The 288358-nt window shown below is 38.7% G+C and overlaps 2 long non-coding RNA genes across 10 annotated transcripts; one reads left to right on the forward strand and one right to left on the reverse strand.

Annotated features, from left to right (window-relative positions):
• Positions 4895-142246, forward strand: LOC110261419. 9 transcript variants are annotated; one of them, XR_002345475.1, is made up of 9 exons: positions 4895-5221; positions 18684-18774; positions 101978-102044; positions 107921-107985; positions 114452-114553; positions 132254-132411; positions 134037-134164; positions 138256-138368; positions 141636-142246. It is a non-coding gene; the product is annotated as an uncharacterized LOC110261419 (long non-coding RNA). The 9 variants fall into 9 exon arrangements; XR_002345471.1 differs by lacking the exon at positions 114452-114553; XR_002345472.1 differs by lacking the exon at positions 101978-102044.
• On the reverse strand, positions 66973-93566 carry LOC110261420. The gene is made up of 3 exons (XR_002345478.1): positions 92952-93566; positions 83198-83417; positions 66973-67310 (listed from the first exon to the last, which is right to left on the reverse strand). It is a non-coding gene; the product is annotated as an uncharacterized LOC110261420 (long non-coding RNA).

The raw sequence follows: 288358 nt of genomic DNA on the forward strand, positions 1-288358 counted from the left end.
TACACCTGGGAGAGGGTACATGTAGTGAGGTACCTACTGAGAGAGGTGAGATGGATCAGCTACATCCATTGAATGTCTGATTCAGCTCACAAGTGCCCACGCCCCCCCATGACCCTCTCTGCACTGCGACTTTGTGGAGGGCTGATCTGCTCAGGATTATGCCTCCCCACCTCTGACCTGGTCATTATTCCCAATTATCATCAATTTCAAACAGTCAGCAGAGCAATAGCATGCGCACATCAAGGATCACAAAAGAAACTGGGATTATGAGGAATAGAAAAATCTGTCCAACATGTGGCATCATTAAAGAGCTCTGGCTGAGACATATTGTTTATAGTCAGCAGTTGTCTGGGAAATAGATGTTTACTTATAGGGAGTATATTAAGATCTTTGCCATTAGGTATCCTTCATTGTATCTTCTCTTACAGAAAACTATGGTGGAATAAACTTTTAATTAGTGATTCTTGTGGCATAAAAAATATTACGTAGCAATAGTGTTCTATGTTGGTGTTTCTGCTTATTAAAGACAAACAGAGAAGAGAGGGAGGAGAGGAGGCAGGGTGGGGGAGAGGGAGGAGGGGGGAGAGAGAGAGAGGGCGCACTGGGAAACTTTTTTTTTTGGAAGGATGGCCTTTTAAAAATGGTATGATCCATTTAAAACTGCAAGTGAGATATTTGCTAAATATAGATTACATTACTTAGGGGAAACAAATTCATAATATTCAGCAAGAACTTAAACACACTAGGTTTCCTTGAGCCATCCATCTTCTGATGAAAGATGTATTTTATTTAATTTATTAATTTTTGTATGCCCTCACCCATGGTATATGGAAGTCCCCCAGCCAGGGACTGAATCCGAGCTGCAGCTGTGGCCTATACCGTGAGATCCTTTAACTCACTGCATTGGTCAAGGGTCAAACCTGCTCCTTGGCAAGCAAGCCGAGCCGAGCCGAGCCGAGCCGCTAGAGTCTTAACCCACTGCACCACAGCAGGAACTCTTTAAATGTATATTTTAATAAGATGAGGTGTGCTCTTTGAATCAGACTCTCTCATGAGTTTCTTTAGTCCATGGTGATACAAAATATTTCTCTTGAAAAGTAGGAATTTTTCTTTGCACAGCTCTTTCAGAACAGGGAGTGGGCATCACAAGACCCATGTCCTATCTTGCTTTTAATACAGTGTAATTTCTCTGCCTCTGATTTCTTAGCAAACAGATTTGTGCACCCACAATACCATCATACAAATGGATGGATGATCCTGATTCCATAAAGTTCTGAATTCCCTTACATTTTAGTGCAAAAGGAATCAATTTGTTTATGACAAGTTTGGTCCCAGATGAAGCCAGTGGGCAGGCAGCGCAAGAGCAGCTCATTCTACATGTGTGCCTATCCTTGGGCAGTGTGCCGCCTTTCCTAAGTCCTGTGTATAGAAAGTTGGGCAGTGACACTTACGTCATAGTTTATGGTGAGGATGAAATGAAAAAAATTATGTAAAGCACCTAGGACAGATTTCTAAGCGACAGTTGGTGGTCAACCAATAGTAGCTGTCAGGATGAACTTTTCAGTTAGCTACAGAGGGGTTGGCTTCCCAGGGCCTTTAAAGCTTGAATGATGGCAGCTGGCAGAAGCAGCATTTGATTCTCACCCCTCTCCATCCCAGGGCCTTAGTTGGGGCTTGGTGCATATGTGGAGAACGAAAGATGCACCTCTAGAACAAGCTCCTAAAATTTAATTCCCAGATCTACCCTGCTAACTGACCAATTCATTTTGCCAGATCATATATTCCACATTTGTTTCATCCGTTTTCCTCAGTAGACAACCGACCCACCCCCCCGTCCCATTTCAATCAGAAGCAAGAAAAACTGTTAGATACTATCCTGGAGCCCTCTTAAGCCAAATTAATGAATGTGAATTGAGGGCAAGACAGGTGAACAGAGTGGAGTCAGGAAAAAGAATTCTCAGCATGATTTCTAGAACACAGCTCTGTGAATATGTATGACATGGTAAAAATCTAGGTCAGTGGTTTGTTTTTATTATTTATTTTAAAATTTAAATGATCTAATGGCATGAGACGACTCCTAACCTTCTTGTCCTGATTTGCTATTTCATTCCCTGCCAGACACTCATTTCACAATATAAGATCACCTGGAATATTCAGACCTGCTGTCCCAGTAAGAGAGATTACTTTCTCAACTGGTGCCAAGGGGATCTCGAAATGGTTCTGGGTCTCTTAGGTTAACCCTCTCACTCACCTTCCCTACCCGTTCAGTCACATGGGTATTGGGAATTTGGAGCAGAACCCAGGGGAGATGAACTGCAAAAGGGACCACCATCTAGTTTCCATTTCCAAAACAGGGCATCTTGCTTCTTCCCTTATAGCATTTCCTTATTTGCTTAGTTCCTCATAGCTGTTTTAATAAGAAAGTTTGGAGAATATCCTGGGATTACAGACTTTGAATGAACTTTCATGCCCATAGTATAAGCCCCTTTGGTTTAAAACTATCCCACTTAAAAGCATTTACTTATAACTAACAGCTGCTGGTTCTTCTCTTTTCATACTTGCGATGCACACACAAACACATCTAGCATGAACATGTACACACACACACTGTATATATGTAAACATCCAGAAGGAACAATGCATTGTAAAAATTGTCCTATTGAGTTTGTAATCCAGTGTGAGTTACTGAGTGCTGATAAGTAAAGGAAGTTCAACCAGACAGTTTAATCCTCCAATTTCCTGTCTTCTAATCAGCCCCTGATTCTTTTGGTTTTAAATTAGAAACATTCCTGACAATATTCAGGACAGGTGAAGGAAAATCAACTAGAAAATAAGTAAGGACAAAGCACTTATTTTACTGTTTAAAGTTCACGGGAGAAATATGAGTGTAATAACAGGAAATCAAGATTTTAAAAAAGATAGGAGAAGTACATAGGCTGGCTTAAGTAACCAATCACATTTCTGGATGGAGTACATTTGGATCATAATTTGATTTAAAGAAAAAAGATAGGAACATAGTTTAATGTATCTGTTTCTCCCTAAGTATAGTAAATGGTACTTTGAAAAATGTTACATAAGGCTAACCAAAAAGAAAGTGATAAGGATATTTTCTTAATGTATATGGGAGAAAAATTCTACTTCATTCAGTCAATCATTGCTAATACTGTGAGAAAATAATGTTTGGAGCATACAGAAACTTTGAAGTTAATACATGTTCTTAGACATTAATAGAGTCACACGTTTATAATGCTGGATAAAAATAAGACAACTGTGTGTTTAAAAATAAGCTCAAGTAGACTGTATATGCTTGAAATAGAACATGTGTAAGTCTGTTTATCATGGACACTCTTTTAAAAAATACTGAATTCTGAGAATACAATAAGATTTATTATTTACTGAATTTCCTCTTTTAATTCTTTTTATTTATAGCCATTGTAGCAGATTCCAAGTTATTTTAATCATCATGAAAGAGCTAGTGCAAATGAATAGAAAAATCTTCATTAGGCAATGTTTTCAAAGGAATTCAGAGAATAATCACTACCAAAATTTGTTCAATTGAGAATTGACATTTAAAAAATTGAAATGATAAACACAACTTAAGACGTGAATCCAAGCAAATAACAACAAAAGGTTTGCATGAAATATGAGTTCTTAGGTTTGAAGCCGTTAGAGCTGCCAATCATTTGGAAAGTAGGCTGGAGTTGAGAGTTTTTTTGAATTGTTGAACACAGTAAGACAGCAATTCATACAAGTACCTTGCTAATTTATATCTATATCCCTCTATCTGCATATAGATATATGTTTAAAGGCATTTACATCATAAGGCATAGCGTATCCTTCTTGCCCAAGTCTTTTCCTGGCATACAAAGTCTGAGTTGTAAAAATTTGGATTAAGTGATGGATAGTTCTTGATTGAAAAATTGTATAGTAATTTCTAAAGAGAATACTTCCAAACTAAGTACTTGGGAAACTAGCATGGGGTGAGGGAGTTGCAAGATGATTTAATAGCTTTCATTTCATAGTTGCTATGAGTTTTTGAATTTGATCGCAGAAGACAAACGTATTTTATAATTTACATAAAAATAGTCCCATAATATCTTGTTATCAGTAAATCATTAGGAAGAGGAGAATGTTTATTCTGCCTTTATTTTAATGCCATGTGGGTAGAATGAAAATAATTCCACTGGATAGAATTATATTTTGAAGCATAGACAGATATTCAAGGTGCTTCCATTTCATCTGGAGTGAAGAAAAATTTCACAAGGCTTTCCCTTGGTTTTATGCCGGAAGGTTTCAAATAGAGATGTCACAACATAGCTAGATTAAGTTGATATGTAATATCTATTTCTTGATTTGCATGATTAAAGCATTAGAAAAGTGGCTCAGATATCAAAAGATTTCTCATAAGTGGCAGCGCCAAATCTAATTACTGTTAAAATGTACATGCTCGAACCCTGGTCTCTTGTTAACTTCTAAGCTGTTTACAACTTCTTGAGATGGAGTCAAAGTTTTCATTTGACTTTTGGATATCAAGATCCCTTTCTCACTCCATTTTGATATCAAAAATGTATTTATCAATTCTTATATCCTATGTCCCTCAAGGCAACATTAGCTTCAACCAAAAAAAGAAAAGTGATAGAAGATAGAAAAAGGACCTTTTCAGTATTTATCATTTTAAAACCCGTTTCTTAAACAAAAGTAGCCTTTAAAAGACAAAGCTAAAATGTATACTAAAAAAAAAAAGAGCCCATTGATGTAGTCAACTGAGCTCCAATTAGTTATCCGAAAGTGCAGTTCAAACCCTACTGTAAGCCAGGGTGCATTATGAGAGGGGGTGGGGATAGAGAGGGCGAGAGGAGAGAGGTTGTTATTCTCAGTCTTTTATTAATCGGGTTCTTTCATTCTAGTGGGGTCTTTATTATTTGGAAAAATAAAAATGATCTGGGGCTCTCTCCATTCTCACCCCAAATTTTGGAGTAGGTAATGGCTGTCTACCACCTGGTCCAACATATGCCCCCAAACTAAAACAAACACACTCATTTGCCATACAAATTGTTTACGATTCATTAAAAAGCAAAATTGCATATCCCTGTGCTGGCCGCTGAGGCCGAGCCTCCACGGCGGAGGGGGCATTCACTGAGTTGCCTTTGTATGCTGGGAGGACCAAGCCGCTTCCCACTCTGCAGCCCGGAGGAGCCTGTGTAGCCAGATGACGCATGAGGTAATTTTAAAGCTTTATTTGCCTTTAGTGTGAAACTCGGATCTTGTACTGTTCTTTGGTGAAAGAAGCATATCAGCCAGGGGCAAGTCTAAATTTTTTTTTGAGTTGGGGGGAATCGTTTGGGATAGTGGGGGGGGGGTGTGGAGCCAGAGGAAGTGAATGCTATTCAAGGAAAGACCAGAGCTAAGAGAAAATGCAAAATTTATCTTAATTTTAATGACTCCTTTCCCCCTTCACCAGAGTTCTCAATTTCCCATCAATAATGGGAGGTTTACATTAGAATTATTTGTAACTGGCAGATCTAAAACGCTGTGGTCTGTGGTCACCTTTGAGGGAAATAAAAAATCGATTTATTCTCTATGGTACTTCCACAACTTCTTTAAAGAGCATTCTGATCTCTTTCCCCCTTTCAAAGCAAAGATCTAGAAGTACTGAAGTTGAGAACCTTCCTGTAGTATGCAGTCTAAACAGCAGCATGTGAGCTTACGGCATTGTTTATTTTTAGTCAACTGCATTGCTAAGTGTTTCCACCACTTTTATATTTTATATTCCCGGCGGTAAAACATCTGTAAAATAATTTTAAATGAAAAGCAACTTCCAAGTAAACTTTACATAAAAGAAATGACAGTTTTCCAAGTTAAAAAAAGAAGAGCATTTGGTGATCTTTGCAAGAAAGTAAAAAAAAAAGATGACACAATTTGCCATAAAAAGTAACAGTCTATAAAATCTATGAACTCTTGCAATACAAGGAAGGAGAATGTCACGCAGAATATGACATCAGCGCGCAGTTTTTTTTTTTTAACTTACAACTTAGAAAATAATAGCTAAACCAATCAGTATATTCATTTCTGGTGTTTAACAAGCTGTATAAGGCAAAGCAATAGGCAACATCACAGCATACAAGCAAACCTTGTTCTTGCTGGCAGAAACTCTAATGGGAAAATAAGTGCCCTGAATAAAACTTCAGGAGCGAAGTGCATAGTCTCCTGCTAGTCTAATTAACCATAAGCTGAATCACCATTGTCCTGAGATCACTGGTAAGGTTTCTAAAGTCTAGTTAAGAAATTACAAGTTAAAACACACATGTGCACACATACCCACAACCACATTAAACTCAACTGTCCTTAGAATGGACCCCAAGAAGCACCCCAAGAAGCAGCCAGATAGAATCCTGCGGAAGCTCACTTTTAATAGTCTCCCAGTCCTCAGAATTCCTAAAAACTTGCCAAAATGATACCACCACTGGTCCAGGAAGGGGAAAGGAGAACTCTTCCCCGCAGATGATACAATGAAACCGACATGTCCCGTCTTGTAATTCCATTTGCCAGCCTCCCCTTCAACGCCACTCTCTCTCTCTCCCTTTCTCTCTCCCTCTTTTTTTTTTTTTTTTTTTTTTTTCTTCTTCTTAAACTGATATCTATGTGAAATGAGCTGAAGTTCACGGTCCAGTTAGGAACGGATAATACATTCATTGTCCTGGCAGCAAACTTTTTTTCACTCCCTGGAAGAATTCACGCTTGCCGCAAGAATAATAATTACGGAAAACTAAAAATGCACTGCTAACGAATTAATCCTTAACGGACACCATCCTAACGAGGGCGGTAATGATTTGAGGACACTCTTCCTCACAGGACTTGCATCTCCCGTGACAATAAGCTTTTGTGCATCCTCCCAACTCGCCCTACCTCTTATAGATCCAAGATGTCAAAGGTTGTCTGGCCTGGTTGACCGTGACATGTGAGTTAACTCGTTCTGTGGCCGCATGGCGGAACTTTTACTAAAACTTTATCTGTGCCCAGAATATCGAAAAGATGGGCTGCGTGGGTCTTTTCCAACCCAGCGCTACTGTTCCTAAGAGACTTAAGAGACCTGCTCTGACAAACAAATGGGGAAAGTTAGATGAGAGATGTGGGTCCCCTGATGGAACACAGGGAGTGGGAACCCAGAGCTCTCGCACAGGTGACTTCAGGCAACCCAGTTAACGGGGCAGGACCAGAGCGCGCCCAGGGTTTGGTTCTCCCCAGCGTCCTCAGAAAATACCACAGTCAAGGAAAAACCGTGCACCTCCTAGTCCTTGAAAACAAAAGTAAAGGAGACATAAAGCTAGAGAGAGGGAGGAAAACCTGAGGGAATAGCTCATCTTTTACCCCAAGACCTGCTTGATTAAAACACCTACCTCTACCTTAAAACTTCTGACACTCTTAAAAAAATTTTTTTTTTTTTAAAAAAAGCAATTCCTATACACTGTCCCATGGAAAACCAGGACAAGCCTTCCTGGGAACTCAAGTCGCAGAGTGGCAGAGAGAGGATGGTAAGAGGAAGCAGTGTGAGGCTGCCTCACTGAAGAGTGTGAAAAAAATCAAATGTGAATTTGATGAATGTGAGGTCTGGGACATTTTGTCAAAGAGGGAGGGAAAATAGAAAAGGGAAAAAAAAAAAAAAAAAAAAAAAAAGCAGCCCCGGCTGCCAACTCACCATCCACCAAGTTCTGGCCGAGATGTCGTAGCAGAGCTGCCATTTGATGGAGCCGTCGGAAGCTTTCCCTGCCATTACGCTGTCAGCAAGCTTCATCTGATGCTAACTCACGGGAGATAAGACACCTAATTGAGAAAACATTTGCAGTGGCATGTGGGGCAACATGTAGTCCGGTCCATACCATATGGAATCATGGGTAAAAAAAAAATCTCCTTGACAATGAACCAATCTCTCACAGACCCAGTGGCAAGGTGAAGTGGAGATGAAAAGTCTGCTCTTAGCACTGTCTTCTCTCTCCTTTTTAAAAAACAAGAACCCACTGCTACACATCAAAGAGAGGCGGTTAAAATTAGGGCTTCATCACTCAGATGATTTTGGTCTGCAAGGTTTTTCCTTTCCTTCCAACAACCAATCCCCCCTCTTTTTTTTTTTTTTTTTTTTTTTTTTTAAGGAGAATAAAGAGATTTAATAGGACAAAGGCAGGTAGTGGACTGCGGAGGGAGATCGCCACAGGCTATTAGCCTAAAATTTCTGCTTGACAGATGGAACTGCTTAGAGACTATCATGCAATGTTTTGGGCTTTTTTTTTTTTTTTTTTTTTCTTTCTCCCCACTCCCCCCCGCCCCCTTCGACTTTAAGTCTGATTCAGTATCTGTTTTTCACAGCCACTTTTCTCAAGAACGTGAGCTGTGCCTTTTCAAAAGTGTTTAGTTCAGTTTTCTTGTCTTACACATCTCATTGGAAGCAAAGCGGAAAAGTCTAAAACTAAATCTGGAAACAGCTGAACAGGTTTTCCAAGGATTTAAAAAAACAATTCTTAGGGAAAAGATTTCTCCTTCCTTACCTTAAAAAAAATTCGTTAGTTGATTTGGTTGTGTAATATGGAACGTAAACACGAAAGGACAGTGTTCAAGTCCCTTGATTTTTGGTTTGGCTGATGTTGTTTTTACATGTGTGTTTTTCTGTGAGGAAATACATTACTGATATTTCACAAGTTCTAATCTAGGCTAGGTGCCATCTCTCTATTGTTTGGTATACCTTTAAAAAATAATTCTGGGGCTTTTCTGTTCTTTGTAAGTAGAAAGATCAGTTGTTTTCAATCCAGTTTAACAGAGTTCAGGCTAAACTTGACATGAGCACTTCCTTATTCAGGGAGAATCACATCTGATTTCCTTACTGTAACCAAGCCATCTTCTTCACAGGGGTTTTTAACCACACATCCTCTCTTTAGTAGGAAAAATAAACCACAACATGGACCCACCAATAAGAATGGCTGTAAAAATGATTTTTTTCAAAAAAAATTTAACTGAGAAGAAGTACAAGCAACTGCTGAATTTCAAGTCATCTGACTTCAGAACTAAGAGGGGCGAGAGAAACAGGGAGAATGCCTTGTATTTGTTATATTTTATTCTTGCTAATGGTGTGAAATTAGGAACTGCAGAAATACCTTTATAAGAGCAGGGCACCAAACCCATCCTCGTTTTTTTTTTCTTTCCTGAATATAAGCGATTACTTCATCTCCAAGAACCTAGCAGTAATATTATAATTCTTTACACGGCAGGTCTCCTATATAGGCACCCGGGAGCATGTGAGAATTTATCTGCGGTATTTTTCAGGGCAACTGAACTGTGATTATTTAAAAAGTTGTGCATTTACAGCCCAGTTATCCAGCGGATTTTCTTCTAGTCACGTTTTCGATGGAATAATGTTTAGATGAACTTATACAGGACACGTTATAAGTTCCAAAGAGGTTAAATTTGATAGCTTTTGCTTTTCAATTTCTGACCTCTTCCTTAGTTGGTTTTATTTTAACCATTTAGCATCAGGAAAATAGCTGTTTTGACAAAAATATCATTTTAGCAAAGCGGATTTTATTCAGTTGCACCTGAAACGTTTCATAATTTAAAGCATGATCCACAGATGGCGTCTATGGGATGAACCACCAATACAATAAATAAGGCATTTTTTTTCCTTCTCATCTCTCATTTAATGAATGAGAATTTAATTCTGATAATATGGGGTAGGAGGCGGTATCAGGAATGATCATCAAATATGGATATTGCCATTACTCTTAGAAGCATCTTTGTAGCCTTTATAATTCTGGTGTCACCTCTCTATTCAGAAAAGGAGTGGGTAGCAAGGAAGTGCTAAGTTATCCAGTGTCCATGAGCAAACAGACCTTCTGCCAGGACCTTGCTCTGAGCTTGCCGGTCAAAAGTGTGGTTGCCTTGTGTAACTGCTGCGTGAAATGACCTAGCCTTCAGCTTACCGTTTAGCGGAAGAAAGAGAAGAAAGTTGAAAATGCTACATAAATGTAAAATAGGCTACACCGGGGTAAAAAAAAGGGAAAAGGGAAAAAGAAAGGAAATGGAGTAGTATTGTCTTTGCATCAACCTCTTGTTCCATTTTATTCTTCCCAACTTGTCTCTGACAAGCAGACAAAGCCAAAGTCTCCCCAGCCTTCTCCTATGGCATGAATGCACATGGCTATTTTCGACATGTGGGTCCAAAATTGTGGGTCCAATTTCTAAGTTTGTCCTGCTGCAGCCTCCGAAGTTGGAGGCATCTCTTATCTGAGCCGCTGCATTTCTGCAACTCAGCTTACCCTATGCGTGCCCATTATTTATGAATGAATGGGACATAAGCTAAACTGGAGTCCAGATTTCACTCTGTGAATGATGGAATACTTGGGAGCATTTTACAGGAGATGGCACAGTAGTTTTGAAAAAAGAAATGAGAAATATTATTGGATAATAGTGTTTTAAATCCAGAACAATTAGTTGCATTTAACTTTATCATTGTTCTCTAAGAGGCTGGTGGAAACTGTCCTTTCCCATATAGCAATCAATCTTTTCACAGTGTGGCCCATTGTTAATAGCCTTAAAACAAGATTAAATAAAACATGTTAAATATTGCAATTATTGTGGGAAATAAAATTATTTGGTGAGCATAATGGGGAGCAATTCAAGCATTTAACATGATCCAGGAAATGCTACTCCAAACAATTGCATTTGCTTTATGCATTTTTTTCCCCTTTGATTGCTGACAGATGCCTTTTTGGAAACAAACATCTAAATGGTTTGCTTTCAGTCAGAAAAAAAAAAAATAACAGAAAGCGGCTACATGTTTTGAATTTAACTCGTCATTTGAATACTTCTTCCCACTGCACGTGAATGAATCTGAGGCAAAAACAGCCCTCTCATCAAGAAATAAGTCCATCAGGGTTTGGACTTGCTTACATTCTTTGGATATGTTTTCTAGGAAGTAGGAATCCCCTAGCTATGAAGTCAAGTGATGGGCTAAACTGCTGGGCATGTATGAGGAATATGGTCCGGGTGGCTATGGGGGAACGTTAGACAGGGAACTGTTTTGTCATAACATGAGGCCCCCTGGGATAAAGACAAGTCATGTTCCAGCCTTTTTCCGGCTGTCGTGGCCAATGCTACCGAAATCAACTCCTACCTCCCTTGGGTGAATGGGAAGAACCCAGGAGAGCTGAGGGGATGGGGGATTCCCATCTGGGTCTTTGCTGCAGTGCGTTTGGATAAAGGCCTCAAAGACTCTGCTGCCAACAGGTGTATGATACCAAGGACAGGCTTTGGTTTTTGTCTTATGTTGTTAAAAACCAACATGAAATAGAATATTAAATGATTTTTCAGAGGCTGGATAGTAAAGTCATTGAAAAGACAGTTTCTGAAGTCCAATTGCACAAATCCTGGCTTGTTTGGTTACTGTGTGACCCCTCCTAGGTCACTTAACCTCTCTAATTCTCTGAATCCTAATCAGAAAGATAACTTGTTATCATATATAACTATATATATATATGACTAGCATTTACATATACTAGTTAGTAGCAAAAGTATGCATAAAGTCAATAGTTCTGATATGCAGTGAGTTTTCAAGCAAAGTCATTATTTTGTTATTGATGTTTTGTTATTATTAATCCTCCTCCATTGAGAGGAACCCCCTTTCTCTCACCTCTGGTCCTGCCCTGTGAGGCTGGGTTAGGTCCCTTCACTCTGCTCTTTGATAATAATTGGTGCCTCACTCCATTTCACCTCTTAGCCCCCTTTCCTAGAAGCAATCTGCCTCCCAGTTGGCCTTCCAAGAAGAACCATGAGATGCTTGAGGTCGGGGACCATGCCTTGTCTTAGTAGCTACAAGTTCAGGCTCAGTGCTGGGCAGACAGTAGGGGCTCCCTAAATTGTGAGAGAAAGCTAGTATAAAGGCACAGAACCTTAGGTGATTTGAAATTTGATTGCATTCTTCTCACATTTACACCACCTGTTCATTTACCTTGGCTTGAACTATTGTCCCTCCTAGTACAACATCTGCCTTTTACAAGTTAACACCCTTTTCCAAAATCCTAGTCGGCAGGGATCTCTAGCCCCTTTGAATTTCCATTGACTTCCTTATCTCTGTCATCCACTGGTACTTCACATAGATCAAATATATTTTGCCTTTAGCGAACATATGTCATTCATTCATTCATTCATTCACTCATTTAACAGAAACTTCTGCGATGTAGGCAACTACATTTTTTTTTCTCCTTTTCAAGATTTGTTTCGAGGGCCATTGGAAATTTGAAACTCTAGGAGAAGAGCAACTTGATTTTGAATGCAACATGTAATAACAGCTAACATGTATTGAGTGCCACCCATTAGCCAGGTACTGTTCTAAGATTTTTTTTTTTAAGATAGGTCCTTATATGGTAGGGTTTATTATTGACCCATTTTGTAAGCAAGAAAACAGGCTCTGAGAGTTTAAGCAACTTGTTTAGGGTCCTGGAGTAGAGACGGAAGAAGGATTCAAGCCTAGGAATTATGACTCCAGAGCTTCACCAGCTGGTGTTGCCTCCAGGCTTTTGTGCCTGCTATGTGCCAGACCTTTATCAAGGTGCTTCCAGGTATGGTGTATCATTTAACCTCTGCAGCAACCCTAAGAAGTTGGTATTATTCTTTTCAATTTGCAGGTCAGAGTCAAAGGTCAGAGTCTTGCATAAGGACACATATTAAAAGCAGTCAACCCAGTATCTGTTTGAAAAACAAGTTCATGCTTTTCCTGTTCCAGTTAGTTAGTACTCAGAAGACTTTTTAAAAAATTCTTTTGTATCATTGGGTGTTGGGCTTAATAAATATGTGTGGCTTTGAATCACCAGGCTCTTGAAAATAATGAAATTAGAATTGTACCCTGTTGCAGAAAATGCAGAGAAGTTCCGTTTAGGGCAATGGGGCATCTAAGACTTTTAAAAACCCTGTATTGAAGAGGGATTGTTGACTATTAAAAGACCTAGGTCTTTTTCTAACCTTGATCAGGTGGAAAATCCTAAAATGATGTTCAGGACATCACTGTCTAACATGGAAAATAAGTGTGTACTCAAACATAAGCTTGGGAATTGGAAGAAGAATCTACACAAAAGTTTGGATAACCTAGTTCTCCCAAAGCCCAGAAAAATGCCAAGGTCTCTGGTGGGAGCTTTAGCCCTTTTGATGAAATCAGCAAAGTCTTCTGCACAGGTACTCATTACTGGGCATGAGTGTGGTGACTGAAAAAAAATCAGTGTCCCAAGTCACCTGGCATGGTTTTCTCACCGTATGGCAGAAGCAAATGCTGCAAAGCTGCAAAGGGCAGAACTGAAGAAAATGCCAGGGGGTCCAGACAGCCCCATCAATTTTAATGATCTGCCCAGATTTTTGATCTAGGATATATATATTTTTTTCCTGAGAAAAAATATTGATAATTTTTTTCAGCAGAAACTCACCCGCCATGCCCTGCAAAGAATTGGTTTTCTCCCTAGTGGCAGCTCTTGTGCCTTGTTGCCATTTAGAAATTCTCTGACTTTTACTTTCTCTGCATTTTCTGTTAACCAGCTGCCACCCAAGATTGGACTAAACCCTCTGCCCCCTGTTAAAAAAGAGAAAAAGAAAAGATGCATACAACATAACCCTCTAATAAGTTTATTCACAACTTCTATGCAAGGCGCTTAAGAAAACTAAAAGGTTAATATATTCTAACTAGATGTTGGGTATAGAATGTCAGATCTGTCAAATTTCATTATAACTTGCTGCTCATTGGAAAAGATTTGATTTCTTTTGCCACTGTCCTACTATGTTCAAGTCACAGACTGCCAGCAGCAGCTCACTGAAGACCACAGGCTGGCAGTGAGCGGGCTCGAGTGGGAAACCAGCCGCAAGGACCATCTGTTTCCGATTTCTAGCTGAGCCAAGATGTGCAGTGAAGTGCATTCCATTCACCAGGCCAGCTTCTCCCCTGCTCAAGTTATTAGTGTTACAAGTGAAATTATCTTTTCCAAACAGCAGGGGAGCTATAATCCTTATGGAACAGGACTTTAAAACATACACACACACACTCACAAAACACACACCCACATATACACACACAACATTCAGACATCCTTTGTTCAAGTTGTGAGGAGAGCGCCTTGTAAATTTAATTACAGCCTTCACAGGATTTATAAAGTATGTTTTATTAAGCATGATAACCTCTGAGGCAGCCGTGTATACATTGGCCTCATTTAGTCTAATTGAATGATCAAATATCTTTAAGATGCTTTTTGTGGGCATGGTTAAAAATGACAAGATGGATAGATTTAAACCATCTTAAAATGTAACGGCTTTCAGAAGCGTTAATGGCTTTATAGGAATGATCAGTGAAACTCTTGCTCAGCTGGCCCAAGTGAGCCAATCGCGTGCAAATAGACCCAGCTGAGGCTAGGTAGCCAGCTACCAAATCTCAAAGGGGCCAAACAACAGGTGTCCCCTTATAAGTGGGGAGACTGTAATAAACTACCTCTTTGTGATTTGGGCTTGATCTTCTGTCTCAAGATGGATCATTTTTAGAAATATGTGCAGGTGAGGAAGCAAAGTTGATTGTGTGATGGTGTGGTAGAAATAGCAAGAGAAGTCAGGAGGTCTTAATTAATGTTATAAACATGAGTTTAGTAACTACAGATGCTTGCCACTGTGCTAAGTAGTCAGGGTACAAACGAAACATGGGACCTGCCATCAAGGAGCCTTCACCTCTAGTTGAGGAGACAAAGGAGCAGTACTGCTATTACAGTGTGATGGAACCACGGTGGGTCCTAGCTTTCATTCTTCCACATTCCCCGTGCATGAGTCTGGTTTGTCACGTGTTATCTGTAAAACGGAGAGGGCAATAGCCTACTTTCAGGGGGTGTTGTTGGAATTAAATAAACTATGTAAAGGTATGAGTCAGTGATAGGATCTTAGCAGGTACTCAACATATATTATGATTTTTCAGTCCCCTCTAATGATCTCCTGAATACATAAGAATCTTATCATTGAGGAGTGGCTTCTCCATCGTGGATGAGTAGCACGTTGAATCCAAGGAAGCTGCCTCTTCTGTGGCTCCCTGTGCATCTCAGTCAGCCTCAGACCACAGGTTTCTGAGGACCATGCCTGCAGAGGGCGCCATAAAGAGCCATGAGTAGTTGGGCATCTAACATGAGCTTTTGGTTCATATTGAATGAGACCACTTTCTCCAAAAATAATCTTTTGTTTTCCAAGCAGAGATAACATGAATTTATTTAAAATAAGGAGAGGAAAGGAACATGACAAAGCCTTTTATTTTGTAGATTAAGAAAATGATGGAGTTCCCTGGTGGCTCAGTGAGTTAAGGATCACAGTGTGGTCACTGCTGTGGCTCAGGTCGCTGCTGAGGCACAGGCTTGATCCCTGGCCCCAAAACTGCCACATGCCACAGGTGCATTCAAAAAAATAAAGAAGAAAGAAAGAAAGAAAAAGAAAATGAGGGCCAGCAAGTTAGCGGCAGAGACAGGACTCCAACCTAGAAACCCTAATATTCAGTGTCTCTGTTCACAACTCTACCAGTTGTTTCATAGCATTTGAAGAGCTGTATCCTGGACTACGTAATTCAGTTGTGTTCAGACGCACATGAACCCAGGCGCTGTCTCTCCTGATTATATTATACAGCTGGCACTTGGGCCATTGTACTTTATTCGTGTTTACAGATAGAAATGGAGGCATCTAGCACAGTCCACTTATTGGATGGATGGAAAAGCTAAGGACTAGTGTCCCAGGTGGGTGGTAAACTTTGAGTCTTTGGTAAGCTTGTGGAAATTTGCATGTAAGGATTTTATTGAGGTGGCTGTCAGGGTCAACACCTGCAGGGAAGTAAAAGAAGGAGAATTGGGCAGAGGGAGGAGTTAAAAATCCATGCAGTCCCAACGAAGGCATAGCTAGTCTTACAGAGAACCCAGAAGCTGGGATGGCCCTACAGAACTTTTCCAAATTGGTCAAGGGGGCCAGATCTTTGTACTCTTGCAGTGATCATCCAGTCATTAAATGTAGCTTTGAGCTACATGCATATTTCAGCCAAGACAAAATCCAGTGGGGTTTTCAGCTGAGAACTGTCAACTTCCAATGTTCCCAGTAGCTGCATGGCATCTGGATGGTGTGCCACAGGATCCATCTGAACTCAGAAGTCAAATGGCTTACTCAAGGACACCTGCCAAGTTAGTGGCAGACTTGTTAGTGGGCCTGGGCTTCATGAATCTCAGTCCATAGCCTTATTCATTTCCCAGATGGAAGGGGGAAGGCATCATGCCTTCTTTAGGCAGACTCTACCCAGGACCTCTCTTGTTTTTAAGAGCAGTACACCTCTTTAAGAGAACTTTGTAAACTGCCATATTCATTGCCACAATGACTGCTTTGGGAATTATTAGTTGAAAAATCATTGTGTGGTAATATATAAATGTGGAAAGAGAAAGTCCTGTCTGTGAGTGAGAAAAGAAAGCTGTGAAGGAATAGAAACAAGCTGTTGCCAGTACACATCCAAGAGCACCTCTTCTCATGGAGATAATAAGCAGGGAAAGGAAGCCAAGACAGTGAGACCAATGTTGGGCAGTTCTTTTTTTTTTTTTTTTTTCTCTACCTCTCCAGCGACAGCCGTCTTTCTTGGCATTTGCAAAGGCTTCAAAGAATGAATGAAAGAGGGATTTGGACTGTGACTCTAAACACATGCAGTCAGATCTCTCTTTGCACTTCCCAAGAATCTCTTGGTAGAAGCACTTGTTGGCATCTCCCTGGAGGGCGGCACCAGCAGAGAAGAGAATCCGGGTTAGGGGAGGAGGAAGCAAAGTGTAGCAATGGAGTGAAAAATTGGTGTTTCCTTATCTCTATATTTTCATCTCAAGAAAGCTCTCCTACAGTGTACCTGGTCAAGAGATTAAAAACAAAGAAACAAAAAAACCCCCAAAACCAAAGCATCCAAACCTGAAGCATTGATGGTGTGGGATAAACTCTTAGCTTCAAAGGAGAGTTTTGGAGAACAAATCAAAGTTCCAACAATCTCTTGAAAAGAGCAAATTTGTCTAAAGCTAAAAGAAGACTTTTAGACATCCGCTTCCCCATCTCACCTTTGACTCTTTAATGTCTTTTTCTTTTATGACTTCAGTAGGATTCTTATACTTGCTATAATATTAAAAAATAAAATTATAACATTAACATTTTATTTAAATACATATAATATTTAATTAAATACAATCATAACATTTAAAAATTTAGTTTTTTAAATTTTATTGGAATATAGCTGACTTAACAGTGGTTGTATTATTTTCAGGTGTACAGCAAAGTGAACCAGATATACACATATATCTATTTTTCCCATATAGGTTATTACAAATTATTGAGTAGATTTTCCTGTGCGATACAGTAGATTCTATTTTCTATTTTATACAGTAGATTCTATTATCTATTTTATACAGTAGTTTGTATATGTTATTCCCACCCTCCCACTTCTTCCCTCCTCCCAACGGTTTCCCCAACCATAAGATCTGTTTTGAAACCTGTGAGTTTGTTTCTGTTTTCAAACCGTTGCCATTTCTACATTCCAGAAATACCAGAGAGCATGACATCTTCCATGGGACACCCAGAATGTCTAAGGTGGTACCTTTTCCTTAGGCCTTGATGGGACAATCTAAAAGATTTTTTTCTGCCTTTCTTTCCTGACCCGTATAATGCACAACCGCTTTTACACAGGATCGTGGACTACTCCTCATGAGAAGCAGAAATAGAGTTTCCACATCCATTTCAGGCATTTTTTCTTCCACTTCTCTCCTCATGGTTTGGTGTCAGCTTCTCCCCTCAACTCCTGCCTCTCCATATCCCACTCAGAGCCTGTATTTATAGTTAAGTACTTCTATCATTTATCTTTTTCCCTTTCCCTACTTTCTTTCCTTCCTCTTATCCCCTTTTTCAACATTTATTGGGCTCCTCTTTCAAACACTGTGTTAGTTTCTAAGGAGGTACAATTATAATCAATATAGGAACCTGCTTTCACGGCACTTGTCTTCGGAGCAGGGGAGCAAGCAATTCCAAGCCAGTGTGACAGATGCTATGATGGGAACACATAGGGTGCTAAGGGAGAACAGAAAAAGGCCACCAAACGTAGTATGGGGTTGGGAATAGGAGTGGGTGGGTTGCCTTTCCTGCAAGAAGTAATAGCAAATTTTGTCTTAAAGTATGACAAAGAGCATGACCGACAAAGGCAGATGTTGAGAAGGGGGATGGTGGCAGGACTTTGCAGTGCAAAAGAATAACATAGCAAAGACCCCAGGGAGAGACTGGGAACCTAAAAATAGCCCAATGTGCCTGGAGAGTCTCGTGTTACCTGATCATCACATTCTCTCTGTAGATGGAAATGCAGCCTACCATCTGTTTTTATATGATCCACAAACTAAGAATAGTTCTTACCTTTCAAATGTTTGGAAAAAAATGAAAAAAAGGAATCATATATTATGAACTACAAAAATGATATGAAATTCAAACTTCAGTGTCCATAATAAAGTTTTATTGAACATAGCCACACTCATTTGTTTCGGTGTTGTTTATGGCTGCTTTTATGCTGCAATGGCAGAGAAGAATAGTTATGTTGGAGACCATATGGTATGAAAAGGGTAAAATATTTATTATCTGGCTTTTTACAGAGAAAAGTTTGCTGACCCCTGGCCTAGTGAATGAAGCTTAGAGCTTGAAGTTTTACAGGCTTGGATTCAAATTCTGATCTTACATCTATGGGTACGACCTTCAACAAATTTCTTAAACTGTCTATATGTCAATTTGCTCACTTGAAAAATAGTCCTGATAATACTTCATGGGCTTGTGAAGATTGAAGGAGATACTGTCATATAGAGCTCCTGGGAATGATAAGTGCTGAAGTAAAATTATTTATTAAAAATAGGTAATGACAATTTCAACCCTTTTGAGCTCTTAATAACATTTGTGATAAGATAAATATGTTAACATTGTGAACTGCCATATTAATTCCAGGATGATTGCTTTGGGAAATAATCAGTTAAAAAAGCACTGTCTGTCAGTAGATAAATGGAGAAAGAGAAAGTCGTATTTGTGAGTGAGAAGAGAAAGCTGTGAGGGATCAGAGACAAGCTGTTGCCAGAACTCCTCAAACAATTTAATAATCATATCTCAAATTGATGGAGTGTGTACTATGTTACGTTTCTAAGTACTTACATGCTTTGGCTCATCTGATCGTCATTTCAACCTATGAAGTAGTAACTATTGTCACACAGTTTTGCATATGAGGAAGACTGAGATTTAGAGAAGTTATCTAAATTAATCCAAGCCCCACAGCCCATGGGGAGTAGCGTCAGGACTTGAACCTGGAATGTCCTGATGCTAAAATTTCTGCCTGAACCACTGTGATTTGGGAACATTATCTGATGAGAGCAAGGGTCCCAAGTCGCTGCAGTTCCTGGTGAGTGGCAGGTCCGAGCATCACTGTGAGCTGTGTTCTGCAGCAGGACCATTTTGGGAAAATGTTGAAACTGCCTGTATCCATTTGAGAGTCAGTTTCTCAGAGGCTTCCCATGAGAACTACAACCAGGGTTACATCTTGAGACTTGTCCTATAAGGGGTGGTCCTGCATGTACTCTGTTACTTGGATCTGGCGTTGTGGATATGGTGGAATTGGTAGTGGATGAATGCAAATGTTTGGCTGTGTGACTGGGATAAAATGCTGGGATTAATCAAATCTGGTCTTCAAGTATTATTTATTCACATGGAAATGTCCTCATAAACTATTCTACCAAAACCCAAACCTAAGCACAATGATCTTAATTTGGTTAATTGTGTTTGTATATGTATATGCTTTCAAAAAGATGAGGTAGGACTATGCCAGGATATTCAGCAGTTGTTTGTCTCTGGGTTCTTTCTATTTCCAAAATTCCGAAACCGTGTTTATATAATTGTGCATGAATATATAAGTGATGTGGAACTATGCACCACAAAACTTAAAAATCTTAAAATTTAATGCCATAATTTCACCTTGGTACACTATCAAGTGTGGATCAGTGGTTGATAAATGAGGATCAGCCATTTTATACACAGATATATATTCATTTTAACACAATTTGAAATAGTATAAAACTAGAAAAAATGTTTTGTATAGTACAACTATTTGCAAGCATATTATGTAGCTATGAAAGAAACTGTTTACAAATGGAGAATGCTTATGATATTGAAAATAAGCAGGATTCAAAATTGAACATGCAGAATGAGCGTGGTTCAGTGAAAATTTAGTATCATTTAAAAACAGAAACCCCACATTCAAATGTTAATGGTTGTATATATAACTGGTAGAATTATAATATTTTCTCTTTTTTTTCTGCATCTCTGCAGGTTCAAAAGTTCCTTTAATGAATGAGTATTATTTCTATAATGGAAAAAAAATAGGCATACAAAACTTGTTGACATTGGAAATCTATGTCTACTGCTGATTAATTTTAAAAATCCACCCCTCCCTCCATAGCGGACTGCTTCTCTGTTGCTTCTGGTTAGCTGGATATTTCCCAGGTTAGTCACAAGGAACTTAATGAGAACGCCAAGCTGGGAATGAGGAGATGTGGATTCTAGCCAGGGCCATGCCACTAACCCACCACATAATCCCGGATGAGTCCCTTTTTTCACAGGTTCTTTATCTGAGGTTCTATATCTTTATTATAAAATGAGGAGAGCTTACATGAAACTTGGGTACCTCGGGTTTGGGCTGAAAGGGAGAGAGAAATCAAGGATAGTGTGTGTGGTCCAAAATCTGGATCCCTTCCCTCCAACCCAACTCAACACAAACAGTTCTACTTTTATAATTTCCTCATTGAGTTTACGGGAAAAATTTTAAGTGAACAAGGATTCCAATGGTAGTAAAATTTTCGAAACTGCTGGACTAGACAATTTAGATTATCCATGTCTAGATCATTACCTGCTTACAGAGTGTAGCTGCTGTCCTAGCTCTCCTTTTTGTTTTTAATTTTCTATTGTGGTAAAAACATATAATATGAAATCAACATTCTTAAGTCTTCTAAGTACAGTATTGTTAACTATCTGCCCATTGTTGTAAAGCAGATTTCTAGAGCAGAGGAAGCTTTCATGACTGAACCTCTATACTCAGTGAACAACACCATTTCTCCCTCCCCCTAACTCCTGGCAACCACCATTCTTCTTTCCGCTTCTAAGGGTTTGACTGCTTTAGACATCTCACATAATTGGAATCATGCAGTATTTATCCTTTGGTGACTGGCGTAACTCACTTAGCATGATGTCCTTCCTCAAGGTTCATCCATGTTGTAGCATATGACAAGATTTCCTCCTTTTTTAAGGCTGAGTAATATTTCATTGAGTGTATATATTATATATTTTTATCCATTCATTTGTTGATAGACTTTTATTTAAAAATTTTTTTAAATAAATCAATTTTTGTTTTTTCCATCATATCTCGTTTATAGTGTTTTGTCAGTTTTGTACTGTATAGCAAGGTGACCCAGTCACACATACGTATATACATTCTTTATTATTTTTTTAAAAATGATTTTTATTTTTTCCATCATAGCTGGTTTATAGCATTTGTTGATAGACTTTTAGGTTGTTGCTACCTCTTGGCTGTTATAGAAATTGCTGTAATAAACATGGGAGTGTAAATATCTCTTCAAGATTCTGAGTTCAATTCTTTTGGATAAATATCCAGAAGTGGGGTTGTTGGATCATATAGTATTCTATTTTTAATTTTTTGAGGAAACTCCCTTCTGTTTTCCACAGCAGCTGTCACCTACCAACAGGTCACAAGTGTTCTACTTTCTTCACATCCTTAAAAGAACTTGTTATTTTCAGTTTTTGTTTTTGTTCTTTTATAATGGGCATCCTTACAACTATTAATTGATATCTCCCTGTAGTTTTGACTTGAATTTTCCCAGTGATTAGCAATGTTGAACATCTTTTCATACAGCTGCTGGCCACTTGTATGTCTTTGTCTAAGTTCTTTGACTGTTTTAAAATTGGGTTACTTTTTTTTTTTTTTTTTTTTTTACTATTTGAGTTGTAGGATATATTTGTGTATATTTAGGATAATATTAACCCATAGGATATATGGCTTCCATATATTTTATCTCATTCTGTAGATTGCTTTTTCACACGATTTTTTTCTTTAGATACACAAGAAGCTTTTTGGTTTTATGTAGTCCCACTTGTCTATTTTTGCTTTTGTTTTCTGTACTTTTAGTGTCATATCTAAGACTTGCCATCCAGTGTATAGAGGCTTCCTTCCCCTATGTTTTATTTTGGGAGTTTTATATTTTTTGGTCTTACATTTAATGTCTTTAATTCACTTTGAGTTGATTTTTGAATATGATATAAGGGTCCAATTTCATTTTTTTGCATGTAGATGTCCAGCTACCCTAGCACCATTTGTTGAGATCATCTAGTCCCTATTGTTTGTTTTTGATCCTTTGTCAAAAATCATGTCATCATAAATACATAGGTTTATTTCTGGGCTGTCTGTTCTTTTCTGTTCATCTACATGTCTGTCCTTCTGTTGAGGTGCCACACTGTTTTGATTACTTTGGCTTTGTAATATGTTTTTAATCCAGAAAGTGTGAAGCCTTCATCTTTGCTATACTTTCTCAAGATTATTTTGGTAATTTGGGCTCCTTTGTTGTTCCACATGAATTTTAGGATATTTTTTTCCTACTTCTGCAAAAAATTCCATTGAGATTTTGATAGGACTTTCATCGAATCTTAGATTGCTTTGGGTAGTATCAATATTTTAATAATATTAAGTTTCCAATCCATAAACTTGGGATCTCTTTACATTTATTAGTGTTTTTAATTTCTTTCAGTAGTGTTTTATAGTTTTCAGTGTTTAAGTTTTTTACTTCTTTAGTTAAGTTTACTACTAAGCATTTTATTCATATTGATGCTTTTGTAAATGGGATTGTTTTCTTAATTTTCCTTTAAGATTGTTTATTGCTACACAGTAAAAACACAACTGATTTTTGCATGTTGATTTTGTATCCTGCATTTTTGCTGAATTTATTTAACAGTTGTGTGTGTGTGTTTGAATTAAATTATTATGGTTTTCTACATTTCTGATCATGTCATCTGTAAACAGAGACAGTTTTACTTCTTTCTTCATGATTTGAATGCTTTTTACTTTTTCTTTTTCTTTTTGGCTGCCTTGCAGCATATGGAGTTCCTGGGCCAGAGATCAGATTTGAGTCACATTTGTGACCTACACCACAGCTGAGGCAATGCCAAATCCTTAACCCACTATGTTGGACTGGGGATCGATGCACTCCAGAGACACCACCAATTCCATTGTGCTACAGCAGGAACTCCTGCCTTTTACTTCTTTGTCTTACCTAATTGCTCTGGCTAATATTTTTAACACTGAGACCAATAAAGAGGTGAGATTGGATATCTTTGTCTAGTTCCTGTTCTTAGAGGAAAAGCTTTCAGTTTTTTGATGCTGAGAATACTAGCTGCAGTCTTTTCATATATGGCCTTTATTACAATGAAGTAATTTCCTTATAGTTTGTTGAGTACTTTTAATATGAAAGAATGTTGAATTTTGTCAAATGCTCTTTCTTCACTTATTGAGATGATCATGTGATATCTATTCTTGATTTGTTAATGTGTTGTGTCTAGTTAATTTTTGTATGTTGAGTCATTTTTGCATCCCAGGGATAAATTCCACTTGGTTGTGGTGAATGATCTTTTAATATACTGTTGAATTTGGTTTGGTAGTATTTTATTGAGGATTTTGGCATCTATATTCACCATGGATATTAGCCTGTAGTTTTCTTTCTTTTTTTTTTATATATATGTTTTTGTATGTTTTTGCTGTCAGGGTAATACTGGTGTCATACAATGAGTTTGGAAATATTTCCTCCTCTTCAATTTTTTGGAAGAGTTTGAGGACAATTGGTGCTAATTCTTCTTTGAATGCTTGGTAGAATTCTCCAGTGAAACCATTTGGTCCTGGGATTTTCTTTGTTGGAAGGTTTTGATTAGCGATTCAAAATTTGTACTGTTTTTAAGAGATTGACTACTTTAGATAGCTCACTTAAGTGGAATCATGAAGCATTTTTCCTTTTACAGTTATAGGTCTGTTCAGATTTTCTATTTCTTCATGATTTAGTCATTGTAAATTGCAGGTTACTAGAAATTTATCCATTTCTTTTAGGTTATCCAATTTGTTGGCATAATAATCTCTCATAAACCTTATTATTTCTGTAGCATCTGTTTTAATGTCTCCTCATTTATGGTTTTATTTTATTCTTTTTTTGTTAGTTTAGCTGAAACTTTTAAATTTTGTTGATTTTTTTAAAAGCCTACTTGGTGTTGCTGAATTTTTCTATTGTTTTTCTATTCTCTTCTGTTTATGATTTAATACACAATTTCCTTCTGTCTGTTAACTTTGGGTTTAGTTTGTTCTTTTCAAGTTTATTGAATTATAAATTTAGGTATTTGAGATTCTTTTCTTTTTTAATGTGTGTGTTTAGCACTGTTAACTTTCCTCTAAATACTGCTTTTATTGGGCCTCATAAGTTTTAGTACATTGTTTTTTCTTTGCCTCAAGTTAATTTATAACCTCCTTTTTGATTTTTCCTTTGACTCATTTGTTGTTCAAGAATGTATTGCTTAATTTTAACATATTTGTAAAATTTCCAATTTTCTTCTATTTATTTCTAGTTTCATTCCATTGTGGCTGGAAAAAAAATACTTGGCATGGTTTCCTTCTTAAATTTGTTAAGATTTGTCTTGTATGAGGAGGTATTAGCTCAAGGGTAGGGCATTTGACTGAAGATTTGTCTTGTGACCTAATATGTGATCTATCCCAGAAAATGTTCTTCAGTTTAGAAGAATGTGTATTTTTTTCTATTGTTGCTGTTGGTTGGAATGTTCTGTATATCTATTAAGTCCATCTGGTCTACAGAGTTGTTCCAGTCCTCTGTTTTTTTCAATTGATCATTGTCTGGATGTTCTTTCATTATTGAACAATGGTAATGTTGTCTGTTTATCCCTTCATTTCTGTCAATGTTTGTCTTGTATATTTGGGTACCCTGATATTGGGTGTAAATATATTTAATAGTTACACCTTCTTGGTGAATTGATCATTTTATCAATATACAATGTACTTCTTAGTCTCTTTGACAGTTTTTGACCTAAAGTCTATTTTCTGGTATAAATATGGCTACTCTTGATCTTTCTTGGTTACTATTAGCATAGAATAGCTTTTTTATGTTTACTTTCAGCCTATGTGTGTCTTTAAATCTAAATTTACACACACACACACACACACACACACACACATATATATTTTATTTTTTCTTATTCTTTTTAGGGCTGCACCTGTGGCATATGGAAGTTCCCAGGCTAGGGGTCGAATCAGAGCTGTAGCTGCAGGCCTACACCACAGCCACACCAATATGGGATCTGAGTTGCTTCTGCAACCTACACCATAGCTCATGGCAATGGTGGATCCTTTTTTCTTTTTTTTTTTTATTACTCAAATTAATTTATCACATCTGTAGTTGTATAATGATCATAACAATCTGATTTCACAGGATTTCCATCCCACAGCCCAAGCACATCCCCCCACCCCCAAACTTCTCCTTCAGAGACCATAAGTTTTTCAATGTCTGTGAGTCAGCATCTGTTCTGCAAAGAAGTTCCATCTGTCCTTTTTTCAGATTCCACATGTCAGTGAAAGCATTTGATGTTGGTGTCTCATTGTATGGCTGACTTCATTTAGCATGATAGTTTCTAGGTCCATCCATGTTGCTAAAAATGCCAATATTCCGTCCTTTTTGATAGCTGAGTAATATTCCATTGTGTATATGTACCACATCTTCTGGATCCACTCCTCTGTCGATGGACATTTAGGTTGTTTGCATGTCTTGGCTATTGTAAATAGTGCTGCAATGAACATTGGAGTACATGTGTCTTTGTGAGTCATGGTTTTCTCTGGATAGATGCCCAGGAGTGGGATTGAGCAATGGTGGATCCTAACGCACTGAGCAAAGCCAGGGATTGAACTTGCATCCTCATGGATGCTAGTCTGTGGTTCTTATCAATTGCACAGTTACCCTTTCTGCCTTCTTTCGGCAATTAAGCCATCTCAATTGCCGTTGACTTATTTTGTCTGCAGACCTTGCCTGTGTTGCCATAGCTTTCAGTGACTACTTCTTCTATAAATTTCTTCTAATTTTAACACCTATACCCATCAATGAGTACAGGAACAATGCTCTATCCATCTCAATGTCCCATCACAAGTGATGTCTACCCATGGCAGGTTTTTAGGAAATGCTGTTGCCAGTTGTGCTTTCCTTAAGGAAGGTGGGCAGATTTCACTTTCTGGAAGTAGTGAGGAATTGAAGGAACTCAAATTCTCATTTATCTTTATTTTTTTTTCTTTTAATTTGAGGCATCTTTAGAGTGAAGTTGAGAGCCCAAGCTATTGGGAAAGATTCTACCTGTGTGGATAAGGTTTTCCATTTTAATATCTCCTTCCCTTTTTGTGCCATGGTGAGGTATTATATCAGGCACAATGTTTAATATAATGACAAAGAGCTTAAAACAAAAATCACTGCCAGAGTGGGGGCCTGGACTAGAGCTTAACTTGGAAATATACATCTTGTTTCTGGATCTCCTTTGGTATTTTCTAAACATCTCTTTTTTTTTTTTGTTTTTTTTTTTCTTTTTAGGATCACACCTGTAGCATATAGAAGTTTCTGGGCAAGGGGTTGAATTGGAGCTGCATCTGCTAGCCTACACTACAGCCACAGCAACACCAGATACAAGTCACATCTGCAACCTATGCCACAGCTTGCAGCAACACATGATCCTTAACCCACTGAGTGAGGCTAGGGATTGAACCCCCATCCTCATGGATTCTAGCTGGGTTGTTAACCCAGTGAGTCACAATGGGAACTCCTTTCTAAACATCTCTCGATGTTCCCTTACTTGGAAAAGGAATCTTAACTTTATTCCAAAACTCATGTGAAACTTTTGATATTCATTCATTCATCTCTTCATAACTCATTTGTTGAGTACCTAGTGTGCCAAGCCCTGCTTCAGGCCTGTGTAGCCTCAGTAGGGCCAGTCTGCTAATTAAGTGCTTACAACTTTCCGAGCTGGGGTGTAGAGAGTAATAGTAATTCCTTAAAAGTTTGCCTCCTCCACTTTATTTAGTAAAATGGTGCAAATTAAGCACATCTAGAAAAATGAAACATACCTGAAATAGAAAAATATAATCATTGCAAATGTTTACAAATACAAGGTAAATAGATCCAGATTCATGCAAACACAGAACTATAAATATAAGGCACATGTGTGTACAATATGTGTTCCTAATGCCTATGCAGACCCTTGTAAGTTGTCCATTTCAACACCAAATATTAAAATCTCCTTAAAGATGTCAACAAGTTGCTAATTCATGGTAATATAATTCCACTCTAAAATCTACAGTTCCAAGTATAACTGGTACATAATTTTCATTGCTGATATTGAAGCCTCAAGTAATAAATTGGATAATTACTGTGAAATTACATGGCTTTTGGTTTCTATACACACTGATAGTGACTAAAGGAGGGATGGTTTCATTTTGTATATTTATAAATTATTCACCTGTTCTGCTGGAGTTCTTGATTTTGCATTCATATATTCAAGTAATATCTCATTTTTGTGAGCATTTGCCCATGGCTGAAAAATAATAGAGCCTAATGAAAACAAAACCAAGTTATTGGTGTTTGCTTTACAATGTTCTTGAGAAGTGAATCTCATTTAAAATTGTCATTTGTAATCTCTAGACCTAACCAATTCATTTGAATTTTGGAGGTTAAGCCTTTTCTTTTTAAGATTTCTGGGACTATGACTTAGGTACAACACGCATAATTCCGAGGTAACTTGAAAAGGAATTTACACAGAGCTATATTGGAAACATGAGCAAAGGAAAATTATACCCAGCTTCTGATGCTATTGCTGCTTGTATAAAGGATAGCAGAATTTTTTGCTTGTTCATTATCCCTTCTACCTTCTGAGGGTCATTCTCTGCTCACGATGTATTGTATCCTGGCGGCAATGTCAGCAAGGTACTCTGCCACTCCCAGCCAGAAGAAGAGAGCTCTCACTAATCTACTCCTGATGTTATTCTTGGAAATTTGAAAACTGACTGGAATGGAGGGATGAAAAATGGAGCTGACTCATTGTATAAGCAGTATCTAAAAGGACCACCCTAGTGCTTATATTCTCAAATAGTCGTATGTTTCTGATGTTTCCAAAGTTTTGTTATTAACGTTTTCCTTAGATTCTATACCTTTTCATATCATTTCAATACATTCCCTTTTTCTGGGAGGCAGAGTCTGATGTTATACTGAGCTTGTTTGTAATGTTTGCAGTCTAAGAACCCTAACAGAACTTGGGATTTCAGAGGTAATCATAGATTCATAGAGACTTTACATTTGTAATATACCCAAGAGATCATTTAGTCCAAACTTCGCATTTTACAGATAGAGATAGAAGCCTAGAGAAGAGCTGACTTGCCTAAGGTCATAGAAATATTTGTCAGTAAAGCAGGAAATAGAATTAAATTTGTTCAGTTCTACCAGTATGGACTAGAGTTAGATCCATAGATTTGAAAGATATAAAAAAACAAAGAACTTACCTAGAAAACAGTAGTAACACATTATCTTACTATTTACCCAATTTAGGTAATGTGTTATTACTGTTTTATAGGTGAGCTGAGATTCCAAACAATTGTGACTTACCTGGTTTTGTGGATATTAGATGGTTTTTCTTTAAGATCCATGCTCATTCATATTTTTCTTTGGGGAACTCTCTCTCAAACTCTTAGTCTATGTGTTCCAGTGGGACTGATCATACTCCTGGGGGTAGATTCATGAACCGGATGTACCCAATCAAAACATTGCATTTCCATGGCCACAATTATTGGCAATTGTACAACTAAAGCTGTATGACATGGAAGCCAATAAGCATCAGCCCTGAGACTGTTTGCTAAAACTATTGGGAAAGAGAAATTTCCTTCCGTTGGTCTATAAATCAGTGTCTCGACAGGAACTAAATGAGGCATTCTAATTTGAATGATTCAAGGGAGGTCTATTTACAAAGGGACTTTTAACAAGAGTGCTCCAGGAGACACTTCAATATCCTAAGGCTAGCAAGATTGGAAGAACTGTCTCCCTGAGGCAAAGAGATGAGAAGAGGAGCAGGTACAAGTAATCAGAGAGAATCATGTAGAAGAGATCACTTTGGTCATGGGACACAGACAACTCAAGGTGATCTTTTAGGAAGGGAGTCAGCCAAATGAATACCACGCCCACCTCTCTTTCCTCTCTCCTCCTTCCACGGCATGCTATTGCATGGGAGTAATTTGAGGTAGTCTATGCAAGACACTCTTTCAGGCAAAGACCAGGGTGAATAAGGGTGGAGAATGGGCATGAGGGGAAGTTGGAAGATATTTGTTGCAGCTGCAGATACTACACTGAAAAGATGATTTTTTTGATAGGAATCTCCTCAGTTTTTTCAACTTCTTTGAGGTATAGTTAATAAAATTGTAGGATATTTAAAGTGTAGTGTGTAATGATTTGATGTATGTACACATTATGAAAGGATTTCTTGCATTTTTCCATTTCCCCAATTTCTTGACAGGTTTTCTTTGTGTTTAGGTTTGGAAAAGCATACTTTTATCAAGAAAGTCCAGGAAAGAATTCTGACATGGAAACAGTAGTATCCATACTAACTGGCTCTCGATTTGCTCCTAAAGACTAGGTAAAACAAATCCAAGCCTCCTATATTAGCTAGCTCTTTGCATAATTAGAGTCAAATCTCTTGTTCTTGCCTGTGTATTCTTTCCTAGGCAAAGAAGTCCTATTTATAGCAATGTTCTGATGCTTTTTAATCCCTTCACCGTCCTTTTCCCTAAAACAATATATTAAGAAGGAGGTGTTGTTTTTACTGACAAGGGATGCTCAGAAGAATCAGAGCTCGTGGTCCTCAGTTTCACTGGAATCTGCTCATATGCATCATCCTCATTTTGAGGGGCTTACCCCTTTTCATTCAACATTTTAACCTTAATGCAAGACCCTATGAGCTCCTGATGCATTTTGCATTATAATTCAGCTACCTTTAATATTAGATTTTTTGCTTTGGTTTTCTGAAATCTCCACCTGTGCCTATAAGAGATAATGATTTCTTTAAGTGTAGTCATAGCCGCTTTCTCGTTCCTTAATCAAACTTTGAACTTGGAATTTAAAGCACTAAGTTCATCTTTTCTCCCCAGGTTCTCCTTCACTCTTAGGAACAACCTATCAATTCTTTATTTTTACTGAAATGTTCTATAGCAGCAGCTATTTGGTCACTCGAGGACTTCTCTTGTATAGGCACATGATTCTGAGTGCTACAGATAATTTATGTAAAAATTTTTCCACTTCAGCTGTGGATAATCAGTGTTCCTTCTATCACTGGCAACTGGGTCATTAATGCCTTTTGATCTAGTCAGATAGAAGAACCAGTTTCTAGAGGGGAGAGAGATGTATTCGGTGCAAAATTTAAAGGGAGTGCATAAACAACCCTGAGAGTGAATGCCTTTTTTAAAAATGATGGTTGATTTACAATGTTTCTTCAGTTCCTATTGTATAGCAAAGTGACTGAATCACACACAGTTCCCTGTGCTGTACAGTAGAGCCCCATTGCCCATCCATTCCAAATTTAACAGTTTGCCAATGTCTGAATATTTGCATTCTAGATACTTGCTTGCCTCATGCTAGTCTCTGTACTCCAAATAATCAATTCCAGGTTTTCACTTTTAAGGTTTTGTTTCCTTGAAACACCTTAGCTTTCCATTGCTGTACAACAAGACACCTACAAAATCAGCCGTATATTTATTTGTCATTCTGTGGGCTGGCAGTTTGGACCGGGCTCATCCATGTGATGGCTGGGCTCACTCATGCATTTAAAGATAAATGGTTGGTTTTCTAGGGAGTGGCTGGTCTATATGACCTCACTTACATATCTAGGACTCAATTGGGATTCAACTGGAATGGCTACAACAGTTGGGACGACTGATCTTGTCTACTTCTTCATGGTCTTGCTCACCATGTGGTGTTTCATTCGCATAGGGGCTAGCCTGGGGTTGTTGATAAAGTGGCAGTGTTCGGAGACAGTAAGAATGGAGGTAGTACATGCACAAAGGTGAGAGTAGAACTAAGAGGTCCTACAACATCACTTTTACTTTCTATTGTCAAAGCAAGTCACATGGCCATCCCAGATGAAAGAGCAGGGAAACTGATTCTCTGTCTTGATGGTTGGAACTTCAAAGAATTTATAGTGATTTTTACTCCCATCCCTCCCCACCCTGCAGTATATCCTCTGGTCATACTTACATTTTTCCCACATACAAAATACATTTATCCTCTCATAATGGGATAAGATCTCCCAAAGCTTCATTCCATTATTGCAAAGGCTTGAAGCCATTATCTCCCTATCTTTATCAGGGCTACATGGAGATTGAAGTTCCTCTAATGCAGCTGCTTGAGTAAAGAGAACTATTAATTAAAAAGAGAGTTATCTCTCTCTCATGCACATAGCATACAGTGGTGAGATAGAGAAAAGATAACTGCAAAAGACACATTCAAAAAGAGGAGGATTGGAGTTTCCTTGTGGGGCAGCGGGTTAAGGGCCTGGCATTGTCACTTCAGTGGCTTGGGTGACTTCTGTGGTGTGGGTTAGATCCCTGGCCCAGGAACTTTCACATGCTACAGACACACCTCCACCTGCATCACCCCCCCAAGAGAGGAATGTTGCGAGGTAAGGAGTAAAGAGTTTCCATAGAAATTCTGTAATCTAGCAGGGCACATGTCAGAGCTCCCTACTCCAGTGCTGGAACATGTTCATTGACATGGGTTTAGTTTTCAACCTGTGTGTGATTCTCTAACCCACTGTTCTCCTTTGTTCTCCATTCTCCTCTGTTTTGATAAACTCTCTGAGCTTTTTTTTTTTTTTTTTTTTTTAGTAAAAGCTGGCCTGTGTTTGTAGCTGAGTGCATTATCAGCCTACTTTCTGCCCAGAGAAAGTTCGGAGTCCAGAGGACTTTTTTCATTTTGAATAATTTCGACTCCTTTTCATCCAGTTTTGTAGTGTTAGTACAAGTTTCTTAAAAATTTTGTGGATTTCTATGTATCTCATTGAGTTTAGTTCAGATCCAAAATCCATATCATAAAATCTTTTTGGGAAATACATCTCCTTACCTTATGCTGCAAGTCAGAGACCCTTAAGATTTTAAACTTCTTTTTCCTTACTGAAAAGACTTAGTTATTAATTTAAAATTTCTGGAGGTCTTATAAAGCTTCTTACAGTCATAGTTTTAGCTTTACTCAGACACTGATTCTTAATTTAAGAAGTTTTTGCTGGCTGTAGAGACTAGAGAATGAGAAATTAACTTTATTTCCTAACTCAGCAAATCCTAAATTGCATATGTATCTCTCTCTCTCTCTCACACACACACACATACACAGGTGTTTACTTATAGCAGTCTTATTTGCATATGTAATTTAAATATTCTGCTGGAAAATTGGTCGTTTCTCTTTTTAGCTCATATTTCTCTTCCTAAAACTTGTATGTAGATCAAAGATGCCAATTGACACTTTCAGAATTCTGCTTGAAAATGTTTTGGGCAGATCCACCAGTTTATTTGGTAAATTCTCTATCTTCTGAATCACCACAAGTGACAGTTTTGCCAATTGTTTAATCACTGTATAATACTGATTGTCCTCTTTTCTGGCCTCCAGTTTACTCATTGCTCTTTTAGCCACTGCAAACTATGTCCTAGTTGCCTTTCCAATCTCTACTTGCTGCTGTCTAAAAGGCAATGGCACATATTGTCAAGTTTATGCTATGGCCGTTTCTGACTTCTATGCAGAATTTTCTGTATTTATCAAAGATCAGTCAGGGAAGCAGAGCTCCCTGGATAAGGGATTGATCAGAGGAATTATACCTGATACAATAATGGAGGAGCTGTTGATGTAAAGGTCCAAAAGAAAAGTTGAAGTAGCTGAGAAATATATTGCTAACCAATCTTTTTCGAAGTATTGATGCAAAAGGACAAGTTGGAGCTTCCAGGGGTACCTGGGAAGTCAAGTATGTCCAGCTGCTAATGTGGGACCTAGAGGGAGCAGCTCATGGTGAATGAAGTCAATGAGAAGTTGCTGTCTCTGAGGAGCTACTGCCTGTGTGGGTCTTCTGTTAAGTGTCTGGTGCTGAGCCTGGGACCTGCTGTTGTTCAGCAGAGCCAAGGTATGGAAGAGGTGTGAAGCATATAGAGAAGTAAAGACACGCTGGAAACCACTGGGACCTCTGTGTCTGCCACTGACCACAATAAGACCTTCAGAGAGTAATGGCCTCTGCTGTACTTCTGCTCCTCAGATTACACACAACTTATTCTTTTGGTGGATTTTCAATCAGAATCATATATGGAAGGGAATTTGGGGAAACCAACTTCCTGGTTTAATCAAGTTGAAAATTTAACAATCCAGCATAAACCCTTTCGTATCTTACTCCATCAATAGTTCCAAGATGCACATACAATTAGAAAATTTTGATACTCTTTTTATTCCAACTGCATTACCTTCTCCCTCCTTTTTGTTTATACATCAGTTTACTACGGCTCATGTTTCCTACCAGAGAAGAATTATTATCCCTTATAAGAGCACTGTTTAAATAGCCTATTAATTTTACAAACTCCAACAGTGGCTCTCTGTGTACCATGTACACTCTGTTGGTGTTCATTTAATTCTGGACCCATAATAGGAATGTCAGAAAGAGCTTCTTACTATAAATTAATTGAAAATGAAACCATCTTACGGGGAGAGTTTCCTTCTTTTTTCATTTCCTCTGGGGGGAAGCTACACGTATTTTGTTGTAACCAATTCCTCCTTTGACCCAAAATGTTCTAGGGGATTTGATGCTTTTCTTTGTTCTATAGATGAAGAAACTGAGATCAGAGTTGAAAATAACTGCTCAAAATCACAGAGCTATATTTTAACATAACTGAGAATAGAATTTACCTACGGCAACTGTGGTTTTCAAGCACTTTTTTTAGTTATGAAAGTCTTTGTTGAAATGAAATTGTATCTAGCCCACAACATCAAATTGTTAGAAGTAGAACTGCTGTGATTGTTATTGTTGGTGGTGTTGGCAGGGGGAGAAGGAGGCAGATATAAAGATCTGGAGCTGCGCCTGGTCCTCCCACCCACCCTGTCCTCTGTTTCCAGCTCTCAGGGTCTCCAACCCTTGGAAGAGTTCCATGGAATACAGTTTGCAAAACACTGTGCTACACTCTGCCCCTTGCTTTCTCCTTTTGCTCTATAAATGGCTAAACAAATTCACAAAGGAACAAAACAAAATCACACACACACACCCACTGCCCCCAGCCCCTCCCCTAAGCAGGAAGTTTTGTCCACTTGGGAACCCCAGTGGGGATCAGAGGAGTCAGTGTCATTTTCAGCCCAGCAGTACAAAGTGCCCATTCTTGCACTTTGAGTGATGGCAGCACAGCCTGGTGGGTCTCCTATGGCACATCTGAAGGGCTGTATCTCACAGGAAGTCGTGCAGCTCTTCAGAGATAAGTTTCACTGGGGGAACAAAGAGGGGTTTTGTTCACTGCCTCAAGAATGATGCATTGAACCTGGACTTGGCTTTTCAATTCATGTTGCTGGAAACAGGGCAAAAATGACCCAGTGTGCTCTTTTCTTCTTTCCAAGTCAGGCAGAGTGGCATCCTTCTCTTCTTGCATTCCAAAGGGATTGAGAAAGAACTCTCCCCTCTTCACCGTACCTATCATTTCTGCTACGCCCACCACATTCCCTGAAATCAAGTTTGAACATTTATAATTGTGCTTATCTTACACATTTCTCCTGTTTGGGGAATCTGGGCAGTTCAGATTGACAATAAGATGCTCCAAACCTTGGAAGCTATTGTTAAGGGTTTTTGACCCTAACAGTTCCAGCCAATTCCCATTGAGTTACTGTTAAAGCTTTTCCATTTATGGGCGAGCATGCTTGTGAGTTAGGACAAACAGACTTGTGTTTGATGTCTGGATTCCCTTTGACTAGATATTTGACTTTGACCTTGGGCAATTTTCTAATGTCTTTGTACCTGACTTTCCTCATTTGCAAAATGGGAATAATGACACCCCCCTAAAGATAAAACATCAATCCCAGAAGGATGGAGTATTTGGTTTAATGTCTCAGAGCAAGTTAGTGCCAAGAATACCTGGGTGAAGCTTCCAGTGTGAGTTCAGGAAGCTGGACTGCTGGTGTGGCAAGCACCAGCCTCTCACCTTTGGGTCTCCCTCCCAGCTTCGGAGGCTCAGGTCTGATCACATTTGACTTTCCAGAAGCTGTATATTTCCTGTGAGATAATGAGGTATGGTATGGAGGCAGGCAAGATTTATATGGCAGTTAAATGTAGTTTGGTATAAAAAATATGATTGCATTATTCACTGTGGCATAGCAAAGATCACCTCTGCCCCCTTGTTTTTGACTGGATCAGCAGATATAGACCACGATTAAGGAAACACTGTCAAATATTTCTTTATAGTTTTAATTTTCCTCTTACTCTCCACTGCCTGCAATGCCCTTGCCTTTGGGGAAAGTGGCAAAATAAACATGGTCTTTCTTGTTACTTTTGTCCTTTCTGCTTTTAGGGAGTGATTTAAGAATTCAGACTGGCTCTGGTGGTGGATTGCCATCTTTGGCATGTTGCATCTGGGAATGAGTTGGCTGAGAAAAGATTGAGAATCTCCACTCAAACGAAACCAAAGGCCTTTTGGCGGCTGAGAAAGTTCAGAGATCAGAAGATCCTTGGCCCCCTGAAGCAGCCCCCCATTTCATTTCTGGAATGCTTTCATTGTTAGAAGCAAATACTTTCTAACAATCAGAGATGTTCCATGATGGGTCGGGTCAAATGTGGCTTTTGAGCTCTCAGTCTTAGAAAGTGGTTGAACATAAATTAAATGTTCCCCTTTCAGGAGAGCTATCAAAGAGAGTGCTACATTAAGATTAGCCAGTCTTGGGCTTAAAGATTAACCTGCAGTTTCATGCTCTAAACTCTGAGTCTCAGTTTCTGCATATGTTAAATGGAGCTAATAATGCTTACCTCACTATGTTGTTCAGGGGTTAAAGTGAGATCGTCTTTATAAAATGCCTGGTGTATGATAGGTTCTCAACAAATATTCCAGGTCAGTTTGGAGTCCTGTGACGCTTAAGAGAGCATCAGTGGTCCAAAGAGTCTGAGTCTCTGTTAAGGGATGGGGTATTTATATCAGTGGCGATGTCGTGGACGTGGGTTAGATTGGATAGGAGAGTGGAGTGGTGAGAGGCAAGGGTTTTGTGAACTTATTAAACTTTCTACCTTCCCAGGAAGAACATCTATCTTTGGTGTTCCTGCATTACAAGACTCTTCTGAGGAGACTTGGTATTGACTGGTGTCTTCTCCGATAATTTATGAACTCCATGAAGGCAGGGGCAGAGGCCCATTTACCTTTGAACTTATAGCTCTCAACACAGGGCCTGACCCACAAGTACTCAAAGAACATTTACAACTACTCTTCAGGTTAAGAATGTGAGCTCAAATGTTGAACTGTCTGGGTTTGCATCCTGGATCTGCCACTTGGTATGTAATTATGAATGAGTTAGTCACTTAATCTCTCTATACCACAGTTTCCTCATCTATAAGCTGGGTATATTAATGGTACCTATAATGTTTGGGGACATAATGTGATAAACAATAGGTGTAAAACATCTAGAGTATACCTGGAAAATGATGAGAGCTTAACAAGGCTAGTGATCATGTAGTTATTGATAATATGAGACCCCAGAGAGCAGAAGTGAGGTCAGAGGTTCACAGTAACATGAGGTATTTTTCAACACAGAGTAAGGAAGAATTTTCTAACAGGTGAGGGGGGATATCGGAAGGCTAGCAAACTGCTTAAACACATTGAATTATAGTAATCAAAACAGAGTGGGAAAGGCATAAAGACAGAAACCAAATAAAATTGAGAAATAAATAAATAAAAATAAAACCATACACATACAGTCAATTGATTTTTGACATAGGTACCATGATCATTTAATGGAGGAAGAATAGCCTTTTCAACATTGGTGTGAACAGCTGGATATCCACATGCAAAAGAATGAATTTGGACCCTTCCCTCCATAATAGCATATACAAAAATTAACTAAAAGTGCACAAAGACCTCATTATAAGAGCTAAGACTATAAAACTCTTAGAAACTATAAAACTCATAGAAATAAACTTCATGATTTTGGCTTTGGCAATTTTTTTGTTAGACATGACACCAAAAGCACAAGCAACAAAAGAAAAATAGATAAATTGAACTTAATCAAAATTAAAAACTTTGTGACATCAAAGGACACTATCAAAAGAGTAAAAAAACAAAACTGGAAAAGTATTTAAAAATCACATATCCATTCATAATCTAGTTTCCATCATATAGATAAAGAATTCTTACAACTAAACAATGAAAACACAAACAGTCCAGTTAAAAAGTGGGCAAAAGGCTTGAATAGACGTTTATCCAAGAAAACATACAGATGACCAACAAACACATGAAAAGATAATCAGTGTCGTTAATTGTTAGGAAAATGCAAGTCAAAAGCGTAACCCATTATCTCTTCACACCCACTAGGATGGCAAAAATGAAAGACAATAGAAAATAACAAGCCTTGATAAGAATGTAGAGAAATTGGAAACTTCATACATTGCTAGTTCAAATGTAAAATGGTGCAGCCATTATGGAAAACAGTTTGATGGTTCCTCAACAAGTTAAACAGAATTACCATATGAACCATCAATTCTATCCCTGGGTATGTACCCCAAATAATTGAGAACAGAAGTTCAAAAATGTGTATAGAACTATTCATAGCAGCATTATTCACAGTAGCCAAAAATAAAAATAACACAAATGGCCGGCAACTGACCATTTGTGGATAAATAAGATATGGGTATATCCATTACATTGGAATATTATTTAGTCATGAAAAGGAATGAAGTGCTGATACCTGCTAATACATGGATGACCCTTGAAAATATCATACTAAGTGAAAGAAGCCAGACACAGAAGGCCCATTTTGTATGACTCCATTTAGATAAATTATCCCATTTCATATGGTTCTATTTAGATGAATTATCCAGAACAAACAGATAGTAGAGACAGAAAGTAATTAGTGGTATGGGAAAGGGGGGATGGGAATGATTGCTTAGTTGGTGAGTGGGTTTCCTTTCGAGGAGATGAAAATTTTCTGCAACTAGATTGTGGCCATGGTGGCACAATCTTGTGAATATAATAAATGCTACTGAATTGTATTTTTTGAAGTGGTTAAATTGGTAAATTTCTATGTTATGTGTATTCTGCAATGATAAACGAAAGAGTGAGATTTCTTGGTAGCAGATATTCAAACAGAGGCTGAAAAGCCACTGGCTGGGGATGCTGTCCAGGCAGCTTCATAGGGAATAAGGGTTGGACCAGGTGAATTGAAGGGAAGTCAGTGAACAGCAAGTGAACAGAGCTCTGCTTGTGGGTTGGGCAGGGTGGGGAGCCAGTGTGCCATGTCCTGGCTCTGTGACCCTGGTCTTTACTTAAACTTCTCTGAGTCTCAGGTGTAATGTGAGGACAATAATTACAGGGATTTAGGGTGAGAACACAATGCCTGACACATGGTAAGTGCTCCCAAAAGGCCAATCCCTTTTCCGGTTTTGGGATTCTATAATTCCTTAAAGGAACCTTCCTAGTAATAAAACATTTATTGTTGAGATAATCAAGAGGAATTTTGTGTGCTGTGGGAGGCTCACAGAAATTAAGATAATGTGAAGGCAAACTCTACCTTTCCGATCTTCTCCCAAAGGAAATCCCACTACCACTAGGTCTGTTTATCAGGCCTGGAAGATGTTTTGTTCCTCGTCTATCTCTGCTCCATTTTCTTCAGCATCCATCTCTGAATGAGAAGGGAAACTGGACGAAGTCAGTGTCTAGCCTACGAGGAGAACCCCCTCTTTAACAACTGATTTCTGGAAAATATCTCTAGGTCCAGCTTGCTTTGTGGGTCCCAGCCTTTCCTGGATTTTGGCTTCATAGTTTCTATAATACTTCAGTTTGTTACAATTCTGCCTGTATATGGTCAATCATCTTGACTTTCTCTAATTTCATCCACCAGGATTTCCAAGGCCAAGCACTTCCATAAGCCTGTGGCATTTTCAAAGAGCTCACACTCAGGGATTTTCCAGAAAGCTACAATGGATTAAAAATACAAGCATTCCCAAACTATTACATTTAGAATGTAAAAGAAATGAGGTCCTGCTGTATAGCACAGGGAACTATATCCAATCATTTGTGATAGAACATGATGGAAGACAATATGAAAAATATATATATATTTATACATATAGTTATATATATGTATAACTGGGTCACTTTGCTGTATACCAGAAAGTGACAGAACATTGTAAATCAACTATAATAAAGTTAAAAAAATTTTAAAAACAACAACATAAACATTCCTTGACCTCTGAATACCCCATTTACAGGGCAAATATCCACAGAGGCTTGGCCCTTGCTGGGTATGGAGCTGGGACAGACTGGAGAGGAGAAAGAGTTTCAGCTGTCATCCATCTTGTCTTCTTACTGTAGAGGCTCTAGTAGAGGAATTAGTGAAGGGGATTGGGAGTCAGGGGAAGAGAAATGTTCTCAAGAACCCTTCTTCTTCACAGGTGAGGCATCATGGTCATATATTCAGAGCCTGAATTTGAGAATCAGAACTGGCTCAGAAATCTGGCTCTAACTTTTAAAAAGTGCCTTTTATAAGGGTGTTTCCCACAGCGAATTGCCTAACCTTTGTAGGTTTCAGTTTCTTGATCTATAGAATGGAAGATAAATATATTTACCTTGAAGGGTCGTATCAAGGATTAAATGAGATAAGATATATAGCATGTTATCAAAAATTGTTGACAGTTATTGAATACATACTATGTGTGTGGGACCTGTCTCTTTTTGAAGTAGTAACTTATTCACAACATCAATAGGTTACTACTTAAATTCCCATTGTATAGATGTGGAAACTGAGGCACAGAAGAAAGGAAGAACCTTGTTCAATATTCAGAGCTAGCAAGTATTGGGAGATAGGAGTCAAACTAGGTAATCTGGTTCTAGTGCCCATTCTATTGAATATGAAGCTATACTGGCTTCTCAGATAGTCTCTTCATAAAGGCTGTATTCCTGCTATTCCATGGCTTTTGAAATAGTAATCAGGATTGCGAGGGAGAGGAAATGTATTTCTGGTGTTTCTGAGATTCATGGGATCTTGCCTTAGTGCTTAGCTGTAGCACTGTTCTACAGCAGCATCATGGCTTGGCTTGGCTTTTAAGGGTCCTACTGGGAATCCAACTTTTATTTACAATGTTGTTGCTATGGGACAACACATTTGACATACCAGGGGATAGATTCACACAAGGATATTTTTCACTATTACTTGCAGTAGTGACAACGGTATGGTAAATAATTTTCCTCACTCGTGGCAAAGGCTGAGATACTTAACATCTCTTTTTGTTGTTGTTCTTGAAATGTTTATCATGCGATGGAGAGGGGCATTGGAAATTTGGTTAGGGTTTTCTTTTCTGAAAGCAGAAAACAATATAATTAGGAGAACATTTACCCATAATCTTGATCTTCAAAATCTTCTGCCCTTTCATTCCATTAAGATTGCCTTTTTTTTTTTTTTTAAAGGAAGGAAGAAAATGCATAAATAGCCAGTCTACTAAGTTCTCTTTAATGACTGAAGCTAATAAGAAATGGCTCTGGTATTTCATCCAGCCTCTCAAATAATGGCTCTGTTGTTTTGATCTCAGAAGTGTAAGGGAATCTTTATATTCAGAGATGGGCGTCCCTGTCTCAAGCACCTGAGAGGCTGCATTATATATTTGAAAACCATTTTACAATGTCCCTTCCCAGAGTGTGAGGCCATTGATGCTTTGATGTGGTTAAGTAATTTAGTACAATCATGTGATAGATTAAATTAGATTTCAGCTTCCCTGAAATTTTTGAAGAATACACATGAAATGAGTGCACCCATAATCTTGTAGCACTGGAAGCATTTCTATTTTTCTATTTTGATTCTTCTGCAGCAAAGTGCAGGTAGAGATGGCAGCAGAATTTCTTCTCTTAATCTTGGGTAGAGGCAAAGGAGAAATTGCTGAATTTTGTTTTGAAGTACCTATTCCTGAGTGAGAGAAAAGAAGGGAGTGTGAGGGGAAGAAAAGAGGGAGGGTTTTTCTAAGATACAGAGGAAGAAGCTGCTTTATTGTCCATAAAATAAATGTTATGTGGGGTTGAGCGAGTGGGAGGTGGTGGGCAAAAACAAAGAATTTGCAAGGGATTTGAAAATAGGCAGATTTGGATTTTTAGTCTTTATTCTACAATTTCCTTGTTTTCTTACTTAAGCTTCCTGAGCTTGTCCCCTAATCTGAAAAACTGGAATCACAATATTAAAGCTGACCTGTTACCATGGGATTAAATGAGATGCTGTAGATAAAATGTCTGGCAGAGTCAATGCTTAATAAATGATTGTTTTCCCTTCTGATTCCAAGTCAGTCAGTTAACATATACATATTGAATTTTTACTTTGAAATGTGCACTGTACTGAGTACTGGATATCGCATTGAATAAAACATAAATTTCCCACTTGACATCTCCAATTGGATGATTTCTCTTCACTCACACTTAAAATATCCTCGGATGAACTCATGGTCTTCACTTTTGCCATAAGCCCCCAGCTTCAGCAAAGGGCACACGTGGCTCTCCACAAAAGAGAACTGGGAGTCATCTGTGAAATCTCCCTCTGCTTTACTCATGAACGATTCATCCCCGAGTCTTACCAATTTTTTTCTAAAATATTTTTAGATCCTTTAATTTCAGAGAAAGCACTCCAGTGGTAGTCTTGTTAGCCATTTCCAAGCAATCCTACCTCTCTCCTGAATTTCAGCAATAGTCCTGTCCTCTTCCTCTTGCATTCACCCCTGTCCTCCCTCCTCTGCTCTGTTCCTTACAGAGAGTTTTTACAAATGCAAATCTTATCATGTTACTTCCCCCACTGGAACACCTTTAATGATTTCCTACTGCTCTTCTAAAAAGGACAAAATCTTTTTGTTCATCACTGTATAGAAGCCACCTAATGTTAATGAGTTGCACATAGTATTAACTAAATATCTCTTTAATGACTGATTTTTTAAAAACACAATACTGGTCTAGCTGCTCTGCAGGAAACGAAATGGAGCAAATAGGGGGGCGATTGTAAGAATAAGAATATTAAGAAGAGAAGAGATAAGGATATTCCAGGCAGAGGGGGGAATACATGGGTGAAGGATGGAGTAAGTGAAATGGGAGAAAAAGTTGAAGAAATAGTGTACGACTCTGAAACTATACTGAAGCTGAGGTATAAAGATCTTTTGGGTATCTTTAGGGTAGTGGCTATCAATGTCTTAGCTGTGGACCATTCACCCTGCATGTTCTCACTTCTCAACTCTCCACGATTTTAATGCTAATAAATTATAAGAGGAATGTATAGAAATAAATTAATTTCCAGTGAAAAACTTTCATGCATGCTTTAATATTATAGGACAGGAGTTCCTGCTGCAGTGTGCCAGGTTAATGATCCAGTGTAGTCTCTGTGGTGGCTCGGATTTGATCCCTGGCCCAGGAATTTCCATATGTTGCAGGTGCAGTCAAAAATAAAATATGATAGTACAATGCCCAATGACCTCAAAATAACTGAATAATTTATTAAGCTTTGTTACTTGTTTTCTATTTGTTCTCTATGATGTTTTGTTCCTTTGTTCTTCTTTTGGATTCTTTGATGATTTTTTTTTAGAATTCAATTTCAATTTATTTCTTGTCTTTTTAGTTATAACTCTCTGCATTATCTTTTTAGTGGCTGCTCTAGGGATTAAAATTTACTCCTTAAGATTAGTAGATGCAAACTATTGCATTTGCAGTAGATAAGCAATGAGATCCTGCTGTATAGCACAGGGAACCATGTCTGTTCACTTGTGATGGAACAAGATGGAGGGTAGTGTGAGAAAAAGAATGTATATATATGTATAGCTGGGTTACTTTGCTGTACAGCAGAAATTGACAGAGCATTGAAATCAGCTATAATAGAATAGGTAAATTTTACTCCTTAATTGTAATATTAATATTTTACCACTTCATGCCAAATGTGAAAATATTGCAACTATGTTGGCCCATCCCACTCACAGCTACCTGATATGCTATTCAAGGTTAAACCTATAAAAAAGTGAATCTTACCCTTCTCTCCAGAATCTTTCTCTTTTTCACTCTCCTGTAACTTCAGATGGGTTTTTCTTTAATCCATATTTGTCTTGACTATGTAGTTATCTGATCAATAGCTGGTTCAGTTGGATTTATTTGCCAGGTGGGAAGCAGAACCCTATTATGTCAAACTTCGAATGGCTCGATTTCACAGGCAACACCAATCAAGTGTTACCACATATTAAAAAAAATTGTCATTATGTATACATATGCCTTACATATGAAGTATGGATGATTCATATTTGACCCATAATGTATGCACGTCAAAGCCTAGTATTAGACCAGTAGATAACAGAATATGCACATGTCCATAATTATATCCTGAAGGTTAACCAAACAACTTATAATAAATTAAACTGAGTGAGCTCCAGGCACTGAGGCATTTGTATTTGCTCCCTTTGGTGCATCTTCTTTGCTTTTGGCCAAGAAGGTGAGATAGGTCAAGGAGTTGCTCCTGCTGTCAGAAAATGTGATTTCCAGGGCAAAGAGATTTATAGAGAAATGAGAATTGCTTTAGTTTAATATCATATCTATTACAATCAGGCACACAGTAAATGTATAAGGACTACTTAAAAAAAAAAGAATTCCAGGAGTTCCCATCATGGCTCAGCAGTAATGAACCCGACTAATACCCATGAGGATGTGGGTTTGATTCCTGGCCTCGTTCAGTGGCTTAAGGATCTGGCATTGTGGTGAATTGTGGTGTAGGTCGCAGACGTGGCTCAGATGCCATGTTGTTGTGGCTGTGGGGTAGGCCAGCAGCTTAGTTCCCATTCGACCCCTAGCCTGGGAATTTCCATATGCCACATATGAGGCCCTAGAATGAATAAATAAATAAATAAAGGAATTCCAAGAAAAGTGATCTAATAAAGAACCTTTAGTCAATGCGATCATCTGTGCATCGTCTACTTATTTTTATTTATTTACTTTTTTTACGGCCACATCCACAGCATATGGACATTCCCAGGCCAGAGATTGGATCTGAGCCACAGCTGTGATAATGCTGGATCTCTGACAGATTGCACCAGGCTAGAGTTGAACCTGTACCTCCACAGTGACCAGAGCCATTGCAGTTGGGTTCTTAACCCACTGCCATCACAGCGGGAACTCCTGCATTTAAAAGCAAAGAAACCAAAGTGAAGACGGTCCTCAAATCCCAGCTCACTGTGGAAAACAATCATTCTGAATACCTGTGAATGATGCCTTCTGCATGAAAGCCTCTGACTGCAATGTTCCCTAGGAGCATCCTGTCACTCTCGTAGGAAAATAAGTCCAATGTGGAATGGCTTTGAATGATTTTATGCAAATTAACTGTCAGAATTGAAATCAGAGTGGATGGAACCACAACCCTGCAGCATAAATAAAATGGTGGTTTTAAACCTGGTGATTCATCAAAAATAATCTCACTTTTCTTTTCTGGATAACCATAGATCTTAGGATACTCATTAGGGCCTTATGTGAGGTCTGAGGGTTAGAAGAAGTAGAACCGAGATAGAAATCTGGGTCTAACTGACATCAAAGTCTCATACCTGACTATCCCATACCAAATTGCCAGGAAATCTGTACTGAACTATGTATAAGTCAAGCAGCTAAACTCTAATCCCCACTCTGATAGTATGTGTTTCTGTGGTATTAGCTATGTCTCTGGGCCTCAGTTTCCTCACTCTTTATAGCCTCAGTGTTATGTGAGGATATGGCTCTATTTTCTCCAGTGATCTTTCTTCTACTTCTTCTCCTCCTCCTCTCCCTCCTTTCCTCCTCCCCTGCCCCCCTCCTCCGCCTTCTCCTTCTTCTTTTTTATGGTCACACCTGTAGTACATGGAAGTTCCTGGCTAGGGTCAAATTGGAGCTGCAGCTGCTGGCCTACAACCACAGCAATGACAGATAGAAAGGTTGCATCCGTGACCTGTGCTGCAGCTCGCAGCAACACTGGACCCTAACCCACTGAGCAAGGCCAGGGATTGAACCTGCATCCTCATGGACCCTATGTCAGGTTCTTAACCCATAGAACCACACTGGGAACCTCTGTCCAGGGGTCTCCTTCTTAAATATCTAATGAAAAACATTGGACCACAGAAAGAATATCTGTGGGCAGTGAGTCTGGCATCTGAGGGTCACATGTTTTCTTCTCTTCTAAGTAACTGTCTGAAGTCAGTATTTAAATGTTTAAAAAGAATTCTGTTTTCCTCATCTGTGCAGGTAGCTTGAGACAGAAATCCAGTGTGAAGAAGACGGATTGGCATTATTTATTTACTTATGTAGTTTAGAACGTTCCTGGTCTCCTGCCCTTGAAGTAGGGCCATATATATTAATACCAACAGAATCTCAAGGGACTTATTCAGCGAAACTAGAAAAATAAAAAATGCTCTCACATTTGCTATGGCTATTTGCTTTCTGCATTCCCAGATAAATGATGTCTAACCTCAGGGACCCTCTATGTACCAGCAAAGGCTAAGGGCCTTTTTTCCTAGATGCTCATTCTATTTATAACACAGGCTGCCTCCTTCTAGAACTAAATGACTCTGGGAAACATTAGCAATGGCATCTGGGCAGCCAGGAGATTTCTGGCAGCCCTTTAAGCCACCCATACCTAGGCTCACACCATCCTCACGTGACTGAAGCCATGACCTAGGAGGCATACTTGCATGTCCTTCAATGTGACAAGGTTTTTCTGAATAATTTCCTCAGTTCTGTGGCCCTTCCAGACTTAGCATTAATACCCCGGGTTTTCTTGAGGTCCTGGCTTGACTTCCTCTTTTATTTCCTTGCATCCTGATTTCCTTAGCAAGATCCTCACAGGGTGCTATCCATGGCCAGCATTCAGCATGCAACACTTCAGTGGTGACTGGCCCTGTTTGTACCCCCTTAACCATTGCAGGATAAGATGGATGAGGGCTTTAAAAAAGATTGGGCTGACCACACGCTGGTTTTCCAGAAATGATCTTTGTTTACTTCTTTATACCAGTACAATTATTAGTAATGTTCCTTTTAGCTTACAAAATGGTCCTGATGTGAATGATCAAATTATATTGTCACTTCATAGGTAATGTTCTCTGTCCCAAGGAAGTAGTCCTGCAGTGTCACACCCAGTGTCCACAAGACACGGAATTATACACCAAATAAAAAGCTGCCAAGATCTATGCCAAAGGAATCCCCAGCACATGTTTCCCACTTGGAAATAAAGTCCTAAACTCCTCTGACTAACTTATGTCTTCCATTTCCTACTGCCCGATTGCCATACTTACTAGTTTTGTGACTCATTTTTAGGTAAAGAGAAGTGAGTGTTAAAATGACAGATGCTGCTGCTGCATAAAACAAAAAATCGAGAAGTCTGGATGTAATAAATGTAACAGAAGTCATCTAAAGTAAAGGAGAAGAGAATGCACATGAGAAGAATGTCTATTGGGATTTTATAAGTGATGATTATTCAAAAAGAAGGGGAATTCAGGGTGGAGAGGATGGGGAAGATTGAAAGGGCGCTAAAAGTTCTTTTCTATTGCTATCTGTTTTGAGACGTCTAGCTACAGGGAAGGTCTCTGTGTTTCAGATGATGTAGGAAAAAGAGCTCTCCCATCTTGGGCCCCAAGGAAGTGTGCACTCACTGCAGCAGCCAGATCCCAGGTCTTGGAATGAATGGTAAGCCTTGGAGCAATCACGTGTCCTCTGCTAGGAATGCATTCCTAGGGATCTGTGGTCTCTCCATCTGGGCTGCAGGTGGTGGAGTGGGATCAGACCAGGGAGGAGGGGAAGGCCCAAGAGGGGATCCGAGACCCTGGGCTCGACAGGAGCTTTAGCTGGATTAACACGAAGACTGCAGTCATAGCCAGGCAAGGGGCTTTTCAACTCCCCAAAGTAGTACTCTTGGGGACAGTGTGGGGTGGGGTGGGGACAGATCCTGGGGGTCTAAATGATACTGGAGGAACATCTGAGTTTGAAAGTAAAGGACAGCAGAAAACTTTTTAAGCAGCCCAGGTCAGAGGAGCCAGGTCACAATACATAGACAAGAGCAGAGATGGAGGACAAGGAGTTGGTCATAAAGAGACAGATTTTGGCATGACATTAGCTGCTAAGTACTTGAGTAAAGATCAGAGTCTTAAATATATGAGACGGCATGGAAATGAAGGTCAGAGTTTCTAAGTGGAAGTACTTTGTTCTATACTCTGACTCAGAAGGGTTGATTTAGAAAAGACAAGACTGTACTTGAAAAGACTGGGTTCAAATCCTAGGTCTACCCTTAACTTCTTATATATATTTGGACCTGTTCCATTTTGCCTCCTTTTCTTCATGTAAAAAAATGGACTCTAGACCTTTGCTATCTAACTTGGAAGCCACATATGATTACTTAACTTTAAATTTAAATGAAAAAATTCAGTTCTTCAGTCACCCTAGTCACATTTCAAGTGATTAAGAGCTACAAGTGGTTCATAGCTACCATATTGAAAAGGGCAGATAGAGAAGCTTTCCATCATTGCAGAAAATTCTTTGGAATGAGTTTGCCTAGATTATCTTTAGGCACCTTCCATCCTGGATTTTTTTCTGAGTCAATTTGGGAACTAGAAGGAAAGTTACTGTCTGTCAGTAACTTTCTGAGATTCTTCTAAGAGCAATCTTTGCAAGGAAGCTCCCCCTGGGCTTGTGAAGATTTTCTCAGAGTTGAACAATAATCCGAGGCTCTTTCTGCCTGATCTTACCATACCCTCCTCTCCTTTCGCAGATCTCAGATCTGCTTTGCAGCATTGCCTGCTGCTTCTCCTTCTCTCTTATCTTTTATAAGCAGCATCCTTGATAAATCCCTTGTACTTCTAATTCCATCTTGGCATTTGTTGTTTGGAGGACCTGAACTGACACGCGAGGACAGGTTCTTCATGATAGACAATCAGGATCTCCAAAGAACATGACTGCAGGTCATGGTCTGAATAGGCAGCCAGGCCTGTCTGATTTATCTCAGGGGTCTTCAGAGCTCTTTTCTCAGCCATAAGCTTCCTGGAAACATCTTATGAAAGATTTCTTGACCTTAACCTTTCTCATCTCTGCCTTCTGGGTCCTCTAACTCTGTCTTAATTCTTCCCTTGGAGCAGACTCCATCATTCAGAGCTCGTATCTGATCTCTGGCCACTGCCTGGAGCTTGATAATTTTGACTATACTTGGATTCAAGGCCCAACATTGCTCAGGATAGAGATCCTGGGGCTTCTTTCCTCTCTACTCCGTAATCTCTGCCACTTGGATCATTCCCAGCCTTGGGTTTTTTAAATCCTAGCTTGGGCAAATCAGTGGCCATGCTTTTTTTGCCTGAAAGGTAAACTGGACAAGACTGTATATGAAACTCAATGCTGGAAATTGGGATATTCCGTCAGGTGGAAGTCAGGCATGCAATGCCTGGGAAAGGTACAAATCAGTCAATAGGATTCCTTGACAGTCCTCCAGTCTTTGGAGAGAGGCTTGAAAAAATAGGAAAGGCTCTTAAGAGGGCAATAGTGGAATATAACATTTTTCATTCACTATTTTTTTTGTTTTAATATTTAATCAGTATTTGTGCTGTGCTTGGTCCAATGATAAATGAGAGTGGAAATATGAACTAATGGTGTCTTTGCTTTTGGATGTTCATTGTCCAGACTTTAGACTTGGAGTGGGAATTCAAGAACTTTATTTGAGGAAGAAAACCAGCAATGGAATGGGCAAAAAACATCCTAGACCAACTAGGATAAGCAAAAGAGAATTGAAGCCAAGATCTAGGAAGTGGCTCTGAGGCTTCTCACACTCTCCTATCTTAGAAGGCTTTGGGGTTTAGATTGAGACTAAAGCAGCTCCTGCCTGGAGGAGAAAAGTTCGGTAGAGGGCGGTATCCAGGAAAAGTCCAACACAGGCCTTCCTAGATAAAGACTACAGATTTCAGGCTGCTATGACCTTTGAGTGGCATGCAAACTATTAGATGGCTTGCAGAAGGCTCAGAGAGGCTACTGATTTGAGTGGCATCTTTTCATAATATCCTGTGTTTGTAGATCTCTTCTGTTTGGCATATTTGTCAATTGAAATATACAGAATTTATCTGGACAAGCAGCTGTCACTATAGGCATGTATAAAAGTATAAGATATGGCTGCATATAACAGAGATCCAAGATAGTACAGTCAATCAACTGTTGTATAAATGTCCTGATGCTAGGGTGGCTCTGCTTTATGAATTCATGCAAGAAGGACCCTTGCTTCTTTTCTAATGTTTCTCTGACATTCCTAGGTGATATTCTCAACCACGTGGTCCCAGTTGGCTCATTACCATGCCTTCAGAAGGAAGAGGGAGAGGGAAAAGGGTGGACATGACTTTCCCTTAAAGGTAGAGCCTGGAACATCACAAACATCACTTAAGCTCAGATCCCACTGGTCACAATTTATTCTCAGGGTCTCTGGAAGAGGCCATGTGCCAAGGCAAAGACGGACACTAGGGGATAATTTCCATCAATCCCGGGTGCATACTTAATTTACAGAATGTGGCTCATTTCCAACACTCTCCCTGGCGGTGGCAGAGGGGCGGGTTCTAAACCTTCTTTTTGCTGTCACTATCCATTGGACTTACCTCTATTAATACTTTTTTTCACCATAGATGGTAACCCTGTGTTTATTTGTATCTGTGAGCTTCCTGCCAAGCAGAAACTATTCATATTTATTTTGTGCCAAGCCTGGCACAAAGTAGATGCTCAAAACACAGGATATCTGGCTCAGTAAAGGCTTGAATGGGTGAAATCCTTTAGAGATGAAATGTTACAAAATTCCTGCATGAAAAGGGACATTCACTAAGGACATTCCTCCTGTAAGGACAGGCTGGGCTTGTACTTTTTTTTCCTGCCATTTTTTGAGATGACTTGAAAAAAAAATCTATTCACATTTCATACTATTTACTGGAGAAATGACTAAATAGGTGCAGAAGATACAGATTTGGCATTCCCAGAGGCAAAGTTCATTGTGAATTTCAACCTCAGGTCTCTCTAAGCCAGCAGATCACACCATTCCTCTGTGGCTAGGAACTGGCTCGGTGATACCAAGTGGAAGGAACGCCCTTTCCCACCCCCTGCCACATCAAAGGGGCCCTGGGAGTAGGAAGGAGTGTTATTGTGGCTTTTCACTTCAGGAAGCAAGCATAATGATGCTATTCACTGCATTAACTGCAAAAAACTATCATTAAGTCTTTGAATGTCTTATAATCATGGGGAAGGGAACAAATACTTTGGAGCTCCAAATATGCCAGATGCTGAGTAACCACCATCTCTTTTAATTTTCTCAATATTCTAGGAGAAAGTAAGTTTGAATCCCCATTTTACAGATGGGAATCATCTCAGATAAAAATAACATGCCCGATGTTATGCTGGGTTGAAACTAGGATCTGTCTCTACTAAAGCCTGCACTCTTGCCATGATATCAAGCAGCTGTCCTTATTTTCCTGGGTTACTTTTTAATGCATAAAGTACCTTTATAACATCAACTGTCTTGGCCCTGACCATCATCTTGTGGGGTGTGGGAGGTGGGAGGTGGGAGTTTTGGTTCCAATTTTGTAGATGATGGACAGAAGTTCATAGGTTATCTGACTTTCCCTGTGTCACTGCTCCTAAATGATGGCTAGATCCAGGTCTTCAGGTCTAGGGCTTTTTACCCTGTCCACACTCACCTTATGCAGAGGTTCTGAGTGATCAAGCATAAAGAAGTTGATTTCTTAAAGTCATCAAACACTGTCATAATGGAGTCCAGGAGAGGTGACCGACTTGTCTTGATTTTCCTAGGACATTCCTGGTGTGAGTACAGAAATCTTGTGTCCTGAGAATACCCTCAACCCTGGGAAAACTGGAGGGTTGGTCCCCCCGATCAGGTAGATTTTCTTGAATTTCACAGAAACCAATAATTTTCTTTGACAATGTTAAGGCAAGGAAATAGTATTGTAATAATATCAGATTTCTGAATAATGAAATTATTCATTTAAAAAAGTTAATCCCAGTGGGGAATTCCAATATCTTTAAGTTCAAGGACTTACCCCTGCTGAGATGTAACTTGTGATTGCACTTCTGCCCCATCAATCATCCTCTTAGAACCAAGACCACTTTGCCCTAATCTTGAGTATTTAGCTATCGGTGGTTCTCAAAATTTATTGTCCATAGAATCACATGGGGAGCTTGAAGAACTAGTTGTCCCAGCCCTAGAGATTCTGATTCCATAGGTTGTGGGGCTGTCAACTCGCACTTCTAACAGGATCCCAGGTAATGATGCTGCCACTTTGTAGAGCACACTTTGAATAGCACTTGGTGAATTCAGTGATCCCTAAAGTGGGGATGCCAAGCAATCCACTGGGGTGTGGGAAGAAAACTGAACATTTATATATATTTTTAGTAAATTTAAAAAATTTGTGCTTTTAAAATATTAAATGAGATAATGTATTAGTATAGCAGTATATGTAAATAATTTATATGTAATTTTTTTGTAAATAAATACACATAATTAGGGCTGCATGTCAAAAAGAGCTTGATAGAATTAACCACTTGGCTTTTCTCCAATAGGGCAGAGGGCACCTCCTCATCAGAGTCGCCTCTGAGGATCTGAACTGTGTCAAGGGAAGAAGTAGGGATTGTATGCTCAGTAGGCTACCCAGGTAATTCTTATGGCCACACCTGCACCAGATGGAAGTTTCCAGGTCAGGGATTGAATCCGAGCTTCAGCTACTAACTACACCACAGCTGTGGCAATGCTCCTGGCTGGGGATTGAACCCGAACCACTGCAGAGATAACCCTGGATCCTAAACTCGATGCATGACAGTGGGAACTCCACCCAGGTGACTTTTTTTCCCACCCCTGCACACTTACACTTGGGAATCTGGATCTACATTCTGAGGTCTGTGCTCTGGGCCAGTGTTTCTCCTGGTGTTGTTCCAAAGCATTGGATTTAGAATCATCTGGAAATTTGTTAGAAATGCAAATAATCAGGCCCCACCTCAGGGACAATGAATTGAATGCTTTGAGGTCCCTTCCAGCAATTAGTGATTTAACCAGCCCTCCAGGAGATTCTGATAAAGTTGAAGAAACACTGCTTTCCAGAGGAGAACTTTAAGGGAATTAGGCTGTCTGAAAACAAAACCTATATCCCCTAAATCATAGCACATTCAATACTCATTCCTCATTCTGGTCTCATCATTAGAGAGCTGACCTTTGCTTATCCCTTATGGGTCCCAAGGTCCCTTGGGGTAGCTTGTCTCCCCTGGCCGCAAGCTCTGGTTTGGACTCTGCCGTAAGGGACGAGCCATATTCTGCTGGAGTCAGCTGCTGCCAGAGGCACATGAGAGTCTGTAAATATCACTGCTTCACCCCAGAGCAATTGCGTTTCTGGTTCTGCCTCAAACCCCATCTGAAAGTCTAGCTTTTAAATACTGTGCTTTCTATTTTCAGCACATGCCCATGCAGGCTGCCTGTGGAGCCTGTCCTATCTGCTCCCTTAGTATTTCAGGCTTACTTCTCTTGAATTCCTTAAAGCAGTGAATTGTAGGCAGCAGGTGTTGTTGGATGCCCACCACCTCCTTCTCCTTGTTGTGAGATGCTGATTGTTTCATCTGCCCTCTTCTTTCCCATGAAATTTAGGAGAAGTGACCCATTCCAACTCTAGGAATAAGTCATAACTGTCTATTCATGGCAGCCGTGTTCTTCTTTCTAGTCATTGATGTAGGGAGAGGCATATCACACAGTGATGGCCAAAGCTGAGAAGAGAAGTCTTCTGAGGGCTTCTGGGAAAAGGCTTTTCACTGACAAAGAGATGGGCAAGAAGATATGTTCCTGTTTTCGTGCTGCATGGTGCTGCTCTACAAGTGTGTTCTTAGAACTATGGCAGCCACGTTGTGTCTGTGATAAGAGTTAGCCTGTGGCAATGCCAATGTGCTGGGAATGGAACGATCTTGAGTTTTTATAACAGTATTGAGCCATGCATGCACCATTCTTGAAGGAATTCCATCTTAGTCTGTCCAGGTTTCTGTAAAAAATACCATAGCCTGGGTAGCTTGTAGTTAACAGAAATTTATTGCTCACAGTTCTTACTTATGGCTGAGAAGTCCAAGATTAAGGCACTATCATGGTTGTGTTTGGTGAGGGCCCCTTTATAGCTGGTGCCTTCTTGCTATGTCCTCATATTGTCACGTTGTGGAATGAGCCAGTGTCTCTCTGGAGCCTTTTTTTTTTAAAATGGAACTAATTCACTCTATCCTCATGACTTAGGCACTTCTTGTTTTTTTAGGGCTGCACCTGCAGCATATAGGTTTTTGGGCTAGGGGTTGAATCAGAGCTACAGCTGCTAGCTTACATTGCAGCTTGCGGCAATGCTGGATCCTTAACCCACTAAGTGAGGCCAGGGACCGAACCCACATCCTATGTCAGGTTCTTAACTCACTGAGCCACAATGGGAACTCTGGCTCAAAGACCCCACTTACTAACATTATCACTTTTGGGGGTTAGGACTTTAACACATGAATTTTGGGGGGACACAAACATTCAGATCATAGCACCTACCTTGAAATTTTTGTTGAATGAAGTGATAAAATCTCCATTGATGTAAATTTGTGCTTCGAATTGGGGTTTGTATTCGCATTATCTGTAGCTGACAACATTGTAACTGACACCTTGAAACTCTGTGTTTCTACACTGGAATGTAGGGATTTGTATCTTGTTTAAAATTTTTCTTTAGCATCTAGTATTGTAATTTTGTACTGCACACATAGGAGGTGCTCATCAAATGCTTGCTAACTGGATAAATAATAGCTCTGTCAGAAACTGGAAATGCAACACTCTGCCTGGGAGGCAGTTTGAAATCAAAGCTTGAGGAGACACAGTGTGGACCAATAAAAATTTATGCTAGATAATCTCCACACAGAGTTTGAGTAGAAATCTTAAATATCAGATCAGGAAGCGGTCCTAAACCCAGCTATCCCAAACTGTATTTTTTTTTTTTAAGATGAAGAAAATAGGCCCAAAGAAGGCAAGTCGCTTGTCAGGGTACTTATTATGAACTCAAATGTTTGTGTCCCCACACCCACCAAAATCAGATGTTGCGGCTCTAGCAGCCACGGAGAGTATATTGGAGATAGGGTGAGGTTCAATGAGGTCAGACAGGTCGGGCCCTGATCCAGGAGAATTAGTGTCCTTAAAGAAGAGGACACATACTCTCTCTCTGCCATGTGAGGACACAGTGAGGAAGAGAGCCCTCCCTAGAAATAGAATCAGCTGGCACCCCGATGTCACAGAACTGTGAAAATTCCTGTGGCTGAAGCTACCCAGTCTGTAGTGTTTTGTTACAAAAGTCAGAACCAACTAAGTCAACATGTATATATTTCATGGTTCCGTTTCTTTAAGCCATCCCTATCCTTTCTTGCTCTGATACTTGCTGTGTGACTGCGGCCCATCACACCTGCCCTTGGAGCCTCTTTCTGACATAGGTAACAAAGGGCAATGATTCCTATTTGCTCACTCCTAGGTCCATGGTAAAGATAGAGGCTGTGACAGAACTGGACACATTTTGAGAATTGCACAATTCCAAGCCAGGTAATCTGGCTATTACACTAGATACCAAATATATGTGTATTGAGGTGAAATGAGAGGAAGAGCTAACCGGGGTGGTGGCTTTATAGCAAGCACAGAAAAAGGATTAAAGGGGGAGTAAAGAAAGACGTTGGATTGCCAAGTTGCCAGCCTTTGAAAGCTTGTGTTTGTGCCAGGAACAGTGCTAGACACAGCACATCTATTATCTTTGTATAATCCCCACACTAATCCTGAAAAACAAGTGGTCGGGTTTTTATGGACAAAGAAACGGAAGCTGTGAGAGGTTCAGGGGGTTGTTGAGGTGATGGGTAGTCAAGCAGGAGTCAGACCTTTATCACTTGGTTCAGCATCCTTGCTCTTTCTGTCACTCCACTGGCCTCTTCAGAAACTTGAAGGTGTCCATCTGGATGACCTAGTCTGAGGTCCTTCTGCCTCTATCACATCAAGGCTCTCATTTTGCTATAGGTCCTTCCTTGCCTGAGCAGGCAGATAGCACCAAAGTGGCTTGGATAGCGAAGGTTCAGAGGTCATAGTGCAAATGATCACCCTCTATTTTCCACAATGATATTTCCAATAGGTCTTTCTCAATATTTTTTTGCTTTTCCCCTCTCAGCTTTGTTTATCCCTCCAAATGGATTCTTTCGTTCTTAGCCTCTCTGTCTCTGTCCCTAGTCTCTCTCTATCCAGACTCCATCCCTGCCCTATCTACTGTACAAAAGGGCTCCTTTTCCCCCCAGACTTCTTAAATGTGGTTATATAGACAACTGTGTCTGCCCTGAGTTTGTTTCCAGTTCCATTCAGCGTCTATCCTACCCCAGGAATTTTTGAGGCCAAAACATTTGGCTGTGGAAGTGGCTCCCCATGGTATCCGTTGAGGTATGTCTGAATTCTGCAGCCAGTGGCCTTTGAAGCCCTACAGAGCCTCTGGTTGAAAATGTTTTTGGCCAAAAAGGAGCTCAATTATCTATGCACTTCCCCTCTGCCCCAATCTATCTTTCAATCTGTTAAAGACATCCAGATTTCTTGGGTTCCATTTAGAATGGCAAACTACAACTACTTAGGAACTTTGATAGAAAAACCCTTTGCTGGCTCCTCATTGCCTACATAATGAATGCTATAGCACTGCAAGAAATCCAGGCCTCTGAGTCCAGCCTCACATACAGCCTTAATCAGGGGTTCTTAACCTGGGGTTTGGGAATCCCTTGAAGTTCAAGCAAAATTGTTTATATGCATTTTTTTTTCTTTCTGGATACAGAGTCCAAAGCTTTCATCAGTTTTTCGAAGAGGTCCAAAACTCAAAGTAACTAAGTATCCATCAATCTTCTAGTCTTGCCCTTGAATCAGGCAACTGGTACATCAAACTCATTTTAATAGACTTTTGTTGAACCTCTTTTTCTGCTGTGCCCCTACCTACTGCTTTCTTAGCCTATATCTTGCACTTGCTCTTACTTTCCTACTTACTGTCTCATATCTCCTCTGTTTCCTTTTATAGCATTGTCCAATCATCAAAACTGATCACTGGGTTAATTTCTTGATCATGACTTAGTTTGTCATTAATGATAATTTGCTGATAGTACCTCAGTTTGACTTCCCCTCAGAAGCTGACCAGTGAGACTGTCAGGTGTAAATGGAAACCTAGGTAAGGAGTGGAGAAGTTAAGACATGGTAGAGAAGGAAGCTGATAGAGAATGATCAGACAAGCTAAAAATGTGGGCAGCTGGAGCCTAGTCCTGTTGGGCAGCACATGCCTCAGGATCTCTATAACTGAGGTAGCGAAAGGGGTATTTATTACCACTAATCATTGCTTTGGGATGGGGGAGAGAAGATATATACTTCTTACATGCTGCCCTGCCTAGCATGCAGGCACAGTAGGCTGTAGCAGCTAGAGTCACAAGTGACCGAAGTTGGGAGGTGGGTTGACATGGACAGAAGAGGTGCATGATGAAGGGATATAGCTGGGTCCCAATAGTGTCTGCTACATGACCTCAGCTCCACTTGATTTAGTTTTATCTTCTGACTGCTTGGTTTTTTTTTATAGCTGTGGGCAAACACCCCTCCCAGTAGATCTCAGCTATGGGCCACCTCTCCTTATAGGAGGCACTCCTCTTAGGTTTGCTGCACCAGACTCCTCACCAGCTCCAAAATATGGACAATCTGGTCTTGTTTTCTCAGTCTGTTCCGTCTAGGATGTCCCTGTCTCCTGCTGAAGACTTAGTCATAATTCAAGGTCAAGATTAAATATTCTCATTTCCACAAAGCCTTTCCAGATCTAACTAAGTTGGAATCAAACTGCCCCTCTCATCTGTCTCTTAACATTTCAAGTTTGCTCCTATGAAAGTGGCAAAACATCACAGGTGAATATACTCTTTCCTGTCCTGGAAAGTGGAGTCCTGAGGTCAGGGGTGGGTTTAGTAATCTTTGTGTTTCAGAGATGAATCAAATGCTTGGCACACAGTAGATATATGAAAAAGAATTGCTGAGGTGACATAAACAGCATCCAAGAATACAGTTCTTAACTGTCATGCTGTTGGATATGGACCGTTTCATTTGGCCTCTGAAATCTGACTCTAGATTCAATTCATTCAAGGGAAAAAGTTCTTTTTCTTTGCATCAGTTTCTTGTGTATCTTCATCTTAAGTTGCCTCTCTGGAAATCAGTGCTTTAGGATTGCCCTCAAATTGTCCTATGGAAGGGATGTTGATTAACACAATGAATATTTACCAAGAACTAACTAGATTCTAAGCACTGGAAGCACTTACCTAAAGGTGCTTTCAAGGAATTCTCAGTCTTGTCTATCACTTCCTGGTCACGTGAACTTGACTGCTGCCTAGGTTTTCTCAAAGAGGATTAGATTCACTAGCTTTAGGAGTCTAACTCCGTGATGCGCTGATGTTCTTGATGAAAATGATAAAGATAATTTTCTTTGACTCTTTCAGCTTCTGCCTCTTCTCTCTCATCACTCTAAACTAGGACTCATACAGTTGGAATCACAATGTCAAGCGATATCTACAGTCTTGGAGAGATGCCTGTAACTGTTATGTGTGTACAAAGAAGTTTTTCTTATGACCAGATAGTAAATTCCTTGTGGAAATGTCCCAGAACATGGGCACTGCATTAGGCTATTGTAAAATAATGAAGGACAAATGAAAATCTTTTGGGTAGCTTCAGGCCCATCTCAAAGATTCTTACTCAGCCTTCAAACTCAGCTCAGCTGTTTCCTCAGGAAGCCTTAGGGCATTCAAGTTGGGTGAGGTGCCCATGCAGTGGTCTTCTAGTATCTGGTGCTTGTCACATTACATTAAAATTGTTAACTCTCTTCACCTAATTGACTGTCAGTTCATCGAGGTGAGGAGCTGTACTTTGGCCTCTTGAATGGAATGCCTGAAAAAAAAAGAAGGTTCTCAGTTAGTGTTTGTGAGTGGAGTTGAACTCAGTGGTACATGTTTTCTTGTTTTGGATGGAGAATCTATGGTAATTCAGAGGGGGGTGATTTTTACCAGTAGGCCTTCCTCCAACATCCCCTTCTTCCTCAGATCTGTTCAGTTTTTCATTACCTTCTCTGACTGAGTTGTAAAACAGGTTACATAAAAAGTCTAAGGAAGCCACTTTTTTTTTTTTTTTTTTAGGGCCACACCCACAGCATATGGAAGTTCCTCAGGCTAGGGGTCAAATCGGAGCTGTAGCTGCCAGCCTATGCCACAGCCACAGCAATGCCAGATCTGATCCATGTCTGTGACCTACACCACAGCTCAAGGCAAGGTACATCCTTGAGGAGTGAGGCCAGGGATTGAACTGCATCCTCATGGATAATAGTCAGGTTTTAACTTGCTGAATAACAATGAGAACTCCTTAAGCCACTTTTTTTTTTTTTTTTAATGGTACTTCTGGAGATTGATCTACTTATTTAGCTTCTAGAGACAATTATTCACTCAGGCTCTCATTTCGCCTTTTGTTGCTTTATTCAGAGGTGGAAATGCTTTATGCCTCCTGTGGGGTGCGAGAAGTTCCAAGTTATTTAAGTTGGTCAACATAAAAATTTGGCCACAGTAATGGGCATGAATATCCCATGTCTGTTTTCTGGGAGGAGTTTGTAATTTTAGAAAACCATCAGATGGATTTTTAGTTCTTGATGTGTCCTTAATCATTTTTTATGGCCTTTTCTAGATGCTTTCTTTTATTTTAATTTACTCGCTATTGATTTTTCCTGCCCTCCAACATTTTGGTGCTGTATTGTTGGAAAGCAGCTTCAAGAGTTCAAGGATGTGTCAGGGCCTTGCCTCTTACCAAAGGATGAGATTGATAGGGGTCTTTTACACAGGGTAGCAAAGAGGTCCAGGGCTGGGGACAGGGATGGGTTACCCAGGGCAGCTAGAAACAAGGTATCTGGCTGAGAGAAATAAGCAATCCATCTCCCAAGTAGCCTGAGTTCTAGACTATAAAACCACAGGGTAAGTGGAAGAGCGGAGGGAGACAACATGCCAACACAGCAAGTTAAGCCATTTCTAAAGCACTCTCTGTTGAAACAGTGTGAGACGTGAACTACAGAAAACAGAAAGTGATTAAGGAAGTTGTGAGTGAAGACACCAAAACCACCCATTTCACTGATGCCTCTTATTAAAGTAGAGACAGGTGTGGCACGTTAAAGATTGCAGTAGTCTGGATGGAAGCTGTAGACAAAAGGTCCCTGTTAATTGGTTTGGCTTTACCTCATAACACTTTCAAGCCCCTGGAAACTTCCAGAGTGGGATTGTACTATATGTGGAGAGAAAAAATATCTCAGGCAATCATGCCTTTTATGATTTTTCACTAACATCTATTTCCCATTCATTTGGATTTTACTAAAAAAAAAAACCCAAAAAACAAAAAAAAACTCAACTCACAGACCTACCATGCCTGTACTTCTCCTGTGTGGTATGTGAGCCTGTGGGATATCTATGACAAGTCAAATAGGAAACAGGTGCCCAAGTCCTGGAAACAAGAGACAGTAAGAACAAATTGATTCCAGTACCATGCAAGAGACACCTCCATCCCAACTCAACACTAACAGCCACCCTGCCTCTTGTGGCTTTGACTCTCTTGTACAGATGCTGCATATTATGGTGTTGTACCACCGACAGGAACTGGTTTCTATGCAGTTCAGCCCACTGCTTTCCTCTTATACTCATGCTAGCATATCCACTCGAAGAATAAGTCCATTCTCTCAACCCAAATGGACCACGATGCCATATGACTCTTTTAAGATTTAAATTCTTACAAAATGGTTGCCAAAGAGCAAGCAAGCCTTACACTCATTCACTACAACCTTTGTGAACTATTTACCACAATCAATTCCAACTGTCTATTTCATAAAAGGTACAGATTGAAATCAAATGACTGAAAAGCATGAACTGAAACTCAAGACCCTCCATTCAATATGTGTCTTAATTTTATAAGGGAGGTGAAAGGAATGGAAAATGCATGGCTGGTCACAGGAAGTATAGTAGCTAAAGTGATTCAATGCACATATTCTAAGTGCTGACAGTGTTAGGCTCTGCTGACGGTATTAGGACAGCAGACATAGTTTAGATGTTGATCCTGGCCTTGAGAAGTTCACAGTCTAGTGAGACAGACATTAAAGGGCATTGTCAGCTGATATAACATGATTTATTCCATTCCTTTTTAAGGTACAAATTAAACATTTCTGAGTCCCAATTCCATTTATTGCAATGAGGCCTGTCTTCTCAACTCAGAGTCACTACTGTAATGAAGTCAAGGATTCCCAGGAACTTGAAATAAGTTCAAGAGGTCAGTCCTGATTACTATCATCTTGCAAAGAAAACAAGAAATTCAGAGCTGTGGCTTGCACTGGTCCTGTTATGCGCTGCACTTATTCTCACAGGGAGTTGCCCCTCAAGATCAGGCTCTCTCTTGTCATGTGGCCTGACAATTGCAGTAAATTTTCAGAGATTCAGACCCAGTCACAGAGACTAGGTGTGCCTGCCCACTGGGAGGTCATGTAGTCAGGTGCAAGGAGCACTAAAAATACAGATTTGTCCCCATGCTTCTGCCATTGGTGGCTAAAAGGACATAACCCTGTCTTTGGCTTGGAGTTTATAGAATGACTGAGAAAGTGTTTTGGTGTGTTTTCCGTGTTAATATTTAAGATGTTCTATTTGATGGAATTGTTAGGATGAAATTTCTGTGGATTTTTGCAAGATAGAGATATCAGAGAAGGTGCAGAACTGGGGAGAGATAGCCCTAAGTTGAGTTTTGGTCATGTTGATTCTCGGCCCTTCGTGAGACAAATTTTATGTGAGCATTTGGATATAAAGGCCTGGAGCTATAAGAGTGGCTGGAGATATAAATTTGTGTATCATCATCATATTATTATTATCCTACATTGAAGATGGGGTTAAATAACTTGGTGGAATCGCTCCTACATATTACATGATCTCTCTCTCTCTTCTAATTCTGTTTCTCTTTCTCTCAATCATTCCTGTAACCCTCTGTGCCTAGAGCTGAGTCTTGTTCCTAGAGATGCTCAGTAAAAATTTTCATCTATCCAAGGGCTCCCTAGGTAGGCATCTCAGACCCACTTAAAATCTGCTGGCGACTGGTCATTTGGAAGAGTTTTGAAAATGTGAGCTTTCTGATGGCTGTACTCTGGGAGACAACAGACGAGGAAACGCGCGGTGAGACTGCTAATTGCATTTACTGGATCACATGCCTTTTCTGCTCTCGGAGGAATACACACTTCCAAGAAATATGAGGTTTGTCTGAGGTTCAAGGGCACTTAGACAATGGAGAAAACATGTCCCCCAGGTTGTGGTAAATGTCTCTGCCTGTCTCAAGACCAAACCCACTATGGCCTTATTTACATTCCAAACCAGTGCTTCAGGATACTGGTGTTTAGATTTCATGTATACAAATGTAAGATTTTTCTTGGTTTGCTAAATATCTCCCTGTCCAGGGCTTTCATGCTGTTAATGTGAATTGGATGTGGGTGTCTGGATTTGGAGACTGAAGACCAGGCTGTGTATGGGGCTTCTGACCCCTATAAGCATGTGACTTGGGCCAGTAACTTTAATTGTCTGGGTTCTGTTTTCTTTACTCATAACAGGGATTAACATTACCTGCCTCCTTGGATAGTTGTGAAGGTTCAGTGAAATGACAAGTGTGAAAACATGTACCACGTTTATTTAAAAATATCTGGCAGGTGTTAGCAAAGCCCACTTCTCCTAGTCTTTCTTTCTTTCTTTTTTTTTTTTCTGTCTTTTTAGGGCTGCACATGTGGGTGGCATATGGATGTTCCCAGGCTAGGGGTCAAATCAGAGCTGCAGCTGCTGGCCTACGCCACAGTCACAGCAACGCCAGATCCCAGCCACGTCTGTGACCTACACCACAGCTCATGTCAAGGCTGGATCCTTTAACCCCCTGAGTGAGGCCAGGGATCGAACCTGCATCCTCATGGATACTAGTTGGGTTTGTTACTGCTGAGCCATGATGGGAACTCCCTCCTCCTCGTTTTTTGAAGACTTCAGATTTCTTTCCTGTCTTCAGTTGGAAAGAATCTTTTTATCCCACACTTCACCCTATCAGTGGATAAATAGAGCTATTCTACTTCAGAAAATACCCTGACATAATATTTTAAACCACTGTGGCTGATGCAAATTGCTTTTGAGCCACTTCTTTGGGGATAGATTTCTCTTGCCCTGATGAGGTGTTTGGAGGGAAGCTGCTTGTTCTCAGATCCTGTGCTTGACCAGAGGAATTCATCATTAGCTCAGGCCATTCACAGTTCTGGTCTTTTAACCACAGTTGTCAATCTAGGAATATGCACACTACCAACTGGACCAATCCCTTTCTCTGGAAGTTTAAAATTATTACTGACCCTGGGATGGACACATTTTCTTTCCTTCCAAAATAGAGCAGACAACATGGGAGAGAGAACTCTGTGAACCACATCAGTTCCTAGGCTATTATTTTTGAGGCCAACTCAGCCCTGCTCTTTCCAAATTCATGAGTCAATAGATTCTCCTTTTTGCTTATGCTAGTTTGATTGGAGTTTTGCACTTGCAGTCATCTTAATCGTTACTTACTATTCATGACAAACCACCTACAAATCTAGTGATATAAAACAAACTCTATGGATGGTATCATAGATCCTGTGAGTTCTGGAATTCAAACAGGATACCATGGAAATGATGCCTTTCTTCTCCACAATGTCTGAAGCCTCAGCTGATAAGGTTTGAATAGCTCGGATGCTGGCACTGGAGGAATGAGGCTAAAGGTGTTCTATTCAAATGACTCTTGCACACACACCTGTGCCACCTGGGCTGGGATGATGCCATGGCTGAGCTCACCTTAGACTGTTGTTTGGCATACCAGTGGGTGGTCTCTCTATGTAACTGGGGCTTCTCATAGCATAGTGGCAAAGTTTTAAGAGAGAGGGTTCCAAGGAGAAGCATTCCAAGACTACCAGGAAAAGCTGTATAACCATTTATGATCTAGACTCTGAGGTCACACAATGTCACTTCTGACATAGTCTACTGGTAGAAGAAATAAAGGAGAGGTGACGTGGACCCCACCACTTGATAGGAGGACTATCAAAAAATTTCAAGGTCATTAAAAATACAGTCATACTGATCTGAATACATAACCTATTCCCTTTCTTCTACCCAGGCTCATCACTCTAACCCCTCCTGTCAACTCCTACTCTGATATCTTCAAAACTTACCTCTTCCAGGAAGCTCCCCATGGCTTTCCATATTTTACTCAGAGCAACATTTTAATCCTTTGGTAAAAGAAAAAAAATGTTAGAACCAAAGAGAAATCAGAGTATCCTTATTAATCATTGTCTCCTTAGTGGTTGGCGATGGCCATTTCTAGTATAATCACAGGCACATCTAGGCATCACGGAGCTGTAGAGGTGGAAAGCTGAAAGAGATGTGAGAGATAATCTAGTTGATACTCTTAATTTCACAGATTTCACTTAAATGATCTTTATTAAGCTAACTCTGTGCCAGCCATTGTGCTAACAGAGAAGATAGAAAGTTTTTGCACAGGATAACTACATAAGCAATTTATAACCCAGGGAGCTATTTCCTAAAGCATCTTTTGAAAAGTTGGTTTCAATAGAATATTATTTCAGGAAGAAAAAAAACTATGTCATCAAATATTTTAGAAATGCAGAGTTCAATCAAATCAACCTGCTCTTTATTGTAAGGCTTTTGTGGGCCTTAAACGTGGATGTATTAATCCTGAACAAATGTTTGTCAAATGAAGGTTGGATGAACACACACCATACACCTCGGGTAGAAGCAGGATTCTCTGACTTCAGAGCGTCTTTCCTTAAAACTTACATCTGAACTACTGTACTGTGGAGAATATTTTAGGAATGAAAACAGAAGAGGATATCAAAGCATTCCTTTTCCAGCCATTTTCCCCCCACTTCAAGTTGGTCTTGTCTAAGACCTGGATTTCTGCCTCAGTTTCCCTGTGTGCATTCCTGTTTCCTGATGAAACTTCAGTCTGCTGGTCAAAAAACTGATAACCATTCTTATCTTGCTAGGATTGCCTTCTGGAAGCTGTTTCCTTTGACAGCACTTCATGGACAGACATTCTGCTTCAAATGGACTAAAGCCAGTATTCACTGGAATTTGAGAATATCCCATTCATTAGATTGGACCTTAAACACTGCCTGCTGGAAGCATGCCTGAATTAGTTGGTTTCTTCTTGGCAATGCATAATAAGACTAGTTACCATTTACCAAGGAATTTCGTTGGGCTAAGTCCTGGGTGAAAGTATTTGGAATACTTTATATCAGATTGAACCACACCAAATTACCATTTTTGTAGGTCAAAACAGTCAAATATAGGCAATTGCATGGTTCCATCTAACGTCACTTAATCCTCACAACATTTCTATTAGTTAAACATTAGCTGGTGCAGAGCAAGGCATGTGGGCATCATGGTAACTGAATAATTTGTGCCCTTTCAAATCAATCATCTTTAAAGTTCTAGTACTTATAAAAAGGCTAAAGAAAGAGGGTAAGTAGGCAAAGAGGATTCCCATTAACCATGCCAGCCATTCTTCTATTTTACAAAATAATTAATCTCTGACCCAAGATTTCATAAAGAACTCTGCTAAACAAAAGTCCTTCTGTTAAGCAGACACACCTGTCCTTAGAAGGTGGGTGAGCAACTATATTGTTATTTAATATTGCCTTCCCCACACTCAGCAATTGATTAAAATATTCCTTCCTGCCACATGTTTTACTCTATGTGAAGGAAGTTATGGTAAAATACCCCTTTTTCGCCTTCTTGCCCCATTTCATCTTCAATAATGTTTGAATGCATCATAGATATCTGCCTAAAAGTCTTGATAGACTTCATCTGGCTCTGGGTATATTCTCCCCATTTTTCACATGGGGAACCACAGCTCAGTGAATTAATGAATGTGTTAAAGTTCCTACTGCCAGTATGTGCCAGAGTTGGGATTCGAACTCAGATCTAGATGATTCCAAATTCAGTTTTCTTAACCACTACAGGGTCCAGCTCTGGCTGCCTTCAGACACAGTTTCCCTAGTTAAATTAGCTAAAAAACATTGTCTTAAGGGTGTGACTGGCCTGGGCTTGAATTCTGCTTTGCCACGTACTAGGTGTATAAGCAGGATAAATTACTTAATTTCTCTGTTTCAGTTTCCTCATCTGACCAATGGCATATGTATTCAAAACTGAGTCATATGTACTCAAAACTTCTTCATTCATATATGAACAGTTTCTGGCCATGTCTGGACTTAGGGAAATCCTCAATTCTGCTTGGATTCATGGTTTCAATTAAGATATTTCATCCTTTAAGATATTGTGATGATTCAATGACTTTAAAATACTAGCTCTTGCTATCATTTATTATCTCCTATCCCCATGACACCTGTTTCCATCTTCCTTGCATTTTCATTGGCTTGTGTTACTGAAGATCCAGTATGACTTGGTCTGGCTCTTATTTAACCTGGAGCTGGCTTATGTAAGAGCCCATAAAAGCTGCATTCTCATCCCCAACTGATGCTCAAGAATTCTAATTGACTAACATTAGGGGACTAGATGGTACAAATTAGACAGCCACCAATAATCCCCTAGTGATAGATATTTAGATTGTGCCAAACTTTTGCAATTATAAACACAAAGAACAGGGACAATTGGTGGGAAATGAACTAGCAAATTTGAAAGACTGAGAGACTATATAAAGAGTTGATAGCAAGACCATGTATGACAGGGGAACTCTAACATCCATCTTACCCATGAGATGGAGGTGCAGGCCACAGCAGAATTGAAACCATGACTCCAAGCTGAATTAAGGATTTCCCCAAGTCCAGACATGGCCAGAAACTATTCATATAAGAATGTAGAAGTTTTGAGTACATATGACCCAGGGTTACCTGACCTATAGTTAACTTTTACACATAATAATTGGAACTTAAATGCTTATCCTGGGTGACAAAAGAAACTGGAATGACCCAGAAAGGGACTGACCCAGAAATGGATCCCTCTTTCCAAAGAAAGGCCTTGAAAGTAAGCAAAGTCTCCTAAAAGCCAGAACTTAAATATATCCAATAAAGACTGATCGGATCATAATTTAGTCATGCAAACAGAAAAGCTAAAACTGTAGGAGATTTTGCGATAGACCAGAAAATAATTCCTGACATTGGGGAGTTAAAAAGGCACTGATATAACAGCAGCCCTTTCACTGGAGACCTAAAAAGGAAACAGAAATTAAAATGGGGGAATAACCCTTTTACCTGAACTACAACACCTGGTAGAACATTTTGAAAAGCTTCAAGAACATTGATTGAGTTCATACTAAAAACGAGGCATTGGAGTTCCCGTCGTGACTCAGTGGAAACAAATCTGACTAGCATCCGTGAGGATGCAGGTTTGATCCCTGGCCTTGCTCAGTGTGTTAAGGATTCAGCGTTGCTGTGGCTGTGGTGTAGCCCAGCAGCTACAGCTCTGATTCAGCTCCTAGCCTGCAAACCTTGATATAGGTGTGGTCCTAAATAAGACAAAAAAAAAAAAAAAAAAAGAGGCAGTGCACCCATGGCTTTTATATTCATCATATCATTTAATCCCCATAATATAGTCCCTGTGGTACAGGTCATATAATGGTGTTTTGGAAAGCTGAAATAGATGGTCTACAATCACATGGCTGGTGGGAAGCAGAATCTTCTTAATTCAATGTGCTCTTTCTTCTCCATCATCACATCTTCCCTGATTTCCCATGCACATGCCTCCTCAAAGTCTCTGGTCACACTTTCTTCTGACTCTGTAATAACAACCATGACAAAGAAATAACAATAGCAGGTAAATTTCTTTGAGGGAGATTTCCTCTCTCCTTCATATCTATTCTTCTTTTCTGCCTTTTTAGGGCCACACACGCAGCACATGGAGTTTCCAGGCTAGGGGTCAAATAGGAGCTGCAGCTGCCAGCCTACACCACAGCCACCGTCACGGCAATGTGGGATCTGAGCTGCGTCTGTGACCTACACCAAAGCTCATGGCAAGGCTGGATCCTTAACTCACTGAGTGAGGCCAGGGATAGGGAAAAATTCCATGAAATATATTTTCCTTGGTTCACAGATGGAGATCAGCAACTTCTCAAAACTGGAAATTGGCAAGTCCAGCATAAGAACTCTGTTTTCCTAACTTCTAATTCTCTAATGAGAAATTTATTTCCTGGTCAACATTTGTTTAATTAACACAGGAGAATATTTTCCTCTCTGAATCTATGTACAGCTGCCAAGTCAATTCTGACCAACAGAAGTAGCTGAGACTGGATTGATGGTTTTGGAGGGAATATCAAGTTCAATGCAATGAATCCTGTTAAAGCAATATGGATTGGTGTCCAGGAAATATCAGAAATGCTGGTGCTTTGTCAACAGCTTGGCTATCAGGCTGAAGGCCACCTGGATTCCTCTTTAAGGAGTTTCCCAAATGAAAAATGGCTTCCCAGAACATTTGACTCTTGCCTAAAGTTCTGGGCAGGACAAAGCCACTGTCTTTGGCTGACATGTCCCAAAATATAAATACTGAAGCTTAGGGGTAGGAAAATTTCTAGTTTTTTAAAGGCATGTATTGAAAGAGAGAATTCAAGACTATTCTCACATGATACCACTGGCAACTCTTTAGAATTTTTCCTTTTGCAGCCTCGTTTTAGGCGGTCTTTTGGTTTGACTTGAGGTGAGCTTATAAAGGAACAGGGCACTTGTCTCTCAGGCTCCCACTTGACCAACCTGTGCTGACAGAAGTGTTGGGGGCCACAGAGCAGGCTTGAGGGGAATCTTTCCTCTGGTTTGATGAGGAAAGTGCTGTGAGAGCCACAATACTGCTTGACTCTGTCAGGATGGAATTTTGCAAACCTAGATGCTGAAGTACAGCTAGGGAGAGGTGAGGAAAGGAGAGGAGGGAGAGTAGGGGAGTAGAGGAGAGGGAGGGAGAGGAGAGGAGGGGAGAAGGGAGGGGAGGAGAGGGAAGGAGGGAAAGGAAGAGAAGGGTAAAGAAGAGGACACACCTACTTACGTCCCTAGGTGCTGGTTCACTCCTGTGCCTTAGATGCACATGAGTCTGGGAAAGCAAGTATCTAGCATTTCTGCCTCCTACAAGACCCATGCTAGGTGGCCAACATAAATGGCTAATGTCCACGAGGGCCTCCTGCCGCAAACTCTTGACTTCTGAGGAACTCTAAAGCAGCATCCTCTGTGGAGAACACTCTGAGTTCAGAATCTTTTCCTCTTCATCTTCGACCCCTCAGATCCTTCTCTCTCATAACAAGCTTCATGTATAAACCACAGAACCCTAGCATCATTGTCACAGAAGCACCTGAATGGCTATCAGATTAGTGCTTTCAAACATGCTCTGAGGATCCACAGGGCTTCCTTAGACACTGCACTGAAGATCCCGTCCCCTATTCCCCACCATCCCCTCCACACACAACCTGTTTCAATTTGGAGCAGCTCAGCTCAGAATTGTGTTACATATTGGGCTTTTGTCTTTTTGAGGGAAGAGTCCAAGGCTCAAAAATGTCTGCTCATCACTGGTATAGCCCAAGCCCCTCTATATGTCTTGTTCATCTTTGTAGCCCTGGTGCCTAACACAGCCCTGGTGCAGTGGAGCTGCTTCATAAATATTTAGGAACAAACACCAACACATATTTCATTCATTCACCTAGTCACTGGAGAAACACTTGTCCATCTGCTGTGGGGTTGTGAGGAGCATTTGCCCAAAACTTCTGTGATCTTCCTGACTGCCAGTCTTTAGTTTACTAGTGCATGTGGCTAGAAAGCATCCTTTTCATCCCTCACCATCTCTGTGGTACCCATGCTTTATCCTAGGCCGAATCAGCCTGAGGGTTAAAAGTGAGGTCATAGTAACAGGAACAGACATTATTTTTTTGGCTTTACTCCCAATTCGTTATTGCACATTTTCTCTCCTTTGCTGGCCTCATTTCTCTTTGAGACATGTTCTGGCTGTAAGCTTTGTCTCCTTCCTAACACACAAGATAGAAGTGGTGGGAAGAGGCTTTTTCTTCAAAGATTATGGCGCTTTAATAGAATGTATATCTGAAAGTGCTTTGAGCAAAGGACTGCTCTTCAAGGGTCAGGGGTTGATATTAAATAAGGCTGCCTGCCAGCCAACTGGGTGCTTATGAGAAATTTAGGATGCCAGTGAGAAGATACTCACCCAGAATAATTGATGCCCTTGTTAAAAAAGCACTTTGTGGTCAAGTCTCAGCCAAATCTTTGTCTTCGCCACAGGGAAAAAAACACAGCTTGTTGATTGTGTCTCTATGTGGTACTGTTACTATTCTGCGAGTTATTTAAGGTAGATTGTGGCCCTTTGCTTCATTTGGCTAATATTTAATGAGTTTCTTTTAATGTTTTATTTATCTATGCATCCATCCATGCACCTGTGCTTGCATGCATCCATCCATTCATTCACTGGTTCATTCAGCAAATGCTTACTGAGTTCTCACTATGTGCTAAGGATAAATGAAAGAATCAAGGGTTTTTTGGAGTTTACATTCTAGTGGCGGTAACATTTAAGTGAAAAGAGAGAGATTGAATCATAGAAATATATGGAGCATCAGATGGTGAAAGAACTGAGGAGAAACATAAAAGCAGGGAAGAGAGAGGGAGGTAGTGTTTGGGGGATGAGATTACCATTTTACTCAACATGACCTAGGTAGGAAAGATCACAAAGACGATGGAAAATCTATGAACCAGGTGTTATTTCTATTTTATAGGTGGAGCACCTGGGCTCAGAACTGTGAAGTGACTTGGTTGACAAGGTCGCATAGGGACTTAATGGCTGAGTATGTATTTGGACCCAGATCTGGGTGACCTTAAATCCAGGCTATTTCTACAATGATGCACTGTCTGGTTTTTCATTTATAAACACAGCGGTGGGCTAAGTCAAGACATATAGAATCCTTTCTTTCTGACATGCTCTGTGCCAGTAGTCTTTTGTGAGGGCTATACAATATTCTTAACTGCTGTCAGTAACATCAGAAATAACCGACCTTATATTACCCACTTGCCTGCTCACTTTGGAGTAATTATTTCTAGTTAGAGATTTGGTCTAAAAGTTAGACAATCCTGAAAAGTGAAAATGAAAGGGACTTCCTGCTGCTGCATGATGCTGCTAAAATATAATCCATGTAGGAGGTATTGGTATTATTTATGATAAATATTAATTATTTGATTTTTAAGCAATGTTCGAGAAAGTTCTAGAAATATAAAGCTGAAGAAATCTAAACACATGGGATAGCAGAGAATTCTGGAGGGAGGTTGTGGTGGTGTGTGAATGTGTGGGGCTAGTAAATTCTATGGATTCTAAAGTAAGTATGTTGCTACTTAAAGTGCTCTGAGGACAGAGCCTCTAGGATCATAGGCTGGATCTTATAGCTAAGTTCCTACAACAAAGGCAGGGATTGCCTCCTCATTCTCCTGAGTGTGTAAGGCTGGACCCAGTACCTAACTGATGTTTCAATATATGTTTGCTGAATGAGTAAGTGTATGATGACAAGGAATTTGAAACCATATAGACGAAGAATAGGCGATAGAATTGAGAATATACATAGTCTTATCGACTTTCCCTCATCCACCCTTGAACTTCACTCTGTTCCCTCGGACTACCTCTGTATTTTCTAGAGTTGTGGTGAGAAATACAACAGATTGGGTGGTTTAACAGAAATTAATTTTCTTAGGGTTCTGGAGGGGAGAAGTCTAAGATCAAGGTGTTGGCAGGGTTGATTTCTTCTGGAGCCTTTCTCCTTGTCTCCTTGACTTGTAGATGGATGTCTTCTCTCTGTCTTTACATGGTCCTTCCTCTGTGGATGTCTGTGTCTTAATCTCCTTTTCTTATAAGAAGACCAAGAATAATGGATTAAGGCCCATTCATATGACTTCATTCCACCTTATCTTTTCTCAAAGGGCCCATCTCCAAATATAGTCACATTGTGAAATATTGGGGGTTAGGACTTCAACATGTGGATTTGAGGGAACATAATTCAGCCCACAAAAACCTCTTAAAGAGATTACGTGCACATAAGTCCTACTCTCAGTTCTGCTTTTGCAAGGAAACATAAGCTAAGCTATGGAACTCTTAAATCTCTCTTTCTGTTCCCTCTTATCTTAATGCATGCATCCATATATTATCTATCTACTTGTTTTATTTTTTTGTTGTTGGTGGTGGTGTGTGTGTGTGTGCGCATGTGTATATATTTATATGAAATTGCATCCAAATACATAATCTGCTCATCTCTTCATGACATTTTGTTAAGAAAATTGTAACAGTGTCTGAGAAGAAATAGACCTTTTTTTTTTTTTTTTTTTTTTTTTTTTTTATAAGCCTGATGTTTAAGCTGCCTTAATTGTCTAGTGCTTTCAACAATGCTCTGCTGATTCCTGGTTGTCATATGCTATGTAAGCCCCATTAAAGGCTATACAAACCCCTTTTGAGCTTTCTCATAGCTAAGTAATTATGCCTTGATTGATGGAAAAGTAAGCACACCTTGATTGCTTATGTAATTTTGAATTAATTACATTACTTTCAGATTTGTGTGCTATCGAGGAAGGTACTTATCGACTGATTCTAATTAATGTATAACAACTATATGATATACATGGAAGTTTTAAACACTTAAGATATTACAGCTCCCAAGATTCAATCCATTCATTCATTCATTTATTCATTCATTCATTCAACAAATACTTATGGAAGTTTTAATATGTAGACGGTACTTTGGGAGTTGGTGTGGTAAGAGAAAATGTATAACACTTGGTGCCTGTTTTGTAAGGTAGAAATGACAGGCACACAAATAATTGCAGAGTGAAATAGAAATATAGGGAATATGGAGTTCTCATTGTGGCTCAGCAGGTTAAGAACCTGCCATAGTCTCCATGAGGTTGCAGGTTCGATCCCTGGCCTTGCTCAGTGTGTTAAGGATCCTGTGTGGCTGCAAGCTGTGGTGTATGTTACAGATGTGGCTTGGGTCTGGTGTTGCTGCGGCTGTGGCATAGGCCTGAAGCTGCAGTTCCGATTCAACCCCTAGTCTGGCAACTTTCCTATACTGCAGGTGCAGTCATAAAAAGAAAAAAGAAGAAATATAGGGTATAGTTATCCTAGCTTTCTGTTGTCGTCTTCACTTATGTCAGTCTAATTGGAAAAATAAAAAAACACTTTAAGGGAACTGGCTACACAGGTACTAGAAAAGGTGGAGAGCCAACAAGGGATGGTAAGGCGGCAACACAAAGATCTATAGCAGCAAGAAGCCCCTACCCTCCCAGTTTAGAGGGGCCAAGGGTGGCAAGGGTTTCTGAGGCCCAAGGGCAGGTTTCACAGGGAGAATCCTGAGGATGGCAGGCCTATCAGATGGGATCTGTACTATGGAAGTGACGTGGCTCTAAGGCACAGAGAAGGGGTGGAGGATGCTCCAGTTTCCCTTTTCTTCTTGCTCCTTGATCTGCTCAGAACCTCTCCTGGGAGATGCAGGCTGTAGAGGTGAGTCCCTGCTGCGATACAGCATGGGGGAAGGGTGACGAATGGATCCAAATGCAAACTGGCCTCAGCCTTGAGAGAACTCTAGGATTTATTGCTACCTAAGGCACTCATATATAGAGAAATTATTTATATCACCCAGAAAATGCATAGAAAGTTTGCTATTGGCAGAGGGAACTCTCAGGATGTATGTAGCTGCATGTGTGTCTGGTGTGCACACCTTGGTGGGTGGGAGTGGGATGGGGTAGATGGCTTGCCTGGGAGGAAAGGGAAAGACAGATTCTTCCCAAGTAGTGGATCAGTGGGAGATGGTTAACTGTAGGCTAGCTTCCATCAAAAGGTAAGATATTTGGTAAGGGGGCCAAAAGATTGGGGCTTATTTCATGGTTGATCTAGGGTTAGCCTCCCTAGGAAGCATTTAGCAGAGGTTAATCCATTAACTAATTAATTCAGCCATCATCATTAAAAGCCAGTTATGGACCAGGTGCTAGTGGTAATATGGTGTACAAAAATAGATTTGTTTCTGGCCTTTGGGGTTTTATAGTCAGTGGGTGGGAAAGATATTTATTTTTCAATAAGTGATAATTGCAGTAAGGAAAGAGTACAAGGAGCTCTAACGGTATACTGTAGGGGATACTGGTCTAGCCTGGGTGGTTGAGGATGGCTTCCTAGAAGAGGCAAGCTATCCGAGATGTTTAAGTATCATAGAAGTAGAACTAAAACTAAAAAGAAAGAGAGGGTGTGGGGAGACATATTCTAGAGATATAGAAGAGCCTTACAAAGGCTCTAGGAGGGGAGGGAGCCTTCCAGTGAGATGGTTTATAATGGGAAGTAGAATCTTTTGGTGGAATTTTCAAACAAATCAATCAACTGTAGCCAAGAGGAGTCACACATCACACATTTCCATAACCTTCCTATCCTAAAATTACAAGATTTACAGCATTTAATTACTTGGGTTCAATCCAGGGAGAGCTGCTTCGAGAGATAAAACAGTAAGAGATAGAACAGTAAGAGACAAGGTGCTTTGGTGAGTAGAACCTAATGGGCCAACAATTGAGTGACCATATATGACAGCATATAATTAAGGACCACAATGATAGGTCTAAGTGTCCAGGAGGGTTGGAGGTAAGGGGAGAGAGCAAAGTGGGATGGGGCTTCCTGTTGTCATGTCTCCTGATCAGACAGCTGGAATTCTTCACTCTGCAGAGTGGAGTCTGAATGAGAAGGAGAATTCTTGGCAGCCAGTAGGTAATCCCTACACCAGCTGTCAGCAAGCAACTTCAGGAATGAAGAAAGGATGCTGGGAAACAATTGCTACTTTGTAACAGATGCTTAAAGGGTATTGTCTCAGTCTTCACACCAACTGTATGAAGTATTATTATTCCCATTTTACAGACAAGGGAGCTAAGATTTGGTGATTTAGAGAACATGCCCATGGTCACACCTTTAGGCAGTGACTGTGGTTAGGTCACTGGGGTTAGGTTTGCTTTATTCCTTATACTAGAGTATATGTTCTTAATAATGGAAGGAGAGGAAAGAGTAGGGAAAAGAAATAATTTATTTGAAAAATCTGCTCTTTACCAAGCAATATACTTGCTAATTCCATAGAATATTTCACTTACTGCTCACCGCAAACTGTATGCTACATGTTATTCTTCTCATTTCAAAAATGAGGAAAATGAGTTACGTGTTGTGTCGATGACCATTCATATACCAAGCAGCAGAGGTGGGGTTAGATTGCAGGTGTGCTTGCATGCTCTTTATAGCCCATCACATTAGCCTCTGGGGCCCTCTAAGTCGAGGTTATATTCTGCATGGTGTCATGTACCTTCTAATGTTCAATAAATATTTGCTCATTTATTTACTTTTAAAACAACATTGTGCACCATTTTGTGCTGGAAATGTAGTAAGCCCAGAGAGCGTTAAAATTCTTTTAATTCCTTTTTAGTCTTATGCTCAGTACCAAACTGTGTGATATTTAATTGTTCTCATACTCTTTCTTGGATTTTCCTCAATGGATATTAGAATTGAAAGGGAAATTAAAGAACGACCAGTCAATGCTTTTGTATTTTAAAAGATTCTTGTAATCAAGATGCGAAAGTTCCAAATAAAACATTAGCTGGCGGAACCCAGCAGTATATTAAAGAATACTGCACCATAAGGAAGAGGAGTTATTCTGGGAATATAATGATAAATCAAGATAAAATAATATATTAATAAAATTATTCATCATAATAGATCTAATGGCATAATTTCTATGATGATATTCCAGAGCTAGTGAAAGGCAACTGATTGATGCAACATCCCATATCTTTTATGTATTTACAAACTATATGCATCTGTAATATATTACATACACGTATAGAAGCAAGCACACACCTGTTACTTGTTTATATGTGTATAACACACATATAAGCACACACATACTTCTGAAATTTGACAAAAGAGCTGAAAAAATAGAAAGCATGTACTAAGTTCTTAGGTAAGAAGACTCAATGTAATAAAGCTGCAATTTTCCCCTGCCTTAATTTATAAATTGAATGTAAGTCTAATAAAAATACCAAAATAATTTTTGGAAGTTCTTGTGGAAAAAGAAGCAAATAAGAATAGTCAGAAAACACAGAAAAAGAGATGTAATAAAGGAGTACCTGTTCTAGAAGAGATTAAAAGATATCATACAGCTTTAACAAATCAGCGAGGTATTGGCTAATAAATAAGACCAATGGAAAAGAATAGAATATCCAAATATAGTTAGGATTCAAATATATATATAGAAATTAGGACCTCAGCAAATTTAAGAATATAGAAATTATTTCAAATATCTTCTCTAACCACAATGGCATTAAACTAGAAATCAACCACAGGAAAAGAAATGAGAAAAAACTAACTACAAGGAGACTAAACAACATGCTACTAAAAAACCGATGAGTTAATGAGGAAATTAAGGAAATTAAAAAATATCTCGAGACAAATGATAATGAAGACACAACTATTCAAAATCTATGGGAATTGCTGAGGGAAATTCATAGCAATACAGGTCTTCCTCAAAAAAGAAGAAAAGTCTCAAATTGACAACTTAACTCACCACCTAAATGAATTAGAAAAAGATAATAAACAAAGCCTAAAGTCAGCAGAAGGAAGGAAATCATAAAGATAAAGAGGAACTCAATAAAATAGAGATTAAAAAAAACAATAGAAAAACTCAATAAAACCAAGAGCTGGTTTTTTGAAAAGGTAAACAAAATTGACAAACCTCTGGCTAGATTCACCAAGAAGAGGAGAGAAAAAAAAGCAAATAAAATAAGAAATGAAAAAGAAGTCACAACATATACTACAGAAATACAAAAAACCATGGCAGAATACTATGAACAATTACATGCTAACAAATTTGATAACCTAAAAGAAATGGACAACTTTCTGGAGACTTACAGCCTGCGAAAACTGAATCAAGAAGAAATAGATCAATTAAACTGACATCACTAAAAATGAAATCGAATATGTCATAAAAACATTCCCTACAAATAAAAGTCCAGGACCAGATGGCTTCACAGGTGAATTCTACCAAACATATGAAGAGGAACTTATACCCATCCTCCTTAAACTTTTTCAAAAGGTTGAAGGAACACTCCCAAAGACATTCTATGTTGCCACCATCACCCTAATTCCAAAACCAGACAAAGATACCACCAAAAAAGAAAACTATAGGCCAATATCTTTGATGACCATAGACACAAAAATTGTCAAAAAAGAATTTTAGCCAACCAAACCCAACAACATATAAAAAAGATCATACACCACGACCAGGTAGGAATCATCCGAGGTGCACAAGAATGGTTCAACATATGCAAATCAATCAACATTATACACTGCATTAACAAAAGAAAAGTCAAAAACCACATGATCATCTCAACAGATGTGGAAAAACATTTCACCATGACTAACATCGATTCATGATAAAAACTCAGCAAAGTGGATATAGAGGGAACATAACAACAAAATCAAAGCCATTTATGACAAACACACAGCAAATATACTACTCAATGGAGAAAAGCTGAAAGCCTTCCCACTAAAAATCTGGAACAAGACAGGGATGCCCACTCTCACCACTCTTATTCAACATAGTACTGGAAATCTTAGCCACAGCAATCAGACAAACAAAAGAAATAAAAGGCATCCAAATAGGAAGAGAAGAGGTAAAACTGTCACTGTATGTAGATGACATGATACTGTATATAGAAAACCCTAAGGACTCAACCCCAAAACTCCTTGAACTTATCAACAAATTCATCAAAGTAGCAGAATATAAGATTAACATTCAGAAATCAGTGGCATTTCTGTATACTAACAATGAAATATTAGAAAAGGAATACAAAAATACAATACCCTTCAAAATTGCATCCCAAAAAATCAAATACTTGGGAATACACCTGACCAAGGTGATGAAAGACTTATATGCTGAGAACTATAAAACATTCATCAAGGAAATTAAAGAAGATGTAAAGAACTGGAAAGATATTCCATGCTCCTGGGTGGGAAAAATTAATGTTGCAAAAATGGCCATACTAGCCAAAGCAATCTACAGATTCAATGCAATCCCTATCAACTTACCCATAACATTTTTCACAGAACTAGAACAAACAATCGAAAAATTTATATGGAACCACAAAAGACCCAGAATTTCCCAAGCAATTCTGAGGAACAAAAACCAAGCAGGAGGCATAACTCTCCCAGATTTCAGGCATCATTACAAAGCCACAGTCGTCAAGACAGTGTGGTACTGGTACCAAAACAGACAGACCAATGGAACAGAATAGAGAACCCAGAAATAAACCCAGACACCTATGGTCAATTAATCTTTGACAAGGGAGGCAAGAACATAAAATGGGGAAAAGACAGCCTTTTCATCAAGTATTGCTGGGAAACCTGGACAGCTGCATGCAAATCAACGAAAGCAGAACACACCCTCACAGCATGAACCACAATAAACTCAAAATGGCTTAGAGACTTAAATGGAAGGCAAGACACCATCAAACTCCTGGAAGAGAACATAGGCAAAACATTCTCTGACATCAAGCTTATGAATGTTTTCTCAGGTCAGTCTCCCAAAGCAACAGAAATAAAAGCGAAAATAAACCAATGGGACCTCATCAAACTAACAAGCTTCTGCACAGCAAAGGAAACCAAAACGAAACCAAAAAGACAGCTTACAGGATAGGAGAAAATAGTTTCAAATGATGCAACTGACAAGGGCTTAATCTCTTATACAACTCAAAAGCAAAAAAACAAAAAACAAAAACAGAGAACAATAACCCCATTGAAAAATGGGCAAAAGACCTGAATAGACATTTTTCCAAAGAAGATATACAGATGGCCAACAAGCACATGAAACAATGCTCAACATCACTGATTATTAGAGAAATGCAATCAAAACTACCACAAGATACCACCTCACACCAGTCAGAATGGCCATCATTAATAAGTCCACAAACAACAGATGCTGGATGGGGTGTGGAGAAATGGGAACCCTCCTACGCTGTTGGAGGGAATGTAAGCTGGTACAATCACTATGGAAAACAGTATGGAGGTATCTTAGAAAAGTATACATAGAACTACCATATGACCCAGCAATCCCACTCCTGGGCATATATCTGGACAAAATATTCCTTGAAAAAGACACATGCACCTGCATGTTCATTGTGGCACTATTCACAATAGCCAAGACATGGAACAACCAAAGTGTCCATTGATAGATGATTGGATTAAGAAGATTTTTTTTTATATACACAATGGAATACTACTCAGCCATAAAAAGAAAAAATAATGCCATTTGCAGCAACATGGATGGAACTAGAGACTCTCATACTAAGTGAAGAGAAAAAGAAAGACAAATACCATATGATTTCACTTATATCTGGAATCTAATATATGGCCAAAGGAAGCTTTCCACAGAAAAGAAAATAATGGACTTGGAGAATAGACTTGTGGTTACCATGCTGTACGGTACAAAAAAAGTAATGTATTGGGGAATAAAAAACATATAAAAATATAAATAAATTTTTCATGTGATGAAATTAAAAAAAGAAATTAGGATATAATAAAGTTAACAAATCAAATCTGTTTGTGTGTGTTTGTGTGTTGTGTGTATGTGTGCGTGTGTGTGGAAAGGACAGGAAACAGACGAGTCCGTACAGTCTTAGTGGGAAAATAATTGAATTCGCATTTACACTGTAAACTAAAATTAATTCCAAATGGTTTAAACATTTAAAAGTAAAACATTAAATCATAAAAGTCATAGATGAAGACATATGAGAGTTATTTTATTAACTGGGAATGGGAAAAATCTTTTCAATTATTAAACAAAGTGCAAAAGACAGAAGAGAAAAAAATCACTTTATATATTTAAAAAAATATGTATGCAGAAATGTTCTAAGTAGAGCCAAATGAATGACCCTTGGCTGAATATCTGCAATTTATCACTGACAAAAGGCTAAAGTCCTTAATATACAAATAGTTCTTACAGAGAAATGTAGAAAAGATCAAGCCATAAGAAAAATGGGCAAAGGATATGCATAGACAGCTCAGAGAAAAGGAAAATCCAAAGCTAAAGATTCCATAAAAGGGACAATCGATTTTTTTGCATAACAAAAAAATGAAAATTTAAATTATTCTTATATACCATTTTCATCTATTAAATTGGCAAACATTCAAACATTTGATGACACCAAGTGGCAACATTTTTTTTTTTGCGTGCTTGCGGCATCCTGGCCAAGGATTGAACCCACACCACAGCAGTGACCAAAGCCACAGCAGTGATAACGCCAGATCCTTAACCCACTATGCCACAAGAGAACCCCCTTTGTGGAAACACTTTTATATGCTGTAGTAGGAAATAAATTGGTATAGTTTAAACAATATCAAACAAAATTACAAATACATCCATTTTTGACTCTATAAATCTACTTCCAGGAAATTATACTATGGATATATTTGTGCACATTAAAAATGACATTAGCAATATTATCCTTCACAGCAAAGAATTGGAAATAACTTAAATATTCATCAACAGAAGACTGGTTAAATGGAATTATGCAGTTGAAACTTCTTAGGAACTGATATTGAAAGATCTCAAAGTTTCATGTTTTAATGAAAAGTCAAGATGTGCGACAGTGTATATGGGATGGATGAAAAATGGAGAAAAAAGAATAAATATTCCTATTGGCTTCTATAGTCATTAAAATATTTCTGATAGGACACACAATGACTTTGACTTAATGACAATGATAACTTTGTTGTTGTTTTGTTTTTCTTTAGAACAGAGGTTACCAGGTAGCTGTGGGATTCGAATAGGAGAAAGGTTTTCATTTGATACATCTTTCTACTTTTTGCGTTTTTTTTTTTTTTGCTACACCTGCAGCATGCAGAAGTTCCTGGGGCAGGGAATGAACATGTGCCACAGTAGCTACCAAGCCACAGTAATGACAATGCCAGATCCTTAACCCATTGAGCCACCAGGGAACTCCTACTTTCTGAATTTTTTAATAATATATATAATGTCATTCCATACATATTATATATAATGTAGTATACAATATATTATGCAAAATTATATGTAATTTATTATACGTATAGGATATGCAGATATGATATAATTTTGAATCATGTATAATAAAATTATTTTCAGAAACACAATATCTATAAAACAGATTAATGAACAAACCCCAGTTTTTCAGGTTCTCTTTCTGGATGAAGTTGGGAGGGCACACCCAATGAACCTTTTCATTTCTCACTGACCTTTACAGCATCGTTTGGGAATGCTGTATCACGTGGACAGTTTGAAAACCAACTTTTAAAATCCAAGAGTTAGTGACACAGAGCATCTCTAAAAAGCCAGGCATATAGTAATTATCTTGGCACATGTTAAGCATTATTTTTATTTCTATGCTTTGTAGGTGAGCAAACCAAAGCACACAAATAGTCAGAAATAGTCAATGAGATTTTAAGATCCTTTTTTCCCCTTACTTTATATGGTGATTTTTGATGTATTGACATACAGTAGGTAGTCAACAAGCACGTGGTGATGGATTGACTTTATCTTGTGGCACCTTCAGTGATTAACAGAGGTCGTACAACTGGTGAGGGCCTGTGGGTGTGAGGGTAACAGGTATCAGAATATGGTAGCTTGTCCTGTTGCAGGACTGAGGACCTTCACCTCCTGAGAGAAGAGCATTCAGGAGGCACAGCCTATGAAGGCAACATGGCATGATGGAAAGCACATGGAATTTGGAGTCAAAAGTTCTAGTTTAAATTCATGATTCGTCCACAGGGTAGCTTAATAGACTGTAAATCAATTTTTGCAAGATCTGTCCTCCTATCTTCGTAAGGCTGTTCTAAAGCTTGAAGAAGCTAACTAAGTTTGAAAACGTTTCAACACTAAAAAAGTAGCACAGAAGTGTGCAGCATAATACACGACAATTTCATAATAATGTCAGGCCTGTTTTCTCTCTGCATAAGTGGTAGAGGATTTGTGGCTGGTAAGGACAGTGTTAAATTTACAGAGCAACCCAAGGAGAGACTCGCTTGCCATAAGGGGAGACCCAGGACTGATGGTAGGCACTTAACAGCATGTTCCAATTACAGCATTTAAATCTAATTGCATACTCTGTTAATCTCTGTCAGTGCGGCATCATTTAATATCATCTCGGCAGCCTCTAATATCGTAAGCAATGTGAGCTGAGCTGAGACTATTGAAAAAGTTCAGTCCCAGGTCTTCATATCCCCTTTAATTCTCTCTGTCAATTATGCCTCAGCCAAGAGTTCAAATAAAGGTCTTGGAATCCGGAGTTGGAGCTACCTTTTGAAGGAAAGCCTCTTATAAATATACAGATTATATCAGGAGCCTCTAATTCTTGTCCTGGTTACTTTTGATGGGTTAGTTGCAGTGACTAGTACCTAAGTATAACTTACTATGGTTTATTTCAAACAAATATTGTAAGTGCAATCTATTCTATGAATTACAGTTCTAGAAATAATGTGATACCACTTTCATATGTATTTTTTCTCCTGCCCAACCCCTGGCTCAAATAAGACTGATGGGGAAAAAACCCCAGACTCCTTACTTAGCTCAGTTTATTGCACATAGTAAGCTTTTTATTTTGTTTATTCTTATTATGAATGACATTGATAAAGATCCAGCCTAGTGGATAAAGATCCATTATTGTCACTGCTGTGGCTTGGATCACTACTGTGGCATAGGTTTGATCCCTGGCCCAGGAACTTCTGTATGCCATGGGCACAGCCAAAAAAAAAAAAAGATAGTTGATTAGCATGAAACCTCTGGTCACATACTTAGTTTAAAATGTAATCAGAAAACTAAAATTTAGGGATACTCCTGACTTTATTTAAATCATACTTTAGTTAAGAGTTGTTTATTCAGTCAACAAACACCAGATGAAATAGAGCCACTTGTGCCAGGATTGTGCTGGAACTCTGGCTGAGGAGTTGTGTTCTTTCTGAAAGAATTCTGGGCTCCAACTCCAGCTCCAAGTTTTACAAGACATATGGTTAGGTAATTTTCTAAACTTCTCTAAGTCTAAACTTACTTTTTTGTAATATTTTAATACTGTTGCATCCCCTGGAGCACCTTATGGGAGATTAAATGAGATAATGTATGTATAGTACCAGGTACAGTTTGGGGACTTTTTATGAATGTTTAGTTTTTGTTAATAGTTAACGAGTAGTTATCATCTGCAGTCAAAGGGCTAAGCCTCTTCATGAGTTATTCTTTTATTTAATGTTTTTAGCAGCCCTATAGTTAGATATCATTATTAATCCCATTTTACAGTTGAGGAGACTGAAACACGGGGAAATTAAGTATTTTGTTTGTGGTGCCACAGCTGCGATGTAGAGAGCAGGAATTTAAACCTAGGGAATGAGAATCCACAGATGTGTTTTCTAAGACTACAGTGGGTTTGATTCCATGCCTTAGAGGAGATTTTCTTTTCAAATCTCACCAGGGAGATGAGATGCACAAAATCTATAAACTAGTTAGCCAAACAGAGCCATGTGAGTCTGCCGCCTTATTGGAAAGACCTGAGACCAAGTGCAGGCTGAGCTGCTCAGAGACTCAAAATCACATAATGGAAATGACAGAAATACCTCTCCCTCAAGGAGTCATCCAAGGATGTGGTCCTGGGATGCCCAGTTTCATCTGCCATCTTCACATGATGGTTGGGTCGAGCCAGCTGCTCTGTTTGTTGCTGGTGTTGAGTCCCTCTTAGCTGGGTGGACACATGGGACAGTGTAGCGATTAAGATCTCTGTCTCTTTTTGTGGGAATTTGGGCAGGGCGTTTACTCCCTGTGCTGCAGTTTTCTCACCTGAAAAACAGGCATAATGATAGAGTTAATGATGTAATCGAAAAAGATTTAGAATATTGCTGGGCACATAGTGTTATATTGTGTGTGTGTGATTATTATATGCATATAGTGGGCTCTCAGTATTTGCCCATCAGTTTGTCCCATGAGATGGCTGTCCCCCTTTCTGGAGATGCCTAAAATGAGATTACTCACTGGAAATAAATGAGGTTTGTAATCTCCTTCACTTGTAATTCCTGCCATGGAAAGGGGGACCCAGACAGAGACTAGAAGAGACAGAGAAAGATCAACCCACAACGCAGAGTGCAGGGCAGGCTTCTGTGCCTGCAGAGAGAGGGGATGGGGAGCAGTCTGGGTGAGTGATGGGACAGCTGTACCCTCTGGTAGAGGCGAAGGATTGTTCCATTTTCCCCTTCTCTTCTTCACTCCTTGAGAGGACATAAACTTTGATTTTAGTCAAGGACCTACCATGGGCCACGGAATAGGCAGGGATACTCTAGGTATTTTTTTTTTTTTTGGCTGCATTTGCAGCATGTGAAAATTCTCAGGTCACGGATGGAACCTGGGCCACGGCTACAACAGAACCATGGCAGAAACAATGCCAGGTCCTTAACCAGCTGAGCCACAAGGAAACTCCATCTAGTGTTCTTGACAGTCCTTCTTTGGAAGGTCTTACCTAAAATTTCTGCAAACATATTAAATGCAGCCACATTCCTGTTTCCTGTAATTAAAAATAACCATATGAGTAGAGGTGTAGTCTAGTAGCTGACAAAATGTTACATATATGTACATACTTAATTCAAAATTCATTCATCTTGATTTGTAGATTTTGTTCTTCATTTTGGATCCCATACATATTTTAAAAATTTATTTTTATTGAAGTATAGTTGATTTGTAATACTGTGTTAATTTCTGCTGTCCAGCAAAATGATTCAGTGATTCATTCTTTTTCATATTATTTTCCATTATGGCCATCACAGGATGTTAAATAGAGTTCCCTGTGCTATATAGTAGGACCTTGTTGTTTATCCATTCTGTATTTAATAGTTTGCATCTGTTAATCCCAAACTCCCAGTCCATCTCTTCCTTACCCCCGCCCCCTTGGCAACCACAAGTCTGTCCTCTATATCCGTTGAGTCAGTTTCTGTTTCACAGAGAAGTTCATTTGTGACTCCTGTGTGTTTTTATGCATGCGGGTCTAAGGCCCTGAGCTCACTGTATTAAATAGATGAAGTAGCCTTGGCACCAGTGGTTAGGAGCAGATAATTTGGTCTAAACAAGGAATTAGTTGAAATGATGATTTTTGCTTTCCACTGATTTATTTTTGGAAATTTTACACAAAACTTTTGTGGTTGGAATTTCTTATTCATGGAATGGGAGAGAGAGGTCACAAGCTCCTTGGACTCTCCTCCTTTGGGGACTGTTCTTCACTCTGATGGTGAGATTAGGTAGTCTGTGGCTTCTTCTCACTGAGGAACTATCTCCAAAAGCATCTCAATATCAAATGAAGCTCAGCTAAAGGACCCAGAAATGAGTGCTTAGGTCTAATGCTTAAGTGGGGAAAATATTCTGAAAATCTCCAGGCCAGATCGTTAGGGTAGGGATAGGACTTTAGTAGTGGTGTGACCTTCAGCAGGGGCTGATGAAATCATGGATGGTGAATTCAGAAGATTTGGGACCAGGGGTGCCGGTTGAACATCTGGCTAATTCCAGTGCACCCCACTGATTATGACCAGCAAAAGGCTTTGCAAAGTTATCTTTATTTGTTCCGTGAGGGCCCAGAAACTTCTGGGCGGTCAGTGTGAGTCACTTAATTCCTAGCATCCTGGAAGCTGTGACCTTTCCTAGGGCCAGAGTTGGGAGAATCTCCATAAAACAGACACTATTCTTACCTTACTGGACCAGAGAAAGATTTGCAGGAGCTTGCTAAAATGCCTTAAAAGTTTAAACATCTCCAATTGGCTGTTTTTGTTTTATGGTTTCATTTTTAAAAGTTTTATTGATGTGTAGTTGACTTAGAATGTTGTGATAACGTTCTGCTGTATAACAAAGTGATTCAGTTATATACACACATCCTTTCTTTTTCAGATTCTTTTCCTGTTTAGATTATGACAGAATATTGGGTAACTTCCCTGTGCTATAGAGCATGTCACTGTGACCAATTATTCTACATAGCACAGTGTGCATCTGCCAATCCCAAATCCCCGGTCCCTCCCCGCTACCACCTGTAGCATTTGGTAACCATAAACTTGTTGTCAAAGTCTGTGAGTTTGTTTCTGTTCTGCAAATAAGTTCACTTGTATCCTTTTTTAAAGATTCCACATATAAATGATATCATATATTTATCTTTTAGTGTCTAAGTTCACTTTTTATTATCATCTCCAGGTCCATCCATGTTGCTGCAAATGGCATTATTTTATTCTTTTTATGGCTGAGTAATATCCCATTGTACATATGTACCACATTCTCTTTATCCATTCCTTTGTTGATAGACATTTATGTTACTTCCATGTTTTGGTTATTGTAAATAGTGCTGCGTTGAACATTGGGGCGCATGTATATTTTCAAATTATTGTTTTCTCGAGATAGATGAGCAGAAGTGGGATTGTATGGTATGGTAGTTCTACTTTTAGCTTTTTGAGGAACCTCCATACTGTTTTCCATAGTGGTTGCACCAGCTTACATTCCTGCCAACAACGCAGGAGGGTTTCCTTTTCTCTGTACCCTCTTTAACATTTACTGTTTGTAGACTTAAAATTTTTTTATTATAGGTGATTTACTATATTTTATTATAGTTATTAACTATAACTAAATCAATTTACTGTATTTATTTCTGTCAATTTTTGCTGTACAGCAAAGTGACACAGTTATACATTTATATACATTTTTTTCACATTATCCTCCATCATGTTCCATCACAAGTGATTAGATATACTTCCCTGTGCTATATAGCAGAATCTTGTTGCTTATCCATTCCAAATGCAATAGTTTGCATCTGCTAACCCCAAATTCCCAGTCCCTCCCACTCTCCACCTTCTTTTTGATGATGGCCATTCTGGCTGGTGTAAGTTTTGATTTGCATTTTTCTAATAATTAGGGATATTGAGCACCTTTTCATGTGTTTTTGGCCATCTGTATGTCTTCTTTGGAGAAATGTCTATTTAGATCCTCCCTTTTTTTTGTCTTTTTTTTTTTTCAGAGCTGCACCCACAGAGTATGGAGGTTCCCAGGCCAGGGGTCTAATCAAACTGTCGCTGCCTGCCTACGCCGGAGCCACAGCAATGCCACGTCCAAGCCGCATCTGTGACCTACACCACAGCTCATGGCAATGCTGGATTCTTAACCCACTGAGCAAGGCCAGGGATCGAACCCGCATCCTTGTGGTTCTTAGTCAGACTTGTTTCCACTGCGCCACAATGGGAACTCCAGATCTTCCCATTTTTTGATTGGGTTGATTTTTTCTTTTCATATTGAGCTGTTTGTATATTTTGGAGAACAATCCCTTGTCTGTCATTCATTTACAAATATTTTCTCCCATTCTGTAGGTTGTATTTTTGTTTTGTTTATGGTTTCCCTTACTAGGCATACGTTTTTAAGTTTAACTAGGCACCATTTGTTTATTTGTGCTTTTGTTTTTACTCTAGGAGGTGGATCTGAAAATATCTTGCTGCTGTTTATGTCAGAGAATGTTCAGCCTATGTTTTCCTCTAAGAATTTTATAATATCTGATCTATATTTAGGTCTTTAATCCACTTGAGTTTATTATTATGTATGGTATGAGGAAATGTTCTAATTAATTCTTTTAAGTGTAGCTATCCAATTTTCCCAGCACCACTTATTGAAGAGAATTTTTCTCCTTTGTGTATTCTGCCTCCTTTGTCACGAATTAGTTGGCCATAGGTGTGTGGCTTTATTTCTGGACTTTCCATCCTGTTCCATTGATCTATATTTCTGTTTTTGTGCCAGTACCACCCTATTTTGAAGATGTAGTTTTGTAGAGTACTCTGAAGTCAGAGGGTCTGATTCCTCCAGCTCCATTTTTCCCCCCCTCAGGATTGCTTAGGCTATTCAGGGCCTTTTGGGTTTACATACAGTTTTAATTTTTTTTTTCTAGTTCTGTGAAAAGTGCCATTGATAATCTGTTAGGGATTGTGTCGAATCTGTAGATTGCCTTGGGTATTATAGTCATTCTGATGATACGAATTCTTCAGTCCAAAAGCATGGTATAACTTTCCATCTGTTTGTGTCATCTTTGATTTCTTTCATCAGCATCTTGTAGTTTTCAGAGTACAGGTATTTTTGTCTCTTTAGGCAGGTTTATTCTTAGGTATTTTATTATTTTGTTGTTGGATTCGGTTTGCTAGTGTTTTGTTGAAGATTTTTGCATTTATGTTCATCAGTGATATTGGCCTGTAATTTTCTTTTTTTATGGCATCTTTTTTCTGGTTTTGTTATTTGGATGATGGTGGCCTCATAGAATGAGTTTGGGAGTGTTGTTTCCTCTGCAATTTTTTGGAAGAGCTTCAGAAGATTACGTGTTAACTCTTCTCTAAATATTTGACAGAATTTGTCTGTGAAGCCGTCTAGTCCCAGACTTGTTTTTTTGGAAGTTTTAAAATCACAGTTTCACTTTTAGTATTTGTGATGGGTCCATTCACCTTTTTGTATTTCTTCCCAGTTCAGTGTTGAAAGATTGTACCTTTGTAAGAATTTGTCCAGTTCCTCTAGGTTATCTATTTTATTGGCATATACAGTTGCTTATAGCAGTCTCTTATGATCCTTTGAATTTCTGCGATGTCCATTGTAACATGTCCTTTTTCTTTTCTCGTTTTATTGATTTGAGCTCTCTCCCTTTTTTTCCTTGATGAGTCTGACTAAGGGCTTATCAATTTTGCTGATCTTTTCAAAGAATCAGCTTTATGTTTCATTGATCTTTTCTATTGCTCATTTCTATTTCATTTCATTTTCTTTCTTTCTCTTTCTTTCCTTCCTTCCTCCTTCCTTCCTTCCTTCCTTCCTTCCTTCCTTCCTTCCTTCCTTCCTTCTTCCTTCTTTCTTTCTTTCTTTCTTTCTTTCTTTCTTTCTTTCTTTCTTTCTTTCTTTCTTTCTTTCTTTCTTTCTTTCTTTCTTTCTTTCTTTCTTTCTCTCTTTCTCTCTCTCTCTCTCTCTTTTCTTTCTTGCCACACCTGCAGCATATAGAAGTTCCCAGGCTAGGGACTGAACTGGAGCTGCAGCCACTGGCCTACACCACAGCCAAAGCAATGCCAGATTTGAACCACATCTGCAACATACACCCCGGCTCATGGCAGCACGAGATCCTCAACCCACTAGAGTGAGGCCAGGGATTTAACCTGCATCCTCATGGTTACTAGTTAGATTCGTTTCCACTGAGCCACAGTGGGAACTCCTATTTCATTTATTTCTGCTTTGATGTTTATAGTTTCTTTCCTTCTACTCACTTTGGGTTTTGTTTTTTCTTCCCTCTCTATTTGCTTTAGGTGTAAGGTTAGATTCTTTGAGATTTTTCTTGTTTCCTGAAGAAGGTTTATATTGCTATGAAGTTCCCTTTTAGAACCACTTTTACTGCATCCCTTAAGTTTTGGTTTGTTGTGTTTTCTTTTTCATTTGTTTCTAGATATTGTTCGGTTTCCTCCTATCCTTAAGTGACATTGTTTTGTCTCTACGTATTTGAGTTTTTTGCAGTTCTTATCTTGTAGTTGATTTCTAGTATCATTGCATTGAGATCAGAAAATGTGCTTCATATAATTTCAATTTTCTTAAATTTACCACAGCTTGATTTGTGGCCCAGAATGTGATCTTTCCTAGATAACGTTCCATGTGCACTTGAGAAGAATGTTTTCTGCTGCTGGAAGGCAGGCTCATTAACCTTTTTTTTTTTTTTTTTTTTTAAGGACTGCACCAGTGGCATATTGGAGATTCCCAGGCTAGGGGTCCAGTTGGAGCTACAGCTGCTGGCCTATACTACAGCTGCAGCAACATCAGATCTGAGCCACGTCTGTGACCTAAACCACAGCTCACGGCAATGCTAGATCCTTAACTTACTGAGTGAGGCCAGAGATCGAACCCACAACCTCATGGTTCCTATTTAGATTTGTTTCCACTGTGCCATGATGGGAACTCCTCATTAGCTCCTTTTGTTATGAAGGTTTTTATAATTGATAACTGCCAAGAAGCAGATAAAGGCTCATCAAAACAGCCAACAAGGAAAGGGATTCCAGACAAGATGGCAGAGTAGAAGGACTGGTCTGCACGTTTATCAGTGACTATTGCAGATATTGAAGATATGGGGCTGGAGTCAGACTGAAGAAGTCCTTGAATGTCTTAGAGTACTCGAATGCCATAGGACCATGTCCATGACTCAGTGCCCACCTATCTCAGGTGAATACAGAGACTATGAGTATATTGGTAACAGGAGAGATGGGGAAAGGTCACTGGAACTCCTAATTGTGTCCCTCACATTTTCCTGGGAAATAGACTGCTCCTCTACCTCCAGCACTGAAATGTTAGCCAGTCTATGAGGCAAGGAGGAGAAAGAAGAAGCACAAGAGCATGAGAATGAATGGTCAAGGGTGAGCAGACCATACTCCTCTCCTTTCCCAGTGGTCCCTGCAGCTGCTTCATGGGAAATGCAGGAATAGGGGATGGTAATTCCTTTGCAAGAGTGAATTTTTGCCTGGAATGAATCAGAGGATCAGTCCACAAATTGCTTGGTTGAATCATTGGAAGGACTAAGGTATTGTCAAATAGTTATTTCATAACTTTAAGGGATGATCAAATCCTTTCCCCACTGCCCTCTCCACTAATATGTGACAGTGGCGGTACTTGAAAAGCAATTGGAATATCAACAAAATGTTATAGAATCTCAAAAAGAATGGGTAGTCTTATGTATGGCTGATTCACTTTGCTGTACACCTGAAAATAACACAAGATTTTAAGTAACTGTACTTCAATAATATTTATTTAAAAAACAAAATATTATAAAAGAATGGGAGAATAGTGTGGTAGAGGTAATTAGGGAATACCAATGGATACATAATCCATTGGAGAAAGTAAGGACTAAGCCTATGGAGAATGTGTGTGTGTGTATGCAGTGGTGTAAATATTGAAGAATGACTCTCTTAAAGAAAAGACTATGATTTGTAGCATTTGCCAATATCTGTGTTGTAAATACACCTGCTATGGCAATCAACAGGATGTTACAAAGTAACAAGTTGAGAAAAAATGTGCACAGTCAGCTCTAGTGAGTATTCCCATCATCTCTAGCTCACTTGTGTGTGGCTGTGTGCATGTGTGTGCATCAGTGAAGGCTTTCTGGGAGAAGGGATCCCTGACCTAATTCTGAAAGGATGAGTAGGAAATAACCAAATGGGAGTTCCCTTTGTGCTCAGCAGTTAAGGAACCCAACTAAGATCTATGAGGATGTGAATCCGATCCCTGGCCTCACTCAGTGGGTTAAGGATCCAGTGTTGCAGTGAGCTGTGGTATAGGTCACAGACGTGGCTGAGATCCTGCGATGAGGTAGCTGTGGTGTAGGCTGAGAGCTGTAGCTCCGATTTGAGCCTCCTAGAGTGGGAATTTCCATATGCTGAGGGTGTGGCCCTAAAAAGCAAAAAAAAAAAAAAAAAAAAAAAAAAAACCAAAACAAAAAAACCCCAACAACAAACCCAAAAAACAAAAAAAAAGGGAAATAGCTGGACGAAAAAAGGCAGGAAGGATATCCCAGGCAGGGGAACAGAATGAGCAAAGGTAGGAGGCTCCATACGGTATGCCACTCAAGGACAGAGCATTCAGTTCACTTTATTGTGATTATCGAAAGTCAGCATGTGCTGGGTTCTGCTCTGCTTTTTTTTTTTTTATTGTTATTGTTATAAACAACATGTATGTTATGCAAATAAATGAACTTAAATTACTGTCACATTTAAGTCTATTCTTTGTATTTTTATCATTCATTTGTCAATCACAACAAACATTTATGAGAGCCTACTCAGTGTTTTATCCTAAAATGATTTAAAAATGAGTAGAACATGAGCCATGTCCTCAAAAAAAAAACCCTATAGTGTGGTTGGAAACAAAGTAAACAGATACATAAACACAGCATGGTTAAACTATGCATATGTTATTAGGCATTATGGGAGGCTGAGAAATGTGGATGCCTTAATTCCTAGAACCTGTGAGTACATTTCCTTACATTGCTAAAGTTAAGGACCTTGAAATGGGTAGGTTATCCTAGATTATTTGGGTGGGTCTTGAAATGTAATCACAGGGATTTTTATGAGAAGCAAGATGTAAGGATGGAAGCAGAGGGAGCAAGAAGATGCTGTGCTACTGGTTTTGAAGGTGGAGGAGGGGCTATGAGCCAAGGGATGTCAACAGGTTTTAGAATCTGGAAGAAGGCAAGAAACTGGATTCTCCCTTGGAGCCTCTAGAAGGAACCCAGGCCTGTCACAACTTGATTTTAATTTACCGAAACTTGACTTCAGACTTCTGACCTAAAGACTGTAATTCATACTGTTTTAAGCTACCAAATTTGTAGTAATTTCTTATTGCAGCCATGGGAATCTAACACAGAGGAATTAAAAGGAAAGATGTAACAAGGTGATTAAGAATCTTAATTTGAGAGTCAGAGTGCCTCTTTTACAAGCATGGCCTTAGCTGTTAATAATTCTATGATTTTGGGCAAGTTACTAACTGCTTCATGCCTCAGTTTCCTCCTCTGTACAGAGAGACAATTAGACCTAGTTCATAGATTTAGAGTGTAGATGTCATGAAATTATATACCTATTGTAGTAAGTCCATAGTGAGCAATCCGTGAATGTCAGCTACACTTTTCCTTGACATCATTAAGTTTCCTTTCTCTCTCTGCTCTCTGATTAGGTTTGTGAGTATAACTGAATATGCTGAAAATTAAATGGGATTTTGTGGTCTGGCCTGGACAAAAGACTGCTATTTACGATCTCATTTCTCTTGGAATAAATATTCACATTTGATCAGCCAATAAAAGGGTTAAGAGTTTGTATCTTTTCCATCTCCCTTCCACCCCCTCAACACTCGCCCCACCAATAAAAATCATGTTTTGTGCACCCTTTCTTTGGCCCGAGTATTATTCTCTGCTCTGTGATTCGGAGTCAGCCTGTCTGTCTCCTGACCGAGCAGGAGCAGCTGAACAGCTGTGAAAACAATGCAGAAGCCGAGAAGAGCTATGATTAGTGGGGGAAGCTGGGGAAATCTGGGACCCACCAGGCCCATTTCCCACGTCAGCACACAGCCTGCAGAATCTGGGTATCATGTGGGCTGGGCACAACCTTGGCAGGCTCTCCGCCAAGCTGGGGCTCCCCGTCACAGGCAGTGCCCTTGCTCTCTGGCACCCTCTTTCCAGAAATAAGATTTTTTTCTCTTATTCCCTCCACGTCCTTGGGACCATTGCATAAACATAGCGTTGCTAGGCAGCCCTCAAGCCTCTTTTCATTCTTGATCCCAGCAAATTCTGTCCAAGCAAATTCGGAGGAGTGTACTTACAGCTGGCGTTGTCCACCAAACCAGCTCTCCACTCTGGGCCTGGGTTTCCCTGTCAGCAATCCCTCAGCCTCTGCTTTGTGCATTTGATTTTCTAGATGCATATTTAGGCGAGTTTAGAGATGCTCCCCACCCCCCATGTCCTTTTCCTCCTGCTGTTAAGGGACCCTTACTCCCAGGCTGTGCATACAACAAGTCTAACTTAATCATAGCCCTTTTCAAGTCAGTCCAAGATTACTGGAGAACAAAGAACTTTGCTTACTTCCCAAATGAAACACCTGGTGACCTCCTGGCAGCGCTTGCCATTTTCACTCCACTTTTTCAAACTTCCTTCTACCAGCGGCTTCCAAGTGCCCACCCTCTTCTGGTTCCTTTCACCTAAGTGACAGTCTTTCTTTCTTTGGCCTTGTGTTTCTCTTCCTAGTGACAGCAGTGCTGCATTCATCTTTATAACCCCAGCAACAGCACAGAGCCTGGTACACATTGAGCTCAGGAAGCATTTGCAGGATGAAGAAATGATGAAATCATATAAATGGCCTCTCACTTTTTTCCCCCTTGAAAATTAACTTAAAAAATCTGTTACTATCTTTTTTTTTCACTTATAATGATTTTTATTTTTTCTGCTATAGATAGTTTACAGTGTTCTGTCAATTCTCTACTGTACAACATGGTGACCCAGTTACACATACATGTATACATTCCTTTTTCTCACATTATCATGCTCCATCATAAGTGATTAGACATAGTTCCCAGTGCTGCAGAGCAGGATCTCATTGCTTATCCATTCCAAAGGCAATACTTTGTATTTATTAACCCCAAATTCCCAATCCATCCCACTTCCTCCCCTCCCCCTTGGCAACCACAAGTCTGTTCTCCATGTCCATGATTTTCTTTTCTGTGGAAAGTTTCATTTGTGACTTATATTAGATTCCAGATATGAGTGATATCATATGGTATTTGTCTTTCTGACTTACTTCACTTAGTATGAGAGTCTCTAGTTCCATCCATGTTGCTGCAAATGGCATTATTTTGTTATTTTTATTGGCTGAGTAGTATTCCATCGTGTATATATACAACGTATTCCTAATCCAATCATCTGTCAATGGACATTTAGGTTGTTTCCATGTCTTGGCTATTGTGAATAGTGCTGCAATGAACATGTGGGTGCATGTGTCTTTTTAAAAGATATTTTATCTGGATATATGCCCAAGAGTGGATTGCTGGATCATATGGTAGGTAGTTCTATGTATAGTTTTCTAAGTTACCTCCATACTGTTTTCCATAGTGGTTGTACCAGCTTACATTCCCACCTACAGTGCAGGAGGGTTCCCTTCTCTCCACACCCCATCCAGCATTTGTTATTTATGGACTTATTAATGATGGCCATTCTGACTGGCGCTAGGTGGTACCTCATGGCAGTTTTGATTTGCATTTCTCTAATAATCAGTGATATTATCACTGAGCATTTTTTTCATGTGCTTGTTGGCCATCTGTATATCTTCTTTGGAGAAATGTCTATTCAGGTCTTTTGCCCATTTTTCAATTGGTTTTTTTGCTGTTGAATTGTATAAGTTGTTTATATATCTTGATCTAGGTTTAATATTTTCTCTTCTGGATTGAATCATCACTATAATTATTCTTAGTTCTCATTTGACCAAAATAATCTCCATACATTATAAATGCTGAAAGTTCATTATTAAACCTAAAATGAGAATTTCATTGAAGAAGCATCTCTCAACAATGGAATTTTTCCTGAAGTTTATGGATCTGTGGAGGACTAACAGTTATTCTTAGAATTACAATGGCTTCTATGTTAATTCTCTTCCAATTTTCTGTTTTTAAAATATTTTATGTTATTAGAGACTTCAAAAATATACTAAGTGGAAATATTAGTATAATACAGTTATCATTTGATTTTTCCATGGTTGTTGCCTGCAGACTGCACTTTGTAGCTGCATGTGAACTATTTAGCATGTGTCAGTCTTTGCTTAGTCAACATTTATTGAATGAATGGTGTGGGCATCTGTCCTTATTTGACTTCTGTACTTGTTATACACAAAATATTACTCTCATTTTTATTAGGCTTTTGGAATGTTGACTGTACAACTTGTGCAGCATCGCTGTTTCTTGAGAGCCATGGCAAACTGACTAATCAATCAAAGTATATTTTTCTGCTGAGCCTTGATGTAACTCAAAGTCCTTCTTAATATGGTACTTTAGGCAATTCTACTAACCAACCAGAATGGGCATGAAAACTGAAATCAATTTTATGTCCTTTGTATCTTTTTTAAAAAAGAATTATGTCTTTATTATATTTGTAAATCTGGTACCTAACACAAATAAATGTCAAGCAGTATTGAAAAGTTCATAGAAGAAAGTAAAATTTCACCACAAATTCCTCCATCCATATATTAGCGTTGGGAGCTTGAGAATGTATTATTTTACACACTTCTTTTACTACACGCAGACCTAGAGATAAAGCTCTGTGGAAATAATTACATAAAAGTATAGTCATTATATGCACCTCACTTTTAATACAAAGTATTTTTTTTTTCTTGAATCTAATAGAAGAAAAAACAAGGAATTGCTGAATCTCAGATTGTCTCTTTACAAGATGTTTATTCTTTTTTTTTAATATATATATATATATTTTATTTTCCCACTGTACAGCAAGGGGGTCAGGTTATCCTTACATGTATACATTACAATTACATTTTTTCCCCCACCCTTTGTTCTGTTGAATCATGAGTATCTAGACATAGTTCTCAATGCTATTCAGCAGGATCTCCTTGTAAATCTATTCTAAGTTGTGTCTGATAAGCCCAAGCTGCCGATCCCTCCCACTCCCTCCCCCTCCCATCAGGCAGCCACACAATGGAATACTACTCAGCCATAAAAAAGAATGACATAATGCCATTTGCAGCAACATGGATGGAACTAGAGAATCTCATACTGAGTGAAATGAGCCAGAAAGACAAAGACAAATACCATATGATATCACTTATAACTGGAATCTAATATCCAGCACAAATGAACATCTCCTCAGAAAAGAAAATCATGGACTTGAAGATGTTTATTTTTAAAAGATCATTCAAAAGTTAAGAAAAACTATGAAATACATTAAGGGGATGAGGAAAAATTGCTTTCAAATTACATGCTTCAAGATGGGCAGTATCCATTAGAGCCTTTTTGAAATATGAGAATAGTAGGTCATCTATGTCTTCACATCCTTTCCTCACATCTCTCATTTTTTTCCTTAGTGAAATTATTTTATATTGTTAGAATTCATAATATAAATATTCTAATTTATAACCATAATTTACAGTTGTTTAATCTTAATTAATATTCAAATCCATTTAGTGCTCACTACCAGCCTTTTTACCGTGACTTTGCCATTTCAGAATTCTTTTATTTTGAGGCATCATTGATTTGGTATATTTTGTTATCAGGCACCTTTTTCACCAAAGGCTCATAGGTGTTGTGTTTCTCAGTTTTTAATGTACTTGAGAATGCTCTCATCTTTATGCTTGAAAGGTAATAATTAAATTGTCTTTATGGTTCTGCTATCCAGACAACCAGATGATGCTACTATTTCTTTGCAGAGTGACTTAAAACCAGCCCACATCTCTAGCATTTAGGTGTCTTCTGGAAGCCCGCCCAAGGTCTGGGAGGATAAACTTTTTGCTCACTGCCATCATGGTGGTACCCAGGAGGCCCCTTTTGCCTTCTCTGTGTCACTTCATCTCTCTCCAATCCCTTCCTGCTCTTGGCCTAGCTGAGTACCTTTTCTTTGTTTACTGTGTGGATCATAACTCTGGCCTTGGTCCATCCTCTGTGAGATTTAATTTCTTTAACACCTGCTCTGGAAAGAAGCTGTTTCTCACAAAATTTCCTCTTTCTTACTCACAAGGAAAATGCCTTATATCCTTGGCACCTCCGAAAATTGAGGTAAATGACTTCCCTACATCTTCCTGCAGGTTTTGTTTCTTATTCCATTAAGGTTTTCTGTGTCATCTCTCTCTCTATTATTTTGTAGCCCAGTGTTTCTTCAGTTCAGGATATAGCTGCTTGCTTTGAGCAGTTCTTTATTGTATCTAAAAATGAGGTGTTTATTAGAGACTTATTACCCTACAGTGCTACGATACTGACTGGTTCGAAGCCTGATAACTGATTAGCAACATCTCACTTGGTTTCGGCCTTCATCTCTTGCCCACTAAACTAAACAGCAGAGACCACTGTAATAACGCTTTTTATTAGTGTAGTATAAACACAAAGTCTCACTAATTGTGGTTGATTCTAGTTTGTGGAGAGAATACACAAGGCAACAATTTCAACATAATGTGAGTTTTGGTTTTAATTGGGTGAGAGGACAAATGATAGGAGAAGATGGTCTAAATCGGAAGGGCTTCAGAGAAGACTTTTCAAAGGATTTGGCTTTTGAAGGAAGATTTGAAGATCAGTTTAGAGTTTGTCAGGAACTCAAGCCCTTGGAGAGAGTTCAGGAGAGAAATGGCAACACATTCAGGAGAGAAAAGCGTGGGTGGCCATGGGAACTGGAGGAAGGTTAGCACAGCCTGGAGGGTCCAGGATTGGAATCAGTGGCTGATAAGGTAGACAGATCTGTACTGGTCCATATAGATGAGTTTCCATTATAGTGTTTGTGATGGGAAGTCAGGGAATTCCAAGTTTGAAGGGCAGGGTTTTCTATAATCTAATCTGCATGTCGTGGGAGTAGCTCTGGCAGTTGTGGGGGCTGTTGTAAGAGGGTGAACCTAGAGGCAAGGAGAAAAAAGGCAACTATAAATGCACAGTTGAGACGGCAGTCATGACTTGAGCTTGACTGACTAGGAAGGTAGTGGATATGAGGTGGAGAGGGGGCTGCCGTGACAGAAGAGATGTCTTGGATGATCCCAAAGGCAGAGAGCGACTCCTTAGAGAAAAGATCAATAGCTCTGGATGCATCCGAACTGGTGGGACACTCCATCTGTCTCTTACTGGCTGTATGATCATGGGAGAGTCACTAAACAACCTTTTTTTTTTCCTTTGTATGGCCGCACCCACAGCATATGGAAAATACCAGGCTAGGGGGCAAATCAGAGCTGTAGCTACTGGCCTGTGCCACAGTCACAGCAATACCAGATCTGAGCTGCGTCTGTGACCTACACCACAGCTCATGGAAACGCTGGATCCTTAACCCACTGAGCAAGGCCAGAGATTGATCCTTCATCCTCATGGATATTAGTCAGGTTCGTTACCACTGAGCCACAGTGGGAACTCCAGTTGGGTATTTTTGATGATCTGGGTCAGGCTTGGCTGGTGTCACCTGGGCTTAAACGCTTGCGTCTGTGGTCAGATGGAGGCAAGGCTAGTCTTGAATGGCCTCTCTCCATGGTCTTCTCTGGCTGTTGGCTGGCTGTCAACTGGAGCAGTGAGAGTGACTGGGCCTCATTAACCAGCAGGCCAACCCAGTTCATACACATGGCACAAAGGGAATGTTCCAAGACCCAGAGTAGATACGAGCAGACACTTTTGATCCAGGTTCAGAGTGTTGTTTCTGCTATAGCCTTTTGTTCAAAGCAAGACAAAACCGATGCAGACAGAAAGGATGAAAAAGTAGGTTCTACTTCTTGGTGGAAGACGTGAAAAGAATTGCAGTCATTTGTGCTATGCACCACACAGGCCTATGTATGGCTTTGAACTCCAAAGCCTATGATCCTTCAGTGAAAGACATTATTTTTAATCCTTATTTATGGATGAACAAACTGAGACCCAAAGATATTAAGCAATTTGCTCAAAGTCCCTAGACTAGAGACTACCTGAACCTTGGTGTAGATCCTGGCGTGTCTGAATCCAAAGCCAGTGAATTTGTACTGGACCTGGATGATGACACTCAGGGTTCAGAGTCTGTGAGATATGAAGCCATTCACTCTTGGGGGTGGAGAAGTCATTAGAGGTTGTCTGGTCCATTAGCTGATAGGCTTTTAAATTTCCACGGGTCACTACAATTTCCAAAGATATTTTGGCAACCAACACAGATTTCTCAACCTGCTATTCTTTGCTGAGTCAGGGCACTATAAAAACCATCTCCTCTCATCCTCATGTCATTAAAAAATTAAATTTCAACACTGAAAACATAACTTTATAATTAAGAGCCATGGTTAAATTGAATGAATTCATGTTTGTGAAAACTTACTACTTTGTCTTTATTTTTGCTTATCTGTGGGCTGGGGATGTCTTTGCATTGGTCCAAGGACCAGCATTATAGAAACCACTCATCTAGCCTTTTCTCTTCATTTTTGGTACTTGAATCTCCTCTAATACATTCCTGACTTGTGGTCTTCAATTTTTGCCTCCCTTCTAGTGACAGAGAGCTCACAATTCATTCCATCTTTAGATAGCTGTACCAAAGAATAGTATTCTTTTGTTACGTTGAATACAAATCTTTCCCCCGGTGACATCTACCCATCAGCTGAAGTTCATCTTTTGGGGCTCACCTAGAAAAATTGAATGCACAAAGGCATTTGAATATAGCCATGGCACCCCTGGCTTTATTCCTAGTCCCTTTGGTCTCCATTGAGAAGTTGGCTTTGAGAGCCATCAGCTCTCAGACTCCATCCAGTTTGACTTCATCTGCTTTTGCGTAGATGTAGAAGTCCATTTTTATCTCTGGGCCTAGCCTGATCAGCTCCAGTAGATTAGGTCATCCATTTTCTCTTTCTACATATGATTCTTTTGTTAACGTGGTTTAAGATCACATTTGCCTGAGCAGGAAATCTTATTAAGCTGTTGACTCAAGGCTCAAGGTTAAGCCTCAATTTCTATAAGAATAAAATGAGAACATTATAGAGGTGTTTCAAAAGCTCAAGAGATATTTCTCAAAACCCAATACAACCTCAATAGCATTTAAAGAATATCTATCATGGACCAGGTGCTGTGACAGAGGCCGGGAACATAAAGAAGAAAGGACAGCTTCTGTTCTCAAGGAAGTCAGAGTCCAAAAAGTAAAACAGACATGCCAAACAATAATACAATAAGATCAGTTTTTTGGATGATGGGTATCAACTGAGATGGGAAAATGGGAAAAGCAGTATCAATGCCTCCCTGGGGTTCAAGGAAGCCTTTATAAAGGATGTAGCATCAGAATCAAGAGCTGACAGGTAGAACTGGTCTCTCGACCTTTGGGACAGTTTTTAAATCCTAGAGGTTAAGAAGCACAGGCTTTGGGACCAGACCATCTGAACCACAGTCATGACACTGCCCCTTCTCATAGGTTAAAGCCCCTATATCTCAGCATATTTCTCAAGGACATTATTGCTCCCTTCGCAGTGTTATGAGTATTGAATAAGATTACATGCATAAACTTCTTGGTATAGTCCTGGTACGTAATGTGGTAACTATTCTTATTCCAAATGACCCAAGATAACTCAGGGTCCAAGCCTGATCAAGTGTTCCCTTTAACTTCCTTCAATTGCTGTCTTCCTGATACAATGAGGAATAAACCCAGGATGCATCCTTGCTTATCAGAGTCTGCAGGAATGACTTTAAAAAGGGTACATGGGTGGGCCAAGAGGCTGCTGATACTCACTGGGGTAGCAGAACAATCTGAGAAATTCACATTTCTCTTATGAAATATAATCACTGAAAACCCAATCCAACATTAAATGATTTTTTAAATTGGAAATAATTTAAAACTTAAAGAAAAATCATAAAAATAAGAAAAGTACAAGGATAGCTATATGCCCTTTACTCAGATTTTCTATTGTTAACATTCTGCTCCATTTGTTTTATCATTTCCACACACACACACACACACACAAACACACACATATATATTCTGAATCATTTGAGGGTAAGTTGCATAAATTATGGACTTGATTCTAAATATTACAGTATCTATTTTCTAGGAACAATGATATTCCCTTCCAAAACCACAATGTGGTGATCAACTTGAGTAAACGCTGAAGAATACTTTGATGATAATCTATTGCCCTTATTCCAACTTTATCAACTGGCCCAATAAAATCCTTTACATCATTTTTAAAACCTCCATTATAGAATCCAAGAGTCAAAACTATATAAAAAGTTATGCTCAGAGGAGTGTGTCACTCCCTTACCTCCCTTCCTCCCTGTTTCCTTACTCCTATAATATCCAACTTAGTCGTTTTCTTGTTTTTATCCTTTTTTGCGGGGGGGGGGCAAAGATAAGAAAAGATTTGTGTTTTCTTACTTCCCCTTTTATTTTACATAAAAGCTAGCATACTATGTATGTAATTTTGGATTCTGATTTTGTCGGTTAACAGCATCTCCTGGAACTCACTCTGTGTCATTATATAGTGATCGCTATTCTTTTCTAAAACAGAATAGTACTCCATTGTGTAATACTATGGGTTATTGAACCAGTCTCCTATGTTTGGATATATAAGTAGTTTCTGGTGTTAGGAAATAAAAATGATACTGCACTGAATAGCCTTATGTATATGTAGTTTTTTTATTATTAGAGGTTGATGGTAATTTCATAAAAGTAATACTCTGGGTAGAAGAGTAAATACATACGCAGTTTTGTTATTTATTGACAAATTGTACTCCACAGGGTTGATGTTGTTTTGCATTTCCACTGGTAAAAGAGTGCCTGGGAAACCAACATTTCGACTTTTATTTTCACATGATGATAAAGTAGGGATTCAGGAGCCAGGACAGAATGAAGATCAAAGGCCAGGTGCTGCACAAAGTGAGAAAAAGATGCCCAGCACAAAATCGATACACCGAATGCTTTTCCCAACCCTTGGACATCATTTGCTTAAGGGGAGGGCAGTGTTATTTAATTTTTCTCTCTAGGGCAAGGCATCTCTCACAAGAGATCTTAGCAAGATGCCTAGCACATTGTAGATGATCTATAGATATTGACTGCTGAAATGAATGAAAGAATAAACTGGGAAAAACTTGGCATTGCCCCCTGGAATAAATAAACCTGGCTGGGACATTATTTTAAAAGAACAAATCTCACCTCTTCTTCTCCCCTTCCATTCTAGACAGACGCTTCCTTGTACAGCTGTTCCTGGGGACTGAGCAGTTTGAAGTTTCCAAAGATGAAAACATGTAAGCAGTCCTTGCATTAGGAGATGGGGCTGCACAGAGGCCTATTGTCTGCAGGGACACAGGGAGCTCTGTGGTGGAAGGGGAGTGTCCTTCACGGCAGCCTGGTCTTTTCAGCCTGAGCATTGCCTTTTCTCTCTGGAATGTAATATTCTACCCCTGCCCTCGGAGTGGCATTGTGCAGTCGCAGGGTCAGCAGTGGGGGGGCACAGGCAGGGAAATGATCTCTGTACGGGCAATCTAATAAGTCAGAGGCAGCATCAGAGGGCACGGCCAGGACGAGGCCTCTGAATGAGTGCTTTGTGCAGGTCCTGGTGGCAGTGGCTGGAGAGGCACCTTCCTCTTGCAGCTCACCTGGTAGCTGAACAAAGCTGCCTTTCAGGCCTAAGGCCCTGCAGCAAACATTGCGCAGGTGATAGACCTGCTTTCCTGCCCTGCAGTGGCCCAGGGATCACATTTCTGGCTGGCATTTCTTGCGGGTGGCCGCTAGGGCTCCTTCTCCCTCTAGGCTCTTGAAGCAGCAGAAATCACCCAAGAGAGGATGGGCCACCTGTTCTGAGGCCAGAAGGGTCACTGCCACTCTGAGGACTTTTTCTTCAGAGTCACAGGGGAGCAGACACGGCTAATCTAGGTTTCCGCTGAATTTTGGCTCAGTCCACACTAACAAGCACTCTTTGTCTAGCCCTCAGCATTTATAAAATTCCTTTTCTCATTTGATCCTCATGATGGTTTTGAGAGGTCAATGGAATAACTTTTACACTAGAGAAGATGGAGCCATGATGAACTGAAGTGGGTCGAGGTGGTAGAGTTTTCCAACTCCAGATTCAGAGTTCCTTCCAGGACTCTATTTCCACAGAACATGGGAGCTAGAGTGATGGTAGGGGCAAAATACTATGCTGCAACATGATTTTGAATTTCATTTCAGCTGCTAGCCATACTTGAAAGAGCAAGGTACTTTGATATAAAAGCGACACCTCTGTTCTGAGTTTGGGTTCCTTGTCTAAGGGATTGTTTATATATTTTTAAATTATTTAAAATTTTTATTTCTTTTCCTTTTTAGGGCCATGCATGTGGCATATGGAAGTTCCTGGGCTAGGGGTTGAATGCAGCTGCAGCTGCAGGTCTATGCCACAGCCACAGCAATGCCAGATTTGAGCTGTGTCTGCGACCTATAACCTGCAGCTCATGGCAAAGCCGGATTCTTAACCCACTGAGTGAGGCCAGGACTCAAACCCTCATCCTCATGGATACTAGTTAGGTTCTTAACCCGCTGAGTCATAGTGGGAACTCCTAAAGGATTGCTCATAGTTTTTATCTGTCAGAGCTGAAAACAGAAATTGTGAAGCACTCATGATTCTATTTGGGCTTATAAACTCACAGAGAGAGGCTGGTTCTATGGTTCAAGGAAACAAAAGGGGTTTATCTAGAAGTGGATGGATTTCCCTTTCTCTGACTCAGACAGGGTTAGTTAGGATTTAGGGTGTTTCTTTAAGTGGCAGAGATCCATGACCTATGTAAACAGAGCACCAAATAAGGGAAGATGTCTATGAGAGGACTGCTAACACTGAGGCTTTTAGAGCAGGTGTCATATCCGTGGCTAGGCCTATGTGGGGTGAGAGAGCACCACTGGGGAAATGGGTGCCACTCCTGGGGCAACCTCACCTGCTAGAAGGTGGAGGGCTGTTTGCCCAGTTGTATCACTTACAGGATGGATGCAACTATAAGGATGGAAAACACCATGGGGTGTTCCTTCATTCGGTGCATATTCTATAAACCTCCAACATCATTTTGAAAACCATAGGCAGGGAAGAAAATCACCCTCAAAAGTGACTGAAATTAAATCCTCCCTGCCCCTGGCCAAAAGGATCTCAGAGCTAAATTTAATTTGCGTAAAGAAAACGAAAAATTTATTCATTCATTCATTTATTCATTCAACAATTTTTATTGAGTTATTACCATGAGTCAGTAGGATCTCTAAGAACGTCAGTATGTCTTTCTCTGGACAGCTTAACAGAATTTGTTTAAAATGGATTATTTTGATATTTGGCCTCTATAATGATTCTGTTTTCTCTGTCATGCTTTCTCTTCATGAATCATTTGTTTTAGTGTTTGCATAAATCCTACTCTGCCTTCAAAATATGGTTCGAATGCCTCCTTTCCCACAGATACTTTTTGTCCCACCTAACCCATAAATTAAGGTGTAGCTGGGTCTCAGCTTGAGCACGGGCCATGTCTACTCATGGATCTAGGCATGTCTGAGGGTGTCTGGAAAACTGCAGCCTCAGGCCTGATGGAACTCTATTTTGGGGGATATGGAGAATCCTCCTCTGAAATAAATCATGTCTCTACTTATGGGATCCAAACAGATACATCTCAGCATGTCTGGAAAACCAATAGAGTGACCTCAGTTTTTAGGAAGTGGATAGCATCAGATTCCCAAGGGAAAAATATTATCCTTTAGTGAGAAGGCATCCCACTTAAAGCTCTTAATAGAGTGACAAACTTCACCTTCACAGGCCAGAGAGAGAGAGTGCTCTGAATACAGCACAGGGGTTGCCATTTGGGTTTGTCTCCTAGCTTGCAAAGCTGTGTCTTGGGAGCACAGAGTTGCCATATATGAAAACAGAACTAACTACTTTATTTGAATCTCTGCATTTAAACATTTTGGTAACACCCCCAACCCTTCATTCTGGGAAATTTACGCAAAAGGAATAGAAATACTCTCCTCCATTTGACCACAAACTTGTGTTGAAGCTTTGGCATGTTCAAGTCTCTGGGTCACTGAAGGTGAGCCTGGGCAGTAAAACAATCATGAGCCTGGGTCTAGAACTTGATTGGATATCATAGAGGAGCCATGAGCCCTGGACTGCCTCGTGCCCAGGTGTAGAACTATGCATGAGTGGATTTGTTCAGGAGTTAGACCTGCCTGTGGATTTACAGAACTTACATGAAGAAGTCTTAAAGGTAGCTGGTGTTAGTCCGACAGAGGCAAAATATCACACAATTTTTGGCTCGTCACGTAAGTGTGATCCAGAGGCAGACGGAGTGAGTGGAGAAATGATGGAGACAAGGCTGAGGAGGGTGATGGGGGAAGATCATGGGCAAACTTGTAGCCAGTCCAAGGGAGCTTGACTTGATTGTGAAGACAGGTCAGATTGTGTTTAGAAAAGGTCATTTTGGAGGCTGGTAGATAACCGATTGGAGATAGGTAAAACTGAAGGAGGGGAAACTAATTACATGTCACTATTCTCAATAGCTCTAGGACTGTTGCTGACTATGGAACATGCCTGGTCTTAGAAGTGGTAGAATTTTTTCCCCAGGTCCTCTATTTGGATGGGCTAACTGTCTGGGGAGTAAAGTGAAACTTAGTCTTTATCTTGAAGTATCTTTTGATGACTATTTTCCAGTCATCAAAGAGTCAGTTATTTATTTAATATTTATTTATTTATTTATTTTGCTTTGTAGGGGTGCACCTGTGGCATATGGAAGTTCCCCGGCTAGGGGTCAAATTAGAGGTGCAGCTGCCAGCCTACACCATTGCCACAGAAACACCGGATCTGAGCTTTGTCTGTGATCTACATCACAGCTCATGGCAATGCCAGATCCTTAATCCACTGAGCGAGGGCAAGGATTGAACTCGCATCCTCCTGCATTCTAGTCAGGTTTGTAACCCACTGAGCCACAACGGGAACTCTCCAAAGAGTCCTTTAAATTAGACACCTTTGTTGAAGAATCTTTCATTTTATGAGCCTGATAATCAAAGCTTATGTATCAAGAACTAATTTCTGCCTTTATTACAGGCTTCTAGAAGACCTGATTATTTGGGCACAGTAGTTAATAAAGAAACAGTGAATGAAATCTGATCCACTGATATTCTCACCCCTTCCATGTTTTCTTCATTTTGCGCTGAAGTAATAAGAATACTCTTTTGCTTTAAATTTGTTTGCTTTTTAGTGCACCTAGTAATGTTTAGTAACAACATTACACCTGGTAGTGTTACAACCATCAGCTCTCCTTTGATTGAAACACATACCCCCCCCCACATCACTTACATCCCATCCCATCAGAAACAGTAGTTCATTACGGCAGAAAATCAGGATCTTTAAAGAAGTAACAAGTTATGCAGTTTGAAAATTTTCACATAGAAATTTATTCTTTCTAGAAGGCTTACAGGATGGAGGCCCATTATCCCTTTGTGTCACCTTCAGTATCCACCTATGTTGGCCTTTAAAAAAGGAAAATATTTATTTGATCACTATCTCTGTACTACACATGGAAATTTTGCATGTGTGGCAACGAGAACACTAAATGGGAATCCAAACACAAAGAATTACTCTAAACAAATGTATAATTGATGTTATTATTGTCATCCATTCGAAATGCCACTGGGATCGTCAGAGGATGGGAGGGTGGTTGTCATGGCTGATTGTAGTGATATAATGAGGGAATTGCTGGTAACTGATGAATTTATTGTAGTTTTTAGCTACTTACATGTTTTTATGACTAATAGCTATTTTAAGAGATTGAATTGAAATTGGGCCATTATAATATTATCTTCGAAAAAGATAATTGAGCTCCTTAATGCTTTAGATATATCAACTTTAAGAATATCATCCAGCTGATTTGTGGTCATATAATTTTTCAGAAAGCTTTTCTCCAAACAAGATTATATATGTAAAGAAATGCTCAAACCTTCCATAGAGCTTCAAATTCTCTCCTACTCAAATGCCACATTTCCTCAGAAATAGCTTAACAATTTATGGTCAAGCCATAGGCAAAGACTATTCTTTTCATACTTCTAGGAAAGAAATCTCCTCTGTCTCATTTTTATTTGTACAAAAAATGGTTAAAATGGGACAATACGTTTTTTACCCTGAATGGTGACTGCCAGCTATTAAAATGCTAATTTCCCCCAAAATACAAAAAAAAAAAAAAACCCAAATAGGAGAGCCAAAGACAGCCAGGAAACAAGAGAAATGAAGTCTATGGAGTGATTAATCATTTGATTAACCAGGTAAGTCTCTGGCACATTACTAATTAGCTCACTTACAAAGCCCTGGACTGAGAATCCCTGGTTTGATTAAAGAGGTGCTGAGCCATTCAAACCCTGATGCTTGAGCTCCTTTCATAAAACAAAATATGACTTTCATGCTAAGCTCATTTCTTTAATCCAGCTGTGATTTCTCAGGCCTCTGACACTCAGGCCTAGGCACATAAATCAAAAATTAAATTCCACGCTGTCCTCGTGAATGTTCAGAGACTAGGATCTATATTTTAGGACACTTTTTTTTTTTCTAAATTGAAAAGGGGTGTTTACATTCAGAGGTTGCAGGAATTACCTGTTGGCTATCTCAAAGCTATTGTTTTCGATGACCTTTAGGTTATCTGGAGCATGGGTAGAAGAAGACTTGGCCTTGGGAGGACGTATAAATCTGCCCTCTCTCCACTCTATTCTTCTGGGAGGGTTTATGACCTGTGAGAAAGGATACTTGACATTAATAACAAAGATCTCAACTTTACTAGGGAGTCTGCCTTTAAAATATACTCAAAGATGATTGCTTCTTTTTGTTTGTTTGTTTTTCAGTGCTGCATCCATGGCATATGGAAGTTCCCAGGCTACGGGTTGAATTGGAGCTATAGCTGCCCGCCTAGCCACAGCCACAGCAACATGGGATCTGAGCCGCGTCTGCAACCTACACCACAGCTCAGGGCAACACTGGATTCTTAACCTGCTGAGTGAGGTCAGGGATCAAATGTGCATCCTCATGGATCCTGGTCGGGTTTGTTAACCGCTGAACCATGAGGGAACTCCAGATGATTGTTTCTTGATGAAATATTTCTGTTCTTAGTCACGTGAAAACTTTTGTTTTTCCCCCTAGATTGAAACATCCATCTTCTCTGTGGTATTCAGTGAAGGCCACCCTTACAACTTAAAGGACAAGAGGTATAGTGGATTCTTCCTGATTTTACTTTGAATTCTCATACAGGATATTTGCTACTTTACTCTTAAGTTTGCTTAAAACATCTGAAGATACTGTGTCAGGTACTCTCCCTGTACTAATGAATTCATCAGGTCTAAGGGAGTTTTCTTTGTGATTATTGCAAGAATAGAGAAACTAAAAGAAATGTATGGCTAGATTAGCTGAGGTATAGGGGTGAGACCAAATCCAAATTCTTACCCTATGATATTCCAGGTTGATCACATCATGTCTGGATAGTGTCTCCATTGTGGGTGATATGTGTGTATATATATATATATATATATATATAGAGAGAGAGAGAGAGAGAGAGAGAGACAGAGACAGAGAGACAGAGACAGAGAGACAGAGAGAGATACACACACACACACACACACACAAGCACACAAATACTCCTTCCCATATATATATATATATATATATATGCATACACACACACATATATATACATACACACATACCTCTTTTATTTTTTATTTTTATTTATTTTTTAGATTCTACATATAAGTGATACCATATGATATTTAGGTTTCTCTGGCTTACTTCACTTAGTATGATAATCTCTATGTCCACCCATATTGCTACGAGTGGCATCATTTCCTTCTTTATTATGGCTGAGTAATAGTCCATTATATATATGTACCACATTTTCCTTATCATTCATCTGTTGTTAGACATTTACTTTTCTTCCATGTCTTGGCTATTGTAAATAGTGCTGCAATGAACATTGTGGTCCATGTATCTTTTTGAATTGTGTTTTTCTCCAGATACATGCCCAGGACTGGAATTGAAAGATCATATGGTAGCTCCATTATTGGTTTTTAAAGGAATCTCATACTAGTTCTACATAGGTTCATTTACATTGTGGGTGACATATTTTGAAAGGGTATTGAAAAAAATAGCTCACCTAGTGAAGACCAGGAAAGAGAGGATTATTTGGGGGAAGTTTTGTCCTTGGGGGAATAGCTAAGAAACCAGAGGAGACTGGAGTGGAAGTGGAGGAACATGGCACTTACCTTTAAATGGCCGAAAGGTGTTGTGTTACATTGTATGAAGTATATTCTTATCCACATGAATCCCCAACAGGTAGCACAGTGCCTGGTAAGGAGCAATTATAAACAGTAATCACCATTTTTTGAGCACATACTATGCACCAGTCATTGCAACTGTGTTTTGCTTGCCTTGTCTAAGTCAGAAATGATTATTATCTTCAATTTATAGCTGAGGAAATCCAGGCTTGGAAAGATCAAGAAACGTATCCCAAGTCGCATAATAAATACCTAAGTTAGGATTTAAGCAAAATCTGTTTCCGGGCTCTGAGTCTTTGTCTTCATGGTGCTCTCCTTCTCAAGGACCTCTCCTGATGCATCAATGAGGATGATATCACTGGGATCTTGGATGGGTGGCCAGATTCTATCACTGCTATCTTTTCCCTTGTGGATGAGGAAATGAGGTTTGGGGAATGGAGTATCCACAGCTAGTATGTTCAGAGGTAGCATTAAAACCTAAACTTTTGTGTACAAAAATCCAGCCTCTTGATCATTATGTTCTACTATCCTTTTGGTACAAACTTACACATGCTTGTTTATAATTTTCCCTGAGTGAAATATTACTATTTCAAGTCTGAATCTCCACTAGATCTACCCTCTTTGGCTTAACTTCCAAAAACTAAGGATTCCCTTGGCTTCTGTACCAGAGTTTTTGGTTTGCTCAGTTCCTCCCTGGATCCTTCATGGACTCTTCTCCAGCTGACCTTCCTCCCTGATGGTGGTGAGGATAATATAACCTAAGTTTATGAAGTGATTTGTCACTGTCAAGATATCAGATACAATACTGAGGCTTATTTAAATGTGGAATTTAAATATTTAAATATTCTTTAGATTTAAATGTTCCTTATAATATTTAAACTTTCCTTGTAAAAATCCCATGAGTAGAATTATTATTGCCTACCTTTCACAGGTTAGCAACCATTGTCTCAGAGAGGATATATAAGTTTTGCCAGTTTTACAACTAGTTACTTGATAGCCAATTCAGACTTATAATATATATTCATTATATATACTCATTATATATATTCTTTTTTTTTGGGGTTGGGCTTTTCCTTTCTTGTACTATCAGGAATTTATGAGCATCATAAAATGAGTCAATATTCCTTTCTTTTCTTTCTCTTCTCTCCCTCCCTTCATTCCTTCCTTCCTTCTTTCCCTCCCTCCTTTCTCTCTTCCTTTTCTCTTTTCCTCCCTCCCTCCCTGCCTTCCTTTTCTCCCTTTCCTTCTTTTTTTTTATTTTCCCACTGTACAGCAAGGGGGTCAGGTTATCCTTACATGTATACATTATATATTCTTGATAGAACATGCATGTGAAGAATTTGCTTCACACTTCTCAACTTTGCTTGCTAACTTTTTCCTTCTTCCCCTGCCCCAAAGAGTATGAAAATCCCAGGGCATTACCAGATAACTATCATCCTTTTTATCATCATCAATTTAAGTTGAAAACTGTAGAAAAATATAAATAACACTCATTCTGTTCTTTAAAGATAGGAATTCATTATAAAGAAAAGAAACAGAGTCTTATAGAAATGAAGTGACTTTCTCTTGGTCTTCCAACTATATATAATGGGAAGGTATATGGTGAGAAGGCTGTGCCTTGATTTCAGGGCATTCAAGGTTGGATGGCATATATTTTGATACAAGAGCAGATAAATAATCCAGATGTTAGTGGAGAAGGAATAGACAAAGATGGAAAAATGTTTAAGAAATCTACAAAAGTAGTAAAAAGTCATAGAAGTGCCATGGAAGCCTTGGTAAGGCATCTGATATAAAATATAGATGAGTTGCAGATAAGTTGTATGTACACGTGGATAAAGAAGCCCTTTTTAGTTCAGAGAAGTTTAGTTAAGTGGCCCCTCGATTAAGGGAATGAATTTTTTTTTTTTTTTTTTTGCTTTTTAGGGTAACACCAGTGGCATACAGAATTTCCTGGGCTAGGGGGTCGAATTCGAGCTGCAGCTGCCGGTCTTTACCACAGTCATAGCAAGGCCAGATATGAGCCATGTCTGTGACCTGCACCGTAGTTCATGGCAATGCCGGATCCTTAACTCATGGAGCAAGGCCTGGGATTGAACCTGCCTCCTCATGGATCCTAGTTGGTTTCATTACCTCTGAGCTACAATGGGAACTCTAAAGAGTCTAAATCTTTATAGGGTCTCCAAGGCCCTCTGTGATCTGGGCTCTGTTGCCTCTCCTTCCTTATTTTCACTCTCCCTATTTGGTTCTTGATACTGCAGCACACTGGCCTTCTTGACATTTCTCAGCTATAGGAAACATGCTCTGATTTCAGGGATTTTGGATTTGCTGTGCTCTCTGCCTCAAACTTTCTAAATCCAGATGTCCACCATGCTTGTCTCCTTGTTTCATTCAAATCTCATCCACCTTAAAACTTTATGCCTTGTCTTGTTTCTCTGCCTTGCACACATCACCATCTGACATGTTTTCTCTCTTTTGTTCAGGTGCCTGTTATCTGTTTTCTTCAACTAGAAATATGAGCCACTGTGTCCCTTTTGCCTGGAACAGTTAGTGGACACCTAATGGGCACTTGTAAATTTTATTAAATGAATGAATAAAATGGAGTGTCTGAGCCTGTGAACTTGGTCAACCTATGGGTCTAAGCGATTGTGTCCCTGGAGGTGGTGAGGGGTGAGATGTTGGATAAACTGTCTGTCAGGTCTTACAGGCCCAGCTTTCAATAGTGACACCATGTGGCAGGAGAGACAATGCCAACCAAGGGCTGACTGCAGACCTTCCAGTTTTCAGTTGGTCTGGTATGTTTAAGTAGGACTGAGTAAACCCCAGGGATCTTGGACAATTTCAGGTGGTGTGTTCTTAAGACTTTAACTCAGTCTATGTTGCAGTAAGGTGAGATAATGACATGGTTTAATATGCAAAAATAGCATAAGGTAGGTAGTGAGGGGTCTTCCTCTCACCTCTGCCCTTGGTCACCCAGGAACTCTGCTCAGAGGTAACCGGTGTTATCAATTTCTTGTGAGGCCCTCTTGAACTATTTATGCAAGTTTAAACAATTCCATGTAGAGACCTGCATACTTTTTCTCTTTTGCTTATTTTGTACAAAATACAGAATGTTATGCACACTGTTTTGCATCTTGTTTGTATTTTTAAAATTAAGGTATAAGGTGTAAGGCACAGAAATCTTGTGTACAGTGTGGTGAATTTTTCTCCCAATATATGCCAAAGTAATAACCTGGATTGAGACATGTGTTACCGAGACCCCAACAACTGCCCTTGTGCCTTTCCCAGTCACCCTCTGAGATCATTGCCAGCCTTACTTTTATCATTATCTATTATTTTCTCCTGGTCAAAAAGGCCATATGGATGGAATCATGTAGTATGTGCTATTACATTTCTGACTGTTTCCCTCAAGATCGTGTGCTTCTTTAAATATAAAAACACATCTTGGGAGTTCCCGTCGTGGCGCAGTGGTTAACGAATCCGACTAGGAACCATGAGGTTGCGGGTTCGGTCCCTGCCCTTGCTCGGTGGGTTAACGATCCGGCGTTGCCATGAGCTGTGGTGTAGGTTGCAGACGCGGCTTGGATCCCGCGTTGCTGTGGCTCTGGCGTAGGCCGGTGGCTACAGCTCCGATGCGACCCCTAGCCTGGGAACCTCCATATGCCGCAGGAGTGGCCCAAGAAATAGCAACAGCAACAACAAAAAAAGACAAAAGACAAAAAAAAAAAAAAAAACAAAAAAAAACAAACAAACAAAAAACACATCTTGATTGTAGGACATAAAATGTTTTCTTGTCCTTTTTTATGATTACGTGGTATCCCATTGTAAGAATGCACCATGTTCTAGTTAACCACTCAGTCCTTATTTAGATGGGATTTGCATAAAAAGCACAAGCGTATGTGTAGGTATATCTGCTTGATGAATACAAGGAAGTGGAATTGCTAGGTCAAATGGTATGTACTGGTGTAATTTTGAAAGGTACTTCCCATTTGTCCTCCCGTGTGTTTATAATAATGTACAATTCCATCAGCAATATCCAAGAATGCTTCATTTCCTTACCATCCAAACATATTTTCAAAATATGGATCATTGCCAATTTGCAAGAGAAAAATGGTGTCCCAGTAATTTTCTCACATGAGTGACATTAGCATTATTTCTTATTTTAAAAACCCATTTGTATTCTTCTGTAAACTATGTACACTTGAGCATTTTCTGTGGGATTAGAGATATTTTCTACTATTTTTCTCTGAACACTCTTTATATGTTTGGAAAAACAGCTCTTTGATATGATATGAATTGCAAACATATTTTCCCAAAAATTTCATTTGTCTTCTGACTATTTTTAGCCATTCATAAATATTTTATTTTTATGTGGTCAAATTACTGACCTATTTAAAGTTTCAAGGTTTTGTGTTATTCTTCGTAAAGGCTTCCCTACTCCTAGATTGTTAAAATAAATCATAAATTTTCCTCTAGTCTATTTTAGTTTCCTTTTAAATTATTGAAAACTTTGATACTTCTGGAATTAATTTGTGTGTAAGGTATGAAGTAGGAACTAAAATTTTCTCCCATTATAACCTATCACACTAATTCTATTTATTCACTGATAGTTTTCCTAAAACTGAAATGCCACTTATTATATACTATCTGTGCATTTGGGTTTATTTCATAATTTCATATTGTTCTATTTGTGTTTGCCACTCTAAGTTATTGTAGGTTTACTATGCTTAATGTCTGGAAGGCTTATAAATAGAAGCATGTCAATACAGAGGTACTGTCTTATTCTTTAATAATGGCAACAGTCTCCATAGCAATCAAGTATGATGATAAAAGAGATATGATTATATTTCATCTCAAATTAAGGAGAAGAATATTGTAGCTTAGAGAAGAATAAAATGTAGTCATGATAAGGATCTTAGACTAAGATTCTAGAACATATTCCTATTACCCCTAACTCCAGTATACACATACACTTAGTGAGTAACCTGCCTGGAACAGATGGAACCATTTGGCTTGAAGATTGTGAGTGATAAACTCTAACCTAAGTGATAGGTTAGAGTTTGATTGTGGAAGCTTTGCTTTTATTCTCAGTCTTTTAAAAGTAATAATGTAAAGAATAGATTTTATAACTATTTTTTAGAATTTCATTTTGTCTTAATTTATGATTTAAAATTTGTTTACTGAAAAAATATTTGTGGAGTATGCATCCATTAGAATGGAGAAAATCCAAAACACTGACAGCACAAAATGCTGGTGGGGAAGTGGAACAATGGGAACTCTCATTCATTGCTGAGGAGAATGCAAAATGGCACAGCCACTTTGGAAGACAGTTTCGTAGTTTCTTAGAAAACTAAACATACTCTTACAATATGATTCATCAGTCACATTCTTTGATGTTTATCCAAAGGAACTGAAAACTTATGTCTACACAAAAACCTGAACACAGATGTGTATAGCAGCTTCATTCATATTGCTGAAACTTGGAAGCAACTAAGATGGTCTTCAGCAGGTAAATGGATAAGTAAACTGTGGTACCTCCAGACATTGGAATATTACTCAGCACTAAAAAAGAGCTATAAACCTATGAAAACAATGGAGAGACCTTAAATGTATGCTATCAAGTAAAAGAAGGCAATATGTGAAGGCTACATGCGGATGAGTCTAACTATATGGCATTCTAGAAAACGCAAAACTATGGAGACAGCAAGAAATCAATGGTTGCCAGGTGTTGTGGGCAAGGGAGGGATGAATAGGGTGAAAGATAAGAATTTTAGGACGGTGAAACTATTCTCTATGATGCTAAAATGGTGGATACATACATGTCATTACACATTTGCCAAAACCATTAGACTGTACGACACCAAGAGTGAACCTTAATGTAAACTGTGAACCTTGGGTCATGATGCTGTTTCAGTGCAGGTCCATTGATTGTAATAAGTATCCACTCTAGTGTGAGATGTTGATGGTGGGGGAGCCTTGCACTGGGGGGATAGGAGGTATATGTACCTTCCTTCAATTTTGCTGTGAACCTAAAATTATGCTAAAACATAAAATATATGAAAGAATTTTTAGAAAAAATCATTGAGTACCCACTGTATTTTAGATACTTTAAAAGTAGTAGTTGGAATTAAATAATAGTCCCTGCCCTCACAGATTTGGGAGTACCAGCCTAAATGTTATGTGATGCCTGACGAGAGTCCTAAACATTCTCAGAGGGGAAGCTGTAAGAGTTGAAAGGGCTTTGGTGCTAGTCATGGGTGGATTTGAATTCTGACCATGCATCTTATAAGCACAACTTTGGGCATATTTTCGAGACTAATTTGCTCAGTTGCAAGAAGAAGAGAAAATATTTCTCTTGTAATACTTTTTCTCAGGATTAGCTGATAATTGTAAGGGGGATGTAGCACCTGACACATAGTAGGAGCTTACTAGAAAGTGTGTCCTTTCTTTGCTTCTGTGTGCAATTCACACTTGGGCAGATCAAAGGGCAACTTAGCTCAGTGAGTGCCAGCTAATGCTTTCTAAATATATCAAGTGCATACCTCAGAGAGAGCTTGCTTGGCCTTGGCAGTTCCCTCCATAATCTTCCCAAATTGCATATGTTCTTTGCAGACTATTAGACACAGACTAAACATTCACCCTCTGCTTCCATCTACCTTTCCTTGGGCTTCTTGTGTTTACTCTCTCCTCTGGCTCTGGGCTGAAAAATCGACTTTGTAAGAAATTTCCACATAAAATGCTCTTCTTTTTAACTAAGAAAATAGATGCTTTTGACAACTGCACATCATTATGATAGTTATACTATGTATAATATTCCTAACATCTGCTTCTCTGTCAGCTTCCCAAGGCCTAACTGACTAATAACATGATGGGCTGATACAAAATCAGCTGTGTCGGTTTCATGCACAGCTCTGCTTCATGGGATGTGGGGGGAGGCACTGGAGGTCAGAGCTGAATATTCACTTTAGGATTAGTCTGAATGGAAACAAATTTTGTAAGCCAGACAGGAAAGCATGCTGTTCTCAGACAACCAGGCTGGACTATATGTCCTCCTTCCTTGCTCCCAAAGCACCTTGTGTGTTTTCCTCTGGACAGGGAGTGCTGGGCTGTGGAATCTGACTGCCAGGAGATCCTGCTGTGTGGCATTGGGAACTATGTCTAGATACTTACGTCACAACACAACAATGGGAGGAAAAATTATGTATACATGTATGTGTAACTTGGTCCCCATGCTGTACAGTGCAAAAAAAAATAAAAATTATAAAAATAAAATAAAAGATACTGCACAGTCAAAAAAAAAAAAAAAAAAAAAAAGAAAAACGAAAAAACAAAGCATTCCAGATCTGTGTTAAATTGCTCTGTGCCCTAGCTTTTTCATCTGTAAAATGGGCTTTAATAATAGCGCTTATGGGGTGTTCCCATGTGGCTCAGCAGATTAAGAACCTGACTAGTATCCATGAGGATGTGGGTTTGATCCCTGACCTCACTTAATGGGTTAAGGATCCGGCATTGCCACAGCTGTGGTGTAGTTTGCAGATGCCGTCTGGATCTGATGTTGCTGTGGCTGTAATGTAGGACAGCAGCAGCAGCTCCAATTTATCCCCTGGTCTGGGAACTTCCATATGCCGGGGGCGTGGCCCTAAAAAGAAAAAAGAAAAAAAAATGCTGAATTGTCTTTCTATTTCTAAACAGTTATCCCATTGAATTTGAGATGTATATTTACTTGTGTTTTTATCCCACTAACCCATGAGGTTTGGATGGCAGGAAATGTGTCTTTGTTGCTGTATCATCAGAACTTGGTGTTGGACTTTCATATAGTATGTGCTCAATATTTGTTTAAAAAATAGCAACATAGATGTCTCTATAGCAACATGTTTCTGTCTATTCACACTATACTGCCTCAGTCCCCACATGATTACTACATCAATGGACCAGAGTGATGTATTAACCATTTGTCCTTTTTAAAAGTCTTTTACTCGAGATATAATTAATACACAACAATCTGTACTTGTGAGGGCTTAACTCTGAAACCCAAGACTTTTCATTATGAAAAAAATATGTTCTTATTGTTTAACAAGATTTATTTAGTAGAATTACTTCTCGTGAAATAAGAAAGCACAGCTAGAAGTAAATGGTGAAAACTGCAGGGAAAAAGACAATGAATGGTCTTTCAATAATATGTGTTCCAAAACATTTAGTACAGTTCAAGATATCTGTTATGGACAAAATATGGACATTTTGACTTAGTCCAGTGGCAAAATACATGCATTTAGACAGGGACCCAATAGTAAATAGCCTGACGGACTTTCCTAAAATGAGAGACTGTTCTAGAACTCTTAGGAAAATAAGTTTATGTTGCTTGCCTCAGGTAAAAATCAGCTTTATATTTGTTTTATTAATAGCCCTCTTTGAAAATATGTCCTATTTAATTTCACACTGATTGACCTTCTACTATTTTGCGACCTTGAACAGGGTTCCTGAAGTTCCTTGTGGAATGACACAGTTTCTAAAATGGCCCTGTAACAGAAAAATGTGTCTAGAACTTAAATGGCTCGATATCAAGAACATGTTTCATTCGCTCAAATTTCATCTCTATTTGGGAGACAATTTTAGAGTCATAGCAGTGAACTTACAGGAGAATGGAATCAGACAGTGACTACTTTCTCCTGTGGAATCTTTTATTCAGAAATGCTAGGTACTGGATACAAAGGTTAAACAATATGAACAAAGATTAATGTAATCGGCGTCCATAGAATCAACACTTCAAAGTCATGGGGGCAAGCCTAAGAGCGTCAACTAAGTCAGAATTTCAGGAACAGGAAAGTTTACCAGAGAAAGTGGCATCCAAGATGAGATGCAAAGGTCAAGGCAGAGTTAGCCAAGTGCAACCTGGGCATGGAGGGTCCTGGCCAGCATGTATACCACCCAGAGGAGAGAGAAAGTTTGAGTGCTGGGGAATGTACAGGTCATTTCTTATGACCGAGTTTGAATGAGAGAAGAGTGTCTCTAGATGAGTATCCAGGGGTGAGGTCACGGAGGGTCTTGCTAGCAATTATGAGAGTGGGCTTTCTAATAAGGGCAGTGGAAAATCACTGAGGGGGTTTTAAAATGGATGGGGGCATGAGAAAGTGTTTTCTTTAGAGTGACCTTTCCGACTACAGTGTGAAGAATGAGTAGAGAAAGAAAGAGAAGAGGCAATGAGATCACTTAGGAAGTTATTGCAATAAAGTTGCCAGGAGTTGGTGATGACTCACATGAACACTATGCTCTTAGGGATGGAGAAGAGAAGATAGATTCTAGAGATATTTTAGAGGCTTAATGTATGGAGCTCAATGATTTATAGGGTATAAGGAGTGAGAAGGCAGTGAGACATCCAGATTTAAGCAATTGGGTGATGTGGGTGTCATTAATTAAGGAAGAGGAGAGGAGTGTGTTTTTTGGGAAGGAAAATAAATTCAGTTTAGGACATGGTCTAGCCAATCAAGAAGAAAGCCAAGAGATACTAACACCAAAGTCAAGGGGAGAAGGTTTTTCTAAGAGAAAGGAATGGTTAAAATATAAATGCTGGCAAGAAGTCAAATAAAAAAGAAATAAATTAGAAAAGTCTACCAGGGAGATCCAGGTTTCAGTTAGGAAAAACAAAACTGTAGAATTATTAAATAGGTTCTTAATGCAAAAGAGTGAGGTTTCCATGAAGAAGTGTTTCCAGTGCAGAGGTGTGGGAGAGAGGAGCACAGTGGAAAATGGGTTTATGGAAAGTAAAACAGCAACATCAATAATATTCATATTAGTGTGTAACTTGAAAAGTGCTTTACTAGCATTACTGAATTTTATACTCTAACTGTCCCCTGAAATTGGCACTCTCACAAGGTCCCTTTCATAGATGAGAAAACTGAGGTACTGAGAGGCTAAGCAAATTTCCCTAAAGTCACATATCTAGCAAATAACATATCCAAGATTTGAACACAGATCCTGGCTCAGACTCCTGTTCATAATTACAAGTTATGGTGTTGTCTAGGTGTCATGCACAAAACACTATAAAGAGCAGAATATAGGAAATAACAGACGACCACAAAGACTTGAGTCTTATGAGAGTTTGACCTTGTGAGTTGCATGATTTGGGATCCCTTGCTGGTTGCCTTCGGATTGGGCTCAACCAATGGGTTATTAGTGGGCAGAAGGGGAGGAGAAGTCACTCCTGTTTTGGCATCCCGTATCTGGCAAGAGCTGTATCCCTCTGGCAGGGCCCTCCTCCTTTAGGGCTCCCATCCACGCTGAGCTCTGATAGAAGCTTCTACTCCGTCCTTTCACTCTGTAGTGGGGAGTAACAGCTGTTGCCGGCCTCGTGGTACCTCACCATTCCTTGCTTATTCCCTGAACATTACCAACACTTTTCTAAGTAGGGGCTTCATTAGAGCCTCCTTATCTGAATCACCTGGAAGTGAATTATGTCTTCCTGAATTATGGAGACAGTAGCCAAGAGGTAATGGGGACATGAAGACTGAAAGATTTAACTGGCTGCAAAGCCTATTTGTTCCATCACCATAAATAACAATGATGAGGGTTGCAACACTCACTCACAATTGTTGGCATTTTACAATTTATAAAGTGCTTTCACATGTTCTATCATGTGAGTCAAGAAATAATCCCAAAGAGGAGGTGCTATTTTTACATTTTAGACACGCAAACGGAGGCTCGGAAAAGTTAATTTGTTCAGGGTCTCCCAGTTGACAGAGTGGAGCCTCCTGAACCGGGCCTCCTGAGACCAAGACCAGCATTCTTTCTACTACATCTCGTCTGCTTTCCATTAGTTAGTAAGATGACAGGATGCCTTCCCTGTATAAAGCCTCGTGCAGTGGGCAGGCAAAGAATGTCTAAATCATGTCAGGAATCCCCAAGGACTCAATGCATTTCACACATAGCTAGCTTCACCAGAAACAAAACTTCCCTCCACCTCCTGGGATCTGTCTCAGTGTGTGTAGGTTGATGAAGACTAGTAAAGCATGCCAACTTCACGAACAACATCAGCATAGAGTGGGAACGGATGAAAGGTCTCTGGGGGCGGAGAATACCTGGACAAGGTACTAAAAGTCCGCGCACAATGCCAAGAGATCATGCCGATGACTTCATTGGGCTTATGCCTTGGGTCTGCAGCCCTTTCCCAACATATCTGGCCTTTCCCATATGAATACTGCTTATTTCTCAAGTTCCATGCAACCTGATTGGAGATTCAGATTTGATAAGCATCTTCTGAGGGCCCACTCTGTGCCAGATGTTTTAAAATGAAGGATCTTATTTTAATTCACATAGCAGATCAGACTGGGACTGCCATCTTTGCTCAAGGCTATAGGGCTGATGGGAAGGTGAAGTAAAACCCAGGTCTCCCAGTTCGTTTCATGATTGAATTCTCTCAATTCTGCTACCATAGTTTAGGAAGCAGTTCCTGTAATTTCTTCCCCTTTCTTCACCTTTCCTTAGATATGCCCGGTGGAAAATTAAAGAGGAATCACCTATGATTGTATTCCCATCAATTTCTCCTTTTATGCCTGTTAGTATTTGTTGTAGGTATCTGGGTGCTCCTATATTGACGATTGTAATATCCTCTTCTTGAATGGATCCTTTAACCATGAAATAGTGTCTTTCTTTGTCTTTCTTTATGGCCTTCATTTCAATGTCTATTTTGTCTGATATGAGTATTGTGTAGCTGGGCCACCATGCTGTACAGTAGAAAATTTACAGAACACTGTAAACCAGCTATAATGGAAAAAAATTAAAATCATTATATATATAAAAAAAGAGGAATCAAGTCTATGGCACTGAATCTGTTAATTCAGCCTAAGGGTGTGTGAAGGGGCTCTGCTGAGTAAGTAGGGAACAGGGCTGGTGGCATGGAGAGTTATGGCATCCCCAAATCAAGTCGTCCCTTTATTTTCCCTAGATGCATACAGAGAAAAGAAGAGATCCGAAATTGTTTTTCTGGATTCTGAAGACGTTGGCCTGGAAAACCTCTCCAGTAAAATAGCCTTTGAGAGGTTGTATTCTGATCCAGTGCTCCAGCTAGGAGTGACTGTGACAGTGACAATCAGTATATACCAGCCATTGTTCTTTTTATTATCATTTGTTGCCTAAATTATCAGCATAGTGTATCAGCCTCAGAGGTTACATCCTTAATAACAAATGACTCATTTAGACTGCCATCCTTTCGTTTTTATTTTTTTTCATCTTTTGTCTTTTGTCCTTTCAGGGCCACACCGTGGTTCCTGGAGGTTCCCAGGCTAGGGGTCTAATCGGAGCTGTTGCCTCTGGCCTCTGCCAAAGCCCCAGCTACGCAAGGGCAGGGATCAAACCCGCAACCTCATGGTTCCTAGTCAGATTCATTAACCACTGAACCACGATGGGAACTCCAAGACAGTCATTCTTGATAGGAGTCTTCATTTCCAAGTGTGACAATAACAGCCTGAAGTAGGCAGTGGCAATGATATTATGCAGAGAAGGAGACATCGAGTAAATTCCTAGACATTTTGTATGGAGTTTGTCTTCTCAGTTTGACACAAACTTACTCTCTTGTCATGCAACTTGCTTATGATTCTCTTCCATGCACCCTAGGTTATGGTTGCACCAAATTGCTCAAGCTCTTTGAACACACCATACTTTCATGTCTCTGTGAAGTTTTCCTGCAATGAACTTCCATTGTTTTCCATTTGAGGAATGTCTGTGTTTATTTTAGGACTCATCTTCTTTCTGGAAACTTCTATGGTCTCCTCTTCTCATCCCCATTCTAGAAATGTTCATTTGTTTTCCTATGCCTCATAAGTAATGATGTCTTACCCTTAGTACAGGGCTTATCACTTTATGGAAACAAAGCTATTTGTATTCTCAACACTCTGATACACTCTTCTCAGGGGAGATGGCCATTCCAATGTGAGCACTCAGTGGAAGCTGATGCTCGGGTAAGGGATCTAATTCTCCTTCTATGTGTTGTGGATTCTGAGATTTGATCATTCTCTGATCCTCACAAAGCTTTCCAGATTGTGGTTACACAATGGCAATTTATATCTCTGCTTTCAGATGGGACCAAGCTTTGGCTGGATGCCTAACAATATAGTGGACATAAATTAACATTGAAGCAATTTACAGTCTGTCATGTCTTATTGCTTAATGAATTTGTCAAAAATCATATTACTCTGAAAATTATGGCAAGCAGGGTCCATGGGGCTTATGTCTTTAAGAGCAAGATTGTTCCAGCCTCACTCAAGCAAAACTGCCTCAGTAGGCTCCTCTTTGGAACATGGATACCAGAATCTCTGAGCACTTCTGTTTATTTATCAAATCTCCATTAACATTCATTTTGCATTAGGGCTACCAGGGATGACCTTGGCCAGTTTGCAAATCCCCAACCCCTGTCCACCTGCTGTCAGAGCCAAATAGGATTTAGGGGTCTCTCTAAATGGTTGATTCTGTGCTAATATGATGTCATCCATCCCCAGCTTATGCTCATCCTAGACTTTATTACTCATTTTTAAAACAAAGCTAAAGCCCTGTCCTTTATCATGAGGGCATCAAGCAGAACCCCTTTTTCTCTCTTCCCAACTTCCCCTCTCCCTTCTTTCTGTTTTCTTCTTCTTTCCCTATCCATTTGTTCCCTGAACCTCTCCAAAACTTTGTCCCTCTCTGCTTCTCAGGAGATATCCCTGAGAAACTCTTTGCTATTTCACAGTGTAAAAACTTAGATAGACTTGAGTTTCTCTGGGCATGGCTTTTCTGATCTATAAAATGAGATTAATAACAGCTAACTTATCAAGCCACGTGAGTATTAGAATGTCTGGTATCCATCCATCCAAAACATTTGTAAATATTATTTGAGTACCTAAAATGGATGAGGCCCAATGCTTGGCATTTAGCATACATAGTTGAATTCTATGCTCTACTGTCAAGGACCTAGGAGTCTACTGGAGGAACAAATTAAAAGATAACTAAAAGTAAGGTGAGGAGTTCAGTGATTGAGATGTGCTCAAACAAGATGACAATTTCACAGCGATCTTCACAGGGCTCCTGGGAGGTGTGTGGAGAGCTGCCAGGGCTCTGTTCTGGGGGGAGGGCTACCCTTAGGTTTGAGGCCATAGTTAATACTCAGAAATGATGATGGTGCCACTTGTGGGGATGGCAGCACTGGCAACAGTAGTTATTATAATCTTTCTCTTTTCTCTGCTTCTTTTTCAGTTTCTTTCTGTGTCTTTCTTTCTTTCTGTGTCTCTCTGTTTTCCTTCCTTCCTTCCTTCCTTCTTTTCTTCCTTTCTTTCTTTCTTTCTTTCTTTCTTTCTTCTTTCTTTCTTTCTTTCTTTCTTTCTTTCTTTCTTTCATTTTACATCTCTGCATTTCTTCTTTCACACCCTGCCTATCTTATAATTCTTTTGGGAGCATATAACTATGGATTAACTGATGGCTGGCTAGAACACAATTGGATCTTTTTAATACATGTTTTTCCTAAGGAAAAATTGCCCCAGTGGCACCTGAACATATGGAAGAGCTATGGCTGGGTTGCAAACCAGTGGGGGCTGCCCCACGGAGGTGACAGATGCCCCAGGCTCATCCCATGATCTGTCTAGTTGGCCAAATGGAAGCAGGCCAGCCACCGAACAGTTAACTGTGATTCTTTTTTCCCCATTTCATTTCAATCTCTTTGTTCCATGCAACCAAAGAGCTAATGGCTGGCGAATTTATTATGACCCATTGTTTGGCTCGTGGAATAAACTGATTCTTCCCCTTTCTGTGTTCTGACTCCCCCCTTTGTCTGCAATTTTATTTTACAGTTCTTTTTGCACACATCCAACACATGCTGAGGTTATTCAAAAGCACAAATTACAGAGAATTCAATTTGCATATCTATTGAGGGTCCAATCCCAGAGTCCTTAGTCAGGCAAAATGCCCAGTGACTCTTACCTCCTTTACTCTGCTCCTTCTTGGCACCAAAATCTGCAGGCTGCCCCTCTGCTGCCTCTAGCAGACCTGGCAAATGGCCTTTAAGAACGATGGAAGCCGAGTCACACTGTAGAGGAAATGAGTTGGGCTTTTGCAAAGTTCCAGCAAAGTTACATGGAGTGTCTTATAGAGCAAGGTGGAGAAGGGGCATTCTGACAAGAGCAAAGTGGGGCCAATTTAGTACTGGTATGACTGGGAAAGTACAGGTGCTGGAGTCACACAGGGTTATGGGTGAATGAATCCCTGCTCTGCCAATTACTTGCTTTAAAAAAAATTAAACTTTTTATTTTGAGATACTTGTAGATTCACATGTAAGAGATAACTCATGTACCCTATACCGTGTTTCTCCCATCAGTTGGTTTTGACCTCTTAGGTAGTTACTTAATGTAACTAAGCCTTCTCTTCCTCATCTGTAAAAGGAGCATAATAATAGTACACACCCACATGAGACTGTTTTGAAGAGCATCTGAAATAACATCTCTGGGACATCCCAGCACAGCACTGGTACCCAGCCTGTTCTCAATGAACAGATAGTCTCCTCAGAACTAATTGAGGGTAGCTAAATAATTCTGATTAATGGAGGAATCTTGACCTGAAAAGAATCTCTAGCAGTATATTTATTATTTTGATCTAAATTCTGTCATGAAATATAGCATATATTTTAAAGTTTAATATAGGAATGATGTTTTGTCAAAAAAAAATTTAAAAAATGGAGTAACATAAAATAACTTATCATCCTATAACACCAAGTTCAAATTATTGTTAACATTTTGTTGTATTTCCCTCATCGTTGTGTTCAAAGCAAGAAAAATGTGATCATGTGTGATCAGTGTGATCACCTCTCATAGGTACCACATTAGATGGTTGTGTCTAATGTAACCATTATAAAAAGGCAGCTGTCTTAGGGCTGCACAAAACTGTCCAGAAAAGGAGTACATTTTGTATTCACTTTTGGGGGTGCCCTGTGTCTTGCTGCTGGGCAACCAATTTCTTTCTTCTTCTCCTTCAATTATTCTGCCTTCTCTTCTTTCTGTTCCTCCTTCTTTTTCTACTTATAAAGAGATCTGTATTAAACATGCTTGTAATCTTTGCACTCAACTATGGTTATTTCCTCAGAGTCCATTTCTAGGAGTGAATTTTTATGGTTCAAAGGGGCAGCACATGTTATGGGTTTTGGTACGTAGTGAATCACATTATTACCAGTTATTTAAATCAGCGATTCTTTAATCAGGATGCATATCAGAAATCATCTGGGGAGATTTTTAAGCCTATACTTCACCAGGATCAACCTCTGGAGGTTTTTATTTTAGGGCTGTGGCACTTTTAAATGCTCCCAGAGGATTCCCATATGCACATCTGGTTGGGTACCACTGGCTGAGAGGAAGACAGGGGTAAAATGTCAACAAAATTTTCAGATTACAGGAGGCTGGAGAGAAGAATTAATTAATCAGGTGGTAATATCAGTTTTCCCCAAGATGTCCATATGCTAGAATAATGAGGGAATGTGCTGAGGGGACTTGCCCTACACTCTGTAGCTACAGCAGGTAGATTATTTGATGGTTGCAACAACCCAGTCAGGAATGCATTCTCTTATTTTACAGATGAGGGAATTGAAACTCAGGGAGTTATTTACTTGCCCAAGGCCAGCATTTGCAGAAGCAGGTTTTGAACACCAGTCTTCTTGTCTCCAAAGACTGTGATTTTTTTCCCCTTTGCTGCAATTTTGCATTGGTGAATTTAAGAGGAATTAATACAAAGTTATGAACTTTGATCCTAAAATCCAAATGCATGAGAACACCATTAGGAGCTAAGTTTTATCTAAAGCATCTGTGGGAAAGGCTTAAGAAAGCATTCTCAAAGTACAGGCTAAAAATCACCCAAACTAGAATTATTAATGAGGGGAATTGTTAAAAATGCAGATTTTTGAGTTCCACTGTAGATCTACTGTATTAGGTTCTCTTAGTTGGGACCCAGAAATCTGGATTTCTAACAAACACCCGGATGATTCACATGCACACCAAAGTCTGAGAACCAGGGGCTAAGAATTTTAATTAAATGTAGGTTTAACATAAATTGATGGCACAATATTTCTGAAAAGAAAGATAAATCTGAATGTGAGCCAAATTTACATTAAGGAGCAAACACACCCATACAGTGGAAATCACTTTTGAGCAACTTGTTTTAAGGACACTTAAAATTTGCAGTGTGCACAGAGAAAAGCAATCAGCGTGGTGATGGTTGGTGTTCTTGACATAGTTGAGGGCACTGTGACAGCTCAGTCTGGAGAAGAGAAAACTTGTGGACAAAATAGCATTGCTATTTTTCAGTTCTAGGTAGGTGATGCTATTTCAATTTAGTGTAAACCAGAACTCAGCTTCTAGGAATATCAAAATTAGACATTAAACTCACATAGCAAATCCTAGATTACTGCTTTCTCAAATAACTCATTATGTTAAACTATATGTAGACTGGATGAACTGGTCAGTCAAAGGGCTTACTTTTTCTTGAGTGAAGTTTTGCTTCCAGCATGCTCTCTTTTGCTCATAAGAATAAAGTTTATTGACAGTTTTTTTTTTTAAAGACTGGTATGGATGTTGAGTCTTTTTGGTAGAATCAAGTCTTTAAAACTTACATATAAGCTCTTAAAACTCAAAGGAAGGTTGACCAAATATTTCTTAAGATTAAAAAAGTACTTATAATAGAAAAGATTGATACATTGAAATTTACTAAAATTAAGAATTTCCATTCATTAGACTGTGGTTGCCAGGAGGGAGGGGGGTGGGAGTGGAATGGACTGAGTGTGGGTTTAGTAATGCAAACTATTACATTTATAATGGATAAACAATGTCCTATTGTATAGCACAGGGAACTATATCTAGTCTCCTGGGATAGACCATGATGAAAATAATATAAAAAGAATATATGTATAAATTATTGAGCCATTTTGCTGTACAGCAGAAATTGGCACATTATAAATCAACTATACTTAATAAAAAAGAATTTCTGTTCATTAAAAACCCATTAAGAGAGTGATTACACAAATCACACACTAGAGTAGAATGTGTACAATACATATCTATAGAAAGATCTTTTATCCAGAATATACCAGGAATTCCTACAGATCAACCAAAAATAAAAGACAAATACCACAGTTAAAAAAGGCCTTAAAACTTGAACAGATATTTCATAAAGACAGACAAATGATGAATACACATTTGAAAAGTTATTTAACATCATGACTTATCAGCCAAATGCAAGTGAAATCACAGTAATATTTCATTATACAACTCAAAAGCAAAAAAGGCAACAACTCAATTTAAAAATGGGCAAAAGACCTGAATAGACATTTCTCCAAAGAAGATATACAGATGGCCAACAAGCACATGAAAAAATTCTCAACATCACTGATTATTAGAGAAATGCAAATCAAAACTGCCATGAGGTACCACCTCACACCAGTTAGAATGGCCATCATTAATAAGTTTACAAATAATAAATGCTGGAGAGGGAGTGGAGAAAAGGGAACTCTCCTTCACTGTTGGTGGGAATGTAAATTTATACAACCACTATGGAAAACAGTATGGCGGTACCTCAGAAAACTAAATATAAAACTAGCATATGACTCTGCAGTCCCATTCTTGGGCATATATCTGGACAAAACTTTCATTGAAAATGATGCATGCACCCATGTGTTCATTGCAGCGCTATTCACAATAGCCAAGAGATGTAAACAACCTAAAGATCCATTGGCAGTTGAATGGATTAAGAAGATGTGGTATATATACACAATGGAATACTACTTAGCCATTAAAAATAACAAAATAATACCATTTGCAGCAACATAGATGGAACTGGGGACTCTCATACTGAGTGAATTAAGTCAGAAAGAGAAAAACAAATACCATATGATATCACTTGTATCTGGAATCTAATATATGGCACAAATGAACCTTTACACAGAAAAGAAAATCATGGACTTGGAGAACAGACTTATGATTGCCAAGGGGAAGGGGGAGGGAGTGGGTTGGATTGGGAATTTGGTGTTAAAAATGCAAACTATTGTCTTTGGAATGGATTAGCAATGAGATCCTGCTGTATAGTAGCATTGGGAACTATATCTAGTCACTTATGATGAGGATAATGTGGGAAAAAATGTATATATCTATGTGTGACTGGGCCACCTTGCTGTTCAGGAGAAAATTGACAGAATACTGTAAACCAGCTATAATGGAAAAAATAAAAATCATTTATTTAAAAAAGAGTATTTCAGTACCATCTAGTTGAGTAAACTGGCAATGAAAAATGTTGGTGAAAGTGTAGACCTCTTATCAGTTTCTGCTTGGAATATGTGTATACATAAGTAGGAAAACTGATTGGCCAGACATACTTAGGATAAAATATGTTTACCTTTAGACATTCCTAGATACATACCCCAGAGAAATGAATACATATGTGTACCAAGAGACATGTAAAAGAATGTTCATACAGCAGCTTTATTCCTTATAGCCAAATAAAACAACTCAAATGTCCAGTGACAGTGGAAAGGATTAATACAGTGTGGAAAATTCATACAGTGGAAAAGTATACAGCAAGTAAAAATGGGGAGTTTGGGCTGTAGGGCAGTGGAAACGAATCTGACTAATATCCATGAGGATGTGAGATCAATCCCTAGCCTCACTCAGTGGGTTAAGGATCCTGCATTGCTCTGAGCTCTGGTGTAGGTCACAGACGTGACTCAGATCCTGTGTTGCTGTGGTTGTGGTGCAGGCTGGCACCTGTAGCTCCGATTTGACCCTCTAGCCTGGGAGCTTCCATATGTCACACCTGTGGCTCTAAAAAGCAAATAAATAAGTAAGTAAATAAATAAATAAATAGATAGGAGTTCCTGTTGTGGCTCAGTAGAAACGAATCTTACTAGCCTCCATGGGGACTCCGTTTGATCCATGGCCTTGCTCAGTGGGTTAAGGATCTGGCATTGCAGTGAGCTTTGGTGTAGGTCACAGGTACGGCTCAGATCTGGCATTGCTGTAGCTGTGGCGTAGGCCAGGGTATACAGCTCCCATTTGACCCCTAGCCCGGGAACCTCCATATGCCATGGGTATGCCCCTAAAAAGACAAATAAATAAATAAATAAAATTGGAAACATAAATTAATACAAATTAAAAAATTAAAAATGATGTATTGCTGCACACGGAAATATGGACAAATCTTCCATATTTCTCTATCACGGAAATATAGAAGGATCTTGATTTAAGACTGCACACTTCAAGATTCCATTTGGTGAATGTCATGAATAAACAAAACTAACAAATAGTGATAGGAGTCAGAGAGTGATTATCCCTGGAGGGGGTGATGGATTGAGAGAAACTATCAGTATTAGGAAAGTTGTATGTATTGAGCTGTGTTGAGGTTATAAGGATGCACATATGCACTTCATATAGACATAATCTAAGATTTAGAGTTTACTGTAAAACTTCAATAGTAATAATAATAAGAAAATGTAAAGGAAGTACACTAGCATTTCTGAAATCCTAATACAAGCCAGACACTGTAAAGAGAGCTTTTAAGTGACATAGATAGGAACAAACAGAAAAACTACCACCATTTATTAAGTATCAGAGACTTTATTATCTTATTTAAAACCACAGTGATCCTATGAGACGGGCTTTATTATTTTAGAAATGAATAAACAAAAAGTGAGAGAACTTAGGTCACTGTCCTGTGATCTGTGAAGCTAGGGTTCAAAAGAAACTTTGTCATAATCTATTCACCTGTAGACTTTAAGTTTCATAGAGGAAGATGACGTTTCTGTTTTGCTCACTTGTGTATCTCTAGTACCTGGCATAAGGTACTCAATAAATAGAGTTGGGTAGGTTACTGTTAAATGAATGAATAAATGGTCATGTTCCTTCCCCTGTACCAGCCTAGGTCCCTCTCTGCTGGTGATAACAACATTAGTGAAGATCAAAACACATTTTTTCAGATTTGGCTGGTGTGATGACTGGAGTCTCAAAAGCAGTTCAGAACCAGGAACGCTTATGGAATTGGGATGTCATGGGGATCCCAGACAATCCTGAAGTGCCTTGAATTGGTGGCTGTCTCTTCCCTGCTCCACCTCCCTCCACTCCCGCACACCTTACTAAAAGGATTCCTGCAGATAAGCAATTACACCTGTTCTCTATGGCCTGGGGGCTTAACTTGGACCAGGACTGATGCGCAGATGGTATGCACTGTGAAGGCTCTGCAGGTTGTCGATACTTGGAATATCAGCCTAACTTGAGACCAAAGGACAATAAGCTTCCTAGAGGGACTGATCACTGCTTAATGCAATGAAGAAATTTCTAACACTTAAGGTGACACGAACTTTCTGCAGTAGCCATGGTCCCATCAATGGGGATGTCAAGCTCCTTGGACAAGTTCCTGCAGATGCTGTAAAGGAGATTTGAACGTCACCTGAAAGCATGGACAAGATTTGTGATTTTCAAACTATTTATTTATCATTAGTGGCAGAAATGTTTCTGAATGGAAATCTTAGGTGGAAACTGCATCGATGAAAGAGATAAAAAGATGATGAGTCAGGGCTTCCTTCTTACCCTGCCCGCCAGACACTGGCAGTGTAGCTGAAACCTTAGGATGGGGAATTCATGTTCTCTTCAGTAGAAACTTTCATCTCTGAGATGTTTGTAGCATTCCCTCCATAGCCTGCTTTGGTGCAGTGGATTAATGATCCAGCTTGTCTCTGTGGAGATGCCAGTGGGTTAAGGATCCGGTGTTGCTGCAGCTGTGGTATAGGTCGCAGCTGTGGCTTCCATTCAATCCCTGGCCCAGAAACGTCCATATGCCACAGGTGGGACCAGAAAAAAGTCTCTCCCTAGCAGGAAGAAGGCCTGTCACAATAACATGGGACTAATAGCAGCTCCTCTCCACTGTTGCAGGAAATTGAAGATTTCTTCTGTCAGGCTGTCCTCATTGTTTTTGTTAGTTTAGTAATTACACGGTAACAGAGAAGCACCCTCACTCCGGTCCCATTCTGGAGGTACTGCCATGTTCATCAGTCACCTCCTTCCCCAATAATGTCAGTTAGGACGAAATGACAGAATCTTGGCTTCAGCATCAGGGGAGATGGATTTGGCCCCAAGTGAGCAATTAAGCAGGTGGTTGAGGCAGAATGTGCAATCTCTCTGCAGTGTTTCTATGTCTGTAAAATACTGATCATTGGGGCTACTCTGCTTCATCATAGTATTGGCCAGGGCCAAATTAAAAAAAAAGGCAATGACAATGACATAACCATAAAACACTATACACAAGGACCTCTGTATAGCACAGGGAGCAATATTACATACCTTGTAATAACTTATAATGGAAAAGAATCTGAAAAAATATGTGTATGTAAAATAAATACATACATAAGATTGTTTTTAAAACTATACAGGAGTTCCCGTTGTGGTGCAGTGGTTAACGAATCCAACTAGGAAACATGGGGTTTCGGGTTCAATCCCTGGCCTTGCTCAGTGGGTTAAGGATCTGGCATTGCCGTGAGCTGTGGTGTGGGTCGCAGACACGGCTCGGATCCTGCGTTGCTGTGGCTCTGGCATAGGCCAATAGCTACAGCTCCGATTAGACCCCTAGCCTGGGAACCTCCATATGCTGCGAGAACGGCCCAAGAAATTGTAAAAAGACAAACAAAACAAAACAAAACCAAAAAAAAAAAAAACCCAAAACTATACAAAGTCAGATATTAATACAATTCCTATGACAGATTTTATTTAATTAAACAATTAATTAATTATTTTGCTTTTCAGGGCCACACTTGTGGCATATGGAAGTTCCCAGGCTAGGAGTTGAATCAGAGATGCAGCTGTTGGCCTATGCCACAGCCACAGCAACGCTAGATCCGAGGCGTGTCTCACAGCTCATGATAACGCTGGATCCTCAACCCACTGAGGCCACGGATCAAACCTGCATTCTTATAGTTCATAATCTGCTAAGCCACAATGGGAACTCCCAGTTCCTATAACAGATTTTAAATACACATGTTTAAACATCTATATTGTTTGCAAATAATAACATTTAACAAGAATAATAACAATAATTTTTTGAGAAAAAATATTGTGCATTAACCTTAGCGCAACTGTAGCAAAACAGATTATGCTAAAGTAAGAAGGATTGGAACAAATTAACTATAACAGTATTTGTCCCTTTGTACAAGCCCTGCTTTCTATCTTTACAGGTTATTGTGAAGACCATGTGAGTACATGCATAAGGAAGGACCATGAATATACAATATGGTTTAAGTGCCTCGGTTACTATGTTCCTACCACAATCCTTTAGGAGCAGCCATCGCAAGCCACCTGTTTTACAGGTTGAGGAAACTGAGGTCCAGAAATTGTAAGCATTCTGCTCATAGCAGTCATTGGCAGCTCTTCCTGGAGGCAATTGTTGGTATTAAGGCAGTTACGAGTTGGGGGGAGGTGATTGTATTTTTCTTCTCTGTTGTCATTGGTGAAAAAAGGTCTCATAATTTAGGTCCGATGGAGAGTTAAGGAAGTCTCAGGAGCGGAGAAATCCAATAAATAACACGGGTCTGGGATGGCCTTGAGGCAGGTTGATCTTGTCTCACATGCATTTATGGGGTTCCTGCCCTGAGTCACATACTCCACTAGTTGCTGGTGACACAGCCAATAACACACGGTTCCTGCAATTCCAAGGCCCTTAGTACTTGTGTAAACGGATTACATTTATGCTTTCTTGCCATAGCTTCTGCTTCCTGCCTCCTCCCTCCTTTTCTTTCCTCAGTTCCCAGCCTATAAACACACTGAAGAGACAGACTTTGGCTCTTCATCCTCCTCTCCCTCACTCTCACCCTGTGCCTTCCTCTTAGTAATAATTTCTTTTACCCTTACTATGTTCCAGACATCGTGCTGCACATTTCATACAAACTATCTATCTATTGTAGTCTGAATAATATTATGGCATGTTTAATGATCTTATTTTAAAAAATTAATCTGGGATGTTAAGTAATGTATTCAAAATAGCCGGTTGTAGCCAGTAAGTTTCTGAGCTGGCTGTTAAGGCTGGGTCTTTGGACTTCAAGTAAATCACACTTAAATGATGCAATAGCTGCCTCTCTTCGGCATGCATTTATGTTTTCTGTTGACATTGATAATCACTTCAGTAGATGTTAAAAATAAAATAATAACAGCTCTGGAAGCCATGTTTGAAGAGAGTTGATGTGCTATACGTATAGATAAGAAGTATAAGTAAAGATCATATGTCTTAGAATTATCCCTTTGTATGCAGAAGTAGAAGTGGCTACTGACAAGCTATTAAGAGACTACAGAGTCACAAAAGTTGGATTTCAGTCTTGATTCTAGCATTTTTTGACACGTGCCCTTAGAAATTTAATTTGGCTAATCTTCATCTATATAACGGGATTCAAACATCCAGCAATTATAGAGATTTGAAGCATGGCCTGATTCCTAGTTTACAGTAAGTGCTCCATATTGTTGTTTTATCATCATCATTATCATTATGACCATCATTGCATATTTCATGTTTTTCGGGTACTCTCAGAGGTCTTATAGAGGATATTGTTATTCTTCATTCTTTTATACTTAATAAATGTAGAATAGATGGAACGTTGGTGAGTTATTCAACACTGTTAGAAGGGAACATCTTTTCCCTACACCTTGCTCAATTCATACGCCCTATTCCTTTCTTATGGAAGTGCTCTGTCCTGGGAGAGGTGTCAAGAGATTATGAAAAAATTAGGTAAGAATAACTGGAGGTTCTCTGTTCTTCTTTTTCCTGTTAATTTCTCCCCTAACTACACCATGAGTGACACCTGAGCATGACTTTCCTGGCTAATGTGCTGTACACGAGCCTCCGTTTCCAGGCTTTTGTTTTCAGTGCTCCAAAAGCCATGTTGATTCTCCAATTTATCAGCCCAAGCACTAAAGTTGAACTTTTGAACATCATTTGCTATTCTTTTGCTTATTTCTCAATGTGTCCAGGACTCAGGAAGAGAAGAGGGGTGGAATATATTGCAGTCACCCTCAGAGAGCCCCCAACAACCACCTTTCACTTAATTTGGCAATATTCTATTGGACAAGTCAAGTGATACCCACAATGCAAGAAGCTGGTAAGTCATGGATGAAAAGGGATTATGGTGCAAAGGCAGAATTTAGCCTTGGGAATCCCACGGTCCCAAATAACAATGTGGATGGTGTGGGTGATGTAGTCAAACAAGGGGAGAGTAAAAAGAGAACTGATATGGGCCAGAATTGGTGGGTATGTGGGCCTTGAGATGATGTCTGGAAGGATAGAAAAGATTAGGAAGTTGGAGGATTCTTGGCAGCCCTTCCAGAGAGCAAGAGAAAATTAATATTAAGAAAATAGCTGGGCCCTGGAGTTTGAGAGACTGCCCAAATTGAATGTGGACTTGGTACAGGGATAGGGTGGGGGGAATCCTCAGTTTTTCCTTTTATTCACTGAATGAGCTTGGACAAGTGAATTCCCCTGTCTGAACTTTGATTTCATCATCCTGAAAATGAGGACAATAATTTTGTCTTTGCCTGGTAGTTGTGAGAACTTAATAAGACTGGATAGAAGGCATACAGCCTATTGCCTGACACATAGTAAATGAAAACTCGAAACATTTATTTGTGACGACTGAAGATAAACTGAGGTGTGTGTGAATGAAGTGACTTGCCTGCAGTCACCTAGTGTTGTCTTTGCTTTCCATAAAACCATGTCAGAATCCTTTGGACTCTGAAAGCAAAATACCCTAATTTTTAAATGGATATAGTCATTATTCAATAGACCTGAATTTCAACCTTTAGCTTGTCGTTGCAAAAGTCTTTAAGCTCTGGTCCTTCTTCAATTATTCATTTTCGCTAAATTTTTAATAAAAGAAATGTAAATATAGAACCAACCTGACCAAATTACAGTGCTGATGTTTTGTACCAATTATTGTATGTTTGCTTTAAATATTAAAGAACAGGATTATGATGGAAGACTTTATGAAGTCAAGTCTCACTAGAGTTTTCATCTGCCTCTATTTCTTATGATAGATTCTCCATCAAAGTCCTATTTCCTGTCGGCAACTCATATTATTTTTATAGGCTTTGGAATACTACAAACATGGCCTTTGGGTAAAAACTGCCATATCCTCAGATAGCAGTTAGTACACAGAATAACTAGCAGAGTAATAAATATTCTATAGGAAATGAGGAATAATTCTTGACATGCAACCAGAACCAGATGTGTAATTTGAAGAGCACCTCTGGCCATGTCACATGGCCCACATGAGTCACCTACTTGGCAACCACTGCCGTCTGTACACAGATTACTTCCAAGTCTAGATCTCTGGCATAGAACTCTCTTTTCTCCACATCCACCTGCCCATCTCCTTGCTGGGCATCTCCTCCATGACGTTACAGGTGCTTTGGTTAACATGCTCCCAATAAACTTGGTCTTTCTCCTATCAGGATGTAAATGACATGACTATCCATCCAGTAGCCATCTAAGCCAGGCGCTCTCGGCAGTCACTCTTAGCAGCATAGTGTTATCGGTTATAGTGTCTGTGGTTAAGAACATAGACTCAAGGGAAGACTATCCATTCATGAGCTGTGGGACCTTGGGTAAGTGACTTAACCTGTCTGTGTCATATTTATCACATCCTTAGCATAAAGATAATCATTCAAACATCATAGGTTTGGTGTGATAATTAAATGAGTTAATATTTTTGAGTGCTTAGAATAGGGCTTGGCACATAGTAAATGCCATGTAAATGTTTGTTAAATACATATATCACACATAGCACTCCCTGAAATGCTATTAACTTCACACATTCCTCTCCATCTCCATGGAGGCTGCCTTTGTTCGAGTCTAACTCCTCTGGCATCATATAGTGATCTTCATTTCTCAGTGAGATCCCACCCCCAGTTCTGGGCTCCTCCAAGCTGTGCTCCCTATGGTAGCCTGAGTGATGTTTACTGAAAGCAGAGCTGATTGTATTTATCCCCATCTATAACTTTGAGAGAATCTTTACCATCTCACCCAGGCTGACTTAGCTTTAATAGTCTGGCTCCTACCAGCATCTCCTGCAGCCATTGCTTTCCACATCTCCCTGTGTCCTATGCATTACCAACTAAGATGTTTCCTTAAGCCTGTCTTTATTTGCTCTGCTCCCCACTGGTGGGGAGCCCCTCTCAGCTTTATTCACCTTCAGATCCAACTTTAGCATCTCTTTCTCTCTGAAGGTTCTCTAATTCTTCAACCAGAAAGAATACCTTCCCTTGAGTTTCCCCTGTATAGGTGATTCTTATTGCACACTGCATTTATTTGTCTGCACATCTGTCTCTCCAACCATAATGTGAACTCCTGAGAGCATGGAGCTTTACTCTGTCTGTCTGTCTCCCATTTAATTTTAATGAACATTTAAAGATTTTTACGCCAGTGCCTTCCACAAGGTCTGGCACAGGGTATATACTCAATGTGCATTTAATGAAAAAAGAAATAAACTGAACGGCATCTTATTGACCATTTAACCGAACCCCTAATTTTATAAATGAGAGAACAGATCTTGGAGAAGTGAATTACTACCTCCATCTAGGTTACTCATCTGGGCAGTGTTAGAATCTAGACTAAAAGCGACTTTCCATCACTTCCCATTACTACATCGCCTCAATTATTAAGGTCCTTTCAGATCAATTACACCATTTGGAATTCTAGTCTGAGAAAGCAAAGTGCTCCCTGACCCTGTTCTTCTCACCTGTGCCCATTAGCAGTACCTCTCTTGATCCTCTGGATTCTGACTCTGTGGACAGGAATGGTAGCTGAGTCTCCAAATCATCAGGTTCTAGGGCAGGAGTAAGTCTTGCCTACTGCCCAGGTGCTGGAAGTGACCTGCACTCTTTACCATTTTACTTTGGGTTGGGGTTGGTAACTGGGACCACTTTTTGAAATTTAAATGTAGGAATTCTTTTTCAAACAAATTATTTTATCCTTGAGAAACTGTGTGTGTGTGTGGTGGTGAGCAAGGGGTGACTGGTTACTGGAGAGAGTGGTTCAGAGGGGAGAACTGGGGATACTTGGGGTTTGCGTTCCAGTTGAAATGTCATTAGAAAAGAGTAAGGTCAGCTCTGAGTTCTGCCAAGTTTTGCCTTCGGTGCTACAGAGCGAAATGAGGTAATGTAATTTATGAGCTGTGAAGAGCTACAGAAATATGAAGCATTTTTAGAATCGTTGATTTATGGAAAAGGAAGGTCTATAGAAATGATGTGGCCCTCTCAGTTCCTCACTTCACAGAGAAGGGAAGCTACTCTCCCAAGGTCATGGCTAGAAGGTCACAGAGTTGGGCCCTGCTTTCCTCTTTGGCCCGTGGCTCACCCTTCCCCCCAAGGGCTGTCCAATCTTCCCAATCACTCTGTCACGTGATACAGGCAGGACACTTCACTCCTCTGTGCTTTTGCAAATGCTGTTCCAAATTCTGGGATACTATTTCTTTCATGGCCACCTGGACTACCTCCTCTCCTTGTGAGATTCTGGATCTCTGTCATGTCCCAGCTCTGCTTCCCAGCTCTGTAATCCCAAAGCCTGGTGACAATATAAAAAAGTCATGAAGTTTAAAGGAAGTAGTTACCTTGGGGCCATATGAACTCCAAGCTTTCATCTGCCTCTAACATTCTTGAGTCAATGGCAGAGTAGCCATCCCATCTCCAATATCATAGTTTGGGGTCCTTATCCCACAAAGTGAAGAAGATGGTTTTTTCCTGTGGACCTCCAGAGATACGGTGTTTTAATCAAGATAAGAATGACCAAGTGAAGATTTTTCGAAATGAGAGAAAAAGCCATAGGTGTGGTGTGGGTATATATATGCATGTGAGTATAGAGAGAGCAGAAAATATAGAAATAATTTTTCTTATCTTCTTCATCTTTTCCATCTAATGATACTTCTGGGAACATCCATTTAGCACACGTATATTGAGCACATTCAGTATCTCAGTTTCCAAGCTAGATGCTGGGGGTTCACATTAAAAGATGAATAAAATTTGAACGTTGTTCTCAATTTTCTCAGCTGGAAGGGACAGATGAGAAGGACAAGACAGATAGCCTTCCCACTTCTCTCACTTAACCTGAGCTGGTTTGATGGCTCAGTATGTACCTAACAAAATATATTACTTTATTCTTCACCTAAAAATGGATTTTCATGTCCACATATTTATTTAGAGTCCCTTTGAAGACTTATAGAATATGAGTCTGCCAGAGTCCCAGAAAGAAACAGATGGCATACTCAACCTGGATGATTAGAGAAGAATTGAATAAAGGATTCATTTATAAAGGTAAGGACAGGTTGTATGGAAGCCACAAGGATAATCCAATGTCCAAGGGTTGATAGAAGCTGGCTCCTTTTACCCTTATGTGCAAGGGATAAAAGGAGGGGCAGTTACTAGAATCTTGAGATCTAGAAAATAGAGGGAGAGGACCACCTGGAAGGAATTGTGGACTTCTGCCAAGGGTTTAGCAACCTGAGATAACTCACTTCTCTCTGATCTCCTACAATGCTCTTCATTACTTACCCATCTGGAAGTCAACGGGGGAGCCCTCTGATAGAGTTTAAACAGGCCACCCTCCCAGGGTACAGAGCTGGTGACAAGGTTGTTGGGGGTGGATCTGGGGGAACAAACTAAAGGTAGTTCACTCTATCAGATACGGTGAGCCTTCAGCCCTGCAGAGACACACACTCAAGGGTTCCTCTCTGATCCACTCAATCACACACACACATGCATCCTTCCATCTCTCCAGGTTTATTTATTTGCTTTTTAGGGATGCAGGTGTGACATATGGAAGTTCCCAGGCCAGGGGTCAAATCAGAGCTGTAGCTGCCAGCCTATGCCACAGCCACAGCAACGCAGGATCAGAGCAATGTCTACGACCTATACCACAGTTCATAGCAACACCAGATCCTTAACCCACTGAGCAAGGTCAGGGATCGAACATGCATCCTCATGGATACTAGTCTGGTTCATAACCGCTGAGCCACAACAGGAACTCCATTTCTCCAAGTTTATGAAACTTGCTGGTGTCAGCTGCTGCATGAAACACATCATCTACTTCACTTTTATTTCAACCTCACAATTATGTTTCAAAGTAGGTGAAGAGAGGGTACAAAAATGAGAATAAAATCTCTCTGACTCCAATGCACATGCTCCATACCGAGTTCCTGAGTAGAATGAGCACACTGGCTTCAGGCAGCATCTTCAGGAGACCATCTCCCTTCTGCTTGGACACCCTTCCAACCTCATCTCCTTGTCCAGTCATGATTCTTTACCTCCTGGTCAGTTAGGTTTTCTCTTCTAGAAAGCTTTTCTAGAATCTCCAAGCTGTGGCGTGTCCCTCCCTTGTGCTCTGTGCCCACTGGCCTCACTTCCCATGTGGCACCGATCATATTGAATGTAATCATCCTGATTGTCTTTCCTGTGAGACTGTTAGGTCTTTGAGATCAAGGATCATTTCTCTTTCATTTAATGTCTGTACAAAGCACAGTGTCTGCCATGCACTAGGGATCAGTAAATGTTTTCTTTTTCCTTTCTTTTTTTTTTTTTTTTTTTTTTTTTTTTTTTTTTTTTTTTTCCTTTTTTTTTTTTTTTTTTTGCTTTTTAGGGCTGCACCCATGGCCTATGGAAGTTCCCAGGCCAGGGGTTGAAACGGAGCTGCAGCTGCCAGCCTACACCACAGCCACAGCAACATGGGATCAGAGCCGTGTCTGCGACCTACGCCACAGCTCATGGATCCCTGACCCACTGAGTGAGGCTAGGAATTGAACCCACATCCTCATGGGTACTAGTCGGATTTGTTTCTGCTGTGCCACACTGGAATTCCAGTAAACATTTCTTAACTGAGTGATCGAAAAATAAGATCTTTGTTCATACAGGTCAGAATGGCCATCATTAATAAGTCTACAAACAAATGATGGAGAGGGTGTGGAGAAAAGGGAACCCTCCTTCACTGTCGGTGGGAATGTAAATTGGTAAAACCACTATAGAAAACAGTATGGAGGTTCCTCAGAAAACTAAATATAGAACTACCATAGGATTCAGCAATTCTACTCCTGGACCTATATCCAGACAAAACTACAATTCAAAAAAAAAAAAAAATACACCCACTCTTTTGTTCATAGCAGCACTATTCACAATAGCCAAGACATGGAAACAACCTAAATGTCCATCGAAAGATGAATGGATTAGGAAGATGTGGTATATATACACAATGGAATACTGCTCAGTTATAAAAAGAACAAAATAATGCCATTTGCAGCAACATGGATGCAACTAGAGATTCTCATACTATGTGAAGTTAAGTCAGAAAGAAAAAGACAAATACCATACAATATCACTTATATACGGAATCTAAGATATGGCACAAATGAACCTATTTACAAAACAGAAACAGACTTACAGACATAGAGAACAGACTATGATTGCCAAGGGGGATGGGGGGAAAGAGTGGTGGGATGGACTGGGAGTTTGGGGTTAGTAGAGGAAAACTATTACATTTAGAAAGGATAAGCAATGAGGTATAGCACAGGGAGCTATACCAATATCTTGGGACAGAACACAATGGAAGATAACACTAAAAAAGGGAATATGTATATATATATACACACACACACGTATATATATATATATACATACACACACACATATACACACACACACACACACACATACATATATGATTGGGTCACTTTGCTGTACAGCAGAAAATGGTATGACATTGTAAATCAACAATACTTCAATAAAATTTTGAAAAATGAGAAAAAAGGAAAAATAAGGACTATGTCTATAACTAAAAAAGATCAGGTGGAAGGGAGCTAGGAAGATAAAATACAGAATATCTTTCATTCCTCAAGGTTTCAGGAACATTCAATATTCAGGTAGGTTCTGTAACCAGATAGACCAAAGTCAAGTCATGAAAATTCCACTGTTGTCACCCCAGAGAACTCTATTTCAGTTAATGGAAGCAAATGTACCATTTAGTACTTTAAATCACAAAGCAACATAACTGACTTCTATTTGTGGCGACCTTCTGGTGCCCTCATTATTTTCTCCCTGTGGATGTCGTGCCTGATCTTGTTGATTCAGCATAAGGAGATGCATCCACAAGCCATAGGTGAGGTGCTGAGAGTTTGGAAAGTGGAGGAAGGAGGGTCTGGACCACGTGAGGTGTGGCAAAGGACACCCTTGATTCCCCCATTCTCTTCCTCACAGCTCTTAGCACGTTCACTGTAGGGCTTTACATGTCTCCCCCAAGATCATGAGCATCTTGATGGCTGGTCTCACACTGACTTCATTTCTGCGTCCTCAGTGTCTGGTGTAGCATGTTGGGAAAGGAGAGTCTCGGTGTGTATGTTATATAATGACAAATGAGGGAGTGAATGATTCAAGGAAGGACTAGGTTCTTTCTAGCCTCTATTACTGATTCAGAAATATGGCTGAAAAGAGTGAGAGTGAGTTAAACCTGTGTGAAGATGATAATTGAATTTTTTTGGTGGGGGGTGCCTAGACAAAGAACCATTTGTTCTGATGCTCTTCCCTTTCTCTCTGCAGCCCCCTGACTCCTTGAGGTTGACATCCATCACTGTAAGATATGGCACCATATAGATATCCTTCATGCATTGTCTTCACCAAGATAAGTACCATATTTGCTTGATTCAATGTGATATTCTCACTGTTTTTCACAGTGCTTGGTACATAGTTATAGCTCAACAATTATTTTTCATAAAATTAAAATCTCCCTCTTGGAGATTTTACTCCTCTTCTCATAGTCAGCCCCTCTTACCTTCCCTGCCTCCACCTCCAATGCTGAGTACATACTCTGAGTGACGTTGCCTAGGGGACTTTTAAAAGTGAAATGGGAAGGGGACTAAGCTCTCATGTCATAAAACTTTCCATTTTACAGACAAGGAAACTGAGACCTAAAAGGGAAGAAGACTTATCTAAAGTCATAAGGAGTATTAGAGCATTAGAAAATGAAGCCCTTGTCTCCTTTGTTTGCCGTCATATTATAACCCCAACTTTAGATTTTGATTCAGTGTCTTTCAACCTTTTTTTTTTTTTAGGGCCCTATGTGCTACATATGGAAGTTCCAAGGCTAATGGTTGAATTGGAGCTGCAGCTGCTAGCCGACACCATGGCTACAGCAACATGGGATCCAAGCATCTGAGACCTACGCTGCAGCTCAAGGCAATGCCGGATCCTTAACCCACTGAACAAGGCCAGGGATCAAAACCCCATCCTTATATGGATAACAGTTGGGTTCATTACCGCTGAGTCACAAAGGGAAATCCTCAACCTTTTTTTTCTTTTAAACTAGGAAACTCTTTGTTCAAAGAAAGTCTTATCTAGAAGCTCAATATGGATGAGCAGATAAAGTCAGTGCTGTTTGAGTATCAGTGGAGGACCTTATTCCCCCAAACACACATACTAATATCTCCTAGGGTGCTTGGAGTAGCAACCTAATGTAACAGGGTGCATGAATCTTAATCAGAGCATTCTGGTGAGGGGAAGGGGTCAGCAGAGATTGGGCTCTTCTCCATAGCTTTGTGGGAGTCTACATTGTTCAGTGGCAGATACAAACCAGCTATGCCTCATAGAGGGGAATCAAAAAGGAGAAGCGGAGGAAGGACAATTTGGAACAGAGATTCCAGGAGCAAAGCCCAGAGCTGCCAATGACTAAAGACAAGGTTTTTTTCTTTTTCTTTAGCTCCAATTCATTTTTTTTGGTCTTTTTTGCCTTTTCTAAGGCCGCTCCCGCGGCATATGGAGGTTCCCAGGCTAGGGGTCGAATTGGAGCTGTAGCCACCAGCCTACGCAAGAGCCACAGCAACGCGGGATCTGAGCCATGTCTGCGACCTACATCACAGCTCACAGCAATGCTGGAACCTTAACCCACTGAGCAAGGCCAGGGATTGAACCTGCAATCTCATGGTTCCTAGTCAGATTCGTTAACCACTGCGTCACAATGGGAACTCCTCCAATTCACTTTTTTAAAAAAAGAAATTTTATTGGAATATAGTTGACTTAGAACATTGTGTTAGTTTCAGGTGTATAGCAAAGTAAATCATTTATACATATATCAGTTCTTTTTCAGATTCTTTTCCTACATGGGTTATTACACAGTATTGAGTAGATTACCCTATGCTATATAAGTAGGTCCTTGTGAATTATCTATTTTATAGATAGTAGTGTGTATATGTCAGTCCCAATCCCCTAATTTATCCCTCCCACCCCACATTTCCCCTTTGGTAAATGATGAATTTGGTTTCAAAATCTATGAGTCATTTTCTATCTTGCAAATTCTTTTGTATCATTTTTTGTTAGATTCCTTGTATCAGTGATCTCGTGTGACATTTGTCTTTCTCTGTCTGACTTTCTTCATTTAGTATTATAATTTCTAGGTCCATCCATGTTGCTACAAATGGTATTATTTCATTCTTCTTTTATGGCTGAGTAATATTCCATTATATATATGTTCCACATCTTCTTTAGCCAGTCTTCTCTTGATGGACATTTAGGTTGCTTCCATGTCTTGGCTATTTTAAATAGCATTGCAATGAACATTGGGGTGCATGTATATTTTCAAATTACAGTTTCCTCTGGGTATATGCCCAGGAGTGGGATTGCTAGATCATATGGTAGTTCTATGTTTAGTTTTTTAAGTCACCTCCATACTGTTCTCTACAGTGGTTGCACCAGCTTACATTCCCACCAATGGTACCGGAGGGTTCCCTTTTCTTCACACCCTCTCCAGCATTTATTGCTTGCAGATTTTTTGGAGATGGACATTCTGACTGGTGTGAGATGATACCTCATTGCAGTTTTGATTTACATTTCTCTAATAATTAGCAATGTTGAGCATCTTCTCATTTTTTTTTCTTGCTGTCTATATATCTTCTTTGGCGAAATGTCTAGCTGTTGTGCCCATTTTTGATTGGGTTGTTTGTCTTTTTGATATTGAGCTGCACTCTGATCCATTCTTGATTTCTTCAAGATATAAATGAAGCTTCATAATGTTCATGGTGAACAAGCTATTCCTTTTCTAATATGATTAATTCAGGAAATGAAAAATGTTTAAGTGCCACTTATTTTAAAAAATTCAATGTGAAAATAACTATTGAGTCCTATAGAAAAATTATATTCTTATAACCTATATTGCCTCCTTTATTAAATAGGAGACTTTCAATGACGAACTTGAAAGCTTTTGAAGGTACTAAAATTAAATCTTGGCATACTTGAGAAATGGCAATATAGAGACAATTTCATAATATTCCATCCTGATGCTGTAATTTAGCATTCACATTTGTTCACATGCATTATCTCTATTCATTAATGAAAAATCCTACAATATTAGCTATAATTGATGGGGAGACTCAGAGAGGTATAAAGTATTTTCTTTATCATCCAAGTTTACCGCAGAGCTGGGACTCAAAATAGTTAACCCCAGTTAATGCAATGTTTACTAACTTTATTAATAAAGGAAGATATAACATCTGCAATAAGTAAGACTCCAAAATATAATGCCTAATGCTAAATTTTTTTTTTCTATCTAAGACACCACCGTGTTTGCTTATGGTTAGTGGGTCTCTTCTAAGCCGAGATTCAGAGAGCCAAGCTCCTTTCATCTGTGGGTCTCGAGTTTTAAACACATGGCCTCCTGGTTACCTGTGGGGGGTGGTGGGCTCATCTCAATTCCATTCAAATGGCATGGGAGAATTGCATGAGAACATTTCTATGAAGCAGGTCTGGAAATGATACACTACTTTCCAGTAGTTACGTCCATCACGTGACTGTTGCTGACTGCAAGTAGTGTGGGAAATAAACTCTCACTGTGTGCTGGTGAGGAAAGGGGCCTGATGATCCAACACACTGGTATTGTGAGCACCTTGGGGACTAGTGACGGGTCTTATTCATCTCCCCAAATAGCACAGTATTTTTGCATGTGAATAATGTATTGAAAAATCTTCCCACTGTTGAAATCTCCCTCTGTTTTTGTTGAGAGGGCTTTCTATTGGCAAGACAGAGAATAAGATTCTAATTCCTGTCCCTTCCTCTGATAGTATCCCCCTCTTTTCAAAGGGATACAGTGGGTTTGGCATACTGTTGAACATAACCTCGCTCCTCCCGATATAGTTGATCGGTGAAGGGGTAGGTACCATCCCAGGCTCAACCAAAGAGAATCCTTTATATGGACCTTACTCTAGGACTTTTCCAAGCTATAAACTTACTTCTCTGAAGGCAGAATCTTTGTAACATGAGGCCCAGGGGCTGTTGGTGGCCATGTTTTTCACCTTGCAGCAGAAGGAAGTCTGTGGTGATAGACAAGGAAACCAGCAGTGCAAAACCAGGGGTGTCAAGAAAAGAGATGAGACACATCCTTCTGGTCCACACCCCCAATTTTAGTTGCTGCAAGGCCCAATTACAAGCCCACATTCTTGTAGTTTGATCCAACACTTCCACCCATGTGAGATAGTGCAGTATCCTTCTGGTAAAGTCTCCCTTTGCCTGTCCTAGTGTGAGTTGGGTGCATATCTAGGCAGTCACTAGAGACACGATTATGTGGTTTAATAGCACACAGTGAGCCTGAGCGGAGTTCTCTCTTTCAGAAGTGGAGTCTTTCTCACTCCAGTAGGCTGCAATGAGCTCATTTCCCACCATGCAGGCTTTTCCAGCCTCAGTAGGGAAAGCCACGGTCCCTCCCATGGGATTCCTTTAGGAGGGTATGTGCCTGAGGATTCTAAGAAAATGTTCTGTGAGGTTGTCTTTCCCTTTCTCTGTCATCTGCCTAGTGCCACCTGAATGGACAGGTTTTCAAGTAGATTGAAGTTCTCCTCTGGAAGCTAGGTGGTCTAGTGAGGCCCCTGGTTCTGGGCTCACTCAAATCCACACCAGATGATCTGGGAGCTCCTCTCTGTCTCTGAGCTTTGTGCCTGTGGCACACATGGGCTGAGGGTGGAAAAAGTACTTATTTTTGTAGTGCCTCTCTTTTTACAAAGTGATTCCCCGACCCATTTCTCTTTTAAGCCTCTAAGGAGATAAGTGACTTCATCACACATGAGTTTGGTAGCCTAGTAACCTTTAGGATTTCAGTTTTCTCATTTGTGAAATGAGTGATTAGTGAGGATTAAATTACGTGAATGGACACAAAACACCCAGCAAAGGAAAAGGAACCTACTAAGTGTTAGTTTCTCCCTCCCATTTCACATTACCTACCTCCCACACTCAGGGCTCTGAGCAGCAGAGGGAGCTTAAGACAAGAGGGATACAGTGGTTTTGTCCACATTCCTTCAGGAACCACCACTGAGCCCCCTAACTTGCTCCCCTTGGCCCTCTTCTCCTTCCTCCCTCCAGATGCCTCTATTTCTCCTCTCCTTTCCCTTGCAGTGTCTTTGTTTTCTCCTGAGATCCCTCCCCTCTCCCCCATGTTCTCCCCTCCTCCTGCCCTCCCGCCCCAGCTGCTGGTGTGGCTGGCTGTTCTGCAGCTATTGATTTTGTTCTATAAAAGATTGCTCAATTCATTTTCTCCACTGCGGCCCAGCGCCAGACCTCAGGGTAGGCCCCATGATGACCGAGTTGATTATGTGTACGGCTTCCCCTGAAGGGCTGCAACCACATTCCCTCTCGATGGCCAGGCAGGATAAGACAGTGAAGGTGAACATGATTCATAAACTCAAAGGAGCCAAGCAGAGAGCAGTGGACCCTGACTCAGTCATCTCCGTATTTACAAGGCCGAGCACGCAGCCTGGCATGGAGTCGGTGTTGATAATGTTGGTGGAAATGAAATGAATCTCTTTTCTTAGCTTCATAGCATTCTAGGCATGCAAGGAGAGTCTCCATTGACTTCTGATTGCCTGCAGCATTGATTCACAGCCTGTGGGTGCACATAAGAATCACCCGGGGAAATTTGAAAACTCTGATGGCCAAGTCCAATTAACTCGGAAATGCAGGCAGTGTGGCCTGAGAATTGGCACCTTCTGAGAGCTGGACAGGTGACTCTGATATGCACTTGTGGGCTTACAGGATAAGACTGGGTTCCTTAGCCTGGAACTCAGGGTCTCCATGTCTCTGCTCCTGCCCTGTTTCCAGCCTCACCTCCTTCCACTCTATTCTACACACTCAATGTCCTAGCTACTTGACACTCTAGCTCTTCCCCTTGGATGTCACTGTGCCTTTGCCCTGCTGTTTCCCCTGCCAGGACACCCCTCCCAGGACTTCCCTTCCCTATCATGTCTTCTTGGCAAGTTCCCATTCAGACTCATATCAAAACTACCTCCTCTGAGGAAAGGTTTCCAGCTGTTTCAAGACTCCTGGGGCTCCAGATTTTCATTGTGCATCATGTGTTCTTTTGTGATTGGGTTTTGCCTGATACCACCAATGTGTGTTCTGATGCCCTGGAGTTCCTTTCACACTAGACCATCCAGTCTGATAGTCCAGGCGGGTTTTTCACTTGGCCTTGTACTCTAGCTTTGTCCTTGGAAATGGCTCTTTGGGGTCTTACTTGGCTCTAAGCTTTGAGGTCCACTAGCTGGCCCTCCCCAGTATCCTTTCTCTCCTTCAGAACCCCTGCCTGGATGCAAAGCTGGGACCCATGTATGTCTCTGGGAGAGGCATTTTGGTACAAATTGTGCTGAGTAACAATGGCCTAAATTTATTGAGTGTTTACCACATTCTATGTTAAAGTCCTTCACTACATTATTTCGCATAACCTTTTATAGGTGAATCACTGGGACTCAAAGACCTTAAATAAATTGGTCCAAAGCAAATAGGCAGCAAGGGCAAAGCTGGATTTCCCTGGACTAAGTCTCCCAAGTCCACATCTTTTGTGCTTGTGTGATACTTTAATGCTTCTTCTCTGTGTGTTTGACTTTTAACTCTGCTGTTATGTTTCAGAGCAGAATTAAATTTATTGGTTGATGTGTCTTGCCTATCCCACTAAACTGTGACTATCTCAAGGTCAGGGATTGAGGTGTTCAAGAGTCTATATTCCTAGCACTTAGCAAATTGCCTGGCATGGAACAGAGGCCCAGAAAATGCTTGTGGCCTGAATAAATAAATGGCCACTATAGCCTGAAGGGAGACTGGTAGAAAAAAGGAAATAGAACAATCTACACTACAGTCGGACCAAAAAGCCCCTTCTCCTCTGGCCCTGCTTAGTGAGATCTCTGCTAGCAGGGAAGGCAGATGGGTGGAGGAGTGGGGGCAGCAGGCCCCAGGGCGCCTTTCCCTAGTTCCCTTGAAATCCGGCGTCTGTCCTGTCCTGTCACCCAGCAGCCAGAGAACATTTGTTCCCCAAAGGGCCGGCGCTGTGCCAGCAGCAGGTGGCGGCCCGTCCACTGGGAGGGAGGGAGGCAGCAGGCAGAAGCACTGATGTGTGCCGGAGACAAGATGCTGCAGATCTGCCGTGGCCCGCCAGTGACAGCAGCTGGGATGGGGGTACAAGTTACCACTCTGTAACCATTAAAAACCAGTGGCTGTCTCTTTCATAATAATAAATTAAAATATCACTCCATATCATGCTGGTTTCAGAGAGCAAAAAGAAAAATAAAACTCAAAAGACAAAAAAAAAAAAAAAAAAAAAAAAGAGAAAACAACAAAAAGAAAATACCAAGTAGTGCTGGACCATCTGTTATCAGTTGGGTTGTCTATAAAATGGATAGGTTTCTTGGTAATTACAGAAAAGCTTTATGGCCGCTTTTCAAGATGCAATTTTTCATTTCCTTACAGAAAAAAGAAATAACAACCTACCATCGACCAACATATACATTTGGAAATAAGATAAGGACAGTAGTGGCAAAGTATTCCTCTCTGTTTCTTTGGTTGCTGGAAAAGCTTAGGTGTCACTACTAAACCAAGTCATCAGTATCCTTCTTCAAAACCACCTGAAAACACACAGTTTTATGTACACAGGACCTGAGTGGAAGCCTGTGCCATTGACCCTCATGGACCCATGTGCTTTGGCCTTCTGCAGGCTACTTGTAATTTAATAACCTGGAAGTGAAGTAACCTGGGGCAGCCCTCACATCTGTAATGGGCAGCCCAGTGTCCACCTGAAGATTTAAAGAGATTCATGTCACAGTTCCTTATGATTCCTTTGCTGTGAATTTTGGTTTCACGATCAACCAGCTCACACTTTGCCTCTTGAGGCTGCCCTTCTGCCTCTACCGCTCTGTCTTATTTGTTGATGGGAGTTTTCTCCTTCATTTCTCCAAAGTATCACTGATGGGAGGGAAGGCAGTTATATGCAAAAGACTTTTGCTAAAAATGTAGGGATGACCACAGGGATTAGAGAACAGAGCAGGAGCTAAACTAAAATGCAAACTAGATTCCTAGATGTCCCTCAAACTGCCAGCCCTCCTACCTGCAGGGAAAGCCTCACTTGCTGTGTTTATGTTTACGGATCTATGCTTGTAGATGTGTCTCATTAGACCACAGCTACAAAATTCCTCTTACTCCATGTGCAGAGCAAGTCATCTCTCTCTTTTTTTTTTAAACAAATTCTTACCCAACCAGAACAGCATAGGAGAGACCTGTTGTGTACAGACCTATGTGTGTGTGGGTGTGTTTAAAAGGTAAACAGTCTCTGAATTTTATTCTCTATGAAATAGGAATCTAGCTTTTGTCATAGTAAGAGAGGGAATCTGACTGGATAATTTTGAAAGCAAATTCATCCTATAAAATATTGCTACTGGAGTTCCCGTCGTGGCACAGTGGTTAACGAATCCGACTAAGAACCATGCGGTTGCGGGTTTGATCCTTGCTCAGTGGGTTGGTGATCCGGCGTTGCTGTGGGCTGTGGTGTGGGTTGCAGACACGGCTCGGATCCTGCGTTGCTGTGGCTGTGGCGTAGACCCGCAGCTACAGCTCCGATTAGACCCCTAGCCTGGGAACCTCCATGTGCCGTGGGAGCGGCCCAAGAAATGGCAAAAAGACAAAAAGACCAAAAAAAAAAAAAAAGCTACTAATCTTACTATTAAAACTACCATGACTCTAAACAGAAAAAAGTTGGAAAGTTTTATGCCACTTTGTCTTAGTGGCCCTGAACTTATGTTCTGAGCTTTGATCCAAGCAGGCTAAGGAGAGTGGCAGGGTGACAGTGCAACTGTCAGCAGAAACATCACACACAATGTGCTTTGAGTGATTTCCTTAAGTGGAGGCTGTGAGGGTGGCAGATATTTAGATCATCAGGCCGTTTTCTGGTAGGGTAGAGCTGAGTCTTTGAGTTAAGGGGGTGGCACTGATATCCTGGCTGTGAACTCAATACTTTGCTTAGTAAAAGGAAGGAGGAATATTACTCGGTGTTAAAAATGGCCTCTTCCACTGTCGAAATCATAGCAACTATAGGAGAGTATTTGTGAGGTCTTGTTCCTGATGGATCAAAATTAGTTCTTCAAGGCAGTAGCAGTAGATGGCAAGATTTTACATTCTCCATTTTGGAAACTTCTATGGAAATGTACAGAATATTTGGAATATTCTGAGCACGGTATTTGCTAAATCAGTAAATGCAACAAATGGCATAGTCTGCCAACTAACAACCCTGACATGGGTTATTCTTGCACCTTGGAATGCTTCATACTTCCCGTGAACTTCTCTCTCTCTGTTAAACACACACACACACACACACACACACACACACACACACACACCCCACACCCCCATACCTTCCTCTCTTAACGTGGCTGATTCCTACTTATCTTAGTCCCTTGTTGTCTATGTAATATTACTTGTTAAATTTGCCCCTTTTACACTGTGTTCTCATCACATTTGCAATGGTATTGTTTAAATATGTGTATTCATATGTTGGGTGATTACTTGTTGAAGCTCTGGATTTTTCTCCATACATTCAGCTCCCTGAGGGGAAGCCATGTCTGGGTTGCAAATGCTGTCTTTTCAATGTATGGCCCAATGCCTGGACAGAGCAGGCACTTCTGGCAGAAACAGAGTAGCTTCCGCTGAGCTTGTTTCCTTTTGCTCATGGACATGAGCCGGCCTCCATTTCCTAGTCTCACTTTCAGATGAACATGGTCATTTGATGGAGTTCTGGCCAGTGGACTGCAAGTGGGAATGACATGTACCACTTCCCAGTCTTGCCTTTAAAAATCTCCCCTGTGAGAACTTCCATGCTCGTCCCTCATACCACTGGCATGTGGGAGTCAAGTACAGTGCTTTTGGAAGCTGTATATTGAAGACATTGAAGCCAAAAGGTGGAAGGAATCTGAGTTCCTGAGTCATCACTGAGAATAAAGCCATCACCAATCAGGGTTACCTGTATGGACAATACTTGAATGAAAAGCTTTTGTTCTATTTGAGCTTTTATATTTTTTATGTATTTGAGCTTATTTGTCACAATGGCTAGCATTACCTCAATTAATATAATACTCATTCTTTTTAATTTTATTTAAAAAATTATTGGGGTATAGTTGATTTACAATGTTGTATTAGCATTAGGTTTACAGCAAAGTGAATCAGTTAGACATCTACACATATCTATTCTTTTTTTCCATATAAGTTATTACAGAACATTGAGTAAACCTCCCTGTGCTGTACAGCCGGTCCTTAATACTCATTTTGTGTGTGTGTGTGTGTGTGTGTGTGTGTGTGTGTGTGTGTGTGCATGTGGAATTAATAGATGCACACAGAGAAACAGATATCTAGGTACAGATTGTATCATTAGATATGTGGAGGCCATATAATGCCAATCTTCAAGGTATGAAAAGATAAATGATTTCATGGGTAGGAGTGAGTTGGTATACCAGCAATCTAAAATTCCCTTGCAGCCATGAGACACATCCCTCAGACTGAAGTTAACAGAAGCTTGATCTCCCTTTGCAGCTATAAATCTATAAATACCCTCTCTTCTTTAAGACACCTATCGTTCCCAGCTGCTATAGACTGAATGTTTGTGTTCCTCCCAAATCCATTTGTTGGAATCCCCAATGTGTTGATATTGGGAGATGGGGCCTTTGGGTGGTGACAAGGTCACGAGGGCTTCACCCTTACTATAGTACTTTAACATGAGAACTTGATATCTGTGGGGTTAATGCCCCTACAAATCAGGCTGCAGAGAGTTCCTTCATGCTCTCTTCCACTTGAGGAGATGGCTGTCTATGAACTATGAAGTGAGACTTCATCAGACATGCTTAGCTGTTGGTGTCTGTATCTTGGACTTCACCGCCCCAAGAACTGTGAGAAATAAATTTCTGTTGTTTATAAGGCTCTCATTCTCTGGTATTTTGTTACAGCAGCCTAAACATACAAGAACGAGTGCTCTCTATTCAAACACCATCCTCCCTTCCTGTGCCATTTTACCAGGTATTAATCCAACATTTTACCAGGTATTAATGATCTTTTTTTTTTTTTTAATTTTCCCACTGTACAGCAAGGGGGTCAGGTTATCCTTACATGTATACATTGCAATTACAGTTTTTCCCCCACTCTTTCTTCTATTAATGATCTTTTGAAGCCAACTTGTATGGAGGAGTAAACCACTGCTTTCTGCTTCATTTTTCATAGGGAGGATATGCATTTTTAGGAAGAATGGCAATAATTGGTCTTTCATTGCTGAAATTTCAGGAGCAAATTAAAATGGAGCAAAGATTATTAAGCAGCAGAAGGCCACTTATACTCTCATCACCCCAAAGTATTTGCAATACTCTATCCAGAATGCAGAGCTGAATGATAGTGGAGGTCTCAGATCTTGATAAAAATATAAAACCTCCTTCTCGGCCCTAAACTTCAACCTCTGGGCTTCTGTTATTGAGGGGAAAATAATTCTTAACTGAAATAGGCACCAATGTCTTATGACCATGTACTGCCTTCCAGCATCATGGATGCTAAGTGACAGAGAGGAGAAGTAGATGTTATAGGGCCAGGAAAACTTTTTAGAAATGCTTTGTCACGGATTCAGTTTGACAAAGATGTAAGAGATGAGGCAACTGAAAAAAATTCTACTCCACCTGGGACCTTTCTTCTTAGAAGGGTAGGACCTGGTGATGAAGCCCAGACCTGATGGACCAGAAGAATCTGCAGTGACCTTGCCTACATCCCCCACTCCCAGGCCTAAGAACTAAAGACAGCCCATCTAGTATATCAGGACATTAAAGGACCAGTTCTTGCTGTGAATGAGATCTGGATAAAGTGTGTTATTCCCAAGCAAGGTTTAAAGTCCTGGATGAATATAGCATCACTGCTGCCTCCGTGAGTCCTGGGCTGTTGCCTTCTCTCCTCACCCTCACCATCTGTGGCCTGTCTGCTTGAATAACTGAGGAACTTCATTCTAAAGTACCCTTAGGATTAAAACCTAACTCTACATCTCAAGATGGTTAGTTGGGATTCAAGGCTATCTTATCCTGCTATGCCCCTTTCCCATAGAGCTAAATTCAGATAGACTTTCTTGACTCATAGCTGAGCCACCTACTCAGCAATGGCCAGTCCTTTCCTAAAAGCCCTTGAATCTTTTCTCCAGCATTTAATTTCATGTGCTTATGCTGCTCTTCACGGTAACCTGCCTTAAGGTCCTGGGCAATGTATTATTTACCACCATATCCCCAGGGCTCAGCATGGAGTTTGGTGCAGAGAAGGTCAATTTTAAGTATACACTGTCTATGTAAATGATTTGGTGGTTTGGAAAACTGATCCATAGTGGAGAAAAGACCAACTCATGCTGCTCTGATTCATTTTCTTTCTCCTGTTTGTTTCCACCTTAGGCCACATAACCAAAGCCATAACCCAGAGTTTGGCCAAGTGTCACCTATAGATTTTTCCCAACTGAGGATATGGGAAGTAGGAAGTGTCAAACATAGTGAAACATAGTGTAGTAACCTGCTACTACTGTTAGAGATAGAGTAGGCACAGGTGGTTGTAGAAGTCCCAGTAGGGGATCATAGATAAAGAGGGAAACCTGAGGGATGTTGGGAGACCACTGTAAGTTCAGGAAAGCCATCAGAACAAGGCAGGCTTGCTTAACTAGTGGAGGTGTGAGAATTGCTTCAGGTCATTGAGTGGGGGATGGGATGAGGCTGCCTCCAGATTCAGACCAAGGCCAGAGTTTGAAGACTGCTCTTCAGCTGATTTGAAGACACATCTTACCTGATACTAAGGAGGAGCTACTACTCCCAGAAAGGAAGAGGCAGGCCTTTCTCCTCTTGGAGGATAAAACTGTGGCCCACTGGCTCCTCAGGCAGAGCTTCCTTGCCTGCCCACTTGCATCTCTTATAAGCATCCTAGCCTAACAAATCTATTTCTTGCCTATCACTTTATCTCTTGCTGAATTCCTTCTGGGTGGAGGCATAAAGAACCTGAACCTTAGTGAGTCCAGACAGAGGGTGAGTAACTTGAATTTAAAACCATGGGTTTAAATGTCAATCGACAGATGATTGGTTTAGGAAGATGTGGTATATATGCAAAATGGAATACTACTCAGCCATAGAAAAGAACAAAATAATGCCATTTGCAGCAACATAGATGGAACCAGAGACTCTCATCCTGAGTGAAGTAAGTCAGAAAGAGAAAGACTAATACCATATGATATCACATATCTGAAATCTAATATTTGGCACAAAGGAAACTTTCCACAGAAAAGAAACTCATGGACTGGGAGAATAGACTTCTGGTTGCCGAGGGGGAAGGAGTGGGATGGATTGGGAGCTTGGGGATAATACATGCAGACCACTGCCTTTGGAATGGATTAGCAATGAGATGCTGCTGTGTAGCACTGGGACCTATGTCTAATCACTTATGATGGAGCATGATAATGTAAGAAAAAAATGTATACATGTATGTGTGACTGGGTCACCATGCTGTACAGTAGAAAATATAAAATAAAATAATTTCCTTTATAAGAAAAAAAATAATAAAGCCATGGGTTTAAGTCCAAATCTGGCTTTAGGTTGTGTTCAAGTCCCGGCATGTGGATTCAAGTTCCAGTCTGGGTTTTGGCTGGGTTTAAGTCCTGGCATGTTGGTTCAAGTCCTAATCTGTGTTCTGGCTGTCAGTTTCACTACTACTAAAAGTTTTGGGCAATAAGTTTTTTTTTTCCCCCCTAAGGGAATATAGAGCTGGCAGAAATTTGACCTCAGGGAGATGAGATAGTTGATCACACTGGAAAGGACTAAAGAATGAAAAGTAGATTGCTTTAAATCTAAGGTTCTGAAATACACGGAGCACAACGTGGCCACTAAATCCTAACAATAGTATTTCAGTAGTAATTGTAGGAGTAACTGTGGTGACTGCAACAATTATGATCATTGCCATCTTGTCATCACTATCACCACGTATTAGTATTCGAAGGTCCTTCCAGGACTCCTGCTGCCATAGCTGTGCCCCAAGGAAACAATTCTCGCATTCCCTCTGCTTTGTTTCTCCAGCTGTAGAGTCAGAGCCTTAGAAAGGGGAGAGAGACAGATGGAGACCAGGTTATACATCCACACCTCACATGCCAGGCAGCTGGGAAAAGGAAATCCTCCATTTCCATCTCTGAGGAAAGTACGAGATGTGAATCACTTTTTCCATATTCCACATATAAAGGATGGTGGACCCTCCAAGGATGTTTGTATTTGAATGAAGCTGGAAAACTTTCACCACACTACACTGACTTTACAATATTTTTATGCTTTTGTTTCCTATTTCCCTCTGTAAACATATAAAATATCTTACTTTCCATTTAATTCATGTGGAATATTACTGAATAGAAATAATCAAAATAACAAAAATTGGTAATGTCTAAAACTTTGCATGATTAAATATGTTTCAGGTGAAGGAGTTCCCATCCTGGCACAGCAGAAATGAATCTGACTAGGAACCATGAGGTTGTAGGTTTGATCCCTGGCTTTGCTCTGTGGGTTAAGGATCCAACGTTGCTGTGAGCTGTGGTGTAGGTCACAGATACGGCTCAGATCCTGTGTTGCTGTGGCTGTGGTGTAGGCCAGCAGATGTAGCTCTGATTTGACCCCTAGCCTGGGAACCTCCATATGCCATGACTGCGGCCCTAAAAAAGAAAAAATTGAGGAATCAACTGGGGAAATAATGTTTTCTGGAGAAATAATGAAACCATTATAGGCTAAAACTAGATAAAGTAAAAAATTGACAAGACATTAATAAGTAAATAAAATAATTTAGACATAATTTATAGATGCAAAATTGAGTTAAGAAAATTAGACTTTGGGGAAATAATGGCCCCCCAAAAAACTTCCCATGGCAGTTTAACACAGATGAAAAAATAAATAGGGGTTCCCATCGTGGCTGAGTGGTTAATGAATCTGACTAGGAACCATGAGGTTGAGGGTTCGATCCCTGGCCTTGCTCAGTGGGTTAAGGATCCGGTGTTGCCGGGAGCTGTGGTGTAGGTTGCAGACGCAGCTCGGATCCCGCGTTGCTGTGGCTCTGGCGTAGGTCACTGGCTACAGCTCCGATTAGACCCCTAGCCTGGGAATCTCCATTTGCCACAGGATCAGCTCAAGAAATGGCAAAAGAGACCAAAAAAAAAAAAAAAAAAAAAAAAAAAAAAAAAAAAAATTAAAAGCTCTATTGTAAAATATAATGGAAAACAGTGGATATTCATGAAAGTCATTTTAGTGAGATAGAAATAAAGATGGAAAATATTACTAATAGAACACTGGTCAAAGAATTAAAATGACTTAGTCATACCAGAAAAATAGTTTTTTTCCTTAGGGAAAATTCACCAATATTAGGATAATTCTTGGGACAGGTTTGTAATTGCGAATATTGAAGTCAATTTTAGGGTCACTACATCTTGATTGAATTGAGCCATTGTCAACCAGAAACTATACCACTCATTTATTGGCAGTGGCCATATAAAACAACTTATTAGAAAAACAACTTTTGGCTGAAATATGTCTCTGAACCCAAGATAAAAGGCAAAGACTCATGAATTTCTTCTGATTTGATAATTAGATTCCAAGAGCAGACTGCTATACAATGTGTCACTAATATGAGAGGGGTGTCATTGGGGAGGACAGCAGACGTCATTCTGTACTACATGGAAGCTTACAGAAAAGACTGCACTCGTCAGAGGCACTGGGTGGCCAGCAATCAAGTACAGCTCAAAAGAAGCTTCTGGGAAGGTCCCAAGGAATTTCCAACTCCCTTAATCTCTTTTGTCATCTCCTCAAATGATTTCTTTTCCATTTCTGGGAATAAGAATAGGACGAAAGGATCCTGAGTCCTGTTTCCTGCAGTTGACAATGCATTGCCATGCATAAGACGTAGGGCTTTGATGTTGAGAAGTAGGACACAAGGGACATTTCCTCAGTGTAGCCCCTGGACACTGCTGGCTGAGATCCCTTTCTGCATCCATTATCAGCAGCGAAATCATTTACTAAGATCTCTCTGTGCATGTTTCATTGTGACACTGGACACAATGAAGGGAACAGATGTGGCGGGCCAACCTCCAGGGGTTTGTAATCCAAGGCAGAAGGATAGACAGTGTGAACACAGATGAGCGCTCAGGCATAACCTGTGAGCCAGGACACAGGTATGACAGTTGGGATTGACACGGCCCAGGAGCCCAGGCAGAGCTTCTCCCTTTATATAAGAATGCTTCTTCTCACCACAGGGGTCTCTCTAGGGCTCCTTTGAACAGCCGGCTTTCTTTGTGCATTTCTAATAAGATCCGATTTGCAAAAATATCTTGAAAGCAACTTATGTGGGAGCATATTGACTGCATACAGCTCATGATGTTGGTACAAAGAGACCAAGCCAAAATCAAACAGGAAGGTAAAGAAAAATATGAACTTGTATTGACATTATAAACAATCTGAGGGGCTCCTTCCAATGTGCAGAAACATCAAAAACCCTGGTTCAATTCTGTGCCTAGATGAACACCTGGCATGCGGTAGATGGTCAACTAATGTTTATGGGGTGAATGATTTAAAACAAAATACCTACATCATTCATGGGGAGATAGATACAGCTCATTCCCATTTTCTACTTTTTTTCTTCTCCATTTCCCTCTTACCCTTTCTCTTGCTTCCCTTCTCCTCCTCTTCCTTTTTTCTATTCCTCTTCTTAAAACTTATCATTTTACTAAGAATGCCATATATTTTTGTATATGGTATAAGATGAGACTTTATAGGTTTTTTCCCAGAGTATGAGTAAATTCCCAATGATGTTTGCTAAACAGTCCTTCCCTTGCTCACTAATTTAAGCTTCTTCAGGAGAGGAACTCTGCTTTACTGATCTTTATCTCTCTAGTACCTGCTGCAGGGCCTAAAATATACAATCTTTTTATTGAGTGTATAATATATTTGTATTGCCACACTTATCTCCTGTTATGGACTGAATTGTGTCCCTCCAGTGTTTCTTTGTCCAGTCAATTTCTCACAAATTTATTATTCCTTTGCCTAAAAAGTATAAAAGCTGCCTGCTTTGGCCACTTCTTAGGTTCCATTTCTATGAGACCTTCATATGAATAAAGTTTATTTCTTTTTCTCCGGCTTAAAAAAACTCATACACTGAGTACTTTAGTACCTAAGAATGTGGCTGTATTTTGATATTAGATCTTTAAAAGACAGTTAAGTTAATATGAGGTCATTAGGGTAACTCTAATCCATATATGATTGGTTTCTTACTAGAAGAAGAAATATGGACACAGGCATATCCAGAAGGAAGAGCATATGAAGACAGGGGAGATAACTGTCTATGAGCCAAAGAGAGAGCCTTCAAAAGAAACCAATCTGGCCATCACTTTACTTTCAGGTAAAATCGAGCCTCTTAGCCTCCACAACTGTGAGCAAAGAAATTTCTGTTATTTAAGCCATCTAATCTCTCATTCTTTGTTATGATACCCTAGGAAAAAAAATAAAGCATCTACAAAATATACATGTTTCTATTAGAGTCTATTTGTGGGTTATCTTCTTTATGACCTTGAGCTATATGACTATGCATTCAATGGAATTATTGTATGACTTCAAGTATGTAACATATGCGTAGGAAAGAAAACAAAGGTAATTGAGCAAAATATTAACCGGAGTTAATCTCCAGGAGTGTATTGTGGGTTGAAGTATGTTGTTTCTTTATGTCTTTCAATATTTTACAAATTTTGTATAATGAACATGAGTTACTTTTCTAAATAGGAATGTAAGCTATTTAAAATTTATATGAAGGTGTTAGTGTGTTTATAAATTGGTGACCTAACTGTGATATACAAGTGAGGTTGGGGTGTAGATGAGTTTTGCAGTCTCTGGTTCTCTTTATCCATTTTTAAATTGATGTACCGTAGGCTTATTCTGTAAAAATGCTTATTTCTGAAAATAGTGATTTGTTTGGAAGAGCCCCTCCCCTTTTTGTCTTTTTATTTTACAGTCACGATGGGAAGGCATTATTCACAGAGACTAGCATAGTTCATACTATTCCTGTCACTGACAGTATTATTTGCAACTGCTTTTTTTAGCCTTTTCTAATTTCCACACCACCACTTACTGTATTTCATTAAAGCTGGTTTAGAAATGCAAGGCATATAATTAGATTGAGAAATATGCTATCGATTTAGTTTTCCATTATGATGTTATCACACACACAAAAAAGTCATTTGGTACAATTGTTATGATTAAAACCACAAAAGAGATCTATTACATCAGACTTAGTTTTCAGTGCTTGATGCGGTGTAAAATATGAAAGAGAGGGGTTAATCTGTTTTTATTAGAGCTGCATATGTCATGTATCCATAAATGCCTATAGGCTAATAATTTTAATTGAATCTTTGGTAGACAAGAGGTTTTTCAGGAAGTTATATTAAATAAAAGTAAATCAATACTTAAATACCCAATTTTTAAGGTTGCTGAGGATAATAATCCTTTTTCAGCTCTGCACTGTGCAAAAACCACATGCCTCAAGGCAGTTTTGAAGCATGAACAAGGCACAAGGCAGCTTTCTATTGAAAGAAGACTATGGAAGGCAAAGAGCATAGATTTTGGAGTCAGACATAAGTGGAGTCAAATCACAGTCCCATTGCTATTTAGATCAAGGTGGGGGTTACTATTTATTAAGTATATACCATGTGCCAGGCTTTTAGAAACATTATTTCAGTCAGTTCCTATAAAGTTACTAGCCCAAGTTCATAACTAGTAATTGACCTGACTTTAGTCCCTTTCACCCCAAAGTCCCTGCAGTTTCCACAATAATACTCTTTCCTTCTGTTGAGTGATTTTGAATAGTCTCTGAGCATTAGTTTTCTCATTTGGTAAACAAAGATAATAATATTTCTTCATAAGGTAGTTTTTTTAATTATTAATTTTTAAGTTATTTCCTCAATAAATTTTTTTTCTACTGTACAGCATGGTACCCAGTTACACATATATGTACACATTCTATTTTCACACATTATCATGCTCCATCATAAATGACTAGACATAGTTCCCAGTGCTACACAGCAGGATCTCATTGTTAATCCATTCCAAAGTCAATAGTTTATATCTATTAATGCCAAGCTCCCCAACCACCCCACTCCTCCCCCTCCCCCTTGGCAACCACAAGTCTATTTTCCAAGTCCATGATTTTCTTTTTGGTGGAAAGGCTCATTTGTGCCATATATTAGATTCCAGGTGTGTGATATCATATAGTATTTGTCTTTCTCTTTCTGACTTACTTCACTCAGTATGAATCTCTACTTCCATCCATGTTGCTGCAAATGGCATTATTGTTATGGCTGAGTAGTATCCATTGTGTACATATACCACATCTTCCTAATCAATCATCTGTCAATGGACATGTGGGTTGTTTCCACGTCTTGGCTATTGTGAATAGAGCTGCAATGAATATGCGGGTGCATGTGTCTTTTTTAAGGAAAGTTTTGTCCGGATATATGCCTAAGAGTGGGATTGCTGGTCATATGGTAGTTCTGTGTATAGGTTTAGAAGGTTTAGAAGGTATATCCATACCAATCTCCATAGTGGTTGTACCAGCTTACATTCCCACCAACAGTACAGAAGGGTTCCCTTTTCTCCGCAGCCCCTCCAGCATTTGCTATTTGTAGGCATATTAATGATGGCCATTCTGACTTGTGTGAGGTGGTATCATGGTAGTTTTGATTTGCAATTATCTAATAATCAGTAATGTTGAGCATTTTTTCATGTGCTTGTTGGCCATATGGATATCTTCATTGGAAAATGTCTATTCTGGTCTTTGACCCTTTTTTCCATTGGGTGATTGGCTTTTGTGCTGTGGAGTTGCACAAGGATGGTTCAACATACACAAATCAATCAACATCATACACTGCATTAACAAAAGAAAAGTAAAAAAGCACATGGTCACTCAATAGATGCATAAAAAGCATTTGACAAAGTCCAACATCCATTTATGATAAAAACTCTTACCAAAGTGTGCATAGAGGGAACATACCTTAACATAATAAAAGCCATTTATGACAAACCCACAGCAAATATAATACTCAATGGAGAAAAGCTGAAAGCCTTCCCACTAAAAATCTGGAACAACACAGGGATGCCTACTCTCACCACTCTTATTCAACATAGTACTGGAAGTGTTAGCCACAGCCATCAGACAAACAAAAGAAATAAAAGGCATCCAAATAGGAAGAGAAGACGTAAAATTGTCACTGTATGTAGATGACATGATACTGTATATAGAAAACCCTAAGGACTCAACCCCAAAACTCCTTGAACTTATCAACCAATTCAGCAAAGTAGCAGAATATAAGATTAACATTCAGAAATCAGTGGCATTTCTGTATACTAACAAAGAAATATTAGAAAAGGAATACAAAAATACAATACCCTTCAAAATTGCATCCCAAAAAATCAAATACTTGGGAATACACCTGACCAAGGAGGTGAAAGATTTGTATGCTGAGAACTATAAAACATTCATCAAGGAAATTAAAGAAGATGTAAAGAACTGGAAAGATATTCCATGCTCCTGGGTGGGAAAAATTAATGTTGCAAAAATGGCCATACTACCCAAAGCAATCTACAGATTCAATGCAATCCCTATCAACTTACCCATAACATTTTCACAGAACTAGAACAAACAATCCAAAAATTTATATGGAACCACAAAAGACCAGAATTTCCCAAGCAATTCTGAGGAACAAAAACCAAGCAGGAGGCATAACTCTCCCAGATTTCAGGCATCATTACAAAGCTACAGTCATCAAGAAAGTCTGGTACTGGTACCAAAACAGACCTACGGACCAATGGAACAGAATAGAGAACCCAGAAATAAACCGAGATACCTATGGTCAATTAATCTTTGACAAAGGAGGCAAAAACATAAAATGGGAAAAAGACAGCCTTTTCAGCAATTATTGCTGGGAAACCTGGACAGCTGCATGCAAATCAACGAAAGCAGAACACACCCTCACAGCATGAACCACAATAAACTCAAAATGGCTTAGAGACTTAAATGGAAGGCAAGACACCATCAAACTCTGGAAGAGAACATAGGCAAAACATTCTCTGACATCAAGCTTATGAATGTTTTCTCAGGTCAGTCTCCCAAAACAGCAGAAATAAAAGCCAAAATAAACCAATGGGACCTCATCAAACTAACAAGCTTCTGCACAGCAAAGGAAACCAAAAAGAAAAAACCAAAAAGACAGCTTACGGGATAGGAGAAAATAGTTTCAAATGATGCAACTGACAAGGGCTTAATCTTTAGAATATACAAGCAACTTATACAACTCCACAGCATAAGGTAGTTTTGATGATTAAATGAATTAATATCTGTATAAAACTGAACATCCTGCTTGGAACATAGTGCCATTTAATGCATTCACCATTTCCTTCTGGTAACCTGAGTTAACCTGCAAGTTGTAGCAGTTTGGAGGAAAGATACTAATACTCCTTACCTTGCATATGGAGGTAATGAAAATGCAGGCTGAAAAAAATATGACTTGATATAAAAAGTTCTTATTCATTAGAATAGTCTGGGAAGTAGCTATAAAGATTATCTTATGGTTACATTTCTTATGTATTTTCAAAAAGTCCTTATTTTTAGAGCAGTTTTAGGTTTATAGCCAAATTAAGAGGAAGTTCAGAGTTTTCCCAAAAGATGCCCAGTTTTTCCCATTGTCGTTGTTTCCCACCAAGTGGTACATCTGCTGCAATTGATAAACCTACCTTGACACATCTTGTCATCTGGAGTCCATCATTTACATTAGGCTTCATGCATGGGTTGTACATTCTATGGGTTTGGACAAATTTGTAATGGCATGTATCCATCATCATCGAACCATACTGATTAATTTTACTTCTCTAAAAATCCCCTGGCCTTCACCTATTTATCCTTCTCTCCCTCCTAACCTCTGGCAACCACTGATCTTCTTGTCTATTTTTCTCCACAATCTCAGCTTTACCAGGACATCCTACTGTTGGAATCATACAGTCTGTATCCTTTTTCAATAGCCTTATTTTACTTAGTATATGCATTTAATGTTTTTCTGTCTTTTCATGGATTGATAGATATTTCTTTTTAGTGCTGAATGGTATTCCATTGTCTAGATGTTACACAGTTTACTTATCCAGTCACCTACTGTCATCTTGCAAATCCAAGTTTTGACAATTATGAAATAAAGCTGCTATAGACATCCATGTGCATGTGTTTGTGTGAATATATTTCAACTCTTTTGGATAAATACCGAGGAATATAATTGCTGGATCATATGGTGAGAGTATGCTTAGTTTTATAGAAACCACCAAACTATTTTCCAAAGTGGCTGTACCATTTTGCATTCCTTTCAGCAGGGTATGAAATCTCCTGTTGCTCTACATCTTCACCAGCATTTGGTGTTTTCAGTTTTCTGAATTTTAGGCATTTATTAGGTGTGTAGTGGTATCTCGTTTTAATTTGCACTTCTCTGATAACCTATGATGTGGAGCATTTCATATGCTTATTTGCCATGTTTATCTTCATTGGTGAAGTATCTGCTAAGGTCTTTGCTCTAGTTTTTTTTTTTTAATTAGGTTGTTTGTTTTATTATTGTTGGGTTTTATGTATATGCATTGTATCTTCGTGTACAGTTTTTGGAAATTCTGGATAACTGTCCTTTACTACGTATGTCTTTTGTAAACGTTTTCTCCCAGTCTGTGTTTTTTCATTCTTTTGACAATGCCCTTTGTTCAGGGTCTGCTTCTGGGGAACCTAACCTAAGGGATTTCATTTGTCAACAACTGCAGCAATAGTGCTGAATAAAAGATGTCATCAAAATTTCAGGAGTGTACCACATCAAATATTTTATTTTTACCAAGAAGCTGGCTAGGGAAGCTCTACTTCAGAATATAGATTGAGTATAACTTTTGTACTCTGTGACCCAAATCTCCCCACTCCCCCCAGAATCCAACCCTGGCAACCATCGTTATACTCTCTTTTTCAATGAGTTTGGCTTTTCTAGATTCCAAATGTAAATGATATTATACAGTATTTGTTTTTCTCTGTCTGATTTATTTCATTTGGCAAAATGCCTTCAATTTCATCCATGTTCCCAATAGTGGGATTTCTTTTTTTTTATGTGGCTGAATTCCATTTTTTATGTATAACACATTTTCTTTATCTACTCATTTATTAATGGACAGTAAATTTGCTTCCATGCCTTGACTATTGTGAAAATGCTGCAGTGAATAAGGGAGTGCAGATGTCTCCTTGAGAGAGTGATTTCATTTCCTTTGGAGATACACTTACAAGTGGGACTATATGGTTGTCCTACTTTTAATTTTTTGAGGAACCTCCATACTGTTTTCCATAGTGGCTATAACAGTTTCCATTCCTACCCATAGTGCCTCCTCATCCTTGACAACATTTATCTCTTGTCTTTCTGATGACAGCCATTCTAACTGGTTTCCTAGTGATATCATTTTGATTTAGTGATTGTGATTAATGATGTCGAAAGTCTTTTCATGTACCTGTTGGCACTTTGGATGTCGTCTTTGGAAAAAGATCTAATCAGGTCCTCTGCCCAGTTTTAAATCAGATTATTTGTGTTTTTGTTGTTAAGTTGAATGAGGTATTTATATATTTTGAATATTAATCTTTTATCACATGTATGGTTTGTAAAAATTTTTTCCCATTCCATAGGTTACCTTATCATTTTTTGGTTGCTTCTTTTGCAGAAGCTTTTGCAGAAGCTTCCCAGTTTGATGTTCTACTTGTTTATATTTGCTTTTGTTGCTTTATTTTGGTATCATAGCCAAAAACACCCATTGCCAAGACCACTGTTAAGGAGCTTTATTCCTACGTTTTCTTCAAAAGTTTTACAGTTTTAGGTCTTCCATTTATTGTTAATCTATTTTGTATTAATTTTTGTGTATTGTATAATGGTCTAATTTTTTCTTTTTTTGTGTGTGGGTATCTGATTTTATGAACATTTATTGAAAAGACTGTCCTTTCCCCATTGAGTCTTCTTGGCTCCCTCTAAAAATATTAATTGACTGTATATGTGTGGGTTTGTTTGTGGGTTCTTGATTCTTTTCCCTTGGTCTATGTGTTTGTTTTAATGTCATTGCTATACTGTGTTCTTTGCTACAGTTTTTGTGCTACAAGCTTTAAATACAGTTAAGTGATGCCTTCAGTTTTGTTATTCTTTCTCAGGATTTCTTTAGCTATTTCAGGCCTTTGGTTGTTATGAATTTTAGGATTGTTTAATATATTTCTGAAAAAATGCCATTTGAATTTTGATCGGGACTGCATTTATTTAATTGACGACTTTGGGTAATATGACATTTTAACAATATTAATTCTTCAAATGCACAAACATGGAATATCCTTCCATTTATTTGTATCTTCTTAAATGTTTTTCATCACAGTCTTACAGCCTTTGGTGTACAAATCTTTCATCTCCTGGGATAAATTTATTCCTAAGTACTTATTTGAAGCAATTATAAATGGAATTGTTTTCCTTTTTTTTTCAGATAGTTTGTTGTTAGCGTATAGAAACACAACTAATTTTTGTATATTTGTTTTGCATCCTGAAACTTTACTCAGATTTTATTGTTTATAACTGTTTTTTTGGTAATTGTTATCTAGGATTTTATATGTATAAGATTATGGCATCTGCAAATATAGACAATTTTACTTCTTTCTTTCCAATTTGTATGGTTTTAATTTCTTTCTCTTGCCTAATTGCTCTGGCTGGGACTTCCAGTACTTTACTGAATAGGAGTGGTGAGAGTGAGCACACATGTCTTATTCCTTATCTTGGAGGGAAAGCTTTTAATCTTTTTTGCTAAGTATGGCATTAACTGTGCTTTTGTCTCATATATGGCCCTTCTTTTGTTGAGGTATTTTCCTTCTATATACAATTTATTGAGAATTTTTATCATGAAAAGATTTTTAATTTTGTCAAATGCTTTTTATGCATCTTTTGAGATGATTTTACACTTAGTCTTTCATTTTATTAATATGGTGTATTATATTTATTGATTTGAAAACGTTGAACCATCCTTGCATTCCAGGGATAAATTGTACTTGATTGTGGTGTATGATCATTTTTATTTACTGTTGAATTCTGTTTGCTAGCATTGTTTGAGAATTTTTGCATCCATATTTTTCAGGGATACTGGGCTGTAGTTTTAGTTTATTGTAATCTCCTCTTCTGACTTTGTTTTCAGGGTAATACTGGATTCATAAAATGAGTTTGTGAATGTTTCTTTCTCTTCATTTTCTGGGATGAATTTGGGGAGCATTGACATATATTCCTCTTTAAATGTTTTGTAGAATTCATAAGTGAAGATCTGTTAATATTTGCTTAATACATTTAAGTGCTTTGGTGTTGGATGCATATATATTTACAACTGTTTATTCTCTTGATAAATTGAGCCCTTTATCATTACACAGTGACTTTCTTTTCTATTTTTATAATTTTTGCCTTAAATTTATTTTTATGATAAATACAGCTATCTCTACTTTCTTTTAGTATCTATTTGTATAGAATATCTTTTTTACATCCCTTCACTTCGGATTTACATATGTCTTTAAAGGTGAAGTGAGTGTCTTGTAGGCAGCATATAGTTGGATCTTATTTTTTTTTTAATCCATTCAGACACTCTATGCCTTTTTATTGGAGAATTTACTTCATTTTGCATTTAAAGTATTTATTGAAAGAATGCATTTAAAGTATTAATTCAAGGCGTTACCAATGCCATTTTATTAATTGCTTTCTTGGCTGTTTGTAGTCCCTTATTCCTTTCTTCCTGTTGTGTTATCTTCCTTTGTAGATTGATGATTTTTCTGTAGTAGTATGCTTTCATTCCTAATCATAATCTTTGGTGCATCTACTTTAAATTTTTGCTTTGTAATTACCAGAAGCCCACATAAGATTTCCTAATGATGTAATAGTCCCTTGTAAGGAGCTGACAACTTAACTTTGATCATATGTAATACCTTATCCTTCATGAGTCCCATTGTGGCTCAGTGGTAACAAAACCTGACTAGTATCCATAAGGATGTGGGTTTGATCCCTGGGTGGGTTAAGGATCACTCAGTGGGTTAAAGATCTGGCATTGCCACGAGCTGTGGAGTAGGTCACATGCAGCTCAGATCCTGCATTGCTGTGGCTGTGGTGTAGGATAGCAGCTGCAGTTCTGATTTGACCCCTAGCCTGGGAACTTCCATATGATCCAAGTAAGGTCCTAAAAAGCAAAAAACAAAACAAAACAAAACAAAACAACCCCACAAAAACAAAAAATAAAAAAACTTTATCATTTTACTTTCCTTTACATTTTTTTGATATCACAATTTATATCTTTATATATTGTGCATGCATTACCAAGTTATTGTAGCTATATTTTTAAAATACTTTGTCCTTTAATGTTTTCACTAGAGGTGAATGATTAACTCAATATTGTATTACTGTATCAAAGTATTCTGAATTTTGCAGTATGTTTGTCTTTACCATTGTGTTTTGTATTTTCATAAGTTTTCATGTTACTAGTAAGCATTCTTTCATTTCAGCTTGAATATTTCAACATTTCTTGTAAGACTGGTCTAGTGTGGATAAATTCTCTCAGGTTTTGTTTGCCTGGGAAAACCTTTACTTCTCCTTTATCTCTGAAGGACAGCTTTGCTAGGTAAAGTATTCTTCATTGGAAGCTTTTTTTTCTTTCAACTTTTATTTCTTTCTTTGAATAAATCATCCTACTTTCTCCTCACTTGCAATGTTTCTGCTGATAAATCAGCCTTATAGTGGTTCTTTTGAATATGAGAAATATTTTTTATCTTGCTGCTTTTAATATTCTCTTCATCTTTGATTTGACAGTTTTATTATAATGTGTCTTGGAAAATGTCTCTTTGAGTTGAATTTGGGAATCTATGAGTTTCATTAACTTGGATATCAACACTTTCCCAGATTTTTGAAATTTTCAGCCATTATTATTATTATTTTTTTTGTCTTTTTACTATTTCTTTGGGCCACTCCCGTGGCATACGGAGGTTCCCAGGCTAGGGGTCTAGTCAGAGCTGTAGCCACCGGCCTAAGCCAGAGCCACAGCAACGCGGGATCCGAGCCGCGTCTGCAACCTACACCACAGCTCACGGCAACGCTGGATCGTTAACCCACTGAGCAAGGGCAGGGACTGAACCTGCAACCTCATGGTTCCTAGTCAGATTCGTTAACCACTGTGCCACGACGGGAACTCCTCAGCCATTATTTTTTTAAAGAAACTTTCTTCCTCTTTCCCTTTCCTTTGCCTTCCCCTCTTCTTCTGGTGTTCAAACAATGCATAGATGATTTCTTTTCATGGTATCTCATAATTCACATAACCTTTCTTTGCTCTTTTTTATTCCTTTTTCCTCTGGTTCTCTTTTGACAAGATAATTTCAAATGGCCTGTCTTCTGTCTCACCAATCCTTTGTTCTGGTTGACCAAATTTGGTGTTGATTTTTCATTTCGTATATTGTTTGGTTCTTTTTAAAAATGATTTTTACCTCTCACTTAAACTTCTCATTTTATTTGTGAATTGTTTTCTTGATTTTGTGGAATTGACTTCCTGCATTTTCTTAGCTCACTGAGCTTCCATAAAACAATTATTAGGCAAATCATAGATCTCCATTTCTTTGAAGTAAGTTACTGGAAAGTTAACATGTACTTTTGGTTTATCATGCTTCCTTGATTTTTAATGATCTTGAAATCATGTGTTGCTTTTTATGCATTGAGGAGGCAGTCATCTCCAGTCTTTATTGACTGGTTTCAGGAGAGAAATATCTTCCATTAGCCCTGTTAGGATTTCTGAGGACCCCTTCAAACTTTTCAATATGCATAATCTATACCTTTGTTCTTTCTTGTGGAAGAATTCCTAAAATTGTATACTTTACCTTGATCTTGCAGAGCCAGCTCAAGAGTGGATCTCATTTGCTTTACCCAGTATGGTACTGAATGCTCATTTGTAGGCTTTCCCAATCCTGCAAAATTGGGCTGACTCTTTATGCATACTCACTGGCTGTCTGCAAAGACTGTCTATTACTGTCTTCATGGGTCTACACAATGAGCCAAGCATGAGGTGAAGGTGTGTGTAGGTCAGGCACATTGAACATTGGCATGCTGATGGGCCAGTTCAGGCTTCCTGATGTAGTCTACTATGCAATTAGTAGAATCTACTCCCATCTGATACACTCTGAAAGGCCTGGTGTTTTTCTCCCATTGGCACTCCTTCTTTTAGTTGTGCAGCACATCTCAGTATTCTAAATGGGGCAGGAAAAAAGTGGGTATTTTTGGAAGCATCCTGTACACCTGGAGAAGCCAGCTGCTCACTCACATGCTCTCCACTTTTGTAGCAGAAATCAAGATCCTAAAAGTTCTTTTGGGTGTCAGGTACTGGAAATTTATCATGTTCCTTTGGTACTAAGCTATACTACCTTCTGGGAGGGGTGATGCAGGTAAAGGGAAACTGTTCCTTTTAACCTCTTCAATATATCCAACATCATCTTTTCCACCCCAATTGTGTGCTAGAATTTCTCTGATGAACAACTGTACTTCTACAAATACACTCTTGTGCATGGACAAATTTCAAAATTGATATTCTTTGGGGGTGATATGGTAGAAAACCTGATTTTACCATTTTGGTGACAATTATCTTTGGTTTTTGTGGTAGAGCTACAGGTTTTACAGCAACTTGTGTAGCACACCCAGTAATGTGTTCCTTGGGAATAAAAATAACTGTGCTTCTAAGTATGACGTTATAGACTGAATTTTGTAATACCCCCCCCAAATTCATATTCTAAATCTTTAACCTCCAGTGCTATCACATTTAAAGGTAGGGACTTTTTGGAGGTAATTAACGTTAAATGAGGTCATCATGGTGGAGTACTAATCAAATGGTAGCTGGTGTCCTTATGAGAAGAGAAAGACACCAGAAGCTCACATAGAGAAAAGGCCATGTGAAGACATAGTGAGAAGGTTACCATCTACAAGCCTCAGGAGAAAGAGAGGCCTCAGGGGAAACCAACCCTGTCAGCACCTTGATCTTGGATTTCCAGACTCAGGAACTGTGAAAAAACAAATTTATGTTGTTTAAGCCACCTAGTCTGTGGTATTTTATGATAGCAGTCCTCACAGACTAATATAGATGCCATCTTGCCTCTTTTACCCTTATGGGGGCTTCAAATAATATTTTTCTTTCTCAAAAGTTATGATAATTCATACCTTTTATAATGGTAAATACTAATATTTATTTAAAGAAACAGTTACTGTGTAGATTAAATTGTTGGGACTCAAATCAGTGTATCTTTTCATACCATGGAAAAGAGCTGGAGAAGGAGAGGTCTGAAAAATGAGTAGGCAAGGAGGAAAATGTGCTGCAGAGAATGGCCCATTTTTTTTTTTCTGACACTAAATGTGAACCTGATATATTTTGATATTTTGCACATAAATATGGGTAACAGCAGGACCTCTCATATCCTGAAGACCTTTGAGAGGAAAAAAATGTGTGGGGAGTAATTTAACTAGCAAAGGAACCACACATTCCCCTCAAAAACATAAGGAAATTTCAGGTAGGCAAGTATATAGTATTTATTGAAACCTAACGCTGTGCCATGCAAAATCCTGAGCGTTTTTTGAGTTATATACATTATTTCATTTGACTGCAGCGATAATCATATGAGTTGAGTTTCATTTTACTGCACTCATTTATTTGTATATATCCTTGGCACCTGGCAAAGTTCATGGGCACATTGTGAGGACTCAGTATCTATTGATTGAATACATGCATGGACTGTTGGATGAATAACTACTGGTAAGTATCTACAAGGCCAATTGCATGTCATATTGTGCTGAGGAGAAAAATAGAGTAGGAGAAGAAGGGTTGAGGAAATAGACTTGTGGGTTAGGTGGGGGATAGAGGTTAGGTGCTTGACAGTAAACTGACCTTCAGTTGAGTATTTTCCTATTCTAGTCAATAAATTCAAGCACAATTCAGGTATATGTGGTTTGGTGCTATAGTTCAAGCAAGTGATGAGTAGATTTCCAGAGTTAAGAAATCTGGGAGTTGTCCTTCAGATATTCTGGGCAGGTACTTGTAAATCTGTTGGGCTAGACATTTCTGGTCTACAAAGCTGCTGATTTGGTAAAAATGTATTTAAATGTATAATTTAAATATTTTAAAAATGTATTTAAAATGTTTGGTTACCTAAGATTGAAAATAATCAGAATTTTCTGGCTAATGTCAGCATTTTTTTAAAAAAACATCAGATGCACACAGATTTAAGTTAATCATCCTCCTCAGTCTGGTTGATTCTCATCATCAGCCTTTGCAGGTGCCCTTGTTTTTCTGTTATATTTTTTGTACTTTCTCCCTTCATTCTCTTTCCCTACCTCTGCTATTTCCTCCCTCTCCACAGTTGTCACTCAAATGGTATATTTGATCTATGCCTTTCTAAGCCACATAAGAGGCAGTAGAGTATACTATGTAAGATTGTAGGCATTGGAGCCTGGAATCAACTGCTCATTCTGCCCATTGTGACCTTGCCCATTGTGTTTAGTCTCTCCATGCTTCAGTTTCCTCATTTGTGTATCACTATTTGATAAATACATTTATATATATATATATATATATATATATATATATGGCATAAAATTCATGCCTGGCATAAGTGCTTATAAACCTTTGAATATGTACACATGGTTTGTGTTTTAAATAGATACATTTATAAATCGGTAAATCACATTTAGTTTGCTTTCACTGCTGCTAAGGACTATGGGCACTGACAAATGTATGGTGGCATGAATCCACCATAGTACCACACAGAAGAGTTTCACTACCCCAAAAAATCCCTAATCAATCCCTGCCCCCACAAATCACTGGTATCTATTGATCTATTCTCTATTTCTATCATTTTGTCTTTTCTGAAATGTCATAAAATGAAATCATAGAGTTTTAAGTCTTTCAAACTGGCTCCTTTCATGTAACAATATGCATGTAAGACTCATTGGTATCGTTGCAAGGAGTAATAACTTAATTCTTTTCTGTCACGCCCTCGTGTTCCAGCACTGTTTATCATTCACCCGTTAAAGGACATCTTGGTTTCCAAGCTTTGGCAATTATAAGTTACTAAAAACATTGTCAGGCAGATTTTTGTGTGGACATTGCATCTATTTTTAAAATTGAAATGGGCTTGTATTTTTATTTTCATTTGACATCTGAGTTTTGTATCAAATACATATTATTTTTTTAAAATGAGTAGAGTTGTTTTACCTCTTTTTATATTCTTAAAAAACTTGTTCAAGATTGGAATATTTATTTCTTGGAAATTTAGTAAAATTCATCTGAAAATACGTTTATGCCATGGCTGTTCAGGTAAGCAGATGTTTTTGGTTATCACTTCATTTTTAAAAATAATTACTGATTCATTAAAAATTTCTAATTTTTTTATGTGCCAGTTTAGTATTTGATATTTTTCAGGAAACGTATCAGTTTTATATAAGTTCTGAGTCCTACCTAATTTTTTTGTAGAACCTCTGTACTGTTTTTTTTATAATTCTAGATACTATTTTTTTATTAATGATTTTTATTTTTTTCATTATATCTGATTTACAGTGTTCTGTCAATTTTCTACTGTACAGCAAAGGGACCCAGTCACACATACATATATACATTCTTTTTCTCACATTATCCTCCATCGTACTCCATCCTAAGTGACTAGATACAGTTCCCAGTGCTATACAGCAGAATCTCATTGCTTATCCAGTCCAAAGGCAATAGTTTGCATCTATTAACCCCAGATTCCCAGTCCATCCCTCTCCCTCCCCCTCCCTCTTGGCTACCACAAGTCTGTTCTCAAAGTCCATGAGTTTCTTTTCTGTGGAAAGTTTCATCTGTATTGTTTTGCATAGTGTCTGCAACATTTTACATTCCTTTCAAAGTACATAGAGGCTCTAATTTCTTCATATCTTGACAACACTTGCTATTCTCTCACTTCTTTCCTCTCCCCTTTTAATAATGGCCACCCTAACATTTATGAGGTAACATTTCATCGTGGTTTTTGATTTGCATTTTTCTGTTGATAAGAAATGTTGAGTATCTTTTTTCATATGCTTGTTGGACATTTGTATGTCTTTGCATGTCTTCTTTGGAGAAATGTCTATTTAAGTTCTTTGCCCGTTTTCATTTTTTAAATTTTTAACTCAAGTGTAGTTCCTTTACAATGATTCTTCAATTTCTGTTACAGAGCAAAGTGACCTAGTTATAAATATATGTACATTATTTTTTTTTCATACTCTCTTCCATCATGTTTGAACCCAAGAGATTGGACCTAGTTCCCTGTGCTGTCTTTGCCCATTTTAAAATCATATTTTTTTTTGCTGTTGAATTTTACTTCTTTGAAGCTCATTATTGAATACTTAGTTTATTTGTTTTCATTATTCCTTATTTTTTAAATAATTTTAGTCAGAACTAAAATGTTCCTTTTAAATACTGCCATAATTTTATTTCACAAATTTTATCATATAGTTTTTATTGTCCTTGAGCTCTAAAATTTAATAATTTCCTTCTGACTTAATTTTAACCCTTGTATTATTTAGTAGTATTATTTAACTAATAGATATGCAAAATTTCAAAATTATCCTTATGTCATTTATTTATGATATTACAGTATAGCATATAGAAGACATAATTTGCTTAATTTTGATTCTGTTTCCTTTTAGAAATTCAATATTTGTCTGCATTCCATGAATGTTCCAAGCATGCTTGAAAAACAAAATATGTAATCTTTATTAGTATAATGTTTTCTCTTTATATTAGTGCAATGTTAATCATGTGCTTTTTTTAAATTTTTTTCTCAGAAATCTTTCTTTTAAATGTTTTTATTGAAGTTTAGTTGGTTTATAATGCTGTGTTACTTTCTGGTGTACAGTAAAGTGAGTAAAATTTAAATATATATATACACACACACACGTATATATATATATACATATATATACACACACACACGTATGTATATACATACATACATATACATATATGTATGTGAGTGTGTGTGTGTGTGTGTGTGTGTGTGTGTGTGTGTGTGTGTATTCAGAGTTCCTGCGTGGCACAGCAGAAACAAATCCGACTAGGAACCATGAGGTTGCGGGTTCGATCCCTGGCCTTGGTCAGTGGGTTAAGGATCTGGCATTGCCATGAGCTGTGGTGTAGATTGCAGATGAGGCTCGGATCCGGCATTGCTGTGGCTCTGGCATAGGCCGGCAGCAACAGCTCTGATTAGACCCCTAGCCTGGGAACCTCCATATACCATGGATGTGGCACTAAAAAGACAAAAAAAAAAAAATATATATATATATTCATATCCTCTTCCATTATGATTTATTACAGGATGTTGACTATAGCTCCCCATGGTATACAGTAGGACTTTGTTTTTTTTTTATCATATGTATGTATATATATATATGTGTGTGTGTGTACATATACATGATATCATATATATGATATAGTAATTTGTACTCTATATTTAGTAGTTTGTATCTGCTAGTCCCAAACCCCTTATTTATCCATAAACTGATTTCCTACATCTGAGTCTGTTTCCATTTTGTAAATAAATTTATTTGTACCATATTTTAAATATTCATATTAGTGATATCATTTCATATTTGTCTTTCCATTTCTGACTTAATTCACTTAGTGTGATAATCTCTAGGTCCATCCATATTGCTGCAAATGGCATTATTTCATTGTTTTATGACTAGTAGTATTGCACTGTGTGTGTGTGTGTGTGGTGGGTGTCTGTGTATTGATTACATCTTCTTTATTCATTTCTCTGTCAATGGACATTTAGGTTGCTTCCATGTCTTGGCTATTGTAAATAATGCTGCTATGAACATTGGGATGCATGCATCTTTTTGAATTAGAGTTTTCTCTGGATATATGCCCAGGAGTGGGATTGCTAAATGATACAACTCTATTTTTATTTTTTAAAGGAACCACCTTACTGTTTCCCATAGTGGCTGCACCAGTTTACTTTCTCACCAACAGTGTAGGAGGGTTCCCTAGTCTATGATGTTTACATTTTTTGTTTACCTTATTTCTCAGCTTCTGTGATAAAGACAATATTTACAAATTTTCTTTTATCTGCTTGTGCCATCATGTAAGTTGTTTTCAGTAGTCTGAAACTATGCTATTAAGTGCATATAAGTTTATGACTTACATATAGCTCTGTCCTATAAAATTGCTTTATATACTTTGATTTTATTTTGCCTGTTTTAAATGCTGTCTCATAGTAAATTTGGTGCTTAAATGTTCTATTCTTCAATATTTGATTTGAATAAATTTCCATCTCTACTTTTAGCTGTTTTGTTTCTTTTCAATTTAAATCTCTCTTATATTCAATATATTACTGGATTAAAAACTATTCTGAGAATCCCTATCTTTGGATTAATTAGTCTAAGATATTTTTGTTATTTAAAAAATGTCAAGACTTCTTTATACCATTTTTTTGGTATTTTCTAGTTGGCATATTTCTTTTCTTTCTTTCTCTCTCTTTTTCTTCCTCTTATTCCTTCTCCTTCACCCTTTTTGATTCAATTCCCCTTACTAACATGTTTTCTTTTTAAAAAAATTTTTATTTTTTCTATTATAGTTGATTTACAATGTTCTGTCAATTTCTGCTGTACAGCAAAGTGACCTAGTCATATGTGTGTGTGTGTATATATATATATATATATATATATATATATATATATTCTTTTCTCACATTATCCTCCATCATGTTCCATCACAAGTGATTAGATATAGTTCCCTGTGCTATACAGCAGGATCTCATTGCTTATCCACTCCAAATGCAATAGTTTGCATCTACTAACCCCAAACTCCCAGTCCATCCTATTCCCTCCCCTTCCCTTTGGCAACCATAAGTATGTTCTGCAAGTCCATGGGTTTGTTTCTTTTCTGTGGAAAGTTTCATTTGTGCAACATATTAGATTCCATAAGTGATATCATATGGTACTTGTCTCTTTCTGACTTACTTCACTTATTTTTAGAACCTCTAGTTCCATCCGTGTTGCTGAAAATGGAATTATTTTTTCTTTTTTATGGCTGAGTAGTATTCAATGTGTATATACAGTATTCCATTGTATATATATACCACATCTTCTTAATCCATTCGTCTGTCGATGGACAGTTTGTTTACATGTCTTGGCTATTGTAAATAGTGCTGCAATGAACATACAGGTGCATGTGTTTTTTTCAATGAAAGTTTTATCTGGATATATGCACAGGAGTGGGATTGCTGGGTCATATGGCAGTTCTATATTTAGTTTTCTGAGGTACTGCCATGCTGTTTTCCATAGTGGTTGTACCAATTTACATTCCCACCAACAGTGAAGGAGGATTCCCTTTTCTCCACACCCTTTCCGGCATTTGTTTTTTGTAGACTTGTTAATGATGGCCATTTTGACACTTTACTAACATATTTTCTAATGCATTTCAGAAGTTGTGTAATGTTCATCCTCATATATAAATGATAATTCATTTAGATAAAATTTTGTCTTAATTTTTTTTCTTCAACATAGAAGTGCTATATCATGTTCTTATATTCAGTGTAGATGTTGAAATTTTGGATGTCAATTTGATTCCTCTCCTATTTTAGGTGAATTGCTTTAACTCTCTGCAATTAAATTTCTTCTCTTTGAGACTAGCATGTTTTGAATACTCTTCTTAATAAACCTAGGCATTTAAAAATCTATTCTGTGTTGAATTGCATGAGCCTTTTAATCAGAAGTGTTGCATGTCTTTTTATTTTGGCAAATTATCATTAATTGTTCTTTAAATATTTTTTTCTCCTTTTATTTCTCTCATTCTGATAAAAACAACCATTAGATATTGATATCACTATATCTTTTTTATATGTGTCAACTTTTTATTTATTTTTATACTAAATTTTTTTTTGTCTTTTTGCCATTTCTTGGGCTGCTCCCGTGGCATATGGAGGTTCCCAGGCTAGGGGTCTAATCAGAGCTGTAGCTGCCAGCCTACGCCAGAGCCACAGCAGCGCAAGATCTGAGCCACGTCTGCAAGCTACACCACAGCTCACAGCAATGCTGGATTGTTAACCCACTGAGCAAGGGCAGGGATGGAACCTGCAACCTGTGGTTCCTAGTTCGATTTGTTAACCACTGCGCCACGATGGGAATGCCTACATTAAATTTCTTAATACCTTCTGGGATGATTCTTTGGATCTTTTGGCCAACTAAATAACTTTTTATTCTGTAGCACACTATTCAGCCTATCCATTGAGTTCTTTATTATAGCAATAATGTTTTCATCCCAACAAATCCAATTGATTATTTTTCATACTTGCTTATTTCTGATTTGTTTATTATGATTCCCTTTCTCTTTGTAACTATTGAATTATAATTTAAAAATTATTGTTCTATTTGCTTCATTTATTCTGCTGCCTCTGTAATTATTGTCTTGTCATTGCCCCCTATACGCTGTTTCCTTGGGACTCTGTTACTTTTTTTGTACATTATCTTTTCTCTCCTGAATATTCTTTTTTTAATTTTTTAAAGTTTTATTGAAGTGTAGTTGATTTACAATGTTGTGGTAATTTCTGGGGTACAACAAAGTGATTCTGTGATACATATATACCCATCTATTCTTTTTTTTCTTCTTTTTTTAGGGACACACTTGTAGGATATAGACGTTCCAAGGGGTCAAATCAGAGCTGTCACCAGCTTATGCCACAGCCACAGCCACAGCAACAGCAACGGCAGATCCTAGCCACGTTTCTGACCTACACTACAGCTCATGGCAATTCTAGAGGCTTAACCCACTGAGCGAGGCCAGGGATCAAACTCGCATCCTTATGGATACTAGTTGGGTTCGTTTCCACTGAGCTGCAATAGGAACTCCCCCATCCATTCTTTTTCAGGTTCTTTTCACATATAGATTTTGTAGACTTCCTGTGCTATACAGCAGTTCCCTGTAGGCCAGTCATTCCATATGCCACAATGTGCATATGCCAACCCCAAACCTCCAGTCCATCCCTCTCCCCTCCTGTCCCCTTTGCTAACCATAAATTCATTTTCAAAGTCTATGAGTCTGTTTTGTTCTGCAAATAAGTTCATTTGTATCCTTTTTTTTTTTAGATTCCACATGTAAGAAATATCATAGGATGTTTATTTTTTTACTAACTTCACTTAGTATGATCATCTCTAGGTCCACAAATTTTGCTGCAAATGGGAGTATTTCATTCTTTTATATGGCTAAGTAATATTCCATTGTATATATGTACCACATCTTTATCCATTCTTCTTTTGATGGACATTTAGTTTGCTTCCACATCTTGACAGTTTTAAATAGTGCTGTAGCGAACCCTGGGGTACAGGTATCTTTTTGAATTATGGTTTTCTCCAGATAGATGCCCAGGATTAGGATTGTTGGATCATATTATAGTCCTATTTTTAGTTTGTAGGAACCTCCATACTGTTTTCCATAGTGGTTTTACCTATTTACATTTCCACCAACAGTAAAAGGGTGTTCCCTTTTCTCTACACTCTCAACATTTATCGTTTGTAGACTTTTAATGATGGTCACTCTGGCTGGTGTAAGGGAATACTTCATAGTAGTTTTGATTTGCATTTCTCTCTGAATTAGTGATGTTGAGTATATTTGCATGTGTTTTTTGTTTGTTTTTTTTTCCACCTGTAATGTCTTCTTTGGATGGACTCTGTTACTTTAATTACCAATGGGTACCTAGAAGAGGCTTCATTTGAGCCCACACTTGTTACTTTCCAAATAATCCTTTTTTGGACTAGTGATAGGGAGAGCCTCTGTAGTTGCAATCCAGACTTAACCAGTGCCTGTTTGCAGCTCTTCCTGTCCTTGTCTGGAGACCCTTCCCCTTAAGAGATCTTCTAAGCAGTGCTATTTTGGAAGGCTATCACTCTCTGCTATATTTTTTAGCCCTAGAATATGTTGCAGAGGAAGTAGGGAGGGTATCATGAATTTGAGAAAATAAAAGAGACAGAGGGAATATGAATGAGTCAGAATGATCACAGCTCTAAGTAGCAGTGCTAGGTATATCAGATCAGACCTGTGGTTTGCCTTGGCTATGGCTATTTCCCAGTCCAATTTTCCACCCAGGCTCTCATACGAATCTGTGAACCTTGTTTTATCTACCTAACCTATCTATCCATCTATCTATCCAGTTTATCTATCTATCTATCTATCTATCTATCTATCTATCTATCTATCTATCTCATCTATCTATCCAGTTTATCTATCTATCTATCTATCTATCTATCTATCTATCTATCTATATCATCTATCATGATCTATCTATTTATCCATCCATCTAGCTATTCATCCGCCTATCTAGCTAGCTATCTAATATGTTTATTTAGGAAAAAAAGAGTAATTATCTTTTGAAAGTGCCCATGAATTCTGGCTAGAACAGTATGTGCTTTAACCTTTTAAAATGCAATAAGTTTAGAAATTGAGAACATATACTCCTTGGGCTTGTTAACTCAAACTTTTCATATGCAGTAAAAGATTAAAATGCAATCTTTTTTTTTATTCTGTAAGAGAAGAAAACAACTGAATTCGTGAATCTATTGCTGGCAAATGATGACTTTGAGTAAGATACGGAAAACTGATTACAAATGAGGTTTTACTTTGAAAGCCTGTGTCCTCCCCCTAGTGAGTAAAATTGCTTAGTTTCCAGTGGAGATTTTGCTTCCCAAGTGAAAGGGGAATGTCTAAGACATTTTAAAGGGTTTAGCTGTTTATTTTATTTATTTATCTCTTGGTTGTCTTTCCTAATCATAGAAAAACCTCTGTCTGATTAATGAACAATTTTTGGCTCTGTTTCAGAATCTGGCTGCCATGCATTTGCTATTTGATATCGGAGAGATGTACAACATGTTCACAGCAAATTCTCCAACTGAAAACAGTAGAGTTCAAATAAAGTCAATTAATTCACAGAGTGAATGGATTGAAGCCCAGAATCGCATGTCTCGTGGAGGCCTTTTTGATTCACTTGCCAAAAGATATCTGTTTATAAATGCAGAACCATTACTCTTTGGTACTGTGGCAGTTACAACCTGATGTGATTTTTTCCCCCTATGTTATGGATGATCTCAGATAATTAAGTTACATTTTACCTACATTTCTAACGTTTTTTGCATTTTCTCTTTCCTAATAATTGTGTTTTCCTGCTTTAACATATCTATCTTCCTCTATTTTCTGTCATTCTCTGTCACATTTCTACCTTCCTCTTTTTTGTCCCCCCCAAATATTTTTCCAGTTCTCTTATTCTTTATGCTTCCCCCCCCCCTTTTGTTGTTGTCTTTTTAGGGCTGCACCCACAGCATATAGAGGCTCCCAGGTTAGGGGTTGAATCAGAGCTCTAGCCACTAGCCTGTGCCACAGTCATGGCAATGTCAAATCTGAGCCACATCTGTGACCTACACCACAGTTCATGGCAACGCCAGATCCTTAACCCACTGAGCGAGGCCAGAGATCAAACCTGTGTCTTCATGGATGCTAGTCAGATTTCTTTCCGCTGAGCCATGACAGGAACTCCCTCCATGATTTCTTCTTTATCCAACCTTCTTCCTTTTTCCTTCTGTCTTTTCCTCCCTTCCCTTTCTCCCTTCTCTCTTTCAGCTCTCTCAGCCTGGGTCCCTGAAACTGCTCCCCTGTAGGCTCATGAACCCAGTCTCTCCCAGGATATTAGGAGCCTCATTCTCTTTGCACTTCTGTTTCCATCATCCTCTCACACGGTAATCTGGGGCTGGCTCTCAGCAATGAATGCCACTGAGGTCTTGGCTCTCATCTAACTTGCCTATATGCCTTGGTCCTATACCTCTACCTGCTTTGTTATTGTTTGATTTTTTTTAAAACTGTATTTCTCTCTCTCTCTCTCTCTTTTTTTTCCGCTCCTGTTCAATACTCTATATGAGCCCCCTGGCTTAACTCTTGGCATGCTTGGCTAGTGATCAAACATCTCTTTTTAGGTTTCATTTTTGAATTTGGATGCAGTCCCCTACACACACACTCACACAGACACACTTCATATTCTGAAAAGTAGGGTAACCAGGATTCTGAACAAATCTTAACTTTGACTTCAAGGATAACAACCTGCCTGGAGACTCTTGTACCTGTGTCCTTCCCAAGATATTGCATGATATTTTAGCCTTTCTTATACACTAGAGCCATCCCTCATCTGACCTTGCTAAACCCTGCCAAGTACTCTATACTGAACTGTGAGATCCCCTAATTAGAAACCACCAAACAAGATGCCTCTGGTCATTCTTGTGTCAACAAAGCCTACTTCCCTCCTCTATCAAATCATGCCATTCATATTCCCCTACCCTGTCTGTATCTCCAACCTTGCATATTTCTTCTTCCTTCAGTAGGGAGATGGGCAAGAATTTGAAGCAGGAGAATAGTCGAACTTCAATAGTCGATCTTGAAATATGATTTTTTTTTGGCTTTTTAACCAAATTTCATTTTTTCAGCTTCTTTATTCTTTTCCTTTTCGTATTTCTTACATCTCTTCTCTTCTGAACCTTGAAATATTAGGGTTCAGTGGGCTTTGGAGCCCTTTTCTCACTCACACACTTTCTTGCACTGATCTCATCCATTCTTACTGTTTCACATGACTTTTTTGGGGGCCGGGCTGTACCTGCAGCTTGTGGAAATTTCCCAGTCAGAGGTGAAACCTATGACACAGTAGTGACCCATGTGGCAGCAGTGACAATACCAGGTCCTTAACCTGCTGCACCACAAGGGAACTCCTCATATGACTTCTTTTTAAAAAAAGTTTATTTATTTTTTTTTTAGGACTACACCCGTGGCATATGGAATTCCCAGGATAGGTGTTGAATCTGAGTTGCAGCTACCAGCCTAAGCCACAGCCACAGCAATTTCAGATCTGAAACACATCTGTGACCTACACCACAGCTCATGGCAATGCTGGAGCCTTATCCCACTGAGCAGGGCCAGGTATCAAATCCGTATCCTCATGGTTATTAATTGGATTTATTACCACTGAGCTACAATGGGAACTCCCTCATATGCCTCCTTAATGGTAATTTTGACTAGTGATTTTCTCAGGAAATCTAGTTTTGTTCATTCTGTATGCTTAATATTTATGGATTGTGTTCTCAACTTAGTAAAAGTAATATTTTCTTTAAGTGCTATTGTGAGCTCTCAATGATATAGTGTTTGCAAAATTTCCCAGTAAAAATAAAACAGTAAATAATAGCTAAAATTTATTAAGAAAATGTATTTCAGCAATTCCTTTAAGCATTTTATATGCCTCCTTTAGTTGAATCGTCACAGTTTCCTATAAGCAGAAACTGCTATTTTTTCCACTTTATAGACAAGGTAATTGATGCCAAAGAACAGTGTATTAGTCTCTTAATTTTCAAAATAAAGAAACTTTGTCTGATTTAGGAGAAAGGAATTTATTAAAGAATGGATAGATTGATTGGAAAATCAGGCTCAGAGGCTACTTCCAACAACACTACCCAAAATCAACTCTGAAAGGCTGGTCCATGAAGGAAAACATTGCTGCTTCTGGCACAGAGCTAGAAATGAGAGGACACTGGAGACCAACATTAGAGCTGGAATGTTATTTTTCAATGGTAATCTCTAAAGGAGGAGATTCTCCATGGCTCTGAAACTTTGGGTTAGAGCATCCACTTCAAAGCTCATGGTGAATGCTGCCAATTGGCAGATTCAAATGCTCAAGTCCTGTCTGTGGGGAGGCTAAGGAAGCAAGCACCCAACTTCTTTATCCTCTATGCTGAGAATCAGGCAATGCTCTAACCAAGATTTGTACGGCAGAAAATATCCAAAAATGTGGAAGGAGTTAAGATAATAAGTAAAAAAGAGAGTAGCAAATGTCCACTATTAAGAATTTCCCCAAAGTCCCAATGCTGAGATGTTAAAGGAAGATTTGCTAAAACCTAGGAATGAACTTTTCCACAATGCTGCCTCCAAGGCTAGAAATGGGAGATGGTGGAGAAAACTGTTTAAGCAAAAGCAAAGAATTCTAAAATACAAGTGTTGGATGGCTCCTTAGAGTTGACCTAGGTTGAAATTCCTTGTAGATGCCCCTCTTCACATCCTTCAGACACACTGTCTTCATTATTCCGTGTGCAGATAATTGTGTTCCAGCAGAGTGGTGTGGCGCTACCTGATTTTCACCCCTGCTTCCTGATCTTGGCATCCGAGCTTCTAGTTTGGCATCTCTCTTTTAGATTTCTGAGTTTTGGCTTGTGTTGCCTTTGGCTCCTGCTGCTGCTTCCTGCTAGATAATATTCCTTTTTAAAATTATATGTGTATTACAAACATATAGTGAACTCCTCTTATATCTCAGGACCTTCCATCTATATTATCTCATTTATCCTTGTTAATCCTTATGAAAAATTTGTAAGGGAGGCACAATGATTGCCATATTGTACGTAAAGACATTGAGGTATAAAGAAATTAATTAATTTGCCCCCATTTGCCACATCTTATAAATAGAAGATTTGGGATTTAAACCCAGCATGGTGTGACATCTGAGGGTGTTCCTAGCTCAATTTGATATCTCATTCTATCTTCTAGTCACTCTATTTCACTGAACACTATAGATCAGGGAGTTCCTTCATGCTCAGAGGGCTCCTCTCAACCTCATTCCCTTCACAAATTTACCTGACATCTTGCTGTTTTTAACTTTTTATATTCTAACACATACTTACATCTGAATGGTGAAGATGTAATTTTTCATCATCCTTTTGGATGGCAACTAAGGAAATGGGATTCTTCCAAAGGCTGATTTTTAAGTAGAGCTGACAGGATGGGGGAGACCACAGCAGGTGTGCCATTCAAATTACTGGGGAGGAAGAACTGCATAGAAAGTGAAATCCAGAGGTCTGTAGATCTTCCTTGAGTCTTTAATTCCATGCAGACAACCAAACCAAGGATAAGGAATTGCCTTTGTAGTGAAAGGCTTGGAATTGCTCTGGCTTTCAGACTGAGCACAATGTTTGCCCAAACATTGAAGTTTAGCTTAGCAAAGTTTAACAATCATGTGAAGGATGTGAACTTGGGGACTGTGGCTATTTGGGTAGTTTCTGGTGTATAAGTGCTTCAGTGGCAACTCTGACCTCAAGGAACTCACAGCTTAATATGGACAAGAGGTTCTAGCTACAGATGATTTCAATACTGTTCCACATGTGCTAAGCCCAAGGGCTGCAGGGGTACAATTGAAGCTTCCTAATTGTCCTGGTGAAGAAAATTAAAGAAGGCTTTTAAGAAGTTGTGCCTAAATGCTGAGCTGAGTTCTCCAGTGAAGAAAATGGGAAAGGTATTTCATTGGAGTCATCTTCATTCAGGGAGGGATTAGTTAGTCCCTGGAAAACATCCATAGAAACAATTGTTTGATACCATCATTCCTGCATCCCCTGTGCTTCCCAATTTGAACTCATAACAACACATGTTTCGAGAGGTGATCATAGGTGTTGTACTTTGAAAAGAAAACAACACCCAATCAAAGGGATGAAGCAAATTTGAATATATATATTTTATGGCTTTCTCAGAGTATCTGATATCCTAATGTGACTTGTTAGTATTCAGGTTGGATGTAAACAGAGTATGCGGCATTTTACAGACTTATCTGATGACAGAACCCTTTTTTTTATGGAACCCCTATAAACATCTCAAGTCTGTGTTCTGGGAAAGTTTAGAAAACATTATTGTATTCTATGTGTTACTTAACTTTTCTTTTGGCATCTGTCAAGGATATTGAAAAGATATGTGCCTATTCAACTTCTGGTTTTCATTCAAACTCTCTCAAATGACCAAAATCTCATGCTGAATTGGTTTCAGACTTCCGAGGGGAGAAAACCTATCATTTCCCCACAATATTGCAGCAATCACACAACAGCCTGGATCTGATTAATCTGTCCAGTGCCGCCATCTCTCCACAGCCAGGCAATAGCCGTGGGGCATTCTAAGAGGACGTTGGGCTCAGACAGAGTTCAGTCTCTTCCCAGCTCAACCAGCTCCTGTATCTCAAAATCTCAGAGTCCACCCCTGAAGCACCCTTTCCTTCCCCAGATCCCACCATAGAGCTTTGTAGGAAAAGAATATGGGCACCCAACTCCTCATGAAGGGCCCTGATGTTCATCCTCTTGCAAATTTTCCTTGAGACTCTGAGCAAACCTGAACACACATATTAGCCTCTGTTTGTACGCTATTGATTTTCTCTGATGTTTTCTGTTGCTTACTTCCTAAGAGGTAGAGATTACTAGTCTCCTTATCAAAGGAGAAACTAAAGCTTAAAAATGATTAGATGATTGTCTCAGAACTTAGAGTGGCAGAAGTGCACCCAGACCCAGATATAAATGACCCCCAAATTTGTGCCCTTCTGTTGTCACTGGATTCCAAATGCACATGGCCAGCCAACATTTGTCTTGTTTTTGAAAGAGAAGCCTCTTCCCTCTCCCCATTTGAATGTCCTACAGTTTAGCTCAAAAAAATCTTTCCTTTCATTTTTCCCTTTGTAAAAAGGACACACTCCAAGAAATCACCTTGAGGATACCTCACATCATGCCAGATCCAAATTCTAAGTAAAGAAACATTTTGAGTTTCAGTGATTATTTTCAGCACCACATTAAAAGGTGCCCTCTAAACTTTGTATGTGAGTTGAATGTCCTCAAGCACACATTCTGAACATTGATAAAGCACTTCCCTGCATACACCCTGGGAATGGTGTCCTCTTACAATCCCTAGACACTACTGCTCAGATATTCCAAAATTTAACCCAAACAATCACTTTGTTGGATGGCTATTAGCATTACGCTATTGATAAAAACCACATCTGACCAGCACTTTTACATGTTGTTGTAACTTAGTTTATTATTCCAGATAATAATAATAATTTCTGATGATATATTCCTACATTCTTCACGTCCTTCTATGTCAGAAACTTCTGCTGTTAATCAGATCCCTCTGAGTATTTCACATCTAGTTTTGATCCCTATACCATATTTTTACAAAATGTCAAAAACATGTAGTTTTAATTTTACCATGATGGTTACTGTTTGAATAGAATTTTTAGACTTTGGGCATTCTGGTTATTTAAATGGACTCAGGCAGTATAAACCAGACTCTCAATGGCTTCTGGCAAGCACCTGCTCAGTTCTGTACTGAACCTTAATTAAATCAGATCCAACATACCAGTTCTTTAGAATTACATGCAAGGTCACAGCACTTTAATATAGAACATTACAACGTGAGGCCACAATACCTACGGCTATAACCTCCTCTTGAATAAGCTTCCTTCCAATCATTATTTTCTGGAATACTGTCATCTTTTCATAGATCTCGGTCTTTTGTAATACTATGGGCTTCTACTGGTTGAGTGGCCTCTTTGCATCAGATATTTTGAATTTCTTTTATCCTCATAATATATCTAGAAGCGAGATAACATCAACTCCCTTTTACAGATGAGGAAACTTCAACTAAAACAATAAGTGACTTACTCATTGACTGCTCTTAAATGGTATAACTAACGTTTAAACTGGCATGTATCATGTATACACAATGAAGATTTATTCTTAACATAAATTCAGCATTTAGTAAGTTCTAATCACTGTTCTATTGGCTTGAATCAGATGAAATTGCTGATCTTTTACCTACAAAAAAGAAATTTCATATGATTTAACCTAATATTAGTTGAATTTGATCCTAACAATGGCTTTACAAAGCAGCTACTGTTAATGTCATTTTGTAAAAGAAGAAATTGTAGCTTAGCTTGATTATATTATTGCACCAGGTTAAACTGTCAATATGTGCAATAAGTAGTGTGCTTTTTTCTTTTTTTTTTTTCTAGCAGGCAATTCTTCACTATGAACTGGTGACGATGATGAAGTAATGTGACACTTTTATGTCCCTGGTGGTGGCAATTCTGAGTTTGTTACTTCACTGAATTCATTCTATGTATTCAGCAATGCTATGTACATGAATCATATATATTCAACCTGTGATGGAACAATGAGTTGCGTCATTAAGCTAGGTAGTCCAGATTTGGGTTGAAAAAAACAAAAAGCCATTGGAAATAGATTTTTTTTTAGGTTTCTTTTTTTTCTTTTCTTTTTTTATTATTTATTTTTTTCCCCACTGTACAGCAAGGGGATCAAGTTATCCTTACATGTATACATTTTTCCCCCCACCCTTTATTCTGTTACAGTATGAGTATCTAGACATAGTTCTCAATGCTACCCAGCAGGATCTCCTTGTAAATCTATTTTAGTTGTGTCTGATAAGCCCAAGCTCCCAATCCCTCCCACTCTCTCCTTCTCCCATGAGGCAGCCACAAGTCTATTTTCCAAGTCCATGATTTTCTTTTCTGTGGAGATGATCATTTGTGCTGGATATTAGATTCCAGTTATGCTGATATCATATGGTATTTGTCTTTGTCTTTCTGACTCATTTCACTCAGTATAAGATTCTCTAGTTCCATCCATGTTGCTGCAAATGGCATTATGTCATTCTTTTTTATGGCTGAGTAGTATTCCATTGTGTATATATACCACCTCTTCCGAATCCAATCATCTGTTGATGGACATTTGGGTTGTTTCCATGTCCTGGCTATTGCGAATAGTGCTGCAATGAACACATGGGTGCATGTGTCTCTTTTAAGTAGAGTTTTGTTCGGATATATGCCCAATAGTGGGATTGTGGGGTCATATGGAAGTTCTATGTATAGATTTCTAAGGTATCTCCAAACTGTTCTCCATAGTGGCTGTACCAGTTGACATTCCCACCAACAGTGCAGGAGGGTTCCCTTTTCTCCACAGCCCCTCCAGCACTTGTTATTTGTGGATTTATTAATGAGGGCCATTCTGACTGGTGTGAGGTGGTATCTCATGGTTGTTTTGATTTGCATTTCTCTTATAATCAGCGATGTTGAACATTTTTTTCATGTGTTTGCTGGCCATCTGTATATCTTCCTTGGAGAACAGTCTATTCAGGTCTTTTGCCCATTTTTCCATTGGTTGATTGGCTTTTTTGCTGTTGGGTTGTATACGTTGCTTATATATTCTAGAGATTAAGCCCTTGTCAGTTGCATCATTTGAAACTATTTTCTCCCATTCTGAAAGTTGTCTTTTTGTTTTCATTTTGGTTTCCTTTTCTGTGCAAAAGCTTGTCAGTTTGATGAGGTCCCATGGGTTTATTTTTGCTCTTATTTCTATTGCTTTGGGAGACTGATCTGAGAAAATATTCATGATGTTGATGTCAGAGAATGTTTTGCCTGTGTTTTCTTCTAGGAGTTTGATGGTGTCCTGTCTTATATTTAAGTCTTTCAGCCATTTGGAGTTTATTTTTGTGCATGGTGTGAGGGTGTGTTCTAATTTCATTGCTTTGCATGCAGCTGTCCAGGTTTCCCAGCAATGTTTGCTGAATAGACTTTCTTTTTCCCATTTTATGTTCTTGCCTCCCTTGTCAAAGATTAATTCACCGTAGGTGTCAGGGTTTATTTCTGGGTTCTCTATTCTGTTCCATTGGTGTGTCTGTCTGTTTTGATACCAGTACCACACTGTTTTGATGACTGTGGCTTTGTAATATTTTTTGAAGTCTGGGAGAGTTATGCCTCTTGCTTGGTTTTTGTTTCTCAGGATTGCTTTGGCGATTCTGGGTCTTTTGTGGTTCCATATAAATTTTTGGATTGTTTGTTCTAGTTCTGTGGAAAATGTCATGGGTAATTTGATAGAGATTGCACTGTAGATTGCTTTGGGTAGTATGGCCATTTTTACAATATTGATTTTTCCAATCCAGGAACATGGAATATCTTCCCATTTCTTTACATCTTCTTTGATTTCTTTGATTAACATTTTATAGTTCTCAGCATATAGGTCCTTTACCTCCTTGGTCAGGTGTATTCTGAGGTATTTGATTTTTTGAGGTGCAATTTTAAAAGGTAGTGTATTTTTGTATTCCTTTTCTAATACTTCATTGCTGGTATACAGAAATGCAACCGACTTCTGAATGTTAATCTTATATCCTGCTACTTTGCTGAATTTATCAATCAGTTCAGAGAGTTTTGGGGTTGAGTCCTTAGGGTTTTCTGTGTATAGTATCATGTCATTTGCATACAGTGACAGTTTTATCTCTTCTCTTCCTATATGGATGCCTTTTATTTCTTTTGTTTGCCTAGTTGCTGTGGCTAGGACTTCCAAAACTATGTTGAAGAGCAGTGGTGAGAGTGGGCATCCCTGTCTTGTTCCAGATTTGAGTGAGAAGGCTTTCAGTTTTTCCCCATTGAGGATTACATTTGCTGTGGGTTTATCATAAATGGCTTTGATTATGTACAGGAATGTTCCCTCTATACTCACTTTGGCAAGGGTCTTGATCTTGAATGGATGTTGTACTTTGCCAGGTGCTTTTTCTGCATCTATTGAGATGATCATATGATTTTTGACTTTTCTTTTGTTAATGTGGTTTATGATGTTGATTGATTTGCGTATGTTGAACCATCCTTGTGAACCTGGAATGAACCCTACCTGGTCATGTTGTATGATTTTTTGGATATGTTGTTGGATTCGGTTGGCTAAGATTTTGTTGAGAATTTTTGCATCTATATTCATCAATGATATTGGGCGATAGTTTTCTTTATTGGTGTTATCTCTGTCTGGTTTTGGAATGAGGGTGATGGTGGCATCATAGAATGTCTTTGGGAGTATTCCTTCTTCTTCAACCTTTTGAAAGAGTTTAAGGAGGATGGGCACCAGTTCCTCTTTATATGTTTGATGGAATTCACCCATGCAGCCATCTGGTCCTGGGCTTTTATTTGTAGGGAGTGATTTTATGAACTCTTCAATTTCATTTCTAGTGGTCAGTCTGTTCAGTTGGTCTGTTTCTGCTTGATTCAGTTTTGGCAGGCTGTAAGATTCTAGAAAATTGTCCATTTCTTCCAGATTGTCAAACTTGTTGGTGTATAGTTGTTTATAGTATTCTCTTATGGTTTTTTGTATTTCTGCTTTATCCGTTGTGATTTCTCCTTTTTCATTTATAATTTTGGTTATTTGGGTTCTTTCTCTCCTCTTTTTAGTGAGTCTGGCCAGGGGTTTGTCAATTTTGTTCACCTTTTCAAAGAACCAGCTCTTGGTTTTATTAATTTTCTCTATTGTTTTTTGAGTCTCTATTTTATTGATTTCTTCTTTGATCTTTATCATTTCCTTCCTTCTGCTGACTTTAGGTCTTTTTTGGTCTTCTTTTTCTAATTCGTTTAGGTGGAGGGTTAAGTTGTCAATTTGGGATCTTTCTTCTTTTTTGAGAAAGGCCTGTATTGCTATAAATTTCCCTCTGAGCACTGCTTTTGCAGCATCCCATAGATTTTGAGAGCTTGTGTCTTCATTATCATTTGTTTCAAGGTAGTTTTTAATTTCCTTCTTGATTTACTCATTGACCCACTGTTTTTTTTTAGTAGCATGTTGTTTAGCCTCCATGTAGTAGGTTTTTTCACTTTCCTTTTCCCATGGTTGATTTCTAATTTCATGGCATTGTCGTCAGAAAAGATACTTGAGATAATTTCTATGCTCCTAAATTTATTGAGGTTAGCTTTGTGTCCCAGTATGTGGTCGATTCTTGAGAATGTTCCATGTGCATTTGAGAAGAATGTGTATTCTGCTTTTTTTGGATGTAGTGTCCTGAAGATATCAATTAAGTCTAACTTTTCTATTGTTTCCTTTAGGATCTCTGTTGCTTTATTGGTTTTCTGTCTAGAGGATCTGTCCATTGATGTGAGGGGGGTATTAAAGTCTCCTACTATGATTGTATTCTCATCAATATCTCCCTTTATGTCTGTTAATATTCATTGTATGTATCTGGGTGCTCCTATATTTGGGGCATATATGTTGACGATAGTAACATCCTCTCCTTGGATGGATCCCTTAATCATTAAGTAGTGTCCTTCTTTGTCTTTCTTTATGTCTTTTGTTTTAAAGTCTATTTTGTCTGATATGAGTGTTGCGACTCCTGCTTTTCTGTCATGTCTATTGGCATGAAATATTTTTTCCTACCCTTTCACTTTCAATCTATATGTATCCTTTGTCCTAAGTGAGTTTCTTGTAGGGAGCATATTGACGGTTTTTGCCTTTTTATCCACTCAGCCACTCTGTGTCTTTTGATTGGAGCATTCAGTCCATTGATATTTAAAGTGATAATTGATAGATGATTATTTATTGCCATTTTGAACCTCGTGTTCCAGTTGATTCTATGGTTCTCCATTCTTCCTTTCTTTTTTTGGTTGCATGTTCTCTGGTTATTTTCTGTTTGAGTGTTTTTTTTTTTTTTCATGGAAATAGATTTTCTTAATTGCCTGTGTAGATAGACCTTGAGGATTTTCCTAAAGTATTCAAAGATTGATTTTTCTTGAAAGAATATGTAGTGTTTCCAAGTTTTTATTGATGAAGTAACTACACCCTTTGGATATTGTAATTACACCTTGTGGATAGGGTAGGTTTGTTAAATAGTCTCTTTTACTGTTTTTTTTTCCCATTTTTATTTTATTTTAAAAATTTTTTAAATTGTTATTTCTCCAAAACAATTTTTCTTCTACTGTACAGCATGGTGACCCAGTTACACATATACGTATACATTCTATTTTCTCACATTATCATGCTCCATCATAAGTGACTAGATATAGTTCTCAGTGCTACACAGCAGGATCTCATTGGTAATCCATTCCAAAGGCAATAGTTTGCATCTATTAATCCCAAGCTACCAATTCACCCAACTCCCTCCCTCTCCCCCTTGGCAACCACAAATCTATTCTCTAAATCCATGATTTTCTTTTCTGTGGGAAGATTTATTTGTGCCATCTATTAGATTCCAGAAGTGATATCATATGATATTTGTCTTTCTCTTTCTGACTTATTTCACTCAGTATGAGAGTTTCTAGTTCCATCCATGTTGCTGCAAATGGCATTATGTCATTCTTTTTTATGGCTGTGTAGTATTCCACTGTGTATATACACCACATCTTCCTAATCTAATCATCTGTTGATGGACATTTGGGTTGTTTCCATGTCTTGGCTATTGTGAATAGTGCTGCAATGAACATGTGGGTGCATGTGTCTTTTTCAAGAAAAGTTTTGTCTGGATATATGCCCAAGAGTAGATTTCTGGGTCATATGGTAGGTAGTTCTATGTATAGTTTTTGAAGGTACCTCCATACTGTTTTCCATAGTGGTTGTATCAATTTACATTCCCACCAACAGTGCAGGAGGGTTCCCTTTTCTCCACAACCCCTCCAGTATTTGTTATTTGTGGAGTTACTAATGATGGCCATTCTGACCTGTGTGAGGTGGTATCCCATGGTAGTTTTGATTTGCATTTTTAATAATCAGTGATGTTGAGCATTTCTTCATGTGATTGTTGGCCATTTGTATATCTTCCTTGGAGAAATGTCTATTCCTGTCTTTTGCCCATTTTTCAATTGGGTTGTTAGCTTTTTTGCTGTTGAGATGTTTAAGTTTTTTGTTTATTTTAGAGATTAAGCCCTTGTCAGTTGCATCATTTGAAACTATTTTATCCCATTCTGAAAGTTGTCTTTTTGTTTTCATTTTGGTTTCCTTTTCTGTGCAAAAGCTTGTCAGTTTGATTAGGTACCATTGGTTTATTTTGGCTTTTATTTCTGTTGCTTTGGGAGACTAACCTGAGAAAATGTTTGTAAGGTTGATGTCAGAGAATGTTTTGCCTGTGTTTTCTTCTAGGAGTTTAATGGTGTCTTGTCTTATATTTAACTACTAACAGATATAAAAGGAGAAATTGATGGGAATACAATCATAGTAGGAGACTTTAACACCCCACTCACATCAATTGACAGATCCTCTAGACAGAAAATCAATAAGGCAAGAGAAATCCTAAAGGATACAATAGAAAAGTTAGACTTCATTGACATTTTCAGGACATTACGTCCAAAAAAATCAGAATTTACATTCTTCACAAGTGCACATGGAACATTCTCAAGAACTGATCACATACTGGGGCACAAAGTTAGCTTCAACAAATTTAAGAGTATAGAAATTATTTAAAGTATCTTTGACCACAATGGCATGAAATTAGAAATCAACCACAGGAAGAGAAATGAGAGAAAACTTCCTACATGGAGACTAAACAACATGCTACTAAAAAAATCAATGGGTCAATGAGGAAAATCAAGAAGGAAATTAAAAAATACCTCACAACAAATGATAATGAAGACACAACCACTCAAAATCAATGGGATGCTGCCAAAGCAGTGTTCAAAGGGAAATTCAAAGCAATACAGGCCTTCCTTAAAAAAGAAGAAAAATCTCAAATTGACAACTTAATCCACCACCTAAATGAATTAGAAAAAGTAGCACAAACAAAACCTAAATTCAGCAGAGGGAAGGAAGTCATAAAGATCAAAGAGGAAATCAATAAAATAGAGATAAAAAAAACAATAGAAGGAATCAATAAAACCAAGGGCTGGTTCTTTGAAAAGGTAAACAAAATTGACAAACCTTTGGCTAGACTCACCAATAAGAGGAGAGAAAAAACTGAAATAAATCAAATAAAAAATGAAAAAGAAGTCACAACTGATACTACAGAAATAAAAAAAAAAAACCATGAGGGAATACTATGAACAATTTTATGCCAACAAATTGGACAGCTTAGAAGAAATGGGCAACTTTCTAGAGACTTACAGCCAGAATCCCCTATTTCTAATCACAAGATTTTTGAAATCTTAGCTCAATGGTCACTTTGTCTTTAAGGCTCCTGCACTTTTGTCCAGCTGCAAATGCCTCTCATTGCATTTTGTTCTCATTTGTCATATCACCTTTCTCCTACATTATGTTTATTTGCTTATCAACCCATCCACTCATCCTTTTGTCATTTACTATATTTTCGTAAAGCTTTAGTCATGTAATAGGTCCAAAGATATAGGGATAAAAAGGCAGTTCCTCTTGAAAGGACTGGCAGAGAGACAGATAAATGAACAAATATTTCAATACAACTATTGTTCTCTAATTCCAGCTCAATACTTTGAAATGCACCCATATCAGTAAGAGTTACTCATGATGGCTGTGGTTCTGGTGGATGATGAAGACCAGTGGGAGGGAAAAAGGAGAACGAAGGGAAGAGCTATGTTGTATGGCCCATGCCCACCCACCAGAATGGAGTTGGAGAACATATGATGTGTATCTCTCCTGCTCAGCCTCAGTGGGGGACTAGTGTTTGAGGTTAGCACAGGTGTTTTTGTTACAGAGAGGAGGTATGCTTATCCCACACTTGAAGTGTCCTCACAGGAGGTGCAGGGACAGCTTCTAGGAGCTGAAGTTTGAGCTAAATTATGAAGATGTGTTACTACATGAGAAAAGAGGGAAGGAAAGTCAGGTAGAGGGGTAGTTAACACCTGAAAAAGTATGAAGGTAAAATACAGAATGCTCTGTGTGTGTGTGTGTGTGTGTGTGTGTGTGTGTGTGTGTATGAGAGAGAGAGAGGGGAAGGAGAGAGAGGGAAGAAGGGAGTGGGAGAGAGAGAGGGAGAGAGACAGAGGCAGAAGTCTGATATGACTATGTTATAGAGCAAGTTGGGTGAGAATTGAGTGCCAAGTGCAAGTAGTGTCCAGATGATGGTGTTTTTTAAAAAGTCACACGATGGTTTGGAGAATGGGAAATATATACATATCTTACATCCATATTTAGACAGTGATATACCTGAGGGCAGGGACACTGATACAGTCCATTTCCTGGTATGCCAGATTCCTAGAATGTCACTCTAGAAATTTTAGAATTGACTGCACTATAGCTACATCTTAAATCTCATCTCTTGACTTTCATTCTTGGATGGCCAGGTAGCAAGGCAGTGAATTTCAGGAGATATTGTTAGTTTTGGGTGGACACTGGGAAGACAGAGGCACTGGGCTATAAGTGAGAGGTCTGCTTGGAAGAAATAAAAGAGGCTTAAATCCATTATCACAATGACACTCAAATACAGCATTCCTTCTCTGAATAGTATTTGTTCCTGTTTACTTTCTTCCTTGTGGCATCGAGCTGGGCTGCATTTGCCATTGAGGCATAATTACTATTTTATTATTTTTTTTTTCACAGATAAGTGGAGCATTTGAGCACAGCTGAATTGCTGGGAGCCTCAGTGGAAGAAATCTATTAGTGGTATGGCTTGAAACAATACACAAAAGGCCCCTGCGTGTGGTCTGCCCTCCACGCTTTCAACTTCCTTATGTGGAACAATAAATCTCCAAGTCAGCTAGAATGCAGACTCCCATCCAAGGAGAGGGGAGCTGCATTTTATCTTTTATTCATTGGCAGGAACATTAGCTGTAGGAGGTATTCAAATCACACTTTTATTTAAACAAACACAGCTGGATCGCAGCCTCTTAATATAGCAATTCTCTAATGAAAAATAACAACATAGTATTTATCTCTTTTCTTTTGTGTGACTCTCAATTTGCTAAAATTAGGCAGACTTCAATCCCATACAAAATTGGCATGTTTTCATGACCAGAGCTCATCGCAACTAACTGCAAAATTATAATGGGGATGTAATTATAGGAGGGCATGTGAAATACACATCCTTTTGCTGCTGTAAGCTATATGGGGTTATACAATTATGTTGTAATAACATCATTTATCTTAAAGGAGTCAGACAGCTGACTTCATTTATTTAACTTGAGCACTCCAATTATGTGCTGGGTCAGTTTAACATAAACGTCTTGCCCAAAGAACATGGTGTAATAATAATGGTAATAGTAATAGTAATAGTAATATAATAGTAATAGTAATAATAATAATAATAATAATAATAATAATAACACATTCGTATAAGGCTCTGTGGAACACAAAGCCTTTTTACAACTGTGATCTTGCTGGGGCATCATGCTCTATAAAGTAGGCATCTAGGACTGTGATTATATTTGCCCCATTTAACTGGTGAGAAAACTGAGGTTCTGTGGTTCAGAGATGTGAAGTAAGGTTGTCAAGATTTAATGGTTGACAAGTGGTGAAGTAAGAGCTTCAAACTCAAATTTCCTGATTTTGATGTTCAAGGATCATTCAGCTGCTATCCACAAGGGTACCAGATTTTGGCCAGTGTGACAAGATTTACTGGCATCTCATCCTATTTTATCTCACAACCATTGTTTAAGGCATGTAGACCACCAGTGGAGGGAATCATAGGTATTAATTCTGTGATCTTAGGAAAATTAATTTTTTATATCTCAGATTCTCTGTTAGAAAAAAAAAAGATTATAATACCTACTAAGCAGATGAGCAGAGTCGTAAGAATTAAGATAATGCTTGTAAAGTCCATAAGTAAGTGCTTAGAAGATGAGTTTGTTCTCATTTTCTGCAAATGAAAATTTTTTTTCATTTTTTTCCTCATGTAAAATGAAGAAATTAATGTCTGTTTTGCTTAACTGACCTGCTCAACTCACCAAGCTAGTATCAAGGTAGTGAGTGAAATCCACACCCTCCTTTTTCTAATCTACATGTTGTTATTTTCAGTGAGATTGGAATGCCTTTAAATACTCGCCATTATTTTTCAGCTCTTTTTCAATTCTTTATAAATGTGCTTAACACACTCAAAGATGGAATAAAATGCTTGTTTTTTATTTGAACTGAAATCTCCAGGCCCTTTATCTGAGTGGGAGAGACCACAGGTGTGGAGAGAGCAGATGTTGGAATCAGGAAGCTTCATGGAGTTCCTGGCTGCTAATCTTCTGTCTTCTCTTGGTTTAGGTCAGAGATAAATGTTATTTCAATCTGAATTTCCTGAGAGGAAAGATGAAGTACATGGTGTTCTAGGAGAGAAGGAAAAGGTTTTAAAACAATAGCTTCCCCCATGCTAGGCACTGTTGAGTACATTGCTCTGCAAACACTGTCTCATTGAACAGTGATATTTTTCCTGTTTTACACATGAGGAAATAGAAATTGAAAGGCTTGGCAAAGAGTTATAAGGTTTGTACTTGGGTGAATTCTACATAATGGTTCAGGGGACCTAATTTTCAAGTTTCTTAAATAATTAAGTAGGTACATGGGAGAAGGTGGGTAAGGTCTCTTTGGATGCCTTCAGTTTACAAAATAGAGTTTTATAAACTTTATCATGAGTCTTAGAGGAACCATTGCAGATATGGCTACTGTTTCTAACTGAATCAGCAAGGATGTAGTTTCTTAGGAAAATTTTACTTAGTGGAGGCATTTCAAGTGTCTCACCTAATCCAGCATCAGCTAAGGGGATCAGGTATTTTTAGATGGGCAGATGAAGGCACAGAAAGATGAAATGATTTGAATATGAAGTAAAACAAATGAACAAACAAACAAAAAACCCAAGATTTTATGTCTATGTCAATTTTTAAAATAATGATTTTAATTTTTTTCATTATAGCTGGTTTACATTGTTCTGTCAATTTTCTACTGTACAGCAAGTTGACCCAGACACACATACATGTATATATTCTTTTTTTCTCACATTACCATGCTCCGTCGTAAGTGACTAGATACAGTTCCCAGTGCTATATGACAGAATCTCATTGCTTATCCATTCCAAAGGCAATAGTTTGCCTCTATTATGCCCAAATTCACAATCCATCCCACTCCATCCTCCTCCCCCTTGGCAACCACAAGTCTGTTCTCCAAGTCCATGATTTTCTTTTCTGTGGAAAGGTTCATTTGTACTGTATATTAGATCCCATATATGTGATATCATATGGTATTTGTCTTTCTCTTTCTGACTGACTTCACTTAGTATGAGAGTCTCTAGTTCCATCCATGTTGCTGCAAATGGCATTATTTTGTTCTTTTGTATGGCTAAGTTGTATTCCATTGTGTCTATATACCACATCTTCTTAATCAATCCATTTATTGCTTCTTCTCCCCCTACCCTTATCCACTCATACATTTAATTTGCTAAGTTTTAATTTTTAAAAAAGTCCTGTTCAGTAGCTTACCAGGTGCTTCCAGTATATTGGGGAGATGTCCAGGTGAAAAAGCATTATAGTGCAATGAGATGTCACTAAGACAGAAGCAGTGTCAGAGGTTTAATGTTGGTGCTAAAGAGGAGATATCAATTCCACTTAGAGGATGGAGTCAGGGAGAATTCACAGATGATTCCTTTGAGCAGAATTTTATTTTCAGATGCTTTTAATTGTAGGTGATATAAAACCTATATAAGTGATTTTATCTCAAAGTTAGTTTTTGTTGTAGAGATGCAAGGGTGTATCAGAATTTTAGAGAGACTTTATTTACCACTCTGAACTTAATGGTTCCTAATACTCAATAACTTTCTGGATGAAATTTTGTGACAATTACAAATATGATTTCATGATGTTGTAGAGTCAACATATCAACATTTGAAAGCTCTAGATGGCTAAAGAAATATTTTAGAAATGACTCATGCATTGATGCTGCAAAGACCATAGATGAAAGATACATTCAGGGTTGACCAATAGATTCCAGTGTAACAGAGTATTAAAAAGCTCATTAGTTTGGTTTCAGATTCTACATTGCAGCTAACCTTTGATAAATTACTACTTACTGAATGTTTGCTTGGTTTCAAAGAATAATATGCATAAAATTCTCCAAGTTTCTTCATATACTTCAGCCAAATAATATATCAAAGTAGATGAATATGGACACTGATACAAAATATCTTCTTTTATGCCAGAAAAGTCTTCTATTAAGCCAGACACTAAAGAAATTTTCATAAATATAAAAAAGCCACTCATTAATTTTTTAAAAATAGTTATTTTTCATAAAATATTTTTATATGTTAGTAAATAATATTGGTAAATAAATATGTAGATATTCAAAATTGTTCTCATTTAAAATTTATAAATGGTAAATATTAATATATGTAATTGACACAAGCAAATGAATTTTTGGTCCTCAATAATATTGAATGAATCTGATTCAGAGACTAAAATGTTTGATGCCTTTTGCCCTAGATACTCACCCTGGTCTTTAAATATGGATAAGAGCAAATAGATGGGTGGGAGATGAAAGAGCATTCTAGTGGAATGACAAGGAGGCATGAAACAGTATGGCACATTCATGACCTTAAGAAGGGATGCAGGTGGAAAATGGAGTATGTGAAGTGGATGATGGAGAGAGAAGGATGAAAAAGAAAAGTTCTCTGCCAGTCGATCAGAAGCTTTTGAAAAATTTTAAGTAAAAGAATGATGTGATTTGATTTGGGTTGAAACATGGCACCTTGTTGGCAGTATGAAAACTGAGTAGGTGTCATAAATGGAAATTCCTTCCATTCATGACACCTTCCCCCCAAATTCATATGTTGAAATGCTTATCTCCAGGGTAATGTTATCAACAGGTGGGACCTTTGGGAGATGCCTAGGTCATAAAGATGGTGCCTTCATGAATGAGATTAGTGCCTTACCAAAGAAAGTCCAGAGAGATACTTTGCCCTTCCCATGATGTGAGAACAAAGAGAAAACTTGCCATCTGTGAACCAGGAAGTCGCCTTCACCAGACACGAACTGCTGGTGCCTTGATCTTAGACTCCCTAGCTTCTAGAACTGTGAAAAATAAATGTTTGCTGTTTATAAGCACCCAGTCTTTGGTATTTTGTTATCACAACTAGAACTAAGAAAATAGGTATGGTGTGGTGTATGGGTTGGCAAAACTGAAACAGGAAATGAATTTGGAAGTTGTGACAATATTTCAGCACATAAAAAGATTAGAAGCTCAAGTAAGGCAATGGAGTAAGGATGGAAATGAAGGGGTATGTTTTGAGATTTTAGAAAGCAAAATTGAAAACAATGTCATCTTAAGGGAGGCTGTAGGAGTGGATTTCATAATTTGAGCACCGTTAAGAGGTGGAAGTTAGGCTAGATAATACCACTGGAATTCTTTAACATGGATGGTCTCCTCATAATTCCTTTAAAGGAGTTGTTCCTAAATCTCAGGTTCCCAAGGTTTATTTTGCAAAATTGCATGGTCAGTTAGGATTGGGTTCAGTTATACATAATAGGCAATACCGATAATGACTTAACAAGAGCAGAGTTTGTCTCTCATGCAAAAGATAATCAGGGCCAGCCATTTTCTACTTCGTATTTCTTTCATTCTTAAGGTCACCTCACTGTCCAAGAGGGCTGCTCGGACAATATCATATCTGCATTCCAGGCTGGCATCAGGAGGAAGTAGTACAGGGGAAATGGGCTCAGTTTCCAGCTGAGTCGGCTTCCTTTAGCAGCTTAAGTGATTTCTACTTACTTTTCATTACTTAGATCTTTTAAACTTTACCACACTCAGCTGCAAGAAGGCTAGGAAATGTAGTCTTTTATCTGGGTTCATAGCCATCTCAAATAATGAAAAGATTATTTTACAGGGAAAAATGTTTATCATATGACATCATATGGAAATATTGGAAATGTTTATCACGTGACATCAGTAATCTCTGTCACAGAGGTCTAGATTCCTACCTTCTCTTCCCAGAGATGCTGTAATTCAGAATTGTTTATCTTTTCCTTTTAAATGGGATATTCTAGGAAAGGGAAAGAAACTTTCTTTCTCATATGAAGGCTCTTATCTGGCAACCCCGAGTTTCCATAACGCAATCTGAGGACTAAGAGTAATAAATGAGTCTATACTATACTGTAAATTTGACTGTAGTTTGACACTATATCTCTCTTAACTGCTTGTCCCCATTTATTTGCATTTCAATCCCATTCTCCCTATACACTGTGGCAAGATTATTTTTTCTAAAGAATATTTCACATTATGCTATTTAATTTGTAAGGAATATTAAGTCCTCATACCCTCATGAACATTCACAAATGCCTGAAGAGCTTTCAAAGCCTTTTAGCAAATTTACCCAAAGCAACACTTTCCATACTATACACTTGAGCCAAAGGGGATCTAACCCACTTTAGGAACTCTAACTTCTGTGGTTTTGTTCAAGCTGCTTTACATTTTAGAATTTTAGCTCTGCACCTATAAGGGCCAGGGAAACCTACAGGGTATGTATAGGATTTCTTGAATTCCAGTCTTCTCTCAATACCATCCTTTGATGAGACATGATAAGACCCAACTCTGTAAATATTACATTCCACATTTTATGCTTTAAGAACATGTTCCTTCAATCCATGCTCACCCATCTATAATAGTCACAGGGAAGGAAAGATTGCTTAGAAGTACAAGAGTCGGGCATGTGCCTAAGTGTTGCCTCTATATCTCTTATAGAATTCTATATTATGTTCATAACCTGAGCCGTGAACTTACTAAGTGGACAGTTTTTGCTGTTGTTAATGTTATTGTATTGTTATTCACTATTTTTATTTGTTTCCCCTTTGACCTCACATTTTTTTTTTTTTTTGGCTTGAAAGAAGACACCTCAGCATCAACTGTACACATACCTTTCTCTTTTATCTGGCATAAAAAAATAACCTTACATACTAACCATCTAAAGAAATAAAAGACTTTGGAGGAGTATCAAGTGCCAGGGGGTTCTTATTAATACAGAAAACTTTGTGTTCACATTGGAAAACTGATTCTCTCCTCCTCTCCTCTGGGCTCCTTTGAAAGGTTCCAGGGTACTCAAGTCCTTTAAAACATGCCTCTTATCATTTACTCCTGTCTGCTACCACTGGAATTGTGTTGTGGGAACAGTGGACAAGAATAAGGATACATTAAATCTCTTCTTCACCTTTGCCCAGGAATCACACCAAAGTGTAATATAAATTTTGTAGGCAGTTAATTCAGGGTCTTATTCAACTATGTGTACTAGACAGTTTGTAGGACATTGACCCAGTGCTACATAATCCTATTAAAGAGCTATATTTTGAGTCTGAATTTCCTCACCAATATATGGAAAATGCACTTATAGAGCAGTTTATTTTTCATCTTGGCATCAGTCCTTTAAGAAAGTTGGGGCATTTACTGTTAATTAGTTCCAATTAAAAAGCTCAGATATGGTAAATAATTGTCTTAACATTGTTTTCCATTTCAAGTAGGTAAATCTCATTCTGAGATTTCATTCTCTCTCTCTTGGTTTCAGCTTTATCCATAGAATAGGTGCATAAAAATGTTCCTGTATTGAGAGTCAATATGGAGCACTAAATGAGATGAAAGATGTGAAAACTTCTGGCATGTGGTATATTCTCACTAGGGATGGTTTTGAGAAATCTAACTCCATCCTTGATCATTCTAGAGTTTCCTCATCTTTGGCTTGTATTTTAGCTAGTCTGATTGGCTTCATGGTGGGGTAACAGACATCTTCATCTCTGATGGGAAGGAGCCCTCAATTGCCTGATTCATATTGGGTTGTGGTTGCTGTCTTTGCCCATCAATGATTATTACTTGGCATGGAAATATTAAAAGACCCTTCAGTGAATCTCGAGTTCTACACACCATCTTCCCTGCTGCCCTCATCATGCAGTAACTCTCTCTTTTGCCCATTGGTCCAATGGAAGCATGTACCTAAAGTAGCCAGTTCACAGCACAGTGTTTCCGTTCAGTGGAATCATTGAGTCCCTTGATGGATGTGTTCCCCTTTCCCAAGAACAACACTGTGAAGGCAGGAAGCACAGTTCTTCTGCTACTGGGTCCCTGGATGTGAGAGAGGCCACACCTGCTTCCACTTGATACCTGACTCCTGAACTGTAACAGTTGCACACATAGTACCATAAACTGTTCTTTGATTCAATGCATATTCCATATTCTGGAAGTTGGGAAGCAAGGGAAGGTGCTATATTGCTCATTATCCATTGCTTCATGAAAGCCACAAATATGACCCCTGGCTTTCTCACAGTTGGGTTTGCTTCATCTCATTGAACATTTCCAGTCAGGCTATACCAGATCCCAGCTCTCCAAAGACTCCAGAAGAAATGAAAAGGAGAGAGGTCCTATTTGTTTGGCTTACTCTGATTTTCTTTATCTCATTGGTTAAAGTTAACCTCACTGGGAATTAACACATGCAGATGTCTAGGTTGTATTATCCATTCATTTGATGGATACATTATTATTAGCAGTATAGTCTTATTAGTATGTTATTATGGTCATTATTACTAACCTATGACAGAGGTACATTAATTTATATATATGTTATATGGATCTCTATATCTATCTATTTATCATAGTAAATGCAATGGCAAATATATTTAATCAGGATGTCAGATCACTGAGCAAGGAGAATTAATCCTCTTGGGGATCAGAGGAGCTAGCTAGGAAAAGGAAAACGACTTGCCTGGAAAATGAATTTCAGTTGCAGAAACAGCATGAACAAAGACTTTGAGTCAAGATACAGCATGAAATGTGCAGGAAGCAATTTACTACTGTTGAAACATGAGTTTTGTTGAAATTTGAGGCAAGGCTGTCAATTCAAGTAGGGACAATATGGTATAATGACCTATTAAGTCTTTTGACAACCTTGAAATCTTTTCAAATACTGGTAACTTGCTAAGTTGTTACCCTTCCTGTTCTTAAAATTCCTTATATGCATAACAGGAATAATAACAATACCTACCTCACAGTTTTTTTGGTAAGCTGGTAGCAAGCATTCAGTAAACCTTAGCTAGGATTAGGTAGCAGGGAGCCACGAAGCATTTTCAGTGACAGGATGATAGTGTCATGTTGTTGACATTGGTATAGAGAATGGATTGGAGAGACTTAGGGATAGGAGCAGAGAGACAAGTTATTTGCTGATATGATACTATAATAACCCAAGCAGTAATGGTGGCCTAAACTAGATAGGGTCAATGGTAAAATAAAACATTTAGAAGGTATATGGTCATTCAAAATGGCTGCTCTCTTGATCTCTGTAAATCCCCTAGTCGACCAGGCCCGCTTCCCTTATATGACTATCCAATCTTCTTCATTAGAGGGCTTAATTAGTCCCTAGTGACTGAGGAGCCCACCTGATGTCAATTCCCCTATAAATAGTTTTCTCCTCATCCTGCCAGAAGTGAAGCCTGCTGCCATGTCCTGTCTGCCATTGGCTGTGCACGGTTGGGTGTGGCTCCAGGACCTTGTTTCAGACGTGTGAGATCCCCCGTTCCAAAGACCACTGACATCTTTGTCATTGTCTCCAAGCTCTTTCTTCAGTCTCAAGGCTGGGCAACTACAAAACTTGAAGGCGTGTGGGGTGCAGCCCAAAAGAAGGTAAAATAACCAGGACCTGGGGTAATTGATTAGAAGTGGTGGGTAAGGGGGAGGGCTGACTGAAAGATCCCACCCACGGTTTTGGCTTGGGTGACTCAGTAACTGTGATGAAAGCAAGTAGGACAGGAAATACAGAAGGAAAAGAGCAGAGAGTTTTAAGGAGGATGTTAACAATAGTGTTAAACTGGAGAGGCCAGTAAGAAAAATGACAGAAATGCATCCATTGCATCATTATTTGTGATCTTAATGATAGTACTTTCAGGTAGTCATTTTTTTTTTTTTTTTTTTTTTTTTTTTTTTTTTTTTTTTGCTTCCGCATATGAGTTTCAGTAGGTGAATCGGAGTTAGCCACCCTCGCCAGACACAGCACGCGGATCCGACCGTCTGCACCTACACCACAGCTCACGGCAACTCGGACGTAACCACTGAGCAAGCAGGACCGAACCCCAACCTCATGTTCTAGTCGATTCTTACCATGCGCAGGGAACTCGGAAGTAGTCATTGTTATCTTCTCTTTACAGAAATGAAAACCGAGGCTCAGAGTTGTTGTGAGGATCCACTCCTATTACTGAGTGTTTCCCATGTAGCAAGCACTGTACTAGGTACTGGGAACCTCATTAAATAATTCACAGTTCATGCCTTCAAAGAGCTTATAGTTTGGGAGCCATGGGAAGAGAAAATTGTCCATTTATAACAAATCTGTGCTCAGAGTAAGGGGGTAGTGGGCACAAAGATGCGTGCTTGTGCTAGAGATTTGCAAAAGATTTCGAAGTGCTAAAGTTATTTAGTTATTTCTTTGCTTGGGTGAGTTGGGGCAGAAAGGGAGACAGAAGGAATTTCAGATTTGGAAACAACAGGTGCAAAGGCAAGGAAGTGAGATAGAACCTAGCATTTCCAGAAATCACAGGCAGTTCAGTAAGGCTAGAGGAAGGCTGAGGCTGATTAGTGTTTGGAAAGCCTTACCAAGAATTTTAACCTTATCTTGCAGACCAGAGGTTCTTAATTGGTGGGCTTCAGAAGGTCTCTTAAGTCCCTGAAATCTTACTTATAATTTTCTTTTTTATTGATGTATAGTTGACTACAATATTTTACTAGCTTCATGTGTACAATATAGTAAGTTGATTTTTTGTAGATTATACTCCATTTCAAATTATTATGAAATGTAGCTATATTCTATGTGATGTACATTGTATCCTTGTATCTCATTTTATACCTAGTAGTTGGTCCTTCTAATCCCCTTCCCCTATCTTGCTACTCCTCTCGTCTCTCTCCACACTGGTAACCAATAGTTGGTTCTCTGTGTCTGTACATCTGTTTCTGTTTTGTTATCAATGGGCATTATGCTTAGTGAAATAATTCAGACAGATAAAGACAAATACTGCATGTTTTCAATTTTTTGTGGAATCTAGAAAATAAAACGAATGAATATTACAATTTCTACAGATCTATGTGGTCTTAGACGCTGAGGGAGGAGTTTCAAGGAGGTAGTGATTGTCAAATATCAAATTCCAAAATAGATATTCATTTTATTCTTCTCAGGAGGTAATTGTATGTTGTAGGAGAAAAGCCTGTGTAATCGTCACATGACTGAATACTTCCTATTCTAGCGGTCAGTGCACCTTCTCTGTGAATAAGTAATTAGATGTACCAGAGTTATTGGAGGAAAGACTTGCAAAAGATAAAGGGATGGGGACTGGGAGTAGGAAGGAAGACATTTCAGACCATAATTGCATTCTGACACCTGTGAATGAAGTGAAAGAGGGAAGAGGTGTTGAATTGGAAGGTCCTTAGACGATATCATGGTTCGGAGGGTGATTTGACTGGGCTGAGGGGAAGTTATTTAGAAAAGGTTGTCCATTAGAGAAATCCTGTTTGGGACATTAATGGTCTGGGTCTCACACCTTTTCAATCACGCCCGGTTATTGGATAGGAACAGCTTGGACGAAGTGTGGTCTTTTTTTTTTTTTTTTTTTTTTGTCTTTTGTTTTTTTGTTGCTGTTGTTGCTATTTCTTGGGCCGCTCCCACGGCATATGGAGATTCCCAGGCTAGGGGTTGAATCGGAGCTGTAGCCACCGGCCTACGCCAGAGCCACAGCAACGCGGGATCCGAGCCGCGTCTGCAACCTACACCACAGCTCACGGCGACGCCGGATCGTTAACCCACTGAGCAAGGGCAAGGATCGAACCCGCAACCTCATGGTTCCTAGTCGGATTCGTTAACCACTGCGCCACGACGGGAACTCCCGAAGTGTGGTCTTAATGTGAATACCACATCAAATTCAAAGGTGCCGTCACAGGAGGCTGCCCGCCAACTATGCTCCATGCAGTGAATTCTCTAAAAGGGAGGTCTGGTTGGGCCACAATATTTTAGATTCAGGGAGAAAAATGATGAAACAGAATGTTGATTGGTTATGTCTATTGCCAGAATTATTGAATAGGGTCTGAGTTGAGGACCAAGATTCCAGTTCCTCACATTTTAAAATAATCAGATCCCTTCTCTCCTCAACTCCATCTAAGGGAAGCATAGTGTTTTCAATTATATTAAAAATACGCTATTTCTGTAGAGGAAGTTCCTTTTCATCTGAAAGCTAGGAGTAGGGGTGGGAGTGAGAAGTACCTCCAAGGAGTTAACTTGCAGAGATGAGACTGGCATTGTTCTCCCTGGCTGAATGGACTTCTTATGCTGAAGAATCTTTAGCCTTATTTGGATGTTGTCTTGGGAACGTGGTGAGAAGGTTTTGGGGCGGGTTTAATGGGTATATGTTGAAGTTGAGAAGTTTAATTGGTATAGAGAATGCTATCTTTTTTCTTTCTGGGGTTTCCTGAATGTAAGATGCTTACTGGAGCAAAATGAACTAAGAAGCCAAGGAGAGATTAGAAGGCTATCTAACTGGGAAGAGAAGAAAAATGGTTGTTCGGTCCTAAGGGATGAAAAGGAAAGACTTAGCAGATCATACTGATCCATGTGAAGGAGCCCAAAGAGTAGAGAATAGCAGAAGCTACAGCGCCATCCAGGAGACTACCAAGCATAGGGATATCCATCTAGAGAGGACGTTTGGGAAATGTACCACTGTTATGGTTGAAGGAGACATGACTGTATCTCTCTGAGGGGTTCTTCAGGGATGCAGGAAATGAGGAGAAAGCCAAACAACACTCCAAGAAAGCCCCAAATGTGCCCCAACAGCATAAAGTTCGCTGTATCCTCCACTTAGTAGATGGGACTGTATGTAACTTACTTAATCTCATTGTCACAGGTTCCTTGTCAGTAAAATGGGATAATAATCATAGCTAATCTCGCAGTATTATTGTATTGGATGAGTTATCACAAGTAAAGTGCTTAAAACTGCACCTTGCACATTGTATATTTCATCAATTCGCAGAGGCCAGTGTTATATTCATTGTTAAAGTCCCATGAAGAAAAGACAAAAATTCTGACAATTAAACTGTAATAGATCATCAATCATAAATCACATTGCGATTTTATTTTTTATTTCTTATTAAAGTATAAATGATTTACAGTGTATCTATTTCTGCTGTACAGCATAGCGAGCCAGTCATACATACACATGTATACATCCCTTTTCTCATATTATCTTCCATCATGTTTACCCCAAGAGACTGGATATAGTTCCCTTGCTGTACAGTAGGACCTCATTGCTTATTCATCCTAAATGTAATAGTTGCATCTACCAACCCCAGTATCCCCCTCCATCTCACGCTCTCCTCCCTTCCCCTTGGAACCCACAAGTCTGTTTTAGAATATGAAAGAATATATTTTAGAATTCATGAAGGATGGTAGTGAGTACTCAAACATTATATGTTATATCATTATAATTATAGTTACTATCTGTTTGATTGTTGTTATTGTTATTCGTGGATATCACTTGGAGAAGAGGAACCAGACAAAGTCGGGCAAGATCAGAGATGGCTTCCTTTCACTAATAACATGACTAATTACATAAGATGACACCTACTTCCTCTATTTTTCTTTCAGTTTTTGTCAAATTCTGATAGAGGAATTAGAAGACAGTGTATTCAGGGCTTCCATCTAAGGCTGTGAAGATTTTATACTGGATAACACAAGGGAGGGTCACATGGTGTATTTTCTGAATCCTGCTCCCCAGAGTTGAGCATTGCAAACCCTTCCTGGATTTCAGAGCCCAGCCTGCCTAGTCTATCAGCCCAAGGCTTAGCTGGAGAGAATAGGAAAGATGGTTTTAAATAAATTTTGAGATTAAAGTTTTAAACTGTACTTTCAGTTACAAGAAAAAAACTAGAAATGATAAAATCTGCCCAGGAGATTGTCAAGAAACTGCAAAGGGTGATTTGTCAGAATGTGGTTGAAGGTATTGATGGCAAAAATAGCAATATATTCCTGCTTTTACCACACTGTATTGAGAACCCTCAATAATCTGGTTATATAAAATTGAAAAGTAGATAGGTCCCCTACCCAGAGGAACCTCTACTTTTCCTAAAAGAAAAAAGACAGGTGATAGTGAGCTAAGTGGTATTGGAAAGGAGAGTTCCAGGAGGTGCAAAGAGGAGACAGGTATTGGCCCTGCAGGGGCAGGAGAAGAGACTTCTTTGAAAAGTTTTGAACCTACCTAAAACATGATAAATGGAATCTAAAGCCATCTATAATTTCTGTAAATGGTGAAAGAAGAAAAATCCATTAGTAACATGTATGTTGTGGACTGAATATTTGTACCCTCCCCCCCATTTATACATTGACGCCTTAACCCTCAACATGACTATAGTTGAAGATAGACACTATGAGGTGATGGTGAAGGTTAAGTGAGTTCATAGGGGAGCAACCCTAATTTGATAGCACTTGGTGTCCTTGTATGAAGGGAATAAGGCACTAGAGAGACCTCTCTGTCTGTTTGTGCTCAGAGGAAAGGGCATCTGAAGCCAAAGAGGTGATCTGAAAGCCAGGAAGAGAACTCTCTTCAGAAACCAAGCCTTGCCATACCTTAATGTAGGACTCCCAGTCTTGTGACCTGTGAAAAAAATAAATTCCTGTTAAGCCACCCAATTTTTGTTTTTTTATTATGGCAGCCAGATACAGACTAATACACTGTGTCTACTCTAATTCAACTTATTCTAGCCCTCGGTTGTAATCTTTATCTATAATTTTCCAATCACACAGCTTAGCTTAGCTTTTGCTTTGCTTTTTATCCATAAAATTTCATTAAATTCTCAGAATAGTCCAGGGAAAGTTATTTTCCCTTTTATGATAAAAAGATACTGAGACTCAAAGAGTTTCAGCTAAGTTGCCCTAAGTGTCTTGCTGTTTCTACTCAAATCCAAATAATGTTTTAAGGTCAGGGCAAGGGTCAGGAGCTTGGCAACCCTAGATTACGATAGGCACATTGCCCCTCTTCAGTTGTATGCTGTGGCAGTTTCTCAGGAAAAAAATTAAAGTTTTTGTTTTGCATTTTGTTTGTTTGTTTGTTTTTTAGAAGAGTAAAGCTTCCAGAGTTTTTGCAATTTTTTGAAGTCTTAATACAAGAAAGTTGTTGATTTGGCGTGGGGGGAGGAAGGAATGTATGGAGAAGCAGTTATTTTATGACTGCAAAGAATAATCCTAGAACATATTTGATTTAGCTTCTATTCAAACTATTCTTTCCAAGGATATGTTTTCCAAGTAATTATACTAAAACATCAATTAAAAGCCTTATCAGGTATGGTAATGCCTCAGGTGCAATTTGAAAAGTGCAATTATTAGAGTGTAAAGACGGCTTCAAAACCATCAAGCAATCACACTCAGTTGTGGTGTTGAAGCAAAAATAGCAGCAATTGGCATTTGGAAGTAGTACCTGGAGACTCTTATTTGGGTTGATTCGGGAGTCCAATTTCTACAGCAGAAATGAGAACTCCACCTCCAGAGGGCTTGCCTCCTCCCACCAGATTACTGATCATCTCCAAACTAACTCACAGTCCATCTCTCTAGCCCCCTTGCCCCTTACGCACAGAACCTCAGCAGGGTCCTTAAACACTCCGTGAGGCCACAATTCTCCACTAATCCTCTCCTACAATGTTTTTTTCTTGCCATTTTTCAAACTGTATTTAACATTAATTTGTCATCTGGATTAGTTATTGATCACATTGGAACACTGTGGGGAACTGGTTAAGAGATCCTGTTCTTTAAAAAAGTTCCCTTGTTTGAATTTACAAAGGATGTTAGTAGGTCTGAACTGCTGGAACAGAACTAAGGAAACACAGTCTTGTCTGAGAATAACCAGCAATGCACAGCAGTACTTTTTAGGTGAAAATAGAGAAAATGAACTACTTTCAATTACATGGCCTTGTGCTATTTAACAAAATACTTCTACTGGATCTTAGTTTTTCTCCTGTCCTCTTTTTTCCTTCCTTTTTCCTTGGCTCTTTCCCTGCTTTGTTCCTTCTCTCCTTTCCTGCTTGCTTTCCACCTTCCTTCCCTCCTTGTTTTCCTCCCTCCCTTTCTTCCCTGCTTCCTTTCTTCCTTTCCTTTTCCTTCTCTTCCCAGTCTTTTTGTCTGCAAACACTTAATGACTGCTGGGCATGGTGCCAAGAACAGGATCAAAAGAATGTTAGTTTTAAAGGGCTCTGTGTTTGTGGGACTGACAGCAAGAGGTGATTCTAATACAGATTGATAAGGCTGTGGTTGGAAGCACAAAATGTTTCCTGGACAAGAAGCCCCTAATACAAAGTGCTCTGGGGGCCAGGGTGAGGGTGAGGTTAGGAAGGACTTTATGCAAAAATGTAGCACTTGCCTGAGATATTTCTGAAAAAAAGAATTCAATTTAGATGAGGGACGAAGGGGAGGAAGAGTTTTCTAGGAAAAGGGACCAACAATGCAAAGGACTGCAGATAGATATATCTGGTATTGACAGTAAGAGAGGTGGCAAAAAGTGTTAAGCTGAAGGTTAGGGAGTGGGAAGATGAGGGTCTAGTCAGAGAGACAGTGATGAAATCATGAAAGTTCTTGTGTATCTCACAAAGGAATCTACATTTAATCTCAAAAGCAATGGAATATTCTAAGAAGGGAAATGTTGCAGTCTGGTTAAACTCTAATAAGATATTTAAGTTTCTTGTCTGCCTTCAAGATTCAACAATGAAAGTTCTTGTGTATCTCACAAAGGAATCTACATTTAATCTCAAAAGCAATGGAATATTCTAAGAAGGGAAATGTTGCAGTCTGGTTAAACTCTAATAAGATATTTAAGTTTCTTGTCTGCCTTCAAGATTCAACCAAATTTTCAGAATGTTGTTGTCTTTTTCACACTTCACCTGACCTAGATGCTGCTGTTGCTTTGTAGAAAGTTGGAGAGCAATTGCTGAATCAGCACTGCAGGGAGGAGTTAGGAACATGGATTATTCATGGGGCCTGTGCAGTGTTCCAGGTTTGCCCTGGACTGGGACCATTTGTAATGCAAAGGCATGGCAAGAAAAATCCATTTTCTCATTATCAGAGCTGATTTTATCTCCATGCTCCTGCCTATGTTACAAACTTAGGCTGATAAAGCAAAACATGAGGCAGAAGAGCAAAATGGAATTTCTGACTACTGTTTGCAAAAGGATTTCTTAAATGTCAATTTATAAACTCCCTTATTTGGAAGGAAATCATTCAGAGAATACATCTTGAGGTCTTGTGTTATAAAACAAGGGAGAATGTTTTGAAGTCATAAAAATCTGAATTTGAGTTATGTAACCTTGAGCAAGCCAGCTATCTTCTGTGTACCAAACTTTCTTTGTCTGTAAAATGTGCGTAATGATGCTAGGGGAAGTGAAATTATTGGCTCCAGTTTTTTACTTCTTCCTGGATCCTTGAATTTGACCTTGTGACTGCAGTTTTTCCACTACAGGAAAATCTCATGGGATGTATATTCCCTGTCCTTTTACTTTGTCTTTAATTATATGACTTGCTTTGGTCAATGGGATATGCAGCAGGGGCAGCAACAATATGATAACCTTAAAAGTATCACATGGTTCTTTTCCCTTTCCTCATTTCTGCTATTGCCAGGGAAAGAACCTGCCTAGGATTTTTCAACCTCCTCAGCCTGGGCTCCAATGATGCAAACTTACACTGAATCAACAGCAAGGAGTCAAGCCCAGCAGGATGGGTAGCTTGAATCAGATGTTCAGCTGTGCCCTGTTAACTCACAGACATATAAGCAATAATGAATAATTTTCACTTCAAGTCATTGAGCTTTGGGGTGACTTGTTATGCAGTGATAGCTAACTGATACAAACACAGTAGTAGGCTGCTTCTGAAATGGCTCCCAATAATCCCTTGCTCATAGAGTCTCTCCCTTGTGTAATATTTTCTCTTTATGTATGGGCTGGATATATTGACCTAGTGACTTCCTTTTAACTAATAGAATAGGCAAAAGTGGTAGGATGTCTCTCCTGATGTTAGGTTGTACAAGGTTATGACTTCAATTTTGCTGACACTTTCACTCTCTCTGCTTACTCATTTTTTTTTTTTTTTTTGGTCTCTTGTCTTTTTAGGGCTGCACCTGCAGCATATGGAAGTTCCCAGGCTGGGGTCTAATCAGAGCTGTAGCTACCAGCCTACACCACAGCCACAGCAGCACCAGATCCGAGCCATGTCTGAGAGCTACACCACAGCTCAGGGCAATACCGGATCCTTAACCCACTGAGCGAGGCCAGGAATCAAACCTACAACCTCATGGTTCCTAGTTGGATTCGTTTCCTCTGTGCCATGATGGGAACTCCTGCTTGCTCATTTTGAAGAAGAAAGTTGCCATATGGAGAATCCCACCTAGACAGGAATGAAGGGTGGCTTATGGCTAACAGCTGGGTGGAACTGGGGCCCTCTGTCAATAGACTATGAGGAACTGAATCCTGCTAGCAACCATGTTGTGAGCTTAAAAGCAGATCTGTCCTTTGTCGACCCTTCAAGTGAGACTGCAGCCTAACTGGATTATAGCTTTGTGAGAGACCCTGAAATGGAGGATACAGCTGAGCTGTATGTAATAAATGTCCTTGTAGGGAGTTCCTATTGTGGCTCACCAGGTTATGAGCCTGACTGGTATCCATGAGGATGTCTGTTTGATCCCTAGCCTCCCTCAGTGTGTTAAGGATCTGGCATTGCTGTGAGCTATAGTGTAGGTTGCAAACGTGGTTCAGATTCAGCATTGCTGTGGCCGTGGCATAGGCTGACAGCTGCAGCTCCAATTTGACCCCTAGGCTGGGAACTTCCATGTGCTACAGGTGCAACCCTAAAAAGCCAGGAAAAAAAAAGTCACTGTAAACTACTTTTGGGGTGATGTGTAGTACAGCAGTTGATAATGAATACACCTGCCTTGGGCATTTCCTGGGAAAAATAAGTGCAATCACATGCTTAGGTTGTCATATGCAGAATAATGGCACCACATATGAGCCCCAGTGAAAGGAACCTTACATGGCAAAAGGGACTCTGCTGGTGTGATTAGTTGTACAGATCTTAAGGTAAGATTTTCCTGAGTTAGTTATCCTGATCTAATCCCATTAGTCCTTAAAAGTAGAGAATATCTTCCTGCTGTGATCACAGAGACACAGAGAGAGTGAGAAAGAGAGAGATATGACAATGGCAGAAAGGTCAGAGACAAGCAAGGTGAGAAGGAAGAAACTTTCTTTTGCAGACTTTGAAGTTAAAGAAAGGGGGTTGTGAGCTAAGGAATACAGCATCTGAAAAAGGCCAGGAAACCGTCTCCAGAATGGAATGCAGCCATGTTGGTACCTTGGCCCACTGAAGCCTGTTTGGGGTCTGACCCACTGAGCTGTAAGATAATGCATTTACATTGCTTTACATACAAAACTGTGGTAATTTGTAACAGCAGCAATAGTAAAGGAATACATAGAGTCACCTATCTTATCTTAATGCGTATGGATTTTCTACTCGCTTTTACTTTCCTTATTCACCTTTGAAACAAGTGGATTCAACTCTGTAAGAGGAATTTGTGTATAAACTTCATAGCATTGTTTGAGGATTACTGAGAGAATATCTGTAAGCCCTTAGAACAATGCACATTGTAAGTGGTCAGAGGTCAGAGGTTAGTTATTATCATTATGATTGTTATTGTTTAGAGTCTCTAGTTCTCTATTCTACTGGAGAATAGAGTGTTCTTTATTCCACTAAGGACCTAAGGTATAGGCAACAATGAAAAGTGTTGGACAGTTGACTTTTTCCCCCTGAGAATCCCAATGCTCAAACTTAAAACTTTGCTACAAAAAGTTTAGTATCATTTATCACAAACTACTGTTTTCCTGAAAAATAGTCACAGTTGTAAGCATGTCCTATTGTTGCCAAAACAAAGTCTCAGGACATAAGAACTGTCCTCAGATATCTCATGGGGTGTCATATGGAAGCAGGAGCAGATTTTGTTTCTTTTCTGTATGATCTCATTGGGTAGAAGTGGCAATGCATAGAAGGTTTGGGGAAGGAGAAGTAGGATTACTGTAGCTGCCTAGAACTGCAGAACCCCTAAAAGGAGACTTAAGAACTATGAAATGAGCAAAAATTAGAGCATGTAATGCTATCACAGATATGGTCAAATACAACATTTCTTTTTTTAAATATTTTTTATTAAAATATAGTTTATTTACAGAATTCCTATTGTGGCTCAGTGGAAACAAATCTGACTAGTATCCATGAGGACACAGGTTTAATCCCTGAAGTGCTCAGTGGGTTGGGGATCCAGCATTGCTATGAGCTGTGGTGTAGTCACAGACACAGCTCGGATCTGGCATTGCTGTGGCTGTGGCATAGGCCAGCGGCTGTGGCTGCAATTTGACCCCTAGCCTGGGAACCTCCGTATGCCACATGTGCGGCTCTGGAAAGACAAAAAAAAAATATAGTTGATTTACATTACTTCAATTTCTGTTATACAGCAAAGTGACTCAGTTACATACAGTTCCCTGTGGTATACCAGAGGGCCCCATTGCCCATCCATTCCATGTATAAGAGTTTACATCCAAAAACACTGAACTGCCCATCCATTCCACTCCCTCTTCCCTCCCCCATGGGAACTACAGGTCTGCCCTCATTGGCCATGATCTGTTTCTATTTTGTAGGTAGGATCATCTGTGCCATATTTTAGATTCCACAAATAAGTGCTATCATATGGTATTTGTCATTTTCTTTCTGGCTTACTTAGTATGAGAGTCTCTAGTTCCATCCATGTTATGCAAATGCCATAAGTTTATCATTTTTTATGGCTGAGTAGTATTGCATTATGTATGTTGTACTTCTTAATCCATTCATCTGTCAATGGATATTTAGGTTGTTTCCATATCTTGGCTATTGTGGATAGCACTGTGATGAACTAGGGGTGCAGGTATCTTTTTCAGTGAAAAAGTTTTGTCCAGATATATGCCAAAGAGTGGGATTGCTGGATCATATGGTAGTTCTATATTTAGTTTTCTGAGGTACCTCCATACTATTTTCCATAGCAGTTGTACCAATTTACTTTCTCACAAACAGTGAAGGAGGGTACCCTTTTCTCCACATCTTTTCCAGCGTTTGTTATTTATTGACTTGTTATTGACCATTCTGACTGGTGTGAGGTGGTAACTCATTGTAGTTTTGATTTGCATTTCTATAATAATTAGTGATGTTGAGCATTTTTTAACGTGTCTGTTGAATTGTATGCGTTTATTTTGATAACTGAAACTTTGTAGTTTTGTCTGAAATCAGGAAGCTTGATTACTCCTTTTTTTTCAGTATTGCTTTGGCTATTGGAGGTCTCTTGTGCTTCTAAACAAATTTTAAAATATTCTGTTCTAGTTCTGTGAAGAATGTCCTTGGTAATTTGATAGGGATTGAATTGAATCTGTAGATTGCCTTGAGTAGTACAGTCATTTTGACAATATTGATTCTCCAAGAGCATGGTATATCTTTCCATCTATTTGTGTCATCCTTGATTTCTTTCATCAGTGTCTAATAGTTTTCAGAGTATAGATCTTTTTTTCTCTTTAGGTAGGTTTATTCCTAGGTATTTTATTCTTTTTGATGTGATGATAAATGCGATGGTTTCTCTGATTTCTCTTTCTGAACTTTTGTTGTTAGAAATGCAATTGATTTCTCTATTAATCTTGTAGCCTGGAACTTGGCCAAATTCACTGAGTTCTAACAGTTTTCTGGTACTGTCTTTAGGGTTTTCTAGGTGTAGTGTCATGTCATCTGCAAACAATGATTGTTTTACTGATTTTCCAATTTGGATTCCTATTATTTTTTCTCCCCTGATTGCCATGGCTGGAACTTCCAAAACTATGTTGAATAATACTTGTGAAACTGGACATCCTTGTCTTGTTCCTAATCTTAGTGGAAATGTTTTTGATTTTTCACCATTGAGAATGATGTTAGCTGTTGGTTTTTCATATATGGTTTTAATTATGCTGAAGTAGTTTCCCTCTATGCCCACTATGGAGAATTTTTATCAGAAATGAGTGTTGAATATTTTCAAAAACCTTTTCTTCATTATTAAGATTATCATATGGTTTTTATTTTTCAGTTTGTGTGGTATACACATTGATTGATTTATGGATATTAAAGAATCCTAGCATCCCTGGAATAAATCCCACTTGATCATGGTGTATATTCTTTTAATAATTTGGATTTGGTTTGCTAGTATTTTGTTGAGAATTTTTGCATCTATGTTCATCAGTGATATTGGTCTGTAATTTTCTTTTTTTTTGTGGTATCCTTGCCTGGCTTTGGTATCAGGGTGATGGTGGCCTCATAGAATGAGCATGGGAATGTTTCTTCTTCCACTATTTTTTGAAAAAGTTTCAGAAGAATAGGGTGTTAACTATTCTCTGAATGTTTGATAGAATTTGCCTCCATAGCCAGCATGTTCTGGACTTTTGTGTTTTTGGAAGTTTTCAAATCACATTCTCAATTTCAGTATTTGTGATTGGTCTATTCAAATTTTCAGTTTCTTCCTGGTTTGGTCTTGGTAGCTTGTACCTTTGTGAGAATCTGTCCATTTCTTCTAGGTTGTCCATTTTATTGGCATATAGTTGCTTATAGTAGTCTCTTATGATCCTTTGTATTTCTGTGTAGTCAGCTGTATTTTCTCCTCTTTCATTTCTAATTTTATTTACTCAAGCCCTCTCCCTTTTTTCTTGATGATCTGGCTAAGTGTTTATCAATTTTGTTGATCTTTTCAAAGAACCAACTTTTGGTTTCATTGATCTTCTCTATTGTTTTGTCTCTAATTCATTTATTTCTTCTCTGATATTTATGATTTCTTTCCTTCTGCTAATTTGGGGCTTTGTCTTTTCTTCCTTCTCTAGTTGTTTTAGGTGTAAGGTTAGGTTGTTTGAGTTTTTTTCTTTCTTCCTGAGATCAGATTGTATTGCTATAAACTTCCCTCTCAGTACTGTTTCGCTGTGTCCCATATGCTTTGGGTTGTTTTATCTTCATTGTCATTTGTCTCTAAGTATTTTTTGATTTCCTCTTTGATTTGTTCAATGATCCTTTGGTTGTTCAGTAGCATATTGTTTTGCTTCCAGCAACTTGTGTTTTTTTTGCTGTTTTTTTTTCTTGCAGTTGATTTCTAGTTTCATAACATTGTGGTCTGAGAAAACACATGGACAATTTCAATTTTTCCAAGATGTGATTTATCCTGGAAAATATTCCATATGCTCTTGAGAAGAATGTGTATTCGGCTGCTTTGGGATGGAAAGTTCTATAAATATCAGTTAAATCTATCTGGTCTAGGGTGTCATTTAAGGCCTGTGTTTCCTTGTTGATTCTCTCTCTGGATTATCTGTGCCTTGATGTAAGTGGGATGTTAAAGTCCCCCACTGTTACTGTGTTGCTGTTGATTTCTCCTTTTATCACTGAGCATTTGCCTTATATATTGAGGTGCTCCTATGTTAGGTGTTTATATATTTACAATTGTTATATCTTTCTCTTGGATTGATCCTTTGATCATTATGTAGTGTCCTTCTTTGTCTCTTATGATCTTCTTTATTTTAAAGTCTATTTTGTCTGATATGAGTATTGGTACTCCTACATTCCTTTGATTTCCATTTACATGTAATATCTTCTTCCATCTCCTCACTTTCAGTCTGTATGTGTCCATGGGTCTGAAGTGGGTCTCCTGTAAACAGCATATATATGGGTCTTGTTTTTGTGTCCACTCAGCCAGTATATGTCTTTTGGTTGGAGCATTTAATCCATTTACATTCAGTATAATTATGGATAAGTATGTATTTATTGCCATTCTGTTAATTGCTTTGGAGTGTTACTTTGTGTCTTTTTTTCTTCCTTTCTTTTGTTGTCTTCTCTTGATTTGTTGACTATCTTTAGTGTTGTGTTTGGATAGCTTTTTCTTTCTTATGTGTGTGTCTATTATAGTTGTTGGTTCGTGGTTCCCATTAGATTTGGATATGTTCATCTATGTGTGAAATGCACACTTGCAATCCCCAGAGTGGCATATTTATTCTACAACCTAGTCTCACAAAATAATCAAAAGTGCAGACAATGTTATGCAGCTAATTTTATTGCAGCATTAGTTATAGTAGCCAAAAAAAATGAAACAATAAGAAAAAGAACCTAATTTCCCATTAGCTAGGAAGAAAGATTGAGTAAATCAACACATATCCACTTACTGGCATATTACACATATATTAAATATGATTCAATGTGAAGAGCTTATATTTCCTGTAAAACTTGGTATAATTTTAAAGGTGAAGAATCAGCATAAGGCACTTTAATATAACAAACATGTAAAACAAAAGTATGTTCAAAAAGTGGAAAACTGTAATAACATATCTCACTAATAACAAACATGTTCTTTTGCGAGAGGAACTCTGATTAGTTCTCTTTCACTTTTACGCTTCCGTTTTTTTTCAACATATTTTCATAGTGTGCAAATAATATTTTGGACTGAGAATATAATATACTTCATTTTTAAAAAAGGGAATAAAATATTCTTGCAGAATTTGTTTTTTCCCCATATATTTTATTGTCCCCAAGGGCCTCCAGAAACTCCTTTGTGTTCACATACACCCAACTGGCAAAACTCACTGTGCAAGTTATTCAAAATTATAAACATTTACTCATAAAAATATATACAAATAAAGAAGGAAGGTCCATCTTTATCAAGTACTTACCAAATTATGAGTCATGAAAGTGTTAATAATGAGATCTTTCTTCATTATTGAGCAGTAGAAGTTGATAAAGTACCATTTTCTGAGTGTTTACTATGTGGTGGACACTTTACATATGTTCTCTTAAATAATCTGCACAACATGCAAATTAAGTATTATATTTTCAATGCTATGATGAACAAATTAAAGCTTACCCAAGATTGCCCAAATAGGAACCTTTCCAGACAGGAGTGTAAACCATGTCTATCTATTTCTAAAGCCTATGTCCTTCTCACTATCCCATGACATTCATACAAAGACTATGCAATGCACTATTTTCTCTACTCTGACCAAACCATTAGCTTTGTCTTATTATGAAAGTGGGTGAATCTTCTCAGTTAGTTATGTTTTTTTATGACTCCTCTGGCAGTTCTGCAGTGGATTAGGCTTAACCTCTTTGAAGTTGAATATTCTGTTCCTTAAGGTGTTTGGGTTCCCCCACTATTTTACTCTCCTGGCCTGTTTTCCTCTAGACTCTATGTAAATATATAATTCATAAGACAGATATACTTTACCCTTTTAAAAATTTTGTGGGAGAGTAATTTATGAAGCACGCTTCCTCATAGGACAGTTGCCCAAGTGAGCCTAGTAGACTGGTACAGCTGAAGGAGGCAAGGGTGGATAACTGGCTAGAGGGCAATCAAGGGCCTAGCATAATAAATCTACCCAACAGGTATCTTCATCAACCAAATGAATCAGATCTGACCTCAGCAAACCTGAATGTGATACATAGAGAGAGAGAAACAATGGTTAGTAGTGAAGGCAGAAGCCATAGAGCACACAGAGAATGGGAGTTACTGGAAGTTTGAGTACAAAGGTGTGAGTAAACAAGAAGACTAACCAGGAATTATTGGTAGCAGTAGCAGAATGGGTGAGTCACAGTAATGGCGAACATCAAAGAGGGATGCTGGACGTTTACTGCCAGTGCAGCAGCTGCAGAGGGTGGTCACTAGAATGACTTCCCAGTTCTCCATCCACCGGAAGGCTGGGATCTGTGGCAATTGAAACTTACCTCTCTGAGTATTCTCAAAGAAATAAAAAACCCAAGCAAACAAAACTTATTAATGTCATGTGTATGTGTGCCTATTTCTGGTCATTTGAAAGAGCCTAGCCATCAATTCGCATCTGGCTGAAGGGTACAAGACCTTTCAAAGAGCCCAGAAGGTTGACAGTTAAGGAACGGATAACTGATAATGCTTAGCCAAGAGAGTCCTTCAAAATACCTAATTCTGGACTCCATCTGATGAGGGTAGAGGGGAAGAAGAAACACCAACCATCTCCTGTTCTCATTTATTTCTAAATCTTGGACTTTCTCATTTTTTTCACTAATATAGTGAATAGTTGATGCAGATAATAGTTCAAATACTTCAGATTACAGTCATATCTGTCTCTCAGACAGATTTGGTTATGTGGTGGCAAGGCATATAGGATGGAGGAGTCAAAAACTGAAAGGGATGCCCTATTAGTGGCATATTAGCCAGGTGATTTCTGGAGAAGTTCTCCAGATTTCAGTTTCTATATCCATTAAGATAAAGAGAATAGTAATAATAATTCCTGATTTCTTAAACTTAAGGACTACTCTGAAAGTTTAAGAAGATAATGAATTTGAAAGCTACAAAGTAATTGAAATAGCTAGTGTTTTTCTTACCATCAATAATAATACACTACTAATAGGCCAGTGTGTTTTCTCAATTTGAAGAGTTTTAGTGAAAACTCGTAGATATGTAAACCTCACTGGTTAGGCTTAGAAAAACTGTTAAAAAATCTTGTAGACCATTTGCTGGAAGAGCTATCAGTTTCCCAGGCACTGCCCACAAGATGTAGGTGGCATTTGGAATATATTAACAACATCTGAAGGCAGCTGTTGATGGTGTGTGGTTTGCTAATGATCTTGTCTCTCTTCCATGTCTCTAAGTGTTTAACAGAGAAGAAAGGGGCACTAAATCATCACTGACAAATGTGTCTGTAACATCTCAACAACAACCAATCCAGTGGCTGGTCAGGAAAGGAAGCTGCTTCTTTTATGTTGACTCTAGAAGCCAAAGGCCTTTATCTGAACAGCCACATACAGTCCTTGTTTCCTCTTTCCAAAGTCTTTGGCCATGGGGTTGGCTCATCTTAACTAACTATCTATCAAGGCACACCTCAAAAGCCAAAAATGCAATCATGAAATTTTTCCTGGTTCCCCTTAAGTGAGAATGATCTCATTTCCTTTTTAAATTTCTTAATGCTTTACCCATTCTGCTTTTATGGCACTTGGAACATTTTGCATTGAATTTGACATATAATGTAAATTTAATGTGCAAATATGGCACATTTAATTTCTACAAGTAAACTGGTATGTTACATGAAGGTAAGCTCTGTTTCTGATTCATCTTTTTATGCTCCAGCCTGCAATGCTTCTATGGCACCCAGAGAAATTTCTCAGAAAATGATCATGGAACATGTGTGTATCAACCCACAAGAAATAAGAAAATAGAAGAATAGTCAGTCTAACTTATGAACAAAATATCTTTTGAAAGTACAAGTCAGCTCTTTGAAATCTAGAACTTCATTTCCCATTGAGAATATTATAAGTAGTGAGTAGATTACTACATCAGTCCTTTCTCTCTTGGCTAAAAAAATTTCCAGTTTTTGTACCTATTTCATCTTTTATCATCTGAGCCTCTTTCTTCTTTTTGAATTCTATTTTCAACTATTTCTTTGAAAACCCTAGAAGTTAGTTTAACCCTGATGTTCTATGGATAGAGTAGTGTGTATAAACCTCCACTTCACTTCTCGTTGACTTCCCCCAAGTTGACCTCCCTATACCTTACTGGGCCCAAAGAGCCTTCTACCAGATGACTTAGCTTTGCTCTAATTCCCAATAAAAAATCAAACTAAAATAGTCTCAGCCTCAATAAAAGAAACAGCATCTTGGGAGTTCCTGGGTGGCTCATCAGGTTAAGGATCCTGCATTATCACTGCTGTGGCTTGGGTCACTGCTATGGTATGGGTTCAGTCCCTGGCCCAGGAACTTCTGCATGCTGTGAGTACAGCCAAAAATAAAAAAGGAAAGAAAGAAAAAGAAACAGCTTCTAGGTTTAGTCACTGATCCTTTATTTTTTTTCCTGTTAATATATCAAGTACTGGTAACATGACAGCTACCATATATTAAATACTTGTGTACCATGCACCATGCTAGAATCACTGTAAACTCTGTTTCATTTAATTTTCATTGCAAATCTCTAAGTAGATAATGCAGAGATCCCTATTTTACAGAAGAAGAAACAGATTTGGGTTAAAATTTTTTTTTTAGCTTGCCAAATTAGTTAATGGTATAACCAGTCTTCAAGCCAAGACTTGACTGCCTCCAAAGTCATTTTTCAGTCCTCATTTTTTTTTTTGGCCAAGTCCTTGGCATATGGAAGTTCCCAGACTAGGTATTGAACCTGTGACATGGCAGTGACCAGAGCCACAGCAGTGACAGTGCTGGATCCTGAACCTACTGCACCACAAGAGAACTCCTCCAAAGTCATTTTTAGAATCACCATGCTAGTTCATAAGGATGGGCAATACTCTTTTGGGTGTGTGGTAGGTAAGGGGGCAAGAGAATTGGTTAGATGACATACTTTTGTGTCTGACAGAACTGGCTTAGCATGTGAGTTCTTTGGTTTCCTACCACTGAGATCCTGGACAACAAATTTAATCTCAGTGAATTGGTTTCCCTTAAAATTGACATAACTAAAACCACTCCATTATGAATAGTCCATGAGATAGTATATTTGAAATGTTTAGGTCATTTGTTGGTGAAACTATTCTTCAAATAATTAATTTTTTCTCTTTCAACCTTTTCCTCTTACCCTTCTGTTTATTTTAAATGTGCTGACATAAGTGCCTGTTTTCTAATACACATAGGAGCACTTGCCTTCACTCTTTGTTTCTTATCATGAAAGTATAGTTGATTTACAGTGTTATGCCAATTTCTGCTGTACATCAAAGTGACATATATATATATATATATAATTTTTATAGTCTTTTCCGTCATGTTATGTCCCAGGAGATTGGATACAGTTCCCTGTGCTATACAGTAGGACCTTGTTATTTATCCACTTTAAATGTAATAGTTTGCATCTACTAACTCCAAACCTCAAGTCTATCCATTCCCTCTCTCTCCCCCTTGGCAACCACAAGTCTGTTCACTATGCCTGTGAGTCTGTTTCTATTTTATAGATAAGTTCATTTGTATCATATTTTATTTTTAATTTATTTTTTTTTTTGTCTTTTTGTTGTTGTTGTTGTTGTTGCTATTTCTTGGGCTGCTCCGCAGCATATGGAGGTTCCCAGGCTAGGGTTGAATCGGAGCTGTAGCACCGCCTACGCCAGAGCCACAGCAACGCGGGATCCGAGCCGCGTCTGCAACCTACACCACAGCTCACGGCAAGGCCGGATCGTTAACCCACTGAGCAAGGGCAGGGACCGAACCCGCAACCTCATGGTTCCTAGTCGGATTCGTTAACCACTGCGCCACGATGGGAACTCCTGTATCATATTTTAAATTCCGCATATTAAGTGATATCATATGGTATTTGTCTTTCTCTTTCTGACTTTACTTAGTATGAGAATCTCTAGTTGCATCCATGTTGCTGAGAATGGCATTATTTCATTCTTTTTAATGGCTGAGTAGTATTCCATTTTATATATGTACCATGCCTTAATCCATTCAGCTGTTGATATTTAGGTTGTTTCCATGTCTTGGATATTGTGACTAGTGCTGGTATGAACATATGTTCATCATTGAAAGTATAATTCAAAAAGATACATACACCTGTATGGTCATAAAAGCACTGTTCTTAACTACACTTTGCTCTTAACTAGGTCCACATCTGCACGCAATGAATTATATGGTCATGTTCTGGATGGTGGTAGTATTCTTGTCGTCATTCTCCTCATCCAGTGGAATCTTTCTAATCACAAATATGATTGCATTTTTCTTCTGCTTAAAACTCCTTACCTTACTACCATGGAGATAAAATTCAATGCCCTCACAGTGATGTATGAGACCCTTCATGATCTGAACCTGCTGTATTTGTATTCCCTTCTCATACATACCCCAGACTTTTATTCTAAGTGCTGTTCATAGCAACTACCTGCAGTTTCTTCAAAAATCTTTGCTGTCTATTGCTTCAATGTCTTTGCAGTTGTCTTCTTGTGCTTGGAATATTTTTAATTCATGTCATCATTTTTCTACCATTAGGACCCTTTTCTAAGTGTAAGAAATCCTCCACTTTGAGATATGTTGTGAGACAGACTATTTTACTGCATAGTGGATGAATATTATTACTTACAATACAAACCTGCTTTGTATCTAAGATGTGAGTACATGATCTAGGCTCTGCCCATCAGCATTTGGCTCAGGAACTTGTGACCAAGAGGGAAGGAAGAGACATTGCCTCTTAACTTTCGCAAAGAAACAGCAGCAATAGAAGCTTCAAGGTCAAAGAGCCTGAGTCCAAATTCTCTCTACTTTAGTTTCTAGTTGTGTAACTTTACACTAGCCAAACACCTCTTTACATCGGTTTCATCTTCTGCAAAATAAGGATATTAATAATGCCTACTTCAAATAGTGCTTGGAAGGATTACACATATATGCAGTATAATTGAAAACAGTGCCTGGCACACAGTAAATGCTCAAAAATGTTAGGACCTATTACTATTTCTGATGATAGTAATAATAGTAGCAATAATAGTAAGTTACTTTCTAGAGCATCAACTTTTATTTTTTTGCATCTAAAAATGGTGATGAGTGCATTTCCTTCTAACTAGGTTAATTTGGACTTATGCTTAATGTCTAAGTAAGATTTTTACCACCCGGAACCTTTTCCTGAGCTTACTGCCACATTAGAGATGACTTCTTTGGACTCACATGTTGTTGTTATTAGTAGCAGAGCACCTATCATGCTTTATTTTAATGCCCAGTCTTTGCTATTCTCCCCAACTAGACCATGAACTTCTAGGAAGCTCTCACCACTCCCTCAATCTTGGATCCCTAGAGTTTAGCTGAGGCAGTACCTTGACACTTGGTAAGGGGTTCAGTAAACATTTACTGGATGAATGAGCAAATCTCCTGCCACCCCCTGAGATCCTGCAATAGAAGAGTCAGCCAAGCAGGGGAGTCACTGATTTCTGTTCACCTGCTTTAACTCTTGCTAGGGATTTTTCTCCCTGTAACCGTATTTAAGATTGTGTCAATCAATATTCATATTTGCACTGATGATCCTGAAATGTCCTTGACAATCTCAAGAGAGTCACAATCAGTGTATTTCATTGCTGCAGCTCTCCTGCCTCCCAGGTTTGGCTTAGGAGATGGAACTCACCCCAGAAATTTGAGTTCAATCAATGCTATTGTGCTTCCCTTGAAGAGTATCTTATTAAAGTCAGGAGGATGCAAAGCAGTTTTCTAGATCTGGGATACAAATGTGTCATAAGAAACTAGATGTTCCCATTTGCTCTCTTCATAATCAGTGACCTGAGTCAATACCATGCTATCTTCTAACCAAATAGAATTACTTGGTGTTCTACTCAGGACTGGGCTGAACATTTACAACTTCTTGCCTTTGCATGTACTATTATTTCAGTTTTCTGTGGTTCCTCACTTGAAGTATAAAGCCATAATGTAATGACTTAGCAGGGCATTCAAGGCTCCTTACAAACTGAGCTCCACCTTTCCAATTTTATCTCTTACCACATACTCATCAGATTAATCATTCATTCCAACCTTCATCTGATTAATCATTCATTCTTTTCATATCTTTAACAATAATTTATAGGTTATGCTGTGGCCATGGTAACTCATGACATTGAAGTCTAGTAGTAGAAATAGACATTTAACAAATAATAGAAAATAAAAATATAATTACAATGGAATCCCTGAAGTTAAATTATAACAGGGACTAAGAATGCCAAGGGACTAGAATGCAAGAGGCCTGATCATGGAGGGGTTCTTAGGAAGTTAATAGACATTAAGAAAGCCCTTCAGAGATCTGTTGAATCCAGGAATTGCTCGGTGTCATTGCTTTATGAACAGAACTTAGCACCAGGCCCAGGGCAGAGCAGACATGCAATAAATAATCAAATAAAGGTGCGAATGAAAATATCGACATTGGTAAACGATAAGTTAATCTGCACACTGTCTCATGACCAATTCCCATTTTCCATTCTCGTATAACAGTTGATAAAAGGACACACATGGAGTTCCCGTTGTGGTGCAGCAGAAACGAATCCAACTAGGAACCATGAGGTTGCGGGTTCGATCCCTGGCCTTGCTCAGTGGGTTAAGGATCTGGCGTTGCTGTGGGCTGTGGTATAGGCTGCAGACTCAGCTTGGATCTGATGTTGCTGCGGCTGTGGCATAGGCCAGCAGCTGTAGCTGCAATTAGACCCCTAGCCTTGGAACCTTCATATGCCACAGATGCAGTCCAAAAAGGACAAAAAAGACCAAAAAAAAAAGACACATGCACATTTGTCTGGGAGCAAATACTATATAATTATTCACCAATGTCTCAGTGAATCACATAGAATCATTAATGCAGGAAGGTAAAATTCTTATCTTTATAAGAAATCAAGTCTATGAGAGTGTTGCCCAAAGTGAGTCATCTAGTAAGTGACAGAAATTGATACACTACTTTGGTCTTTTGACTTCAAGTCAGGGCCCTCATTCTTCTTTACTTACAAAGATTTAAGTGTGGGATGATTTCAATAACATAGGACTAACTCAACACTTTACTGGATAAAATATTGAACAACTTCTAGGAGAAATAGGAACGCTATTAATGTAGTGAAGAACTACAGGGTCAGATTTGGAAGAAGGGAAACCCAGAGAGTTGACTTTGATAGGTGAAGCTCCTGGTCATCCAGGAATAGGCAGCTGAGAGCTTGAGGTCCAAAACCCATTTTGAATGGGGAACCCCAGTAAATCATTCATGCTTTGAGTTGGGAATCCACAGTCCTCCACTCCAGATAGGCCAGAAGGAGAGAAATAGGCTCTCTAGAGACCCAATCACTAAATGGCTTGAGGTGACGTTTCCTTGAGAATGCCCTTCGCCACAGCCAGAGGCAAATCTAAGCACTTCTCAGAGCAGGAAACATCATCTAGACCTCAGTTATTTCCACAATTAATCTTTTAATATAAACTATTCATAAATCACTAAAATATAATCTGAAGGGAATAATTCTTAGATAAATTTCTTCCCTCAAATGTCGTTTTGTCCATGGAGTTGGGCTTTATACTAGGGCCATTAAAACACTTTAAGGGGGAGACTGAAATGCTTGAGTGTATTTTCTAAAAAGAAAGTCTGAAAGCTATGTGAAAGTTGGTTAATATTCAGGTAGAATTATCTTTTTTTCCTTCTTGGCCTTTTTTGCCTTTTCTAGGGCTGCTCCCATGGCATATGGAGGTTCCCAGGCTAGGGTCTAATTGGAGCTGTAGCAGCCAGTCGACACCAGAGCCACAGCAATGCAGGATCCGAGCTGTGTCTGTGACCTACACCACAGCTCACGGCAATGCCAGATCCTTAACCCACTGAGCAAGGCCAGGGATCGAACCCACAACCTCATGGTTTCTAGTCGGATTCATTAACCACTGTGCCACTACGGGAACTCCAGGTAGAATTATCTTAACCAGCTTACTTAAGCGGTTGACTAGATTAACCAACTTGCAAAATTAAATGCTATTTTATTCTTTTCCTTAATGAAACACTCTGATGAATATCTAGAGCATACTTGTGGCCAGTAGGCAGTTCTCTAGTACCTGCATGTACTTCTGCTCCAATCAGTGACTTGCATGTTTGCAAAGAGTCACTTATGTTAGTTATCAAATGACTTATGTCAACTAGAGTTCTTACTGTATATAGAATTTGAGTAAATATTATGTAAGATAATAAAATATTCCTTAAAAAGGACAGTCTTTGTTTCAATGAAAGTATGTCGAATGCTTTAGAAAAACTCAGTAGAAGCACATACTAAAGAATTAGCACCAAATAAGGTGTGAACAAGAGAGTATAATGATTGAAGAAAAATGCAAAATTTTATAAAGGATCTATATTTAGATTATTTTCCAAATATTTTAAAGACTTTATTTAAGTGGAAATAATATATGGAGGTAATGGATACTTACTGTCATGGAAATTACATTCTGGCTTCCAATGGAATTCCGATACCTGAAAGATTGGCATTATAAAAGGATTTATTGGGAGTTCCCATTATGGCACAGTGGAAACAAATCCAAATAGTATCCATGAGGATGTAGTTTCAATCCCTGGCCTTGCTCAGTGGGCTGGGGATTTGGTATGAGCTGTGGTGTGGATCCCAGATGCAGCTCGGATCTCAAGGTCCTGTGGCTCTGACATAGGACGGCAGCTGTAGCTCTGATTCGATCCCTAGCCTGGGAACTTCCATATGCCATGGGTGTGGCCCTAAAAAAGCAAAAACCGAAACCAAAACCAAAACCAAAACAACGAAAAATGCTTTATTATACATATGTTACTACTATTTATCAATAACATGCAATCAAATGAAATTATTTCCATAGTAATGAAATGACATATAAGGTTATATCATTGCATTTATTACTATAGCAGTAATATTACATGATTAGTATTATGTTATATATTTACATATTTTGTTAAATAATGTCATAATACTTTATTTTAATATTATTTAATAATAGCAAAATAATGAATGTGTATTCAGTTTTTCAGTTATTTAATACATAAACATTTTGTATCCTTAATAACTAGCTCACGGCTTTTACAGAGTAGGCACTCAAGATTACATAATGAATGAATAAATCAATATATAACCTTTTAGTTTCATAATCATCTTTCTCTGGTATCACCCAAATTTGTCAACATCTGTTGAAAAATGTGAATCCCACAAATGAACACAATAGTTGCTATGCTCTTGCAAGCAATGGTCCCATTTTCTCATAAAACTGGCTCTTATGACACTTGTCATCCAATAAACCTATAAGTCTGTTGCTTTTTATAACCTCAGAATAAGAATCTGTGCTTATTATCTTATCCATTTATTAATCCCACAGTCATTTATAGAGTGACTACTGTGTGTCAGATGTTGGCCTAATCACCTCTATGAATTGCCACTTTATTAATTTTGGCCTACTCATTAAATTGCTTGAGTTATTTTGTGCTCTTGAGCCTATCATATAAAATATTAGCTATTTAGACAAGCTGTTTGTCACTTGCAAATTTGACAAGCATGTTGCCATGTAATTATTCAAGTCATTGAGGGAATATATTGAATAGAGCAGAGCCAAATAAAGAAGATAGTAGAAACTATTGGAATATTCCTTCTAGGTTTTCATTCCTAGGAGAATTCCTATTCTCATTCAGCTGAGGCTGCATATGGAAAAATCTGATAAGGCAGAATTTCAGATAACTGATATGATTTAGGGATGATAGTGGTACATTTTTATAATGTTTGAGGCTATCCAATACAATAAATGTGGAAGTTCTTCCCTAATGTCCAAAGGATATCTAAAAGAGAAGCAACTATGAATATAACTGGGTGAGATCTAGGAAGTTCCCAAAAGCAGAGCTTCCATGTCCTCTGCCCATGGAATCAGGGTATGTATTACCCTCCTGGCATGTCTTGTTTTCACCAACCAAGAAGCTCACCTAAGCCTCAATGTCCTGAGTTTTTATTTGGGTTTATTATGTGCATATGATTTCTATCAAATATAAACTAATATATGTTACAATTAAATGTTTTTATAGTGACTGCAACATAGAATAAAACCCTGTATAAGTAAACTTATGAAAAAAAAAAAAGGCAAGAAGAGACAAGGGAAGCCATCTTCAGGTTCTTAGAAATAGAAGGTAAGTTTTAGGAATTCCCTGGGAAACAGTAGGTGGCCATGACAAACTTTTTAGACAATCCTATGTGAGTGTGCCAAGCACTTTTCATGGGAGTAAAACTGAATGGAGATAGGTTGATATCAATCTACAAATCAACCTCTTTATCCTAGTTAGTTGTTAATTATTTACAAGAGTAGGGTTCCTTGATTCCCCAAACCAAGAAAGAAAAAACCTGCTATTGAATCAATATCCTTCCAGGGCTGGAGATGAATAAAGAGAATTGATGCTTCCTTCCTAAAGGGTCAAAAAGCTTTTCTGATGCTCTCAATTGGTGTCTAATCTACAATTACCTTGTTTTCAGCCCTTGGTCTCTTTGTTCAGGTTTCTGTAATGGCAAGAGTTTCTCTGTCTTGGTGGGAGAAGGCAGAGTTCTCATTGCCTTCAGCCTAGGATATGTGAACAAGGTGCAAGTGGGGAAGGTTCTAAACTGCATTAGTTCAACATATATTTATTGACCACTATGTTCCAAGCATACTTCTACATGTTTGGGGAGTATCAGTGAGAAAATAGACAAAGGGCCTCGTCTTCATGGAGCTATTGTTCTAACAGAGAAAAATAAATAATAAACACTAAAACCAGTCAATGAGTAAGTTAGGTAGTTTATTAGAAGATCACAATAACTATGAAAAAAGGGAAAATAGAAGTGTAATAAGAGATGAGAGGAGGGCAAAATAGAGTGAGAGCTGCACAGATCATCTGCATCACCATACTGGACACCACAGCTTGAGACACTCGGGTGGGGGCTTGATGCTGAGACTTAGGCTCCGGAGGTCAGTTCTGGGGAGAGGACTAGGGTTGGCTGTGTGGGGACAGCCTGGGAGGCTAAGGAGCTGTGTGTCATGGGCTGGGGAGTGGTGTGCTATAGGCTGGAGAGCAGTGTACTACGGGCTGGGGAGTAGAATGCCATGGCAGAGGAACCCAGGAGAAGGTCTGGGTCTGCAGAAAAGCAAGGCACCATTGTTGGGGAGAGAAAGAGGAGAGGAGAGGCCCTCCATGGGAATCTCCCTGTGTGCACGTGCATGGGCTCTCAGAGTGTAGGGTGCCTCTGGTGCAGGCTACTGTTGGCGAGAAGCCACTTGCTCTGGCTATGGAAGACTGGGCGCTTCTTGTTCAGGCTATGGGTGGATGGGCACCTCTTGTGTGGGCTAAGGGCAGCAGGGGCTAAGTGTGAAGTGGTGCCTCTACAGGTGGCCAGGACAGACTGTGACAGTCATCTTGGGGGCCAGAGGGAGGCATGGCCTGCTACCTCTGGGGTCCTGTGAGGAGGCTCCACCTGCAGCCCCAGTCACCTCAGGGGTTGGAAAAAAAAAAAGAGGGCACTGCAACCAAGCACCACGCATTGTTCCTCTCACTCCACTGGGAACACCCCCCACCCCACCACAGCTGCCACTGCCGAACATTCTGGGCAGCATGCAGATGCTTGATTACTGTCCCTTGCCAAGACTCTACAATGAGGAGCAGCTGGTGCAGCACCTCCGGAATGGGTTAGGTGGGATGGGGTGCTTCTTGCATGGTCTGCATGTGGCAGGGGCAAACCACCACAGTTATCTCTGACTCCAGAGGTGAGTGTGGTTCACTGCTGATGGGTATCCCTGAACAAGAACCACTTGCAGCCCCAATCACCTCAGAGGGCACCACAGAGGAGGACATTGCAATGAAATACCACCTGTTGTTGCTCTTACTGCCCTGGGAGCACACCTGCTCTGCTGCTGCCACTGCCAAACACTCTGGGCAGTTCCCAGACGCTTGATCACTGCCCCTTCCTGGGAACCTACAACTAGGAGCAGCTGGTGCAGCACATTCTGTGGGGCTAAGAGGAATGAAGTGCTTCTTGCATGGTCTATAGGTGGTGGGGGCAAACCACTGCAGTAATAGCTGACTCCAGAGGTGGGCATGGCCACCACCACTATGGGTCCATGAACAAGCACCACTTGTGGCCCAGTCACCTCAGGGGCAACCACAGAGGAGGGCACTGTGACTGAATACCATGTGTTTTTGCTCTTGCACCCCCAGGAACACACCAGCCCGCCCTCTGCCACTGCTGAATGCTCCAGGCAGTGCCCACATGCTTGATCTCTGTCATTTCACAGGATCTTGCAACTAGGAGCAAACTTTGCAGCACCTCCTGTGTGGGCTGAGTGAGATGTGGGTGATTTTTGCATAGTCTGCAGGAGGCAGGGGCAAACCACCACAGTTATCACTGACTCCAGAGGTGGTCATGGCCCACTACCACTAGGGGTCCCTGAACAGGCACCACCAGTGGCTCCAGTCATCTCAGAGGAGGGCATTGTGATTGAACACTAATTGTTGTCCCCTCCCCCACCCTGGAACACACACACCATGCTGTTGCCATTGCCAAATGCTCTGAGCACCTTGTAAATATGCCTAGGGCTCATCGCCACTTCCCAGGGCCCTGCAACTAGGAGTAGCCTGTGCCACCTCTCTACAGGTCCTTGTTGCTGTTAAGAGCCCCATCAAACATGCACTTACTGCCAGCCCTAGCCATTGCTTCCTTCTCCCTGGAAACACACTCAGCACCCTGGAGTAACAGCCTGCTCACACTGAAGAAACAGAGAGCTAATATTCAAACTCCCATGCTAAAAATAAATAGTAACCCCCCACACACACAAAATACAAAGGGGTGCTCTTGCATAGAAGTAGCCCTCCAAGACTACAGTTTGGCTTCCCTAAACTAAGAGACAAAGAAAGACTTAAGCTAGATGAAGAAGCTCAGAAACAATTCCCAGTTAAAGGAACAGGAGAATTCATATTAAACAGCAAATATGAAACAGACCTCTGCAGTCTGATAGACACTGAGTTCAAAAGGGAGGTAGTGAAAATACTGAAGGAATTAAGGCTGAATATCAAGGAATCAAGAGAAGATATGAACTGTAATGCAGATTCCTTTACAAAGGAACTATAAAATATAAGGAGGGACATAGAAAAATTAGAAAATTCATTTACAGAGACACAAACTGAGCTAAAGGCACTAAAGAGCAGAATGAATAATGCAGAAGAACAAATTAGTGACTTGAAAGATAGAATAATGGAAATCACTGAATCAGGACAGCAGACAGAAAACCCAATGAAGAAACATGAAAGAAATATAAAAGATCTAAGAGATAATATAAAGCAGGCCAATCAATGCATAAGAGGAATTCCAGAAGGAGAAGAAAAAGAAAAGGGGATTGAAAATATATTTGAAGAAATTATGTCTGAAAACTTTCCAAATCTAAAAGAAACTGCTATCAAGGTATAGGAAGCACAGAGGACCGCAACAAGTTGAACCCAAACAAGACCACACCAAGACGTATTATAATAAAAATGGCAAAAGTTAAAGATAAGGATTCTAAAGGCAACAAAAAGAAAGCAAAGCATTAATAACAAGGGAACCTCCATAAGGCCATCAGCTGATTTCTTTACAGAAACACCACAGGCCAGAAGGGAGTGGAAAGATATATTCCAAGTGCTGAAAGGAAAAAAATTTCAAGAATATCATTTAAAATAGAAAGGGAAATGAAGAATTCTCCAACAAACAAAAGCCAAGACTACAGCAATAGTAAACCCATTCTAAAAGAAATACTGAAAGGGCTTCTCTAAACAACAATAAAAAAAGAAGAAATAGGATGCAGGAAACCACAATTGGAAAGCAATCACTTAAATAAGCCAGCATACAGATATAAACATGAAGATGCTAAAAAAAATGATTTCAAAATTATGCCAAGTTGGGAAGGAAAGTAAGAAAATATAGATTACTTTTTTTATTTTAATGATGTGTTTGGGCCTATATGACTATCAAACTAAAGCAAGCAGGTATAGGAAGGGGTTAACATACTTAAAAAACAGGGCAACCACAAATCAAAACCAAACATTACATTCACAAAAACAAAAGAAAAGTACTAAAGCATAAAATAAATGGAAACCATCCCACCAAAAACGAAAGGAAGAAAAGAGAAACATAGAATCAACCGGAAAACAAGGTTTAAAATGGCAATAAATACATATATATCAATAATCACCTTAAATGTCAATGGACTGAATGCTCCAATCTATTCACAATAGCCAAACAGGGAAACAACCCAAGTGTCCATCGACAGATAATTGGATTAAGAAGATGTGGTATATATATATATATACACAATGGAATACTACTCAGCCATACAAAAGAAAATAATGCCATTTGCAGCAACCTGGATGGAACTAGAGACTGTCATACAGAGTGAAGTAAGTCAGAAAAGGACAAATACCATATGATGTCACTTATATCTGGAATCTAATATACAGCACAAATGAACCTTTCCACAGAAAAGAAACTCATGGACTTGGAGAATAGACTTGTGGTTGCCAAGGGGTGGGGGAGTGGTGTGGATTGGGAAGTTGGGGTCAATAGATGCAGACTATTGCCTTTGGAATGGATTAGCAATGAGATCCTACTGTGTAGCACTGGGAACTATGTCTGGTCACTTTGATGGAGCATGATAATATGAGGAAAAGGATGTATACATGTATGTGTAACTGGGTCACCATGCTGTATAGCAGAAAAAAGTTGTATTGGGGAAAAAACAAGTAAAAAAAATAAAGTTGGAGAAATAAAAAAAATGGTACAGGAGAAAAAAATGTTAAGTTTATGATTAGAACACATTGATTTTAAAATCATTGCTAGTAACTAATACTATTATCCTAGCAAACACCTTTATAGTAATTAATATTTTCCAGTCAATATTCTCTGTCCTCACAATAACCTATCACTCTTTCCATTTTACAGATAAAGAAAAGGAAGTGTACTCTATTTAAGCATATTATATAAATTTATACAGTTAGTGAGGAGACGTAAAGAATTAAATATTGACACTTTGGTTCCAGAATATATATTCTTAATCTTAATATCCACTTGATTGCTTCACTTCATTCTAGAATTTCCAGAAGTTAAAGGAAATTAACCTATTAGACCAAAGATTATATTATGCCACATAATATTTCACGTTATCATCCTATATAAATATGGGGTTCCCTGAATTTCCATAAAGACTAGAGAATGTTGCTTCATTAATGACTTCAAAATTCAAGAGGTTTTATTGTAGCCCAAGCCTTATATTTAATTAATTAATTTATTTTTATAATGACTTTTATTTTTATCATTATAGCTGGTTTACAGGGTTCTGCCAATTTTCTGCTGCACAGCAAGGTGACCCAGTTACACATACATGTATACATTCTTTTTTCTACATTATCATGCTCCATCATAAGTGACTAAATATAGTGCCCAGCACTACATAGCAGGATCTCATTTCTTATTCATTCAAAAGGCAATAGTCTGCATCTATTGACCCCAACTTCCCAATCCATACCACTCCCTCCCACTCTTCCTTGGCAACAAGTCTATTCTCCATGTCCATGGTTTTCTTTTCTGTGGAAAAGTTCATTTGTGCCGTATATTAGATTCCAGATATAAGCGATACCATATGGTATTTGTATTTTTCTTTCTGACTTTACTCAGTATGAGATTCTCTAGTTCCATCCATGTTGCTGCAAATGGCATTATTTCGTTCTTTTCTATGACTGAGTAGTACTCCATTGTGTATGTATACCACATCTTCCTAATCCAATTATCTGTCAATGGACATTTGGGTTATTTCCATGTCTTGCCTATTTTGAATAGTGCTGCAATGAACATGCAAGTGCATGTGTTTTTTTCAAAGGAAAGTTTTGTCTGGATATATGCCCAAGACTGGGATTGCTGGGTCATATGGTAGTTCTATGGATAGTTTTCTAAGGTACCTCTCCATACTGCTCTATGTAGTGGTTGTACCAGCTTACATTTCCACCAACAGTGCAGGAGGGTTCCCTTTTCTCCTCACCCACTCCAGCATTTGTTATTTATGGACTTATTAATGATGGCCATTCTGACTGGTGTGAGGTGGTATCTCGTGGTTGTTTTGATTTGCATTTCTCTAATAATCAGCGATGTTGAGCATTTTTTCATGTGCTTGTTGGCCATCTGGATATCTTCCTTGGAGAAATGTCTATTCAGGTCTTTTTCACATTTTTTCCATTGGGTTGTTGGCTTTTTTGGTGTTGAGTTGTATAAGTTGTTTGTGTATTCTAGAGATTAAGCCCTTGTCAGTTGCATCATTTGAAACTATTTTCTCCCATTCTGTAAGTTGTCTTTTTGCTTTATTTTTGGTTTCCTTTGCTGTGCAAAAGCTTTTCAGTTTGATGAGGTCTAATTGGTTTATTTTCGCTTTTATTTCTGTTGCTTTGGGAGACTGACCTGAGAAAACATTCATAAAGTTGATATGAGCGAATGTTTTGCCTATGTTCTCTTCCAGGAGTTTGATGGTGTCTTGTCTTCCATTTAAGTCTTTAAGCCATTTTGAGTTTATTTTTGTGCATGGTGTGAGGTTGTGTTCTAGTGTCATTGCTTTGCATGCAGCTGTCCAGGTTTCCTAGCAATTCTTGCTGAATAGACTTCCTTTTTTCCACTTTATGTTCTTGCCTCCTTTGTCAAAGATTAATTGACCATAGGTGTCAGGGTTTATTTCTGGGTTCTCTATTCTGTTCCATTGGTCTGTGTGTCTGTTTTGGTACCAGTACCACACTGTCTTGATGACTGTGGCTTTGTAATGGTGCCTGAAATCTGGGAGAGTTATGCCTCCTGCTTGGTTTTTGTTCCTCAGAATTGCTTGGGAAATTCTGAGTCTTTTGTGGTTCCGTATAAATGTTTGGATTGTTTGTTCTAGTTCTGTGAAAAATGTCATGGGTAATTTGATAGGGATTGCATTGAATCTGTAGATTGCTTTGGGTAGTATGGCAATTTTTACAATATTAATTTTTCCTACCCAGGAGAATGGAATATCTTTCCATTTCTTCACATCTTCTTTAATTTACTTGATGAATGTTTTATAGTTCTCAGCCTATCAGTCTTTCATCACCTTGGTCAGGTGTATTCCCTGGTATTTGTTTTTTTGGGGTGCAATTTTGAAAGGTATTGTATTTTTGTATTCCTTTTCTAATATTTCATTGTTAGTATACAGAAATGCGACTGATTTCTGAATGTTAATCTTATATTCTGCTACTTGGCTGAATTTGTTGATCATTTCATGTAGTTTTTGGTTTGAGTCCTTGGGATTTTCTATATATATCATGCCATCTGCATACAGTGACAGTTTTATCTCTTCTCTTTCTATTTGGATGCTTTCTATTACTTTCGTTTGTCTTATTGCTGTGGCTCGGACTTCCAGTACTATGTTGAATAAGAGTGGCGAGAGTGGGCATCCTTGTCTTGTTCCAGATTTTAGTGGGAAGGCTTTCAGCTTTTCTCCATTGAGTATTATATTTGCTGTGGGTTTGTCATAAATGACTTTGATTATGTTAAGGTATGTTCCTTCTCCACCCACTTTGGTAAGAATTTTTATCATGAATGAGTGGTAGACTTTGTCAGATGCGTTTTCTGCATCTATTGAGGTGATCATGTGGTTTTTGACTTATCATTTGTTAATGTGGTATATGATGTTGATTGATTTGCATATGTTGAACCATCCTTGTGCGCCTTTGATGAATCCCACCTGGTCGTGGTGTATGATCTTTTTTGTATGTTGTTGGATTTGGTTGGCTAGAATTTTGTTGAGAATTTTTGCATCTATATTCATAAAGATATTGTCTTGGAGTTTTCTTTTTTGGTGATATCTTTGTCTGGTTTTGGAATATAGGGTGATTGTGGCATAATAGAATGTCTTTGGGAGTGTTCCTTTTTCTTCACCATTTTGAAAAATTATATGGAATGTGGGTATAATTTCCTCTTTATATGTTTGGTAGAATTTGCCTGTGAAGCCATCTGGTCCTGAACTTTTATTTGTGGGGAGTGTTTCTATGACATATTCAATGTCATTTCTAGTGATGGGTTTCAGGTCAAGGAGTTTGTATTCAAGTTCCAGGTAGTACAACAGATAAAGGAAAATACATTAAAATCACAAAAACTTGAAATTGCCTTGTCAGTCTCCCATTATTTGCAGGTGATATGATCATCTACATTGAAGTTCAAAAGGATTTATAGAAAAAATATTGGAGAAAATAAACACTTAGCTCAGCAGCTAAATCAATGTTAAAAGTTGCCTTCGGGATGGATTAGCAATGGGATCCTGCTGTGTAGCATTGGGAACTATGTCTAGTCACTTATGATGGGACATGTAATGTGAGAAAAAAGAATGTATACATGTATGTGTAACTGGGCCACCATGCCATACAGTAGGAAAAAATAATAATAAGTGGTTAAAAAATAAAGTTTATTTAAATATGACATTAAAAAAAAACCACCCTTTACTGCCTTTATATATACCAAAATAAATGTTAGCCCCTGTTGTGTTATTAGATACATATGAGACCTTGATCAAGTAATTTCATCTCTCTGGGCTTAGGATTTTATCTTGTTTATCAGTTTTATCTCTCTAAACGGAGGTCATTTTACTTAGTCTCTGCTCTGGTCCTTTCTAGTTCTAATATATGATAGGTCATCATATTTTCTGCCTTTCTTTTCTTTGTCAGTGGCGATTTTCAATTGAAAAATATGCTCCAACATTTGCTAAGTGCAACATGTTATTTTACATAGTAATTTTTATATACTTCTTGCCTCCACTGAGTTTATAACCTTGTAAAACAGAAATATTGGTACCTAGCATTTTCTTAGCTCATCAAAGTTAATAAAGGGCTTTCATTCATATGATGAAATATTTCATGAATATATTATAAGCACACAAATGATATGAATAGCATAACAATGTAAAAATAATATGAATACTGTACAAATTGTATTAACCTCAATAAAAGAGGTAAAAATGAAGTAGTATTTGGGAGAACTTCAGTTAATGTTGGCTGACTGGCCTTTTCTTACTTGATTTTAATAAAAATATAGTAAAGAATTAAATTTAAAAAATAGAGTATCAGCTCATGGGGATAATGATTTATTCTGCATTATTTAGTTATGTATTCTTAGGACATAGAAAAGTATCTGGTACTTGGTGTATAGTTAATACATGTTAGTTGCATGAATGACAATCCAGATTGGATATTTCATCAGATGGTGTATCTCAATAAGTTTATGAAAAACAAATGAGATATTTCAACAATTTATGATGGATGATATAGATAGAAAAGTCCATTTTCAATTATACTTCAGATTAGATAACCTAACTGACTCTCCTGCTGAAAAAAAAAACAACTAGAAGTTCTAGATTTTAGGTTAGTTTTTTAAAATAAATTCATTGAATAGCAAGAGAGGAGGCCAAAACCAACATGGAAATAAGAACCCTGAGTGATAAACTCAGCACTGCATACTGCTTTCAGTCTAAAAGGTTATTTAGTGAACACTGATGAACTTAATTGCATGGCTTTTAAAGGCACCATGGGCAGATCATGTCTATGGTCTGGGAACTCTAACACAGGACAATCCTCCTTCTCTTACTTTTTAAAAAAATTTAAAATTTTTTTAATTTTTATTTTTCAATAGTTATTTCCCAAGTACAATTTTTTTTTTCTGCTATATAGCATGGTGACCCAGTTACATTTACATGTACTCATTCTATTTTCACACATTATCATGCTCCATCATAAGTGACTAGACATAGTTCCCAGTGCTACACAGCAGAGTCTCATTGCTAATCCATTTCAAAGGCAATAGTTTGTATCTATTAACCCCAAGCTCCCCAACCACCCTGCTCCAATCTCCCAACACCCCACTCCCTCCGCCTCTATAATTGAGAATACTTCCCTATACCACCTTTCGTTAAACCTGAACATTCTAACCCTTAGGAGATAGCAAGGAAAAATGTCTGTTTTTTTTTTTTTTTTTTTTTTTGTGTGTGTGTGTGTGTGTGTGTGTGTTTGTTGGAGAGAAAATCTATTCTAAGAATTTTAACTATAAAATAACTATCATTAAAATTTGTAACCAGTGGAGTTCCCACTATGGTGCAATGGGTTAAGAATCTGATTGCAGTAGCTTAGGGTGCTGTGGAGGCACAAAATCTATCTCTGACCTGGCGCAGTGGGTTAAAGGATTCCACACTGCTGAAGCTGTGGCCTGGTTCACACCTGTGGTTCAGATTCACTCCTTGGCCTGTGGATTTCCCTAGGCTGCTTGTGCAGCCATTAAAAAAAGACAAAATTTACATTACAGGGTTGTTTAAAAAAATCTCAATTTGAGAATTTAATTAAAAGAGCTCTATATTTGCAGTAACCAAAATACCTGGTGGAAACAAATATAACTACTCTTTTCGGAAATCCTCAAACTGGGCGTTAATGAATATGTAAAGTTTCAAAGAATATAAATTAATGGTGAAAAATTACAAAACAAAGAAGATGCAAACCATGAGTAAGAGCTAGCACAAACTACAGATAAAAGAATCATATATAGGAATTCCCATTGTGGTGCAATGGGTTAAGAATCTGACTTCAGTAGCTCAGGGTACTGCAGAGGTGTGGGTGTTACCCCTAGCCTGGTGCAGTGTGTTAAAAGGATCTAGTGTTGCCACAGCTGTGGCATAGGTCACAGTTGCAGCTTAGGTAACAGTTGCAGCTTGGATTCAATCCCTGGCTCGGGAACTTCTCTATGCAGCAGATGTACCCATAAAAAACAAAACAGCCAACCAACAAACAAGAATCATATTCAATCCCCCAGATTTCAGATACTGGAATTGTCAGGTAGAATATCAAGTAAATGTATAAATAGGTTTTACATAAGTCTGTAAAGCAAATTACATCAAAATTCAATGGCTTAGAAAAATAAGCATTAATTTCTTGCTAAGAATTTGTGGGTAGGGATATGGCTCTAATTGTTCATTTTACTGGGGATATAATGGGCTTGACTGAGCCTGACTTCAAGCTAAAAGTTGGCTTCAGGTCTATTCCATGTGCTTCTAATTCTGGAACTCAAGCAAAAGATATAGTAGCTACCTGGAATTTTCTTTTCTTATGGTGGATTGTAGTAGTGCAAGAGGACAAAGCAAGTAATGCAAGCCCTGCTTAAACATGTTATGTCTTATCTATTCACATTCCACTGGGCAGAGAAAGTCACAGCCAAATCCAACATCAGTGTTGCGAGGATGAATACTTCCTGCACTGGTTTGTGGGGAGAAGACAGTGAATATTAAATGAACAATAATGTAATTTACCAAAATAAACATTATCAGTATGCTCAAATAAGATATTAAAAATATTAATTGTAAGCAGACCATAAAAATGACTAAGCAAATTTAAAAAGAATACAATAAATGTATAGGAGTGAAATTTTAATATTTAAAATAATGAGTCAATGGAAATTTTATAGCAAATTAGACATAGCTGAGGAGAGAACTAACATACTAGATTTTTATATCTGAAACATCAGAGAGAAATTAAAATTTAAAAAAAGTAAGAAGGAAAGAGACAAGGATAGAGTGAAAATCAAACAAACACTTAGAGAATGAAAAATGGGAAATGTCTCAGGAAATTATGGCTGGGCATTTTCCAAAACTTAAAGAAGATAAAATTCCTTAATTTTAGAAAGACTAATTAATTTCAAGCAGAATAAATAAACATAATTCTACACTTAGATACATGATGAGTAAAATTCACATCATCAAAAAATTTCAGAGCATTAAAGACTCAGTATGGTTAAAATAGCTAGTGAATAAAAAAAGCAATACTAATTATTCTGGCATCTGACTTATGAACAGCAGTGATGGACACTAGAAGACAGTGAAATGATAGGTCCCATATGCTGAGGGAAAATACTAGTCAACTCAAAATTGTATAATAAATGCAACTACCTTTCAATAATGAAAGTGAAGTAAAATTCTTTTTCAAAAAATTTTGAGTTTAATAACAGGTCATTATTGCAGGAGATTCCAAATTATGAACTTCAAGAATACAGAGACATCTCAGATCACAGGCTTGAGGTGTAAAATAGGATGATAAACAATAACAAAAAAAGATGATCAAATGAATGAATATTGGCTTGTTTAAAACAAAAATGTTTTAGTGGCATTGAATTAAAATAATGCAAAATTAAAATACATGGCAATAAAAGCATATATAAATTGAGTGAGTATTAGTAAGAAGCATAAAGCACTGAAAATATTAGGACATTGGTAAATAAAGTATGCATATTTTAGGGTGAAAACTAAAAGACAAAAATTGAGAAAAAATCAATCTAAAAGTAGATAATAAAAAAGCAAAAGAAACATTGAAAATCCAGGTCAATGAGGAAGCACAAAATGTCATAGTAATACATTCAGAGAAATCACTATTATGATAAATATAAATGGACTACATTCTCCATATGAAAGACAAAAGTTATAACGGTAGCTATATTATTATTTTATTTTCTATTTTCATTGAAGTAAAATTGATTTACAATCATTCAGGTGAATAGCAAAGTGATTCAGTGACATATATCTATTCTTTTTTATGTTCTTTTCCATTATGGGTTATTATAAGATATTGAGTATAGTTCTCTGTGCTTTACAGTAGGACCTTGTTGTTTATTTTATACATAGTATGTATCTGTTAATCCTAAATTTTCAATTTATCCCTCTTCCCCTTTCCCCTTTAGTAACTGTAAGTTTGTTTTCTATGTCTGGGAGCTTGTTTATGTTTTGTTAGTAAGTTCGCTTGTATCATAATTTTAGATTCCACATATAAATGATATCATATGATATTTGTCTTTTCTTGTCTGGCTCACATCACTTAGTATGAAAATCTCTAGGTTCATCCATGTTGCTGCACAGGGCATTATTTCACTCTTTTTTGGCTAAGTAATGACCATTGTGTGATCTATCTATCTACCTATCTATCTTCCACATCTTTTTTTATCCATTCATCTGTTGATGGGCATTTAGGTTGCTTCCATGCCTTGACTATTGTAGCTGCTGAGGATAACTACATTAACAAATAAGATAAATACTGCTCATAAGAGCCATATATAAATTTCATACACAGATATGAAAGATTGAAAGTTAGTGGACAAAAAAAGATAAACTCACAAATATAAAAAAGGGTGTCTAATATTGTTGCTTCATTTATGATATTTGACAAAAATTACTTGCTCCAAATTTCACTGGGCACTAGAGTCAAATTAACTCTCTTTCTTTAAATGTGTATCTGGCCAATAATTTCTTGTTGTAACTATTGACTCTTCTCTTGATGAGATGGGATTACCTTCTCCAATATAGTGCCATGGCTATCTTGGTGAAACACTGCCTGGTGGAACCCTGTCCTTATAATCCTCTACCTACATTCAAGTGTTTCATGGGAAAGCCTCCTGTTACTATCATTTTGGTAAATGGTCTCCTACCCTTAGGATGGATTTCATATTTTTACACCGGCCTTACTTCAAGTGATTTAATGTAGCATTTCCATGCATGCTGTTGTGAAAAAGATTTTAAGAATCGGGTATTTTGGAGCTTTATGGTTCATCAACTAGTAGTGATGATTGGGTCTTTTGTCTTTGTGTTAAGCTATCTATGATTGGGGAGTATACACTTTTTCCATTACCATCCCTTGACATTCCTCACCCAGCTGAATAGGAGTCACTGCTTTTGTTTTGCTCAGTTTCTGAGTCGAGTTTCATCTACTAACTGCCCATTGCCCTTGTGTATGTGAGGAAGTGGCTTACACTGTTTTGGGAATGATTACTGGGCTTGCAGCTAGGCTCAATTAATGGATTGAGGGACTCATTTATACATCAGTATCTCATAGAGCATGTGATTTGAGTTCATACCTCAATAAAATGAGAAATTCTTTGTACCAGGGACACTGTAGCTGTCTCATGAATAAGTAAAAATGTTAACGTTAAATACACAGATGCTAAGATTTTGCTGACCCTTTGCTGCTGCTTGTTCTTTTTGAGTCTCATGTCACATTTTCTATTGGTTATGAATATTTTCCCAAATTCTTTCTCTTTCCTTTGATTAATTCCACATGTACCCACCATGTTAATTTTCCTACAGCCAAGTTCTGATCATGTTACTTTGGCTTAAAAACCTTCCACTATTATTTGGTGCTAAAAAGACAATACTCAAATTACTTAATCTAGTCTCCAGATCATGAGTTAACTGTCAAATCATTCTTTTAAAAATGTTTATCACATCTCCTTTTTTTACCATAAATTCTAAAGTACATATCCTATATTTCCAGCTTACTTGTCTTTGTTCATGTTGTGCCTTCTGCCTGGACTGCCTTACTCTCATTTCCATAACAATCACTTTTTTTTTGTCTTGGTAAATAAGTACTAGGAAAAATGATGCTTATGTATTATGATGTGTAGATAAAGACTACTTAAATTTTATAGTCAAAATCATGACAGGAGTGGGGGAAAACTAGCCAATTCTCTAAGGAGAATTCCTCATTAGCTAGTTTATTTGTTCCTGGATGCATTGGATGTTACTTTAGGCTCTAGCAGTGTGTGTGTGTGTGTGTGTGTGTGTGTGTGTATCAAAGAGAAAGAGAGAGAGATCTTGGGCACACATGTGCATTTGCAGACATCTCACCAGGCCTGAACATCTTCCTTTATAGTGTCTGATTTCAGTGGAGGATGCTAAAGGTAATTCAGGACATAAGTATGTTTCCCCAGCCAATCAAGGGAATTTTTACCTAAACCTTTAGAAAGTAAGGTGAAATAGACTTTTGTTTGCCCTTTTTTATATGCACACAGGATATATGTTGACTGGCACACAACATGAAACTCAACATTAACGAGTCTACAAAGCAGTGTGGACCTGGCCAAGTCCAGAGAAAATGTCCTTGGAAATAGATACATTTTGTTAAGCGAATGATCTCCTAATGACCAGATCTCATTCATTTAAACTGCTCTCTTTTCATTGTTGACTTAATTCTAGTAAACAGAAACAAACACAAACCAATGAGAAGTGCTGGTCAATTCATCGTGATATTTGAGGAGGTTTGCTTGATATGGGTGATGATGTGGACCAATGATTTTCACATTTTCTCCATAGATGCTTGAGGTTTCTTAAAATGCCTTACAGACCATGTAACGTGTAGGGAAGAATATGTCATATGCTAAATATATCTCTCCAAAACTTGTATGTTAAAGACCTAACTTCCAATGTGACTGTATTTGGAGAGAGGCCCTTTAAGGCGGTTATCAAGGTTAAATGTGGTCAGAAGGATGGGACCCTGAATCCCTGGGACTGGCATTCTTATCAGAAGAGCAAGAGACACCAGGAGTGTATGTACACAGAGGAAAGGCCACATGAGGACAGAGTGGGTTTCTCATCAGAAACCAACCCTGTGGACACCTTGATCATGGATGGCAAGCTCCAGAACTATGAGAAAATAAGTATCTGTTTGAATAACCTTTCTTGAATGCCTACCACTTGCCTGCTCTGTGTCAAGGACAATCGTAGGTACTTCCTCATTTGAGGTCTCATTTACTACTAAGATAGATATTACTCTTATTTATGATTTACCCATATGGAGATGAAGATTCAGAGGAGCTAACTCTTCATTGTTCCACATCTCACAGCTAGTAGGTGGCAGAGCTGATACCTTGATTCCAAGACAGATTTCAAAGCCCATGTTCTTTCCACCAAAATGTGCTGTCTCCTTTATTAAGTGTCGGCTGATGCCCATCCTAATTGTGATGATGGTAGGTAACTGGGGCATCAAATGGGGTCTCTAGTAGCTCAGAGCACTAACCATCTGGACCTGATGGTAATTGGCCATACGGGTTCATATCTGACTATTCATCCTGTAAATATATGTTTCTCTGACTTTAATTTTTTTTACATAGATTAAGCACATAAAAGCAAAAGGAAATGATATGGAATAAAATGTATAATTCAAACTTAAATGCCCTTCTTATTATCATTATACTTTTAGTTACTTTTAACTCCTCGTGCCCTGGTTTTCTCATATGAAATATGAAAATACCATTTCCAACCTACAGGATAATGCAAAGATCAATTGAGATGTGTAAACAGAAATCCGCATTAGTAGTTGTTATAATAACAGTGGGAAACAAGCAGGAATGATATCCAGTAACAGCTAGTTAATTCTAATTTAGTGTGTGTGCCAACATCAAGTAAATATTCTCTTTGTAAAATCTCTGAATAGAGAATAATCTATGCAATTAAGAGGATACAGAAATTTGTATGGAGATAAAAATGATTCAAACTAATTAAGGAAAAGCAAACTCTTCATGGAAATCTTTAAGGATTTTTAAAGCCTGCACAGTATGATTTCTATTACTAGAGGATTTCTGGCACAGGTTTATATATTGTCTAGGAGGTGAAAGAGGTCATTTTTGAATGAGTTGGTGTCAAATTTACTTACATATTTAATATACACGACCATATGTGGTATGTGTGCCTTTAGAATGGGATGAGAGAGGCCGGGGGCCTTGGTCAGCTCCCATTGCTATAACAGAGTGCCTTGGACTATGTGGTTTAAATCACTGAAATTGATCTCTCAGAGTTCTGGAAGGTGGACGTCCATGGTGAATGTGCCAACTGATCTGGTTCCTGGCATGCAGTATTGCTGTGGCTCACATGACAGAGAAAGATCATTAATTCCTTGATTTCTCTTGCTAAGGACACTAATACCATCCTGAGGGACTCGACCTTCAGGAGCTCATTTGAACCTAATGACTTGCCAAAGGCCCCTCCTCTATCACACTGGGGGTTGGAGTTCAACAGATGAAGTTAGGCAGGGGAGAGGACAGACACATCCAGTCCATAGCACTGGGTACAATGAAATCAAGAGACATGTGATACCTTCTTTCTGCCATCAAGATAACGCCTCTTCCAATGGTGTGGCCAACCAAGTGTCCAGGAAGACAAGGAATGGAGACTAATGAAATTGGAAGGGGAGAGGCTTTATAGTTAGAGACACAATATGAAACCAGCACTAGGAAGAAATGTTTCTGTGACAATACATGGATGAATTACTATATAATCTTATATCTATTTAACTACCTTATATTTTATTTTATTTCCCCAATACATTATTTTTTTCCTACTGTACATCACTGCCTAATTTTTTAACAGCAAAACATTTATTTAAAAGTGAAAGAAAAAATCTTATATAAAACTCCAATATATTAAAAGCAGGAGCAGAATAAATGAAATTTATTTTATTTTTATTTTTATATTTGTTTTTTTAGGCCACACCCACAGCATATGGAGGTTCTCAGATAGGGGTCAAATTGGAGCTGTGGCTGCTGGCCTACCCCACAGCCACAGCAACACAGGATCTGAACCATGTCTGCAACCTACACCACAGCTCTCTGCAACACTGGATCCTTAAGCCACTCATTAAGGCCAGGGATTGAACCTGCATCCTCACAGAGGCTAGTCAGATTCGTTTCCACTGAGCCACAATGGGAACTCCCAAATCCAGTTTAAATGAGGATGCAAGGACCAGACTTTATTTTTCTTGGTCTCTGTATTCATCTGCCAGGGATGCCATAACAGAATGCCATAGCAAATTAGTATAAAATTCGGTCTCTCTCTCTCTCATGGGGGTTTACAAGCTAATTGGAGAGACAGTGAAGGACAGCAGAAAGGTAGCAAAGATCAAGTGCCAAGTGAATGAAACTGTGGCAGGTCAGAGTCAGAGGAGGTTTTTTTAGGCCTAAGACAGTTAAACACCTGACATCTTTTAGGATCAAGTTTTGAAGCCAGGCAAGCTCTGATAGACAGGGAGTGGGGAACATGCATATGGCAGAAAGGGAGAAATGACTCAAATGTATATGATTGCATACTAGAACACTTGATCATTGCGGGTGGGGCAAATATACTGCAAGCTGGTTTGTATATTGTACTTTACAGTTTACAAAAAATTTTGTCTTATTTGAGCACCTCCATCCCAGATCTAAGGGGAGGAGAGGACAAATTCCTTTTAAACAGGGACCTGCTCTATAGCACAGAGAACTCTACCCAATATTCTGTGATAACCCTTGTGGGAAAAGAATCTGAAAGAGAATGGATGTGTGTACATGTATAATTGAATCACCTTGTTGTATAATGGAAATTAACACAACATTATAAATCAATTATACTTCAATGAAACTTTAAAAAATGAAAAGGAAAGAGAAGAAATAAAGATGAAAGAAAAACTCAGAGAGGTGAAGTGACTTGGCTAAGGTAATACCTCTAATATGTAAGAGAATCGGTCCCCAAACTCCAATTTGCAGCCTCCCAAGACTGAGTAAAGTGGCAGGAGGAGTGATATGACTAAAGAAGTTAGAGAAAAATTTGTAACTTTGACACTTTTAGTGGTTTAGGATTTTTATTCTGCAGGCATAGTAAAACCACAAAAGCTTGTGACCAAAAGTGCATGTGCAAAGAAATATTTTTGAAAATTAGCCTGGCAGCAAGACTTGGGGTAGATTGTTCAGATAGGACAGTGTTCTAGAATCTCTCTCCTCTAAGACCATCATCCAAGTGAATTTTAGGCCAATGAGGGCTTTGTTCTTTATGCCATCTTGGAGAAGTCCCTCTTAATCAGAGAAATGGAGCCATTAGCACACTGGCAGCCTTTTCTGTTCTGCATTTTAAATTGCTAATTCAATTTATTTCTGGATAAAATATCTGTGTAAATCAAGCCAGTTTGCAAAACTGACAGCTCCATGAAAAAATGTTGGGGAAAAAAGATTATATGCATGACTAAGCTATATATTAATTTAAGCAAGTGTTCTGATTAAATCATAAAGGGAATAAAAATGGCATAACGGGAACATTGTAACTCACCGCATTGGGGTCAGGTTCATCTCCCAGATAATACCACTGCAATGCAGCACTGGGTCTGGTGGAAAGATTCACATTTTAGAGCAGGTCAGATCTGGGTTCAAATCCTGAATGTAAGCTCCAAGAGGTCAGGAAAGTTTTGCCCACTGTTATAACCTCCGTGGCTATGACAATATCTGACTCAGAGTGGATGTTGCACAAATCTTTGCCAAAATCAAATAAAATGAGAATTCAGCCCTACTACTTACCAACTGGAGAACACCAAAGAGCTTTCCCCTTATGGCACCTCTGTTTCTCATCCATAAAACAGAGATAATGATATTTACCTTGTAGAATTATTGTAAGGGTTAGCAATAATGAAAGTAAGCAAAATATGGGCATGTGGAATGGGGTGGTATGGATACCCATCCCTGAAGCCCGACCATAAGCTGTGTTTTTCCTTTCATGTGCTTCCTAGCGTGCTTTGCTAGGCTGGGGCAGTGTCCTGAAAGGCCCAGAGTCAGACATTACTCAGGGTTGTATCCTTCTTGGGGATTAGCAGAGTACCTTTACTAATAGGTGCTCAGTTGTTGACATTCAATTTTCTAGGGTGGTAGAACTTCGAACCAAATTATTCCTAATAAGCAATTAGTTCATTTAGGAAGATGATGGATGCCCACACAATGGACAATTTTTACAAATATTCTATTGTCTCAAACATTAAGGGATACTGGATTCTTTTGCCTCATCTTTTTAACACCTACAACAAAGCCCCTTCTGAAGTATTCCCAGCTTGAAGATGAGGAAATATATTTGGAGAAATCAAGTGATTAACTCCCAGTCACATATTAAACAAACAGCAGAGCTGACATTTGGTCCAGGACTTTTGGGTTCAAAGCCACTGTACTTTATGGAGGTATCTCATATACATTTGTTGATTGAATTAATGGGCAAAGGCCAATCATATCCAGCTTCAACTTTCCTTCAGTCACAAAATGTTCTTTTAGCTCCTGCCACAAAGATATTAAAAACAAGAAATCTGGCTTTGGTTCAGTTGCTAAAAGCCTGTGTAGTCTGGAACTGTTAGATTTTTGTTAGACTATTCATAAGTATATATCAGGCTTATGAGAGCAAGGGCATCCTTTCGATTTATTATGTACCCTCCCTTCCACCAAAAAAAAAAAAAAGAAATGAAATAAAATATAATGAAAAGGGCAAGGTAAAGAGGCTATGAATTTAATGTCCATAGCGGCAGTAGCGAACATTTATTGTATACCAATTATGTAACGGGCCTTGTGCTATGTGCTTTACATAACATTATTTCACAACGGACCTCTCAAGGCCTATTGTCCGCAAGTTGTAAAATAAGAAACAACTCAGAACTCTCCACTGGCTTCCTATTTTGCTCAGGAGGGTGCCTGATGTCCTCACCATGGCTCACAGAGCCCTCCATAAACTGGATAATCATAAATGGAGTGTAGGAATATTGTGAGTGACATGAACACCTGTAACGTCTGCACTACTACAGATACAAGAATGCAAAAGAATTGCACAGGAATATTGTGGTCTCCGGACCTATGCCCCAGGTGAGGAATCCTACTTCAGTTCAGGCTCCAGCCAGGAGAAAGAGTTAGCTGGGTCAGATCTTCCCAGCTCCATATAGATATAAGAAAACCCTTCCAAAAAAAAAAAAAGGCAGACTATGGCCCCAGTGAAGGAGAAAGTGAGGCTGCAGTGCTACCAAAAGACAAAAGACCCACTCCCCCACCAGGGAATAAATACTAAGATGTTGTCACTGTTTGGGGCATAAATGAGGACACAGCCTGCTTCAAGGAGACTTTGATTACAAAACAAAATAAAATAAATTCTGTAGCTAAAATGGAGCATGAAAAGTCATAGAGAAAAAGCTTTCTTGTGGGAAAAGAGATGGAAGGCGGCACCAGGCTGTGAAATGTTCATGGCCCTCTAGGAGGTCAGTTTTGCCTTCAAGAGGCTCCTTACCTCTTGGAGAGGTAACTGGCTAACTGTGAGTTGGCATCCAGGAGAAATTTGATTTGAACTCATGTTACTCATACTTGCTTTGAGACCATGGAGAAGAGGATATAAGAGGTGGAAAAGAGAAGCATCTCATACTCCTGGTGAAAGTTGTGCTTATCTAACCCTCCTATGTTGTGAGCCTTTCTGCAGCAACTAAGGACTATGCCAGGCAGTCAGCGGTCATGGGTATGGTCTTACCACCAGCTCTTAACCTCTATCCTTTACCCACTCCCGACAGGTAGAAAGCAAATTTGCATAACAAACCATTTAAACATTCAATTGTGATCCACCTTCAAGGCACTCTTTGTCCTCAGCAGTTCTAATGGTTAGTGACCCCTTCAAAAATCAACATAATTTGTCAAATCAAATTAGGCTTGTTACTGACTGCAAGGCAGTGACATTCATCTTTTTGATGCTTTCAAACCAGTCTGAGGTAAAGTTCTCTTATGGAATTGAGCTTGGTATGCTGAATGAATCACTTCCTCAATGAGGCAATTGTCAGAAAAATAGGAGACTTAGCTTGAAGGTAAATATTGTTGGGTCACTTGAAATGTATGCAGATTTGACATTTCCCTTCTGATTAGCATGTCTACACATTAAAAATTTTTTGTATGTCACATCTGATAGTTCAGATGCCAGGGTAATGTCAGTGAGCACTTGATAGAAACTTAATTTTCTTCCCTTTTGTGATGAAAATGGGAGGATTAAGGGAGAAACATAAGGTGGGAACCTCATTTGGTGACACATGTATAGGAGGTACTCAAAATAAAAAAAATACTGGGAAGGGAAGTAATATTATCCACTGTGTGTCAGTATATATATAAATATACATAATATACTAATCCTTTAAGGGTTGTGATCCCCTTTAAATAAGAGACAAGAAGCAATTGGCTGAATGTCAAACAGTAAAATAGCAGAACTAGAATTTCTAACTCATGCCTATTTGATGGCAAAGTCCAGGATTCTCCTAGTGTAGCATGCTGCCTCCTTAGGAAAAATGCTCAAACTTATTATGGCAGAAGACTTCAACTCAAAGTATTAAGCAGTATCTAGGCATCCTGGTTCTGTCCTTAGTTTGCAATATAAAATCGCTAACTCAGAGCATTTCCTGGTTCAATTTTACAATCAGTTTATATCCAGCCTCCACTTGAACACATCTCATGGCCAGGAGCTTACTATTTTACCACTCATCCATCTATGTCTATATCTATTCCTATACTGCTGCGTTTATTCATAAACTGATAGCCCTACTTATGACCTTATATGTGTAAATGTACAACTGTAGCTACATCTAATTATGGCTTTAGAGACTGTGCTGGGTCTTTCATTTATTATATGATTTGTTCATCCCAAGAAGCCAACAAGATATGTCCTTTTATTATGCCTATTTTATAGAAAAATTGGATTTAGGAGGCTAAGCAACTTGCCTGAGTCACATAATTAAGAGTAGTAAATCAAAGTAGTAGAACACCTCTAAGATTCAGCTGTTTCCCTAACATGATGACAATCCACAGCCTGTAGTATGCAAGGAGAGCATGGTCAGGAGAGGAGATGCAGATTTCACCTTCAATTTGCAGTTGGCTATCTAATCTACCTTCCTATTTCGTGCTGTCAAAATCTTTTAAAATGTAGTACCTGTCTAAGAGCAATGAAAAAGTGGTCCAGATAAGTCTAGGCTTTCGGCATCATCTGTCCACAAACTCTACCACTGGAGACCTTTCTCACACCTCGCACCATACATTAGATCAGGACTTGGCCAACCATGGCCCACAATCCAAATCCTGTTCTTTTTCTAATTTAAAAAATAGTTTTTCTTTTTACAGCTGTACTTGTGGCATATGGAAGTTCCTGGCTAGGGGTCAAATCAGAATGCAGCTGCAGCCTATGCCACAGCCACAGCAGCACCACATCTGAGCCACATCTGCAACATATGCGACAGCTTGCATCATTGCTGGGTTCTTTACTCACTGAGGGAGGCCACTGTGTTCGGTTCTTAACCCGCTGAGCTGCAACAAGAACTCCTGTTTTCTAATTTTTTTTAAATAAACTTTTATTGGGACATGGCAACACTCATTCAATTTATTGGAACACGGCTATTTTCTCATGACAAGGGCAGAGTTGAGTAGTTGAGCCAGAGACTGTATAGCTCACAGGGCCTAAAATATTTACTCTCTGATCCTTTAGAGAAAGTTTGCTAACTTGTGCATTAGGACTCTTGCATAATTCCTTCATGTCACCTACAGAAAAGGTATATAGAGGGAATACCAGGATATCATAGGGTGGCTATATGAGAAATTGCAAAATAATAGCCAAAAATGTACTGTAAGCCAGAGAACCAAGACAAAGAAATGTTATCTAAACCATATTTTAGTTCAAGCCTCTACTATTAACACACGGATTCTAAAATGGCTCCTCTAATCCTTGCTGAGGCACTACAGGATATAACTTTATTCACTTATCCTAACTCTGCCTTTAGAGCAGTGATTCTCAAACTCAGATTCACCTGAAGAGACTAACAAAACACACGCACACAGCTTACTGCATCATGAATAGAAATCCCACAGCCACTGAGTCGAAAATGCTTAGAACAGAGCCAGGGCATTTATATTTTCAAAATGTTTTGTCAAGCAACCAAAGTCTGATATCTTTGCCACAAACAACTACAAATGGATCTGCTTCATCTTTCTGGAAGCACTTGAGGATAAGTTATCATTCCCATGGCTTAACATATCATTTATATGTCAGTTACTTTACCTTGACCTTTCTCTGAGCTACATACATATTTTTTTCTCTCTGTCTGCTTGGTATTTGGGCATGACATCTCAAATGTCACCTGCCCCAATCTAAACTTGATTTGTCCACCAAAGTCATCTTCATCACAGTTAACAGCACCCGCTCTTCAGTTCTAGAATTCTAGAATGGGTCCATGATTCTTTTTTTCTCCAATCTTTCATTGGTAAGTCCAAAATAAATCTGGAATCTGTTTACTTCCCCTGTCCTATCCTATGCCACAGTAGGTTCAGTCACCACCATCTCCCACCCGGATCACTGTAAGAGAGCCACTTTTCTCCCTGATTAGATTTTTGAAGTATAATTCATAATCTTTTCTCTCCATGGCAGTTGTAGTGATATTTCAAGAATTATGTCAAGCCACTTTCCTGCTTAAAGCTCGTTGATGATGTTATACTACATTTTAAAAATAATGCAAATGTCTTACTCTGTCCTGCAAACTCCGCATGTTCTGGCTGTTGCCAGAATCCATCTTTATCACTTTCTCCTCCATCCTCATGAGTCTTCTTTATGTTCCTTGAACACTAAACTCATTCATTTCCCAGGGACTTTGTGTTTGCCATTCCTTGAGCTTGAACACATTTTCATGTCTAGATCCTTCTTCTCATGTGGGATTCAGCTCAGAGAAGCTGTTTCCAAATACTCTAAGGAAGCCGCTTTAAAGTAATATATCACTTTTATTGAATGGTCTTATTCTATTTCCCATATAACTCTTATATATGAAATTATCATGTTTGCTTATTACCTATCTTCCTACCAAAGAATACAAGGTACACAGGAATATACCAAATGCCTAGGACAATGTGTAGAGTGTAATTTTTGCTAAATTTTTAAACTACTGTTTTTCTCCTTCCTTTTTTTCTTTTCCAGGCCAGATCTTCCTATGCTTTCAAACACTTAGTAAAGTTTACTATGTGAACACAGTGTGAGTTCATTAACTATAATCTATACTGCAGTCACAAATAATCTATTCTAGCCAACTTGCTATGTATTTGCTCAGAGCAGAAGATGGTCTTCACCTTTCTTTGAAAGCTTCCTATGCATTTTTACAATGTTGTGTACACTGTGGGTATTGAGTAAACGTTGATGAATGGAGTATATAATGGGCTTTTGGCTCCATACATCAAGATTTTCTTGAAGGACAGATAATTACTTCTCCTTTATATCTGACATTTTAATATAACTGGTTGTGATCATTATCCTCTGGAATTGCATTCTAGTCAATTCTTTTAAAAAAAAAAGAGGAAAATAAGGCAAAATTACCTTGTGAGCAATCCACAATTGGATTTGCATTTAAAAATTGCCGAGTGAGCACTCCTGCCTGATGGCCAAATGAAATTAATCTCTTGTAACTCAAGGTCTCATCTTCTGGGGGTGGGTGTGGACTTAAGGAAGACTGTAGGCTTCCTGGATGGTAAAAGTCATCTCTCTCATTATTTATATTTATAGGGTGTCTGCAATGTTCTCCCACTAAGCTAGCCAGTGGGAGTATAAAGGCAATTAAGCTACTGTCCCTATTCCTGAGGAGCTCTCCATCTCTAGTTTACATGGTCAAGGTTCCTATCCAGCCTGCACACTGCCTGTTGAAAGTGTCCCCCATTGCTGATGATCGAAGGGTCAGGTGTCCCTGTTAGTAATAGTTTATTCCCAACACAGCTGTTGGTCCATGGGTAGACACTTAAATTGGTAGAGTCAGTTTCCCAAAATTTTGAATCAAAGGATCAAATACTGTGGGAATTGGCCCCTGAATTGTGTAAATGGTAGGGTGCAGGCATCCATGAATTTCTTCTGCTCTGTTTCCAAGGAAGGCCTCCCTCCTGGCCTGAGACCTGTTAGTTCATTTTTGGTTTTGGATTTCAATGAGGCCTTAAGAGCATTTGAAGAGGCTTCTGTTTCTTGCAGCAAAATTTTCACAAATATAGTTAGGTAGATGACCACACAGCATGATCACTGCTATGGTAGAGGTTTGTACAGCTTTCTATGTCAGCAAAGTGGGGGAGCCTTTAACCTGGCCTAAGAAGGTCAGAGACATCTTGCTGGAGATATCACCTCAACTGAATTATGGAGAGTAATAATCAACTTGGTGAAAAACAGTGGACAGAAAAAAAAAGATGGAGGTTTTTGCAGCATGAAAAAATCCAGGGATCTATAAAACAGCAGGTATATTTTGAAAAATACAAGTTTAGGATAATTGAAGCTCAAAGTATAAGGTGATGAAGTGGCAAGGAAAGCATCTGAAAAAGTAGGTAGAAGCCAGACTAAGGGATGTTTTTAAGAAGATGTTTGAACAGGTGAAAAAGCACAATGTGAGAGTTGTGAGTTAAGTTTTACTTGTGGCAAAATGAGGACTATAGCTCAGGAGACAGTGTCTCAGATAGCTCTGCAAAAATGATCCATTGAGGTAAGGGGGAAGGTCAGTATTACACAGGAATTTAATGAGGGAAATATGCACATTCAAGGACACATTTTTGCAGAAGGTGGCTGCTAGTCTCGTGAAGGTTACTGCTAGTCAGGAGGAGCAGATGTCTCCATTAATGATTTTAATGCTTCTCTAGATATGAGGACAGGCAAGAATTTGGGCTCGTAATATCTTCTCCTGAAAATATCCAACAGTCTGAAGGCCTGTTCTGCCAGTTTGTCCCAGAGCACAGACTGCCTCATTCCTGATCTTCACCCTGTAGTTCTTTCAGGGTGTGTTGAAGGTCAGGGACTGCAGTGGCTATTGCATTAATCCTTATGGAGGCAGATGATAAGTGTCAGTTTTAAGGCTGGCAGATGCTAAGGAGTTTGGGCTTTACCTTGTAGATTTCTAATTCATTAAATGACCAGTTTTAATTCTTTCTCTAAGAACGTACAGACTAAATCCTCAGTGACCCTCTAACTCTTTTACAACTCCTTTTTAGGAGTAACCCAGACAAACTTATGAAAAGAACACAGGGTATGTAGAAAGAAGCCAAGATTCAAAATCAGTAGTCCAGAGGTTGAGCCTCTGCTCACCTGCCTTCTAGCTGAGTAATACTGAACAAGGAATTTAATTCCTCTGAGCCTCTGCTTCCTCTGTATAAAATGGAAGTTACAAAATACCTACCTCCCAGAGTTGTAGTGTAGATCCAACATGTGTTCTTGGTACCCTGCTATATGTTGGTTTCTGAACCTGCTCTTTTCAAGGCAGTATCTCAATGAATTACAACCATATGCTGCGGTAAATATTATTGTCTCATTCAAAATGAGAAAGCTGAAGCTCAGGGAGGTAAAGGATCTGCTCAGTTTCATAAGTCAAATATAGAAGTGCTGATATTCAAAATCATATTGTAATAGAACAGGACTCTATGCGGGCTTCCTAGGACAGCTCCTCTCCCAGAGACTTTGCCTTAGCTCCCCACTGAATAATAGTATCTGACACATATTTCTTGAGTTGTTTTATAGATGCTAAAACCTCACCAAATGGATGACATTAACTGCTTGATGACGATGTGCAAGTAGCCCTGGACTTGCAGAGCCTAAGGACTGATGATGTTAACCCCCATGGCACTACCCTGTTACCTCACCACCAACCAGTCAGAGAAACGTGTGACCACAGGCCCTGCGGTGTCTCTCCCTTGCCTTGACGTTCAAAAACACTTTGCTGAAACCCATTGGGGAGTTCCAGATTTTTTGAGGACTAACTGTCCCAGACTCTGTGTATGGTGCCCTGTGATAAATGCTACACATTCCTTCACCACAATTCAGTAGGTTGTCACTAGATTGGCTTTTCAGCACATGTTTGTTTCGGTAACAATATCTGTTGGATTTAAAATTCAGTCCTTTCCCCTCAAACTACAGTAGCTTACTTATAAAGAAACAAATGAAAAAATTTAAAATAACAGTATTTTTGGAGTTCTCTGGAAGTCTAGTGCTTAGGATTCAGTACTTTCACTACTGCAGTATGGGTTCAATCCCTGGTCTGGGATTTGAGATCCCATACAAAGCCATTGCATGCCACAAACAAAAACAAAACAAAGTAAAACAAACAAAAAATCTCCCCAGTGTTTTAGTGAAAAAATATTGTAGATATAGGGTGCTTTTCAGTGGATGAAGTCATTGTCTGCTGAACTTCCACCTCCTTTTTTAGGAGGACCTCTGTCACTCAAGTGCCCTGTGTCTCCTTGAACTTGCTTCTTGTTATAGGCAGAATGCTTCCAAACACTTTGGCCTTTCTTCCACATAGGCTGCCCACCAAGCAATCACCTGGTGCAATGTCCACTCTGTCTATCTGTCTAAACTGGTCCTTTTCTATTCTATTGTATTAGGGGATTTCTAAGAACCTAAAAAATTTCACCTGATTAATTGATTTATCCTAAAGTAAAGAAGACTTTCTTTATGCTTATTTTATTTCCCTGCATTGTGTATTTCCTTTTCAACAGAGGATCCTTGGAGACCTTGTTTCTTCATCCAGCATGTTTTAAAACTGTCTAGGGATGTTAATGCAAGAAGACAGAGTATTTAAAAAGAATTCTTGAGAAATACTGAATTGATTAACATCATAAAGGCTCTGAGGAGTCCTGCAGATTAAAAAAAATTACTTTTTCCAATTTAATGATTCTCCTTTGTTTGACTCCCAGTTCTCTTTTTGTGGATCACCTGCTAATATCTCATAAAATTAGCATTTATGCAGAACATGCTTTGGGAAACAGTGCCTTAATAAAAAACTCTCTTTGCGGAAATTCTGGCATTGTACTGCGTGGAAGAGGTGATTTTGTGTAAGTAGAATCATATGAGTATAACCTCAAAATACAGCATATAAACACTATTCTTAGGGATTTTATGGATCTTGATTTTTTTTTTTGTCTTTTTTGCCTGTTCTAGGGCCACTCCCGCTGCATATGGAGGTTCCCAGGCTAGGGGTCTAATTGGAGCTGTAGCTGCCGGCCTATGCCAGAGCCACAGCAACACGGGATCGGAGCCGCATCTGCAACCTACACCACAGCTCACGGCAACGCCAGATCCTTAACCCACTGAGCAAGGGCAGGGATCGAACCCGCAACCTCATGGTTCCCAGTCGGATTCGTTAATCACTGAGCCACAACGGGAACTCCTGGAACTTGAAGATTATAGAGTTTGTGTGGGACTCCCTAATGAAATGAAACTAAAATTATGGATCAAAACTAAGTTCTGGAGGTTACTTCTGCAAATGAAGAGCCCTACAGCTTATATTTCATCCTTCATTGTCAATCCACAAATGTTTGGCCTTTTTCAAATTAGTGTATGCCCAGTCTGGCTTGTTTTCATGCAGTAAGTGAAGGAATTGTGGGCCAGGTAAAGGAACACTTATATTCTTGTCCAGAATTGCCCATTTTATTCTCATTCACCAGATTCTGTAAAATTGGATAAGCCTCTTTTTTTTCCTCATCCTCATGAACTTTATTTTTTAAATTGAAAAAAATATATTTTTGTTTTTTAATTGTCCCATTGATGTTTAAGAATTATGTAGAAGAGGGGAGTTCCCGTCGTGGCGCAGTGGTTAACGAATCCGACTAGGAACCATGAGGTTGCGGGTTCGGTCCCTGGCCTTGCTCAGTGGGTTAACGATCCGGCGTTGCCGTGAGCTGTGGTGTAGGTTGCAGACGCGGCTCGGATCCCGCGTTGCTGTAGCTCTGGCGTAGGCTGGTGGCTACAGCTCCGATTGGACCCCTAGCCTGGGAACCTCCATATGCCGCAGAAGCGGCCCAAGAAATAGCAAAAAGACAAAAAAAAAAAAAAAAACAAAAAAAGAAAAAAAATTATGTTGAAGAAATAATGGGAAAGCATTAAAAATATTGCTAGGTAGCTTTATACAAATATAGGTTATGTTTCATGTGAACATGCTTAATTCTCAGCATTATACATATGTTAACAGTCATTAATGTTATTACCACTGTGTCAGATAAAGAACAAATCTGAAAGGAACTTTATTCAAAATGTGAACTGGAGATGGGCACTTGCCATCTGCCTCTACATGGACTGACTCATGAGCCACTGCAGCTGCTGACCATCAGCAGCCCCTGAAAGGAGCTCAGGGTGGAGATCAGGAGGGAGGCACTCTGTGCTCTGAGAAAACTGGGTGGAACAGGCCTTCAGATAATTAGATATTTTCAGGAGAAGCTTTTATGAGCCCAATTATTATATCTCCTCATATCTAGAAAATCATCAAAATCCTTCATGGTGACGTCTGCTCCTCCTAAATATCAGCAACCTTATATGAAAATGTGTGCTTGGTTTCATGCACCTCCTCCTTCACCAAAATCCCATATATACTGACATTTCCCGCTGCCTCCTTGGAGTGGTTTTTCAGAGCTGCCTCCTGGGCCATAGTCTTCATTTTGCCCCAAGTAAAACATAACTCTCAACTTTTAGTATGTGCGTGTTTTTTTGACAGAAAAGAATATTACCGTAAAGAAAGTGAGACTGCTGCAATAGAGAGAATTTTTTTGACTATAAGATCTGTAAACATCTTAGACAGAAAAGGGATCTTCTTTTACAGAAGGGAGTAAACAGCAGTGAAATCAGCTGCTTCTCAGGAGAGGTCTTTCAGGAGGGGTTGTTCCAGATGGCTCATTGGTGGGCCAAAGTTCAGAGATCTGGGGGAGAGTACTCTGAGCAAAGTTTGGTCAAGTCAAGTTATGGGCAAGTTGACCAAATCAGTCAGTGAAAAGAGGCTGTTTGAATAATCATAAATGAGATAAAGAATGGAAATTTGGAAGTCTGAGTCTGGTCTTGTCCTAGATAAACAAGATGTCATCCATGAGTCATATGGAAGTCACAGGGAATGGAGATTTTTGCAATAAGCCATTTTGAGGAATATAAAAGAAAAGGAAGGGGATTTCTTGACCATTGCTGTTTTCCAGGAGCTCAAAGCTTACGTAAGTTTCAACATTGTCAAATATCATCATTATCATAGTTTTCCTTGTGTCTAGTTAGTCCTTCAAAATATAGTATCTTTAGGCAAGATGCTTAATTGCTTAGACCTTCAGTTTTCTTATCAGAAAAATGGGACTAATTATAACAACTAATTAACTAGGATGCTGTGAAGCTTACTGACAAAACAAATGCTTTACAGCTATAAATATTGTAGAAATACTGTTTACTATTTTTCACTATGATTATAGTGGCTCCATGGGCTCTGCCTCCTTATACTTCTTCTTCTTTTCTTTCTCCTCCTCCCTCTCCTCCTCTCCTTCTCCTCCTCCTTCCACCTCCACATCTCCTCCTTCTTATTCTCCTTCCTCCTCTTCTCTTCTTCTTCCAGTTTAATAAGGATAAATCTCATCTTATGCAGCAGAAAAGGGGAAGGCATCAGGCATGTCTAGAATAAACGTTAAGCGCCTGAAACAGGACTACTCATTACTCACAATGAAATCCCAAGATGTGCACTTAGTGTCCTCATTTTACAACTGAGTTAACAGGCTCAGCAAGGTTTTTGTGCCTAAGTTGATACGATTCACAGGTGATACCCACTTTTATCCTAGGAATACTTAAAAGAGATGGAGAAAGACACCTCAGCTATATATGCATGTGAAGAATTTATTTTATTCTGAAAGCAATGAGCCTAGTCTCTTGTATAATTTGCTTTGAAAAAGGCAAAGATAAAGAGGAGAAAGGGAGAGAGAAAGAGAGAGGAAGAGAAAGAAAGAGTGAGAGAGGAAGAGAGAGAAAACACCAACCCATCAAGTCCATATTGCACATTGGCTGCCAGCAATGTTTCTTTTAAAAATAAAATAAAAATGTTCAGTTGTAGATTTTTTTTCCCTTTTGGAGAGATACAGGAATTGCAAAGAGAGTGCCAGACAGCACTAGCATATGCTTATTTTTCTAACTCAATGTGGGCAGCCTTTCTTAAACATTTTGTATAAATATATTTATTCTCCCACTGAGACCTTGCCTGCCAGGTTCAGGAACAACTGAGCAAGCAGATGAGTTATAAATCGGGGAAAGAAAAGGAGGGATTGCCATGGAAATGCTGATGGCCCCTTTATTCCAGCTGAGTACATTGCCCTGGTGTAATAAATTACTGGCTGATGCGTTGATGATAAATCTATACTGGTTTTCATATTCAAAGTAAAAGATATTTCACTCTGTCTTTGCTGGAGATGTAGTCAGAAAGCAAGGAAATGTTGACATCCGGTGGGCAGGATTGAAAACACACACACACACACACACACACACACACCCTTTGGTGCACAACCCACATTTGCAAGCTGTCTGCATTTCTTGTATTGGCCTCAGCTTTGACAAATGTAAAAAGTCACTAATATTTTGACACTCTCCCTGCCCAAGTCTGATACCAGCTGGCTGCGAAGCCACATACTCATTGTTCTGCTGGATTTTAAAGACTGGGTCCCAGCCAAAGGACTGGACTGGATCCATTCATTCATTTTCAAGATTGAAGTTGCAGCTTAACTGTAATGACCATTTCTCAACTCAATCTGGAAACCTCTTCCAAATCCAACAGATGCCTGAGAGGCAAATGTGCATTTGGATTAGAAACCATTCTCTCAGATAAAGAAACAAAAGGTGATCTTTGAATCTGAAAACAATACCTTGTTTTAAGTACAATTAATACTCTGTATTAATTATGTCATACTTTATAAAGTGCTCATGTTTTAGAACCTTAGTAAAAAACACTAATTTTACCATGTTAATTGAAAATGAACATTTAAATTGCAGATAAAGTATGACAACAATTATGAACAAATATGCCCGGAAAGAACTTGGAAGAAAACACCCCATATGTCAAAAATATTAAGGTTAGGGTGTTTTCTTTCTACTTTTATGTAGTTTTCTTCTATACCAAGTTTTAAATTTATAATTGGAGAAAAAAGAAAAATAAACTACTTACTCTTTTGAAAACATGCTGTTTCTTTTACTGTATTTTCAACCCCAGTGACCACATTGTTCTAGTAATCATAAGCAACTATTGCTAAAGTGTACTACAACCATGGGAAATAAAACCACTTGATAATCTACAAAAAATTTTTGCTTTGTATGTATAAAAAGTGCTCCCCTGCCATGTGTTCCTGCTGTCCCATTTTTCCAGTCACTTAATAATTGGAGACATTAAACCTGATCATTTGCAAATTTTCCATTTAAATTTATTTTCAGGTAAGCTGATGCGTGAGAAAACTGCTATCATACGGCTGTAGGAGAAAGGAAGCCATAACTTGAACCTGAAATCATTTGAGGGAATTATTCTCAAGGCATGATGAGAAGCCTGTATTTTTTAGTGTAGTGTGAGAAGTAACTTGCATTAACATTTTATTATAAATACAATTTATTGTTTCCTTCTATGTGTCAGATACTATATGAAAGACTGTCCATATGTGCTATTTCATGTAACCCTCAGACAACCGTATGAACTGTATTCCTTCATCATATACAGTTCAGTTGAGGAAACATATATGTTTAAAAATCTGAACCTACATCAGTTTGAGCTCAGCTCATGCATTACTAACATGTAAGCTATTGGGTTTTGTCATAGAAAGACTTGCTTTTTGATCTCACTGCCTCCATTTAGAAGTTGGTGGTTCCAGCTAATCACTGTACTTCTTTAGGTCCCAGTTTCCCTGTCAATAAAATGGGGTTAGTAAAGCTGAAGACAGGGCATTTTCAAGGATTAAAGCTGTCATCAGCATCTACTGGAGAAAAACTCTCTCATTCCAAGACATCCCTTCTAAATAAAATCTGCTGAAAATGAACAGAGATAGGCTTCTTTGGAAATGTTTCTTTATCCTGCCTGTAAAAAATTGACAGTATTTCTCCACAGCCTGTAGCCATATTCAACTCTCTGGCTTGTGCTGCACTGATTAAAAAATGGATTGCCAGCAGTCATCTGTGATTGTCTACCGCGGAAGTGCCGCTCTTCTTTTCCTCCATCCAATTGTCCCATGCACTATTCATGAGTTCTACAATATTCCAAACTTTAATTTCCACAGATTAATTCTCACTAATTATTCACCATGTGAACCTTCGCAGGAGAATTCCAGTGAATGTTCTTCCATCCCGAGGCAGGGAAGGCAATGTCGAATCGTTTTCTGATTTCAAGTGGAAAACAAACTAATTATGTGGAAATATGATAATAGATTGCGCTGCAGGGACCAGTCCTCTGCAGGCTTCAAAATGTTTGCTTATGATCGGCTCCTTGTGTTATTTCTTCCAGGAGGAGCTGCCCTTTCATAATGCATCAACATTATTGACTGGCCTGTGATTCCTTACTAGAGTTAAGATAATTTGCATAATTGTATATTACTTCCGTCTGGTGGAAACAAACAAGATGTTCGGGTGCTAATGATCAAGCAGGCAGCAGTGGCTGCTGGGAAAAATAGCATGAGTTAAGTCCAAAAACAAGGAAGAGCAGCTTCTTTCTTTGGCAGCTTTCACCAGGTTCCTTTATCCTAGCTCTCTAGTTCACTTGACCACAGGCATTGTTCTTTTCTCCTTGTCCAAATTTTGGAGGTTGCTGGGGTTCGTCCTGTATTCCAGATATGTAAAAATATCAAGCATCCATAGGCTGTGAATTTTCATACTTATTTGTATTTGTTCAGGTTATTTATTCTACTCGTAACGTCTTCTTTCTTCTTATTATCCTTCAGAATCCAGCTCAACTGCTGCTCTCCTTTTGATGTCACTCAACTCTCCTACTTAGTATGCATTGTTCTCTAAATGAACACATAGCAAATGAACATGATAGATACTCTCCAAATTCATTCTCATTTCTTTGCTTAATAAATTTTTTTTCTTTATGTTTCACTAGTTCTATTCTAGGCTCTGCCTAGAGTGAACAAATAAGAAAAAATCATTCTTTCCTTCAGTTCTGTAAAGCTCCTCTTCTCTGTAGCAATTCCTACTTCTACTTAATAATTATTCATTCTTCCTTGTATTATACCTAATGGACAGGTCATAGCTTACTTATCTCTATAATTTACTGTATTGACCAGATACATAGTAAGTGCTTAAATGAATGTCTGTTGAATAAATGCGAAGTTTGGGAAGAGTGGATCATGCAAACTGTTTGACTAATTACATCAGGGTTGTAAAGGCTTGCCAGCTCCAGGTGACCTGTAGTGGCTGCATGAAGTACTGAGGAAAGGATTTTGAGTCTGGTTATCCTTGGTGGAAAGGTTCGATTAGTCATGTCTGTAATGGGATAATAGCAAACCACATACCATGTATTTGCATTCTCTTTACAGAGGTTTAACCTTGGGCATCTTCAAGATACTCAATGAGTGTAAGTGTGTACATTTTGTGGTGAAGTTGATGAGTTTATCATAGTGTTCAACTGTTAAATGGGCTATGATCTACCAAGAAGATTGCAACATTGTGGTTTTGAGCATTAAACCCTTGAAATGAAACATTTTGATTTACTTTTTCAATGGAAGTAATAAAATCTATCATCATTGGCTAGATACTTTCCATATACTATTCTCTTTAATTTGTCCCAGCAACACTGCATATTAGGTCACGTTAGCTCCATTTTAAATGTAGAAACTGAAACTCAGAAACTTGACCAAGATGAAATGGTTGTGAATGGGAAATCCAAAATTCAAGTTTAGTTTGTCCTGATTCCAAAGTTCATGCTTTTTTTCTGCTCAATACAAATTGACATTTAGCTCTAGTCTAAAGCATACTGCTTTAGTCTTCTGAGAAAGGAGCCACTTTGACTTAGTGGATAATGAGACAAATGTTTATGAGGCATTCCAATGATTATGGTCTTTGTGTCTGTAAGAGGAGCAGGGACCTGTGTGAGAGTGTATGTGCAGACAGACTGAAAAGCAGAAGTTGCTCCAGATGGAAGAGGTTGAAAGTGGAAGACTACACCTTTTCTTGAGTGTGTTTCATTTGCCAGCCACTGTATTTCATGCTGAACGATTTTCTTTCTTTTTTTCTTTTTTTTTTTTTTGTCTTTTTGCTATTTCTTGGGCCGCTTCTGCGGCATATGGAGGTTCCCAGGCTAGGGGTCTAATCGGAGCTGTAGCTGCCAGCCTAAGCCAGAGCCACAGCAATGCAGGATCGGAGCCGCATCTGCAACCTACACCACAGCTCATGGCAACGCCGGATCGTTAACCCACTGAGCAAAGGCAGGGATCAAACCCGCAACCTCATGGTTCCTAGTCGGATTCATTAACCACTGCGCCAAGATGGGAACTCCTAAACGACTTTCTTGAACACCTTTAAAGATGAATATTACCAGCTCCACTTCTCAAAATAAGAAAATATAGGCTCAGATAAATTAACTAAATTAATGACAAGAAAGATAAAGCTTGTCCTACTTGTTAAGTATTATATCCCTAATTCAATATTGTGTCTTTTGCTTACCATAAATTAGACTCTAAAGAAACAAATAAGTACATAGAAATATATTTTTGTGATGGTTAGTAAGAAAGGACACCAGATTTTAAACCTAAGTCTGTTCACTCTAAAGCCTGTGCTATTTCTATTATGCCAGGCTGCCCTTGAGAAGTTAAAAATGTGCTTGAGACTTTGAAACCAGCTCCATTTTTCAAGGATAACTTCTTATACAGCTGCCTCAATGCAGCTGGCCCTTTGGAAAAAATATTTATAAGAAGGCTTGGCAGGTTTCTTGGACATTAAATATCTCTTACAAAATAATATTTTGATGGATTACATGTAAATGAATCAGAAACATATGGCTTCCATTTCCTTTAGAATGCACACACAGGATGATTTTATGTGTTTGGAAAAATGGATTTTCCTGAATGCCACCTTCATGTGCCCCCCCTCTTTCCTCCCAGCACATTGTGCCCAAAAGGACTGAACGATCTTCTAAGAATCCCACAAAAACATGGATCCTTTTATCTCTGCTTCTAACTCCACAATCAGACATAGGTCATTTTCCCATTTATTTCTGAGAACAGAGGCAGCTGCTATTTAGTAAGGCAATCTAGTAGCCTGCCCAGGGCTTCCCTAGCACATGAGTCTCTCATCACAATAGATACCCATTTACCTATCTTGGGAATGCTGAACATTCATCATTGCAAGTGAAGAGACTTCCTCTTTATGTACACAATGTTAAGTCATGTAAACTTTATAATATAAATGTGTACATATTTTGAGCTTTTTAAAGAGACTTTGTGCCTGGGGGCACTTCATCTGAAAAATCCACTGGACTGGGCACCATCAGATATTTATTTAGAACAGATAAAAGCTATTATGTAGTCCGTGAAGTATAAAACACACCATCATGATTTCATAGCAAGGGTAGTAACCACAACGTACACACTCGTGAAGTTGTAGAACAGACTGATGACCAACGGGACCACAAAGAAAGTCAAGAGGGCCCATTAGGCTTTGGAAGAGCTTTTTATACCATTCTCAAAAGCCAGCATGTAAATTATAATGTTTGACCTTAATATTTGACTTTGCTCAATTGAAAAAGTGAGGTATCTGGCCTAGGTGATTTTTTACAAAAGGGTTATTATAACATTCAAATGTTCATGAGTTGGAGAGAACAGGGCCAGGGCAGAAAAGATGATCCTATTCAAATTGCAAAAGCAGTAACTTCAAAAGAAAGTAAAGTATACAGGTTTCATCCAAGTTTATAGATGTCACAGACTTACATGCCTCAGGGATCAAATCAGTGAATGAACACAGGATAAGAGCCTATCAGATTTGTAGGAGGCTGTGAGAAGCAGGATTGAGCACAATCCTCCTGTAACATATAAAAAATGCATAATTTAAAAATCACTGCTGGTGTTCATGGCTAAGTAGGTTAGGAATCCAACGTAGTATCCATGGGTATGTTGGTTCCATCCCTGGCCTCGTTAGGTAGGCTAAGAATCCAGCATTGCTGCAAGCTGTGGTATAGGTTGCAGATGAGGCTCCGATCTGGCTTTGCTGTGGCTGTGGTTTAGGCCTGAAGCGGCAGCTCCAATTCAAAACTTCCTTATGCCACAGGTATGGCTGTAAAAAGAAAGAAAAAAATAAAATAAAATCACTGCTTACAGATATATATCCTTGAATCACAGAAATTGATATATCTCATTACCTGGTTTCTAACCTCTTTGACAAGTCACTTCCTGGCAAATCTATTTCTCTTACACCTGCAAACATTTGTTCTTCTCCACCATCCTTTACTTTACTTCCTCCGACCTGCCTTGATCTACAGATGGAATGACTGGATTGGCGGTTGGGAGTTAGCTTGCATTTACTCTTGAAGAAAATTTGCCAGTAGTGAAGTTCTGACAGATTCCCTTTCCACCATTTCCTCTCCTTCTTTTCTCTCATATGATTTCTGTTTTCAGGAAGGCAACCTGATTCTATTCAAAGCAAAAAGGAAGTTTATGTTGAACACAAGATAGTACCAGAGTTGTGTTTTCAGATGCTGGGCAAAGCTAGAATACAAAAGATCACAAGCAGGAAGATCAATAATAATAGAGGTGGAGAAAAGGGGAGGATACTATTGACTGAAATAAGTTTAATATAAAGAATATATTTTTAGCTGTTTGCTTAGGTTGTTTTCAATTTATTATAGGCCCATGTCATGTCAGTTGTCACATATTCTCTGTAGCACTTATCTGGGAAAGTACTACATCCTGTGTTACAGATTTGTCTCAGTAAGAAGTAGTATGATGTAATGGCTGAGATCACTGGCCTCGGAGCCAGATATCTGTGTTTGAATCCTAGATCCCCAAATTTTCTTAAGGTCGCATAGCTTGTTACATCGAAATGTGTTACTTGGTATTAATTCAAAATATTTATTGAATAGTCATTTTGTATACTTCAGATTTTTCAAAGTACTTTTACATACTTCATTTCATGTATCCTAAAATGCTCTTATAATGTAGAAAGGGAAAAAATAAGGAATGTCATTGTTCCTCTTTGGGAGATGTAAATGCAGAAGCTCATAGAATTTATTTGACTTGCTTAGGGGCACAAACTAGTAAGTAGTGGAGCTGAGACAAATAATTCATATCTCCTAACTCTTAGACTGCCTTTTACCCCCCGCCGCCAACACTATACTTCACCAACAGGCTGAATTTAAAATATGGATGGATGGCTGCTTAAAATCCTATAAAATGAAGGTAAATCAAAGACTTGAGGATATGTGAGACAATGAAAATATTTTTTACATGCAAAATGGTTAATTATTTTTGTGGACTTCCCAGGTCTCTATAGCTACAAAAAATAGATTTCTGCTGTTTAAGCTACTTAGTCTGTAGTGTTTTGTTATAGCACCATGACCTAAGAAAGGTATCTTATCAAATACAAAATCTCTCTAGATTTCAAATATGGAAAATTTCACTATAGAAGCAAGTCTGTAAAATGATTAAACAGAAAGTCCACAGTGAAAGACATAATTATTGAAATTCAGAAGTAAATAGAATAGTAACAGAAGTAAGTTTAAAAGTAGATTGGACACAGAAGGAAAGAGCATACATGACTGGAAGAAGTTAGTAAAAAAGATAAAAAACAGAAAAATGAGAAATATAGAAAAGAGAACAAATATGAAACATAGATAAAAGGTCTCACAGATGCATATTTCAAAACCTAGTTGGATATGGGGATAAGACGGAGGAAAAGGAGTGTTTGAAGAACTATGGACGAAGAATTGTCCAAAACTATAAAAGACATTAAACCACAAAACTGAAAAAATTAATAAACCTCAAGAAGTATCAATAAAAACAATTTTTGTGTTTCACAAATATTTCATAGAAAACTGCTGAAAATCCAGACAAAGGAAAAAGATCTTAAAAGCAGTCGGATTAAAAAAATTATATAACTTTCAAAAGCAAAACAAGACTGATAGCTGATTTGGAAAAAAAATGTCGAGGCCTAATTACAGTACACTATATTGCACATAAAGTATACAATTAGACCAGTTTCAACATATGCATATACCAGTGAAACCAACACAATAAAGATTCCAAACATTTCTGTCACTCCTAAAAGTTCCTTGTGTCCCTTTGTAATCCAGTCCTCCCTTCACCGCATCCTCAGACAAAACTGATTTGCTATCTGTCACTATAGATTAGTTTAGATATTTTATAATTTTTATATGAATGGAACAATATGGTGTAAACTCTTTTTGCCTCACTTCTTTTACTAAAGTCAATAAATCTTAAGATTGATTCTCACGTTGTATGTGCAAGTAGTTAATTCCTTTTTATTTCTGAGTAGTGTTTCATTTCTTGATTATTCCAGTTTGTTTATCCATTCACCTGTTGATGGACATTGGGGCTATTTTCAGCTTTTGTCTATTACAAAGAAAGCTGCTGTGAATGAAGTTTTGTGAAAAAGTCTTTATGTGGACATATGTTTTTGATTATCTCTCTCTCTCTCTGTTTATGAAAGTGTCAAACTGTTTTCCAAAGTGGTTGTAACATTTTGTATTCTCAACAGCAAGGAAACAATCCTTCCACAAGTTCTACATTCTCATCAACACTAGATAAGGTTAGTTTTTAAAAGCATTTTAGTCTTCCTTATGGATCTGCTGTGTATTTTATTATGGTTTTATTTTGAATACCCTAGATGCCTAATGGTGTTGAGCATGTTTTCAAATGTCTATTGAAAATATGTCTTCATTCATAGAATGCTTGTTTAGGAGATCCCGTCGTGGCTCAGTGGTTAATGAATCCGACTGGGAACCATGAGGTTGAGGGTTCGATCCCTGACCTTGCTCAGCGGGTTAAGGATCCAGAGTTGCCATGAGCTGTGGTGTAGGTTGCAGATGCGGCTTGGATCCTGCCTTGCCGTGGCTCTGGCGTAAGCCGGCAGCTACAGCTCCAATTAGACCCCTAGCCTGGGAACCTCCATATGTTGTAGGAGCTGCCTCGGAAAAGGCAAAAGGAAAAAAAAATAAAATGCTTATTTAAGTTTCTGCCCATTTTCTTAACTGGTTGTTTGTCTTCTTGTTATTGGTTTGTAAAAACTCATAACCTATTCTTGATAGGAGTCCCTTGATATATATATATATTACAAATAATTTATCATACTTTGTGACTTGCATTTTGACTTTCTTACTGATATATTCTTAAGAGCAAAACTTAAATTTTGATGACATGTGACATTTCTTTATGGCTCCTTTCATTTCTTTATGGCTCCTGTTGTCTTCTGTCTAAGAAAATGTGTGTTTTCCTTTAATGTTGGAAAGATTTTCTCCTATACTTTCTTTCAGAAGTTTTACGGATTTTGGTTTTACATTTAGTTCTACGATCTGTTTTGAGTACATTTTATATATGGAATAATATTGAGGTTTGCACTTTTGTGGGTATCTAGTTGATCCAAAATCATTTATTGAAATGAGTTCTTTCCTCATTGAATTGCTTTGACACCCTTGTCAGACATCCATTGACCACACATGTGCAGCTCTATATCTGTGTTCACTCTTCTCTTACCTTGATCTACATATCAGTCTTTTTAGCCAATATCAATCTATTTTGAATACTAAAGCTTTGCAGTAAGTCTTGAGGTCAGAGAGTTTAAGTGCCACAATTTTATTCTTCATTTTTTAAAATTATTTTGGTTATTTTAGCTCATTTGCATTTCTGTATAAATAGTACAATTGTCTCACTGATTTCTACAAAAGAAGCTTGCTCGAATTTTAATTAGAATTGTGTTGAGTATACTGATCAATTTGATGAGTGAGAATTAACTGATGGAAACTAGAAGATAATGGGGTGTCATTTTTATAGTGTTCAGAGAAAATAAGAGTATAGAATTTTAATCATGATGAAAATATCCTTCTAAAATCAAGGGGAAATTAATACATTTTCAAAGAAACTTACTGAGATTATTCATTGCCAGTAGATCTACCAAAAGAAGACACTGAAGTGAGTTATTCAGGCAAAAGGTAGATGGTCCCAAATAGAAGTATGGAAATACAAAATGGATTAAAAGGTAGTAGAAAGGGTAAATTTCTGCGGTGAATATAAATTAATATAGGCCATATAAAACAATAGTTCCTACTCATTGTATTTAACATATACGCAGAATTAAAGTCCATAGATAGAGTAACAAAAAGGAGGATGAGGATGAATTGAATTAAAGTACTCTAAATTTCTTGAATTGCCTAAATGGTAAAAGTACTGATTTAGAGGAGATTGATAAGTAAGGATATATGTTGTGATCTAGAATAACCATAAAGAAAAAATTAAAAATATATGCTTAACACACTAATGGGGAGGGAAAAATATAATAAAGGAATATATCATAAATCCAAAGAAGAAAATATGAAGAGAAAAAGAAAAAAAATGCAAAAGATAAAGAGAAAAAAAACTGGGGCATAGCAGATTTTTAACCCAAACATATCAATAAGCATATTATTACATTAAATGTAATCAGAATAAATATTCCAATAAAAAGTAAAAATGGGATAGTCAACTACAGGCTGTTTATAAAAGATGCATCTTAAATATAAGGACTTAGAAAGTTTGGAGACATGAAAGAGGATGTGCCATGCAAATATTTATCATAAGAATGCTAATGTAGTTGTGCTAATATCAGGCAAAGTTGGTTACCAGGTAAAGAATATTGTTAAGCCAATTTTTTTTGGTAACTATATAAAGGAGTAGTGTAATCCCACCAGTAAGATATCACAATTCTAAATTTGTATATACCTAAAAACATAGATTGAAAAACATATGACCCAGACACTAACAGAAATAAGAAGAGAAGTAGTCAGATCCATAATTATGTTACCAAGACCAAGCTTGTACTGCTTGTTGCATGACAAGCCAATATATCAAGAGATGAGTTTTGGGGGCAAGGAATAAGATAGCAGACTGAGAAGAGGATGGAGTAGTGTCTCAACAAACTATCTTGCCCATGTTTGGATGCTAGCTTATTTTATAGAACAAAGAGGGGATCAAAGATATTTTAGCTTATTGCTCAGGCATGGGAGACAGGGTTCCCAAAGCTATGGGCAACATCCCTTTAGTGATTAATGTAGCAAAAGCAATAGTATACAAATGTTAAAGAAACAGATTCAATATGGAGTCAGATTGTTCTTTCCTGATACAACTACAGTGGAATGTTTTTAAATGAACATTTCTTATAAATAATAGAAACAGACCAAAATCAGCAGCATATAAAATAACTAAACAGTACACTAACAAATATTACATAAATGACTTATATGATACACTGGGTAGAGTCCATCCCTCCAGCAAGGAACATTTCCTATGATTCCAGACAAGAGGCCCTCCATAGTTAATCACCCAGCATTGACAAGAGAAAGTTACTTGATTGTATGTTTTCTCCTTTTGCAGTCTCTTCCTGTAGGTGGTTGGTGGTAACACTCTTGTATCTGTATTCAATGCAGAGTCAGTCCCTTAAGTCTTTATGAGAGTTTGGAGATAAATACCAACAATCTCTGTGAAATCACATAATGATAATGGATAATAGAAAGTATTAAGGCCAAGTCTCATGTTTCAGTTGAAACAAAAGTTCAGCTAAAGGCTGCATGATGTGAATACCGTGGGCTTGAGAGCCAGACACACTTAGTTCAAGTTCCAAAACTACCACAGCCTAACTGGAATGTCAAGTCACATATTTAACCTTTCTGAGATTTTGTTTCTTCATCATGAAAAATATTACTATCCATAAGGATCACCTGCAGAGGGACAGGTGATCAGAAATGGCTGAGCTCTAGAATGTTCTAGACTGGTCTAATAAAGATACTTGGTGAGAGTAAAGATAAACATGGTGTTTTTGTTGATCTTATGGATACAAAGCCCTGAGATCAGCAAGCTGACAGTTGCAGTCAATTCTTTGCAGATGTAGCAGAAGTAGAAAGAGTATATTAGTTTAGTTACTTAAAGGTTTCGAGACAATGGAAATAAATGAAGAGGAAAACTCTAGGCCAAGTACTAGAGTTCTCATTAAAGATGAGTTCTCAGGAGGTCAGCAGATGATGATAAAGAAGATGAGGTCTGAATATTACAGTGAGATTAATATGTGCATTCAGTCTTCTTTAATAGGCCACGATCTCTTGTAGCTCTGTGCCTTTGCACAAACTTGTCACTCTGCTGAGAATGTTTTGTCCTTCTTTAATTGTTTAACTTCTTCTTCTTCAAAAATAACTAGATGCAATTACCAGGTGAGTAGTGGTACTATGTATAAATCACATTGCACATTCCTGGGCGTGCTTGTCAGGACTCCCAGTTGCAAGTGATAGAAATCCAAGCGAAATTGGCTCAAACAAAAAGCTTTTAGTGGCTCCTGATACAGGGATAGTGGTTGTCATGGACCTGAACCTCAGGGTCTCTGCCTGTTTGTTGTTGTTGTGGAATTCAGTTTCATGCTAGCCCTGCCACCAAAAACTCCAGGGTGTAAAAATACTACCGCTTCAGCAACCATGATGAAAGAGCTCTCCCTTTCTCTCTTCTTTCCTTCTTTTCTTCCTTTTTTTCTTTTCTTTTCTTGTCTTTTCTTTTCCTTTCCTTTCCTTTCCTTTCCCTTTCTTTCTTTTTCTCTCTCTCTTTCTTTCTTTCTTTCTTTCTTTCTTTTTCTTTCTTTCTTTCCTTCCTTCCTTCCTTCCTTCTTTTCTTCCTTTCTCTTTTTCTTTCTTTCTTTCTTTTTCTTTCTTTCTTTCCCTTTCTTTCTTTCTCTTTCTTTCTTTCTTTCTCTTTCTTTCTTTCTTTCTTTCTTTCTTTCTTTCTTTCTTTCTTTCTTTCTTTCTTTCTTTCTTATTGATGTATAGTTGATTGCCAACACTATTATTTTATTCCCATCAGTTTCTACCTTTAGATCTGTCAATGTTTGTTTTATGTATTTGGGTAATCCTGTATTAGGTGCACATATGTTGACGAGTGTAAAATCTTCCTCTTGTATTGATCCTTTTATCATTATACAGTGTCCTTCTTTATCTTTCTTTAAGGCATTTGTTTTAAAGTTTATTTTGTCTGATATGTTTATTGTGACCCCTACTTTCTTATCACTTCCTTTTGCATGAAATGTCTTTTTCTATCCCCTCACTTTCAATCTATGTGTGTCCTTTGCCCTAAAGTGAGTCGCTTTCAGGCAGCATATTGTAGAGTTTTTTTTTTAATTTTTTTTATTCCTATCTGACACTCTATGTCTTTTGATTGGAACACTTAGTGCGTTGACATTTATGGTGATTATTGACAAATAGGTATTTATTTTCAAACTGGTATCCAGCTCATTCTGTTATTTGTACCTTTATTTTTCTTTTTATCTTTGTGGTTTGTTTCATTTTATGCTTGTGTTGTCTTCTTTACAGTTTTCATGAATCTATTATATAGTTCTGATTTGTTGTTACATTGTTTTTCAAGTGTTTTAATCCCATCCTCTATCTACTTGCTTTAGTCTGATAGGCATATAGGCTCAACCACATTCTAAAAAAGTTACATTTTCTTACTTTCCTCCTCCACATTTTGTGATTTTGATGTTCTCTTTTATATCTTTCTGTTTTTCCTTTTGCTTTTCCTTGTGGTTATCACTGTTTTCACAGTAAATTTTTTAAAAGTTTTATTGAAGTATGGTTGATTCTCAATGTTGTGATAATTTCTGCTGTAAAACTAAGTGATTCAGTTGTATATATACACACATCCATTCTTTTTTAGATTATTTTCCCATATAGATTATCACAAAATATTGGGTAGAGTTTCCTGTGCCATACAGCAGTTCCATGTTGGCCAATCATTCCATACGCCACAATGTGCATATGCCAGTCCCAAACCACCAAGCCATCCTCCCCCACTACATGTCCTCTTTGATAACCATAAGATTGTTTTCAGGGAGTTCCCATCATGGCTCAGCAGAAATGAATATGACTAGCATCCATGATGATGCAGTTTCAATCCCTCGTCTCCCTCAGTGGGCTAAGGATTTGGCGTTGCCATGAGCTGTGGTGTAGGTGACAGACATAGCTCAGATCTGGCATTGCTGGGGCTGTGGTGTAGGCCAGCGGCTACACTCCAATTTGACCCGTAGGTTGTGAACCTCCATATGCCATGGTTGGGGCGCTAAAAAGAAACACACACACACAAGAGTTTGTTTTCAAAGTCTGTGAGTCTATTTGTTTTCCAAAAATAAGGTCATTTATACCTTTTTTTTTAAGATTCCACATGTATGTGTTATTATATGATGTTTGTCTCACTGTCTGACTGACTTCATGTAGTATAATAACTCTAGATTCATCTGTGTTGCTGCAAATGGTATTTCATTCTTTTTTATGGCTAAGTAACATTCCATTGTATATATGTACCACATCTTTTTCAGGTTGCACAAGTATATTCTTTCTTTTAATTTGTAGGTTTATGCATTTTTTTAGTTTTTTCTTGTCTGAGAAATTCTTTATCGCTCCTTCTATTTTAAAGGATAATCTGGCTGTATGGAGTATCTTCAGTTACAGATTTTTCTCTTTCAGGACTTTGAAAATATACTGCTCCCTTCTCAGCTGTAGCATTTCTGTAGTGAAATCAGCTGATTGTTGATAGCTGTAACTAACTGTTTTCCTCTTGCTGCCTTTAGAATCCTCTCTTTAACTTTTGCCATTTTTATTATAATGTCTTGGTGCAGGTCTGTTTGTGTTTATCCTGTTTAGGACCCTCTCTGCTTCCTGTGTCTGGGTACCTGCTTCCTTCTTAGATTTGGGAAGTTTTCAACCATAATTTCTTCAAATACATTTTTGATTACATTTTCCATTTTTTATCTTTCAGGAATCCCTATTGTGCATAGACTGGTGTCTTTTATATTATCCCTTGGACTCTTATATTGCTTTTTATTTTTATTTTTAAATTTGGCCTTCTGTCTGCTGTTCTGATTTGTGTGATTTCTGTCTTCCACATCACTTTTTCATTCTTCTGTAGTATTCATTCTGCTATTCATTGTCTTTAACTCAGCTTTCATTTTGGAAAATAAATTTTCTAATTTTTCCTGGTTCCTCCTTATAGTTTCTAGTTCCTTTTCAGAGTAGTCTGTATTTCTGTAGATAGCCTTTCTTAATTCCTTCAGTATTTTTAATATCTCCTTTTTGAACTCAGTGTCTATTAGACCAAAGATGTCTGTTTCATTATTTGTTCTTTCAGGGGCATTCTCTTGGTCATTTGGGAATGGTTCCTCTGATTCTTCATTTTGCTTGTATTTCTCTTACTCTGTGGGTTTAAAAGAAACAATTATCTACTGTGGTCTTGGAAAGTTATTTATTATTTATTTATTTATTTAATCTTTTTATAGCAGCCTCTGCAGCATATGGAATTTCCTAGGCTAGGGGTCAAATCAGAGCTGCAGCTGCCAGCCTATGCCATAACCACAGAAATGCCAGATCTCAGCTGCATCTGTGTGTGACTTATGCCTCAGCTTTCGGCAATGCTGGATCCTAAACCCACTGAGTGAAGTGAGGGATTGAACCCACATCTTCATGGATACAAGTTGGGTTCACTTTCACTGAGTCAGAATGGGAACACCTACCAGGGCTCTTTTATTATTGATGTCTTCCATCTCTTTCCTCGTCATGCTTTGGCCATTATCCATCGATATGGAATGTGGAGATGTACTAGCTTTCACACAGCCCCGGAGCCCATGGTGGCTGTCTTGCATGTACTCCCAGAGTTGTAAGGAACAGTGGCAGCTGAAAGCTCTTCCCTGGGCCAGTGGCGGCAGATCACATGCACTCTTGCAGCCTGCAATGGTGGAGACAGTGGTTCAAATCTGTTCCTATTTCTCTCAGTGGCAGTGTGGCAGCTTGCACTTCCCCCTGGATTCTGCAATGGAAGTAGCTCACATCCACCCCTGGGGCCATAGGCAGTGGCTCATGCCTACTCCTGGAGCTTGTGTAGACAATGTCCTATTGACTGAGGGTGCATGTGTGGGGAAGAGTTTGCTATGGTGGTCCTGTTCCTCCCTTCATGCATCCCCCTCTGTGGCAGGCCCAGGCTTCTTCCATATACACCCTCTGCTATGGCCGCACCACACTACAGCCTCTTCAGGCTGTCTCTGCCCAGCCAATCCCAGTCCTCTCCCTGATTCTGATCTCCAAAGCCCAAGTTTCAGCACTCAGCCTCAACCTGCACCAGAAGATGTGTGTCTCAGGTTGGGGATTGTAGAGGAGCAACACTGACCATCTGAACAAATCTTGCTCCATTTTTTCTTTCATTCACCAGTTGCATCACACTCTTCTCAGGTTCTGAAGCTCTTCCTCTTCCTGGCTGATCTCCTCACCATAAGGGGACTTCCCAGAGTGTGGGAAACTTTCCTCTTTCTCAGCTCCCTCCCAGGGACACAGGACCTATCCTATCCTGATTCCTTTCTCTCTTTCTTTCTTTCTTTCTTTCCTTCCTTTCCTTCCTTCCCTTCCTTCCCTTCCTTCCCTTCCTTCCCTTCCTTCCCTTTCCTTCCTTCCTTCCTCTCTTTCTTTCTTTCTCTCTTTCTTTCTTTCTTTCTTTCTTTCTTTCTTTCTTTCTTTCTTTCTTTTTCTTTCTCTTTCTTTCTTTCTCTCTTTCTTTCTCTCTTTCTTTCTTTCTTTCTCTTTCTCTCTTTCTTTCTTTCTTTCTTTCTTTCTTTCTTTCTTTCTTTCTTTCTCCCTCTCTCTTTCTACTTTTCTTTTGTTCAGCCCTATAACATGGAGATTTTCCAGAAGTCTGGCATCTTCTTCCAGCATTCAGTAAATGTTCTGTGGGAAATATTCCATGTGCAGATACATTTTTGACATATATGTGAGGGGAGGTGAGATCCATGTCAACTGCTCTGCTGTCTTGATCAATCTCCAAGTGCTCTCCTTTCTCACTCATTCCAGCAGAAGTTCTAGGGCCAGTGTGGGCTGAGTGTACATCACTAACCTAATTTCTATGGGATAGTGAGACATGGTACTTTAAGTGGACAGGCCTGGGTCTTGAGCCAGGGATGATGTTATACTTCATGGTTATTTTTTGACCATGTTTCTCCACTGAACTGACAGTTCCCCAAAGCTCATTACATTTAGAGAGCTCACAGAACTGTGTAGAGACAGCAGAGAGCTCTACTTAGGTTGGTAGGGCAAGAGATGCAATGGCTCAGGAACAGACTCCAGAGTCAGACGGACTTGGTCAGGATTCAGGATCTGCCACCTCCCAGCTCTGTTAGTTTGCGTTAATGACTTATTCTTTCTGAGCCTGTTTCCCCATCTCTAAAATAGGGATAATAGTAGAATGTTCCTTATGTAGCAGTGAGTACTAAATGAATTAATACATGCGCAGTATTTAGGACAGTGCCTAGTACTTTTTGATTTCATATTTATAAATATATATACATATATATGTGTATATATGTAAGCTGTATATTTTAAAACACTTATCTTTGTATCTAGCTTAGTTCCTGGCACATGGTATGTTCTTATATGTTTTTAATAAATAGATACCATTTACTCTTCCTAACAATACTATGAATTTAGTGTTTTGATTCTCATTTTGCAGATGAAGGAAAAAGAGGCCTAAAGATGTTAGGTAACTTACTGAAGGTCATATGGTTACTGATTATTTAAGCTGGGATTGATCTTAGATTTTCTGATTGCAGAATCTGGGCTCACAAATACCTTATTAATCAGCTTTAAAGACTTAGCTTCACTGTGATCTCTTCTGGAAGAATTTCCTTAATGCTGGCAACTGCTACTTAGAGGGAGGTTCTTTAGTATGAGTTTCCTCTATTTGCCTGTCTGTGTACCTAAGGGCAGGGTCTGGGTCTTGTTCATATTTGAGTCTCCAGTTTCCACCACACTGTTAGTTAATTAAGTTAATTGTTAGTTAAATAAATGAATGTTAAACACTTATATGAAAGGATTCTGGGAGTTTGAAGAATAAACTAAACCCTCCTCTTTTTAAAAGAAAAATGGCATGCAGAAATTGTTTCTTTTTGGAAGAGAATTGCAAAGGAGGTTGTGTCTCACACGCATTTGCTCACAACAGACAAGGTCGTATAGATTAGCAGGCCATGGGACTGGCAGAAGGATCAGCTGGGCAGGATCTTAGAGATTCTGAAGCCCAATTCTTCACTTTACAAACAAGGATGCTGAAGCTCAGAGAACAGAAGGGATTTCGTCACACAAGTCTGGGGAGAGCCAAAGTGAGAACCCAGTTACCTGATCCCCCATTACAGATTCTTTCCACTATCTCATATGATGAACAGTTTGGGGATATAGAACAGCCCAGGGGAAATAAAGAGCCACTGGCCACTAGTCTTATGGAAAGGGTTTGAAAATGAACATACATTAAACAGAAAATTAAGAAAAATGCACCAACAACTGCAGCAGGAAAAGAGACAGGGAAGAATTTATTAACTTAATATAAATTAGGTTGAGACCAATCTGGTGCTGGGTCCCGCTTTGTAGCAGGAAAGGAATTCTCAGTTGCTTTTGAGTAGAATAGATAACTTGCTGCTCTGAAACAAGTACAGGTAGATGACAATTGTGAACTGCCTAAACATATTACAGACCCCAAGACTCCCCTTACACTTTCCCTTGGAGTAGAGGCCACTTGTTTCTGAGTGCAGACCTGCGCTCGCTCTTCCCGGTGCCATGGAAAGACCACAGATGCTGCATCTCACTTGACTTTTCCATTCTCTGTGTCCATGGCATTGGGCGATGTACTTAATTATTCTAAGCCTCTGTTTTCTCACTTATAGAGAGTGTCTGTTAATCTTTAAATAAGAGGCTGTGGAGGCTTAAGTGAGATAGTCTATATAACATTTCTGGCATAGAGTAGGCATTCAGCAAATGGCAATTACAGTAATTACTTCAAGGATGATGGTGCACATATACAGAATGTGGACCCATTTACCTTAGAAGCAAACCAGTAAATGAGACAAAGGAAAATTAGCCTTATTCAACATTTTCTACAATTCCTTTTCTTTTTCCACTATAGCTTCTATTCTGTTGGAGTGGAGGAGGCATAGTGTTATGGTGGCCCTATTCAGGACTTTTTTTTGTGTGTGTATGTCTGATACAAAGAGGTCTCCCTTGAGGTCGAAGTGAGATTTGGAGTTTTCAGAGTGAATTGATATCTTTTTTGATAAGCTAAAAAATGAAGTGTTAATTAGCCTATGCTAATTTATTTCCCCTTTGCTTTTCTAAAATGATGAAAATGGCATGTTAGAAGCAGTAAGTGTATTTAAAGCTACAGACAAGGAAAAGGAAAACCATGAATAGCAGAAGCGGAATAATAAAAGCATAGCCTTCTGGGTCACTTCATATGTGGTAAAATAGCCAAATATATTTAATTAGTTTCTGAAGGCAGAGTATAATCTTTGATGCTCATAAGGATTTTCTTAAATTATCAATTAAAGCATCTCTCTAGTCTAGTACTGAATGGACAAAAGATACATATTTTGGGATGCAAGCAAGAACAAGTTCTATATCTGTGAGAGGAAACCGTGTCTACCTCCGAGGCAGTGATACATGGAAATCTGAGTTTCCACATTCATAGGTGCTATAGCTTCTCAGAAATCACAATCCTGTTCTGCTACAGACTGGATTTTGTTGCCCTCATATTCATACATTGAAGCCCTAGCCCCTGAATGTAACTGTATTTGGAGATAGGCCTTCCTTTAAGGAATAATTAATGTTAATGAGATTCTAAGCAAGGGCCCTCATCGGATAGGATCAGTGTCTTTATAAGAGAAAGAAGAGACACTGGAGACCTCTCTCTCCACAAGTACACAGATGAAAGGCCATCATGGACACCATGAGAGGCCGCCTGCAAACCAGGAAGAGAGCTCTCTCCAGAAACCAGCCCTGCAGGCACCTTGATCCTGGACTTGAGGACTCTAGAACTGTGAGAACTATATTTCTCTTGTTAACGTCACCCAGTCTGTGATGGGTGTCTAGCAGCCCAAGCAGACCTGAACAAGTTCATTAGTGAAAATTAGCAAGCAATACATATTATAATAATGTGTTTTACTGCTATTAATATTAACAGTTAATCCTTTCCAACCAATATACTGTCTGTGGAGAGAAAAACAATGCCTCTAAGGTACAAAACTTTCTTTGTGTTACACTCTGACTCTAAGACGTTTGTGCAAATTCACAGTGGAATTCAGGAATGTCAACAGCTCTAAACGAAGTGCTCCCTTGAGGGATATAAGCAGCGAAGAGATTCAGATTAAACAAAATGCTTTCTACTCAGGGACTTTTTTTTGTCTTTGTAATACGTGTTTACTACAACTTCCCTCTTCTCCTTCATTTTGGAAGTCTTTTAAAATAAAAACAAAGTTTTCCTCCAACATGCATGGAAATGAGTCTAAAGTGAAATATTATTCCCTCATTGGAAGTGTTACTTTTCCTTTTATGTATTAGATGAAGGCCATTCTTGAAATGTCCCTGCCAGCAAAAGTCCTGCTCATCTTTCAAGTATACTTAAATGCTACCTCTTCCAAGAAGCCTCCTCTGATATAACTTCTGTCAAATTAGAATTCATTAATCCCTCCTACCTTCTGTGTCTGACACCTGTCACAGTCTGATTTGGGACAGTCCCTTCTTGCTAGATCATGAGATCCTCCAAATCAATGACAGTTACTTTTAGTCCTGAACTCATCCCTGCCCCTGAAGCCAATGGGGGTCCCATACTTAGACGAACTTCAATATATGAGTTGAAAGTAGTGTCACCTGTACCTACTAAAACACACACACACACACACACACACACACACACACACACACAGACTGAACCTTTCTGTTTGGAATTTTTGTCTTTTAGCTGAGTTTAACATATGACCAAGAAATGAGTGAAACATTCTAGGGAGTTTCCACTGTGGCTCAACAAGTTAAGGACCAAGGACCCAACATTGTCTCTGTGAGGATACGGGTTTGATCCCTGGACTTGCTTAGTGGCTTAAGGATTCAGCGTTGCTGCAAGCTGCTGAGCTGCAGATGCAGCTTGGATCTGGTATTGCTGTGACTGTAGTGTAGGCCAGCAGCTGCAGCTCAGATTCAACCCCTAGCCTGTGAACTTCCACATGCTGCAGGTGCAGCCATTAAAAGAAAGAAAAAAATGAAACATTTAAAAGTCAAAACCTGATATCTTATCCTGACCCCTCTCATCATGAACATTTAAACCTCGATGGACCCATGCATAAAACCCCATCTCTGGCAGCCATTTAAACTCAGTGGTGGGGAGTCTGGATGTGCCTGTGGCAATCACCTCAAGCCCTTTTGACTTGGTCCCTCACTCCTAGCACTATATTCCATCTTCACTAGACTGGCATCCCATTTTGCTCTCTTTTTTCTGCATCTTGAGCATGATGACTGATTTGACTTTCCTGGTTTAGACTAACAGCACTGATTTTCCTCTTTCAGGCTGTCAGAGTTTTAGACCTCAGCACTTTGCATTGTATACTGGAAAAGTGTTTTTCAAAGTGTGATTCCCGGACCAGCAGCAGCAGCCACACCTGGGAATATGTTAGAAGTACGAATTATACAGCCCCACCCCAGAAATGCTAACTCAGAAACTCCAGGTGGTGGGGGAGGTCATACCCAGCAATCTGTGTTTTAATAGCCTTCCAGGTGATTCTTAAGATGCTAAAATTTGAGAATAATCACTAGAGAAAATTTACCTCATTTCTTCGAGTCCTCAGCTTTTAACTCTGTGGGTGTAATTTTCATTCTTCAGAGTGTTTTTTTGTGACTTAATAAGTCCTAAAGTCCACTAAGTGCCCATGGAAGGTGCTAAATAAACAGAGCTGCATCTGAACCTACTAGTACAGTGTTAGAGCCTGGGGTCTGAGTAACCGCAATTTCACTTCACAGGGCCTTCTATTCACATGGGCTTTTGTGCACCTGTTTCACAAGATGGCAACACTCCTAACCGCACTGTGGCAAGCTCTCCATCACCTGGCACATATGCTGCTCCGAGTCCCATCACACCTTGGTGAAGAAATACACGGGCCCATATGTCAGCTGAGGTGTTTATATTCTTTTACACAGAAAGAGGAAATATGTTTCACAATAAGTGTTTGCATACTTTGGAGCAGATTTTTCTTTAAGGAGAAAGAAAGAAAAAAAAAGAGAGAGAGAAACTTTGACTGGAGCTAGTTGAAGCTTTGTTCCTTTGCAATTTTTTTTATCACCCAGCCTTGAAAAGAGGCCTGCATATTTGCTGGGAAGTCTGTACTGAGGTGTGGGTTCCCTGGGGCAAGGGGTGGGGGGAGAACAAGGATGAAGTGTGCTGGTTGAGTCAGTTCAGAGGAGAAGAGTCAATGGGTTAGAAGTAAGAACTCTCAGAATCCAGGCAGGGAAACCAAAACTACGATATGTGAAAGCCCTCAAGCTAAAGGGCAGGAGCTGCAAGGATATAGGAGATAGGGCATCAATAATTTAAGATGTTGCCAGAGTTCTTGGATACTTCACATGTATGTACACAATAGAAATGGATTGATTTTAGGGATGATAAAGAAATATTTGTTTATCAAATTAATTGTGATTCAATCATAATGGTAATCCTAACGGTGATGATAATAATAGTATGTTTCAATACAGCAGCGTTACAATACAATAATCCAATGTGATTCTTATTTCTCCTTTTCTTGTGTGCATATATTCAACCCTTTGACATTCTCCCACAGAGTCTCTGACACAAGAAGTGAGTATTGCTGCAAATAAAATAAAGAGTGAATAATAATAGTGATTATAAAATTATTATTTTTATGTTAAAAGCAGTTTAGGTGTAACAAGAGAGATATTTGGAAGAGGATGAGACCAGGAAGATTTTGCCCCAACCCTCCTTCCATATCCTAGACTCCAGGAAACAAATTCACTAGAGTTATGTCATTCTCCAACTATGGAAGAAAGAGAAGTCAAAGGACATAGAATGCAAAAATTAGCCACCATAGAAAGCCTATCTTGTTCCCGCTCTCCTCTAGCTACAATAAGGAGGAGGAGCCATAGTACCCTGAAACATGGGCACCAAAGAGTAGCAGGAGCCCATGTTAGCCTCCTGCCCATAAATCTGAGAAAGAAGATTCACACATGGTCCTCTACATCATGCATCTGTCTAGTACAGAGTTATGCCAAGTTTGGTGCTCGGTTCTCTAAGTTTATTTTTCTGAAAACAATGCTGTAGTATTAGACATTTTTAACCTTAAAATTTTATTTTATATAGGTGATATGTGTTAATTTCTGCCATACAACAGGGTGATTCAGTTACACATATCCATACATTCATTCTTTTTCGGATTCTTTTCCCATATAGGTTTTCATAGAATATTGAGTAGAGTTCCCTGTCCTATACATCAGGTCTCCATTGACTATTCATTCCATATACAACAGTGAGAATATGCCAGTCCCAAATTCCAAATCCCTTCCTTCCCCTGACCTTTCCCCTTTGGTAACCATAAGTTTGTTCTCAAATTCTGTGAATCTATCTGCTTTGTAAATATGATATCACTTATATGTGGAATCTAAAAGAAATGATGTAAATGAACTTACAGATTTTTTTTTTGTCTTTTTGCCTTTTCTGGGGCCGCTCCTGCAGCATGTGGAGGTTCCCAGGCTAGGGATCGAATTGGAGCTGTAGCCACCAGCCTATGCCAGAGCCACAGCAACGCGGGATCTGAGCTGCACCTGCAACCTACACCACAGCTCATGGCAACGCCAGATCCTTAACCCACTGAGCAAGGCCAGGGATCAAACCTGCAACCTCATGGTTCCTAGTCGGATTCGTTAACCACTGCGCCACGACGGGAACTCCTGAACTTACAGATTTTTTTAAAGAGAAAAAATGACTTCGAATTAATAGTCCGAAAACGGAAGAGCAAGTACTTAGGCGAGGTGGCAAACAGATTCAGGCAAGCAGCAGATGGAGAATGAAGTCCTTGGTGAATGTCAGAGTTCTGCTTCCATGACAACCTATGTGAGTGTGGACAGAGTACTCAATCTTTCTTAATCTAAAGAAGTATGTGCATTTACTTTGGCTATTCCATTGGGTCCTGAAGAGGATCAGCAAAATGGAGCATTTAGTATTTATGTTGGGAGAGCCACTCTGAGATTCTTGGATCTGTGGTTTAATGTCATTTTTCTTTTTTTTTTTTTTTTGCAAAATTTTTGGCCTTTATTCCTTCAGATATTCTTTCTGCATCATTATCCCTGTCTTTCTTTTCATTCTAGGATTTCAGTTACATTATGCTGGACTATGTGATACTGTCACATACCTTTCGAATACTCTGTTCTGATTTTCTGTGTGTGTGTATTTTATCTGTTGGTTTTCACTTTTTTCTCTTTCTGTTTTAATTTGGGTAATTTCTAATTGATTCATCTTCAAATTCACTTATTCTTTCCTTGATTGGGTCAAATTTAGTGGTGAGCCTGACAAAGGAACCCTTCATCTATAAAAGCAGTCATTTTAATTTTTCTTATTGCCATTTGGGTCTTAGGGTTTTCATCTATCTGCTGAAATTTCCCACTGATGTTTATATTTTACACCTTTTCACTAAATTCTCTACATAGTAACCACGGTTATTTTATTTTATTTTTTTTTTTTTTTTTTTGTCTTTGTTGTTGTTGTTGTTGTTATTGTTGCTATTTCTTGGGCCGCTCCCGCGGCATATGGAGGTTCCCAGGCTAGGGGTTGAATCGGAGCTGTAGCCACCGGCCTACACCAGAGCCACAGCAACGCAGGATCCGAGCCGCGTCTGCAACCTACACCACAGCTCACAGCAACGCTGGATCGTTAACCCACTGAGCAAGGGCAGGGATCGAACCCGCAACCTCATGGTTCCTAGTCGGATTCGTTAACCACTGCGCCACGACGGGAACTCCCAAATACCTTACTAACCACGGTTATTTTAAAGTCCAACACTTGTTTTTTTTTTTGGTTTTTTTTTCTGATTTTGATACTGTTAAGTTGTATTTTTAACAATGGGTTGTTTTAGTGGGTTGTTATAATTTCTCAGTTGAATGCCAGATGTCTCATGCAGAATAAGAGACACTTGAATAAAAACTATTATCTCTGAAAAATGGGCACACATCTTGTCAGGTCAATAATGTCGAGGTTTGAGAAAATCTAGTTAGGAATTAAGCAGGGCTTGTGTTTTGTCGTTGCTGTGATTCCCTTTAAAGTACCACAAGCTGTCCTCTAAAAATGCCTCATGCTTAGAATGGGAGTTGTGGTGCTGGAGGGTTTTTGTCAGAAAAGATACTTTATCCTTATCGTTCAGCTTTCCTTGTGACATCTGCCACAGAGTGGGGCTCTTTAACCAAGTCTTTTCATCTTCCCAGTGGAATATTTTTGTTGCTTGCTATTTGGTGCATGTAAGGCTGGGGAAGGAGGGCAGAGGGGTTTCTGGTCTAGCCTGTGTCTTAGGAAAATTCTATGTGCCTTGACCTTCCTTTCCTTTCTGCATGCACCAGAAAGGGGCTGCTCCTCTGTCTGGGCAAGAGCATGAAGATAATGTGGATCAGAGAGAGAGGTGACCCTTGTTGTCAAAGAAATGTGAGTGAGGGATACCTCTTTGTCACTGCAAGCCAATAAGATGTTAGGGCCTTCTATTACTAAATAATAATTGAGCCTGAGATGACTGATATAACCCTAAAGTACTATTTTTCCATTCAGGCAATTACAAATATTTGTATCCAATCAGAGACTTTTAAAGTTCAGGGAAATGATACGTTTGGTTACCCAAATATTCTAATTACTTGAAAAACAGATCTCTTTAGCATCTTTACTGTTTAAACGGTATAGGCAGGGAGTGGAGTAGGGTCACATAATACAATTGGGTTAAATTTTAAGTCAAAAGAAATGAGTTTGATTTTTTACTTCCTTTCCTCTATTTAAAGTAAGAGAGTTAGACTAAAATCTGCTTCACTGTATGCAAAGTTTGGACTGAATTTAGTAATTTTCAACTGGTGGGACATGGTATGCTGAGTAGCCTTGTAAAGGGTTTGCATGTCCACATAAGCCTGGATTTTATTTATAGCATGGGTAACTAATATTTTTCCCATACTGTTATGAGTCAAATTCCCTCCATCCTAAAAGGTATGTTGAAGTCCTAACCCCCCATGCCTCAGAATTTGGTCTTATTTGGAAATACGGTCTTTCTAGAAATAATCAAGTTGAAATGAGAGTGATCCCTAATCCAATATGACTGGTATTTTTACCAAAGGGGGATATTTTGTCACAGATACAGGCACAGAAAGAAGACAGTGTAGAGGCACATGGGGAGAAGAGAGATGTG

This window comes from Sus scrofa, chromosome 6 (assembly GCF_000003025.6).
Source record: "Sus scrofa isolate TJ Tabasco breed Duroc chromosome 6, Sscrofa11.1, whole genome shotgun sequence".
Classification (NCBI taxonomy): domain Eukaryota; kingdom Metazoa; phylum Chordata; class Mammalia; order Artiodactyla; family Suidae; genus Sus; species Sus scrofa.